The sequence below is a fragment of the Cynocephalus volans genome, chromosome 5, assembly GCF_027409185.1.
Source record: "Cynocephalus volans isolate mCynVol1 chromosome 5, mCynVol1.pri, whole genome shotgun sequence".
In the NCBI taxonomy this organism is placed as follows: Eukaryota; Metazoa; Chordata; class Mammalia; order Dermoptera; family Cynocephalidae; genus Cynocephalus; species Cynocephalus volans.
In genome coordinates, this window is record NC_084464.1 from 65,186,761 (window position 1) to 65,413,178 (window position 226,418).

General features: G+C 34.5%; 1 protein-coding gene across 1 annotated transcript; it reads left to right on the forward strand.

Moving 5' to 3' along the window:
• The first annotated feature begins 103,399 nt into the window (after positions 1-103,399).
• HCRTR2 (hypocretin receptor 2) lies at positions 103,400-205,201 on the forward strand. Its single transcript, XM_063098007.1, has 8 exons — positions 103,400-103,622; positions 169,337-169,515; positions 177,251-177,494; positions 183,950-184,065; positions 197,606-197,826; positions 200,686-200,807; positions 202,716-202,941; positions 205,159-205,201. Exons 1-8 carry the CDS (start codon positions 103,400-103,402, stop codon positions 205,199-205,201), a joined length of 1,374 nt encoding a protein of 457 aa, XP_062954077.1.
• The last annotated feature ends 21,217 nt before the right edge of the window (positions 205,202-226,418 follow it).

Genomic DNA, 226,418 nt, shown 5'->3' on the forward strand with positions numbered 1-226,418 from the left:
ACATGGGTTCCTCTGGTCTGCATTGTGGCCTGGAAACTGTCTCTAGGCATTAAGCTGAGACAATCATTGTGCTTTTCTCATTTGGTTCCCTGCACAATTCCATGCTTCCTGTTGTCCAATGTCTGAAAACTATTGTTATGTCATCCTAAATAACAGAAAGGGAGAGAGGTTCTCTAAAAGAAAATGATAATTCAGGAATAGGCATTGCCATGGGAAGACATGTACCACAGCAAACAATGTGTATTCAGGGAGATAAAGGAAGACAAGGGTTTTTAAAGGAAAAATGGGGAGGATTACATAATTGTTTGGGGGTAATTATTCTTGGATACAAGGATTAATAACAACGGTGGCACCAGTCCAAATTTGGACAGGCAGTTGCTGGGCAGATGTCTTTGGGGAAGTGACTTTTTTGTAAGGTTGTAATAGCCTTCGTGCAAGGTTGTGGTTTTTGCAGAGTCTTTTGTGATAGTTCTTGTTATCAGGAGATTGTGTGTGAGACCCCTCCGTTCATGGCCTTCCCTGGCTCAATTTGTCGGGGGTAATAATACATGTGATTCCATTTTGATGCTGACAACTTTCTAAATTTCATTTATTTCATCCAGTTTTTTTAGTTGTTTGAAAGGTGGGAGGATAAATACCGTCCCCTGTTACTCCATTACGGTCAAAAAAAGAAATTCAGCAATGTGTATTTTTTTAAAGATAAAATATATTATGGGATTATACTGATATCTTCAATTCATATTTAACAATAAAGCATGTCTCTTTACTTCTAAACATTTACACTTCTTCATTAACATAATTCTTCATTTGACCATACAATATTCACATATCCATTTCAAAATAGCAATATTATCATATTGAAAACAATGAAAGAACTGAAATATAAGATTTATTACATTTTCTTTTGTTCTTAGCATATATTAGTAGTAGTGAATCTGTGTTTTCCGTTTCTTATCAAATTATTTATTGCTTAATTTGAAATTATTTTGTTGTCACTTAAACAAATAGAATAAATATTAATTCCAGAACTCATTTTAATATGTATGCATAAAAATGAATCTGTGTGTTTGTATTTCTCTAAGTATGTTAATAGCTTGGTGAGAACAACTAAAACATCTTGTAAGGAAAAAAGTCAGTTGCAGTTCTTTCACTTATTGAGATGTCGATTTTTTTTATTACATAAAATTTCTCATGTTTTGGGGGTCTCCTTTTTGTACTTCCTATTCTGTTCATTTGTTTTCTCTATTTATCTATCAATACTACACTGTTTTAATTATAGAGACATTTTTATATGTATTTAAGGATCATGGTATTTTTATACATTGATGCTTCCTTATGAGCCAGGATGCCATATATATCAGCTGAAGTAATTGTCAATTTACAAAGAAGAAGACAACTTTATTGAAATAATATTTCTTTCTAGAAGAAGAACTTGGCATTTGCATTTCCATGGTCAACTTATTACAAAAGCATTCTCAACAGAATATTCACAATGGCTATCTATAGGTTTTCTGAAAGTGAAAATTTGTTTTGTTTTTTCATGAGTTTGTTCACATATTCAGCTTTTAAAATATCTCCATATCCAGTCTTAACTACGTGTGTGTAAAATTGCAAGTTAGTTTAGAAAATTTGTCTAATTGAATGAACATCACATTTTTATACTGCAAAATAAAGTGTTACAGACTCTACTTATCCTCAGATTGAATAAATCAGATAATATTAACGTACTTAGTTTCTCATGCTGTTAGCTTGTCTCATATGAGGCTTGAACCACACACCCTTTGCAGACTATGTGCTCAGATTAAATATACTCAAGATCATGCTTAAGTGAGGACCCTCAGAAATAAAATTTTTTAAAAAGTCAAATGAATAGCTCTCTGAGTTGGGGATAAATAGATTTGTAGCAACTGTTGATAGCTATTAAAATGTTTGTTAGCAGGGCCTTTGGAAAATTAAACAACAAGCATCACATTTATGACGTCAAAAGTTGTCAAGTAAATTAAAGGTGCAAATGTATTAACAGTGCTGAAAACATATTACTGGTTTGAAGTTCTTCCATATTATGCATTTTATAATAAAGTTTTGAATTTTAGTATAAAGATTATTCATAGTTTTACTTGTCTGAGGCAGACACTGCAAGATTTGGAATGCATATCCACCCTCTTGTTGTGTTATAATCTTTCACTGATACTAGACAGATTGGATTTTTACAAAGCTTACTTATATAGCATCTCAGAAATTTTAGGTCATGCCATGTTCATTTTTTTACTTTAATTTATGCATGTTTTCCTTTCACTGTTCATTTAATGAAAACATAAGCCAGCTGGAAGTCCTTAGTGTTTCTCTTGTCAGAAAAGCCAGCATTATGGGCAGAGATGTATGGAAAGGAATATATTCTTACAGAACTATTCCAGCATAATTGGAAGTCATAAATATAGATGATAACCTAGTATAATAAATTTGCACTATATCCAATCTATTAATAAACAGCAAGAACCAAGTCACTGACAGAGTAGAAGAACAAGAGGCACAGAGAGGGTGACAAAAGAGGGGTTGAGAAAAATACGTAAAAAGGACACTGCCTTCCTCATCCCCACTTCCTCCTGAGGTAGGCCTTCTCCCGCACCCAGAGTAGGCTCGAAACTCATTATCTTGCTCAAGGTTGCTGTAATGAGTCAATGAGGTGACAAGATAGCAGATAGAAGGAATAAACAATTACAAAGCTCCTTGGCAAATTTGTCCCATCTGCCTCTTGAGTAAGAGGAAATTTAGTCAGGGTGAGATAGTGAGTTAAGGTGGAAGATGTTTGATAGAAATCACCTGCATCACTAGCTGATTCCCTGCCCCCACCAGTGGACAAAGAATGATGATTTGACCAGATATGCGCTCTTTGTTTTCCTCCAGCATGAAATAAAAACTTAATTAAAAACCCTGTGCTTTGTTGTGTACTCCAGTTGTGACCTGGAAACAAAAGCATTTTGTAGATCGTTTTGTTAGTACTGACAAATATAGAAAAGAGCATTAAGTGTTTTATAAATATTAAATCTGGCAGGCTGTTTAAAGCTTCAGTGTAAATATACTCATTGCAAGGACATAGTGTATTAAAGATAGTTACCACAAAAGAAAAGCTGGCATTTATATTTTCAAGATGTGCCAAAAAAAAAAAAAAAAAAAAAAAAATTTCAGTATCTAAAATTCAGTCTTAACATTTGGGTTCCTATTTAAATAAATAAATGTTTATATTTTAGTGAATATTCAAACAAATATTTAAATATATATTTAAATAAATATCTATTTGAATAAATATTTTGATAAATGCTTATTTAAATGAACAGAATAACATTTAATTATAAAGCCAATTAAGTGTCTCTTGGTGATATTTGTTGGGGAGTGTGAGGTGGGCATGTGTTGACAGATAATAGGAGTAAGGTTTGCTGCCTTTGTACTCAAAACATTGCAGATGTTAATACATTGAAATATGTGTTGCATTTTAACTAGTGACAGATTTGTGGTTGCTGGTGAATCTATTTCATTCCCTGAAAAAAAAAAAAAAAAAAAAAAAAAAGAAGCACCACAAAGCATTAAGTTTTCTTATTCTGCTGTATATTTTTCTTTTAAAATAATTTTTTATGTGATTTCTACTTTCCTTTTTTCAGTGACGTTTATATCAAAGTCTCCACATTTTTTCCTGCAGTCAGATCATAGCAAAGCTCACAAGCAGTAAAGGGAAAAAAGAAAATTTGCTGTGTGCAAAATAAAATATTTTACTGTAAACTGAATCTTGGCTAACCGATAAATAATATATATAGTCACTCCAAGCCACTGGGTAATCATTAGAAGTTTGCTCTCCTGTGCTATGAAAGAGAAATCAAAAATTGACATTATTTCTTTGAGATATGTTATGCCTTTTTACAACTTTCCTCTGCATTGAGAAAAAAGAAAAAAATATAGGGTTTTTAAATTTCCCTTAGAAATTATAACAATGCTATTTATGTCCCTATATATAAAACTTGAGTGCTGGAGATTATGCCCTTTTTCTTGGCCCAGAGGTTAACAATCTTTGGAGCAGATCTTTCTAGGCAGTCTGGCGCGTATACCACACACCAGACTGGCAAATGCTCAAGTCTACAAAGGTCAGTGCGCTATGAAGCCTGGGACACTCTCTGATGACTGAGAAGGAAAAAGAAAGTCAGAACACAGAACAAGCTTACTCTTATTGAACTAATTTTGTTTGAGGACCAGCCTGATAAAAACCTTTAATTTAGTCTATGATGCACTTTCTACATGTGATGTAGACTGATAGTTATAAAAGAAGGAAGCCATGGATTTTGCTTTCAGGTAGTTAAAATCTGTTGGAAGATACAGTGTCTCTCACACTTGAATGTGTCATCCATATGTTAAGCACTCTCAAATTAATATCTCCACATTAAAATTCTTCCCCGAACTTTAGATTCAATATCCAGCTATCCACTTGACACTTGCAAGTATAACTGTCCCAATTAATATGTCCTCTTATTCCCCCCAAAACCTTCTTCACCCTCAAACTTCTCCATACGTGTTAATGGCAATTCCATCTTTCCAGCCAGCTCAGACCATGAACTTTGGAGTCATCCACCTCTCCTCACTTCCTCTTACTCTGCATACCAGGTCCATCAGACATCCTCCTGGCATCATTGCCTCTCACCGGGATGTTTTGATAGCCCCTGCAGTGAATTGAATGGCCGCCCAAAGTCATTAAAGCTTAATCCACTGTACCTGCTGAGGGTGGGAAATCCAATTATGGTAATTGAAAGGTGGTGCCTTGAAGACGTGATTAGATTCTGTGGACCGTGCCCTAGTGAATGGGTTAATAATGATGGTCATGGGTGTGGTTCTGAGAACTTTAAAAGGAAAGCATGTGAGCGTCTATCTCTCTCTCTGCTTCTGTCATCTCGCAATATGCTACCCTGTGTCACTGTTACCACCACCAAGGCCTTCACCAGACCTTTTCCCTGGAATTTGGACTTCTCAGTCTCCAAAACTGTAAGCAATAAATTCTGTTTTCTAAAAAATTACCCAGTTCTAAGTATTTTTGTTATAAGCAGTAGAAATGGACGAGTACACCCTCCTGACTGTCCTACTGATCTGTCGTTGCTACCCTCCATCAATAGCCTTTGTTAACACAGCAGTTAGGATAATTCTTTAACAACAGTCATCTTACTACATCACACTTCTATTCAAAACTCTCCAATAGCTTCCATATGACTTGGAGGACATGCTGAATTCCTTAAAATGTCCATGAGGTCCTGCAAATATGATTCCCCATTTCCTCTCATTTTAGGAAGATAGTATAGAGTTTCTATATATCCTAACTCAGTTTCCCCTATTGTTAACATCTTACATTACTATGGTACATTCTCTACCAATTGGGAAAATTAATTTACCAATATTGATACAGTGTTATTTATTACAGTCCATATTTCACTCAGATTTCCTTAGTTTTAACTTTATGTGCTTTTTCTGTTTCAAGATCTCATCCAGCACACAATCTTACATTTATTTCCCATTTCTCCTTAAGTTTTTGGCTGGGAGAGTTTCCCAGACTTTCCCTGCTTTTGATGACCATGACTATTTCTGTCTTGAGCAGGACTGTGTATATATATTTTGTAGAATGTCTCTCAATTGAGATTTGCCTGACGTTTTTCTCATGACTAAACCAGGGTTATGGGTTTTGTGGAGCAGGAGGTAAAAAGCCATTCTAGACACATCATATCAAGGGTATTTGCTGTCAATGATATCACTATTAATGGTAACACTGATCAAAGATTGAGTTAGTGTTTGTCATAGTTATCTACTGTAAAGTTTTATGTTCCTCCCCATACTGTATTCTTTGGAAGAAAGTTACTATGTGAAAGCCAGACTTAAGGAGTAAATAGTTATACTCCATATCCATGAGGGCTGGACATCTATGCAGATATTTAGAATTCTTCTACAAAGGAAATTTGTCTTTCCTCCCCCTTTTATGTATTCATTTATTCAATTATTTATGTTATGAGTATAAATTCATGGATTTTTTTTATACTTTGGGTTATAGTCAAACACTATTTTATTGCTCAAATTATTTCAGCTTTGTCCACTGGGAGCTCTTTTAGTTGGCTCCTATGCCTCTTTGACATACCCTTGTTATGGCTGTGTGCGTGTGTTTGTGTGTGTGTGTGTGTGTGTGTGTGTGTGTGTGTGTGTGTGTGTGTGTGTATGTGTTTAGCATTTCCTTATATTTTGGCACTATAGGTTGCTCCAGGATCATCTTTTTATCCTTGTCCTAGTTCTAGAATTAGCCATTACTTCAAGGTTCCTGTTATGGACTGAATTTTTTTCCCCTCCAATATTTATATATGGAAATCCTAACCCCCAGTGATGGTATCAGGAGATGGAGCCCTTGAAAGGTAATTAGGTAACAAGGGAGGAGTACTTGTGAATGGAATTAGTGCCCTTATAAAAGAGATGCAGAGAGCTCTCTGGCTCTTTCCACAATGTGAGTATACAAGAAGTCAGCAGTCTGCAACTCAGAAGAAGGCCTTACCAAAATCTAACCATGCTCATGTCCTCATCTTGAATTTCCAGCCTCCAGATCTGTAAGCAGTAAATTTCTGTGATTTATAAGCCACCCAATCTGTGGTACTTTGTTATAGCACACCAAACTGACTAAGACAGTTCCTTGTATTGGAAAATTGTATTAGAAACCACAATCTGAGTACTGGGTGTGCTCATTGCTACTAGATTGACATTGCTTCTAGGACCACTCAGCTGACAAAGCAAGGAAACATATGCATGTATACTAACCCTTGTTCCTGAACTTATGTGTATTTCTGTATGTATCCATCTTTGTTTATATATTAAACTAAACTTGAGTTCACAGTTCATACTGATGTCTTCAGCTTTAAACTATTACCACATAGATCATTCGAACCTTTTCTTCATTCTTATCTGTAAAATGCCACTTTTGGCTGCCATCTTCCCATCACACATTTACTTAATTGTTCATTTCCACTATACACATATAAAAGTAATGGAGTTTCTAACCTGTACTCCCATGAAAACAACTTTATCAACCAAAGCCCAGACTTATGTCCATTTTCTTTTACCTTTAGTCCTACAAACTTTACTTATTTCTGAAGTTATTTAGGTTAGCAGCTTTTTCTCTCATCCTTTTCAATAAGGTTATTTTTATACATTTTTAACATAGGTAAATTCTGTTAGCATAGTTTAAATTTATTACTGGGATCAGCAGACTTCCTGAATTATTTTTAATCTGTGTACTTTTAGATACATTCTTTGTGCTATAAATTTTTGTTGTTTTGCACAAATGCTTAGTATTATGTATCATACAGTCTTATAAAGAATAGTTTCACCATCTTAAAAATCTCCTGTGTGTCATTTATTCAACCCTCTCCAAATCTCTGGCAACCACTGACCAAGTTACCATTACCATTACAATTGTTTGCCTTTCCAGATTGTCATATAAATGGAATTATTCAGACTTAGCCATTTCTACATTTTGTTAGTTGAGCAATATGCATCTGATATTCAGCCATATCTTTTCATAGTGTGATAGCCCATTCATTTGTATCACTAGTTTATATTTTATTGTATGGATGTACCACAGTTTTTCTATTCACATCTAAAGACAATTTTTGTTGCCTCCAGTTTTTTGTGATTGTGAAGAAAGCTGCTATAAACACTTAAGTGCAGATTTTGTGTGAATATGAATTTTCATACCAGTTAGATAAATATCTACGAACATGATTGCTGGGACTCTCATATTGTGCGACTGTTTAGGAAAAAACTACCAAATTGTCTTTCAAATTAGCTGTGACATTTTGTATTTCCACTACAAATAAGTAGGAGTTCTTATTGCACCATATCCATGCCAACAATTGGTATTGTCAATTTTTTGGATCTTAGCCAGTCTTATAAGTGTGTAGTGGTGTCTTGTTTTAATTTGCATTTCTCTAATCACAAATGATTTGTTTATCTTTTTATATGCCTATTTGCTATTCATTTTAATTGCTGTAGCTTTATAATCATTCTTGAAGTCGGGTAGTGTCAGTCCACTAAATTTGCTCTTTTCCTTCAATATTGTGTTGAGTATTCTAGTTGTTTTGTTTTGTTTTGTATTTTGCCTTTCCATGTAAACTTTAGAGTCAGTTTGTTTTTACCCATAAAAGAACTTATTGTGATCTTGACTGAAATTGCCTTGATTTCATAGATTACTTTGGAAAAAATTGACATATTAACAATACTGAATCTTTCAATTCATCAAGACAGAGTATCTCCCTATTTGTTTACATTTTCCTTGATTGTTTTCATCAGATTTTTGTAGTTTTTGGCATATAGTTATGCTTTTTTAAAAAATATATGTATTTCTACATAAGTGTTTCATTTTTTGGTGCTATTGTAAATATTCTTATTGTCTATTTTTGATCTCAAATTCCAGTTTATTGCTGGCATGTAGAAATATGGTTGTCTTTTGAATCATAACTCTGTAACCTGTGATCTTTTTATATTAAATAATTTCCAGAGTTTTTGTGTACAAACTTTGGGGTTCTGTATGCAGACTAGACAATCAGGTTATCTGTAAGTAAAGATAGCTTTTACCTTTCCTTTCAATTTGTAAATATTTTATTCCTTTTTCTTGTTTTTTTATTACAATAGCTAGGTCTTCCAGTATGATTAAAATAGACTGGTGAGAAAGGACCTCCTTGCTTTGTTCCAGATCATAGGTAGAAATCATCCAGTCTCTAACCAGTAAGTGTGAAAATAGCTGTAGGTTTTTTGTATATCCTCATTTATTAGGCTGAGGAAATTCCCTTTTATTCTTAGTTTTCTGGGGACTTTTTATTATGAATAAATGTTGAATTTTGTCCAAATCTTTTTTAGCATTGATATAATCATATGGTTTTTCTTGTACATCCTGTTAATGTGATGAATGATTTAGCATGATGCATTTAATAATCAAAAGTTTTTTTTTTTTCAATTCAGAGATTTCAATTTTAACTTACTACTCTGTGGATCTATCAAATAATAATTGTGCAACATACCAGATACATCCTATGGTTCTATATAGAAAAATTATGTCAACTGTATAAAATTGTATATCCTGGACTTTCTATATGTTACTGTAGATGAATTTATATTATACATACACACATGGGATAGTTATTTTAAAAGGATCGACAGCATGAATACTCTACAACATTGTATTTTTTATGGAAAGATAATTCATGTCTAAAGAACCAACAAGAACAGTGAGGGAAAAAGTTCAACTATTTTCTAAGTAAGCCAAAAAAATCAGTATTACTGTAAAGTATATGTGCCACAATGTCTCATGCTCCTAATACACTTCATTAAATAATAAAGTCACACAATTTTTTGAGAAAACAAAATGATTTCTTTATGGGAGCAATGAAGAAATGGAGTTTTATGGCAAGGCATTGGGAAAGATATGGTTACCTATTGTCAGCTGAATAGAGCAAGTTGCCTCTTAAATTTTTTATTATTGTTATAGTTTATTCATAAAATATATTTATTCCTACTTTATTTTTTAATTTTCTGTAAAAGAATTTGTGACAATGATTTTCTCACTTGATAAGCATTTATTCTTATATAAAAAATAAATCCTAAAAGTTAGCAGAGAGGTATCTTTTGGTATTATTGTTAAGCAACAATATTGTTATTATTGGTATTGTCTTATTGTTGCTTCATTCTGATCATCAAAAGAACTTATTTTATGTTCTATTTCATACTTTCAAATTGGCCATTTTGGGGAAATAAGTAAACACAAAATACATGAAAATTAACACTAAATATTTCATATTCTATCTCTCTAATAGTAATGCAATGTTAACACTTTGGTGTACTTTCTTTTAATATTTTATATGAATACACATATCTTCACACATGCTTTCAGATAAGTGCAACTATAATATCTGATCTTATATATTTCATGTATTTATTACTTAGGAATTTGCCTACAATTTTGTTTCCTTTCTTTTTTCTCTTTTTCCTTTTTTTTTTTTTTTTTATTGTGGGGGTTTCCAAGTCTAGAGCATTTTATAAGTGCAATTTCTTTTTTTTTCTTTTATTTATTTCTTTATGTGGTTATGAATATTCATGAGATGCAAAGCTGATTGTCACCCATCGTGCCCATGATGTGAGGGCCAGATTCATGGCTTCCTAACATTTCATCATATGAAAATGCCAGATTTACTTACCCTTTTTATTATTGTATATTTTGCTTTTCTTAAAAAAGTAATGCAGTAATTGATGGTGAGAAAACTGGACGTCCACATGCAGAGGAATAAAACTGGACACTTATTTTACACATACACAAAAATTAACTCAAACTCGTATAATGACTTAAACATAAAACCTGAAACAGTGAAACTCCCAGAAGAAGACAGAGGGGAAAAGCTCTTGACATTGGTCTTGGCAATGATTTCTTGGATATGACACATAATGCTCAGCCAACAAAAGCAAAAATAAACAAATGGGACTACATAAAACTAAAAAGCTTCTACACAGCAAAGGATACAATTAAGAAAATGAAAAAGCAACCTATGGATTGGTTGAAAATATTTACAAACCATATATCTAATAAGGGATAATATCTAAAGTACTTATATATAAGGATCTTACACAATTCAATAGCAAAGAAAAACAAATAACCTGATTAAAAAGTGGACAAAGGAACTGAATAAACATTTTTCCAAAAAAGACATACAAATAACTGATAGTTATGTGATATGAAAAGGTGTTGAACATCACTAGTCATCAGCAAAATGCAAATCAAAAGCACCATCAGGCATCACCTCATACCTGTTAGAATGGCTACTATCAAAAAGACAACTTGGTGGAGGAGCATAGAAAAGAGAACCTTGGTACTTCTTTCTATGCTCCTCCGTAATAAAAATATTTAATAAAAATTAAATTTTTATTAAATTTAATTTTAAGCATTATGGAAAATGGTATGGAAGTTTTCCCCCAAATTAAAAATAGTCACCTTTTGATCCAGGAATATGTTTTTGGACATATTCCCAAAGGAAATAAAATCAGAACCTTAAGGAGATACTGGCACTTCCATGTTTATTGCAGCATTATTCACAGTAGCCAAAATATGAAAACAAGATATGATCAACAGATGAATGGAAAAAGAAATCACGGTGTATCTATAAAATAGAATACTATTCAGTCTTTGAAAAGAGTAATATCCAGGCCATTTGTGAGAACATGGATGATCCTGGAAAATATTATGCTAAATGGAATAAGCCAGACACAGAGACAAAAAAAAAAAAAAAAAAAAGTGTGTGATTTCACCCATATGTAAAATCTAAAGAAGTCAAACACATAAAATAGAGAGTAGAGTGGTGGTTACCATGGTAGAGAGGTGGTGGAAATGGGGAGATGTTGGTTAAAGTGTACAAAGTCGTAGCTATGTAGGATGAATAAGTCTAGAGATGTAACATACAGCATGATTACTATAGTCTATAATATTGTATTGTATACTGAAAATTATCTTTAAAAAAAGTAGATTTCAGGTGCTCTCACCACACACAAAAAAATGTTAACTATGTGAGGAGATGGACATATTAACTTGTCTGTAGCAGACATTTCACTATACATACGTATATCAAAACATCATACTGTACATCTTAAATACATAAAAATTTTATTAAAAATAATAATTTAAAAAACTCAAAATATCTATATGTACTCCTTGTCTAAATTTCAAATTTTTCAGTTTTTCAGAATGGCTTCTTAGAGATGAAAATGTAAAGTCCAAGAGTATGAGCATTTTTAAAACTCTGGATAGATTTTAACGAGTTATTTTCTATCCAGAAGAGTTAGATCAATCTACTATTGAAATGAACAGAATACTTGAGATACTTTGCTAAATCAAATTCAACCTTGGGTAGCTTTAGTAAAAAGGAAGGTAAACATACCTTTGTCAATTTGATAGTCAGGAATGGTATTTTATTGTGATTTACATCTAAGATCTAAGTGATAGTGAGAATTTCTTTAGGCTTATTAACTATTTGTCTTTCATTTTTATGAATTGTTTGTTTATATGTTTTGTTTTAGGGCTTCCCCTTTCCAATTTTATTAGGTCATTGTTAAGGATATTAAGTATTTATCTTAGACTTAGTCTGAATATTTTATACCTCTTGTCACTTGCCTTTTAAATTTATGATCATTTAACAAGAAGCAGTAAATAACATAGACCCTTCTTCTCTGTGTCTTCTATATCCTCCATTACTTTTCAGCTTATTATGATTCTTATCCATTTAGACATCATTTGTGTTTTCTTGTTTTAAAAAAATATCCTTATTTGCATATTTAAATCTGAGATGTATTATAAGATAAAGATTTAAATAATTTTTAAAAATAAATACTTCGCCTATTGTCTGACCTGTATCTGTGAAAGAATGCTGTCAAATTATGCATGTGTGTATTTACATGTGCATGTATATGCATGTTTTCCTTTGTTCTATTCCATTAATCTGTTTATTGATTCTCATATTGCTACCATGCCATATTAATTATTATAATTTTATGAAATGATATGTTTTAATATCTGATAAGTCAAGATTCTTGTTACTACTCATCCTTTGATACACTTTAATGTTCTTACCTATTTATTCGTACAGATAAAATTTACAATCATTTAATTATATTCTAAGATGTTTCATTGGTATTTTAATTAGAAATACATATTTTAAATATTGGTAAGAGTTCACTTTTTGTATTTTTGCCCATTCATAAATTGTCCATTCATAAAACACATTTTATCAAGTATTAGCCATGTAATAGACATGGGGAATACATTGGTTAATAATACAGAAATAATTTTTGTGGTTATAAAGTTTATATTCCAGTGGAGCGTATCTCTCAGTTTATTCAGGCTTTTATTAATATTCTGAATGGTAATTTGTAACTTATTCTTTTAGGTATCTCACATTCTGTAGTAACATCATTTTCTGCTTTATAGTGTAAGCTATAATGTGAGAGTAATTGCGAGCTATTTTTTTCACTTTATTTTACACAGTAATTACTGTTTTTAACTTTTTCCATTGTTTCCTCTTTTGGCATGTGAATTATGCAGTAAGTTTCATTTGCTTTTATCTCATGTAGTCGTTTGAAAAATGTTTATTTTCTATTTGTCACCTTGTCAAAAATGTGCACTTATCTTTGCCTGGAAATGGGAATTTTGCCACATTTTTATTTTCTTCATTAATTGTGTTTCTGACTGATCATGCTTATTTTTGTGCTCTTTCTATAGATCTTCGCATGTTGGTAATTTATTTCCATTTTGTAGGAAATAAATTTTTTTTATTTCCTACAAAATTATTTATAAATAATTTTTTTATAGTAGTGTGAGTGCTATAAGCAGAAGGAGTTAATATACATTCCCACACTTATCTGTTTTAGTATAATAAAATGTAATCTGACATTGGGGTTTTGTACATTTTCTCCTCATTAAAATGAATCTATGCATTATTTCAATTTGAGAAATATGGCCCTAAGAGTTCTGAGGAGCACAGTTTGAAAACCACTTATCTAGTATGTCTTTTTTGTCATAAGTGGGATATTTTTCTAATTATGCAACCCAATTCTCCACAACCTGCGAGAAGGGCCATGACACGGTGCTTTAATTCAAGAGATTCCACCTCTTCAACTGTACATCTTGTCCCTCCAATTCCCGTTTTCTGGTCCTCTAGGCATCTCAATGGTTATAGAAATTTGGGGGGAGGATAAGTTGGGGGGGTGGACAGGAGGAGAAAGGAAAAGTGAAGCAGCATAGGAGCAGTGGTGAGATTTCTTCCCAATTTCCTAATTAATACATACATCTGAAACGTGGGCCAAGGGTCAAAAACAAAAACCAAGCAACAAAAGACAATTTCTCCCTATCTTAGTCAATTAAGTTTTCTCCCTATTATGTGGCAATACTAAATAAATAATCTTATTTATATACAGATTTTCCAGCTTTTATTATTGATAAAACAGAGTTCTATTTTATGTGTGTGTGTGAGCGAGAGAGAGATAATAGTCATGTATATAAACACAAATGTATGTATAAGTTGTACTTCCATATAGATGAACATATAGGCACAAATAAATATATTTTCTATTAAATAAACATATATTTTTAAAGGTAAGATCACATATTTGGCACCTGCCAGTAAAAAGTGAGTTCATACTCTAATTCTTTTACAAAATAAAATTATTCCTGTAAAGTGTGGAAATAAGCTCTATTTGTGAGTGTGAAAAAAACAAAATTCCTAGGAAGATGGTATGTTCCATTGGTCTGAAAACTGTTGACAGAAATGAAGTGGAGACATGAATGATAACGAACAAAAGATACCATTAGGAAATATTTAAATTCTTATAAAGTTCTGGAAGTACATAAAAAATATTTCAAATACACCGAAAGCTGCCATTATTACAAACTTATTTTCTGAATTCCCTCTTTACAAAGTTTCATTGTAGGCTTTTGGAGATTTTTTCCTTGAAAAATAGGAATATTCAAATTAATATAATGGGAGTAGACAGTTAAAAAAATCAATTTAATAAAAAGCACCTATTAAATGGTATATTTCTATGCATGATATATTTCTAGAAGTTGGTGACAAAAAACATGAAGATATGGTGTCAACGTTGAAAAATCTTATAGTTTAGTTGGGAAAACAGCACACGTGTGAGGGAGTCAACTCACTTTATAAATATGGGCTTTGATCACTTTAGCTGGAGCAGGTTATTCCTTGGATATAGGGAGTGAACTGTAGTGAACTTTTACTCTTAAAACTCCGGCTTTTATCAGTCTGTACTAAATTTCATTTACTTCTTCTACTGAGACTTGCTTTACTCTAACATTTTCTTTCTAGCTGTTGCCATCACCCTTTTCTCTCTGAAGTTTCTCCAGCATCTCCTCCCTTATCGGGAGCACATATGTCAATCTTGGCCTTCCTCTACACTTCCTGTCCTCTGTACTGAATTTTTGCATGTGTCTATTTGTTCTTCATGTGCTTTCAAACTTAAGGTTTTATTTTTATTTTTTACTTTAAAACATATTTTTATTGGCATTTGCTTATAGTCAATTTACTTCCAAAAATATATTTTACCAGCTTTATTGAAGGATAATTGATACAAAAACTGCACATATTTAACGTATATAATTTGATGAGTTCGGATGTATTCGTACACCCATGAAACATTACCCGAGCTCCAGTCTCATGTTTAAATATGCCTACCGAATATTTCCTTTTTGGTGTCTAAAAGGATGTCAAAACAGAATTTTTAGTTCTCCTCTACCTATCCTCAAACTGTTGCCCCCTCATCTTCTTTATTATGCTTCAATTCTAAGATTCCTGTGTTCCTTTAATTTTTTTTTTTTTACGTCCAATTCAAATTCAATTTTCATGACTCTAGGATAAGAGATTTCACATTGGACTACTTACTTCTCTCACTAGTACAATTAGTACCACTTTGGTCCAAGTCACCCTTTACCAAGTTTCATGAACCAGTATAATTTCCTTTAAATGGTCTCCAGATTTCTAACTCTGCACTTGTACATTCTATTTTTCTATTAACTTTCCACAGTCTTCCTCAGCCAGAAGGATATTCATTACAAATATGTCTAATTGTAACATGCTCCTGTTCTCACGCTCCAAACTTTGCCTACCCATCTCATTTAAAATAAAAATCAGAATCCTCACTAAGCCCCCCAGGTCTTCTGTGATCTAGCCCACAATCTCTCTGTTCTCACCCCACTTCTACTCATCTCAGTCACTCCACTCACTGTACTGACATCTTTCAGTTCCTCAAACACATCAAGGCCATTCCTATCTCAGAACCTTGTCACTAGCTGCTCCTGTAACTGGAACTCTACCAATATAGCCTTTATGTCATTCAAGCCTGATCAATCATAATTAAAAGATAATACAAATCTTTCCATGAACTTTTTGAAGTACCCTGGTATATAGGACCCACAATACCAAATTTTCAAAATAATTTTATTTTTATTAATAATCTTTAATATTCTACATATGTGTAGCAGCTGCATTACCAAATTTTCTTATTCATTAATTTTTTATTAATAAAATATCTTTAATATTCTCTTCCTCTCTCTATATAACTATATATACAGTTATATTATGATTTTTATTCAAGCCAGGACACTTTTGAGAATAAAATGTTTCATGAAAGTTATATTTTTTAAAAAAAGACATTAATCATCACATAAATCACATTATAAGACATTATAAGACATTAATCACCTCATAAACTCATATGGACTTATAATGCAGAACAAGGTGAAAATGACCTATAACACAAACAAAGTTCCCATTGAACATCAACAAGTTTAGAGCCATATATTCCAAGATAAAATCAAAGATAAACTGATTTAACAGGACTCATGGGTTCTAAAGCCCATTGACTGGTTTTGCCTAGTTCACAAATTTTCACCATCTCTGCCCAAACCTTGCTTGCTAACTTTCGTCCTAAAACCGCTCTATATGAATAACTTCAGGCTTCCAGTTCCTGGATTCCCCTTTTGAGACAGTTCTGAGATGCTACCAAAGCAGTGCTCTCCCACATTTATCGTATTTAATAAGTTCAGCTTGATGTGATTAAAACTTCTCACTGATGGCCTTTGTATGGAGGTTTCATGAAGTCCAGGAAAGTTCCTGGGCTTTTAAAGTGACAATATGGAGTTCAGTGTGGCTGAAGCTGAGTGAGTTAGGAGTGTGGTGGGAAATAATGTGAGACTTGTAAGAGGAACACACCATAGAGAACCTTATTGGCCATTTTAAAGATTAGATGTTATTCTAAGTGAAAAGTAAGGCACTGGAAGATTTTGAGAAGAGAAGTGATATGCAATGACTTCATGTCTTCATATAAAAGGTCTTACTCTAGCTGTTGAGTTGGAAATAGAATACAGGAGGACAAAAGTAGAAGATAGTTGGCCAGTTAAAAAGCTCTCGAAATAATCAGTGCAAGAAATAATGATAGCTTGGTGAAGGTGATAGCAGTAGAGATAGTGAGAAAGACCAGATTTTGACTATATTTTCCAAGTGGACCAATGGAATTTACTGATGGATTAGATGTGGGGATTGAAGAGAGAAAAAGAGTCAGGGATGATTCAAAAGTTTGTGACCACAGCAACTAGAAGAATGGGATTGCCACTTCCTAATTGATAAAGACTGGCATAGTAGGACATTGTTGTGGGCTGAATTGTGTCTTCTCAAAATCCATATGTTGAAGCCCTAACCCTCAATATCTTAGATAGTGATTGTATTTGGAGATAGGGCCTTTAAAGAATTAATTTTAAGTGAAGTCATTATGATAGACTCTAATCTAAAATGACTGATGTCATGAAAAGAGGATATTAGAACATGGACACACACAGAGGGAAGATCACGTGAAGACACAGAAGGAAAACTGCCATCTAAAAGCCTAGGAGAGAGGCCTCAGAAGAAAGCAAGACTGTTGATTCCTTGATCTCAGACTTCTGCCTTCCAGAATTGTGAGCAAATTAATTTCTCTTATTTAATCCACCCAGTCTATGGCACTTTGTTATGGCAGCTCTAGCAAACTTGAGAGTCATTGTCACACAGAGGATATTTACGGATATTGAACTGGATGAGCTCTAAAAGAGAATGACTGCAGATAAAGAGTAGAAGGGATCACAAAAGCAAGCCCTGGGAAATCCCATTTTTAGAGGTTGGAGATAAGAGCAGCAAAAGGGACTTAACAAAAGAAACTGTGAAAGTGACCAGTCAAGAAATTAAGAGTGTGACATCCTGAAAACCAAGTCAAGAAATTGTTAACTATACAAAGGAGTAATTAATATTTTCAAATGTCCCTGAAGGATCAGCAGGTTGAGGAGGAGAATTCTCCAATATATTTAGCAGTGTAGAGGTCATTGGTGACAGCATCAGGAGCACTTTTGATGCAACAGGAAAGGAGATAAAAGTCTAATTGAATAGTAGGTTTAAGTGAGACTGGGGAGGAATTGAGAACCAATTTTTTTTTTGTTTTGCTCTGTGCCTATCACAGAAGTCATAATGAATCTGCTTATTAGATCTTTACTGAACAAATAAATGTTTAAATCACATTTCCAAGTTTGTAAGGTTAAAGCACAAAATCCTCATGGACATGATCCCCTAAAGTACTTTCAGAAGTCTCCTGTTGTCCTTTTCAGAAATCTCTCCAAACGTCTATCAGGACATGCTTTTATAGAGAGATTTACACATAGAACAGCAGCACCATCAATAATGCAATCTAAGAATATGCCTCTAACATTTTACAAACCATAAAGCAATAATAACTTCTTCAGAGAGCTATTTACTATTTTTTATTTGATACCATAATGGGTTTCCTCAGAGCACAAGAAATTATGTTAAATGATTTCAACTGAAGAGTTGTTTTTATAAATAAAATTTACTAGTGAAACCTATCAATATACCTTTTTATATCAAGACATGAAGGCATTGTCTTAGAGATACAGTCTTTGAAAGGAATGCGAACATTATCTAATGACATATATTTTACTTAATCCAGTTGATTTAACTGTACATTAGGTTGTAACAGCTGGTTATTTAGGGTATCTGAATACCATTCTGAATAGTGAAGTTTTGGTTAATGTAATTTTCAGCTGTTAAAAAGTGGCTGTTCTTTGGTTTATTTTTCACTTTTTTTCTTAAAGGTTATAATTAGCTTTTAAAAGATGGATGCAAACCGAGGAGTTATCTGATACTTAAGGGAGGAATGGGACTATGTGGTAGATGGTATCAATTTATCTTTGTTTAGTCATTCATTAAACATGTTTTTGCAGGTGCCTCCTTTGGCCCTACACTATACTAGCTGTTATAAATAAATAGGTGAGACAAACAGGCATGGTCCCTCCCTCATAGGGTTTATAACCTAATAAAAGAGAGAACTGAAAAGTAAACAAACATATAATTAAAATTCGTGATAGGGTAATAAGGTCAGGAGTGTGATTTCTAAGGTCAAATAATAAAAATGTAATTGCTACTAGGGAAACATTTTATGAAAGAAAGATTGTAAAGAAAAGACAATAGTGGTCTATAGAATGCAAAGAATACTTTAGATAGAATGGTCAAGAAAAACCAGAGATGATAATTAATTTGAGATTTAAATGATAAGAGAAAGACCTCTAAGTGAAGACTAGGAGAGTTAATGCTCCTAGCAAAAGTCTTGAGCCAGAAAAGAGATTAGAAACTAAAAAGAGGACAGGGTGGCTGGAGCTCAGTGAAAGAGATTTTGTGTGGTTTGAAATAAAGTTATAGAGACAGGGAAAGAGAAGATCTTTCTTGGCCTTGTAGGATTTCATGCTGAGTGCAATAGGAGGCTTTCTAAGGGTTATAAGCAAAGGAAAATAGTATTTTAGAAAGGTCATTCTGCTTTCTGGGTGGAAAATGAATCAGAAGAGTACAGTCAAGGAGACTGGTTGAAGCCTCCAGAAATATTCTGAAGAAAAGAATGATCGTGTGGAGGAAATGGTGGTAGAGGTAAGTAGTGGATTGAGCCATTTTTGGAGATAGAATTGAAGGTACTTACTGATAAATAAAAGTGGGGGATGTGGGAATAAAATTACATTAGGAATTGCAAAATCTTCCACTGAAAAAAATCCCATATTTTTGTGCCTCTCCAGTTATTTTCTTCTGGAATCTGTCCAAATAAATGAAAGCACTATTCATGATATTGGTGACTTGATTCTCAATTGCTATGTGCCCACATTCAAAAGTCTTTGAAACATAAAGAAAATAATTCAATGTACAACTGAGGAATAAGGATACATCCAATTAGTCAAAAGGAAATGGATACTGAATAGGAACCGTCTATTCAACACACCCACACACAAACAAAAACCAAAAAGAACCACACCTTAGAGTGCAATTCATTTTCAAAAAATTTACTACCTCAACATTAGAGTTTATTGTATGAGCCATTCATTATAGTGCCTCAAACAGAAGTCATTTTCCTGTTTTGGCGAGTCCCAGGCAGGGGACAGACTCAGAAATTAGACAGGGACTCTGCTCTTGGAGAGCTTCTTGCAAAGTGTGGTGAGTGTAGAAGGACTCTAGGGAGCTCTGGACACTGGTTCCCATAGTGGGTTAGTGGTGGAGGCCAGTCTGGCAGCATCCTGCAAGAGCAGAGTGACTGGAGCCAGGCTGAGAGGTGGACTGGCTATAGTAGACCAATGTGGAAGTCGGGTAGGAAGGACACCTGGCTGGACGGTGGGAAGGGCCTGCCGGTTGGTGGCTCGTCTAGGATGGTTTCCTCCTTTTAGGGTGCAAGGGTGGCCCCCCATGACCCCCCTCCCTTAGCCAGGCCTGTGTGGTCTCTGTTTTCTCAACTCTGCTTCTGTCTTGCCTCCCCGCCTCCCCTGGCTTTCCTCTCTGACCGCTTCTGTCTTTCTGGTGGTGGAAAAGCTCAAGCCTGCGTGAAGCTGGTGATCTGCCTCTGTGTGAAGCTTTCTGGAGGCTGGACTTCGACAAAGACTCTGCTGATGGCCTCTTGGCTCCCCAGCTGGTGTCCTCAGAGCCCAGCTATGACCCTCTGCAGGATGCAGCCACAGTCCAGTTTTCTGCCTATAGCCCTGACCCCACCAAGCACACCTGAGCCTCCGGGGGCTGCTCTAGTTACTCAGGAATGAAAACCAGGTCTCCCCTCTGGATGCCCACTACAACCTCACTTCTTTTAGCCTTGGTTGTCACTTGGGGACCCCGGAGCCACTGTGGCTTCCTTGGGAACCTCATCAGCCCAGGATGAACCCTCCTAGAACAGCTGGGGAAAAATTGTCCCTGAACCATTTCCAGGTGGCTCATCCCTGGAGTCATCACCTCCATTCACTGCCTTTCAGGCCCGCCAGGTGGAGGAAGTTCTCAGGACAGGTTTGTCCTGCTGAGGACCTCAGCAGTGGGGCACAGATGATGACTGTTATTGGGAAGATCAGACCTGAGCATATTTAAAATTGGGGGAGGGCTCAGTGTGGAGTGTCAGCCAAACCCAGTGTCCCATCCTTAGGCCAGGGCTCCTGCGCAGAAACCCTCCTGAGCCACAGATGTCCCCCCCACAGGCCAAGTGTCCTGGCAGGGCCATGCAAGAGGGCTGCCTGCTCATGTAGAAGGGAGGCAGGGGCTTTTTCCTAAATTCTGCTGCCATGTACATTCTCAGTATTTTTGTAAAAAAATTGTTGAATAACATACTACCACCCTTTTAATAAAAAAAAAAATAGAATCATTACTAAAAATCTCTTGAATTTCAGATGTGCCTAATTAGTTTAAATATTATTAAAAGCTTAGATCCATGCTGTTGTATTATGATGAGAAATAATATTCTTTACTCACTCAATTTGGATTTCACTCCAGTAAAGAGTATATATTAGAACCTCATTTTATTATCTTCCTTAAAGCATTTTGTTTCTACCAAAGATTAAAATCATAAATTATTAATTTTCTCATTTTGCTTTACCTTTGAAAGAAAATAAAAAGAAGCACCCCCTTCTAAGAAAATGGTGTGGAAAAACAGAAGGAATATAACTGTTGCTGTTCTCTTCAGTTTCGCCTTCAAATTGGACTCTTACCCAATTCAAGGGGCAATCATCTCCCTGGAAACCTGGAAATCATGAGTATTATTTATCCAGACTTTGTATAAATCTTTTTATATGTCATAACCCCATGAAGAATCTAGTTTATATCTTTTTTTTAAAAAAAATTGATTTTATTGAAATTAGTTTTAAATTTATTCACCATTCATACTCCATGAAACTTGAGACGTAATATAGAGCAATTAGAGACACAAAAGATTTAAAAATGGGAGAGAAATAGGTGCTTGCTTTAGAAAGCCTCATGCACATTTCAAAGTACCAGAAATAATTTGTGGGAGAAAGTCAAGAAAATTTAAAAAAAAAAAAAAACTTTCCGATTGTGAAAATAATAATGTTTTTATAAAGACAGATGTCAACCTATAGTGCCATTCTTCTGCATCATTTTTAACTTGGGTAGGAAATTTTTAAAAATGATATTCTTTTAAAAGTGTGCCAGAGAGCACAGTATTTGAAAGAACAGGTTAGATGTCATTTCTTTTGATAAGTTTTGAAAAGGCAGCTATAGCTCTTTTGCTGAAGCTGGGGGTGGGAGAGGGGAAGAGGGTGGTAGTTAAAGCCTTAAGCGGAAGAAAGGCAATCAGGGCTTTTCAGGCCAAACTTCTCTGAAGCGCTGAAGTTACAATCTCATACCTCATCATTATGCTAGAAGGTCATATCATAAATAAAGGCAGGGTATGTTTGAGCTAAAGTGGCTGTGATTTCCAATATGACTTCCATATAATGGATGGGTTGACAATGAGTTAGATCAGTCTCATGAGAAGATAGCTAGTCATACGTCAAGGCAGGATACTGAGAGGTTAGGGTTTAGTCAATTGTGCAAGCATACTATGTACATGGTTCCAAGCTCTGCAGGGCTCCCAATGCACTTAAGTTAAAAGCTAGGCCACCCCAGAAGGAAACTCATCTCAATTTTAATGTGATTACCTCTTACAGTAGCTCCGGTTCCTTAATATCTTGCATTTCTGACCTGAATCAGATACTCTAGGGCTCAGAGCCCAGCAATGTGTTTTAGCAAACCCTCCAGGTGATTCTGATGTAGGTTAAAGTTTGAAAAATACACGGAAATAGTTTTCAGCCTTGAAAGCCTTAAAAAAAAAAAAATACTGATTCACGAATCCCCACCCTCTGAGATTTTAGTTTAATTGTTCTTAGGTGCGACTGGGCATTCAGTTTTTTAAAATCCCCTGAAATGTTTTCAGTGTAGTCATTGACTAAAGGAAGATTTGGGTCTGCTGGGGGGAAGGCAGCATATCAACTCAATGCAGCTGCCCTCTAGATCATTGTAATCAAATCTTTCTCTACCCCCATGACTCCACACCATCAATCCCAATTTTCACCTCCACTTTGGAAACTTGGTACAAAAATTATGCAGAACAAAATCCTTTGAAATTCAGCATAATTTCTTGCAGACCCTAACAAAGAAGCTGGCAGCAAATGTCATAGGTCTGCAGGACTCTTTCTGGATCAGGACATCCCCTCTCCCTGGACATTTTTTCCATTCCAAGATAATATAACTCAATGCCGAGTCTATTCTTGGTGTCTGAGTTCAAGTGCATTAATAGGTTCTCTCACATGGTGTCCTTGAAGACTTCAGGGAGTCACTTTTCAGTTATATTCTATCATGTATCTAGGAAATCTGGCACTAAAGAAAATGATTCATCCTTCTAATTTTTTACTTAAAATATTAGATTACACCAGTCTGTGGTATTCTGTGACACTCTTTTCCTCTCAGAGTTGGCTGTCAGCTTTCACGTCATCTTTGTTCATACTTTCATATATATAAAATATATATAATATGAATAATGTATAGGATGTGTGTGTATATATATTCTTTTAAATTGTCTGTGGTTCCTCTTGCAATGCTTCTTTCAGTTGATAAAAACTACCAGGTTTTACTGAGCATTTCTATCATGAATGACTTAGCTAGCAATCACATAGATGCAACTGTTTTTTTTTTTTTTAAAAAAAACACTCATGGAAATGGCATTTTGAGATGAGATGGCAGCAGATATTTGGAGATATAACGGGCAATGTATATATATAGTGTATATATATATATACATATATATATATATATATACACACATACATACATATATTGCAGAGGCCTCTTCTTTCTCCTCTGGACCTTCCAGTGGAGGTTTTGAGAATTTATAGAAGACCCATGGTCAGCCAGATGACTAGTTCCTTTAAAGTCAGTTTCTTTAAAAAAAAAAAAATGTACTATAACTTAGTGGCTAAGAGTTTGGATTGTGGTGCCAAATTGTACAGGTGGGAGCGTGAAGCCCAGCTTTGTTGTCTACTACATGTGTGGCCTTAGTTAAGTTGTTTAATGTCTTAATGCTTCTATTTTCCAACTTTAAACTAAGGATGAAAATTATATTCTCATTTATGACAGTCTTAGGGATTAAGCCAGTTAACATATGTGAGGCACTCAGAACAAGGCTTTTCACTTATTAAGATCTCAATAACTTATTATGTGTGTAAAGATCTTACTATTCTCACATTCAGATTCATAAACCTAATTTTTAAAAGTTGTAATCACCAAATAATATGAGACTGAACATGAACTCAAATTAGATTGCAATCATATTTTATATATTTGAGAATTTTAATAATACATGTAATAAAAAATCTTGATTTTCACTGATGTCTCCAAGTTTGGCTTACATGTTCCTGTGGTGGGCTAGCCACTGTGGTTTCCTCCATGCTCTTCCCTAATTCCCAGAGAGATGGGATCTTCCTGTGAGGCAGCAGAAAAGGAGAGAGCTAATAAAAGTGTACAGTTCTGCTCCAGATTTTAAGCACTGGTTATGGACAGATTCATTACTATTTTAGAAATTGAAATACTAACAGTAATAACTGAGAACCACCTGTTCAACAAAAACAGAAATTCATGGTTGAAACTGCATCCACCATCAAGCCCATCTAATGTTATGGAGTGCTGAAAAATAAGAACATATTTCCTGTATGGCTTATAGCTTATAACATGTTCTTTTTATAGTAATAATATATTTAATTTGTAAAGCACATTATGGCTTATAAATTATTTTCATCTATTTTTTCATTTAATCCACCGAACAGCAATGTGAAGGTAGAAATAAATGTATCATACCCAGGGAAAAGGCAGTAGCAGGACTGGGTGTCAGCTCCTCTAAGTGCTAGCTACCTTTTACAACTGAGTGCATTAATGTCATTAGTACTGGTGGTCCATGACACACTGGTCCTAGACATATATGGGAATTTGGGGATAATTGATTATCATTAACATTAATAGTTCTGTATTACACAGTATGTATCTTTTCTTATTTGCTAATAATTTGCTAATAAATGGTATATACAAAATATTCTTATGAATTGTTTTTCTAAAAATTTAAGAAAATTTGTATTGTACAAAGGAAAATTTTAAACCTTTTTTCTAACATTTTTTAAGTATCTTCAGTAGTTACATATATTTTGCAGAAAAAAAAATAACATTGATCTTAGGGAGAAAAGTATCAGAAACTTACAAAGGGTAACTGAAAACAAATGACTATACTCTTGCTCCCAGGGCAACTAAGTCAATTTTACTAAATATATATATATTTATTTATTTATTTATTTATTTATTTATTTATTTATAAATATACTAATTATATACATATATATCTTAGATATTTATTCAACTATGGTAATTACTGCTTCAGTTTACTTTTTAATGGAAAGGGTCTTGGAACAACTGCTATTTGGGCTTTCAGTGGTTTTTGTATTGGCTCATGAATCATGTAAATATAGTATTTGAAGAGACAGAGAGTAAAGAAAAGTGATCATTTCCTTAAGAAACATGCATGGAGAAAAAGGCAAAGATATATAAGAAGAGGCCATGTAAAAGACTGAGAATATATACCATATCAAACTATTTTTGTGAGTGAAATTGAGACCAAAGGACCAGATCACATACAAGTGTATATGAAAAAGGGATAGAGCTGCCTCCAAGAGAACAGATGTTTTCATTTTCACTCCCATTGGGAAGAGGTTAGTTGTGAAGAAGGATTAAGTAGGCAGAATTTAAACTATGAGAATAAAGTAAAGAAGTAGGAGAAAAACAGTGTTTTTGTCTGGGCAGACCATTGTCCAGATATTGGGAGTAGAGAGACCTAATGCCATTGAAGATGGTGGTAAATTTCTCCCAGCTATGCAGTGAGGCCAGGGTGCTAGGCAGGTGTTTGTTCAGGTAAGGGAGCCTGTGGGTCCCTTGGGCACTTGTTGAGTAACAATGATGGTCACCAGTAGAAAAGAACTTCAACTAGCAAAAACAAAGTTACTAGCATGGCAGCAAGATGTGAATATGGGGCCAAAATACCAAGAGTCTTATTTCTGAATTCATGAAAGGAAATTCCATGAAAAAAACCCAGAATTGGCTCAAGTGCATTTTGATGGGGACTAAAATTTGCAATTGCGATGTTTCCATGATAATTTGGAGATATATATATATATATATATATATTCAAAAAACGAGACTTTTATTTGTTTTCATAGCCTGTGCATAGAGATTATGGAACCATGGAGGTTCACTTCCCAAAAGAAGCAGGGTAATAACCCCTGTCAATTAAAGTGAGCTTTGTAAGTCTAATGTAGCAAATGACATCTTTTCAATTAGTTTTCTGTAGAATGTAGAGCTCCAGCTGCACATAATTATATTATTTACTTTTGGAACAGTTAGCAAAAATCATAGCATGTATACTTCTCTTCAACTTATGTTTAATATTTCTATGGATTTGTTATAACAAACGAAGGAATTTAGCAGATGATACTTCAAAGCTTAAAGAGTTTAGGTTATTTGTTCATTTCCTTATCCCATCCCCTTGAAGACTAAAGTGCTATAAAAATCTGATATGTGCTAAAGTAATTTTTCTTCCTTCCTTCCCTCCCTTCCTCCCTCCCTCCCTTCCTTCCTTCTCTTCTTCCCCTCTCACTTTCTCTTTTTTTTTTTTCATCTATAAGACTTTATTGAAGATCCACAATGTCCCTTTATAGCTTGAATGGATAAAAATAAATTGCATGATACTTGTCATCAATGTGCTGGAATTGTCACACTGAGTGACAATATTACATACAAAATATATCAAAATAAATTATGTATTAAAGTAACAAATGGTGACACGTGTTGTTATCTACTAAGTCTGCCATTTTCTCTGCATCTGTGCAGTCCACTTTAATTTATAGTGGTATCCGTCTCTAACATGAAATACTTCAAAAGCCTCTTAACCATTTTTTCTACTTCAAGGTTTACTTTCTATCAATTTTCTATCCTCCTGTCAAAATGACTTTACAAATACTTGGATAATAATGGTTAGCATTTACTCTACACTTACTTTGTACCAGGTAAATCACCTGAAAAAAACCTAAGAGGAAGTACTATCATCATTTCCTTTTTTATATTATTTTTTTCTTTTTTATTGAATCATAAATGATTATATGTACTTGTGGAAAGGGGAATTAATGAGAAATTAATGAGAAATTGGTTAATGGGCACAAAGAATGATTACATATTATAATGACGAATAAACTAACTATCCTGATGTGACCATCACATATTGTACATAACTATTAATAGTCAATTTTATACTCCACAAATATGTATAATTATTTATGCTTCACCTTTCCACTTCTAGTAACCATGGTTCTGCTTTGTGGTACTTTGTTACAGCAGCCATAGAAAACCAATGCACCAAGAATAGAAATAACTGAATTAGTCTGATAAATTACATGTGCTAACCTACAGCAAACATCATACTTAATGATGACATGATACAATCATTTCTGTTATGATAAAACTCCATTTTTTCTTACATCATGCACAAAAATCAAAGGTAGGTGAATAAAGCCATTAATGCAAAAAGAAAATCCTCCAAATTTTTGGAAGTGTACCTAGAAAAATATCTTTACAACCCCCTTTAAAGGGGTAAGGAAAGATATATTTTTTAACAAGTCGTACAACATAAAAGGAAAAAATTATGTAAAGACAAATGAATTATAACTTTTCATAGCTACATTATTTGCAATAGCCTCCAACTAGAAATATGATAATAAATAATTGAATTGTGATATTTTTATGCAATATAATATTATATAGTCATGAAAATGCATAAAGTAAAGTTGTGCTTGCCCATGTGGAGGAATTATATAAATATAATCTCACAAATATAATAAAGTGCAATTTGCAAAAGAATGAAGAATATATACTTTATAGAAATGTTTTAAAACATTCAAAACAACAGTATGTATCACTTACAATACAAATTTATGTAGGAAAATGTATAAATAAATGATGCCATTAGTATCATTATCTCTGGTAGTGAGAGGTAGGGCTAACACCAAGGAGGAAATCAGAGAGAATTTTACCTGTAATGCCTAATTTTGTATTTATTGCACTTTGAAAGTTTTCATAATAATTTTCATAATAATTTTAAACAATGCCATATACAGCTCAGACCAATGAATTCTGACCAACTTAAAAGTCAGCAATTGCACAGAATAGTTGTGTGTCCTTGGAGGAGATATTTTCTTGGTGACTCTATTTCTTTCCTCTTTTCTCCATTGAACAAATATGTATTGAGTACTCTATGCCAGATACAGAATTAGGTACTTAGATCCTCCAATACAAATAAAATTTATTTTACGTCATTATCCTAATCCCTCCTAGGTCTAACAATGTTTGATTCATTTGGTCCAAATTTGGGGCAACTTCCTTCTTCCAAGATCTCTCCCTTGAATCTTCCTTCTGAAGCACCGCAGTACATGGATACCTTCCTCTTCAGCCTTCTCCCTTTGCCTGTTGATCACTACCAGCTGGAAGCTTTCCTAGTTACTATGTTTTTAAGACACAGTTTCTTTTATATCCCTCTGAAATGAGTCCTCCCCTCTGTTTATATCTCTAGGCCAATGCCGAAAAGCAAAAACTTTCTTTCTTCTTTTTTTATTTTTTTTACTTCTTTCTTCCTTATTGTTCAAACTGCCCTAAACCTGACAGCAGGACACAGAAACATGCCCCTGGTTCGTTACTGATGACTTTACATGTTCAGATAAAGTTTCCTTTTGCACATATAGCAACTACCATGAGCTGAGTGTAATCACTTTGAACTTTCTACCTGCTCTAAATATTTTTATTGTAAATATTTACAACTTACAGGAAATCAGATATAATAGCATTCATGCTCTTCATATGTATACTTGAAAGATGTGTCTGTTTTGTTCCATTGTGAAGATTTAAAGTGATTTGAGAAAACTCATTAATTTAGCATATTTTTATTTAATGATTTTCTTACATGACATTTGTCTTCAAATACTGTCAGTCAGAAGGAGTCATCATCCACTGGTCAGGGAGAAAGGCTAAGTATTTGAGGCAAAATATATTTATACTTTAGGAAAGTTTCCTACAATGTATTACTTTCTGAGACTTTTCTATTTTGGAGTCACAAACAATGGTTCTGCTCAGTTTATCGTATGGATATAGGGCATTTTATTAACCTCCCAAATGTGTTGTACCAGTGTTCTTGCCTGCCATGCCTAGCATCAAATGACTGGACAAATTATCAGATCATGAGGTCCTGGACCTGTGAACCTGTTCACTGGTATCTATGGTAATCTCATTGGACCTTGGATTCACTGTGCTGCTCTTGAGGGAAGGAAGAAGGACAATGATCAGAGGCTGTATGCATGCCGAGAGTGGAAAAATCCAAAGAAAGTGGATGGGACTGATGCTATACACTAACACTGGATCAACTGAATGAACTGCTGTTCAATGACAGTAAAGGAAACAATATTGTCATAGAGAAACAGAGATGGAGTGACTAAATTGGGGTGAAACTTACGAACTACATATGTGGTAAATTTTAATATCACAGAGAGTAATACCTTTGCAATGAACTACCACACCTTGTGGTAATTCAAAAGTTACATGGAGGGCCCTGAGACAAATACTATGGAAGGAGTCTCTAAGACTTCAATGTAAAAAAAAAAAAAAAAAAAAAAATCAACCGCCTTCAGCACCTCTGGGTGTGTGTGTGTGTGTGTGAGTGTGTGTGTGTGTGTGTGTGTGTGTGTGTGTGTGTGTGGTACAGTTGACAATTTTTCTGAGGGTAGATTGGGCAGTGATTATACTCAAGGTCAAGCCATTGATCAAAGACAAATACATAGTCATTCAATTTGACAAGCACCTAGGATTACTCACTAGCTTTTTAGTTACATTTGTACATGCAATGTTCTATTCAAACCACATTTAAGGAGGTTACTGTCATGCAGTTTTGGCTGAATGTTTCAGGTCAGCCCACGAAAAATTTCAAAAGTCAAACAAGGAAAAGGGTCGAACAGAAAGCAATACCTAGTATTCTAGATTTGGCAGTAGACAGAGGACAGGTGGCAGAAATCTTTCATGCTGAAAAGCAGTCTGAAAGGTGACATTGAACATGGGTAATGGAGAAAGGTTTAAAAGTCTAATTCTTCAATTTAGAAATGTTACTGAGAACCCAATGTTCCATAGAACAAGGATCAAAATTCTCAGTTAAAGGCACTTTGCATGTTGAAAGAAAAAGGACATTGCTATAAATATCAGGTGGTTTACTGCATGCCATTCCAGAGGGAAGATACTGAAAGCGGTATCGTATTCTCTAAGGGTGAAAATGAATCTGGGATAAATACCTCTACCAGAATCTCAGAGGTGTAGATGTTAAAACATAAATGTGAGATCTTTAGCATTTTACAATGTAACTGCACTTAAAATACAGACAAACTCTGTAGCATTGATAACAGAAACGTATAATACAGGGAGAAAAATGTTCAGATTTTTGGACACTACTAGCGGTCTTCTTCTGGGTTTTATGCAGGTGATCAAATTATTCAAGGACTTTGAGAAGATACCTTAGTACCTAAGAAAAATAAAGAGAAGAGAAGAATTGGTAACAGTAATCTAGAAGAGAAAGGACAGAAGGAGGATGACAAAAAATTTAGGGTAACAGAGTCAATGACCAACCCAACATGTCCTTAAAGTAGGAAACTACGGAAGAATAGACTCCTGGGATGTACAGGCTGGAAAGAGGGGAAAGGGAGAAATCAGACTATCCTGGAGGTAGAATATCAACCCTCAATGCCAAAAGAGGGAGTCAGTATTCAAATGGTACCAAATAGCTACTGACTGACATAACTTCCCTTCAGTCTGGCTCCTTTTCGTATCTGGGTACTATTTTATTTATCCATAACTTGGAACTATTTAGAATTTCACACCTTCCTCCTCCCCACTTCATCTCTGTCATTTTTTTCCCCTTTGTTGTAAGCTCTTAGATTTTAAGTAAAACATCCTGAAAGTTTGTTTTGGTCTGTGATACTTCAGTGGTTTACAATTCTTCACAGGTTCTTTAGATTTATCTAATTTCCGCTTCAAGATATTGCTTTTATGTATTTATTTTTATTTTATGTAGTTAAGGTATACAACATGATGTTTTGAGATACTTATCATTATATACATACACATAATGAAGTGATCACTGCAGTCAAGAAAATTAACATACTCATATAGCTACCCCCCCCCTTTTTTTTCCCATGGTAAGGGTATTGAAAATCTACTCTCTTGGCAAATTTCCAGTATACAGTGCAATATTACTAACTACAGTCCTCAAGTTGTACATTAGATCTCTAGCTTCTTCATGCTACATAACTGCAGCTTTGTGCCTTTTGACATACATCTTACCATTCTCCCTCTCTCCACCTCTGGTAACCATCATTCTGCTCTCTGTTTCCATGTATTTTATTATTTTTAAAAAATTTCAGATGTAAGTGAGATCATGCAGTATTTTTCTCTCTGGGTCTGTTTTATTTCACTTAGTATAATGTCCTCTAGGTTCATGATAATCCATGATATATATTGATATGTACATAGATATGATACATGCACATACACATACACATATACATATACGGAGATAGGTAGATCTTACAATTTCTTTTTTCATTTGTCCATTGAATGACACTTTGGTTTTTTCCATATCTTGGCTACTGTGAATAATACTGTAATCAACACAGGAGAGCAGATATCTTTATGAAGTGGTGATTTTATTTCCTTTGGTTATACCCAGAAGAGGGATTGCTGGGTCATATGGTAGTTCTACTTTTAACTTCTTTAGGAAACTCCATACTGTTTTCTGTAGTGGCTGCACCAATCTACATTCCTGTGAACACTGTACAAGGGTTCTCTTTTCAACACATCACCAACACTTGTTATTGCTTGTCTTTTTGATAAAAGCCTTCCTAACACATATGAGATGATACCTTAATATCTTCTTGTGGTTTTGATTTCTATTTCCCTAATGATTAGTGATGTTGAACACATTTTCATATACCTGTTGGAAATTTCTGTTTTCTTTAGAAAAATGTTTTATGGTTATTCAGTTCTTTTGTCCATTTTTAAATCAGGTTATTGTTATTTATTTTTATTTATTTGTTTGCAATTGAATTGTGAATTGTGGGAGTTCCTTATATACTTTAGATATTAACCCCTTAACAGATATATGGTTTGCCGATATTTTCTTCTTCCATAAGCTGCCTTTTCATTTTGTTCGTTGTTTCCTTCACTGTGCAGAACCTTTTTAGTTCAATGTTGTCCCATTTGTTATTTTTGCTTTTGTTGCCTGTGCTTTTGGTGTCATTCAAAAAAATCATTACCAAAGCCAGTGTAAAGGAGCTTTTTCTCTGTTTTTTTCTTCTAGGAGTTTTATAGTTTCAGGTCTTATGTTTAGGTATTTAATCCATTTTAATTTTATTTTTGTATATGGTATAAGATAAGTGTCTGATTTCATTCATTTGCTTGTGAATATCCAGTTTCCCCCACACCTTTTATTGAAGAGGCTATCCTTTCCCCGTGGTGTCTTCTTGGTGCGCTTGTCAGAAATTAGTTGACTGTTTATACTTGGGTTTATTTCTGAGTGCTCCATCCTGTTTTTTTTTTTTTTTCCCGTGACCGGCGCTCAGCCAGGGAGTGCACCGCTCATCCTTATATAGGATCTAAACCCGCGGCGGCGGGAGCGTCGCCGCGCTGCTAGCGCAGCACGCTACCGAGTGCGCCACGGGCTCAGCCCATCCATCCTGTTTTTTACGCCAGTACCATACTGGTTTGATTGTTCTAATTTGTAGAACATTTTGAAATCAGGTAGTGTGATGCCTCCAGCTTTGCTCTTTTTTGTTCAAGTGTACTTTGGCTACTCAAGGTCTTCGTCATTCCATATCAATTTTAGACTTGTCTTTTTTATTTCTGTAAAAAAATGTCATTAGAATTTTGATAAGGACTACATCGAATCTGTAGATCACTTTGGTTTGTATAAACATTTTAACAATATTAATTCTTCTAATCCATGATCACGAGATATATTTCCACTTATTTGTGACTTTAATTTCTTCCATCAATGTTTTACAGTTTTCTGTGCACAGATTTTTCACATTTTTGGTTAAATTTATTTCTGAACATTTTGTTATTTCTTGATAGCATTTCTGTACAATGAACTATCTAAAAAAGAAATCAAGGCACTCCTTTTAAAAATTCCTGAAAGGCTACCCTCTTTGGCCTGGACCCCTGGCACCTGTTGAGATTCTTCCCCTCCTTCACATACTCCAGTACACCCACCACAGTTTCTCCTCAACACAAGCACAGGACCCAGAGATTGAGAGAACTTCCTTCTTCAGGAATTAACAATTCCTACTAATTGTGTTTTCTCCTGGGTGCCTCCCAACCCTCCACCTGTACTGCCACCTGGTGATTACAAACTTCCTTGTTCCTTTTTCATATTCAGGATCTAAGTTTCTTAATAGCAAGAAATAACAACAGCAATCATAAATGACAACAGACTATGTAGATTGTAAAATAACTGTGAACAAAACAGATAAAAATCTCTGATATCATGGAACTTACTTTAAACAATAAACAAAATAAATAAAAAATATATTTCACATTAGGTAGAGATAACTACTAATGAGAACAAAATAAAGTAGGGAAAGAAATATAAAATATCCGGGAGGTTTAAACTTATGAGGGGTAGGTAAAGTAGGCCTCCCTAAGAAGATGACTTTTGAATAAACATGTGAGGAAGTGAGGAACCAAGCACATGGCTATCTTAGGAAATTGAGTTCTAGTCAGAGGATAGCAGGAGCAAAGGCCCTGAGGTGACAGCAATCCTAGCATGTTTGAAGCACAACAGGAAAGCCAGTGTGGATGGATAAGCAACAGTAAAGGTTGAGAGTAGCAGAAGAAGTGTCAGAGAGGTCACGGAAACCAGAGCATGCAGGGCTGTCATAGTCATCGCACACACTTTGGCTTTGATTCTGAAGGAGGGTTCTGGGCAAAGGAAGGATATGATCCATTTTATGTTTTATCAAAACTACTCTGCTTGCTTAATACAGAATGCATTGTGGTCTAGAGATGTGAACAGACTTCCTTAACATTCTGAGACTTAAAATTCAGGTGTCTAATCAAAAAGATATCTAGGTAGATTCGTCCAGTTGGTGACAAAAGTGGCTTAAACCAGAGCCAGTAAGACCTATGGCTTTTATAGAATAATATTGCAAGAAATTTTAAAATGTACCTATACTGGAGGTGTAAAGCAAAATGGACAAGCCAGGCAAGTCTCACCAGAAATGCGTCTATGGCAGCCGCATTCTCAAAATTCTTGGTTAGGAGACTTCTCAGAATTTCTTATTCTTTAAAATTATTGAGGACCCCAAAGAGCCTATGTTTATGTGGGTTAAATCTATTAATATTTACCATAATGATAGATTAATTAAATTAAGATAATTTAAAAATATTTATGTATTTATTCATTTTAAAATAACAATAAATCTATTGTTTTATATTCATACAAATAAACTTTTATGAACAATAACTATATTTTCTAAATGAAAACTTTAGAAGAGGAACATAATTTTATAATTTTGCAAATCTCTTTACTGTCTGACTTCATAGGAGATAGCTGGTTTATATCTGCTTCAGCATATCATCTGAGAAATCACACACAGTGCAGGTTCTGGAAAACTACCCTGTGTCACCATGAAAATATGAGAATGAAAAACACAGACAATATGTTCTTCTTATTAAAATATTTTTGACCTGTGGACTTCCTGAGAATAGGTTCCTGAACCACACTTTGAGAACCACTGCTCTAGAAAAAAGAAATGTTATTATATACATAAGGATCTGCTTAGATCCCTAAAACTTATGCCAGTATCTTTGGGGGGTAAGATGTACTTCCTTAAATCTAAATAAAACAGAATGAATACAGTAAAGTCATGCCTGAAAAAATACCTTAACCATGTGAGATTTGCAAGTCCAAACTGTCTTATACTGTCCACATTCTTTGTTTTTGAACTATGACATTTCTGTTGACGAATAGGAAATAAAAAAGAAATTCTGAAGAAGTCAAATGATATGGATAAAAGCCAGTTCCCTGGGGGCGATAATCGATAGAAGATACATTTTCCTATTTTTATCTATGACTTTGAGATAGAGTGTTCACCACGAAGATGGTATTTCTTATAATTCAGTTGACATAAGTTCTCCAAACCTGTTTAAACTAGACCTCTTGGTTCAATTTAAAGTCGTGTTCTAACATCTGAAACTAATTTTTTTAAAATGACCTTTATTTCTACTTCTATAAATTTTTGAGGCAAGTTTCAACAAATATTCCATAAGATTTTTTACTAAGTACCATGTTACTTCAAAAATAACTTTTTTATATAATAAAGACATATATAATTAAAAGAGTTTCTACATCAGAAAATATCTGTCAACTGTTATTTCAGAATAATCTTACTTTTCTTTAGTATATTCAGTGCCATGATTTGTTGTATTTGATTGTATTCTTTTAGAAAAACTTTATTCTTCTATTAGTAGTACTTGAATTATTACTAAATTTCATAATGAAAGTTTTAAATAGATCAACTTTCTAATTTGTCAAAATTATAATAGTAACCCATATTTAAAAGATAATCTGAAAAATAGTCAAGATTTGGACATCATATTCATGACTTCTATATCACGTGGTATACCTACACACTAACTTGACAGACAGAGAAGCTGGTTTAGCACTTAAAGTTTATATTAATCTCTCAATTCTTTAGTTTTATATTATGTAGGGCATATAAAGATAAGGAGGTTATATACTTATATATATTATTATTATATATAATATTTAAGCAGTATTTTAATAAACATACTTAAAGTCAATACTGGAATTAAATGTATCCTACAATAAATCAGGGCATAACAGAGCTTGTTTCCTAAGCATGTGCCAGCAATACAATGCACATGCCACGGTGCACACATATGTATCTTCATATACCTACGAAGCACACATTTATTCATTCTGCTCCCAAATCCTTGTCTGTCATTCTTCAACATCTCTTGCTTTATTGTTCCTAAACATAGAGATGATACTATTAGCACTATTGTGGACCATTGTCACCTGCCTGGAAGCCCAGTTTAAACAGTTAATGCAGTTCTCCAGAGTAAGTTGTCAAGTTTAGGTAAGAGAGAAGGCACAGAGAGACGGTTATATTAATACTATGCCTACAGGCCTGTAAGTTCTGTGAGAACAAGAAAGTTGCTTCTCTGGTCTCCCAAAGCATCCAATTACTTTGAGAGTGCCAAGCATATATATATTAGCAATCAGTAAATATGTGTTGAATGCATCAATGATTGATTAGGCAATCCATGATTACAGGTTTTTATGTATATACTTTATTTATTTTACCACCTTCTTCGGTAAAAGATAAAAGCCACTAAGCACCTAAGCGAGACTCTAGCAAATTTGAGCTCGTGAACCCTGGGAGCTAAGTTGTTTGCTCTCATTCCAGTTTCATATCACTTGTTAGGCAGGGGGAAGACTAGATCCACTGGTAATAAACATAAAGGGATCTGAAGCCTGCCAATAATGGCCAAGTCAGAAGAAGATGCAGAAACACAGGAATTAAAAGCAGAATAAAGAAAATACAGGCCGGCCCCGTGGCGCACTCGGGAGAGTGCGGCGCCGTGGGTTCGGATCCTATATAGGACTGGCCGGTGCACTCACTGGCTGAGCGCGGTGCAGATGACACCACACCAAGGGTTGCGATCCCCTTACCGGTCACAAAAAGACAAAAAAAAAGAAAAGAAAAGAAAATGCAATGGTAGAACATGAACATATTTGTGATGATAATTTTAGTGTAGCTTCTTTTCGATGACTCTTTTGGCCCACTGGTTTTATTTCTCATTATGGAATTTACATCATCTAATGTTATTCCAAACCCAACAGGGAAATAAGATGAGCATAAATAGTACCAAAATGTTCTGAGACAAAAAATTAGGTAGTGGCTAGACATCTATTTAAATGTTTATGCCTGGAGACTGATGCTATATTGCATTTAAATGACACATGCGAAAAAAATAGTGAGAAAATTTTAATGGCATAGTAACAAAATAGTTTTAAAATTTAAAGCAAAACACCTCTTTAGTTAAAACCTTTTTACAAAATACGAACACCATGTGAATTTAGTAAATTACAGAGTTTCTAAAACTAATGCAATTTAATTATAATGCTTCTCTTTTGTGTAATACTTCATCTCACTTTGCATATTTCCCTATTACCCACTTACTGATTATTTTTGCCAGGAAGGCCCTGTTTGTCACTTTTTATTATTGCTGCCCTTTCTCATAAAGGCAGCTTTACTTTTCTCTACCTGTTTAAGCTTATTGTACTCCTGTAAGAATGCATGCTCTGCAATTTACAATCCATTTTCTCTGCGGGACACAAAATAAACAATACTGATGGCAAACTATCTTTTCATATATCACAAATTGAGTTTGCAAGAACTCAGAATGTGAAGATATTAAAGAGATACTGACCATTGGTCATTATAGATAGAGAGTGTGCCTTTTCAGATAAGTACTTCCTATGATTTCTAGTGAAACAAAAATGGTTTACTTTTGAGGTAAAATAATATACTGTATTTTCCCAATCAGAAAACATGGTTATTTAAATTTCAACTCTATAAATGCTATAAGCAGAAAAGAAATCAAACAAATGTAGTTATAGATTCTAAGCATTACATATCTATTTGTTTTAAAGATTGAAAACAAAGACATATTTTGCTTACCCCTAGATAAAATCAGTAATTCTGTTTATCAGATACTTTCAAATGATACCGTTCTATATGTTCAATATCTGAGGCAATCTGTAGACAAGGAATCCCCCAAGAACAAACTGACTGGAAACTTTAACAAACATACACATTATTCAAAAGATTCTCAGTGCATTGGTACATTATTAAGGAATTAGTATGTTATTAAGGAATTAGAACTATTGGCAATTTCATAATGCAGTGAATATTTTCTCTGTCCCCTCCTTTTTTGTTGTTTTGATTTTAGCATATCCCAGTTTGTATGAGCTATAAAATTTCCCGGTCTTAGAAAAGCTTCCCAGAGAAATAAATATTTGATTTGCATCATGAAGGAGCCATAATTAAGAAAGACAAAAATAAACTAGGTGTCATTTAAATATCTAAAATTCTGAGTAGTGACTTCTGGTCAAGATGTTGGAACAGACAGTCCTCAGCATCATCCTCTCCCACAATCAACCAATTCACAGCTTGTGAAAAGCAATGACCGCCAAGTTGGGGCTTCTAGAGCTCAGGGGAAGAGGAGGAGAGACCTATGGAGTTCATGAAGGCAGGAGAAGCCACAATGAGAGAAAGGACAGACTGCTCTGATTGTTTCAAGCCCTGACCACTTTAAGGCTGGCCCTGGTGAGCACATGGAAAAAGAGCTGGCATCAGCCACTGCTGTGCCCTTTGTATGAAATTGCTTGGAGGCTGCAGGGAAGAAGAGAGCCTTGGAGACCCCCAGGCCAGCGAGACCACTAATGGGGTTCCCATAGACCCAAATAGGAGTGAGGGGCCACAGATAACTGAATAAAGGAGCCACTCAGAGTCTGGTGAGTCATCGCGAGGGACTGGTGCATAGCCCATCCCATGGGAAGTATTTGGAGTGGGGGGCGGGGAGACGGGTCTACTGGGGGAACACTGGGACACAGAATGGACAGCTGATCTGCCCTGCAATCAGCACAGGACCACTCAGTGGAGACTGGTCCGGAATACAGAACTGTAGGAGGTACAGTTTGACTCAGGTCCAGACCAGAGTTTCCACACAACCCAGGTGTAATTGACCTCACAAGACCCAGAATTGTTTACAAGGTCAATAATTAAAACCTGAGCTGCACAAAATGTCTTCCCCAGGGAATCAGCAGCAAAGGAGCAATTTAGCTCAACCACAGGACTCAAGTGCTGGTTCCCACAGGAAGTTCCACCATTTTAGAAGTAACCAAAGACAACAAATTAGTTCCAGTGAAGAATTTAAGTGGTGGGAATAGCAAATATTCCAACACAGAACTGAAAGAGAAAGCAAAAAATCCACAGATCAAAGACAGAGTTCTGATATTAAGTCTACCACCAAAGAACACCTATAAAACCTAGAAGGACCAGAAGCCCCCACACTCCCGAGCAGGGGCAAGGAGGGCCAAGGGCCTCAGCCACACAACCCCAACATCAGCATCCAGCCCAGTGATGATCAATAGGCCACCAATGGAAGTGCCCTGGGCTCCCAAGCTGGGGCAGTGGGGGGCCAAGGGCCTCAGCAATGCCCCCCCAATATCTGAGACACCCAACAAGCCACCAACAGAAGTCCCCTGGGCTCCCCTGCTGGAATGAGGGGGTGCCAAGGGCCTTGGCCACACACCCCCTCCTTCCTTCTTCCTCTTCCCTGCAATCCCTTCTCTTTCTTCTCTCTCCTTCCTCCCCAACTGCTCCACAACAACATCTTACAATGTAAAATAATAATAATTAATTAATTAATTTTTTAAAATATAAAATAAAATTCTGAATAATCTCCATTATTCTATTAACAGACATTAGGGTGAGTATGCTAAGGGAAGGCAGGTATTGAACACTTAAGAGGTTCCAATCACTATGCTAAGAATGAAATGAATTCATGTAATCCAGTTGTTGTAGACTGAATTGTATCACCCTAAAATTCATATTTTAAAGCCCAATGTCACTGTATTTGGACACAGGATCTTTAAGGAGGTAATTTAGGTAATTTAAAAAGTCATAATGGTGGGGCCCTAATCCAATAGGACTGGTGTCCATGTAAGAAGAGGGAGTTAGCAGGAATTCTTGCACACAATGGAAAGACCATGTGAGGACACAGCAAGAAAGTGGCTGTCTATAAGCCAGGAAGAGAGGCCTTGCCAGAACCCAGGCATGCTGGTATCTTAATATTGGACTTCCAGCCTCCAGAACTGTAAAAAAGTAAATTTCTATTTTAAGTCATCCGGTCTATGGTATTTTGTTATGGTAGCCCTGTTTGAATAATACTGATTTTAGAACCCTGACAAATAAACCTCTAAACCACCAAATGTTGTATATGCTACTGTTAATCCTGTTTTCATTATATGAAATCTGTGGTTCCAAGAGTTTAACTAATTATCCCTAGTTAAATGCATTCCAACTTGAGAATATGACTTTATAGTGTATACTTGAGATATTCATTTTTTCTTCTACTTTAGTGATTAAATTCTAATTTTATGTTGTGATCAAATTATGTGTTTTGAATGATTTCTAATGTGGAGAACAGTTTAGGCTTTTTATTTTAAGTCAATTTTTCATCTTTAGAGCTCAAGTGTAAGCAGCTATAAGAACAAGTTTGTTAATCACGTTAAATTTTCTATATACATTTCTAGGTTTTGTTTACTTTGTTTTCTTAATTTGTTTTATTTATTTATTTATTTATGATTATACATATTAATGGGGTGTGGCATTGACTATCAGTATTTGTGTATAGCATGTTGTATACTTCACGAACTTTGATGCTATATTTATTGCATCAATATTCCTGTCAGTTAGTTTAATGTTGTGTGTAAATGTTATCACCAAAGTCTTTTTCTCTTTATTGCTTTTAGCCACCATTTAACTTTTTATGATAATATGACTACACTTTTTCAAAAAATTGCATTCCTTAGTATTTCTTTGTCAAAACTTTATATTTTCATTTACTTTATTTTAAAAGCTTTTCTCATATATATTATCTGGTTTTGCATATTTAATCAGTATGGGAAAGTTTCATTTAATAAGTGAGTTCTAACCATTTATCTTTATTGATTTGACAGATATCTTTGGCTTTCATTAACTTATTTAATTTCATATCGGGATTTCTGATTTTAAGGAAATTCCTTTTTTAAAAAAATCCTTTACTTCTATGGCTTGTATTTTCTTGTCTTTTTTAAAAAATTTACTGAGTGTTTGCTGATCATTTGGAAGGTTTATTGCTGTTTTAGTGCTTCTGGTGATTAAATTTAAAACTTGAGTAATATCTTTAATAACGTAAAAGTTTGATTTAGCGATTGTAAGGATATCTTTGGCTCCCCGCCCTGATATATGGGAAAATCAGGCAAATTTTGTAGAATACACCTCTCTACTTCTAAGATATCAATAAAAATATTATTTTTGCTTTTTCAAGGTTTATAACATTAACATTATTTTATGTAACCTCAATTTGCATATTTATTTACTCACAACCAGTCCCTTTACAGTAACTACTGTATTTCCCTGTTCATATTTTCTGTCGTTAGATTTCATTATGAAAGAGCTTTTTCAAAGAGGATAAACAGTTTCTGAATTTCTTGAATTCATACATGTTTGAAACAATCTGACCTAGGCTTTAAACTGATTAACGTTTCTTGAGTGCTTACGATGAGGAAGTCATTGTTACAAGGATATTACACATAGAGAATCTAACATATGATAGCAAATACTGTTATTTCAGAAGTTCAGATGAGAAAACTGAAGTAAAGAGATTTTAGGTGAGTTATTCTAAGACACAATACTAAAATTTATGATCCTGGATAACAACTTGTCTGAATATATAATTATTAGGATTCACTTTATTTTCTGAGGCTATTGTAGGTACTGCTTAACTATTCTTCAAAATTAGACATAGCTATGAAGTTCTCAATTTTCTCTACAATATTTTATTGTTTTCAGTGAAAAACAATCACATATATTTTGTTAAAATTTCCCTTGCTTTTTATGGCTATGAAGATATTGTAAATGACACTGTTATTTCAATTGTTTATTACTAGTACATAAAAATAAAATTGATTTCGTACATTGACCTTGGATCATGTTTATTTATAAACTAAAATATTAATTATAGTTCCTCTTTGTGGATTATTTGGGATTTTCTAGATACATAATTATGTCATCTATGAATATAGTTTTAGCTCTCTTTTCAATTTCTATGTCAATTTCAATTACTTTCCAATGTCTTTTCATGTACCATCTTTACTTGTTTTTTTAATGGAGATAATGATGGCCTGGAAAAGGTGTTGGAAAGTGTTTTCCCCCTTTTTTCCCTGAGTCTGTAGAGAATCAGCATTTCCCAAAATAAGAAAAATTCCCAATGAAGCAATCTGACACTAATGAATTGATTGTAAGAAGAGTAATTATGAATTGAATTACTCTAATTAATATGAATGAATCAAGATTTTCTATTTGTCTTAAACTAATTTTGGCAGTTTGTGTCTTTCAAATAATTTGCACATTTCATCTGAGTCGTAAAATTTAATGGCATGATGTTGTTCTTAAAATGTCTTTATTATCCTTCTTATGCCTCTAGAATGAGCAGTGATGTTCTTTCTTTCACTGTACTGGTAATTTGTGCTTCTGTTTTTCTTTTTAAATGATCGGTCTATCTGGGAGCTTATTAATTGTAATAATTTTTCAAAAGATGAGCTTTCACTTTCATTAGTTTTTCTGTTGTTTTTCATTTCCTACTCCATTAATTACTGCTCTTATCTTCATTAGTTTTTTTCCTTCTGCATGTTTTGTATTTAATTTGCTCATCGTTTTCCAGCCACATAGCATTTTAGTTGAAGACATCAATGTTGGACCTTTATTCTTGTCTAATATACTTATTTAAAGCTACAAATTTTCCTTTAAACACTGCTTTAGCTGCATATCACATTTTTGAAATGTTTTTAATTTATATTTAGCTAAAATAGTTTTAAATCTTCTTTGTGATTTCTTCCTTAACTAATGTATTTTTTTGTAGGGCACTATTTAATTTTTCATATATATTTTTTTCCAAACACAATTTTGCTATTGGTTTCTAATTTAATTTTATTTATTTGGAAACATATCCTGTATGATTGAAATTGTTATTAAATTTACCAACTTGTTTTATAGCCTAGTGTATCTTGGTAAATGTTCCATATGAAACAAGCACAATGTTCATTCAGTTATTGTTAAAAGAACTTTTCTATATCATCTGGGTCAAGTTGGTTGAGGGAGTCTTTTTATTCACGTATTCTATATCCTTACTAAATTTCTGTCTGCTCATTTTTTTGATTACTGAGAGAAGAAATTGATGTATCCACACACCTTTGTGGAGTTGTACATTTCCCTTTTCAGCTCTGTCAGTATTTGCTTTATGCAGTTTGATGCTGTTTTGGTGTACATACATATTTCAGATTATTTCTGGTTAATACATTGACATTGTTATAATTATGAAATGGTAATATTCTTGATTCTGATATCTACTTTTTGGAAGTAATAAAGCCATTTCATCTTTTCTAGGATTAGTGTTTGCATGGTATATAATTTTCCCTCCTTTGTTTGTTCTTAACATCTATTGTTATGTTTAGAGTGGATGTTTGGGACTCCAGGAAGATTTATGGAGATTTTTTTTAAGTCTCCCTCCAATCTGGAACTTAGCCTCACAACGTCCAGCTGAATCAGACTTCCTGAAATCTGGTCTCATTCTATTCATCTGAGACCAACATGCTCTGCAGTGTTATATTTGCTTTCATACAGAAAGTTAGAGTGATGGTAGGTAGGTCTGTCTTTACTTGTTTTCTCTTGGAGGTCATATTCTTGAATTGGTTGCTATCCAGTAAATGAAAACTGTTATTTCATCAATTTTGCCTAGCTTTCTGGTTGTTTAAGATGAGATAATAAATTCACTTTTTGTTATGTCCTAATGGCTGGAAGTTGAAGTCACTAGTGTCCCTATTGTAAACTCTTACCTTTTATTTATATTTTAAACATCTACTATATCTTCAAATTTTACAGCTGTTTACTTATGTCTTTTTTTCATCTCTTGAGTTTATTTTTAATTTCTTTAAACTTCTCTTTTCTTCAGTGGGTCTTTTACTAAATTATGTTCATCTACCTCTTTTGCTACATGGTCAATTATTCCTTTCTACTTTTTCAGGGGGTGGATAGGGGAGCAGTATGTATTATTTTATTTCATGTCATATGTTTTCTGTTTATAATTAATAAAAAAGATTCTGTTTGAATCTTCTTTTTTTTTCAGTCTTGTGTAATGAGGATCAGAGGCATGACTTGGTTAGCTGTTTATTTGGTCATTCAATCCTGAGACACTTTTATTAACTTTATTACATTCTCTTTCTTGGTGTTCACTTCTTGCTTCACATTTTCACATCTCATGTTACTCATTAGCAAATCACACCGATTGTAAGTTTGTAGTGACACTTGTGTCTTGCAAGTAAGAGGTCTTTAGTTTTCATTTCATTCATCTCTTTTTAGTGCACATTGATCATCAGTGGAAGAGCTGATTTCCTCTTCTTTTCTGTTCTCCACCCAACTCAGAGTCATCCAGTTTACCTGATTTAAGTTCTCAGATTGAAAAGCACAGTCAGTGACGCCCCTATTCAGTGGAATGAAAAAACAAAAATTTACCTCTTGTTCTGTCCTTCTTTCTTCCTACCTGTCGTGGATTCTGCAATCAGGCAATTTATATACTTTTCCTATAATCTGTACATTTACCTTAAATTAAAAGATTATTGGTTGTGGTTTTCAACAATCGGTTGCTTTCATTCAAGAAAAACCACACCATACTGAGATTTGGAGAGGTAAGAACAAATGTTTGTGTTCTTCCTCATTTTATTCAGATAGAAGATTTTTCTTTTTGCGGTCTCTGGTTGTGAAGCCCTCTCTCTCTCTCTCTCTCTCTCTGTGTGTGTGTGTGTGTGTACATGAATGTGTATACCTATACATTTGTTGTTGTTTATTTATTTACGTCTTTGGGTTACTTTTGTTAATCTTTGACATGTCCAGTTGTCTATGCCAGGAAAAATGTAAGATCATATGTGTGTACCATATGCTGCAGTGTTTATAATAGATAAGAAAACTCAAGCTAGAGATAAAATATCTTTAAAAATATGACTTATTTTACCTTTATAAGGTAATCTTTTCTCATTCACATGGGTTGGCAGACATATACAGAAAGTGAATTGTTCTTTTTGACTTTGAGAAATTATTTTAACAAGGTTAAAGCTCTACTTTCAAGTAAATTGTGTGTTTGTATGTGCATATGCATGTGTAAGAACGGGAAATGAGAGATAAAAATTGCTGCAGCCACATCAAGGAAATGCTAATCGAGCTGTCCTTAAGACCTGTGCTTCATTTTTGTAATATTATCACAGGTTGGAAATCCACTCTGGTATGTTCTTTTGAGGCATGACAAAATTGCATTATCTGTTGTATACTGCAACTATTTTATCTCTTGAGCATTTATTAATCATGATACTTCTGGCTAGGAGGACTGAGTTTCCTGTGGCTTTGACTCTTGGGATCTCTCAAAAGAACTAATATGATTCATGGGTCATTTAGCTGTCAGAATCTCAGACTACTTATTATCAAACAATCCTCACGTCCTAGTTGTGGAGATATGTCCAGCTATAGGCATTATTCACTTCCAGGGGCTTTGTCTTTTTATTATTTTAGAAAAACCATAGTCAGCCACCTTGGTGACCCTATACAGTACATCTCAAATCATAAATTACCTAGACTGTGTAGATGATGTAGGAAAAGCATCTATTCTTCTATTCCATCTACATCTTTGTTCCCAAAGAAAGCTAAATGGTCTCTAATAGAGACATCTTCAGATGGAAGTTTTATTAGGCAGTTTGTTAGGCAAATAAAGAGGACAAAGACAACAGAATATCCATTATGCTAATGCTAGCATTTATAGCTGTACCATGTTAAGGACACTAGCAATAACTCATGGAAGGACAGCAAATTAAAAAATAATTTTGTTACTGTTTTCTCTCCCCTCCAATTTTGTTTAAACTTACAATATATTCATACTTATTCTTAGGCCTGAGTTTAGAGTAAATAAAATTTAAATGATCTTTTATTAGTGTTCACAGTTATACAGATGGATTAAGAATGGTTGATATGTTTGGTTGTAGAATAGAATGTAAGGTTTTACATTTGTGGTGATATAAAGTAGAAGTGTAGAAGGAGGTTTGATGGAAGAAAAAAAAGAAAAAAAAATGAAGCGGGACGTATCAAGGGATAACATTCTAATTTTTCATACAAGATTCATGAAATTACTGACTGAAGTTAGTGAAATAAAAAAGAGCTATAAGAATGTAATTTAAGTTGTAAAGATAAATAAGGACTTAAAAGCATATATATATGCATACTCATATACATATACATATATATGGAAAATGGTCCATTAAGAGCGTATTGTAATTTCTCAGCTTTACAATGGAGAATCGAGTATACTGTTTAAAATTGACGTCTCAAGATATATGTGTATTCAAACACACACATTTGAAATGATAGGGACTAATTGTTGAAAGAGGTAAACCAAAAAGGATAAATGATTTTGGCCTCTGGGGTTGGGCTTTTCATAATAAATTCTGTGATTTTTTTTTTTTACTTTCTTAATGTAGTATTATAATAGTATTATAATAGAACTTTTAAAAGAGATCAAGACTGTGTGATTTTTCCATTCCTCAACATTAATGTACACTGTCTATAAAGTTGGTATGTTAGGTCCTATATGAATATGGAAAAAAGATACAATTTCTACTTTCTAATTTAAGTAAGAATATATATATTTTATAGACATTTATATCAAAATATTTACCAGCAAAGATGTTAAATGTAAAGTAATATATTAGGTAATTTTGTCAACATTTTTGGCTAGATGGAGGAAACAAGTATTTTGAAAAATTAGAAACAAAGTAAAAAAAGTCATTGTCAATATGTTAGACTGCTATTCTAAAAACCCATGCTATAGAAATAAATTTAGTCATTCAGAATCCTTCTCAAGTTTCCATTGTTCACTTCATTTTGCAACTTTAAGTATCTCTTGTGGTTTCATGAGTACATTTATTTAGCACAGGTTGGAATACTTAATTCTGGTCTCAAAGCTTCTACTCTAAAAGCAGAAATTAGAGATCATAATAGTTCAACAAAATATATTTCCAGCATTTCATAATTTCAATAACCTCCTTAAAAGAGAAAACACACAAACTATGTAGCACATTGTTTGGAACATGTCTTATTATTAGGATGCCAGCTTGAATTAGTGAAAATAGTGTGTCCTTGGGGTTCAATTGACTTGAGTTCTAATACTGACTGCAGCATCTGGTATAGCTACCTTGTGATGTCATCATGAGGATTAAAAGAAATGGTTTATTTAACATGATTGGCTCAGTATCATACAGAAGGTGCCAATTAATACTAGTTCTTCTCAAGCAAAGTATCACATAGTAAAGGGATCCAGTTGGATAAACATCTCTCATTCAAATGCTGATTAAATTAAATTGTATGGGCTACTGTAGATCAACTTTAGGAAAATAGTAGGTACATTAATATATTTTTTCAATTATGCAAAAGCAATTTATGAAAAATGCAAGTTATTAGTCAACCAAAACAATGTGGGAAGAAAATAACAGTTACATCTTTTTCTCTTTTTCTAAAATATAATTTAATGTAAATGAGAATAGGATGTCTTTCTGAATATAATTTATAGCTTTTTATGAGAAAATTTATTTAACCACATTTATGAAAATAAAATATTCAAATATGTTCTTTCTTCATTTGGTACTCAAAATGAATGATATTTGCAACTCACTTTATTTGCAGAAAAATATCTAAAGGCACATTTAGAAAGAAAATTGATTATTTTACTTGGAAAATGTTGAGTTCAACATGATGGCAAGATAGATATATATTTGGTATATATCCTTCTAACTTTTGATAGTTAGAAATAGGTGCCTGGAAAAAAGTCAGGGAAAGCTAGACGTAGGAAATAAGAAATCTACAGCTTCAAGTAGAATCCTGTGGCTCACAGAATCAGAAAGTGAAAATAAACTGAAAAATGTGGTGTCAGCAATGCAGAGAATAAGAAAAGCTTAGGGTCACAGAAACTGCAGGATGAAAGTATTTTTTCAAGTAGGTTGATTAGAGTGTGAATACGGACTTCAAGAGCCCAATAGCAAAGAAATGGCCATGATTACAGCTAATCATTAACCTCAGAAAAATTCTATCAAGGTTTAGGTAAATGACAGTGGGGATTTCTGGACTTAACACAGTAAACCACACTCTTAATTGTACTGTCCTTCTTGGAAATATTAAAACCCTAAAACAAAAGAAAATTTAGGTAGCCTTAATTGACACACTTGGTACAATTTGGTCCATTTCCCATGTAATTGATCTAACGAGAATGTGTTACAGCAAGCACAGGGTTGTTACTGATGAAGCTGCCTTAATCTACATCCTAGTTATTAAGTCTATTATAAAATCATTCTTAGTTAGCCATGACTTTTTGGAAAAGCATCACAGTTTGGATAGTGGTGGCACTTAAGAATGAATTTGTTATGACATAGACTCAATGAGTTTATGATTTCAGAATCAACAGAGTGATTGCCAGAACCAGCAAAGGCAGAGTCATGAAGCAGTCTGCCTCAGAAATGTCTAGACACAGAACAATTCCATAAGTGCCACTCGGATCTGCCACCTGGGCAGCACACTGCTTCAGAGCTGCGGAAAGACAGCAAAATAGAAAATAAAATTGTGAACACCATCTGTGCTTTGGAAAGCTAGGGCTAGACATTTTTGTACAATGTTTATACCACAATTTTGGTGACAAAATAAAGCAATACAAATATCCCCTTGTTCATTTCTCGTTCTTTGTCAGATGAAAATTCAACAAATACATATTATCTTGCAAGTGGGAAGTACTCTCACATTAAGTGCAATATCTTAAATTTGAGGATAGCTATTTTAATTAAATGTAAAGATGACCTATTTTTAATTAATGTTTAACATCAATCTTGTATGGTGTATTGTTATGTCTTTTTCTTCATTCTCTCTACCACCACACTGGCATGAACTAGTATCCCATCACTCACAGAGCTTCATAGTCAGAGTTTTGTAGTTTCCAGGGACAGAGATCAGAATTACCACTTAGCTCTGCTTTCTGCTGGGTTAGCTTGTTAAGTACGCATGCTCTCTTGGCTGCAGCTAAGAAGCCCCAGGAGCTTTTTCTTAGCGTTGGCTTTCCCCAAAGAGGTAAGATTTTTTCCCTCAGCACCTCAAAAAGAACTGGTTTGTCCTCTTTGGGTGTAAACTCCAGGACCAATACAGCAAGGACATAAGTGGCTAGTTTGGGCATCTAACCCCAGGATAGAGAGTAGAGTTAGTGCCCTGAACACAACTTACATTAAAAATAGGGGTGGTTCCCCTAAAAGATGAAGGACAACTTTTTTAAAAAATGCACTCATTCTCCCTGAATCACTATAGTAACCTCCACACTCATCTCTTCACATCCAGTTTTTCTTCTCCCCGATCACTTTCCAAGCAGAAGTCATTTTTTAAAGTCATCATGACAATTATCTTAAAATAAAACAAATTTTTAAAAAAACGTAAAACAATAACAAAGGCAATTTGATCACATTCCTCTCATGTTTGAAGTCCTTCAACACCTTCCTATTGTTCTTAAAAATCAGACCCTGAATGTGTTTATAAGGCTTTTATAGAGTAGCCTCTGCCTCTCCAGCTTTTCTGCGTGTGGCTCCTGGTCCATGCCCCCCACTCAGTCATGCTGATCTTCTTTCTATCGTCTACTGTGCATCTTGGTGTTCTTTTTTGGAAACATTCTGCTAAATCCATCTTATTGTTCCATTCCCGTGTTCACCCTACTCCTTACTTCCCCTTTTTGATTTTCAGGTCTTAGAATAGAAATTGCTTTCTCAGGAAAGCCCTTTCCTGCTGTGTTAGATTCTCCAGATGTATGCTGCTGTGGTACTGTACATTTCTTCTTCGTAATATTCATGACACTTGTTATTGTTTGATAAATGTCTGTCTCTATTTTCTTTGCCAGATTATTAATCTCTTGAGGCTAGGAACCATGTCTAGTTTTTCTCACTACAGTATCCCCACTGTCCAGCATGGTGCTTGGCCCACAGCAGAAGATACAGAAATATATGTTGCATAAATAAACATAAATAAATTTTAATTTATTGTCCTCCTTGTGGTAGTTAATCCACTCTTTCTTAAAGATGCTTTTACTTTATTACATGTAGAACTTAGCTCAGTTTGGTAGGAAAGTAATACATTTTAACTATTTTGATGACCTTACATTGGTTTTCTTTTCTAAAATACAATTCTAATACTATAAGGTACTTAGTTGTGCCCAGCACTGTCTATACTCGGCCAGCATACTTGACATGTTGCATAGATGAATGTATTCCACCCTTGGGAGGTTGACCTTATTCTTCTTAATAATTAGCTATAGTTTATAACTGAGGACTATGAAATTCTGAGCTGGAATAACTTGATTCTGGTCTCACAGCTATTAGGTGATGACAGGAATCCAAATCTTGGTCTGTCTGAATCCGTCTTACTTCAAAACCTAAACATGTTTCAACACCCCATTCTCTGTGTTGTTGGATCCTTCCCCTTATTCAAAGAGCATTTATCTTGATCAAAAATTAGACTAGGGATCAATATTTGTGATTTATATAATTTAATGAAACACTAAAAATTTATGTTCCGCCCATCACATTGCTGCATATATAGAAGAAAACAGTTCTTTCTCATTTCAAAGTCTATAATTGTCTTAGTCTATTCAGGCTGCTGTAATAAAATCCATAAACTGGGTCACTTGCAAACAACAGAAATTGATTTCTCACAGTTCTGGAGGCTGGAAAGTCTAAGACCAAGGTGCTGGCAGATTTGATGTCTGGAGAGGGCTTGTTTCCTGGTTCATAAATGATGCCTTTTCTCTGTGTCCTCACTTAGTGGAAGGGTCAAGACAGCTCTCTGGATCTTTTTTTTATTATTGCACTAATCCCATTCACAAGGGCTTCTCCCACATGACTGAATCATCTTCCACAGGCCCTACCTCCTAATACTACCTTATCAGTGATTAGGTTTCAACATATGAATTTGGGAGAAACAAAAACATTCAGACCATAGCAATGATATATTAGGAAATAGAGAATTAAGGAATGGAAAAACAGAAACTGAGAGGAGGTAAGTAGTATTGTGCTGTAAAATAATCAGTATTAAAAGATCTTGGAGAAGGGAAAGGTCACTGGTCACAGAGGGCAGAGAAGAAAAGTCCGAGTCTTTCAACAGTAGTCATTGGAGGAAGGGGGCAAAAATCACTTCAGGTTGTCTCACCATTTTCATCCACAATAAGGTTCTTAGAGACATAAAATATGTTATGGTCCCAAAACTAAACCACAGAATACCCCAGAAAGATTCATAAGTAAACATAGGTAAGTAAAAGGGTAAAAAATTTAGGCAAATGATTATTATTATTAATGGATTAATTTTGGAAAAAAGGAGAGTCAGAAAGTAAACCAGGAGCCTACTGACAGCAATCTAGGCATGAAGTCCTCAGTCCTGGATGAAGTTAGTGGTCATATGTCTTATAGACGTGCCGACTCTGTGACTGATTAGAGACGGAAAGAAAGAATAAACATGGGATGAAAAGAGGATGGCTAAAAAATTGTTTGAGCTTAAACTCTGTGGAAATAGGCATGCCATCAACAGAAATGTGCAAATTAGATGACGGAACTTGGGTAAGACAAGGGTTGTAAACTCAAAGGTTTTTTAAGAACCAGACGAGCAACAGGAATTAGTAAAGCAGGCTGGGGAGGAACAGAGAGGATGACGGGAAGCAAAGGGGGCCCATCGCCGTTCAACTCCAGCCTCTGGGGGATTGGAGGTACCATATCACCCGATTTGCCAAGAGAAACTGAAAATTCAGAAATAGCCTCCTTTTAAATATTGGTAAATAATACAATTTTTAAAAAGGCCAACATTGTGCAGTTCAAAGAAGGTATTTCCATATGCTTGTGTATGCTTTGGGAAGCAGTTAATGATGTCTGGCATAGGGAATAAAGGCCTTTTCTTTAGGATTCTATGGCACTACTATTAGTTCAGTGGTTTTCAGGCATCACTCATAATGGAACTCAGTGAGTTTCTATTATGCAACTCAAGAAAGCAAGAACAAAGAAAAACATAACTATTCACATGCTCTTTTCTTGTACTTTGAAGTTTTAAAATACATTGCAGTTTTGAGTGGTTTTGTAAGCCTTTGTATATAATCTTGAATGGACCTAAGATACTGAGTACTTTTTTTTTTTTTCATATTTTGCAACAAATTCAGTAATGGCTTTGATATGTATGTTTTGTGCTGGTCTGCTGTATATGTTTAGTGTGCTCTCCTTAATTATCTGAAAATGAAAATCCATGGTGTATGAGGGATGGTATTTTGTAGAAATATTTAACTAGAAACAAATAATAGCATTTCTTCAGGAAAAAGAAACTTTTTTTATTATTAAGCAAACATTTCTTTTGCAGAAATGAGGATAAAAGGCCATCTGGTTTGTGTGTTAAAAGAAATGGCTTCTTGTTTTTCTGTGTTGATGGTAAATTGCAAAGGCATACATTTGAGGGAAGAAATATGATGGTTTTAAGATCACTGACTTGTAAATCCTGGTTTCTCTCCGTGGTAAGGCCATATTTAGGCATAAACATAATTTACTGTCTGTTCTTAGATGCTCTTGAGTATTCCGCACTACCTTTTAAATGTAGATTCAATTTGGGGGGCTAGGGTTTTCATGGAGTGAGAGAAGTTGCTTCCTATTTTGATACCTTTTCCCAAATGTGGGATGAGTCAGAGAGAAAGATAAGCAACAGAAACAATTATGCCAGTAGTAGAACTTCCTTTTCCATCAAGGGAAGCTAGACTGCAGAGAAGTATGCATATTCCTGAAAGTTTCTATTAAGTTTCAAGTTTCATCACGAAACTTGTGACATTTTGTGATCTACTCTAAGTGCTTCTTTATTAACAAATTAGTGACTTACATTATTTATTATCAGAACAAAAAGTGTCCTACTCATCTTAGCAGGTAACAGTAAATTGTTTCAGGATTAGTAGTGGTTAGAACAGGGAGCCAAACTTCCCGGGTTCAAGTTTAGCTTCACATTTACCATGTTGGGCAAGCCACAAACAATTGGGAATAAAATAATATGTCCTATATAGGGTTGTTCTCCCTTATATCACTGGGAAGAAAATAGCACTTGCTACACGGTAAGCACTGCTCTGAAGTTTCGATGAAATGCCATATGTAAAATATTTAGCATGCTGCCTAGCACAATATTAAAACCCCTACAAGGTTCAGCCAATATTTCATGTGCATTTCAGGTAACAATCATTCATCACATATCATGTAGGAAATACGGAAATTCCTATTATGTCTTGGTATTATAATATTTAAGAATTCTGTGGCATATAAATGTATGGATTTAAAATATATCATATTTTTTACTGACTTAGAAATACATCATAGTAATCACTGAAGAGAAGTGTTCAGAATGGTATATATCAAAAGATGGGGCAAAGCAATGTTTTTAAGCTACTGTTGAAAATTTTTTAAAACTATCTTCATTTTGAGAGTAGAGTTACACATAGACGGCAGAGAAACATGGTTTTCAAACATCCAGTTAGTCTTTTCTATGGACTAGGGAAACTCTAGTCCAAGTATTAGTTAAGTCAGGTTACTAATTATGTTGTTTTTCTTAATATGTGAATTAAAAACTCAAAGTACTTGTATCGCTACAGAGCATTCTAGATCTAATGTTAAAGTTTTATTTTCATTGGATTGATCTTCTCAAGTGCAGTTAAAAAAAATAAAAGAGACAAAATTTTTTATAATGCCTTGTAATGTGAATGGAAATTCAGTCTTGATAAAATCTGCTATTTGTCAACTGTGAGCCACTCTTCATTCTAAAAATGAATGGACTTACTCACCCCATTCAGCTTTTACCCTTCTGTACTGATTATTTCCCCCTACGAAGACAGATAAATTTAACCTTGAGTTTAAAACTATTACCAACACCTTCCCCTGCCAACCCATCATAGCAGAACAGGATGTCAAGCTGTACTGGTCATGTAATTACAAAAGATCTTATTAAGTATATTAAACGTTACTGTTTTAACCATTCCTTTGGACTCACTGAAAATAGTCAGGAGGTGAACATAGTGAAATGAGATATCCTCAGTAAATGGTGCAGTTTGAACATCTAGGGTATATATAGTTTAATTAATTTATTATGTATTTTTCTGTTTATTCAATTCAATTCAACAAATATTTATTGAATAACTGTTGTGTTTGAAAAGTCCTAATAAATATTCTGATTTATTAAAGATAATTTATTAAACATTTTGACACTATTTCTTAAATTGTTGTTAACCACCAAACATTTTGGAAGTTCAGTTTTCTCATACATTATCATGATAAATATATCAAGCAAGTTCCAGCAAAACCCTGGGTTACATTCAGCCCATCTTCTGTTGTCTGACACATGCTTCTTGTACGTGTCCAGATGCCCTCTGTTGACATCACTCATTAAGGCAGAAAAAGTGCCTGTATTTAGGTTGGCTGTAAAAAGATACTTGATTTTTTCAATCTCAAACAAATATGACCCTATCTGTAGTTCAAGGAGCCATCAAAGAGCCTTCTATTATGAAAGTTTCTTCTAAGGTGATTCTGCAAGTGACTGCTTGCTGCTCTAATTATTGCTTGCTGGGTAACTTGTATATGTCAACATCTTGCTTTCAGTGTAGATGTCTTCTTTGTAGGTACAAAATAATTTCTATTATTTTTTCTTAAAAATTTTATGATGTTTATTATTGATCATTTATATGGTTTTATCTCTTATCATTATTTTGAAATGGAAATTAGAATGCTTGCAAAAGTGTTCAAACACTATGAAAAGGGTATATGATTCAAAGTAAGTCTACTTCCTACCTTGACTTCCTATCACCTAGTTCTTCACTCTCCAAAGTAACTATTGTTACTAGGTTTTTGTTTTTTGTTTCAGAGATAATCTATACATATATGAACGTATAGGTGTCTATTTTTCTGTCTCTCTTTGTGTTTTTGTCTGTCTGTCTCCCTCTCCATAGATGAAGGGATAGGCATAAGTAGATAGATAGACAGAGACAGATAAATTGCATGAATATATTTATTCCTCCTTTTTTTCCCCGAGGTATTATAGCATATATACAATTAACTATTTCCCTCTTGACATTTTTTTTACTTAGCAATATATCTTAAAAGGCCTAATTTAAAAATAAATTTATATATTAGTATTGTTGCAAGAAAGATAATTTGGCAAAATGTGTTCTTTGCTTCAGGTTTCTCCCTCAAGATATCAAGTTTTATGCATATTTAAACTTCATAGCAATGAAACCCATATTTTAAGTATAGATTCTGGTATGTCTTTTACTTTTTAAATTTTCTGTTGATTTTTACAATCACCTACTCATTGTGGTTAGACAAGTGCTTCCATTTTTCTTATTTTGCCCTTGGTCCACCTCTGGAAAAATGCCATGCACATTGCAAAACTTGATGGATTTTTCCAAATATCCCTTGTGATTTTGTGCATTTTCATTTGTTTCAAAACTAAAATATTTTGTATTTTAATACACCTATCCATACTTTCAGTTGAAAGCATAATTTTGAATAATTTTGCCCAAAATGTAAATGCTGAATAACACTAAAACTAAGAAGGAAAAAAATAGATTGATGTTAACATTTGCATTATTGTCAATGCATTTAGAGGCAAAACTAAATGTAATTGCATTTTAAAAGATAATTTGAGAAAAATTGCTACATGATATCAAATTGCTCTATGACAGTGGTTTTATTCTGAAGGCAACATGTTGCTTAATATGGGGATGAATTTGTTTTACAAACAAAACAAACAACTAGCTGTGTACACTGCTCCAAAACTCCTTTTCTCCCTTACGAATTAGCATTAGTCATACTCACTGACACTATTAACATTATTTCCTCCTCAGCAGTGCTCCTGTTTACTTTACCCTGACAACAGCTCAAATGACAGTATGTTTCTATAAAACTCCAACGAGCCAAATTATTCAAACATTTAAAGGATGCTCAAGTTTTCCACTCTCTGTATTTGCAACACTCACCTACCTCTAGCAAAAACAGGATTTCGACAGGGAAAATAAAAATGCTACTAGTTTTGCTGTCCATAAGATAAAGTCTTTTTAAAAATCTATAATTTATTTTTCCAAATCTTCAAATGATGATGGTAAAGTGGTAATGCTATGAAGAACACTCAACATTTCAATAAAGTAACAATGTTATCTTTATACTTTGACCTGTAGAATAGTAGTATTTGGGCTGGGTATTTAACACAAAAACACAGGGTGTACCCAGCAGGGAGTGGAAGATGTCTACCCCAGTCAGAGCACGGAGTGCAGCAGTAAAATCCAAGTTTATGATTAATGGGCGACTGGGGGCGGGGGGAGAAGTAAGGCTTTCACTGCCAAACAGCGCTTATTTTCCAATGATAATGTGCACTTCACAGGGGTGAATAGACTTACAAATTACAAAAGTGCAGCCCAGGCCTTGGAATTGTAGCCAAGTGACAGAGAGTGGAGCTGTGGGTGAGAGTTCTCCAGTAGTGTCTGCAGAACTAAGGTGTATCATACCAGTATAGCTAGTATTATCCTGAGATTACTTTCTCCTCCCTTCTCTTTATTATGCAGACATTTGTAGGTTGCACTTGACTACGTGTACTCTGATTTTATTGGCTTACAAGTCCGTCAACCTACCTGTTCAATTTTGACTGTGAGTGGCTTGAGCACAGGATCTGATTGTTCATTATTTCTATATGTTCAACTCCAAATACAATGTAGAAACTTAAAGGATACTCAGACAGGCCAAGTTCAAATCCTACCACTACTACAGCAGTTGTATAAAATGGGGCAATGTGATCAATTTTCTAAACTTCAGCTGAGTCACATGTAGCATAAAAATAGTCACATAAGGTGCATTGTGTTGCTGAAATTGTGTGTGTATGTGTGCACACACATGTAGTAGCTGGAGTGCTTGGCATAGTGCTAGGCATAGTCTCTAAAATGTTTGCTACCATTTTTGTTGTTCTTGTTAAGTTAAATGGAAAGAAAGTGACGTTTCAACCTAGTTTCTATAAGTAGATTTTAATAGGCTTATACATGCCAGCTGTTGTTTAATCTGAACCAAGAGATGAAAAATAAATAATATATAGATATCGATCCAAAATATTGCCCTAAGTTCAAATTTAAAAATGTAAATTTAAATTTTCAACTTCTACATCTCTTTTAATTTAGGCTTATATTGATTGTTTCTGTGAGGTATGTGTGTAATGCATCATATTACCTATGCATATGTTTCCATGAAGCTTCAAAATGTCTCAGATATTCAAGATGTTTTTAATCCAAATTTATCTCTTAAAGTGGTATATGATTTTTTTATTTATATATTTTTGACTTTTATAAATACTATCAACATATTTATTTTTGCTGTGGTAATATAAATTTGCCAATTCTAAAGAGAAATGTAATTACTTGTGATGCTTGGAAAACTATCCTCCTCCAGAATCTATCGTTTGAATGCAGGGGTTCTTTTATTTATATGAAATGGCCAGTGAAACAGAGGGAATATAATACATAGTTCACAGGTACATATGGGACTTAAATTATTTTCTTAATACAAATTATTGTTGATTCCTCTAATCTTGAGTCTGCATAATCTTGAAAATGGTTTTGATGTGTTTAGATTTAATTAGGGATAATAAATCCTATTTTATGTTTGTTTCTTTATTTAAAGGTTAAAATACCCCCCGGAGGTAGAGAGAAAAGGAAAGAGAGAGAGAGAGAAGGAGCAGGTGGAGGAAAAGAAGAAATGAGGTAGGGGAGCAGAAGGAGGAAAAAAGGAGCAAAGAGGAAGAGAGAAGAGAAAAGGGAAGGGAGGGTCAAGGAGAGAAAAGAACCACCTATTTGTGGTTACAGTTGAAAACACCCAGAATAAACTGATGCAAAGGGAATTTTTAGCAGTGTATTGAATTAGGCCTGAATATCTGCTTCCACACGGTTATATCAAAAACAGTAATTATACCAAACGGTACTGTAAAGAGAAAAAAAATTAAGCTCTTATTCCAGTGGCACCAATTCAGAAACCACTACTCCAAGGTCATAATTATGAAAGGTTCTAACAGTCTAAATGATATGAGTTTCAAGTGATTACGTTAGTTCACAAACCTCTCAGAACTGCAATTATGTGGAAAAAGGAAAATGTGAAGAAGTCACAGGCCACAGAGAGCAGATTTCCATCATTGCTAAGTGGGTTTTCCTTGCTCATCAGACATTGGGCTTTAAATCAGATGTCTGCTAAAGACTGCGGCACTCCATCTACAGTTGCATATAAAGGATAGATAGAATCATGGAAAAACTACATTTACAGTATGACGTCAGCTGATCAAATAACAATTGCATTAAGAGCACTGATAGAAGCTAAGTCAGGATAATTATCTGAACTTGGACACTGTTCAGATAATGTCTGGAATATGGACCCATATTGTAAAAATGTAGAAGATTATAAACCAACACATGCAAATATGAGTAATACTTAAGTACAAATTTATGATCTCTTAAAGCATTTTTGAGTGCATTGTCATATTTGATATTTATCGTAGCTCTGACAAATTGAGCAAAAAAGTTTCATAGTAGCTATTTCTTTCACAGGATAAGATAAATGCTCAAAGAGGTTGAATCAAGCTGATCTAAGGTAGTAAACAAGGGATTAGAATCAGGTCTCCTGAATCTCAGATAAGCACTCTTTTTAATGATAGAGTTATTGAACCTGTTTTAATTATTCTCTACACACTTCTCATCCACAGGGGCTTCATTTTCTGGTTCCTCTGTGTGGAAACTAGACTTTCTATTGAGGTTTTAGTTACCATGTTGCTAAAATTAACATATGAAATGAGGGAAAATAAACAGAAATTGCTCTATAATCTGCTTAGTTATCAAAAGTAGGAATTTGCAAATAAAGTCACAGTCTCTTCTTTTTCATTCTCTATATCCTGAGAAATACAATATATGTTCCTTAAATATTTTTTCAGTCCATTTTTTTCTCTCTGCTCCAATTATCCCTCCCACTAAGATCTAGTCTAGATAAAAGCAATGGCCATTTATCAGGTTTCCCTGATTCCAGTCATGTGTGCTCTAAAATTAATTGTCTAGGATCTTGTCGGTGCATCCCACCTAAATAAAAAGAAGCCAATATTCTTTAGTCATTCCACATCTCCTGCAAGATGACATTCAAACTTCTATGCAAGTTGTCCTTGAGAGCAAGTTCTCTTTGACTTAAACTCATTAATCTCCCTGCTCATCTATTTTCCACTTCTTTTCCTTCACTTTGGATTTAGTAACGCCAACCCACATGTATTTTCCTGGACCCACCATGGGTTTTCACAACACTGTATTTTCATCTTATTAACACTTATTAATGTTTCAAAACCCATTTTAGGGGTTAATCTAATTGAACTTCCTCAAGTAAGGCTTAATCCCTTACCTTGTCTATCAGCACTTTCACCTTCATTCATGTTGAAGTCACTGATCCATACTCAGTGAGTTACGAATTTTAAATCTTTAACATTTAACTTCCTACCTGATCTCTTTACTTGTGAATCTCAAAGGCAGCACAAATTCAGTGTCGTCAACATGTGATTTGTGACATTTGCTCCCGGTGCTGATCCCCATGTAGTGAATGTCACCACCATGTGGCCACTTGTGCAGCTGGAGAACTGAGAATCTTCATTATGTTTTTCTTTCTTTTTTCCTGCAAAAGCAACCCAACACCAGTTTCTATAAATTTTAGGTTTATGATATGTCTGGAATCATATCATATTATTTCTATATTTTTCAGAGCTATTATCATCTGCCACATGGGTCACAGGTCCTCTTCATTCACTCTTTTTTTCCTTTCTAGTCATTCCTTAGGCTACAGCAAGAATAATACTTTGAAAGTAAAAAGTTGATGGTTTTAATTCTCTGATTACAATATTTCAATGACATCTCACTAATTCTAAGGTAAAGGCAAACGTTCTTTTTTTGATTGTTTGTTTTTACTTAATATACTTGGAGCCAAGAGACTCAGTTTCTTTTTTATTTTTTTATTTTTGACTTTTAGGGCCTTTTATTATACTTTCTTTAAAATTTTTACATTTATATCTTTTTTATTGGAGCATAATTGATTGTACATATTTGGGGGGTGCAGTGTTGACTATAACTATTTTTGTACAATGTGGAACGATCAAATCATTACTATTAGTATATTATTACAAATTTTTTGTGCCTCTTAACCAATTTCTCCCTAACCTCACTCTCCCTCCCCCTCTCCTACCTTTAGTAACCATGGATTTGTTCTCTCCTTCTGAAAGTTCAATGCATTATTGTTGCCTTTCTTTCTTTCTTTCCTTCCTTCCTTCCTTTCTTTCTTCCTTCTTAGCACCCACCTTATGAGTGAGGAAATATGTTATTTCTCTTTCTGTGTCTGGCTTATTTCACTTAACATAATTTTCTCCAAACTCATCCATGTAGGTATAAATGGCAGAATTTCATTCATTTTTCATGGCTGAGTAATATTCCATTGTGTATATATACCACATTTTCTTTATCCATTCATCCATCGATGGGCATTTAGGTTATTTCCATACCTTGGTTCTTGTAAGTAGAGCTGTGATGAACATGGGAGTGCAGGTATCTCTTCAACATGATGATTCCCATTCCTTTGGGTATATACCCAGAAGCTGGATTGCTGGATAGTATGGCAGTTCTATCTGAAGATGTTTGAGAAAAACCTCATACTGTTTTCCATAATGGTTGTACTATTATACAGTCCCACCAACAGTGTAGAAGAGTTCCCTTTTCTCCACATCTTTGCTAGCATTTGTTATTCTCAATCTTTTTAATAATGGCCAGTCTAACTAGGGTGAGATGATATCTCAATGTGGTTTTGATTTGCAAATTCCTGATGATTAGTGATGTTGAGCATTTTTTCATGCTTCTGTTGGCCATATGTATGTCTTCCTTTGAAAAATGTCTATTCATCTCCTTTGCCCATTTTTTAATTAGATTTTTTTACTGTGAAGTTCTTTGAGTTCCTTGTATATTCTCGATATTAATCCCTTGTGAGATGTGTAATTTGCAAATATTTTCTCTCATTCTATAGGTTGTCTTTTCATTCTGTTGATTGTTTCCTTGTGCAGAAGCTTTGTAGTTTGATATAAGCCCATTTGTTTATTTTTTCTTTTGTTTCTTGTGCTATTAGGGTCTTATTCATAAAGTTTACTTAGTCCTACTTCTCCAAGTGTTCCTGCTACTTTTTTTGTACTTTTATGGTTTATGGTTTTGGGTCTTATACTTAAATCTTCAATCCATTTTGAATTGATTTTGGTATATGGCAAGAGGTACAGGTCTAGTATCATTCTTTGGCATATAGATGCCCAATTTTCCCATTTCACCATTTATTGAAGAGGCTGTCTTTTCCCCAATGTATGTTCTTGGTGTCTTTGTCAATGATCAGTTGGCTGTAAGTAGTGAGTTGATTTCTGGGTTCTTTTTTATGTTACATCGGTCAGAATGTTTTTTTTTATGCCATTACTGAGCTGTTTTTGTTACTATAGCTTTGTGGTATAATTTGAAGTTGGGTAGTGTTATGCCTCTGGCTTTATTTATTTATTTATTTTGCTCAGTATTGCTTTGGCCATTCATGGTCTTTTGTTGTTCCATATGAATGTTAGGATTGTTTGGGGTTTTTTTTTCCTGTTTCTGTGAAGAATGCCATTGGTATTGCACGTAATCTGTAGATAGCTTTTGGTAGTATGGGTATGTTCACAATGTTAACTCTTACAATCAAAGAGCATGGAATGGCTTTCCACCTTTTTGTGTCCTCTTTAATTTCTTTCCATAGCGTTTAGTAGTTCTCATTGTTGAGACCTTTCACCTCCTTGATTAAATTGATTACTAGGTATTTTGTTTTTTTCATGACTATTGTAAATGGTTTGCTTTCTTGATTTGTTTGTTTGCTAGTTTGTTATTGAAGTGTAAAAATGCTATTGATTTGTGCTTGTTGATTTTGTATCCTGAAATGTTACCAAAATTTTTATCAGATCTTATAGATTTTTGGTAGAATCTTTAGGCTTTTCTATAATCAGATCATGTCATCTGCAAACAGGGACAGTTTGACTCATCTTTTCCAATCTGGATGATCTTTATTTCTTTCTCTTGCCTGATTTCTCTGGCTAGTACTTCCAATGCTATGTGAAATAGGGAGTGGTGAGAGTGGATATCCTTGTCTTATCCTTTTCTTGCTCCTGTTCTTAAGGCAAAAACTTTTGGCTTTTCAGACAAACCATTTTTAACAGGGCTTATAGAACATGGCCTGGCCTTTAAATCTCCAGCCTCAGCCTTGAGGACCCAATGTTTCCTCATACCCCAGGTCTTTTCTATATGCTGTTTTTTTTTTCTTCCTGCATTATTACCCCACCCCAATGCACATATATGCAGAAACAATTGTAAACACTACTCTTTTAAGATATCAACTCAATGATTTCCTCAAAGCCAGTGTCTCTGACTTGGACAAATCTTTGTGTACGAAAGAAATGACCTGAGACTCATGAATCATAACCATCAGGATTTAATAAATTGCAGGCAACAAAAGAGGAGCTGAAAAGGACCAGTACTAAAGTAAATTTCAAAGTGCAAAATAAGATTCCAAGTGTTGAGTGTAAGCTGATGATTCAGTAAGAGCAAGATTGACTTAAATTAAACTAACCCTATGCTATTAATCAACAAGGCATAAAGGATAGCTTCAAATATGCCTAATGACATGTCAGCATTTTCTACAATTAAAAATCTTTCTCTTGAGGATGTCAAGGAATTCATACTTCTAAGTGTGAGCTGAGTGATTTTACATATATTATTATTATCGATCATAAATACACAGTAATTCCCCTTTTACAAGATTGTGACTTTTTAGATTTTTCTTGTTGTGGGAATGTATTTGGATTTTAAAGAAAAATGTGATGAAATTTGTCTTAAAAAATTATTTTAAAAACTCAAAATTCTAGATGTTTCTCACAAAGACTAAAGATGATTTAATTTGTTTGAAATGAGTTTCAAACTTCTTCAAAGATGCTTGCAAGTTAACAAACCTGTGTGAATATTAAAATCTTTACAGTCCCTTAAGCCCCTGTAATTGCTTATCTTTTTAAAGGATTATAGCTATTAAATATTAATTTCACAATTTAAACTAATTAATGGCACTAATTTTACCCATTAAGGGTTTACTAGTAAGTTCAGTTAATTTAGTATTTCAACAAGCAAAAAATAAAAAAGAAATTTATTAAGGGGAAAATATAAATTTTAAAATAGTCCTTATTCAAAATTTCTTTGGGATAAGAAAATTAAATGTTTTGGAAGCACTAAGAATAGAATTAATCCTATGTCAGCAGAGTACTATAAGAACACCTGTTAAAAAATAAAATCTCTTATTTATTCAGTCATTTACTCTATAAACATTTGTTGTACCCATCCTATGTGAAAAACTCTAGGCAGGATGTTGAGGATACAAAGAGAAATGAGGTGTTCCTGCTTCCAATGAGCTGTAAGTGAAACAGGAAAGGAAGCAATTATGAAACAATGTGGCAAGTGTTATAATTAAGTTAAGTGCAATGTATTTGGTAGCATAAAGGAAAGACTAATGTCTTAAATTCATGCTCTAAGCAAGCTTTTTCTGTACACTAAATAAATAATATGACTTGTACATGTGTTCATGGCCAATTTTAAACATATATAGATGTCTCTAAATAATAAAATAAAAGGTTATTTAACTAATAAAATTTAAAATTTAAATAAAATAAAATTTATTTATTTATTATTTACTTTTTATTATACATACATGTGGGTAAGTGAATTTTCAAAAATTGTGTAGAGTGCATGGTGGTTAGATCAGTATAGTTACCTTATTCATCATTGCAATACGCAACCATTCTTTGTGTCCTTTGACCAATTCTTCCTTAGGCCCCCCCCTCTCCCCTTTTCCACCTCTAGTTTTCTAAAGTTCAATGTATTACTATGATTGTTTTTTCTTTCCTTCTTTCTCTCTGTCTCTCTTTATTGTTCATTTGTTTATTTATGGATTCAGCTCCCAGTTATGAGTGAGAACATGCGGTATTTCTCTTTCTGAACCTGGGTTGTTTCACTTAGGATAACTTTCTCCAGGCTCATCCGTGTTGCTGCAAATGGTAGAATTTCATTCATTTTTACGGCTGAGTAGTATTCCATCGTGTATATATACCACAATTTCCTTATCCAGTCATGCATCGATGGACATTTAAATTGGTTCCATTGCCTAGCTATTGCAAATAGAGTTGCAATAAACATGGGAGCACAGGTACACCTTCAACCTGATGTTTTCTAATCCTCTGGATATATCCCCAGGAGTGGGATTGCTGGATCATATGGAAGTTCTATCTGTAGTTGTTCTCCATAATGGCTGTACTAATTTACAGTCCCACCAACAGTGCAGGAGGGTTCTTCTCTCTCCACATCCTAACCAGCTTTTGTTATTCTCTGTCGTTTTTATGATAGCCAGTCTGATTGGGGTGAGATGAAATCTCAGAGTGGTTTTGATTTGCATTTCCTTGATGATTAGTGATGTCCACCATTTTTTCATATACCTGTTGGCCATTTGTATGTCTTCTTTTGAGAAATGTCTATTCAGCTCCTTTGCCCGTTTTTTAAATTGAAATATTTGTGGTTTTTTGCTGTAAGATTGTCTGAGCTCTTTGTATATTCTGGATATTTATCTCTTGTCAGATGCGTTTTTTGTAAATATCTTCTCCCATTCTGTAGGATGTCTTTTCACTCTATTGATTGTTTCCTTTGCTGTACAGAAGCTTTTAGTATGATATAATCCCATTTGTTTATTTTTTCTTTTGTTGCCTGTGCTTTTGAGTGTTATTCATAAGGTCACTGCCCAGTCCTAAGTACTGGAGCATTTCCCTTACATTTTCTTCTAGAAGTTTTAAAATTTCAGGCCTTATATTTAGGTCTCTAATCCATTTTGAGTTCATTTTGGTATATGGTGAAAGGTACAGATCAAGTTTCATTCTTCTACAAATGATATCCAGTTAATTAATAGAATGCTATCTTTTAAATAGCATATTAATTTTATAATATTTTTGAGTGAATATGTGCAAAAGTTAATAACTGTCATATGGATGAGTCTATATGTATCACATATAATTTGTTAATTTAATAATGAAAGTCATAATAAAAATATATTTGATCAGTCATAGTCTCCTGAATTCTTTTATTAAAATGCACATATTTTATACGAAAATGAGTAACAAAAAATTAGCAAGTAGGTTTTTCCCTGATTTACTGTTAAAAAACTCTTTAAAGTGCAATGGTGATAATGAGTCTAAAGATGTCTGGGCTAAGTAGAAAAAAATGTAATTATTGACTATATATGTGCTAAGGGCACAAGAAAGGGAACACTGACACACTGTGCATACCATACCGTGAGTAGGTTAAGAGCATAGATGTTATATGATTAGCCTCAAGAACAGGGAAACAGATGGAGTGCAGCACTTTAAAATTAAATGCTGTTGAGAGAAATAAGGTATGAAGAGTCACTCAAAGAAAAGCAACTACAATAGGACACCTATTTCAGACTGGCATCAGCTTTTTTGCCTAAGGAAGGGAATGGCTGAGAGGCAATGGTAAGGGACAGCAGAGCCCTGCTGCAGACCAACTCCATTTACCTCTCATTTATATTAAGCCTGCAAATCATAAGGAGAAACAAACAAAATGTTTGGAAGTGATATTGCTTTACATTTGGTTGGGGCTGACTTTCATGAGTCATCCTTCAGTGAAAAACAAACATCTTTTTTTCCCCCTAGAAATCAGAGATTTGTGATGGCCAGAGCTTTTGTTACAGGTGACTTTTGGGCAACAATAGGGGGAAAATAGTGATTTGTGCATTTACATTCAAACAATTCAAAAACTAGCAGATGACAATCACAGATTAAAAGCCTTGAAATGTTGAGTTCCACTGAACAACAGTAGTTTTAGCTTAGTAGAATAACAATCTAGGTTTAATCCCTAATAGACAGAACATATTCATGTTGAATATAAAATCAAATTAACACCATTAGGTTAAATGGCAGGATTTACTCTGGGAGTAAATTTTTTTCCCTTGGCATAACCTATTAAGCCTGCTATTTCCTCTCTCTTTGCTCCTACATTTTCAATCCCTTCTCTCATGAATTTTTTATGCATACAAAATTGAAACTAATGGGCATATTCCCCCCACTTGCTTTTTTTCCCTGAGTGTGTGTGTGTGTGTGTGTGTGTGTGTGTGTGTGTGTGTATTATCTCTCTCTCTCTCTCCACACATATACACACACTTAGGAGAGAGAGAGAGAATACACACACACACACTGTCGAGGTGCTCATAAAATTCAGAAAGAGCAGGCATCAAGTCAGAAATAACAAGTGTCCAAAGTGAAAATATGATATCCATTTCAAAGCTTTCTTCGATCATTGCATAGTTATCTGATAGCCAGAAATAACATATTGGATCTGAAATCACTGCTAACATCCCTTTCCATGCCAGTATGGATATCTATCGGTGATGAATCATTGTAGCTTCTAAGAAGGAAAAGATAGCTGTATCTATCTATCTTGCTATTCTTTTAAATTCAAACATGTTTTATATTAGGAGTAAAACTTCTGCTTGTTTACCTTAAATACTTCTTTCTTAAATAATTTAATAATTTTAGTGGTAGAAGGGAACTCAATTGTCTATTTTCCTTTTTCTTTTTAATACTTCTTGATTTTATTCTATTGTGATAAACATAACAGAAAAGGGAGTATTACAAAGTTTTCCTTACTTAGCAAACAAAAAAACCCTACAATTTAGATAACTGGTCTAAGGGTACTTAGTAAATATGATTGTCCTAATGAAAATCCATACCTCTTGGAAATATTTTCTTACTTCTTTTCTTATATTTTAACCCCTCACTTCTTACACATCTTGACCCCCACTTCTTACATATCTCCTCATTTCTCCACCAAAATTATAGCAAAACAAACTAAACACATTTTTATTTCCAAGGGTATCCAATGGATTTAACAAGTTGGGTGACAGTCATTTTATGGTGAGGAGATTGATACTCTGTTTTTCTCTTTTATCAAACAACAATCCAGCCCATCATTTCATCACTTCTTTTCTGCACAGCCTTCTTTAAGAAACACATTAGAGTGTGTTGTCTTTCCATATATAGAAGGTGTGTGTTGCATTCTACAAAAAAATACTGCTGTAATCTGTTTGGCTGAAGATATCTGCATATTTTGTACTTGAATTGTCTTATGACAAAAGTACATGTTTCCAGTAGAAGGCTGTTTTCCCTATGGATCACTACTCCCCAGTCACATCATTTTCTTTCCTTACCAAATGTGAGCCAAATTCACTATTATCTTCACTGAAGGATATAAAGATATGTTAATGTCTGTAATATGATTTATTTAAACTCTCTCATCATGACAAAATAAGTTCTCCTTAAATAAAAAGGTCACAGAGCTGCAAACATATGCAAAAAAATCCTTCATTTTCTAAATCTCATAAAAAAATTTTTATGGAAAAATTATACCATATACTTTTTATGCTTAAAGATAAACATAAGCTATACTAAACTACACATTTTAAAGTCTATGAGTAGAAATGCATATTTAATTACATTTTAATTTAATTCACTATAATATTTTCTATCAAACTCTTATCAAGCAAAACTGAATCACAATATTCACATGAATTCTGATAAAAGTCAGTACCCTGTGTTTTCAGTGAGATACCAGTGGGATTTTGATAAGAAAGTTTATGTTGGTCATTGTTTGATTTTTTTATTTTATTTTCCTCCAGTTTTATTGTGGTATAATAGAGCAATAAAAATTGTATATATTTAAGGTGTACAACATGACAATTTGATGTGTGTATACATTGTGAAATGATCACCACAATCAAGTTAATTAACACATCCATCATCTCAGTTACCTCTTTTTTTAATGTGTGGGGTGAAATCACAAGACTTATTCTATTAGCAAATTTCAAGTATACAATATAATATTAATAACTATAGTCACATTGCTCTATGTTAGATCCCCAGAACATATTCATCTTATTATCGAAACTTAGTACCCTTTGACCAACATCTGCCCCTTTTCCCCAATGCCCACCATGGAGAATGGTAACCACCATTCTCTTCTCTGCTTCTATGAGTTCAGCTTGTTTAGATTCCACATGTAAGTGACATCATACAGTATTTTGCCTTTTTGTGCCTGGCTTATCATTTAGCATAATGTCCTCCAGGTTCATTCATATTATTGCATATGGGAGGATTTCTTTTTTTATGGCTGAACAATATTCTATTATACATAGGTTATATATATATAATGTTTTACATATATATGTGTGCGTATATATGCATGAAACATTTTCTTTATTCATCCACTGGCAGACACTGAGTTTATTTCCATATCTTGGCTATTATAAATAGTGCTACAATGAACATGGGAATGCAGAAATCTTTTGGAATCTATATCTTTGGAAGGAAAAATAAAAATCAACTCTTCTATTTGCTCCAGCAGGGATGAAGTGAACCTCACTGGTAACAAAAAATGTGATGAAAATCCCAGAGAAATGAGGCAGTGGAAAGATGAGGGATTTGTGAAATGGCAATGCAAACAGAGTGAGAAAGACTCTAGTATGAAAATATTTGACAGGTTTTGGATGTTGATTGATTTTGGAAGAGGGAGACATGCACAATTAAAAATGATACTGAGCTCTCATGCTTGAATAATCAGGAAAACATTTAGATTTTTGTCAGAAATAATGAGAAAGAAAAAATTTTGTGGAGGGTTAGACTTCAGTTTAGACATAAATCATAATTGGTTCACCTAAACGTTGTCTCCCATGAAAAGAAACACAAATTTAGGCCCCAAACTTTGAAGAGTCTTAAAAGCCTCTAGTCAATTATAATATAAAACCTTCATAACATCATCTTTATTCAATTGCTATCACTTAACCATGTTGGATGAAAGTTTCTCAAAAGATTCCTCTCTCCTCTCACAAACTCCTGCATCTTTTAGAGCATCCAATTTCTTCAGCTGTGTTAGAATAGTTTGGAGTTTGATTAAAAGGAGAAAATGGTCAGGAAGATGTATAGTGCTCACTATATCTTGGTCCTTTTTCCAAATACTTTGTATATATTAACTCTTTAATTTTCAAAACAACTATGTAAGTTATGTGATATTATTTTACCCACTTTATAGATGAGAAAACAGGCATAAAGAAGTTATGTTCAAGCTAACTCAGTAAGCAGTGGAGCTGAAATTCAGTCTGCTAACCACTATCAAGAGTGTCTAGTGTCTACACTATTTTTGCTTCTTCAGTCGAGAAGAAATTCGATGATAGCTTGAAAAATCACACCATGTCCTCATATCTTATGTTGGGAGGACACATGACATGGCCAATTTCCATAGCTGTAAAATGTAGAACATTGATTGTAAGCCTGTCTCCCTTCTCAGCCAAGCCCATTCAGTTAATGAAGGAGATGTCCAATGAGTGCTTACCAGCTTTGTTGGTCTTTTTGCTTTGCTGCACTGGGGAATCAGGATTTAAGAATTCCAGGAGTAATAGAAACTGATCTCATGACCCCTAAACACTTACTTTTACTTTGTACTCCACATTGTGCTGAAATATAAGGAAGTGTCTTGGTTCTCTGAGGCTCAAAGCTATTTAGGGAAAAAATATATACACAAATTTGAAACAGCTGGTTGTTGTAAACTTGCTCCTGACCCTAAAATGCTAGGAAATCTTGAATTTAATTACCCGAGCCACAGTATGATCATTATAACAGATCAAAGGAAACAAAGAATGAGATTCTCACCTACACACTCTAACTTTGGTCTCCTTATCTACTTTGTCCATGTGGATAGAAGATGGGACATCATGAAGAGAAATTCCCTCGGTCAAGAAGTTGCAATTACAAAGGAATCAAAAATATGTCACCACATTTATGAATATAAATAGCAGAGTGACTCAACCTACACTAGGTAATTTGATTTTTATAATCACTTTTTCAAGTAGATAGGAAATACTTTTAGCATCTCTGTTTTAGAAAGGAAGAAAATGAAACAATCTCTTGAATTTAATTCCTGTGCCCTTTCAAACAGACTTAGAATTTTTAGTTAAGATAGGTAGTAACAAAATAATCCCCAAATCACACTAGTGTGTGCCAATACGTCTTCTTTCTGACTCATGCTTACATATCCTACATGGGTTGGCAGGGTATCCTACTCCATATGGGACCCTGGATGATGGAGCTTCCTTGTCTTGTGGCTACACCATCTGGAATTTAATGTCTCCTCAGTTGCTGAGGCAGGGGAAGAGAGCACTGAAGGGTCTCACACCAGCAATTCAATGCTTCATCATTTCTGCTCATAAACCATTATCCAGAAATAGTCACATAGTGGAAAATCTCATCCTTTTGTGAGCCCAGAAGGGGAGGAATATTAGATATGGATAAGCACTAGAAGTCTTCAGCCATGGTGATGTGGATGGCTAATAACCAAAAGTATACAAATAAGTATTAAAAACCATTGTGAAATAGCTAGGCTCTCTGCAACTAATTTCTATTTCTGTGACAGAAATGGCAGAATCAAGGAATAAAAAGCCCTTTCAAGTAAATCCAAAACATATCATGTGTGCTAGCCACATTTAAAGTGCCAACAGGCTGAAAGGCAGCCAGCTAAAACTCTCCTTACCCTGGAAATAGCAGAAATACATTGCTCTGGGAGTACTGGCAATTCTTTTTTAGGGACTGAACTTTTAGGTTAATCCAACTTAATGTTAAAACAGAGAGAAGAGATAAATATAACAGCAGGTTTGCTTACTAATTAACTATCTTTCCCTGAGAGCAAGGCATTAAAAACTCCCAATAGCTACTGGGATAGTTTTGAAGAGTAGAGATGTGATATTTTTTTATAATTATCAGTACTGAGCAAGGACAAGGAAGGATTATCATTCAGTGTTGCTTTGAACTCAGGAAACTTGAGGGAGAAACTAGATAAATGACCTGAACAAATTTATACCTTAGAATTCAAAGATAGAGCATGATGTAATGGGAAAAGGGTGAGCTGGAGAGTCAAATGTTCTTGCTCTAGGTCTTGATTATGCCATTTATTGAGTCTCAGGCTGGTTGACTATAAAAAAAGACATGAATATTAACATATGTCTTACTGGATAATGTGAGTGGCCAATAAGACAATTTTTATGAAAACATTCTCTGGACTATAAAGCACCAAAATAACCTTGGTTATTGCAAATTTGTGGGATTGATATAAAGGAAATGAAAGACCAAATTCTATGACACTTAAGAACCACGATCTGACAATTAAAAATGTGGCCAGAGGAACTTCTGCCTTTGAGTTTCTTTCTTTTCCTAATTCTTATTGTTGATATCTTAAATATGGTATACTCTGTTCTTCCTTCCACTATGCAGGTATAAAAAACTTAGAGCTCATCTTATGGTTAGGAATGGTGATCACTTTTATAATTTTTTTTCGAAATTCATTTTACATAACTGAAAAAGCCAAGTATGCAGGAAAAAAGAAACAAAGATAAAAGCTTTAGGTTTTCAAGTTACTGAAAAGATGGATTAGTTTAATTTTTTCGTCCTCAAGGATTTAACTGTAAAGACATTCCTTCTGAGCAATATGAGGAAATTTAATCCATTTTAAGGAAGACATAGTTTGCATATTTCCCTCCAGCAAGTAACATGAACTTCTTTAAACAAAATGCTGTATTTTTGTGAGATCCTATAATTTTAACTGCTAGGGTGAACTTGCTCAAATGAATAAATAACTTGATCAAATAAATGGAGACACTATTAGTTCATTAAATGTAAATCTCTACTGCATAAAATATGTGGCCAGTGCTGTAAAGCAATATGCCCATGCTGCCTGCCATGGTGCTAGTATTTTAGTTCAAGCTAAGTGGGATGTGGAAGAGATGTTAAAAAATTATATTTCCTGGTTACAATCACTCCTTTACATAAATGAATTTCTTCTGAAATATGATCTTCACCTTTAAATTTTATTTAGAGACAAAATTTTAACGTGTCATTTTAAACTGCCTAAGCAACCAGAGGGTTAGAGATTTCCTGGAAAGAAAGTGTTTAAAAAGCAGGTAGTTACTCACATCTCCAGCACACTTATGAATATTTCCACAGGGATAACCTAACATGGGCAAAAACCCAACCCTGCTCTATTTCTTTCTTCTCAAAAGTATTCATCCACTCATTTCTTTATTTATTCACTTAACATATATTTGTTGAGCTCTATCTTTGCTAGGCACTTTTCCAGGTGCTAGGAATACAGTAAAGTAAGAGGACAGAAGGTGAATATGGATTTAGAGGACTCTATAGATATGGAAGGCCTCTTCGTGGAGTTGATGGTAATAATAGTAAGCAAAGACTTAAATCAATAATCCATAGTGGAAGTGTAAATTTGGAATTGCAAATTGCATTTGTGTATGGAATGAGAGTGTTCCAGGCATAAACTCAAAAGCTTCCTGGTTTCCAGTCAAGACAGTGGAGTAGACAGTTTCTAGGGTTGCCTGCTCTCACAAAGCGACCAACTTGCAACTATTACAAAGCAACAACAGGAGACGAGAGATTTGTGCCAGAATAGGCAAGAGCCGCGTGCCACGGGACCCCAGTCCAGGCCAGTGTCTGCCACCCAGAGAGGCCTGAGAGCCTCGGGGCCCACATGCCCCAAGACAGCCACGCCGGAAAAGGCAGGTGCTGTGGGAACTTCAGCCCAGTTTGGTTCTCACCACTTACAGAGACTTGAGAGCCTTGGGGCGCATTCACTCCGAGACAGCCATGCCGGAAAAGTCAGATACCAAAGGAAAGATAACAGAAATATGAAAAATCAAGAAAGAACATCACCATCAAAAGAAAACAATAACTCTCAAGCTCTAGATGCTATAGAAAAGGATGTCTTTGAAATGACTGACAGAGAATTTAGAGCAACAATTCTAAGGAAACTAAATGAGATACAAGAAAACTCAGACAACACAATGAAATGATAAAAAATATACAGGATCTTAAAGAAGAAATGTAAAAATAAATAAATGCCTTGAAAAAGAATATAGCTGAGCTTGTGGAGCTGAAGGATTCATTCAGTAAAATGAAAAACACAACAGATAGTCTAAGCAGCTGGCTAGAAGAAGCAGAAGAGAGAATTTCTGACTTTGAAGATAAGCTGTTTGAGTTAACACAGGCAGACCAGGAAAAAATTGATTTTAAAAATTGAAAAAAATCTGAGAGAGATAATGGACAACTTTAAGCACTCAAATATCTGAATCGTGGGTATTGTAGAAGGGGAGGAAAAAGGAAATGGTATTGAAAACATAGTCAATGAAATAATAGCAAGAAACTTCCCAGGTATAGGGAAAGTCACAGATCTCCAGATTTAAGAGGCACAAAGATCCCCTAACATAATCAACCCCAAATGGTCCTCTCCAAGACACGTAATAATCAAACTGGCAAAATTCTAGACAAAGAGAGAATCTTAAAAGCTGCAAGAGAGAAGCAGCAAGTCACCTATGAGGGAACCTCAGTCAGAATAACATCAGACTTTTCATCAGAAACCCTAAAAGCTAGAAAAGAATGGCCAACAGACACATGAAAAAATGCTCAACATCACTCAGCAACCAGGAAATGCAAATCAAGACCACTTTAAGATGACATCTCACTCCAGTCAGGATAGCCAATATCCAAAGACTGAGAATGATAAGTGCTGGAGAGGTTGCAGAGAAAAAGGATCTCTTATACACTGTTGGTGGAGCTGCAAAATGGTGCAGCCTTTATGGAAAATGGAATGGACGTTCCTCAAACAATTACAGGTAGATCTTCTATATGACCCAGGTAGTCCACTGCTGGGAATATAACCGTATGAATGGAAATCATCATGCCAAAGGGATACCTGTATTCCAGTGTTTATTGCAGCACCATTTACAATAGCCAAGAGTTGGAACTAGCCTGAATGTCCATCATCAGATGACTGGATAAGAAAACTGGTATATCTACACAATGGAATTCTACTCTGGTATAAAAAAAAAATGAAATACTACCATTCACAGCAACATGGAAGGACTTATAGAAAATTATATTAAGTGAAACAAGTCAGGAACAGAAAGAGAAATACCAGATGTTCTCACTTATTGGTGGGAGCTAAAAATAACCAAACACATAAACAAATGAAGTGTGGAGAGGAGGAAGAAGACACAACAATCACAGCAATTCCTTGAACTTTTTAAGACAAGTGAACAGATATGATGGGGGGGGGGAAGGGAGGCGGGTAGAGGAACAGGTAAAGGGTCATGAAAATCGACTACGATGCATATTGAGAAGTTAAAAAAAAGCCTAAGGTAAGAATGTCCTTGGTATGTTTGAGAATGATGCACATGTGGCTACTCTGGAGTGAGAAAGTGAAAGAAGTGGCCCTGAGGATAGATCCCGGAGGGCTCCACAGATCAGAATGAGAATTGTGGACTCACTTTTAGATGTGATGGCAGCCACTGGAGGTTTTGACTTAAGAGAAAAGAATGTTACTACATTTGTGTTTTAAGGACTATGCTGGCTTCAATATGATGAATAGACTAAAGAGAACTCGTGTACAAATAGGGAGACCAGCTATGAGACAACTGCGGCAAGCCAGAAGCCTACCTCCATTGCTGCAGATTGAATGTCCCACTAAAACTCATTGAAGCTTAATCCCCACTGTAACTGTTAAGAGGGTGGTATATCCTATTACAGTAATTGAAAGGTAGGGTCTTGAAGAGGTGATTAGATTGTGAAAATGGAATGATTCATGCGTGGAGTAATGGTCATGGTTCTGTTGGCTGTAAAAGGAGAGCAAGTAAGAAGCTTAGCTCTCTCTTGCATAGCCATTTCACTGTATGGTACCCTGCATCTCTGTGGAGAGTCGCCACCCCCAAGAAGGCCCTCACCAGATGTGTCCCTGGACCTTGGACTTCTCAGCCTTTGAAGCTGTAAGAAATAAATTTTGTTTCTTTATACATTACTGAGTTTCAGGTATTCTGCTGTAAGGAACAGAAATGGACTAATATATCCATGGACCAAAGACATTCAATGATTGTTATTTAAAGGGAAGATTAATATATTAAATTAGCTAAGACAGGAAACCCAAGAAGCCCAGTTTTGATATTACTGAACTTTGTGACTCTGTTACAGAGTTACTTGTTTAATACCCTTTGAGGAAGCTGAAAACTTCCAAAATCTCAAGTCTCAGTTTCATTTATCAGTAAAATACAAAGATGTCTGTCTTCTCTTCCAATGTAATGGTGACAGGATCAAAGGAGATAACGTGTAATAAAAGCACTGGGTAAACCATAAACTTCAAAGGATGGTACTCTACAAATACTGGGCATTAGTATGCACAATTATATGTCCTGATTCGATTTTCAACAAAGAACTCTTTTTTTTTTTTCTTTATATCGGTCAAAGAAGAACCAAACAACATTCTAAACTACATAAGATCTTATTACCTATTATATCAAGTGAAGTAGGTGGAATTTGAAGATGACCATTTAAGATCCTTTTAAAAAGGGAGTCTCTCGTTAAAATTTTGGATGCATGAAATTGACCAATTTGAAATACTACAGTTATTGGCATAGCTTTTTTAAAATGTCCTGTGAAATGTCACTGTTGTCATTATGAAAGTGAGCCATGGTGGTTTAGTTTACCACACTGAAGATTACAGCTGCATCTCAGGATGCTGGTATACCCGTCTATGCCTGGGCACCCTGCTGGGACAAACCAGAAAGCAAAATGAAATGGTGTGCCTGATTTTTGTAGAATTTCATCTAACTCTTAAATGAATGGGGAACCAACAGAATGTCTTCAACAATCTCTCCATTCTTCCATCTTACTTACTGTCCAGTCTCCTTTTTATCTCACTATATTGAAAATACTAAGGACTACAGAAAATGTTAAGGACTACAGTTGAAATGACTAGTTAAGAAGTCCCAGCCTGTTTTCGAAAAATTCTAGTCTATTAAGGTGTCCCTTGCTCTGTATTTGACTAATTTTTTCCTCATGATTAGATTCAGTTCCTCTCCAAGCTTCTCATATCTTATTGCCAAGGTTTTCTAAGAGATGATTCTACAACCAAAAACCTTTCTTTTCAGGAAGAGACAGAGGTGAGGAAGGGAGGAAGAAGAAAACCACTTTTAAAAATGCTGCCATTTATTGCCATCAAGACCTTTTTCGGCTAGCATCACAACATGTTATTTACAATCACAAGTAGCATTTAAAGATATTTACATTTTACAAAATACTTTTATATATTATCTGTTTAAAGAAACACACACACATACATACACAGAGTATGATGTATTTCTGCATCATTTTGTGATGCAGAAACTGCCACACATGAACAAAATAAGTTGTAGGACCAGGAAATTAACCTACATCTTTCAACTTTATTTACAATTTTTTCTACTGACTCATAGTTGTCTATAAATAGTATGCTAGTATAGAATGCAAATGCATAATCACAGGTAATTTAATATTTAGTATTTTACTACAGACATATTTACTTGGATGGAGATTAGGACACAGGGGAAAGGAGGATTTTAGAAGGCGGCTGTGTCTGGATTCGAATTCCTACCCCTACACACTAACTTTGGAACAAGGGCTCATTTATTTAACCATTATTTATTGATCACATATCAAGTGACAGATAGTGTGCTAGAAACATGTGCCAGAAACACTTAAGGTTTACATTTTTTAGATGAGAAAACCAAGAAAGAGAAGCAAGTTCCCTGAGTTTACAAAGTGAGGTCAGAGAAGGAATTTCTATATTCTATTTTAATTCTCTGTCCATTATGCCATACTGTGTTCCTATTGCTAGTAAATATGCTGGTTTTATTTTATTAAAGAACATTACTTTTAAAAATATTTTTATAGAAGACCTTAGCATATTTTAAAAAGAAGCTATATTCCAAATGAATCAAATAGGATATGGGATATTAGAATTCAGCTGTTGGATTTATAAAAATCAATAATATCAAATCCTAAAGAAGTGTAGAGAACAAACAACCAGAAGTAGACAGAATTTGTAAAACTAAGGCAGCAAATAAGAAGTTATTTTTAACAGACAGCATACTAGTAGTGACTATTAACTTGTACAAACACAATCAGAATGTTGTATATATGAGATATGTACAAAGAAACTATTGCTAAAAAAGAGTAAAAGCTATGAAAACCCATGAACAATACATCCAAGAATTATTCTACATTACTTAAAGGACACAGAACAAGAAATGGGAAATATATTGTTAAATTATCTCAGTCTAATATTTCACATTGTAAACATTGAGGAAGGAATGAAAAAGTCCAATATGGTTAATTAAATAGTAAAATCAAGATGTAGTAGATGTCAAAAGAGTACATAAATTAAATGGCGATATTTATCTTCACCAAAACTCAAACATCTTGATAAAGGGAATTAGTTAATGAGTTCTTCAGAGAAATGATGGTATTTACTAGAGTATATTTCAATTGACCATTTAATATTTTAAAAGTGATGTCAATGGCATGTTTATTTTCTTGGATACAAATCTGTGTGTCAAGGACTTTTAAAATCTTAATTCATAAGTAGTTGATAGAAAATGTCATTTTTCTGATTTTTGCAGCATAATTCTCCACATGTTTGATTTAGCACTTTTATAAATTAAAGAAGTAGCACTGAGCTAAAATTCACATGCCAAGATTTAATAATAATGTATTCTTTTCCAACCGTGTATGTTACCAGACCTATAATTCTGAGTCAGTCACATTATTTCTATTCAAGGAAACAACTAGGATTCAAGCCCATTTGAAGTGGTCAACAGAAATAATATTTTGGAATTAGGAAATGACATTTTTGAAATGCACATAATTCTATTTCCATAACATCTCAGAACTTGGACACAATCTACAAGTAAATTGATGGATAGAGGTAAATTATGATAGATATAGAGCAGCCTTTACATTACTTATAAAATATTATGTATAAGAATGACTAGCTCTAGATAATCAGAGGGGATTTTAAACTACTGAGCAAAATGTGACACTTTAAAAGTATGTTTTAGGTGAACAGAATGACAGTTTTCAGTATTTATCAGCTATCATATTATTAAATAATGTCCTAAATTGCTTGGAATGTCAGCCCTCAAATTTTCTTGACCTCTTAGAGTATGTTCTAGATATTTGGCGTTTCAATTTAGGAACTCAGTCATCCTGATTTACAATGTTTTCTTTTGTATTTTTCCCTAGAAGGCAAACTAAAATGCTTTCCTCCAGTTTCTGTAATTATTTCAATACAATGGATCCCACAGACACACTATTTGGATTCTGATATTGAAACATTTATTCCAAATATCTCTGCCTTCCCTAATGCAAGTTAAAAAAAATAATTCATTTGAAAGGAGGATTTGCCCAAGACCAGAAACTTATTGACTTCCTTAGAAAATACTTTCTAGACAGACTTCAGGGAAGATGGCAGACTAGAGGTACCCAGTGTGCACTCATTGCTCAGAAGAAGATCAAAACAGGCCCACCATCACCACTGCTCCAGTTACCAGCCATCATCCAGTCCCAGAACTGTTGCACATTGCAGAGAAGCTCCCTACAGAGCACCAGTCCTGTGGGTGTCCTGACACTGTAGCTTCAGACTCTGTGGACATTAGGGAGGCAGCTGCAACCACTGCCACCATTGCTGCTGTCATGAGGTAACCCCACTCCCACCAAGGACACCACAGAAGTGAGGGAGAAAGCTGCAGCCACCAGCAATGCTGCTGCTGCACAAGATAACCTCACTGCTACCAAAAACACCACAGACATAAAAAGACTGCTACCACCACCAGCACCACTGCCACCCCCACAAGGTAACGCCAGTGCCACTGCAGACACTGAAGGTGTGAAGGAGGCAGTTGCAGCCACTGGTGCTGCTGCTATCCCCATCAAGTAACCCCACTACTACTGCAGATATTGCCATTGCCATGAGGTAATCCCAGTGCCACTGCAGACATCATAGCTGCATGGCCACCACTATGGACACTGCTCCTGCTGCAGCTGCCACCAACACCACCAGTGCTGCCAGGCAGCCACCATCATCATGTGAGCAGCCCACCACCACTATAAGCACTGCTGCAATACAGGCAGCCCAACAAAGCCACCACAAGAGCCACTACTGTAAGGATCGCCTGCTACCACAGCAGGAGCCACAGCAACCACTGCCACTGTGCAGGTGGACTGCTGACCACTCAAGTACATTGATACAAGGAGGGTCACCAGTGGAGTCCAGGGAAGTAGAGTTATAGAAGAAGCAACTGCTCTACCAGATGACCAGGCATCAATGTAGAGATACTAGAAACATGCAAAAACAAGATGATATGAGTCCACTAGAGCAGGAAACCCTTGAAAAGACCAAAAAAGAATTTCAAATAAAAATCTTAAGGAAACTCAATGAGATACAAAATGATGGAATATGACAACACAATGAGCAAATCTACCCCAGATGAGAAGGAGGAAATCTACAAAGTGATTAATGCTTTAAAAAAGAATGTACCAGAACTCATGGAACTGAAGGAGTCATTCAATGAAATAGAAAACACAACAGAGAACTTAAGAAGAAGGCTAGAGCAAGCAGAAGAAAGAATTTCTGATCTCGAAGACGTCTCTTTGAAATAATTCAGGTGGACAAAAAAATGGAAAAAAAAAGAATTAAAAAAAATGAAGACCATCTAAGAGCACATAAATATCCAAATCATGGGTATTCCTGGGGCAGGAACTGGGGCAGAAAGGAAAAGGCATTAACATATTCAATGAAATGATAGCTCAAAACTTCTCAGGTATAGGGAAAGACATGTACCTTCAGATTCAGGAGACTGAAAGATCCCCAAACAGATTCAATCCAAAAAGATCCTCTCCAAGACACATTACAATCAAATTGGCAAACACTCAAAGAAAAAGACAATCCTAAAAACAGCAAGAGAAAAGTGTCCAGTCACCTACAAGTGAGTCCCATCGGACTAACAGCAGACTTCTTAACAGAAACTCTACAGGCCAGAGGAGAATTGGGAGTACTGCATCTGGAATCCAGCAAATGATAATCACTACAATGAATACACAAGAAAGTATAAAACCCACTGGTAGGACAAAAATGAAAATGAGAAGGAGAAAGAAACTGTATCTTACCACCTTCAGAAACTGACAAACGAAGACAGACAATAAAGAAGAAGGAAAGAAACAAAAGATATTTAAAACATCCAAATGAAAATTATTAAAATGCCAAGAATGAGACAATATTTTAAAGTAACAACACTAAATTTAAATTAATTAAATTCCCCACTCAAAAGACACACACTGGCTTAGTGGATTAAAAAGCTAGACCCCACTATATGCTATCTACAAAGAGACCTACCTCATCTGTAAAGACACACACAGACTAAGAGTGAAGGGATGGAAAAAGATATAACATGCAAATAGAAATCAAAACTGAATAGTAGGAGGAGCTATTCTTATATCAGATAAAATAAACTTCAAACTAGAAACTATGAAAAGAGACAATAAAGGCCACTATATAATGAAAATGGGATCTATCCATCCAGCAAGAAGACACAACATTCATAAATAAATATGTACCCAACATCAGAGCACCCAGGTATATTAAAAAAACACTGCTAGACCTAAGGAAAGAGATAAGACATTAATGCTTTAATAGCTGGGAAGCAGACACCCCTTTCTCAACATTGAAAGATCACCTAGGCAACAAATCAACAGAGAAACACCACATTTAAACCACAGTTTCGACCAATTGGGCTTGGTAGATAACTATAGAACATTTCATCCAACAACCACAAAATATACATTCTTCTCATCAGCACATGTAACACTCTCCAGGATAGACAACATGTTAGGGAATAAATCAAGATTCAACAAAGTTTTAAAAATTGAAATCATTTCAAGAGTTTTCTCAGACCACAATGGATTAAAACTAGAAATCAATAACAAATGAAACTCTGGAAACTATATAAATGCATGGAAATTAAACAACATGCTCCCAAACAACAAATGGGTCCAAGTAGAAATTAAACAGGAAATCAAAAAATGTCTTGAAACTAATGAAAATAAGTACACATCATATCAAAACCTCTAGGATACTTCAAAAGCAGTACTAAGAGAGAAGTGTACTGCAATAAGTGCTTACAACAAAAGAATAGAAAGACTCCAAATAAACAACCTAATGCCACACCTCAAAGAACTAGAAAAACAAGAACAATCCAATCCCAAAATTAGTAGATGAAAGGAAATAATTAAGATAATAACAGAACTATATGAAATAGAAACCCCCCAAATGATACAAAAGATCAATGAAATAAAAAGTTGGTGTTGTGATATTTTGAGAAGATGAACCAAATAGACAAACCATTAGCTAGGCTAACTAAAAAAAGAGAAGAGAAGACCCAAATAACAAAAATCAGAAAGAAAAAGAAGACATTATAACAGATACCACAGAAATACAAAGAATTATTAAAGACTATAATCAACAAATATACACCAACAATTTTGAAAAGCTGGAGGAAACGGATACATTTCTGAACACATACAAATTACCAAGACTGAGTCAAGAAGGAATAGAAACCCTGAACAGACCAATAATAAGCAATGAGATTGAAGCAATAATCAGCAGTTTTCCAACAAAGTAAAGCCCAAGACTGGATGGTTTTATTGTTGAATTCTACCAATGAGGAATTATACTAATTCTCTTCAATGAGGAATTAATGCTAATTCTCTTCAAACTGTTCCCCAAAATTGAAATACATGCCATTCTCCCAAACTCATTCTATGAGGCCAGCATCACTTTGATACCAAAACCAGACAAAGATGAAAAATAAAAAGGAAAAATATAGACAGTATCCTTGATGAACATAGATGTAAAAATCCTCAACAAAATATTAGCAATCAGTATACAGCAGCACATAAAAAAATAATTATAAATTATGATCAAGTGGGATTCATCCCAATGATGCAAGGATGGTTCAACATATGCAAATCAGTAAATGTGATACACTGCATCAACAAAATCAAGGACAAAATCCATATGATTATTTTAATAGATGCAGAAAAATCATTTGACCAAATTCAACAAATTAGGAGTGGAAGTATCTCAACATACTAAAATCCATACATGACAAATCCACAACCAATATCATCCCAAGAACAGCAACAAGATAAGGATGCCCACTCTCACCACTCCTATTTAACACAGTATTGGAAGTACCAGCCAGAGCAATCAGACTACAGAAAGAAATAAAGGGCATCTAGATTGGAAAAGAAGTCAAATTGTCCCTGTTTGCAGATAACATGATCCTGTATATAGATAAGCCTAAAGACTCTACAGTAAAACTCTTAGAGTTGATAAACAATTTCAGTAAAGGTGCAGGATACAAAATAAACATGCAAAAATCAGTAGCATTTTAATACTCCAACAATGAACTAGCAGAAAAGGAGATCAAGAAAGCAAGCTGATTTACAATAGACACCAAAAAAATTTTAAAACCTAGTAACAAATTTAATCAGGGAGGTGAAAGATCTCTACAATGAGAATTACAAATCGCTGTTGAAAGAAATGAAAGAGGACACAAAAAGATGAAAAGACATTCCATGCATCCTGGATTGGAAGAGTTAACATTGTGAAAATGGTCATACTACCCAAAGCCATCAAAGGATTCAATGCAATCCCCATAAAATTGCCAATGGCATTCTTCACAGAAATAGAGAAAACAATGCTAAAGTTCATGTGAACAGCAAAAGACCTGGAATAGTCAAAGAAATACTGAGCAAAAAGTAAAAAACACTACCTGACTTCAAATTATACTACAAAGCTATAGTTACCAAAACAGCATGGTACTGGCATAAAAACAGACACTCAGACCAATAGAACAAAATAGAGAACCCAGAAATCAATCCTCATACTTATAGCCAACTGATCTTCAACAGAGGCAGCAAGAACATACATTGGGGAAAATACTGTCTCTTCAATAAATGCTTCTGGGAAAACTGAGCATCTATTTGTAGAAGAATGAAACTAGACTGTACCTCTCACCATATAAAAAAATCAAATCAAAATGGGCTAAAGACTAAAATATAAGACCTGAAAATATAAAATTCCTAAAAGAAAATAGAGGCGAAACACTTCAATATATTGGACTGGGCAAAGACTTTATGAACAAGACCCCAAAAGCACAGGCAATAAAAGGAAAAATAAACAAATGGGATTGTATCAAAATAAAAAGCTTCTGAACAGCAAAAGAAACAATTAACATAGTGAAAAAGCAACCTACAGAGTGGGGAAAATATTTGCAAACTATGCATCCAACAAGAGATTAATATCCCGAATATGCAAGGAACTCAAACAACTTCACAGTAAAAACAAACAAATCACCCAGTTAAAAAATGGGCAAAGGAGCTGATTAGGCATTTCTCAAAGGAAGATATACAAATGGCCAACAAACACATGAAAAAAATGCTCAACATCACTCAGTATCAGGGAAATGCAAATCAAAACCACATTGAGATATCATCTCACCCCAATTAGACTGGCTATTATCAAAAAGACAGAGAATAACAAATGTTGGTGAGGATGCAGAGAAAGGAGAACCCTCCTACATTGTTGGTGAGGCTCTAAATTGGTGCATCCATTAAGGAAAACAGTAGACAGATTCCTTGAACAACTACAGATAGACCTGCCATACAGTATGACAATTCCACTGCTGGGTATATACCTAAAGGAATGGAAATCACCATGTCAAAGAGATATCTGTACTCCCATGTTTATTGCAGCTCTATTTATAATAACTACGAGTTGGAACAAACCTAAATGTCCATTGTCAGATGACTGGATAAGGAAAATGTAGTATGTTCACACAATTGAATACTACTCTGCCATAAAAGAGGATGAAATACTGCCATTTGCAGTAACGTGGATGAACTTAGAGGAAATTATGTTAAGTGAAACAAGCCAAGCATAGAAAGAGAAATACCACATGTCCTCATTCATAAGTGGTAGGTAAAAAAGAAACAAATTTAAAAAAAGAAAGATACAACAATCACAATAATACATTGAACTTTCAAAAGGAGAGAACAGAACTGAGGATACCAGAAGTGGGAAAGGGGGTAGAGGGGCAAGGAGCAATTGGGAAAAGGTCACGAGAAATGATTGCCTTGTATAATCTTGAACAAATTAATTATCCTGACTTGAGTATCACATATTGCACACAAGTACTGATGTTCAACTTTGTACCCCACAAATATGTACAACCAACTATGTTTCAACAAAATAAAAAAAGAAAAAGAAAATGCTTTCTATTTCTTTTAAGTTTTTTGTCTTATTTGGAATTTTAAGTGTGACTGATATAAACTTGCAGGATCCTAGCCAAGCTAAGGAAACACTTTTAATTACAATAATAACTAACATTTTTTTAGTGCATGTGCTTTGTGCAAACTCTTTCCAAATGCTTGGTCTATAGTATCTCATTTAATCCACACATAATTCTATGGGAATAGGTAACAATGAGCTCCATTTAATTAATACATGGAAAAACAAGACATACATGGGAGTAAGTACCATGTCCAGATTGCTTATGTAGTGTGGGTAGAGCCAAGACATGAACACAGGTAGCCTGTAGTCAGAGTCTTCCTGCCTAACAGCCTTAGTCCAGCTGTTCTGTGATATGGATTAAAGCTAAGATTTAAGCACTGGGTTAGTCATTATCAGCTTTTGTTCTCACATCTAGGCTTTTATACTGGTTTTATGTAATTATCAGGCCCTTCAAAACAGAATAGAACTCATATATTAGCCATGCATCGCGTTTGGAAAAACTGAACCGTAACAGACCTTGATTAGCATACATTTCATCTCAGTTATCTTACAAAAAAATTGGTGTGTGAAACCACTCTTACCTGTCCTACATGCCACCCCCCACCCCAACATCACAGATTTTTCAGTGTCATCTTCAGATTCATCTTCTTCCATCTTTCATATTTTTTCAAGTATTGGTTTTCTACAGGATCTTAGGCGCAGGACCCTTCTCCATCAGTTTCCAAATGGCACAAACCATTCAACATCGAAGCTACCTGTACACATTAGCCACTTCAAAATTCTCTTCTCTAGACCTTGCTTATCTTCTGAGGTCTGGATTAGTGTATATCATGGTCTCCTTAAGAGCTATGCTAAGATCTCCCACAGGATAAAATGCCAGAATTAAACTCACCAATGTTTTTCCTATACAAACTGCGTTTTTTTCCTATTTTACTTTATTTTAGGTATTAGCCTCACCATTAGCACATTACTCCGAAAGAAAAGCCACCAGTATGCTCTGTTGTCTATCTCACTACCCTTCTCCTTCTTATTCTAGTCACTAAGTCCTGTAGATTTTACTTCCCAAATGCTGGTTAACTGTGCTCCCTGCCTCCCATTCCTTGTCTTACTGATGTACTTCATGCCTTTATATTCACGATGTAGACTGTTGTCATAGACCCCAGTGGGTCTTCTTTGATTTTTTTCTCTACCTGTTTCATTTTCCACATTAAAATCAGATATTCCTTTCCAAAACTAACTAACCAACTAACTAACTAAACTAACTAAACACTGTCTTGATGTAGCTCATGTATTTCAATCTGACAATTCTGTATATCCATGGAAAATGTCCTGGCTCTCCGATGTGGTGTGTAAAATCGTCTCATAACAATATTGACCAACCTCTTTTCTCACCTCCTTTACCCCTTCTCCTCTCATACTATACCATAGCCACACCAAACTTCTTCCTTTTCCCTGGACATGACATGCTTACTCATTTTTTTAAACTGGTGTCCAATCTCTTGGCACTCTCTCTCCCCATTAACTTAAAACACAGTAATCTTACATTTTTACTCTTCATGTAAATTATAACCCCTCCACAGAAGAATGGCCATTAGTAAGAAAATCATTCCCTCTTTTCTGTTTGACAGTGCTTTGTTTTCCACCTACTGTTGAATTTGGCATGCTGGATTTTATTTTTCTTAATTTAATTGTTTTCCATCATAAATTTTAAGTTCAACAACATATGATATTAGTTTTATAAGACTTGGTAAAAAAAAAAAATACAAAAACTTCCCTGTAAAAGTGTTTGGTACAGAGTAGACATGTAACAAATGTTACCAAGTAAAAATTGTTGGATAGTAGAGAATAATTATAAGATTTATATGAAATTGGCATATATTCAATGTCTATCTCAGGAAGGAAAAATATACAATATAAGATACCTAGTTCAGATGCCATAAAAACTAAAAAAGGGACAACCGCATTAATGCAAAAGTAATAGCTCATTCATACAATAGCAAAAAAAAAATCTAAAGCCTTGTGCTGAAAAAGACTTGCAGGCATTAATTTTCACAATACAGATGTATAACAAAACAATGACATTTCAAGGTCAAAAATGCTAATTGAATCTTCAGGCTAATGAAAAATGCTTTATTAGAAAGAAGATGGAATAATTAATATTTCAAATCAAGAACCTCATGTTTGATTAAAAATCAGAATATAAGATTAGGGCAAAGTTTAGTGAAAACAATAAAGCCTTTTCTTTTCTTCTTAATATTAGTATTACGGCTACTTTTGATGCCAATGTATTTAATCACACTACTTTCTATATATTATTCTGCTTAGGGATTTTAAAAAATTCCTCTTTCAAATTTCAAGCAGTGGTTTTCAAACTTCAGCAGTCATATGAATCACCTTGGGATCTTGCTAATAATATACTCTGATTTAGTAGGTCTGTAGTGCGGCCCATGTTTCTGCATTTCTAGCAAGCTCCCAGGTGATTCCAATCCTTTTGATCTGTGCACCACACTTTGAATAAAGAGGGTTTAGGTCAGTGGTTCCAAATTTTGCTGCATATTAAAATAACCAGGGGATCTTTAAAAACTACTGATGCCTGGTTCTCACTGCCAGACACTCTGATTTAATTGGTGTGGTATGTTACCTGGCCTTGGGATTTTTAGAAACCCCTAGATGCTTCCAATGGACAGCAAATTTGGGGAATCACCAGTATAGGGAATATTTAAAACTATTATATACTTATTTTCTCACAAAATTACTTGTGTACAGATATTATAAGCATATAAACATAAAATATAGTTATTTTATTAGTTATATTTGTAATTTATGGATCAGTATTTCGATAAAAGTATAAAATGTGAGTTAATTCATGATATTTCACCAAAAAATCTACATAATTGACACTATATAAAAATAAATAATATATTGTGGTTCTATTCTAGTAAAGGTACAGCAGGAATATATATTAACAAATCAACAAAGACAGTGGCTTAATAACTGATGGAGTTTGGATGTATTGTCCCCTGCAAAACTCAAGTGGAAATTTGATCACCAATGTGGCTGTGTGGGAAACTGAGTCATGGGAGCAGATCCCTCATGAATGGATTAGTGCTCTCCCTAAGTGGAGGAAATAGTGAATGAGATCTCGCTCTATCAGTTCCTGTGACAGCTGGTGGTTTATAGGACCCTGGAACCTCTTCTCTCTCTCTTGCTTCCTCTCGACATGTGATCTGCTTGCATCGGCCAGTTGCCTGCTGCTTTTCGCCATGAGTAGAAGCAGCCAGAGGCCAATACCAGAAGCAGCTATCGCAGAATCATGAGCCAAATAAACCTCTGTTTTTTATAGATTACCCAGTCTCAGGTATTTCTGTTATAGCAACACAAAATGGACTAAAACGATAATAATACTGAAAGTTTGCGTATACACGTGCACACCCACATAGTTATTAACTGATATCTATATAGCACTTACCGTGGATCAGATAATGTCTTCAGTGCTTTACATATAAACTCACACCAACCTTATCACATAGCTTCTATCATTATCCCCATTTTAGAGAGACTGAAACTGAGACATAGAGAGGTTATTTACTTTGGTCAGGTGACACAACTACCAAGAGGAAAAACTGAGATTTTAACCCAGGCTTCTCAAGGTCAGTGCAGTAGACTTATATATTATGCTACCTCCCAATAATTCATTGTGAAGCTCTTTGAGGTGGGCTTGGTACTTCTTCCTTTCAACAGGGTGTCTCTTTGAAATTATTTCTTAGAGGTTATGATGATACATGAATATTTACAATAAGAAAAGAGCTGATTATAGCTTACATGTCTTTGTACCTGCTCTCAATGTAAACAGTTTAGCTCTGGGAAAGGTGTTTTACTAAAATCATGATATGAGGTAGAATTAATCTATAGGATTTGTGAGAATGGGATTGTTAGAGATCGTTGCCAGAGATCATCCTTTTTCAATAAAAATGAGTCATTAATGTTTCCAGCAGTGAGGCAAATCAAGGTTTATAGTACTTAAAGAAGCAAAATCATCTAGTATTGTAGGACTAGTTAAAATGGAAGCAAAGAACAAAACTAATTTCAAATATAAAAATACTAAAAAAAAAATAGTCTTCTACTGTTTAGTGGGAATTATTTGTGTGGGGGGAGGGAATGCATCAATATTTTTTAAAAGTAAATACTGACCAAAAGAATTCCAGAAGATCTGTTGTGATAAATCAGAAAACCACTTTTTTTTTTTTGTCTTCAAAGTACCAAATAAAAGGAATCACTGAGAATGATGGAAAATTGCCATAATATCTTTAATTTCTATAGCACCTTTCTTCAGAACACTCATTTCTTCCCACATTATTCATCTAAGACTCAGGAATATCAGCTGTTGATTGGAAATTATAGGAGTGAGCATTCCTTGCTCTTATATCAAGTGGCTGTCAAGCAGTGACAGCCTTACTATCCTCCACCTTCCTCCCTCCTCTCCAGGTGCTTACTTCAAACTTGAGTGTAACAATTGTTCAAGAAGCAGGTAGCTAGTGTAAGTAGCCTGCAGGAAAGTTTGTGGGGAAATCTAACTCTGGAATGTGATGGGAAGTCAATCTTCTTCTCCTGTGAAGTTTTAATTTATGGGTACTCCTTAATTTATGGAGGAAAATGCCGTATCTGAGATGCTTCCAATTGCTTCTCTGCAAGGCTGGGGTTCTGAACTTCAGAGTCCATGGAAATTCAGATACTATGCGCATATGTTTATATGAACACTTTAATGGGGATAGGACCCATTGCGTTTTATTAAATGCTTAAAGACATGGGAATCACCAAATTTTAAGAACCAGTACTTTAGAGGAATAACTGCATTGCAGTTCAATTTTACAGAAAGTGAACTTGAAGTGTAAGAAAACAAAATAGCCATTTCTAGTAGATGCATTCTCTTTTTCCTGCTTTATGCTTTAGTTGTGAATCTAGATATTGCCATGAAGTAAGGAATGTTAATATCTTTCACTCAAAAAATTTGCATGCATACATATAACCTTAGAGCAATTGTCTAGTTAATTACTCTAGTGTGAACATAGCCAGAGGACATTATAAAAAAGAAACCTTCCCTGTCAGAGAGACCCATTAAATATTTCGTTCCCTGTAATTTTTTAAATTTGTAACTCTTCTAACATTCTGCTTTATTTTTCTCGCAACCAAATACAGTTTTATTTTGTGGGAAAAAAAATCATTTTAATGCTAAGATTCCAAAATCTGTTTGCTCATCATTGTTACTGTATTTCAAAAGAGGTCATGAGTGTATTTAATATTTGGACAAGTATGGCCACCCAACAGGCTTTAATATTATACAGCAGAAATTTTCTTTGAGATAGCACAGATGTGACTACTCTTTTTCCAGGATCTTACTGACAAGTGCAAGTGAACACAACTGTGGGTGAAAAGTGCTTTCTGTTTTCTTTTGTTGTTGTTGTTGTTCTATCAAGCATGCGTACAATAAAGGCTAAGTGAGGACATATCAGGACATCTTCACAAAGCCAAATACGTCATCCATAAAAGCAAAATAAATTAGGAATTAAAAGTAAACACTTTAAGGCAGGTTTTAAATAAGTGTTCTAGCCAGCATTATATCTTGACATCATAATATTCTCTAAGTGGCAGATTTACTGATCCTGAATCCCTGCTATCTTTAACTATATCTATGTAAAATTTGGAGACCTACCTTCAGAAAATTTTTGGAATACATTTTGTAAATAAAGCAAATTTGCTTGGCTTTCAGAACTTCCAATGGTAAATAATTTAAAACATTTGATAGGATTAAGTCACTTCAATGCCGTACTTCACTAAACCTTAAATTTCTTAATTCTGAGCAATGCTTTTCATTTAAAAAAAATAGTAATCATAATCCAATTAAGGACTCTCTTCCACAGAATCACCAAGGGACATTACCAGTCATAATGTCTCCCTCAGATCAGCCTCAATGTACAGGACGCAGCCCCCAAATGTGCTTATCAGTGCACTTACATTCTTCTGTCAACACATTAATCACGTACATTTAAAACTATACATTTAAAAAAAATCTTATTGAGGTATGATTGACATAAAAAAGCTGCCCATATTTAATGTATACAGTTTTATTAGTTTGTAGATAAATATACACCTGTGATGCCATCACCACAATCAATACCATAAACATATCCATCACCTCCAAAAGTTTCCTCCTACCCTCCTTATTATTAATTTTTTTGTGATAAGAACACTTAACATAAGATCTACTCTCAGCAAAATTTTAAGTTTACAATACAGTATTGTTAACAATAGGCACTATGCTGTAAAGTAGATCTCTAGAACTTACTCAACTTGCTTAAGTGAAATTTTGTACTCTTTGATCACACCTCCACATTTTTGCTTACCCCCAGGTCCTGGCAACCACCATTCTACTCTATGTTTCTCAGTGTGACTATTTTTAGATTCCTAATATAAGTGGGGTGATGCAGTATTTGTCTTTCTGAGTCTGACTCACTTTACTTAACATAATGTGCTCCAGCTTCATCTACAGAGTTGTAAATGACAGGATTCCCTTTTTTTTTAAGGTTGAATAATACTCCATTGTATGTATATACATGGTCTTTATCTATTGATGGATATTTAGGTTGCTTGTATGCTGTATTAGTCTGTTTCTGTTGCTTTTAACAACATACTTGAAACTGGGTGATTTATAAAGAAAATGAAATTTATAAGTTACAGTTTCTGAGGCTGGGAAGTCTAAAGTCCTTCTGGTAGTGGTGACAGTAACCCAGGGGTCTCACATTGCAAGATGGTGGAAGCTGAGAGAGCAGAGAAACTCTCCTCTCTCTTCTTTTAAGACCTCAGAACCACACCCCTGACCAACATTTTTAATCCATTCACCATAGCATGGTCTTACAATCTAATCAGTTCTTCAAGACTCCACCTTTCAATTGCCATAATAGGATTTCCCACCCTCTTAAAAGTCACAGTGGGGGCCAAGTTTCTAATACATAAAACTTGTGGGACACAATTCAAGCTTCAGTGAGTTTTGGGGGGACATAATTCAATCCACTACATATACTTTGGCTATTATGAATAATGCTGCAATGAACATGGGGATGAAGATATCTTTTCAAGATTCTGATTTCAATTCCTTTGGATATATAACTGGACGTGGGATTGCTGGGTCATATAGTAGTTCTATTTTTAACTTTTGAGAAAGCTCCATACTGTTTCCCATAGTGGTTGCACCAATTTACATTCTCACCTACAGTGTACAATGATTCCCTTTTCTTCACATCCTCGCCAACACTTATCTTTTGTTTTTTGATAATAGGCACCCTAACAGGTGTGAGGTGATATCTCACTGTGGTTTAGACTTGCATTCCTCTGATGGTTAGAGATGCTGAGAACCTTTTCATAAACCTGTTGGTCATTGCATGCCTTCTTGGAAAATTGCCAATTCAGGCCTTTGTCAGTTTTTAAATTAGATTAGGGGGATTTTGTTTGTTTTGGGGGAGTTTTTGCTATTGAGTTGAAGAGTTTCTTATATATTTTGGATGTCAACTCTTTATCTGATAAATAGTATCTTAGTAAATTTGAGCTGCTATAACAAAGTATCAAAGACTGGATGAATTATAAACAACAGAAATGTATTTCTCACTGTTCAGGATGCTGGAAGTCTGAGATTTAGGGTTTCAGCATGGTCAGTTCCAGTGACAGGCTTCTTCTTGGTTGTATCCTTACCTGGTAGAAAGGGAGTGAAAGGCTTTCTGGGGTCCCTTTTAAAAGCCAACTAATCCTATTTATGAGAGCTCCACTCTCATGACTTTATTACCTCCCCAAAAGGCCCCCTCCTAAAATCATCACATTGGGGATTAGCATTTCAATATATGAATTTTGGTGAGACACAAACATTTGTATATGGTTTGCAAATATTTTCTCACATTTCATGTGTTGTCTTGTCATTTTATTGATTGTTTCCTACAGTGTGCAGAAGTCTTTATTTTGATGTAATCTCACAAGACTATTTTTGCTTTTCTTGTCTGTGCTTTTGGTGTCATATCCAAGAAATCATTGCCAAAGCCAATGTTAGCTTTTTTTCTTACTTTTTCTCTAATTTTATAGTTTGATGTGTTAGGTTTAAGTCTAAACCATTTTAAGTTGATTTTTTGGGTGCAGTGTAAGATAAGGCTCCAAATTCAGTCTTTGCATATGGATATTCAGTTTTCTTGACATCATTTATTGAAGAGATTCTTCTTTCCCCTGTGTAATCTTGGCACCCTCATAAAGATTAATTGACTATATATGCATGGTTTTATGTCTGTGCTCTCTATTCTGTTCTATTGGTCTATATATTTGTTTTTATGGCAGTACCATACTGTTTTAGTTACAATACCTTTGTAACATATTTTGAAATCAGGCAGTATTTTGCCTCCAGTTTTGTTCTTCTGGCTCAAATTTGCTTTGGCTATTAGGGATCCATACTAATGAATTCATATGTTTCTGTGCTAGAAAAAGAAAAGCAGACTAAGCCCAAATTAGCAGAAGGAAAGTAATAATAAGGTTAGAGCAAAATTAATAATATAGAGAACAGAAAACATTAAAAAAATTCTACGAAACTAAAAGAGTTGGTTTTTGGAAAATATAAACAAAATCAACAAACCCTTCGCTTGACTAAGAGAAAAAGAGATAAGGCCCAAATAAATGAAATCAAAAATGAAAGAGGAGACATTCCAACTGGTCTTACAAAATAAAATAAACAAAATCACAAGGTACTATTATTAACAATTATATGCCAATAAATTGGACAACCTAGAAAAAATGGATAAATTTCTAGAAACATACAACCTACCAAACTAAAGCAAAAAAACAGTAGAAAGCCTGAACAGAACAATAACAAGTAAGGAGGTTGAGTCAATAATCAACAACCACCTAAAAAAGAAAGGCCCAGGATCAGATGGCTTCACAGGTGAATTCTTCCAAACATTTAAAGAATTAATATGGAGCATTCTCAAACTCTTCCAAAAATAGAAGTGTGAACATTTCCAAACTCATTTTATGAGGCCAGCATTACCCTGATACTAAAACCAGGCAAAGACATTATAAGAAAAGAAAACTACAGGCCAATATCTCTGATGAATATAGATGCAAAAATCCTGAACACAATAATAGCGAATTGAATTTAATAGCACATTAAAAGGATCATACACCATGACCAAGTGAAATTTGTCCCTGCATGAAAGGATGGTTCAACATATGAAAATCAATATGAAAGACCATATTAACAGAACAAAGGGTAAAAATCATATGATCATCTCAATAGAAGCAGAAAATGCATCTGACAAAATTCATTATCCTTTCATGATAAAAACTCTCAACAAATTAGGTGTAAAAGCAATTACTTTAACATAATAAATTTCATGTATGGAGGAGCATCCACAGCTAACATCACACTTAATGGTGAAAAATTGAAAGTTTTCCTCTAGGTTCAGAAACAAAGAAAGGATACCCACTATTTTCACTTCTATTCAACATATACTCAAAGTCCTAGCCAGAGCAATTATGCAAGAAAAAGAAATAAAATGTATCCAAATTGGAAAGAAAGTAAAATTACTTCTGTTTGCAGATAGCATAGTTTTATGTGTAGAAAACCCTAAAGATTCCACAAACATACTGTTAGGACTAAAGAATGAAATCAGTGAAGTTGTAGAATAAAAAAGTAATTACAAACATCAGTTGCATTTCTATACAATAGCAACAAACTATTTGAAAAGGATATTAAGAAAACAATCCCATTTACAACAGCATCAAAACAAATAAAATGCTTAAGAATAAACTTAATCAAGGAGGTGAAAGATTTGTATATTCAAAACTATAAAAAACTGGTGAAAAAGTTAAAGACATACATAAATGAAAAGACAACTCATCTATATGCATTGGAAGAAATAATATTGTTAAAATGTCCATACTACCCAAAGCAATTTACAGATTCAATGTAATTTGTACCGAAATACAAACAAAAACATTTTTTAGAGAAACAAAAACAATACTAACACTATATATTTAAACCAATTAAACAAATTCATGGTTTTACTGCTAGTCTTTCAAAAGCTTCCTTTTATTTTTCTGAATTTGCCTCTACTGAATTTTAAAGACCAGTCCCTAATTTTTACATGAAATGTAAAATACTAAACCCATTTAATGAATTATGAGCCATTTTCAATAGCCAAACTTGTATTTAAGTAATGTTTTTTAAATTAGCACAAAAAACAGGCAAGGATTTCTAAATCAACTTCACATCATTACTGGCGATCTAAACAATCAGATAATGGCCTTGATGTGTTTCAGGGAAGTCAACCACTTGGTATTAAATGTATGGTGTTTTATTTCAAAAACACTTCTCTGAGTTGCCAAGGCCTAAGAGCTATTCATTGCAGAGGTGTGCGGGGGTGGTGGTTAAACATTTTTAACATGCATAGTGTTAATTCATTCAGGCATTCTAGAAAAATATTATAAAGTTAGTCAATTCTCAAGGTGATAGAAAAAATTACATTGATTCTTCTTTACTGTATTTTAATTTAAACCCATTCGTTCTTTCAGAAAATGCATATAGTTTTTGAAGACTATACAAATAAAGTTTGATTCATCTTGTCTACATAAGCATGAGAGCAATTCCTTGATGAGAGTTAAAAATGACTGATTTTGTGACTCTCACTATGCTTTAGAATTAACTGGTTCTCTGCAGCACCTAAACCGTGTGGCCTTGGACAAGTTATTCAACGTTCAGGTACCATCCTCACTTGGAAAATGAAGGAAGATAACAAATATTCATTATAATCTTGTGAGGATGAAATAAGTTAATATATGTCAAGTGCTTTGGGTTGTATGCACTTTACATGTATAATATCAGCAATTTTATTGTTATATTATTATAGTTACATTATTATTGTTATTAACATTGTTACTGTAACACAATGATTGTTATAAAAATGATTTTGACTCATTTTATAAATGCTGTAATGGAGACTAAGAAAAATTAAGCATAATAATTCTAGTTAAGGTACAGTCCTTTCTAATTACACCTCTTCACTTGCTACTCTAACTCCTACCATCCACGTCAACTCTTCCTGTAATTTGATACAAATACTGTGATTTAAAGTTCACAGAGCACACATAATACTCTCATTTAGTCACCACAACAATTTGTATGGAGTTATTATTAATCCAGATATGAAAATCTAAAGCTCTATATTATCAAGTAACTATTCCAGCTTCAAACAGCTTGTGAATAGTAAAATTGGAATCAAAACCAGAGTCCTTCTATGAGACCAGTATTACTTTGATATCAAAGCCAGAACGATATATCTCAAGAAAAGCTACAGAGCAATGTCTACTGAATGTAAATGCAAAAATCCTCAAAATATTACCAGTAAACTAAATCCAGATGTATATTTAAATTAATATACAATAATCAGCCACAATGTATATCGACAAAATAAAATTTAAAAAAAAAATAAATAAAGAAAGAAAGAAAGAAAGAAAAAATAATAATAATAAAATAAATTAATATACACCTTAAACAAATGGGATTTATCCCAGCAGTACAAGATTGGCTAAACTTATGAAGATCAACTAATGTAATACACCATAGTAAAGGGAAAAAAAAAACCATGATGATTCAATAGACATAGAAAATAATTGACAAAATCCAACACCTTTTCATGATTAAAACATTGAACAAATTAGGAATAGAAGGAAACACCGTCAACTGGACAAAGCATACCTTTATGAAGGATTGTAAGTTTCCCCTTAAGATCAGGAAAAGGCATGGAGGTCCACTAACTCTATTTAACATTGCACAGAAGTTCCACCCAATTAGACATAAAAAAGAAGTAAAAGACATACAGATTGGAAAAAAGAAGTAAAATTATCTCTGGCAGACGAACATGACGTTGTATATAGAAAATGCTAAATATTCCATACACACTCACAACTACCGGGGTTAATAAACTAGTTCTGTGAAGTTGCTATGACAAGAAAAAAAAAAGCACTGATATATGTTGAAACACGGATTAAACTTAAAAACATTATGCTAAGTGAAAGATGTCAGACACAAAACCCCACATATTCTATGATTTCATTTACAGAAAATTTCCAGAATTTTCTAATTTATAGACGTAGAAAGTAATTTAACAGTTGCTAGCATATGGGAGGAGAGGGGAATGAGGAGTTTCAAAGTTTCTGAAATTAGGTACTGGGGATGGGTCCCCACATTGTGAATTTACTGTAAACCATTAAATTGTACTTTTCAAAATAGTTAAAATGGTGACTTTTATGTTATATGAATTTTATCTCAATTAGAAAAGAAAAAATAAAACAAACATCATCAACAAAAAGAGATTCCCACCCAATGCAGGTTCCACAGTGCCACTTGATGCAATTCAATGATTGCATTTGTACGTGAGTAAAAGCTTGTCATATTGCTTTTAACTTTGGGATTCGATACATGAATCTCTTTCACCATAACTATATGAAGTGCATATCATGTATATTTGTTCAAATATGATTAAGATAAATTTCACTGACAATACAATGGATCATTGTTTTTCACATGGAAAATCAGAACATGTGCCTTAATGGTTACATGGCAAGCCCTCTGCTTACTTAAAAGTCAATTTTCTGTAACTCAGCCAAATATTATTTTCAAGAAAAAGAAGCCTAAAGAAATGAGCTTTTAGAAAAATAACATGTATTTAAAGAACATAAAGGTATTTCAATAAACCCAGGCAGGATTGTAGCAGAATTTCTTGTGGCCCAGGTACTGATGTTTGGAAATGCAGGTATTATGCTCACATGCTTTCCTTCCTAGGAGGCCACCCTTCAAAAGTGCCTGAGGGTAATGGATAGTTCTCAGAGAACAGTACAGCATCCCAAAAGTTACACTCTACACTTCAGGACTGCATTGAAACCCACTTTCTTTCTACCCTCCATTATTATTTTTGCATTTTAACTATCTGTCATTTTTGAAAAGGAAAGAAGAAAAACTTTTAGATTATGGAAACTGGAAGTGTATTATAAAATAGCACACCCAACAAAAAGGTTGCTAAGTCCTTTCCAGGCTAAAGATTCAGTAATAGGCAACAATATAATTACATATCCAGGAATTTTCTTGATGTTATATAAACCAAGGTGACACATATATATAATTTTTCACATACTATTCAACATTATTCACTTTCTGAAAAAGGAATTCCTCCCTTCAATTGAGTTCAGGCCTGATCAATAAGTAATGAGTCTGGCTGGTTAGCTCAGTTGGTTAGAACACTACATTATAATACCAGGGTCAAGGGTTCAGCCAGCTTCCCAAAGGAAAAAAAAAAAAATGTAACGATTGACCCTGCAAAGTGCTGTGCTAAATTCAGGGATACAGAGATGAATTAAATGACATTTATGCCCTTAAGTGTACAGTGTGGAGAAAAATAAACATTTATACTTGATAGAACGTGGAAGAAAACTGATTTGCTTTGGGAGACACATCATCTGGAAGGGAAAACTATTTCCCTCACAGTTCCACTCTTTAACTCTATTTAAAATATAGTAGAATTTTTAAAAATATACAAAATTTATATCATTTTACAAATGTGTTTAATAAGAATCAAAACTTAACACTATTATTATTATTATTATTATTATTAAAGGAAACAGCTGATCATTCTGGAAACTTTTTGGCTCTTTACCATGGAAACAGAATAAGGTAATAGCAAATAGCATATTTCTGGAATTGGTCCTTGGCAACTCTACTCAAAGTGTGCCAATTTCTGTGTGACCTTGGTCAAGTTACTCAACCTCTCTGTGTCTCAATTTCTTCTGTAAAACTGAAATAGTTCATAAAACTTTCCTACTAGAGCTGTGAAGGGCAACCGAGTTAATGCATGTAATATGCTTGGCACAGAGCTTGGCCCATGTAATCACTCAGTGAGTGCTGACTCTTCTTCCTGTGTCACAAAAAGTCATTTACTTCCATCTGGCACCAACTGCCTCTCCCACCCTTTCCATAATTCTTCATTTTTCAGTTCTCAGCTTAGACAATATATCTTCTAGATAACTTTCCTGGCCCCACTTTTGGGGAATAGATGTCTCTTCTACTTGCACTTTCAGACCTTTTTTGGTGTGTACCTAAGGACATTTGCTTTCTTATTACTTGCCTACTCCTCTATGCTTTTCATGAGACAAAACTGAATCAGACAGAAAAAGCATATCTATGCTCAACATAGTATAAGAATATAGTGGGGGTTTCATACACATTTATTGAATAAGAGAACCACAAGGGGAAAATATCAGACCTGATAATGCAGGACAGGAGGCAAGAAGGAACAGAGAGAACATTGTCTGAGATGAGACATACTTAAAAGAGGGCATAGGCGGGGGAGGCAGAAAGAAAGATGGCAGGAATAAGAGACAGAGACAGAAATGTTTTGTAGTAATTTACAACAAGTGGCTTTGATTGTTCATGGCTGAATTTTTTTAGGGCATGTGGTTATTTCATTGTTGGTAGCCTGCTGAGAGTCCAGATAGTAACACATATTGTCAGGATCCCTCTTCTCCCTTTTAATAGATTTCCAAACCTCCTGTGATTCAGGACTTTTGCAGAAGGATTTAGCTGAAAGCCATATTTTAATAAAATGTAATGTTTGGAGCCCAGAGATGTCAGATAACTTCGTGGAAAACGAATGTATTTATTTGGGGAACACATAAGCTCAGTACAGTTATTACTGAGAGTGTCCAGGCATGATTTTATTTTCATTCCAACAGAAAAGAAGGAAGGAAAGCAACTTCTTTTCAAATACCAAGAAGTCAGCAGTGGGACACCTCTCTGTTCCTTTCTTCAAAATATACAGAGAAACACAGAAATAATTTTCAAACATATTATTACCATGTAGTCAGACTTCCTCAAGGGAGTAATAAAATAAGATACCTGCATTCTAGATGATGTCTATAAATCCTTCTGTTTTTGAATAATACCCAACTACACTCAATCTTCACAACAACTACCTTCCTTTTGACAGCAGGACAATTTTATTGTGTTCTACCTAGGCTTCTTCTCTTCACTCTCACCCTTCTCTAATCCATTCTGCATGTTACTGCCAGAGATGGTTGTGAAAGGCTGACTGCTTCATTTCACCTTGCTTTTGCCCTTAGACTTCTTGTTTTCTCCTGCTGCGTATCTTCACAAAGTGCTGTTCCCTTTGCCTGAAAGCCTCCTCTCCTCAACCACTTGCTAAACTCCTCCTTCTCCTTAAAGGGTCAGCTCAAGAGTGACTTTCTCTGTGGGGAAACCATGCCTTCTGATTTTCTCCAGGCTGAGTGAGGCATTCTTTCCTGCTTTTATGCCATTTCATGCATCTCTCTACCCTAGAAACTCACAGTTATTGGATAAACATCCCTAATTCACCAGTGGACTGAGAGATCATTAGGGCTAGACTAGTCCTATTGAACTTTATAACCCAGCTCCTAGGTAAACTCCTGGGCACATAGTATATATTCAGAGATATTTATCAAAATCTATCCAGAAGTTATTATAGGCCTGCTAGAGGGGTGGTCCAGAAATAAGAAAATAAAATCTGGGACAGCCCATACCAATCTGAGATCTTGGAACAATCTAACTAAAACCAATAAGAGAGAAAAAATATATGTTTTTTGAGATATTTTACTCATTTTTAATATATTCAGGTTAGTGGGAAAACTAAAATAAAAGTAATGGAAAATTTAAACTATGTAGTTAAATAGAATTATTCAGAATATTATGAGCTACATTTTTTAAGGTATTTACAATTGTAATTGATATGTACTGAAAATAATATTCATACTAGTAGATCATATATTTATCTTTTTTCTTTATTTTTATAGCAGTGAACTATCACATCAAAACTGAGTACTCAATATTTATTATCTCTGACATACCAGCAAAAAAATAATAATAATAATTTGAAGATTCGAGTAGCATTTTTGTATGGTTTTGGAGTACCACATATTTAAAATAAAGTAACTGATAAATCATGGATGAAAGAAAATGGAATATTTGTAGGATCAAGATAAATCCAGGCTTGTCACAATGTAAAGCAGGTATCAGAATAAAATCTTGAAAATATTCTCATTTCTCCTTATTTATAACTTCAATAAACAGTGATGATTAATTTCAGGTAGAAGACTTAAAAAGGCAAGATTCAAGTACAGACAAGCTGAAGTGCCATACGATGAAAGCTAATGGCACTGACTCCTCAGGAAACAGCAGACTGGATCCATATTTATGGGCCATCAAAGACAAGGAATATGCAGATGGTAATAAATATAGATCTGAACTAAAATTGAAAAAACCTTTTCCATTTTGAAAGGAGTAATCCATGGGAGAGGAAAATACAGATATTAATAAGTCAGAGGAAGACATTATACCACAGCATAAAGTTAGCAGATTTGTATCAACGAACTTAAATGAAGCCATAACAGGTCTACTTGTCAATTTTACTGGTTACAACAAAGAAGATCCGTTTAAACTGTAAATTAACAAAATTAAATGAATATAGGTGTATATCATTTGGGTCTATGTCACCTCTTCACAGAGGCCTTTTTGTACACTAATTTTTAATGTGGCCTTTGGGATTCCTTACTCACCATCACTTCTGTTTGGTCTTCATCACAGCATTTGTTCCTTCCTAAAGTTTTCCTTATATATTTATTAGTCAATTTGTTTCCTAACTTCACTAGAAAGCAAAATGAATGCAAACAGCAACCTGTTTAACTTGTATCTCTAGGAGTATAAAAGAGCACTCAGTAAATATTTGGTAAAAATAAATAAATAAAATAAAATGCCCATTTATGCCCTTCTCTTAACAAGAAATTTAACTAGTACAGTTTGGAAAAATACAATAGTATTTCTTGTGAACTATGACATCCGTTAATAGAAGTACTGGGTTGGGATCAGAAGAACTGAATGTTTTTTGCTACTAATTAAACACTTGATCTTTTGTAAATTATTTAATTTCTCCAGGAACAGTTTCCTCATCTATAAAACAGGGCTAATAATAGCTAAACCCTCAGGAGTTTTAAAGTAATGAATATAAAATAACTTTATAAACTGTAAAGTACAAAACAAATGTGAAGAATTATGACTAAGGGTGACTAAAACCTCAATGTAAACCATCAGTGTCTTGTGACTATTGAAAAAGGATTTGATACAAACATTGATTACATCCCCCAAATAGTGTACATTTTGTACTAGCAAGACTCAAACCAGATTACTCTATTTCCTCCCAGCTGAATATTTTGCAAGATATTGACAATTGTCTAAGGTAAGACCAAGAAATATAGGTGTGGAGACAGTGTCATTTGAAAAACAATGGAAAAGATTGAGGAAAAAATGAATATAGGACCATGGAAAGGGGGGTTGGGCTGTGATACTGACTTTAAATATGTGAAGGATTGTCATGTGGAAGATTTATTCTGTGTAGCACCAAGATGCATTCTAGGGAATGGAGGTAAAAGACTCAGAAAGGCAAATTGTCTTTTAAGACTTTAGTTTAATGTAAGGAACAGCTTTCTAACTTCTGAAGCAGTCCCATAATGGTGGAGCTGGTGAATTGTGGCCACATCCAAGCTAGATGGGGACATGTTAGCAATGCTATCAGGAGGTTTCATTCTCAAGTCCGAGATTCTAATTAATCAAATGCAATATTCTTACCATGGTTATTAAGAATGAAAGGATCATGAACTCACATGCTAACAAATCCCAGAATATTTATCCTTAGAGATAAAACCAATTCATGAGAGAATGGCAGGTGACATCAGCCCTGAGTCAATAAGACAGACCAATGGGGTGTTGTGTTCACCAAAGAGCACTTCTGCTTAAACTGCTACATCCTACTACGAATCTGTTTAGTACTGTTGAGTATATCGGTGGTCATTATTGCTTCACAATATTAACTATGATCACATTTATGACTAGTTTCCTTCAAGGATTTGCTGCTGTATTTTATGACAATTGCTATTGAAAACACAAATTCCATCTAAATATACCCTTCAATTGAAAAGTGGTTCCATTCCCCAGTTTTGAGGAAAAGGCGAGGAAGGAGATGTCTTAAAGATTCAGCAAGTGCTAAGTTGGAAGATGTGAAATGTTAAAATATGTTTATACTAAATGTGAAAATATTTGCCTGAATGACTTTTGCATCGTCCTGCTTGAGGAATACAGGGGCTACTCCTCATTACTTTTATATTTGCATTACAAAGACAAATGCATCAACACATCCCATAATAACCTTGTATTCACCTTTTTATCATGTTCACAGACCAACTCAAGTCTGTGTATGGTTTATAGAAACTGCACGTGAAAGAGGCGAAAAGCGGAAACGAGAGAGATTTAACCCTCAGAGAAACAGGTTAAAGTAATTTTTATTAGGTTTTGTTTGTTTGTTTGTTTTTTGGTGGTGGTGTTGGTGGTGGCTTTTTGGGGGGGCGGGGGGAGCTCAGCTTCAGCTCTCCTTCAGCACGAGAGGAGGCTGTGGGTTGCGGACTCAGGGCTGCAATGAGCAGTAATTGAGCTTGAGCTGAGCCCGAGGTAGCTTTCTCCTCCCGGTGTCATTCCTGCAGCCTCCAATGCCCGGTCCCTAGTTCCTCGGCCGCCTCTCTTCCCGGTGCAAAACCGCCTGTCAAGACGGCAAAGCCACCGCCGAAGTTGGCCGGCATACGACTCCGGAGGCATTGGCTCAGTAACTTTTCACGTCATTTTCTGCTCCGGAGTCCCTTCTCGCGTCTCCGCGCCGCCTTTCGCACCGCAAACCACAAGTGCTCATGGGGCAGGCGAAGAGGAGCTTGCAGCACTGAGCGGAACCGGACTGGAGCCCGTGATGTCCGGCACCAAATTGGAGGACTCCCCCCCTTGTCGCAACTGGTCATCTGCTTCGGAGCTGAATGAAACTCAAGAGCCCTTTTTAAACCCCACCGACTATGACGACGAGGAATTCCTGCGGTACCTGTGGAGGGAATACCTGCACCCAAAAGAATATGAGTGGGTCCTGATCGCCGGGTACATCATCGTGTTTGTGGTGGCTCTCATTGGGAACATCCTGGGTGAGTCTCCTCCTGGGCAGCCCTCCCAAGGGCTGTCACCTCCCTTCGGCCCAGGCTGCAAAAGCTCTGAAGACCCCTCGCTTCCCCTGGGAAGCAAACAAAGAGGTCGCTGCTCTCGGGTGGGGTTTACTAATAAAAAGAAAATTTAAAAAGTTTTCTGATTTTACGAATCGGGACTGAGCCCTGGGATGGTTATTCCTTTTTCTGCAGGGAGAAGAGGGAAACCGCGTCTCTTTTTCTAGCACTTAGCTGACAAACGCAGGGAGAGGGGCAGCGACGGGGATCTTCAGGTGGATTTTGTTGATTGGGGGTGGGAGGTGGGGGAGGGAATCGCTCATCCTTTCGTGTAACATGGCTGGGTTTTTCAGAGTGAAGAGAGGCAAAGCTTGCAGAATGCAAAACTGCGCCCGTGAGAAGCAAGCTCTGTTGAAGTCACAAAGCATTTGTGAGCTAGGTATTTTGCCCTTTGGCAGGAGATTTAGGCTCCCGTCCAGACGTGGCTATGAAGGGGCAGGGAGTCGAGACCGTGGCAAAGCAGGGAAGTGCACTCACTCACGGAAGCTGAAATGAACAGGAACCATGCCGGGAGCAAGGAGAAGGAGGGGCATAAGAAAAGTACCACAGAGATCTCAATCCTCCGTCATTCATCCATCCATCCATTCAACGGGTGCATGTAATTTTTTTATTTTTTTATGTTTTTCAGAGCGTTCTTTTTGCCAGGCTCAGGAAATATTTGTGTCAACCGATTCCTTTTTTTCAATGATGAGGTTAAGCTTCCTCTAGGAGCCGTCCATCTGTCCCTGTGTAGGTCCGTATGCAAACGCATTTTTCCTATCCCCCTCCCCACCCCCCACAATTTCTGAGGGTTGGGAAGGGGGTGCGGTGGCCATATGGTGACTGCGGTGATGGAGTTTATTAGGGCAGAAGGGAATCCACTTCAAGAAAGAAAGGTTTGGAAGGGAGGGATGACTTCAAACGATTGTGAATGGAAGGAACGTGTACCTTAATGAATGGAGAGTGGGAGGCTGGGAGGCATTTCAAATGCAGAGGGCAGTGTGGAGGAAGTGTCCGTTGAAAATGACGGGAGGAGACCTGTGAGACTAGGAGAAGATGCTTTTGATTTTCAGCTATAAATAAGAGAGAAGGTGAGGGAGGTGAGATAGGCTGGGAGGCTTTCAAGTCAAACGCAGAGAATTTGTGGCTGCAATGGAGAATGATGAGGAACTTACTAGGCTTCCAACACCAACCTGATTTTTACCTTCTCTCCTAAGTGTGTTGATCTGGGTAGGAAGCGTACAAAGTCATCTCTCACCAATTCAGCAGGCAGAGTAGCTGATAGTATGTGACTGAGAGGGATTGTCCAGAGTCAGTAAAATATTATTTGATAAAATAGGTAACCTTTGGGAAATTTAGTTTGCTTGTTCTATATTATTTTTAGACTATTTTTATTTTATTGATTTTTTTTTGAAAGTAAAAATAAAGTAAATATTCTTGGGATAGAGACAAAGTGTATGAATGTAGAAAAACACATGAGTAGGGCTCTTGTTATAAGGATAAATCTGGTGATAAAAATGTCCTTCTTGTTTCCCTTCTTGTCATTCACCCTTAGAGTTACAACTGTTAAGGCACATGGCTCCTAGCATAGTAACATTTCACTGAATTATGCCAGCATTTTCTGATAAGTGAGTAATCAAAACTGAACTTATATTGAGTACCTACCTTGTGCTAGACCCCTTCACATACACACTCTCACTTAAACCTCAATAACCCATGTTAAACAGAAGTAACAAGACTTAGAGTAATGAAATGACTAAAGAAGAGATATGACTGAGATTCAGTTCCATTTCTTCTGACTTCAGATCCATTATTCTCCATTTTTATTCCACTCTACAGCTAGAAAACATAGAGAATGGCTTCTCTGTTCCTGATTGTCTGCAAACCTACTGGATGTGCTTCCTACTCTCCCCTGCATCTATGTCAACTGCCAATAAAGTACCATGGGGGGTTATTGGCACCATCATTCTCTCCATCAAAAACCTGTATAGAGAGGAATGTGATTGCTTTGCAGAAAAAAAAAAAGGCATGTTTTACTAGCTACAAACCATAACTATTTCCTTTCCCTAATTTTATTTAATTTCAGGCTAAATCTTTGTGGTAAAATGTGCTCTTCACTGCTGTTATTTCATTTTTTCTTTGCACAGACCTGTGATGCATAGTCTTCATATCCTAACTGCATAGTTTAGGGATACACATTTGCAGCCTGGAGAGTTTTACTTTCAAGAAGGAAACACCACTACAGTAAGGATACTTGTTTCATGTCAAGGAAGAAATCACTGTCCACAGCCCCAAGTGCTGAAATTGCTAATTCCATTCAGCTTAAAAAGGAAGATTTACTCAAAGCACTTTGCTCTCAAGATACTGACAGCTATTTTTCTCAGGACTGAATAACAATGAAGTCCTTTCTCACTGAACTGAAACCCATTCTTTACTGACATATTCCCTGAAAGTTGATGAGTTTTAGGTTTGACATTTAAACAAATGAGCAGTGTCATTACTCAGAGACAACTTCCTGCTCTTTGATGTCACTGTCAAATTTGCAAAACGGATTAGATTGAGAATTGCTTTTTTGCCCCTCTGGTATAAGTAATTTTATGTAGAGAGTGGTAGGACAAGGAGTCACATTATTTATGTAAGATAAAGAGTTAACATTAAGTATGAAGGTGAATTACCACAGTAATCACTGACCTTTCAGGTCCATTCACCATTTGCACTTTCATGTAACTGACTAGTTGTTTGACTTACAAAAATAATGCCATCAGTTAGAAGTAATTTCTCCCACAATGTTCTTTTGTGAAGTGATGTAACAGGATATGCTCTGAGCAGAATAACAAAGTCTTGGTCATCTGCACCTCTTTTTCTTCTCCCCATAATCACTCTCTACCATTATGCCCTCTTTCCACTATCACATGGTCCTTCTAGAGATAGACAGAAGTTTTCTGGAAAAAAGATTGACAAACTCATTCACAATAAGGCACAGATTAATTTAATGGGATTTCATGAATATTTGAATTCTAATAAAAATCCATATGCATATCTAATTGTGGAATTTTAAGTCCTGGGAAGGAGCATAGGGTAAGGTTCTTTTTGGAAGGAGAGTTTTTCAGTAGCTTCAAAATAATGCCACATATAACCTATTTCTAAGTATGTCTTGTACTATAGCCAAGTAAATGTATCCACATAGTTGACCAGTACATTTTGAGCATTTTGAGTATATTTTTAAAATTAATATATATATGAGGGGGTACTGTTGGGAAAACTCAAAGGAATATGTTTGATAAAATTTTTACTCCTGATTCGTTGAGTGGAAATTGGAGAGAGAGATGTGTTCTACTCAGTTCAAATGTTATATACCTGGATAAAATGTTCAATTTCTACCTCTCTTACTTCTGCATTCAAACATATCATGTTTAACCTGGTATGTATCTATATTCCCTGTTATTGTCTCCATATGAAAAATGGGAAAAACATCCAATAAATGTAGACATCAGTCCAGCTATGCTTCTTGCTCCTTGTGTGACCATTAGCAAGTTATCAAACTCTCCAAGTCTGATTTTTTTCTAGTTGCAAATTAAGGTTGATAATGTCTGCCTTGTACAAACTTTATCAGGTTATAATATATAGATACTCTCTCTATACATATAGAGACAAAACACATTTTATCTTGACACATAGTAGACACCAATTAATGTCAATTTTTATCATTTCATTTCCACTGCTGAAATCTCTTCCTGATGTGGTTTGTAGCCATCTTCTGCCTCCATGGCCAGTCTGCATCTCTGTAGCTCATTACAGCCTATACTCTAGGCTTTTTCTCAATTGAGTGTTCTCCTAAAAGGTGTGAGTAAAATGCAGTTGGTACATGGCACTCTCCACTTCCATACCAGCTTCACCACCCATCCCCTCTGCACTGACTTCTTAACACTGCCTTCCTACATCTCCAAGAAAGTCATTCCTAACTACTGGGACAATTTTCTCTCTTTTCCCCTCAGCTTAAATTTGCCTGCACTGGGTCCTATTCACTTTAGCTTTTGAGTTGTTGTTAGTTAAATAATGCAGTGAGAAGAGGACTTGAAGACAAATACCCTCAAGTCACCTATTTCAAGTCTTTGACTGAACCATACCAGTGAGATATTATTTAACAAAGTTAGCATTCCTAAGGGTGTATGATGTGTCAGAATGCTATAGGAAAAAAGATGAAAAATATTCTTTCACTACTTAAAAACATCAGCAGTGGATGCATCTGAAATTTGGGAAGCTAAGAGAGAATTCAGGGATTTTAAATGCTAACATAGTGGCAGTACATGAAGATTTTCAAATATAATCTATAATACAAAGTAATGAACATTCAGATAAATACATATGATACAATTTAGTATGTATGCTCTACTAAAATCAAACAAATTTAAAAAACTGAAATGTTGTATTTCTATTTGAGTTTTAGTTTTGGCCTCTATAAAATTGGTATTTTTTTTTTCATTATTTCTTTTCCTTATATTTTTTTCAAATATAGGGAGAATCCATTGTCCATTATATGTAAATTACCAGTAACACACATTACACTGCCCATGCTGTTGCTGTTATTTAGCAGACAGTCATTTTAAAAGTTTTCACCAGGATTCTGTTTGAGTCAAAGACATGATTTATCTTATCAGGTAAGAAGAAATGGTTATGGTTTTAGCAAAAATGCAGTCGCATCAGTTTAATTCTCATTCAGATAAGCATTTTTTACGTTCTATAACTAAAAAACACACAACAGCTTTAAAAGTTAATAACTAATACTTCCTTTTACAGTCATGATTTCTATTCATGATTTCTACTGAGTCTTGGCAGAGATGAATAAGGTATTAGCTCTAAAGACTTTTTGTCTCCTGTGTAGAAAAGGATAAGTTTACACATGAAGCAGAATTGGACATTAGGAAAAGCAGAAGAAATGATGTCTGCTAGGCTTAGGAGTGGCAGGAACTTGAAACTCTGCCACTTCCACATCTGATACACAAGACTAACTCTGTAGGAAGCAACCTTATTACAGACAGATATTCTCCCATCCTATTCACCCAATTTACCTTAACTGTTATTAGGTAAATTCTTTAATGGACAATGTGCTTTAACTGAGTTAAATCAACATATTACCTGTGTATGTGTTTGGGTGTGTGTGTGTGTGTGTGTGTGTGTGTGTGTGTGTGCGTGTGTGTGATTTTAAACATTATTTAAACGCAAAGGAAAATGAAGGATATTTATTGAATACTATTTGCCAGGTTCTATATGCCAGGTTTCAATTATATGTATTATTTTATAGATGTCTCACAACAAACTTATAATGAGATTAATAGCTTTATAAGTGAGAAAAAAATAAAATCCAAAGAGCATTCTAACTTGTTCCAAAGTTTAGTCAGACAGTGAGTAGCAGCATTAGGTTTCTAACACGGATGTATCAGATTTCGTGGTCCATGCTTATTTCATTACTTCATCTGCCTCTTTCCGTAGCTTCTAAAGTAGCTTCTGGAGAAGTGCAGAAGAAAGCAGAGAGGGACGGATGCTTAGATGTGCCCTTCAGATGATTTGCAGAATTGTTCTGGCTTGTTGCCATGCTATTTCTCTGATAGACTACAGTTCTTCAGCTGTGGGGATGAGCTCATTTGATAAGCTAATCAAGGTCAGGCTAGGGTTATTTTACAGGAGAAAATTTCAAGGTAAGGTAGGTGCTGCCAAAAATGCTTTTGCCTATTTGAGGGGTGATTCACAGGAAAAAAAAATGTTAGATAGTTGTGGCCAAGGATTATTTTCTTATTGAAAGTACTATCTTTAGACACTATTTAAGACTGAGGTCCTAAACACATAAGACCTCACATAATCTAAAGATCTTTTTATTATTATTATTTCTGTTTTCAAACATAGTGAGGCATTTTTAAAAAACATAATCTATGTTTAGGTAAATCATAATTTTCTATTGATATGAGTAAGTCAATCTTTATATTATATGACAGTGTTCCTAGAGCAGAATGATAGCGTATATGTTCAAAGAAGTATTACCTATCCCAGCAGACATGAAATGACGTTTAGACCCTGACTATGAAATAGTTTGAGATGCTTTTGGATGAAATACATGACAAACAGGGCCAGTCTTTTGAATAGATGACTCTAAGGACTAAATTTGTTCATTTCACCTTTGTTCTCAATGAGAGGTGATCTTTTAACCAAGTAGATGGATTGGATAGATATATAAAATAACTATAAATTCCTTGCCAGTAGAATTATTTTCTCGTTAAAAAAAAACATGCTCAAAATAAATGACTATCTACCATATTCCTAAAATACATTTAGGGATTATTGTTACTGAGACTTTACCAGTAATTTTCTTTAATATTAAACATATTAGAACAATGTTTAATGTGCATATAGTATTTTATTCTTCAGAAGATATTGTTACATATTCTGTCTCATTTAATTTTCACAATGAGTTTATGAGGTAGATCTTATTTAATGAAAAAACTCAAGTGCTGAAGTGATTTAATGTCACTATGAAAGAAAGCATGGGCACACAAAAATGTCAAGTGGCGTGTGTCAGAGTAGGGAAAGCTTGCTAGTTTCCTATATTTCCAGAGGCTAGAATAAAGGATGTAATTTTCTTAGTCTGGATTCAGCTATGCTGTCTTTGATACCTGACTTTGTCAATATTCTGAGGACAGACTCATAATAACCAAATTTACAAAGTTTCCAAAAATAAAATGAAGCATAATTTCAATGTTTTAAATTTTCATAAGAAGTTACTCTTACAAGTCCTAGAATACCCAAAATTCTGTCAGTCATCACAGTCTTTTTCTGTAGACAGAGTTACATGAAGAGTGTTATCGGTCTGAATAGCTAGGCTATACCATAGCAGCAAATAAACCCTGAATATCTCATAGACTTCACACCACAAAACTTTATTTCTTCCTCATTTAACATATGATGTCATTGGAAAATCTGTTTCATCCAGTGACTAATGGTGCAGGCATCCTCCACACAAGGCAGCACATCAACATATGGTTCTATGGTAACCAGCTTCCAAGATGGCTTCTAATGACCTCCCAGGTTCTGGTATAAACACCGTTGTGTAGTCTCTTTCCACATTATGCCATAATTGTTCTGGGTGACCAACAGCATACAGCAGAAGTGAAAGTATGTCACTTTCAAGACTACGGGATAAAAGACTGCAGCTTCTGGCTTGATTGCCCGCTCTTTCTCTTGCTCTTGGATCTCTTTCTCTGCAGGAAATGAACTGCCTTGTGAGCAGCTCACCTAGTGAGGAATTAAAATCTCGAGCCAACAGTCACAGAGAAAATATGATCTGTTAACAACCTCTTAAGTAAGCTTGGAATCAAACCCTTCAGCCCAGATTGAGGCTTGAGATGACTATAACAGCACCTCTACCCTAGCCCATCCCCAGTTTAACTGCAACTTAATAACAGACCCTGAGGCAGAACCATCCAGTTAAGCTGCTCACAGAGTCTTGATACTTCAGAGGCTGTGACATAATAAACTTGTTATTTTAAGCTGTCAAGTTTTGGAATATGTTGTTATACAGCCTCTAAAGTTGTCATGGTAAAGAGTGAATTGGGAAAAAATATACTGCCTCTTAACTACTTTTGCCAAAAAAGCAACATGTGTCAGTCCTGCTCACAATCATTTGGCCAGAACCAATCACATTAGAACCAATCACATTGTATCAACCTAACTGCAGGGAGGCTGGGAGATCTATGGTCTCTGTACAATAGCTAAGGGTATTTTTAACTTGCATAGACTCAGAACAAGGGAATTTAGAGGAACTGAGTATTTAATGGCACACCACTAAGATAAGCTGATAAGTATATCACTCACATTTTGGATTTCTGACAATGGAAGTAACTGATGATATTGAGAGACTTTCTGCCAATTGCTATGCTAGATCTGAGGGTACAAAGATAATAAAATCCAGGAAAGCCACACTCTGGTTGAAGAGACAAACACATAAATAGATACTCCCAATATAATGTGGTAGGTGCTATGATGGATGAGTGCACAGAATGTTGTGGAAGCATATGAGAAGGACACTTAGCTCCATTTGGCGAGAGAGATCCAGGTGGAGTTGACACCTAAACTGAGTTTTAATGGATGAATTCAAGTTACCCAGGTGAATAAAATTGGGTAAGGATGTTCTAAGCAGAGGAAACAACATGAGCAAAATCAAAGAGGCGTGAAATAGCATGAGCTATGAAGAGAATGTTAAGCAACTGGGTAACTTCACTGTAAGCTCAAGTGAGAAGAGTGCAGAGATGAGGCTGAAGCAACAGATAAGGGCTGGCCACAAGAGCCCTGGTGTACCATACTTAAGATCTAAGCTTTGACAATGCAGTTTAAGAGGGAGATGTTAAAAGGTTTTAAGGAGAGTGCCGTCATTGGTTTGTATTTTCCATGAGTGTGTCTGAAGATAACACAGAGAATAAATCCAAAAGGAGAAAGACTAGTGAAGGTTTTCACACTGGAGTTTATGTCATGTTTTGCCTCATCTAATCAAGCTTGCTTTAATGAGGAAAAATAAAAAACCGACAATAAAGGGCATAATCCAAATTCTCTAGATAATTACTTCTGGGAGGCTTTCTACATGCTGCGTAAGGAAGGAAGGGAAAAAAGAAGAAAGTGAGAAAATGAAGATAAAAAGAAATAAGGAGGGAAGGAAGAGAAAGGCAGAATGCATATCTATATAGGAAAAACTGTTGCTGTTTTTACTTTGCTGAATATTCGAGGAGAGAGTTATCTTTAAAATAATTTTTTATTATTTATTTTCTGGAATAGATGCTTATAAATCTTGCATGCCATAGCTCTATTAATATTTTCCAACATTCTGTACAGTATTTCACTAAAATAATTCTTGTAATGACTTACCTATCTGGGTTTCAGTGGGTCACTATACTCCTAGCTATTCCTCACTTTGGCCTTGAAATAATGTTTTGTCCTCACACTGAAATCCAAAAGAGGAAACATTTGAGATCTAATAAAATTTTTATATTATTCAACTAAATCCCCAATTTTTTTCCAAAAGTACCTACAACTTTCTAAATATCCTTATTTGAAAAGTGATTTCAAATGACATTTATGTCATTCAAACAATCAATGAAGATTGTTATATTGACCCCATAGAGAATTTCAGTGAACGTTCTCTACAGCTTGGCATGGTAACACACTTCAAAATTTCTATAACTGTGTATAGCTTAAAATTTTTTATCTGCTATTTCTAGTTCACAATGAAAATGCAGCAGTGATTAAAAATTGTAATATCCTTTTATAGATTCTCAGTGAGGTTTTATTCCTACTCTGACTCTGAAATGAATTTAAAAAGGCATATGGTTTGTAACCATGTGAGGCCATGATTTTATTACTATAGTGCTAGAAATGGGGTCAAAAAACCACTGGCTCTAATTATTTATTTAATCAATTAAGAATGAATTTGATGAGTCATACACTTTGATAGAGAAATATATTTGCCTATAAATAGCATTTCTAAGGCAACTTGTCTCTTAAAATGTGAAGATTGTGCTAATCTTTCTGGGACGGGGTAGGGAGGAACGGTTAAGTGCTTAAGAAACCATTTTGTTATTGTGTGAAACAGTCGACTATTCATTATGAAAAATAGCTAAAAAAAAATCCAATTAGAATAACTTATGCAAAAGTTCTCCAATTTTAGAAAGCTTGAAAACAAAACATTAAGAAATCTTACCAGTTAATGAAGAAAAAGAACTTAATAATTACTGGGACATTTAACTGCTTGGGCTTGATTTACTCTTTGGACAAAAGAAAACCTAGAAAGACCTTGTTTTTTGAAGTCATCAGAGATGGTAATGGTGACTCAGAGATCCCCGAAAGTCAATAAGATTAACCTAGTTTATAAATTTATGTTTTGTTTTGTTTTTCCCCAAGGATAATGAACTTTGCAACTTCTCACAGACAGGAAACCAAACCATCTTACAAGAAAAGAGAAAAATAAAAATTTAAGAACTTAAAAACACAGGCATACCACACACACACACACACACACACACACACACACACACACACACACACACACACACACACACATTTTGGGAATTGTATGACATGAATAATAAGATTATACACCTTAGTTTTTTCATAGAAAATAAAAAGTTGTGTTTGAAACATTAAAAATGCCAAAAACTGGATATAAGTCTTTGAGTTGCTCAAAGTCAAGACATAATTTCAACTATCCCCTGGGTATATGAACTATATTTTAGGGAAGTAAAAAAAAAATAAATACATTAGAAATTAATAAGTTCTTGAATTCATATACATGTAAGAAGGGGCATCCCTTGGGGGACTGATCATTGTAGCATAATTTATTTTTCTTGGACAGAGACAATATACTTTTGCTTTACGATCTTCACAATTGCTAATCCCTGACCCTCCGTGACTGGCTCCTGCTCATCTCACATGTCACATTTTCATGAATATTCTCTCAGAATGCCACATCTGAATTACTAACTCCTCATGTGCTGTGGTAGCATCCCATTCTATTTTCATCATAGGACTTATTACTATTTGAAATTATATGTTAATTTGTTTGTTCATGTTTCTGTTGTCTCCCTTAAGTAAAATGTTAGTTCCATAAGAGTAGTTTCTTTATTTTTCTTGTTTACAGGTGTATCCTCCATGCCTCAAACATGCTAGGAATACAGCATTTCTTAGCTACCAAATGAGTTAAACTGGCTTTTTTTGTTTGTTTGGTTTGTTTTGTTTGTGACCGGTAAGGGGATCGTAACCCTTGGCTTGGTGTCGTCCGCACTGCGCTCAGCCAGTGAACGCACCGGCCATTCCTATATAGGATTCGAACCCGCGGCCTCGGCGCTCCCAGCGCCGCTGCGCTCCCACAGCCGCACTCTCCTGACAGAGCCACAGGGTTGGCCCGAGTTAAACTGTTTTAAATTTACACTAGAAGAAATATTTTAGATATAACTTCATTTTTTAAAATTAGGTATTGTGGGCTTTAAATTTCTTCTATTATAAATATTTAAAATAAAACCTCAATAATTCGAATTACGTTTGTGATTATTTTGGTCTATATTATAAGGAACATACACATTAAAATGAATGTTTTATAATTATTAAAGTAATTATTATGGAATACCATTTGATAAATCTCTCCCTTGACATTACTCAGTAATCTGTACCATGAAATTATCTTGCTCTTCTCATTAAAAGGCAATGAGATTTTCAAACTGGCAGTTTTTTTGTTTTGTTTTGTTTTTCTCTCAAGAAATTTACGCCAAGATCCTTCCAAATAATATGCTATGTTTCTGCAATCACTGAGAACATGTAATATGCAAAGTCTCTACTTAAACTCCTTTGTTTCAAAATAATTCTTAGTTGTCTTTATAAAAGTCTAAGAAGACACTTGACCATCCGTGGTGTCCCAAGTGAGGTAAGAGAGCTGTGACTTAAGGTTACCATGACTCTATACTGTCTGCAATAAAACAGGCCAAACATAGCCCTGCCTGAGCTCAGGATGTTCCATGCCCATAGAAGCTCAGCTTTAAAAATCCTCTGATCTTTCCTTCATCATCACTGATTTACACCAATTCTGAGACTCTGGACTGTGCCAACAATTGGAAAAAAAACTACACTTTCAGGGAGAGCACAATGCTAATAATCAATGGATACTTCTAGATAGTTTATTTAGTAGGGAATAAAGGAAACATGAATCCTTCTGACTAACTCTGGTCCTCAATATCCTGAAATGTCCATCAAATTACAAATTAAAACAAACAAACAAAAACAAAGTGCAATCTTGTCCAGAGAAGGGAGGCATTGCTAATTCTAACAGATTATAGAAAAATTCAACTTGGTTTATCAATATTTCTCATTGTTGTAAATTAATGAATGAATTTGCAGAATTCACAGAATAGGCTTTTTGGAGTTATTATATTGCCACAATTACATAACTCTTCTACAATTGTGCTTGTCATGCACTGTCTTAGTTAATCTTCCAAGAACTAGTGTGATAGGGCCATTGTTTGCTCTTTTTCCCAGGTATTAGAAAGCTACTACTGTGTTAGTTGCCTGAAAAGCTTTACATATTATCACTTGACCTTTCCATTCCTGAACAGTGAGTAAATACAGTGCTCTGTTCCTGATTTTTATTCCTCCTTTTATAGTATGTCTATGCTAGTCTGCATATAATCAGTGAAATTTAAGGCAATCACAAGTTCTCAAGCAGATTTTCTGGTACATGCAAGTGAAAGGGACTTGAGTTCCGTGATGAATCACTATTGCCTCAGTGATATATAAGTCATTGCAGGTAATTGGTCATAGGTACTAGGGGGAAAGAAGACTTGGGAGTCCAAGAGCAAGAGCTGTCAGGCATAGATTTTATCTCTTGATAAACAGGAGTTCATAAGACTGATCTGAGTCAGCAACAATGGAATTTGAAGTCTTGTAAACACATCTTTATCTTTCAAATGAGGGCAAAAGCAACATACAGTAGCAGACGGCTTGGTCCAACTGTAGTAGCAAAAGGCACAAAGAAAAATAAAGCATCCTGAATCAACACACTGATTTCCTAGCACTTATAGAATTTGAAGCTATTTCCTTCTCTTATTTCATTCAGCAACTATTTATTGAACATCACAACATGTAACCTGTTCTATTACATTTTGTGGAGGAAATACAGAAGTGAATGAGGCATGGTTCTTACTTACAAGAAATTTCTAATATTGTAGGGGATCCTAACATGCAAACATTAGACTATAATATGAGGGTTATTCACGAGGCATATGCTAAGTGTTCGAACATGGAAATATAAGTTGGATGTGACTTGGGTTAAGAAGTACTTCTTCACTGAAGAGGTAGCATTTGAGGTATTGCTGACATGAATATAATTTTGAAAAGTTCCAAAGAGTTAAAAAATTTCAGCTAAGTTGATGAAGTAGTAAAAATGAATAATTATGCATAAATCATATCAAAAAGAGTCATTCAAGGAATTCCAGTAAAACAGGCTTTCACGAGCTTTTCTGGATAATTTAAAATAAGAACTTAACCTCTTCTGATGTTTTGCATTGATCCTGCATCATCTTTATTTTGTGGGTATCTGTTAGAGTCTTGTCTGTAGTGTTGAATCATGATGGATTGGATTAAATTAGTTTTCAAATCCCAGGAGTTATTTTTGAATGACTGTGTTCGGATATATCAGACCTTCCTAAAAAAAAAGATTAATCTTGAGCAATGATAAGAATACATTGAAATGATGACATATCAGAAGCTAGAAAACCAGTGAGGTGCCTGTTAAGACTCTTCAGGACAGTGATTATGAGGGTAAAGTCAACGCAATTGAATTGAGTATGGAAAAAGAATGAAACAAATATAAAAGACACTCTGGAAATAAAAGGTGACAATTCATCAGACGTTGGAAATTGATAGAAACAGGAAAAAAAAAAAAAAAACCCTGCTGATTAACAGAAGTTTTTGGCCAAAGAAAGTACAGTTATTGTCTTTTCTTTAACATAAACAGGAAAAAATATATATATATATACGTATATATTTTGATTTAAATATATGTGTGTGTATATATATATACACACACACACAAAATCAAGTGTCATGAGTAGAGGAGTCACGATGAATTTGGCAAAGATGAGTTGAGTTTGAATTGCAGAGTAATATCCATGTGCAGCTGTCCAGAGGGAAGTAGAGCTTGCTCCCCACATGACATTTACAATCAATTTGCTACTGTGATTTTTTTTCTGGGTGGCTCTGCAACCAATATGTACAGTTTATGTGAGAATTACTTAGGCAATGTCTTCTGGAATAATTAAAAGCATGCTGGGTGGGGAATGTAAATCTCCAAATGTGGCAAGACCTTTTTGCCACACTAAATAAATTCATTGGTTAAAAAAAAAAAAACAAAACCACAACCATTTATCGTGTGCCTCTAGCAGCAAACAAAATAGACAAAGCTCCCTCTCTTAAGGAACTTATATTCTAGTAGCGATATTTAGGATATATTTGACAGTAGTACCAACAGGATTTGCTGATGAATTATACATGGGCATAAGAGAAACAGAAAAGTCAACATTTTCATAACAAGTAGGGGGATGGCAGAGCTATTTACTGAGGGACCCTAGGAGAGGAGCAGGTTTGAAGAAGGGAAGGATAGGGAATCAAAAGTTTGGTTTTGGACATGCTTAGTTTGAGTACAGGAAGGTATATGATGGACATTTGAAGGTGAAGTCAGGAGTTCAGGTTAGGAAGTCTGATTTGGTGAAATAAATCTGAGATTTATTACCAAAATGATCTTTTATGTTCATATCATTTTACAATGCCTATAGATATCAAAGACTATAGAAGTAATTGCACAGTGAATAAGTAATTATAAATAATTTCTTTTTTACAGATTATTTTACTCTTGGCTTTGTCCTGTGTAAAATCATCACAGCTATATTTCCTTAAATCTTGAAAAGTATCACCTTGAACCATGCATTAAAAAAAATGTCCAGAAAACAAAATAAACTGGAGTACATGATAAAAATTCTGATCTCATGCCTGACTTATCCAAGTTAGAATTTCAGGGAGTGGAGGCCCTGAACTATACATTTTAAATAGGGACCCAGTCCACTGAATACAAGACTCCTTGCCATAGAGAAAAGTAAAGGTAGGAATCCTGTTATTTGATGGAGGCCACTGGAAAGCCAAGTGCTTTACATTGACAAAAATTCAATTGTACTGGTAAGAAGCTACCAGAGGAGAGAAGATTAAAAGACTGACCTTGAAATAATATCAGGCAGGAAAACAAGAAAACACTGCAAAAATGACCAAGAGGGGGAGTTAGAGGTAACAATGGAAGAAGTAAAAGTTGGGAGCCCAAATATTTTCTCAGTAATAACTTTGAGTAATATACTTAGTTACATAACATTTTAAGTAATCAGTGTACAACAAGTATATTGGTGTAATATATTATGTATTATGAAAACAATACACTTTTTTTTTTTATTATACAACTTTACCAAGAAAAGACATTTTAGAAGTCGGGGATAATAAGTAGAATTTATTGCATAATAGAATCAGTAGTGTAAAATCTTGATCTGTATTTTCTAATTAATGATTTTCTATATGAAGTCAATCTTTCAGAATTAAAATGAATGTTACTTCCTTTCACTGTGTGTCCCTTGAACCATTAAACAAAATCTACACTCATATTACTATACAAAATAAGTATAGTCAATCAGTTGTGTCATGGATTGAATTGAAGGGTTTCCATGAAAATTAAAGATGTTTCACCACACAAAAGCATTGTAAAAGACTGGTTCTGATTTAGACCTAGTGGCTCTGATTTATTAAATCATAAATGTCAGGAATTGATGGTCAGAAAATAGATACTGGAATTAAAGTCTAAAGACATCAAAAAATTTCAGTAATAATATTGAAGACATAAAAAATACTGGAAGAGTAAAGATTAAGGCGAAGAATACAAACTCTCCTTCAAGGACTTATCTACACTAGGATTTTAGAAAAGCAATTTTTTACTGAAGTATTCTTAATCCTCTGTTTAAAAAAAAAAAGGAGGAAACATAAGACTAGAGCAAGTTCCATCTAATCTACTGCAGACAGATGGTTACCTACCCCTTTCTTCAATATATTGGAGTTTGCAAATATTCTATATCCAAAAAGTAGGTGTTACAAAAACATTGTACAAGATTTATAAGGCTTAAGATGTATTTGGATACTGTAGATTAGAGAAAAGACATTTTTATTTTGAACTACAATTCAGATTTGGAATATGTAAGTCTAATTTTTTTCATGTACATTGCATATATGAATATGTTGTCTATACATGGGTACTTAAAATCCTGTGCATGTTTATATATATTTTAAGGAGCTATCAGTGGCATTAGTAATAGATGATTTGAATACTGTTTATATTCAGTTCAAGCTATTCAAATTTAAAGCTCTCATTTTCATTTTAACAAAAAAATTCAGTATCTGTCTTGGCTTTTACTAAGAAAGCTATTATCTTTAACAGTAGGGATGCACACTTTCCTGTACATGGATCCCAAGTTATTGTTTGGTGTTTACTTAGAGTATTGATAATAAGATAAGTATTGATTAACAAACATTTTAAATTCATTCTTCACTAAATCTAATTGGCTTGCTCTTTTGCAGGCAATCTCTAGGTATCACAGTTTACATACTCTGAGTGTAACACAGGAACTGGATATATGTTGCAGTTCGTATGCCCATTTTTATGCTCAACATTATGATTAATCACTTAAAGTTCCATCTTTAGCACTCAGCACGAGTATGAGAAAACATGATCTGTGTTCGGATTTAAGAAGAAAATTTACTGAAGTCTCTTGGATAATGACTGCAAGGTCACAAGGACCAATTCCTTTGGAAGCTCAGGGACAACCATTTTCTTGAGAGAAAATGTCAGCATCCTGCAGCCTGGATCCTAGTGTTCTGCTGAGATCTAATCTGGGGGGTGTGCTACTGTCAACTGGCTATAAACTAAATCTAAATAATGAGAGAGCATTCATTCATTCATGAAACAAATATAAAGAGTCTACTAATTGCCAACTACCCTCCTTGACACTAGAAGGAGCAAAGATCAAAGAGTATCATCGCTGATCTCAAGGAGTTAACAGTCTCATGGAAAGGACAGAAAAGTAAAACAAAACACAATGTCTACTATTAAAGAGATATGAACAGAGCACTGAGATATAGAATACTATATATATATATATACACATATGTGTGTGTGTGTGTGTGTGTGTGTGTGTGTATAATAGCTTTATTAGCACAGAAGATTGAGCATCGGGGAAGTGAATGACAGGAGGGGCAAAAGAAAAAGCAAAAAGAGCCAAAGAGGCAGGACACAAAGGAGTTAAACTTTTGCTATCTCTTGTGTTTTGGTGATCAAAAAAATTTTTGCATTAGAGGTTTATTCCTTCCCCTGCCATTCCAAGTGGCAAACCTTGAAATTATTCACCTTTCTGGCAAGCCATAGTTTATGGAGAAAATCCCTCTGCTCCCACCCCAACCCATTCTCCTGTTTACCTGTCAGACTTGAATAAATTATTATCTCCAAATTTCTCATCACATACTCTAGTCTGGTTTTCTATTATTGCTTTCTTTTTATAGGTTATTCAGAGTTAGCATAACTAATTTCATCATGGTAGGAATACAATACTACCATGTTTGTTCCATTAATGGACTCGTTTAAAACCATTTGCTTCTCTGAACTTTGCATGTTTTTTCCTCCTCTGCTTCTCCCTTATGACTGCTTCTCAGCTTGTTATCACTTCAGCACTGGAATGGAAATGGGAGAAAAATCTCAAGTAGGTTGTCTGCCCTTAGCACTGAGAACAGTTTTTTTGTTTTTTGTGTTTTGGGTTTTTTCCCCTAATAGATTTTAAACTAGTGCCCTAAAAATGTTTTGTTTCATTTGTCTGAATTCCCTTTCTTTCTCATGGTCATAGATAGTTGAGTTAAAAACAAAAATAAAAACAAACAAAAACATTGTCTCTTACACTGCTATTAACTTGACATTATTAAAAATGAGGAGTAGGATCTTACAAATCTTATAATGGAAGTTTGTATGCTAGCTTCAAGGCTTGGGTTTTATTTGCAATATCTTTAAGATACATATAATATTACTGGAGATGCTGGTTATTTGTAAGTTCACCTATTTAAAATTTTGACAAGAGAAAATATTTTATGTTGCTAAGTAACTATGTTACTTCCCTTTAAAAGGCAATAATACCACTTTATTTTTGAACAACAATAGTATAAGAAGTAGAGTTCATTTTAAACATGTATTTTCTTATTATAACCCATTCTGTTTTAAAAATAACAGGTATATTACCTAGAAATCCTGAAAATGATTCAATACACAATTAACAATAGGTATTCATTTTTAAATTACAAATCAAAAAATATATCTGAGATGCTAACTAATCTCTAATTATGTGTTATTCTTTATTACCAAATACCATGGCAATTTAAATTTAATATTAGAGTCCAATTTTCTAAGAAACATGACAAAGTCATAGAAAAAATTTAAGATTTACTTTGGGAGATTCTATTCTGTCCTCTGTTCAGCTTTATAATATTCATTTTCTACAAGTTTGGTATTTAATAATGTGTGTTTGTCACTGAGTAGGCTAGAAGTATGACTCTTGGGACACCAAAACAATGAGACACTAATGACAGGTCTTTATCATTAAATCTGGTACTTCTTTAATGAAAGAGATATTAGCCTCTAGGATTTCTATAAAACAAACAAAAAAATTATGGCTTTTAATAAAAATATAATCATGTGGAAAGATAAAATTAGATTAAAAACAAACATGGAGTGATTCATATAATAACCTAATAATATAGACAGAGACACAGAGACACATTGGTTTCTCTAGATATCATGTTTTTAGCAAAATTATTACCAAATATTTGTGAAAATGATAGTTATCAAGTCACTTGCATTCAGAATTAAGGACAGGAAGAGAAAAGAGTGAATAAAGAGGAAACCCAGTAATAATATAAAACAGAAAGTGTGAATGAACATTAAATGAAAAATCACTACAATGCTGACATTTTTAAAAGACAGAAACATTACAATATGAAACAAGTCAGGGAAGGAAATATCAAAAAAACAATAAAATAAAAGGAGAGGCATCAAAGTGACTTGAGGGCTGACTTGAACTTTTAAAAATGTATTTAGGCATATAAATATGAAGATAAAACTAGAGGACATGGCTTATATTAAAATGGGAGAAAACATAATTGAAACAAGCAGAGAAAGAGTACAGAAAATGCAAAGGAACACAACCCTGTATATCTCAACAATGTCTAAAATGTCAAGAATTTTAAATTTCACTATAGCATAGGGATCTGTATTTAATACTTGTTGCTTTTTTCTTCCCAACAACCACAATCCCCTTTCTTCACATTCCTCCTTCTAACAGCACTACCTCTTCTGCTAGGAAACTGTCTTTTTGCCATTTCATGTAGATGGTGGGGGGTGGGGAGATGGAAGGAACTGTCAATCACAGTACCCCAGCTGCTGGGACCAGAAGTGCCTGACCATCTCTCATGCCCCAACCATGGTGCATGGCACAGGAATGGTAATTTAATCCAAAAGGAAAAAATGATAGTTTGTCTGTTGCGTTTTATATATCACTTATGGGACACAAATGAATTTTTTTTCTCTAAGATTTTGCTACTTGGTAGATTAGTCCTAGAGATGCCTAAGATCTTTTTCTTCACCACATTAAAAAAAAGAAAAAAGAAAAAAAAAAAGATCTATGGTAGGAGCATATGAGACCAGCTTCCAGAGATACAGACAAAGAGATGGAGAGAATCCTAATGATATTTTTTGATCTCTAGATCTGGTCAGACCAAGGTTTTCTCCATCCCTTGTCAGTTACACAAGCTTTATTTTATTTATATTCATTACATTTGAATGGCTATTCTTCAAAGTACTGATAAAACAGGAACCAACCTGTGTAACACAGGTAGTGAGAAGGCAGAAGAAAGAGAAAAATTTTTTAAAGGAAAAAAAGAAAAAAGGAAGAAGAAAGAAAATGAGAAGCTCCGATTTTCTTTCCTGACATAATCTTTACTCCTTATAGATTATTCTTTTCTAAGTTGATGTAGAGACAAGAATGACAAGTGCACTTGATGCCTGAGTGGTCTTCCAGGAAGCATTGAGTGCAGGAGTATGTTGTTGTGTCCCCAGTACTACCTTAATCCTAGCAAAACTGAAACACTAACGCTAAACCCGATCCTGCCTATAGCCCCAACTGTACTCTAACATTAACAACCCTACCTCTAAACCTAACCCCTAGCCTAACGTTAACCCCCAAAGTAACTCTAAGTCTGATTTTAATTCCATCTTCCCCTATCTTTGACCCTAAAACCAATTGTAAAACTAAATCCAAATATACCTCTAAAACTAAGCCTAAAACTAACCACAATCCTGTCTTATACTCAACCTTAAAACTAACCCCAAACCTAACTCTAAACCCATCTGTAACCCTAATATTAACAATAACCCCAAACCTATCTCTCACACTAACTCTAATCATAACCATAACCCTAACTTCAAGTCTAACTCTAATTCCAACCCAAATCTCAATTTTCCCCTACCCTAGCTTTTATCTAAAACCTACCTCAAACCCTAATCATAACATAAATTCCAATTCTACTTCTAACCCTAAATCTGACTCTAAATATAGCTCCAAATATAACTCCAACCAAAAGTCAAAAAGTAACCACAGCTCTTTCTTGAACCCCAGTGCTTAAACTAATGCCAATTCTAGGTATACTCCTTACCCTAATATTATCACCAACCCTATCTATAATGCTATCTAAATATCTAATCCTAATCTAACCTCAGACCGAACTCGAATTCTAATTATAACCCAAATCCCAAACTACCTCTAACCCTAAAAACTAAACCAAGCCATTTCTCTTACCACATGCTAAAACTAACCTCAAGCCTAACTCAAATTGTAAACTTAATTCTATGACCAACCTCAAACCTACCTCTAACCCTGACAAAATACTCAATCCTGTCTCTAATTCCACCCTAACCTCAAAACTAAATCTAACATTAAACATACCCAAACCTTACCTCAAATCTTAACCTTAACAAAACCTTCAATCATACTTGTAACCCTAACCTCAATCCTATCAATAACCCGAACCCTACCCCAACATTAACACTACCCCAAACCCTATATTTAACACTGACCCTAAGTCTCAAACTCCAACCCTATCTCTAACCATATCTTCAACCCTAACCCTAACATTATCCTATTAATCTATCTTTAACCATACATCTAACTCTAAAACTAAACTCAACCTTAACTCTTACCTTAATCCTAAAATTAACCCCAGCACTATCTATAACTCTAATCCTAATGCTAACCCCATACCCACTTCTGTCACCCTAACCCAGGTCTTGCCTTTAAACCAACCCTCACTTTAAACCTATGCCTAACCCCAACTCTGACTCCAAACCTGGACCACCACTTGGGCATATTAGCACCCACTAGAGCTCTGAGTGTAAATGTTTTGATACACTCTCTCCCTACTTTCTCCACTGGTTTGGGTAATGAATGAGGAAATAGTGGTGTGGAATCAGAGTTTTAGAGTTGTTGTATTATTCAGGGTTTCTCCTGCTGCAAATGAGAAAACACAGAAAACTAGTTTAATAACAATACCAGAATGTCAGGGAGTGGGAGAAGGGAAAGAGTTATTTGCTTAAGGAACTAAAAAATCCAGGAATAGATTTCACAGATACCTGGATTAGTGATCCCAATACTGCCATCAGGATCTGGTCTGTCTCTAACCCCAGACTCTTCTCTTCCCTTTTGGTTTATTTTCAAGTTTCCTATGGCAAGGTGTCTGCCAACATTTCAAGGACTACAACATACTAGGATTAACTCCAATGGAAAAGTCTTTCTCTTTTTTTGGTTACTCAAGCCTAAATTTTCAGGATTAGTTTAGATTGAACCCACTTGGCTTTGCTCAGGTCAGTTTCCCATCCTTAACTCATCATGGCTAAATTGAAATGACGCTCTCACTGGCCAGCTTTGAATCACATGCCCACTCCTGGAGACAGGAGCAGAGGAGATCAACGCCATTGGATAAACTTATAAGGAGAGTGGGAAGCCAGGGGTGGGGGATCCCCTAAAATCAAATGAAGTTACTGTTAACAGCAGAATGGGAAATGGATGCTGGAATAGCAGAAAACACAAATGACCGCTACATATTTTTAGGCAGAATTTCACCTGGTGGTCATCTAGCCCAACTTTCTAATTCTATGAATGACTTTGCGATTTTAACCATTTTTTTTTTTTAATGTAACATGCCACAAAGTTGGGAAGGGGTCCACATTTTGCTTTTGAAAATTTGAAGATTACTTAACCAAAGATGTTTATGAAGAGAAGAACTGAATACCTCTGGGAATATAAACAGTGGCCTTCTGTCTCAAGCAATGTAGGTGCTTGCTGGAAAAAAACTGACTCATTACTTTGTTTAATGACTAATTCTTTTTCCATAGAGGCTGCACCATTTTGCAGTCCCACCAACAATGTATGAGAGTTCCTTTTTCTCCGCAACCTCGCCAGCATTTATCGTTCAGAGTCTTTTGGATTTTAGCCATCTTAACTGGGGTTAGGTGGTATCTCAGTGTGGTTTTGATTTGCATTTCCCGGATGCTGAGTGATGTTGAGCATTTTTTCATATGTCTGTTGGCCATTTGTATATCTTCCTTAGAGAAATGCCTGCTTAGCTCTTTTGCCCATTTTTTAATTGGGTTGCTTGTTTTCTTCTTGTAAAGTTGTTTGAGTTCCTTGTATATTCTGGATATTAATCCTTTGTCAGATGTATATTTTGCAAATATTTTCTCCCACTCTGTTGGTTGTCTTTTAACTCTTTTAATTGTTTCTTTTGCTGTGCAGAAGCTTTTTAGTTTGATATAATCCCATTTGTTTTTTTTTCCTTTGGTTGCCCGTGCTTTTGGGGTCGGGTTCATGAAGTCTGTGTCCAGTCCTATTTCCTGAAGTTCCGATGTTTTCTTTAAGAAGTTTTATTGTTTCAGAGTGTATATTTAAATCCTTAATCCATTTTGAGTTGATTTTAGTACACGGTGAGAGGTATGGATCTAGTTTCATTCTCCTGCATATGGATATCCAGTTATCCCAGCACCATTTGCTGAAGAGGCAATCCCTTCCCCAGTGAATAGGCTTGGTGCCTTTGTCAAAGATCAGATGGAAGTAAGTGTGTGGGTTGATTTCTGGATTCTCTATTCTATTCCATTGGTCAGTGTGTCTGTTTTTATGCCAGTACCATACTGTTTTGGTTATTATAGCTTTGTAGTGTAGCTTATACCTGTTCCCCAATGTTCATCGCAGCACTCTTTACAATAGCCAAGAATTGGAACCAGCCCAAATGTCCATCATCAGATGAGTGGATATGGAAAATGTGGTATATCTACACAATGGAATACTACTCAGCTATAAAAACGAATGAAATACTGCCATTTGCAACAACATGGATGGACCTTGAGAGAATTATATTAAGTGAAACAAGTCAGGCACAGAAAGAGAAATACCACATGTTCTCACTTATTGGTGGGAGCTAAAAATTAATATATAAATTCACGCACACACACACACAAAACTGGGGGGGGGGGAAGAAGATATAACAACCACAATTACTTGAAGTTGATATGACAAGCAAACAGAAAGGACATTGTTGGGGGGGGAGGGAGAAGGGAGGGAGGTTTTGGTGATGGGGAGCAATAATCAGCCACAATGTATATCGAGAAAATAAAATTTAAAAAAATAATTAAAAAAAAGTACACCCTGTTGGCATTCAAAAAAAAAATAATGACTAATTCTTTAATATAAATTCTTTTAATCTGTAGTTATCTTCTTCTAATCTATCCACTTGAAGCACATACCCAATTGCATTTACTGGAACTGAGTTTTCTAGTAATACATTCTATGTATCAAAAAAATAAAATGAAAATAAAAACCAATGGACCGTAAATACAAAATGCAATTATGCATTTAAAGATAATAGTGTTCAATATCTCTTACGTGCACTTCAAAATAATTACATTTGTTTTATTTTTAAAAAATTAACAAGAAGATGTAATTAAGGAATAATTTAAAGCTAGGGGAAAAAACTCTTCACTATAATTAATGATTTGAGAGAAATATTATATTAAGATTCCAGGTTTCTCCCGTTTGCATGAATGAAATGAAAAATTCATACGGGAAGGATTTAATCAGCCAATTAAAAATCTAAGTCCATGATTCACCACATACTATCAATGCACTCAGTACCTGAATGAATACATTAAAGAAATCTACATCTTGTGCCGTGAATGGGAATGAGAAATGCACAGCAATTAAGGGTTGGTCTTTGGTGCTAGACAAACCTGGGTTCTGCCACTCACTTCTCCAAGTGAACATTCCCATCCATCAGTTTTCTCCACCTATAAGGTCCACCCCATTGCAGCAATCGAGGAGAAAATGCTTATCATTATGACCCTTTTATAAAAATTTCTCACTGAATCTAATGTTATTTTACTACATATTTTTTCTACCCTTAAAATGTTCTCTTTTTTTCAATTTACTATACATGTCTTTGTGCTTGTGTTCTTGTGTGTGTGTGTGTGTGTGTGTTTATATGGTTTTTGGTTATTTGGAAGATAGAACTCACAAATTCAGTTCTCCTATGGTTGTCTTTAAGTCTATCAATCACTCGGTAAAGTTATCCACTGCTCTTTCTCACTCTGCTCTGCTAATAAGTTTCCATGATTTCATATATCTCTTCATAATTCTCTCGTCTCATTCTCAAAATTAAAAACCATACAGCAATTTCGGATTTTGCCATTCATGACAAAACATTTAGTGTAATTTTGACTCTTTCCATTTGTAATATCAGATCAATATATCTTATGCAATATTATATATTCTATAAATCTTATTTTGTGTAATAGCTTTCAACACCTCATTTGATTTTTGTATACATATTTATAAATTATTTGTTATTTTATAATATAATTGGCTTCAATATTCAACTGTAGTTCATTCATACTTTGTTTTTCTGGTGTTGTAGTCTTAATTTTGATGCATGTATTGATTTTGTGTTCCTAGTTCCCCTTTCCTATCAGAGAACGTAATTCTACTAGCTTTGCAAGTGAACATAAAATTGATCAAACATAAAATTTCCTGTTCATAAAATTTTAAAATCTGATTCTGTACACATAAGTTTTTGTTCTTTAGTGGTGTAGAGATAAATTTAGTCAAACCTGAACTTTTTGTTCTTTGAGAAGTAACCTGTTTTTCTCCCTCTTTGGTGATCACTCTTATATGAAGTTGTACGAATCTATGTTATCTGATTTGACTTTTATGTTTAAAAAATATTTCTATTCTTGGCTTAATGCTGCAATTTTTTAATATTTCATATAATTCTTAAACTGTATCTTTCGCTGTTCTATTATCTTCTCTTACATAGTTTTATCTCATTCTCTTTTTCTCCTGAATTCTGAGTGTTTCTCTGCCTAGTGTTGGTACTAGCTTTCTTGCGAGGTTGCTTGCACAGAGGAATCCAAGTCCAACATTGGTATTACAGCTCTTTATTAGTTAACAGCTTTTTGGTGTTACAGCTTTTTTTGGTGTTACAGCACTTTATTGCTTGCAAGCAAGGAGAGCACAAGCATCAGGCTAGTGTCTCCCCCAATGAAGGAAAGAGGCAGCCTTATATAGCCAAAACTTCCCACCCAAGTTCTCATTTAGGTCCTCTTATGCAAATGAGGGATGCAAGTCTATTAATTCGGATTGGTTGGCTATGAGACATAGATCTTTGGTCTGTTCTGGAGCCAAATTTGCATTCAGCCCTTAGGGCAGTGCAAAACCACTGTTTCCTTTCATTAGCACATGGTGCAGGAAGCAAGCTAGGTTACAGAAGCTAAAGTTCACGATTAAGACAGCCAAGCATAAAATTTCTAAAACAGTTTCTCCAGCAGAAGGGGGCAGATTTAACAATCAGAAAATGCTCAGGGTTCCCTGCTTCAATTTCTATTGCCTCTAGTGTGTATTTTAATTCTTCTCTTGAATTTTAAGCCTCATTGCACTGCTTTATTTTTAAATTCATCTCCTTTTTGTTCTCTGTCTTCATGGAAAAACTCAGACAAAATGTTTCCTGAGATTTTAATCAGTTTCCTAGAGTAATTTTTTACTATGCCCTGTCTTTATTCTTCAGCCCAATGTTTTTTATTTTCCTTTCTTTGCACCTGTACTTGTATCTTCCCCTTGCCTCTGTCATTCATTTTTATATTAGAAGAATGATATCCAGGACTAGCATTTGACATTAGTGAGCTCCAGTGGAGTGTAAACTTCCCTTACTGCCCCCTTGAGTGTTGGCTGCTTTTCCTCCTCCGATTCAATTCACAACGATATTCAGTTTATGAGCACAATACCTATCCAAATTTACAAAACTCGTGAGGCAGGTCTTCTGTGCTAGTATTAAAATCTTTTCCTACAAATGATAGATTCTTTAACTCAACTAGAATTAGCTACAATTTTTAATATTTGAAATAAAGTTGATCTTAAAAGCTTAATTCACCCAGCAAACATTGCCACCTGGTTCTCTCACGCTTTACCCCTATTTGTAATTTTTACTTGGATAAATAAGAATCCCATCTCCCTCTCCTTTCTGCCATATTTCTTGCTTGCATGGCTGTAGAAAGAGCTGAGCTGATAAGAGTAGGAATTAAGCTAGACAAGTTTGATAGGTTTTCCCAAATTTTCGAGGACAACCATCTTTTTTTCTCCACATTGGTCATTTAAAGTTTTTGTATCTTGGCTTAGATGAGGCTGGGAAAATGTATCAAAGGTTTTCTCTGTCTTACTTGGTGCCATCTGTCCTACTCTGCTTTAGGCAGAGAAGCACATGTAGTTCAAGAATGTGTTGTTCATTCAGCTGAATCAATGATATAATTAGTAAAATTCTGTTTGGAATTAGACCTTTATTGTTCTCCTCTCTCTGCTTGTGTTTAAGTCATGCTAACTATTCTGGCAGGTTTTCATCCTACCATAAACAGAAAGCATGGAGAAGATACATCTAGAATACATATTTGTTCACTTCAAAACATACATATGTGAAATTCTAAAAGTAAATTTCAGTGACACAATTCTATTTGTAATGGAAACAAATTGTGGTGAACTCTTTTGCCTATTTATAAATATATTATTAAGTGGTAGGCATAATACATATACTATCTGGTTTTGTTTGTTTGTTTGTTTGTTTGTTTGCTTAGCTACATTGATTTACTAATAGTAGGAGAAAAAATAAGCAAAACAAGCTTTTCATAAGCATAAATGAACCCATGAGTGACATATGCAATGCTTACAGGGATTTCACATACATCTAAGAGTTATATTCAAATCTCTGGCCTAGCTGGAGGTTAATTTAAAAGTCCATACTTCAGTAAGATTTTGTGTAGACCAATTTTCCAGATTCTTCATATTTACAAACTCAAATTTTACAGCAATTATCTAGAAGAGTAAGTCAGAAATGTATACTATTAAATTCTACTTATATTTCTCAAATTTAATATATGATTGTGCATTTGTTGGTTTTGAAATATTTTTAACCATGGGTCTAAATAAGGAATTTTTCAAGAAGCAATTGAAGAATCTAATATTAGAAAGAAACAACAGACAAACAATATTTTAAAATTAAACAAAGTTTTCTGCACTCAAGGTTTTATAAGACCCTACAAGTTCTCAGATTTGGGAAGAAGAGGAGTTGGAAAACTTTTCAGATATGTTAACTGAATTTAAAAAACAAAAAAAAAGCTTTCAAAATACTGATAAAATAAAGATTGTTTTCATTTCTATTTTTGCTATTCAGGTAGGAAAGGAAATGCTACTTGATAGCTACATGTATCTGTTTTGTCTCTTTCCATTACCTATTCTTACTAAATCCTCTTGATCCATTCACAAAATTAAATTTCTTTGGAAAATATTTATTCAGTATCCATAAGTGCAATGACTCCTTTTGTGAAGGTGGTAGACCTCCATCGAAATGCCCGTATAAATCCTAGCCCTATCCTCTTTACCTCATACATGCTGTCTTAGTTTGGGCTGCTATAACAAACTACTGCAGACTACGTGGCTTATAAACAACAGAAATTTATTTCTGACTGTTCTGGAGGCTGGGAAGTCCAAAATCAAAGTTGATGTCTGGTTAAGACCTGTTTCCTGGTTCATAAATACCTGTCTTCTCGCTGTGTCCTTACATGGTAGAAGGAGAAAGGCAGCTCTCTAAGGTCTCTTTTATAAGGACACTAATCCCATTCATGAGGGTTCTGCCCTCATGACCTAATGACCTCCAAAAGATCTATCTCCTAATACTATCACATTGGGGATTAAGTTTCAGCACATGAATTCTGGGGCAAATAAACATTCAGTCTATTACAATGCCAAACTTCAGGAGCTGGCCTGTGGAATGAGCTTTCTCTAGATATGTCCCTGTCAAAAGCATGACATAAAGACATGGGATAAATGGCCTAAAGACAACAGCCCAACTCCCCATCCCACACACTCCCCTTGAGCCTCAGCAGCTCAAATTTTATCTATGTAATATTTGGTTTCACATCAAGGTTGTCTCCAATATATTTTTATTGCTTTAAAAATGTGAAAACCACTGGTTTAGAAACAATATTCACCTTCTATTATTCAGAGATCTTCCAGTTTTATGCCAAAATAAGAACTATAGACAACTACATAATTAGGAACCCGTTCTTTAAATTTGCCTCTGTAAGGAGAAAAACTGTGTGCCCTAAACTTTATCAATACCCAATAAAGGAAATACCTATACATGTGTGTTTAAAATTAAATTTATCTGAAATAAAGAAATTTTTCCTCAGTCTCATATGTAAAAGAGAAATAATATGCATAGCTCCAAACTCAAGGAATAGTTTATTTTTTCCTGATTATTTGATATATCTCTTATTAAACAATGATACTCAATACTGTAGCCATGATTTTAGAGTTTTTGTTTGTTTGTTGTTGTTCTTTACACCATGGGCCTACTTATCATTTCTTTTTTCCTTTTTTTTTTTTTTTTTTGTAACTAGCTGGTATGGGGATGCAAACCCTTGACCTTGGTGTTACAAGGTGGCACTGCAATCAACTGAGAAAACCAGCCAGCCCCCTTATCATGTGCCCATGTTATAAGCACAGGAGATAAAGAAATAAACAAAATAGAAACAAATCCCTGTCCTCCTAGAGCTCATTTCTATTGGACAATGAACACAAGCAATAAGTAAAATACATACATTACAATTTTGGATGAAGTTAAGTGCTGTGGGAAAAAAAAGGGTTTTATGGAATGCATGGTGTGTATGTGTTCACTTTACAAGTGGACAGTCACAGAAGTTCTCATGGAGAAGGTAACATTTGAGCAGAGATGTACAGAACGAAGAGAGAATATCATGCAGTTATGCTAAAAATGGTCATTCCCAGGAAGGGAAGCAACCAGTGCAAAAGCCTTGATGTAAAAGCATAACTCAGGCTTATGAGGAACAGTAAGAAATTAGTGGCATGGAAAGCAGAAATTGGGGGACCCAAAGGAGCATCTGATAGGAACTTGTAAGCCACTGTAAGGACTTCAGATTTTTTTCTCCAAGTGAGATGGGGACCCATTAGCAGGGTTTGAGCAGAGAAGTGACATGATCTGATTTACATTTCACGGGACCACTCTGTTGATGGATTAATAATAGGCTCCAAGAGTATATATCAGATCCTATATTGAACCTATCCTTACCTGTTCAATGTTTAACGTCTCGTCTCCAATTGCCAACTCCTGTGATTTTTTGCTAAGAGCTTTTTCTATACCCTCTCATAAGGGCTGTGAGAGCCTAATCCACCCACATATCCAGCAGGCTGGAGGTTACACAGAGAACTCACCAGGAGCACCCTCAACCTATAACTCACGGTATTTGGTGGACACATATCCCAGCTCTCACAATCCTGGGGTGGGACAGCTTTGAGATGTATGTTCTACACTATCACCCAAAGGGCTTGCTCTAGATTGAGCTCAAATTACTGACAGTGTTATATTGCTGAAGGATAATTTTTACTTATTTTCTCTCTCTTGACCTCACTTTTCCATTTCCCAACAGTGTTTCCTGGGAACACCTTCCAAATAAACTACATTCACTTGAATATTTTTCTTAGATTCTTCTTCTAGGAAAACCTAAGCTAAGACATGGGCAAAGAAAGGAAGAAGGGAAGTACTTTGTAGGCTATTGCAATGATGTAGGAGAGAGCCTGATAACTTGGATCAAGGTAGTAGCAATGGAGATTGTGAGAACTATTAGACTCTGGATGTATTTTGAAGGCAGAGCCAACAAGATTTGTTGACAAATATATTGTGAGGAGTGTTTAAAAAGAGAGAGAGAGAGAGAGAAGTCAAGGATGTCACCGAAGTTGATGTTCTAAGCAAGTAATAGCATGGATTTGGGGAAATCCAAATCTAAGCATATCAAAAGTTTATTTTCAAATATTGGAGTTTGAGACGTCTATTAGATATCCAGGTGTAGAAGCCAAATAGACACTTGAATATATATCAGTAGAGTTTGGTGGAGAAGTCCAGGTTGAAGATATATATCTGGGACATGTCAGAATGTACTTGGCATTTAAAGTGATGAGCCCGGATGATATTCCTAAGTAGGTAATAGATAAATAAGAGAAAACACTCAAGAATTGAGACATGGAGTACTCTAGTAAATGTTGGGAAGACAATCAACCATGAGAAGAGACTGAGAAGAATGGCCAGTGGAGAAGAAATCTAAGGCAGCAAAGAGATTAAAGTGTTTCAAGAAGGAGAAAGTAACCACATCAAATGCTCATGATAAGTCAAGTGAGATGTGGAATGAGAATTGGCCATGGAATTTAGCATTGTGAGGATCATTAATGGCCTTTAGAAGAGCAGTTTTAATGTAGCAGTGTGGGATGGGGGAGGGAAATAAGCAGAGTGGATTCAAGAGAGGAAAAAAGAAAGAGAGGAATTAGAAACATTGATATAGGCCATTCTTCCAATGAGTTTTGCAATTAAAAAAAAAACAAAACAAAACAAGGTATGGGAAATATTTGGAGGGTAGAAAAGATTCAAGAGAGATTTCTTAAGTATTTTGTTTTGGGGTTGTTGGTATGTTTTTTGTTTGTTTGTTTGTTTGTTTGTTTTGGGGGGGTTGTTGTTGTTTTATATGGGATTGGAGAAGTACCATCATATATAATTTTATCTATGTTTTCATCTTTGCCCTGGCTTCCTGGCATAACACATCTCTATTTATTTTTCTGCTATTTTAGTTTCCTTGCCTGGCTTTTCTTGCAAATTTATTATTATGTTTGTACTTTCACTTTTTAAATTTTTACAATCTTTTTAAATTTGTTTAATGATGTTTACTAACCGCTTCATTTATTGAAATTGTTCTCTCATGTTTTTGGAAGTTAAGACCTAAATTAAATATTTAATAAGGTTTTGAGAAGCATTTAATAAGACTAATAAACAGCCAAGTATTAGTGGAAAAAAATTTCAGATATTTTGGTAGTAAAAAGAACTAAGTTATCGCTCAACCAGATTTTTAATAAGTGTGAGTGGTGTTATTCAAATTACTAGTTGAAGTTTTTATTTGACTTCATGATAGTTAAAACAATTTGTAAATTGGAGAACCATTAGCAATAATTATAAAAATGTAAAATTGCAAGATAATTATAAAGAAGAAATGACCTCATGACTGAGATTGCACCTGGGGAATTTTATTAAATATCCTTTGAAAGAAAAATATTTAATTTATTCATATTGTTTTATGAAACTAGCTAAAATAGAGTATGGGGAAAAGATACAGATTTTTTAAAACAGAAACTGTAGTTAACGTAAACTGTGTGAGACTATTAAGAGTTTAATAAGCATTCGGTTTATTTTAAAAGAAAAATAAGTCTGAGTATGGTGAAAAATAGTATCTATCAATCAGGATTTACAAAGCCATTGATTTTTTTTTTTTCAAATAATAAAATATCAACCAACCAAGATTAAGGTCTATGTCCTTGGCTCATCCTAACTAGATAAAATATAATGGAGGCAAAAATAAGATATTTGGCATTTATTGAAAACGTGGAGGGTTTTATATGATTATTATAGATCAGAAAGATGTTATCATTTAATTAATTTCAGAAATTTCTTAACACGATCTGTTCTTGAAAATAACACATCAGAAAAGGCACATCAAAAATAATTGAATGATTATTGTAGAATAATTTTTTTGTGCATATTATCATTAACTTATGGTCAGTTTCCAAGCTCAGGATTTATCATACAGTAAAAAAACATACACTTATTTCGAAGACAGAAGGCATTATTATATTCCTATATTTATAGCTAATTAATGCATGATCATATAAAATATGCTTAACCTTCTTGGCCTTGGTTTGCTTTTCTATAAAATGGAAGGATTGAGGATTACTTCCAAATTACAGATATCTTATAAGTCAAAGAACCTTTGCATTTAGATTGGAAATTCATAGATTATTGAGGTTGAATCCCCTTACTATGCTTTATAGCAGGGTTAGAAATAAATTCTGAATTCTTCTCAATTTATATTGGTCAGCAATTTTATACATTTAACTCATAAGGAAAATTTATTTTACATGTGTCTGTTCCAAGCTTGTAAAGTGAAAACACTCAACTGTGAAAGCATTTGTTAGCATTCTAAACGAAATATGTAATATGTTGAACAGAATGTTTTATTTTTCTTGAACTCAGATGTAGACATTGATAGGTTAGGATTTGCATTTTCCATGAATTTAATCATTACTATCTCTTTTCAATGGTTTACCTATCAAGTCTGAGAAATATGGATGTGGTTTGTTTTAAAGCTTGCCATTGAAATAAACCTACAAATCCAATTAGATTATGAGCATATAGAATACAAGCACCACATTGATACTTTTGTAGGAGTATATTAGGACAAAATTATTGAAAAAATAGGGAGAAAATTGTAGCTTACAGTAGGAAAGAACTTCTAAGAGTTCTTATAAAATGGTAGAACAGGCTAAAATAATGGCAAAATTTCCTAAACATTTCAACTGCTTAAGCAATTTGTTGTAACTGGGTTACTTTCCCGGAGATTTTCTGCCTTGGATGGAAGATCAAACAAGATGACCTATAAAGTTTATTCTAAGAGGAAAATAGCACAACTCACTTTTTTTCTATCCTCTAAGGGTATATAATATCAAAAAAAGGCATGCAAAAACTATTGTTGAATGTCAATCTATCTGCATCCATTAATAAATATGCTACAAGTCTACAGTAACCAAAACAGCATAGTACTAGCATAAAAACAGACACTTGGAACAATGGAACAGAATAAAGAACCCAGAAATCAACCCACATATTTACAGCCAACTGATTTTTGATAAAGGCAACAAGAACATACATTGTGGCAAAGACTGCTTCTTCAATAATAAATGGTGCTAGAAAAACTGGACATCCATATGCATAAGAATGAAACTAGACATGCTCATCACAAACCCAAATCAACTCGAAATGGCTGAAGACTTAAATATAAGATCTGAAACTATGAAACTGCTAAAAGAAAACATAGGGGAAACATTTAAGGTAGAAGGGCTAGAAAGACCTTATGAATAAGACCCCAAAGCACAGGCAATAATAGAAAAAACAAGTGGAATTATAACAAACTAAAAGGCTTCTGCACAGTAAAAGAAACAATGAACACAGTGAAAAGACAACCTACAGAATGGGAGAAAATATTTGCAAACTATGCACCTGACAAGGAATTAGTATCCAGAATATACAAGGAAGTCAAACAACTTAACAGTAAAACAAACAAACAAACAAAAAACCAAGTAATCTGATTGAAAAATGGGCAAAGGAGCTAAATAAGCATTTGTCAAAGGAAGATATACTAATGGCCAAAAGATGCATGTAAAATATCCAATATCACTAAGCATCAGGGAAATGCAAATCAAAACCACATTGAGATACCATTTCACCCTAGTTAGACTGGTCATTATCAGTCTAACTAAAAGACAGAGAATAACAAATGCTGGCAAGGATGCAGAGAAAGGTGAACCCTCCTATACTGCTGATGGGACTGTAAATTAGTGCAGCCATTATTAAAAACAGTATGGAAGTTCCTCAAACAACTACAGATTGAACTGCCATATGATCCAGCAATCCTGCGGCTGGGTATGTACCCAAAAGAATGGAAATAATCATCTTGAAGGGATACATGCAACCCCATGTTTATCACAGCTCTATTTACAATAGCCAAGAGCTGGAACCAACCTAAATGTTCATTGATGGACAACCAGATAAGGAAAAGTGTGGTATATATAAGCAATGGATTAGTACTCTGCCATAAAAAAAAAGAATATTCCCAGCAACATGGATGAACTTAGAGAAAATTATGTTAAGTGAAATAAACCAGGCACAGAAAAAGAAATACTGCATGTTCTCATTCATAAGTGGGAGCTAAATAAATAAATAAACAAACAAATAAATAAATTAAAAAAGAAAGAACAATCACATTAATTCCTTGAATTTTAAAAAGGAAAGAATAGAACTGAGGCCACCAGAGGAGCAAAAGGGCAGGGAGGGTGGGTTAGTGATAAACTGGTAAAGGGCCTCAAAAAACTCAATACATTGTGTAACGATAAATATAGTAATTACCTTGACTTGAGCATCACATATTGTACACAGCTATTGATATTCAATGTACCCCACAGATATGTACAACCAATTATGTTTTAATAAAATAAAATAAGTTCTGAAATTTGAAAAAAAATATGCTACAACTACAGATATTGGGAGAAACAGTTTGTAATCTCCAATAATAGAACAAATTTAGCTTTTAAAATCATTCCAAGGGCCAACCCGTGGCTCACTCAGGAAAGTGTGGTTCTTATAACACCAAGGCCACGGGTTCGGATCCTATGTAGGGATGGCCGGTTGGCTCACTGGCTGAGCGTGGTGCTGACAACACCAAGCTAACGGTTAAGATCCCCTTACTGGTCATCTTTTAAAAAAATCATTCCAACCTTCCTTGTCTTAATATATCTTCCTTGGAAATAGCTGAGCTTTAATGGCATCTTAATGTGATATGGCTTGAGATTTATATTTGGAAAAGCTTTGAATAATCATGGATTGTGACCCTAATGAAAGGATATTCAATCTTTTTAACAAGAGCTATTTCATTGCTGAGAAAGAATTCTGGATTTTATCTGTAAATCTCCATTTATAAAAGTATTACTCATGAATTTCCCTCATTTACGATTAGATGTAATCCTGCCAAGAATATGATTTTGATGGGAACAGGAAAGTCATCTATGTAATCAGGGTGTAATCCATGTCTCCTATTGATTTCTCCTCTGAGTCATAGGTATAAAATTGCACCTCACATTTTAAGCTGGTGTCAGTCTTCCCATTTTCTGCTGTAATGTGCATACAAGACACCCAGATTAAATCTATAATGGAATGCAGCCATGATGAATATTTATACATATATTTAGATGGACTCAGTGATGTTTTCTGTTTTAATCAGCATCAGACTTATATGAACTACATAAATAAAAGAACCATGTATTAAAATGAGATTTATGTAAAAGCTTTATTTAGTAGAGTTCAAGTGGAGCTAAATGGAACACTTGAAATAATGGACTGTTTTGACGTTGTACTTTAAATAATGTTTTTAGAGTTTTAAATCAAGGCCCAGATTTGGTTGGGCATCTCTCAGAAAGATGTGAATTTCTAAAAAAATATTTACAAACTGAACATTTGTTTTTATTTTACTTATCATCATTTTTTAATTACAAATGTATTTTCTATGTTAACTATTGCATACCATTTTGCACTATGTTAACATAAAGATAAGGTAAACCAGACAGTGTTTTCTAAATTCATTAAAGAGGAGCTCCCTAAGGGAGTTATAAACAATTATATTGTGACATATGATATTATGCTCAATATTGAGCATTATTGGCATGCTCCAGGTGACATGATTTAATCTCTAGACTACCTGAATTCATGTGCTAATGAGTTATGTAATAAAGGAGGCTTAATCACGCTATTTAAGTGTCATGGAAAAAGACTTATTGATCGAGAAGAACTACTTAGAAAGAAGTTATAGGATACCTCATTAAAAGGGACTGTTCTCCCACAGAATGTTCTTTGGTTTCTCTTTCAGAATGACACCATTTAAAATTAACTCAGTATAGCCTCTCTTATGTTAACAACAAAATACACATATAAAGAGGATTATTAAAAGTGTGTTATTTTTTAAGCAGGTATAATGATATATATAGTATGGTTACATAATTTAAATCACTAAACACAAATTAATAACACATCATTAGAATTGGTATCTAGTTTGTTAGTGTTGTAATAGACTTCTGGGTTCTTTCCTAGCTCAGAATGACACACTGGGGGAGGGACGTGCTGTCCACACACATAGGACAATATGACCAGCAGACGTGAACTCTGTGATGCTGCAATTTTGACTCCCACTGAATATACCAGGGGTAAACATCTGCCCTGGGACCACTTATCTTTTTTCTTAAAATTTATACTATGAACTCAGAAATTGCAGTTCATCTCTGCCATCACTTGTATTAGAATAAGATAGGTACTCATATCCCACTGTTGCAGTGGGGATGTGAGAAACCCAGGCCACCAGGAGAGCTAACATGGAGAATAAAATAAAGTGAGGACAGGAAAAAGACCAAGACACACAGAAATGGCCCTGATGGTTTTCCATTTCCTGATTCCAGTCCTTTCCCGTGGCCAGATATACACCTGTCTCTGGGATTTATAAAACCTGTTTGCATCTTTACAACATATTCTTATTTCTTTGTATAAGCTACAGTTGGTTTCCTTTATTTGCAACAAAAAAACTTTGATGGGTACAACCTGATTTTGCTACCTTCTCCTGGATTTAAAAGCCCTTCTAAACAGTGACTTATATTGTTTTTACTTCCTAAGAGCATTATCAATTCTATTTTATTCAATAGCATTTGATCAAGAAATACATAAAAATAAATAAAATTTTAAAGGTACAGTAAATTTCAAACCATGAATATCCTGGACCTTCAAACTTTCAAGTATTTTGCAAAGCATCAAATGATATAATTTAGATCACTGTTAAAATAACCTGGAATTAATACTGCTTAGTTCTGGAAAAGGGATCTTGCTTAAATATTGATGGGAGAATATGGGCTTTTCTTCCTATTTCTACAATCCCCATTCTATTCATTATCTCACTTAACTTCAGTGGTTATGTGTTACCTATTCCTATCTGTTATGAAGTAGGGAACAAATTCCAAATGCCTTGGTAATATTAAAAGCCCTTTATACTCTGGACTCATCTTTTATGACTTTTCCTCTCTGACTCTGCCTTCCTACCTTACTGAATTTCTCTCAGGTCCTTAAATACACTCTGCTTCTCTGATCTTTGTGACCTTGCACATACAGTGTTCTTGATGTGGAGCTGACTGATCAACTCCTACTTTTCCTTCAGGTCACAATTCGAACATCACTTCCTCTGGGAAGCTTTCTGTTAATGCCAAGGACTAGAATGTGTTATCCCACAGCATGCGAGACTGTGTATCACAATACCTACCTCTCTTTATTATTTTTAGGTGTTCAATGACATCTTGCTGGGTAGACTATGAGTACTGTGTGAACAGAAACCATGGGTGTCTCACCCCATGTTTAACACAGGGCCTGTCTATAGAAAGCACCCAACAAAAACAACAAAATATGTTACATTAGTAGACACACACAGACAGAGAAATACCTGTTTTTAATGATATCCCAAGAACACACTGCATGTCCATCATTCATTCATAAATTCCTGTGCTAAGATTGAAGATGCAAGATGAGCACAGCATGTCCTAAGAGCCCTATCAATGCTGCAGTTATTTCCTGAGTGAAACTTGCTGCTAGTATGAATGGAGAAATTTTGACTTCTCGAGACCACACACATTTGGAAATGACACCAAGGCAGACATAGTTAGATAACTACACATGTGATTTTCCCTTTTTTCCTTACTATAGGAACCAAACTTTAAGTGGAAACATGCCCCAGCTTCATGGTTGAATCATGATTTTTCTAAAGCAACTATGTTAGGCCATTTCTGTTGCTTATAACAAAATACCTGCAGCTGGATAATTTACAAGAAAACAAAATTTATTGCTTACAGTTTCTGAGGCTGAGAAGTCCAAAGTCCAGGGAACACATCTAGTGGTGGTGACAGTGACCCAGGGGTCTCTCATGATAGAAGATGGCAGAGCAGAGAGCAAGAGACTCTTACATGCTCTCTTTTTAAAGCCTTCATAACTACATCCCTCACCACCATTATTAATCCATTTACTATGGCATGGTCCTGCAATCTAATCACCTCTTGAAGGCCCCACCTTTCAATTACCATAATAATATTTCCCATCCTTAACAGTTACACTGGGAATTAATGAGGTGGGGGGGGAGGCATCCAGTCTACAGCAGATATCAATCATATTTCCCTTTCCTAATGATTGGTATGGAAGTGAACATGTCAACAAATTCTAGCCAATGGGATTTAAGGGATTTCAGCTTTGAGCTTCTGAGAAAGATTTTGATCTCTGATGTAAAACAAAAACAGCACTGGGCGAGATCCTTTTGTTCTTCTTTCCTCTCCTCCTGACTTGGATAAACTTATGAGGGAGTATGTTACCAAGAGCTGAAGTAGTCATTTTATAATCATGTGATGAGTAACCAGAGAATAAAGAACCACATGAAAAGGTGGAGATAGAGTGAGTCCTTTTTACTTCATAAAGTGTTGAACCAACCCTGAGATAGAATTTGTCTGGGTTCCTGTTAAATAATAAGTGTCCTTATGGATTAAGCTGTTATTTTCAAACAAACACATAAGAAGTAATGCGATCTTCTTTTGATACAATCAAAATGCAACTGACAAATGAACCCCTAGTTTGAAATTTCAACTATGTAGACATCCCAAATGAAGTCAGTATCTCAAAAAAGACATTACAAAGTGAAGTGGGGGAAAGGGGTGGGGGGGAGGTTAGGGATAATCTGGTGGGGACACAGTTTTGGTAATGGTTATGCTGCCAATATGGATCTGACCTTCATATCTAGAGCATGAGAAGGGATAATCAGCTTTGTATCTCATGAATATTAATAACCAATAAAAAAGACATTACAAAAGCACTTATGTGTTCAATGAGGATAACTTCCTATGTTATCCTCAGCTATGCCACTGTAGCTGTGATTCTTGATTTCTAATTTGGTGTGAATCAGATAAAGGCAGAGTATCTCTCAAGGGGGAGAGGAAAATAAAAGTACATGAAAGAGCAGAGGTAGGAAGAGAGAGGACAGTTAAGAAGAAATAATAGTAGGACAAGGTCGAACCCACGAGTAAGAAGATGCCAAAACAGAAAGTAAATATCTGAGGAGTTGGAGAACTTAAAAAGGTAGATTAAAATAAAAAGGAAAGAACAACAAATGGCAACAGGGATAGTCTTGGAGGTACAGGGGATGCTGGCTGTTTATAAAAAGTCAGGTTTTAATAGGTGAAAAAACACCTTATGACATCTTAAAATTATAAACATATGAAGCAAACAATAATTATTTAAACTATTTGTTATGGATTTTGTCATTTATTAAAAATTTGTGGAATATTAAAAATAAGCTAGTTGCTCAGGGATAATATCAGCAAGATGGAGGAATAAGAATCTCCAGCACCACCTTCTCGCTATGGAGACAACAACTCAGAAATAATGTGGACAAATTCCCTTTGTGAGAAGTCAAGAAACCAGTTAAGAGGCTTCTGCATCCCAGACAAGTGCAAAACCAGCTGCATCAAAGCCAGCAGGAAATCTGTGGCAATCACTCACTACAGTTGCTCCACCTGGTGTAGCACAGTGCAGTCTGGAGGAAACTCCCAGCTCCTGCCTTTTCTCTGGGAAAGAAAGGAAAAGACTGTACCACACATCCAATGTTCTGATTTTTGTGGGGGACTGCACAGGGACCAGCTTCTGTCTTGTCTGAATCTAAGTGCTGACAGAAAAGAGTGCCAAGATAGGAACCACAGAAAACATAAGCAATAGTTTGAACTAGTACGCACTTATTTGCCATAGTTTTCCTCCCCAACTTCCAGCCCAAGTCAGCTCAGAATGAGCTTGAAAAAACCCTCAACTCCTAGCTTCTTTCTGGGGAGAGAAAAAATTGAAGCATGCTTTCAACAGTTTGGCTTTCTGGAGAGATGCCCAAGGGACAGTTTTCTATCTCACCTGTCCTGGAGCACTCATGGAATCCAGTACACTCTAGATGCCTAGGGACCACTGAGAACCAATCAGAGCTGGGTAGCTTGCAGCACCTCCAGTCATCCTCTGGTACCACAGACAGACACCAGAGAGAGCAAGAGATTAAAATCTCCTGAAAAAAGAAACCAACAATTCCTTCTAATTAATAATCTGTACACACAGGTCCAGAAAAGATGAATCCATAGAAGAGTTTAATAGGCCCCCAGAATCCCCAGCTGTGTTGATTGATGAAGGCCTTTCCCTTTCCAAAGTCAATCCCTAAAGACCAGGAGAGGTGGCAGGGTTTTTGTTTGTTTGTTTATTTTGTTTTTGTTTTTTAAATGTGAGGATTCCAATGCAAAATTACAAGGCACATGAAAAAACAGGAAAAAAGGTCCAAAAAAAAAAAAAAAAAGGAATAAAATAAATCTGCAGAAATCAACACCAAAGAAATGGAGGAATATGAATTACCTTACAAACAATTCAAAATAACCACCAAAAAAATGCTCAATGGATTCAGAAAAACAATGTATTCACAAAATTAGGAAATTAAAAAAGAGGTAAAAAATATTTTTAAAAATAAAGTAGAAAATTTGGAGCTGAAGAATAAAATAACCAAATTTAAAATTTCACTATCTATGTTCAGTACTAGAGTCAAACAAACAGAAAAAAGAATCCGGAAATTTGAAAGCAGGTTATCTGAAATTATCCAGTCAGAGAAACAAGAAGAAAAAAAAATGAAAGAGGGATGAAAGCCTTATTAACTCATGAGATACCATCAAGTAGACCAATTTAAGCATTACGGGAGTTTTAGAAAGAGAAGACAAAGAGAACAAGCCTGAAAGCTTAGCTGATGAAACATTGGTCTAAAATTTCTCAGCAACAAAATAGTGACTCATTACATATAAGGGAGCTTCTATCAGACTATCAACTGATTTCTCCTGAGAAACCTTGCAGGCAAGAAGGGAGTAGGTTTACATATTCAAAGTGCTGAATGGAAAAAAACAGAAAACACCAGCCAATCAATAATACCATATCCAGCAAAATGTTCTTCAAAATGGAAGTAAATAAAGACATTCCCAGATAAACAAAAACAGAGAGTGTTCATCACCACCAGACCTGCATTATAAGAAATGCTAAAGAGACTCATTTAAGTTGAAATGAGAGGATGCTGGACAACACAAAAGCATATGAAAGTATAAAGTGTTCTGGTGAAAGTAAATGTATAGTCAAATACAAAATACTGTAATAATGTAATGGTGGTAGATTAATCACTTCACTCTGGAATAGAAGTTCAAACACCAAAATATAAAAATAACTAACTATAAAAAGTTTTAATAGATAAACAATACAAACTATGTAAATTTTGATATCAATAACATACAGTGAATGGAGGAGAGAAGTAAAATGTAGTTTTTTTTATGATATTGAAGTTAAATTATCAGCTTAAAATAGACTATTATAACTATAAGATGTTTCATGTAAGCCTCATGGTAATCACAAAGAAAATACCTATAGGCAATACACACATTCACACACACAAACAAAATAGAAAGAAATCAAATCATGTCACTAGAAAAAAACAATGAAACAAAACAAGACTGCAAGAGAGGAAAATAGGGACAAAAATGCTACAAGAAAGACAGACAATTAAGAAAATGGCAACAGTAAGTTCTTCCCTATCAGTAATTACTTTAACTATAAATGAATTAAATTCCTCAATCAAAAGAAATATAGTGGTGAAACAGATAAAAAAGCAAGGCCCAACAATATGCTGCCTACAAGAAACTCACTTTAAATTTATGGACACAAACTCCAATGTCATTTTTTGAAGAAATGGAAAAAACAATCCTAAAATTCATATGAAACCACAAGGTACCCCAGATACCAACACCAATCTTGAGAAAGAAGAACAAAAAAGGAAGTCTCACACTTCCTGACTTCAAAACATATTTCATGGTTATAGTAATCAAAACAGTGTGGCACTGGCATAAAGACAGAATATAGAACAATAGAAAAGAACAGAGAGCCTAGAAATAATCCCATATGTATATGAGTCTACTTCAAAGGGTTTGTGAACTAATAGAATGAACTTTTTGAAGACCCCTTTTGTGGTCGAATTATTTTCCACAAGTTGTGAAGATTGCCCAAAGCATAAAAGATAGTGTTTTTGCCAAAGATGTTGGAAAACCTTGATAAAAGAGTGAAATTAGACATTTATAATACATTATACCCCCAAATCAACTCAAAATGGATTAAAAATCATAAGATATGAAACTGTAAAAGCCTTGAAGAAAACATAGGAGAAAAGCTACATAACATTAGTTTTGACAGTGATTTCCTGAATATAACACCAAAAATACAGGTAACAAAAGCAAAAAATAGTTGAGTGGGACTACATAAAATTAAAAAGAAAAGAGAACAATCAACAGAGTGAAAAGGCAACCTATGAAATAAAAGAAAATATTTGCAAATCACTGATAAGTGGTTTATATCCAAAATATATAAGCAACACTATGATTGAATAGCAAAAAAAAAAAAAAAGAAAAGAAAAGAAAGAAAGAAAAAGAAAAAAATAAATAGAATGATTAAAAAATAGGCAATGAATTTGATAACCATTTCTCCAGAGAAGACACATATATACATAGTGAACAGGTATATGAAAAGGTTCTCAACATCACTAATCATCAGGGAAACACAAATCAAAACCACATGAGACATCAACTTACACATGTTAGATTGACCATTATAAAGAAAGGGGGGAAAAAACCCAAGAATCTATGTATCAGAGAGAATATGGAAAACATGGAACCCTTGTGTAGCAGCTATGGAAAAATGTTTGGAGTTTCCTCCAAAAATTAAAAATAGAGCTATATATAATTCAGCAACACCACTTATGCATATTTATCCATTAAATTTGAAAATGTCACCTTCCTGTGTTCTTTTCAGCATTACCCACAGTAGCCAAAATGTGAAAACAACCTAAGTGTCCATCAACAGATAAATGGATTTTTTTAAAATGTGGTATATAAATAGAATGGAAGGTTATTTAGTCTTAAAAAGGAAGTAAATACTATCATAGGCTATACCATACATGCCATTTGAGTACCTTATGCTGAGTGATATAAGCCAGTAACAGAACAAATACTGAATGAGTATACATATGCAGTTTCTAAAGTAGTCAAACTCATAGAAACAGAAAGTGAAATAATGGTCACTGGGGACTGGGAACAAAATAAATGGTAAGTTTTTCTGTGAGTGCAGAGTTTCAGTTATGCAAGATGAAAAAGTTCTAGAGATCTGCTGTATGACAATGTACATATTGTTAACAATATTGTATGCTTAAAAATTTGTTGAGGGTAGATTACATGCTATGTGTTTTTTACCACAATATATAAAAAAGAATAAGTTGCCAAACATTTTGCCAAATGGAGTTGCAGTAGCATAAGTTCAAATAAAATGCTGCTATAAACAAGAAAGAATAGAGTTTATTTAATTTATTAACATAGCCCTATTGCCATTTTAGCGAATTTTTACTGCAGCTAAATATATAGATTAATTTTTTGTTTTAATGATCTATTTATTCTAGTTTATTTCCCATTTTTATGTATCTGGACTGCCAGATAATTTCCCAAAATTATTGACACTGTATTTCACATTTTGCTAACTTTTTTATTGGTAACTGAAGTCCTCTCAGCTGTATCTATGTGATGCCAAACAATTAGTAGGTTGTTCAATTCTATGACAGCAGTCCATCTGGTTATTTTGGTGAATAGACCCTTATTCACTTTTCACAAATCAGTTTGATTCTCCTTCCTGCCTCCTCTTTAAATTACTGCTATCCTCCGAGCATGTTAAAAACCCAGCATTACTTGTGGAACTTCCTGAAGGAATTTTATATCATAAAATGGAATACATTTCCTTTGTTGGCTGTTTTTTTTTGACCCTAACCGGCTATTAAGAAAAAGCTGTACTTCTTGCAAAATTACTTTCAAACGATGGGGCGAAAGGGAGGGTCTTTTTATGAATATGTGTTTGTCATTACTTTTGTTACTTATGTTAACTCTTGTTTCTAAATTTAACTCTGCATTTATTACCTGCTGATATTTTTATTACTTGAGAATTTTTTTTCAACCTTTATATGATGGGCAAATCCTTTTAATTAAGCATAAAATGTAGGTTCAATTTAAAATGTAGCTGTAACGAAGAAAGTTGCAGAAAAACTCTTTGGCAACTCAACTGGCATAAAAAATATTCTATTTTCACTACTTCTTCCACCTAATTGACCATTTTAACTTAATTTTATTTATTATCAATATGGAGGAAGTTATCACATGCGATTCCATTAAAAGCAGCAAACTATAAACCGAATCTGTACCTATTGAGCTTAAGAAATAGTTAGGACAAATGCACATTTTTAAGTGGGTGCATTTTCTGCATCTCACATCTCAGAGACATTTGCTGACATTTTTTCATGTAGAATTTTATTCTCTGTTTAGGTGATGAAATATCTTTTCAGATTTAGAGCTATCATGAATATTTAGTCTTAATTTAAATGAAAGTCAATTTAAAGTTTTTTATTTTCTTAATTTTGGTTTATAAACATTAAAAATTAAATATAAAACTAGCATATGATCCAGCAATCCTATTACAGAGTATATATCCAAAGGAAATCAAATCAGTATGTCAAAGAGATATGAACCCCCAAGTTTGTTGCATTATTAAAAATAGCCAAGATCTGAAATCAACCTAAGTGTTCATCACTGAATAAGTAGATAAAGAAAATGTGGTATAGATACACAATGGAATACTATTCAATCTCTGTAAAAAAAGGAAATCTTGCTATTTGTGACAACAAGGATGAACCTGGAGGACATTATGTTCAGTGAGATAGGCCAGGCAACAGAAAGATAAATACTGCATGATCTCACTTAACATGTGGAATCTAAAAAAGTTGAACTCATGAAAGTAGAGAGTAGAATGGTGGTTACCAGGGGTAGGGAGGGAGGTTAGGGTGGTATTGGAGAGATTTTGGTCAGAGGATACAAAATTTCAGTTAAATTGGAGGAATAAGTTTAAGAGATCTATTGTACAAAATAGTGACTACAGTAACAATGTATTGCATTCTTGAAAATTGGTCTGAGAGTAGATTTTAATTGTTCTCGCCACCCCAAAAAATTAATGTGTATTTTAATTGGCTCAATTTATCCATTCCACCATGTACACATATTTTAAAACATCATATTGTACATCATAAATACATGTGATTTTTATGTCAATTAAAAAATAAATATAAAACATTTAAGTATAAATAAATGAAAGAAAATTAGGAATTAGAATGTGAAAAATTAGGGTGCATATTATTGTTCTATATTCACAAGTGTCTGTCCACAACTGCATTACACATATATCCAAAGAGAAACATGACCTTGCAAATGGTGTACATGGTCTTTTATTACCCTATTTATGATTTTAGCCCCAGATCTTTTCTCTCCCTTTCCTTAAATAAAACATATTGTGCTCATTCTTGCCCCTATCCTCTTATGAATTGAATTATTTTCTATATTCCAGAGTAGTGATGTAACATTCTAGTATCAAATGTGAGACAAAGACATATGGGTTGCTGCAAGCATGGTCTGTGTAGGCAAAGGAAATAACTCTGCAAATGCTTCTTGAAAGCATTCTGTCACACGATATGATATGTGCCAGAACCTGTACAAGGCATAGGGAATAAAAATATGAACACAACACAGTCACTTCTCTTTCATTTATTCAATAATGTTCAAGTATCTGGTAATGCTAATGCAGTGTATTATAATTCCATATACATAGACTAATATTCTTCAGATGTATGAAGAGTGATGTTGTAATTAATAAACTATAGGTGCATTTTAAAAATTGACTGTAATCAAATTGAAGTGGTAATTATGTATTTTCTTAATCAGAAACTAAAAGCGTAATTTTAAACATATGAAGAAGTTACTTTTACATAGCTTTTGTTTTAAGTAAAGCTGCTGCTAAATGTCTTTGACACTCTGCTTTATATAAGTGTCTTTATACTTGAAACATTTGGTAAGCCCTACCTCATATGCTTATCACTGACAACATTTTCGAAATCCTCTCATTTGGTCCTCACCGCGCAAGAAAGACAACCTAGATTGTTTTGTACTTTTTCCCTAGTTGGGCATCCTTGTGTAATAGGAAGGGTAAACAAGGTGGTTTTAAGTTCATGGACACTGGGTTGCAGAATCTTTGAAAGATTTATAAGAGCAGCAGTTGTCAAATGCCACCAGCACATACCTCATTAGAGGATGTGCTGATTCTCATGCCTTTGTCATTTTTCTTGGTCTTCTCCTTTCCTAATCTCCTCCCTCTTCTACTTTCCCTCTGTAGCTTCATGAGCTTAATGAAGCCCACATTACATGATAAGATGAACTATAGTGCTCTATAGTGCTTCCTATTTGTTCAGGATGGAGTCCAAAACAAAATAAACTTTATCTTTTAGTGTAGGTAAGAATGAGGACACCTAAATTCACTGTACGCATGTTCAGTCTCTGAGCCTGAGAAGCTTGTAGTGCGATACCAAATCCCAGATGACTCTTTTGAGTATCAAAGGACTCATGAAAACAGGATATGGAGATTACCAGAGCCTTTTTTTAATTAAAAAAGAAACTTTTCTTATTTCAAATTTAATGTACCCACTTTATGGTAGGATTTAAATTTTAAAGTATGGATGAAGAAAAACAGGAGAAAATCAGCATAATCTAATAATAATTATTATTGATGTTTACTGAGAATTCGTATCACATGCCAGGCATTGTTCTGTTACTTGGATTGTTTGCCTAACTCTGACAGTATTCTATGAGGTCAGTGCTATTTTTATCCCCTATTATTGATAGGGCCTAGAGAGGTTTGAGTAATTAGCTAAGGTTATGTTCTAGTATTAAGTGGTTAATACCCGCTCCCTGGAAAGTATTTATTGATTGTTTACTAGGAGTTAGGCATGGAGATATTAATGTGTTATTTTAATTAATTTTTACATCAATCCCACGGTAGGATTAGTTTTCAATCCCCATTAATTTTAGATCCTTTAAGCAGGTTGTTTGAAATCACAGAGCTATTGCATATTGAAACCCAGCTCTGTCCAACTTTGGTTTCTGTCCCTCACTGCTTGAATATTTGTGTAAATGCATTTGTATATGTGTGTGTGTGGACACACATAAAAACCTGTCATTTTTATGTAACATAAAAGTGTTAGCATTAAAAATGTGTTTGAATGGGGAATTCTGTACTGCATAAAAGATTATTCTTGTACATCACACACAATGAAATATTTGACTGTTGATTGCCCTTGAATGCTCTTCTAATTGTTTTCTATCTCCATGAAAACTCTATCAGTTCTTTATAGCTCTGATGCATATAGTTCATATGCATCTCTAGTTTCTCCATGGTACATAGTGCTTTATTCAAAGTAGATGTTCTTGGTTGTACTTGGTGAGATGAAGGGAGGCACCTAAATAAGTAAGAGTCCATTTCTACTGTGAATGAAGAAAGAACAAAAAGTAAAGATAAATGGAATTAAATTATAAATGAAATTAAGATTGGGAGTGAAGATAAATCTATGTAATGAAGACAGCAATATCCTGGGACAGAGAGATCAGATACCACAAATAAAGATGGGCAGAACAATTATTATTTATCAAAATAAATAGTATCTCAGTAGTTGGAAGACAGGAGATTGTGTAGACACTGTTTAGAGCTTAGAAGATGATTTGGTAGGTTGGTTTGTTTGGGCCTAAGGCGTACAGGTACAGACAGACAGCAGCGAGGGGTCAATTAAGACAAACAAATGCAGCAGTCATGGTTGAGGTAGTGAGAGGACTACCAGGACAGTGATGAACAACAGAAAGAGCACGTGGACTCACAACCTAATATGAATAATGGCAGGACCAGGGGAAAGTAAGTCAAGCAGAATGGGGGCAGAAAAAAGATTTGAAACTTGTATGTAAGAGTTGAAAAAAGAAAGTGAAAACCTGGAGAACAAAGAATTTTTACTTGGAAATTGGAAAGAAAGTAAAAGAGTTTAATAAGGAAAAATTAAAATATTAAAGTGTAATATGTAATAATGTATGGTTTGACCACCCTGAAACTGTGAATTTAGCTTGTGATTCTGCTTCTTAGCATTTTGGCTTGAAATACAGATTGAAATGTACGATTTCTGCATCTTACAGTCTGTGACTCTCGAGAAGTCAGAGCTATAATACTCATTACATTCGTTCTTTCTCATTGGAACCACAATGATTTTTTCAGTAATAAAGTTGGTAGACATTATAAATGAAAAAAAAATTTATAATAACATGTCCCTATGTTTGAAAGCAGTCAGGCAAATAGCTCCTAAGATCTTATTATATCCCATATTTCTGCAGAGGTCTCATTCAACTTTCTGTATCCAGTCAAAACAAATTTCTTAGACAATCAGTTAGTTCACTTGTCTTTTTAAACCTTTTTTAGATTAAACAATTTAATTTTTAATCTTTTTTTTAAATGACTTTGTTTTTACAATTGTTTCAATTCTATCTGTTACATTTTTTTTATAAAATAACTGATATTTTAGTGAAAGTAAACTGGAAATACAGAAAAAAATTATTAAAACTCTTCTGTTCCCAAATTTTCAGGACTTCTTTTGGGCAAGTTCAAGAACAAACTTTACATTCATTCTCTTCGTCAACCATGTGAGTCCGCTTCACTTTTGTGGTTAATGTGCATGTAGATGAGGCTGATTTTCATGGTGGGGTGGTAAGAGGAAAATTTTTGGCAAACCAAAACTGTTATGAGATATCACCTCACACCTGTTAGGATGGCTATGACCAAAACAAGAAAAGACAACAAATGTCAATGAGGATGTGAAGAAACTGGAAACACTGTCAGTAGGAACGTAAAATGATATAGACACTATAGAAAATTTTTATGTTCCTCAACAAATTAAAAATAAATTTACCATATGATCCAGCAATTCCACTTCTGGATATATATACCAAAAAACTGAAATTGGGATCTCGAAGAAATATCTGCACTCCCATGTTCATTGCAATACCATTCACAGAACAACCTAAATGTCCATCTATGGATGAATGGATAAAGAAAAGATTATATATATATATAAATATAATAAAATATTACTCAGCCTTACAAAAGAAGGGAATTCTTCCATATGCAACTGGAGGACATTATGCTAAGGCACAGAAGGACAAATATTGCATGATTCTACTTATATGAGGTATCTAAAATAGTCAAACTCATAGAAACGGAGAACAAAATGGTGGTTGCCAGGGGCTAAGGTTAGGGAGAAATGGGGAGTTGCTATCCAATGATTGTTTAGTTTCATTTATGCAAAAGTGGATAAGTTCTATAAGACCTGTTATACAACATTGTGCAATAGTTAACAGTACTGTGTTGTGTACTTAAACATTTGCCAAGTGGGTAGATGTTTTGTTAAGTGTTCTTACCATATTAAAAATAAAATAAAGTACAGTAGGTCTTACATACACAGCTTCAGAGGGGATCACTAATCGAGAACAAAATTAAAGGTCTCCAGGTTTATATTAGGGAAGTGGGGTGTGGTGGGGGTGAAAATGACAGTAAATGGAGATCTCTGGGAAGACACCAAACAACAATGCTCTTGTTCTTTAATTACAGCTTACTGCTGAGATCATTAAGAAAGGAGAGCTCATATCTACTTACCAGGATTGGATGAACCAAGAACTGTAAATAACTTTCCTTTAATCCCACACAAACACACACACACAAAAACCCTTCATCTGTTTTAAATTCTGTAGTACAGATCTAGATATAACAAACTACTAGAATTTGAGCAACAACTATAAACTAAATAAATGGTTTGTTTTATTGGCAGTTTTACACGAAAATCTCTAATGATAATAGCAATGACAACAAGAAATAATTTAAGATGACAAGGTCCTTAGAGCTTCATTATTCAAAGTATAGTATAGGAACCAAAAGAAGTCATTGCCTGACCCAGAAATTGCACAAATTTTTTCAATACTTCAAAATGTGTCATATGAATTAAAGAAACCATGAGAAAAGAAACTATATTATTTTTTCTCAATTGAACTATTCCGGGATGTGGTAAAAGAATACATCAGAACACTTTTTACTGTCACAGACAGTGGTGAGGAGTGGTTAACATATTTATTACTACATAAATTTCTACCTCGTATGAATAGGTACATGAATACTGAAAAACAGATTTAAAGTATTTAAACCACAGTACACAGTTTTGCATTTTGTACAAAATCAGTAATCATGTGTTATAACATGTGTAAGTTATTTTTGCAAATTTGAAATATTGTCTTCAATAAATATGTGCTGAAATAATGAATGAATAAAAATTCAGGCAAAACCTCATGCGGCTCAGTCATCTGAATGTCATTATTCAAGAAAACAGATAAAAGAATTTCTAGTTCATTTTTGCTAACAAGACCAAGGCCCATTCAGTTCACTTCTGTATGGAATCCTTTATTGAGGGCTGTGAAGCAGTGAGAAGGGTCAGTTCATTTAATCTTTTCCATAATTAGCCCAGGTGATTGCTGATTCCCATAACTTGTAGGCTGCTAGGCTCTTACCACTTCTAGGATAGAGTGTCATTCACAGATATGATTTAGGCAAGCACTAGGAAATAGACATAATTTTTCTAAAAAACATGGTTCAATCAATATCTTACTTATGCCAGTCATCTGTACACATTTCAGTTACTAAGCAAAAACAAAAGAAATTTGTAAATAGCACTCACTCATGTTTGTAACAGGTTTAGAACTAGATATTCTGCTAAAGGTACTTTTTAAACTTTGACCAGAAAAAAATGTCACTATCTATTTTCATTATTTTTTAGGTTATTGCAACAGAATTAGACATTTGTGAAGAAAAATGATACTGTCTTTTATAAGAAGGAAGAACAAAATTTCGTATAAAATCATACACTGGATCATTCTATTTGTTATAATGGAGAATTAAATTAACAGGTATAACCTACTTTCTCTTACCAAACAACTAAAAGTGTCCAGGCTGCTGATGTCTAATATAAACTATGGAAGGTACTCGCATTTTTTTTTTAGAAAAGGAATCAAGGATTTCTAAAAATAAATGTCTACATTGTGTTTTCCAAATTAGAAGCGAAACATATGACCCTAGTACAACAGATTCAGCTATTAGAAACTATTACTTAAGCTCCCAAAAATGAATGAAAGAAAAAGAAGAAAACCAAATTAACTCACCATGAAAGGAAAAAGCTGAGGCTTGCAAAATCATGAGGTGCTGAAATGACAAACTAAAGACAAGCCAATGTGAGATATTTTGCTGAGCCTCCCATTTAAAAAATGCCGTATCAATCTGTCTGAGTCTCTGTACTTAATCATACACTTTGTTGTTGTTGCTCAAAATTTGACGGCACCTCAATATGTTTCCTGATGGATGTTCCTTAAGCACATCCAATTTAATACATTCAAAATAAAACGTATTCTCCTCAACCCCACCCTACTTCTCCTACTGTTATTAATTTCTCTATTTTTGTTAATTGTCCACCATCTTCCACAGAACAGATGTGCCCTAACCCATTTTCCTAAATGCATTTTTGTATACAAAGTGGTTTCTTTTTTCTTCTTTATTTCAAAGATCTATTCTGACAGAAACATTTGGCCTCAACATATAATTAAAAACTTAACAATACTAATAGTTGCTTTGAAGAGCATCTCCTCTTTTGTCAATGTGCAACTATTTACATTAATTTGCATGTAATTCACTTTCATACCCATTCACTAGGGTATGATTATTACTTAGTCAAATAGACAATTAATTAATACAGTCTTTACATATTCACTTATTAGTATGCAGCACACAATTTGTAATTCCTTGGGAGTTCTCACTAAATTCATGGGATGTGAATTTTGAAACAGCTGTGGCTGTGTATGCCATTGCTCTTGTTGTCTAATGGAGCCAGGTGGACATTCTTTTTGTTTTTACTTTCCTTGCACGGAGTTGAAATAAAAAAAAAAAAATCTAACTTTCTCTGACATGTCATCTAAAGTTATGGCATCTTACCTTATTCAGTGTGAACCCTAAAATCTAGGAAATGTTTGTTGATCTCAGATTGCAGGTCAACTTTTAACTATTGAATAAAGATTAGCTTCTTCAGTAAAATTTTTAAATATCCAATATGGAAGTCCTGGTTGTTGGATTATAGAGATCACTTGTAATGAATTTCATTAATTTTTATTCTGTTGAAAATATATGTAATTTTTTAGTGGATATCTATCACACATTTATGTTCCAAGCTTTGTGACAAGTACTTTCATGTTCATAAAACAGTCCTGTGAGATAGGTACGAGTATCTCAACTGTACACATGTCAAAATTGAAGCACAGAGAGGCTAAATAAATTGCCCAAAGTTAACAGGATATTTAAAATGAAATCTGAATTAGTCAGGTTTATTAACTCCAAAGTGCATGAACTTTACCTCTGCAATATCTATTTTTGTTCAAGGAGATTAATTTTGGTACAAGTTAATTGATGATTAAATACTAGGCTCTTTCTTCTTTTTTTGTGTTTTTTGTTTTTTGTTTTCTTTCAGAAAACATTATTTTTACACCATTCCAGAATCTTAACAGTGATTTGGAGACATGAAACTCTTGTAATTTAAAGAAAACGAGATACATTTTATAAAGCCAAGTGGTAGCCAAAGATGGATTGTTGCAAATCAGTAAAGCTCTTTTTAAAAAGGGGTCATTGTACATTATCATCAAATTTTACTTAAATGTCATAATCCTGGAGAAGCCTAAAATTATTTGGGGGAGATGCAAATACTTTTTGCTTCCATATATTTACTTAGTTACTACAACTATATTCAAAGGTAGCAAGTCAAATACGATTTAAAATTATGTAGTAAAGTTAAATGTGTTAATAAGTAGCAAATCTACATATGTTCATTAAGTATAAATCCCTATATAAAAGTCAGCATGGTTTGTAGCACACAGTGAACTTTTCATAATTATAAAGTACCTATATCTTGACAGAAAGATTTTCCTTCAGTCTCTAGATTAGTTGCAAACGCATTTAGTGTGTTACATCCTATTATCTAAAAGGTCATTCTGCTGTTTTCAGCCTTCATCTAAGACACTTTCAGACACTAACTTTCAGGGATTTATGTGAGCAAAATGATATAAGGTGCCAAAGGAGAAGTAGATACTATGCTTTACCTATATTGAATTCTTTGTTCCTTCTGGGATCAAATATACGTGAAAAAGTCTCTAATGCCAAAAATAAAATCTGAGTCATGTAGATTTCACACAGTACCAGTCACTTGGCAACCATTTATTGGGTGTATCTATGATATTCAGAATAGAGTCCCTGACTAGAAAATAAGAATTAAAATATTGATTCTGTAAAATTATACATAGAACTTACAGAAAGATAGACTATATTAGATGGTAAAAATATAAAAGTTTACAAAATACTATAGTAAGAGGGGAAGAAATTACTGCATTAATTTAAGGGATACCTAGTTTTAAAATAAGTCCAGATTTAAACCAAGAAACCATCCTGTTAATTCTGAAGGATATCGCATCCTAAAGTAGCTGTCTAAATGTCCCATAAATTTTTAATAAGGATTCTTTAAATAAAATAGCAAAAGTACTACAGAATAATGTTTTAGCACATTTTCAAATAGCCAATAACATATAAACATTTGTTAAACTTGACACACCAGAATATCTAATGCGACCAAAAAAAAAAAAAAAAATAGCAATACCAAGTGTTGGCAAAAATTAGAGCAACTGGGAAACTTATACCTGCTGGTGAGAGTAAAAACTGGTACTACAACAAGCATATTTGAAAAGTCATAGGCACTTATGTAGTTATTGTGGTCATATGCATATTCTATATTAGCAATTTCCCTTTTGATATATAACTAACAGAAACTCACACCACATGTGTCAAAAGATATACACAGAATGTTAGTAGCAGCCTTGTTTATAATAGCCTCTTAATTAGAATAAACCAAAAAATCCATCAGTAGTAGAGTAGATCAATGAGTAGAGTAACTTAATCATACACTGGAATACCATGCAGCAGTGAAAATTATGGAACTACAGCTGTGTATACAACATGCATGATATTACAAATATGATATTACAATCATGAGTGAAAGAAGTCAGATACACAATACGTACATTTTTATTTCCATTTATATAAGGTTTAAAAACAGGGGAAAAAATTAATCTGTAGTGTTACATCGGTTTCCTTTTGTTTTCAGGGAAGATGTTGGTGGAGAGGAAATATGAAGGGTGCTTCTGGGGTGCTGGTCATATTCTATTTTTTTGGTGTGAATAGTAGTTACAAGAGGACATACACTCTGTGGTAATTTGCCCAGTGATATATTTATGGTTTGCACATTTTTGTACATATGTGATACTTTAACAAAAATTATCTTAAAAGCAACAACAGTAGCAGCAGCAGCAACAACAAAGCCCATTAATAACAAAAAATAATTGTGGAGACTAACCTTTTTCAAATAAATGTGTTATAAACAACTTTTCTTACTCTGTGGCATGAATTTTTATTAGGGTACTCTTTTGATGTACCCTAATTTTAAGGTTGTTTAACTTATCAAATGTTTCCCTTATGCTTAATATTTTTGAGAGAATCTGTTCAAGAAGTACTTATCAACTCCAAGATCATAACAATGAGAGCTTTATTTCTTATCTCTTATTTTTAGATCTGTAATTGACCTGGAATTAATATCTGTGTATGATGTGATATAGAAATCAAATTTTATTATTTTCAATGTAGATATTAATTTACTTAGCACCATTTATAGAAAAGATACTCCTTTCATAATACCGTACCTGTCACTTTTGTCATGCATTGAGAGTCTCTACATGTGCATGTGTGGATCCCAACTTTTCATTCTGTTCCCTTAACCTATTTTTTTATCCTCATGCCAATACTATACTGTTTTGTTTACTGAAGTTTTATAATAATATTTGATAGCTGATAGCATTAAAACTTGTTCTTTTTCAAAATCATATTGTCTAATTGAGCCCATTGTATTTTCATATAAATTTAAAATCAGCTTATCAAGCTTCACCAGAATAGCTGGAATTTGGGTTGAGAATGCATTGAATCTATATATAAATTTTAGAGAAAACTGATAGCCTTACAGTACTCATTCTTCTTTTCCATGATTATGGTTTATTCCTCTATTTATTTAAGTTATTTTCAAATATTCATGATATTTTATGGTTATATACATCTCTCATTAATTTATTTCTATATATTGAATATTTTTGTTGCTATTTCAATGGTATAATCTTTTAAAATTGCACTTTTCCTAGTTGTTTAATAGAAACAAAATTGATTTTAACTATATATATTGTATGAGTATATTCTGTATATTGATTTTCTGTTTGTATATTATGTATTGCTTTTATTCAGCAAGAGTGATAAATTCATTTTATTAATGGTTTATGCGGAGGTTCTTCCACGCTTTATTTAAAGAAGTATGTCCTCTGTGGATAATGATAGGTTTTATTTAATATTTTTCTAACCTTCATTCCTTTTATTTCTTTCTATTGCTTTATTTTTCTTGTTCTGGAATAATACTAAATAAAATGACCAAAGGAAACATTGTTTACTTATTTCTGATCTTTTGGGGAAAGATTGCCCATTAGGTTCAGATCCCCATACTGGCTAGATGCAAATAATAATAATAATAATAATAATAATAATAATAATAATAATAATAATAATAATAATAATAATATATTTGTAGAGGTTCTCTTTTGAAAATTTAGCTGTCAACTCCATTATGATTTGAAGGTGATGCATTTTTTCTTCTCGCTTTAAGATTTTTCCTTTTGTCACTGGCTTTCAGCAGTTTTATGATAATACAGCTGGGTGTAGTTTTCTCTTATATTTATACTGGTTGAGATTTGTAGCACTTCTTGAATCTGTGGAGACATACTTTTGATTAGTTTTGGAAAATTCTTAGGTAATATCCCTGTCTGGCTAATACCTTTTAAAATACTGCTTCTGCTTCACTCTCTTTCTTTACACACATACTGAGAATTCAGTTAATGTACTTCTACCTTAGAATTTTCACCATGTGTTACTCATATCTTTTTCTGCATTTTCAATTTTTCTGGCTATTCTCTAGCTTGAATATTTTCTATTAGTTTGGGTATTTCTATTAGACGATTCTATCTAATCTTTTAAATTCATTTGTTTTCTTTCGGTTAACATATTTTTAAGTTCTACAATTCCCTTTGATTTTCTTCCTAATTATTTTCTGGTGTTTTCCATAATAACATCCAATTTCTTAAACTTATTAATCAAATTATTTTTAAACTTCTGAAAGATTTGTTACTTTTTCTTTTTTTAAAATAGATTGGTGGTCATGTGGTTTTGCCTTCTTGAATGCCTGTAGATTTTTTACTGAATGAGTGATATTTTGTTTGAAATATTGCAGAAATTATTTAATGCCCTAGGAAATGTGGTTTTCTTTCACAGAGAATTTGCTTTTGTTTTGGCAAGCAATTAGTGCTGGGACAGAAAATCACTACCCAGTTAGTCAGTGAAGGCATTTGAAAGCTGGGCTTAGTTTTTTTAGGAGAGCTTGTCTACCTCAGGTTCATTCCTATTAGAGTTCACCCCTTGGAGTCATAGCTAAAAGCTAGACTTATTTACTTACTTGATAAGCCTTGAACTCCAAATATCATTCTCTTTGCAGTTAGACTACTCAAGTTCCTATCCAACTTCTCATATTCTCAGCTTCTGTCCCCTGTTTTTCTTCTCAGTCCTTAGCTAGTGCTTGCAAATTGCCAAAAGAAGAAAAGAGGTGATAATGCCACAACGTCTTTTGCATTTTATCCAGAATATTGGCCCTTCAAGTTCTTGCTGTCTTGGTAGTTTTCCAATGTCTTAAAGAGATGTGCTACACTTCTGGCTGCTTTTGGTGGTACATTTGTCTTGCAGCTTGCTCATTTGCTATTATCAGAAACAAATGGATGCTTCAGTATCCCAACCTGGAATATGTAGTTGAAATTGCTGTTTTTCTAGAGATGGATTTGACCCTTCTCTTCTTACTCTAATTCTATCCCTGGTTGATTTTATTCACTCAATTGGCTTTAATCACTATCTCTGTTCTGATGAATCCCAAATATCTACCTGTAAATGAACTATAGACCTGAAATACAGAACCATAAATCCAAATGCCACCTGGATATTGACACTCAGAGTGATTCAAACATATGTACAAAATCGAATTCCTCGCCTTCTGTACCCACTTCCAAACAAAGCCACCTCATTCTACTTCATTTCCTATCTCAGTAAGCGACATGATCTTCTCCCAAGCTGTCAAGCAACATGCCTGGAAATCACCCTCATATCTCATATCTAATCCCTCACCAAAGCCTCATATTTCAACCTCATTATTATCTTTTAATTTATTCACTTTTTTCCCCATTCTTTTTCCACTGTCTTACTTCCTTGGAATTTTGAAATGGTGTCCCCCTGCTTCCAGTTTAAAGGCATATATAATTTCCACATATTTCCACTAAGTCATCTTTGAACAATAGAAACAGGATGTTGTCATTCTCTTGCTTAAAATTCTTCTCTGTAGTTTACAGGACAATGTCCAAATGCTTTAATATGATATATATATATATATATATATATATATATATATATATATATATATATATATATATATGTATATATATACACACACACACATACACACACACACACATTTAAATATACGTATACACACATATATATTATATGCATTTATATATACATTTATATATATAAGCATTTGAACATTGTATCCAAATATATATATAATGCTTTTATACATATACAAAGGTGCGTGGTGTGTGTGTATGTACACATTTCATAATCCATGAGTTGTGACAGTGATACACATGCAGTAGAAACTGTAATTCAAGTGCCCACACAACCGTTCTGTTTTTCACTCAGTACAGTATTCAATAAATTACAAGAGATATTCAGCACTTCATTATAAAATAGGCTTCATGTTAGATGATTTTGCACAACTGTTGTTTAATGTAAGTGTTCTGAGCATGTCTAAGGTAGGCTAGGCTAAGCTATGTTGTTCCATAGTTCAGGTGTATTAAATGCAACTCACGATGGGTTTACAGGAGCAGGACTCTATCGTAAGTCGAGGAGCATCTGTCCTAGATATAGCTATTAATAGAACTGCAGATGCTGAAACCATGGATCCTTCAATCCTCTGGCCAGTCTTCAAGGCCTGTGAATACCTATTAATGAAAGTGCTGTTCTGTTCTCGGGCAGCTCCTGCACAGAGGCTTGGTGCCAATTCATGGTTGAGCCCTTCCTGAGAGGAATCATGCTCCTAGAGATAGCTGATAAGTCAAGATTATTTTTCCACTTTCTTCACTGTATTTTGACTCTCTGAGGAATTTATTTTTGGGCTTGATCCCTGTCGATTATTATCTCCTTTGTGTCTCAGTTTCATAATATCCCTTTATGCATTTCCTCCCTGCACATTTGTTTGGGTGAAGACACTCTCTTTCTAAATCCCTTCCCAGATGAATTACTGTGTTATCTTCAGTATTCCCCACACTGCCTCACTGGTATCAACACCACAGTGACACCGTTAGTCTTCATAAAAATTCCTGACCACGTTAACATAATGAGCAGGTGCCAATGAGAAGGCATTTATCAAATTATAGACTTTTATATTTTCTTGAGGAAGCAAAAACTGAAACACATTTTAAGCATATTGCTGTTTGTGCATATATAGTTAACTTGTTCTTAAAAGTTTTCTTTCTGTTAGTATTAGATAACCTTTTGGGTGGCATATTTCACAACACAGTTGCACCCTTGGCAGTGTCCCATCTGTCAACCTTGTAGAAAAAGCAGCAGCACATGTGCACATTCTTCTGAGACAGAGAGGTTTATAGACAACTTTGCCAAGGAGTGGAGGTGAGTGGTAGATTCAAACAGGGATATTGAACCAAAAAAAGAAGGGCCTAAAACTAATGATGGAAAGAAGGAAGGCCAATGCCATAGTGGTGGGGTGAAGTGAAGATGAGAAAAAGGAAAATGCCTCGGGATTGTGTGGTGTTTTTTTAAAATCCTTTTAGGACTATACTAATGGTCCCTTTCCTAGCCTCTTAAATCTAAACCCAGTAATGATTCTGTACAACTCCATTCCATGACTTATTTCAAAATAGATACTTTTCAGGAATTAAATACAGGCTATCTTCAGTATGTATTCAGTTGTCTTTTTTTTTTTTTTTTTCTTCTGTTTTTCATTTACAAAAATTGCTTTATTTCCCCTTGGCTTACTCATTTCTTTCTATTTAATTTAGAAGGTGTTGGCCATTTTATCATTTGTTAAGCATTTTTTTCTGTCTAAAAAATTTGACTTGAAACAAATATATTCATTTCTGCATTATAAAGAATATTACAATTAATTTAACGTTTAAACCTCATTCCTGAAGTGACAAGGTAAACAGTGTGAAAGGTTTCCACTGACACTTTGTGGCAAAGGGTGGAACTACAGTATTTTTTGAATAAGTTGTTTCCTGTAATATTTATTATACTGTATATGTGTGTGTATAACAAATAACAATTGAGAAATTATCTTACACATCTATATACATATATATGTAAAGTTAAATAAACAACCAAGAAATTGCAAAATGTTTTTATTAAACTATTATCTAAACTGCAATATCACAACTTATTACAAACAGTACCTTCATTTCACAAATAAATAAATAATTCAAAGTGTTTATAAAAATCACATGGTTCCTGTCTTGATTGTCCCTGGGCACTTCCACTCTGTGTTTAAGATGCTTGAAGAAAATTATTATTGGTTCAAAATTTTAATTTTCATTTTATAGCCTCTCTTATCATGGGAAGTAATTTTTAAAATTATGCTAAAATATATGTAATGTAAATTTACTATCTTAACTGTTTTTAAGCGTCCAGTTCAGTGACACTGAAGTATATTCACATTGTTGTGCAAACATCACCACCGTCCATCTACAGAATTTTTTTGTTTTCCAAGACTGAAAGTCTATGCCACTTAAAAATAACACCCCCTTCCCTCTTCCTCTAGCCTCTGGCAAAAACCATCCTACTTTTTGTCTCTGATTTTGACTGCTCTGGGTACCTCATATAAGTGGAATCATGCAATCGTTGTCCTTTTCTCTCTGGCTTATTTTATTTAGCATAATGTCTATACCATGTTTGAATGTTACAAAATTAAATAGATTTGCAAATCCTTAAAATTAATATATTTAATATGGATCTTTTCAAGATGCTCAGTAACACATTAATTATATACCACATACAGTCACATCCCGATATCCTAAGTTTTACAGTCAGTTATTAGTTGACATTTGAAAGCCCAAGTATATGTTTAATAAGAGAAGCAATCTCAGCTATGTAATTTACTGGTTTTTATTAAAGTCTTATCACCAACAGATTAACAGTATATCAGCTTGGTTTAAATTTTTCTTAGTACAAGAACTGGTTTGAGAAAGTGACTTTTTCCCTATGTGGTCTGATAGATATTAAAACAAAAGTCAGTTTACTATAAGTGCAGATAATAATGATAAAGGCCTTTTTAAAAATCATATTTTGTTTTTCCATTTGAAATTCAGTTCAATCTTTGGCTCATACAATAACAGGCAAATAGCTCAGGTCATCTCTAAAGACTAGATCTGCATCTTATTTTAAAAGTCACTCTTTGCATCCTGGGCTGCAGATGTTCTCATGCAGCTTGAGCTACTTTCCATCTGTTTGTCTCACAGAGAAAGGGCAGGAGCTATATACCATCAGATGCTTACAAAGAAAGGGATGGTAAGCCAAATGATGGGGAGAAAGATTTAGAAAGAAAGGCGTTTTATCTTCTTGGCATCTCAGCCTTTCAGAAGTCTATATTACAATAAAATCTGTTAGAGCTGGGGCTTCACTGAATCTGCATTCTTGCCTTCTGTCATCTTCTTTCACCCCCATGTGCTCAACTATTCTGCACTTTTTCCTTATTTATAAAGGCAGACTTTTAAGTGCAGACTAGCTGCAAGTGTACTTTAATATTGGTGTATCATAGTCATTCACAGAACTGATTTCAAATGGAGAACCAAGTTCAGGTCTTGGGACTTACCAAACCTCATCAGAGGGTAGGATATGGAAATTTGAAAACCACAGCTTACTTATGTTCAAAAGAATATTGACAAGGAGCTAAGTTCTCTGTCAGCTCTCAGATTTTGCTCAGAATGAATGAAGAAAATAAATGCCCCATTCAGTCATTGGGGTTTTTCTCTTCTTTTGAAGAATTTGCTCCTGGGAAAATGTATCATAGCAATGGCAGCAGCGTAGTACAAGTTTTTGAGCAAATCAATTCCATAAATAGTTATTGCAAAGTATTTTCTAGGCCATGTTGAGTTAGACTAATTAGAAAATACTTTGTGAAGCACAAACTTTGTTTGTTTGGTTGATTGGCTGGTTTTGGATAGTTTGGGGTAGGATGTAATTAGGTGGAAAGGGGGTTGAAATGGATTACGGGCATTTCCAGACAGAGGGATGCTATGATCAGTGGCCTTGGCATGTAATGTTTGATACACTGTAAGATATAAAACTTATCCTGGTGCTCTGCATATTTTATAGGGAGCATTGCAAGTTAGAGGAGGAAAGTTCAATGAGAACCCAATGGTAGAATAGCCATCTGAGCATTTTGTACTTAGTCCAGAAGAAAAGAGAGCTCCCGTTGAAATTAAAGAGTTAATATAACTAGAGTAACTGGTATTAATAGATAAAATATGTAGGGTTAAAGACAGGAACAGTGCAAAGGAAACTATTAGGCAGTCACTGCAATACTCTAGCTATTGGTTACAACAATCTGACATTGGGTATTTGCAATAGAAATAGAGAGAATGTGATAAAGGTAAGAGATATTTTGGAGATTTCAAGCATAGGTCACTGGGGAGATAATGGAAGGTTATTACACTTCAGAGAAATATAAAGTCTAGGATGCGTTTATAGAAAAACTTGATGCATTTAACTTGTATAAATTTGCTGTGCTGTCAGGAAAAGGTGGCATTCATTTTGTACCTTTAAGACTTTGAATGGGTTAATGAAAGTTAATGAACAAATGGAGTTCATTTAACACAGGAGATGTGCACCAGGAGATGTGTCTGCAGTTCGGCATAACTAACTCAGAGGCAGGTACTGATAATCTGGAATGTGTTTACAAGAAAGAGACCAGGGTGATGACAGGCAAAACTCTGATGCTCTGTATGAAGGGTCTGGTATTTGAAGCCTTGGAAACAGCCACAGTCTTTAAATATTTGAATGGACTTAACATGAACACCACACAAGATATTTTTAAATGGCACAGGAATATTATCTAACATAAGTCCAAATTTAAATATCTCCAATTATCCCAATAGTGTTCATTATAGATTTCCTTTCTTTCTCTCTCTCTAAAATTCAGAGATAAAGATATAATCTAACATCTACACAAGGGAACAATTTTCTAGTAATTGGATACATATATGATCCAAAATTTGTGACTTGGCTGTTAAGAGAGCCTACAAAATCTTGCTGTCTTAATAGAGAGACAGTAACCAAAACAATCATCCCGCTCTTTGCTGCTCTGGGAAGACCACACCTGGAGACCTGTGTACAGCTACAGATGGCTCATTTAGAACCATTAGTGAACATCTGAAGTATGTTCAGAATAAAGGGACCAGGGTGATGTGGGATGCAAAACCCTGCTTTTGCACATGAGCATTGTGGAGATCTTAGCCTGGAGAAGCAGTGCTGTGGGCTTTAAATATTTGAATGAGTACTGTTACCAATTGAATTGTGTCCCTCCAAAAAGATATGATGAATTCCTAACCCCCATTACCTCAGAATATTGCCTTATTTGGAAATGCGGTCATTGCAGATGAATTTGTTAACATGAAATGCTTTAGTAAGGTGGACCTCCAATCCAGTATGTCTGGTGTTCTTAAAAGAAGATGGCTAGGAGAAGATAGAGACAGAGGCAAATGCAATGTGATGACAGTGGCATAGACTGAAGTTATGTAGAAAGCCAAGGAACATTAAAAATTGCCCCCAAAAATGTAAGAAGCTAGGAAGAGACAAAGAAGGATTTTCCTACAAATTTTGGAGGAAATATATCCCTGCTGACACCTTGATTTTAGACTTCTAGATTCCAAAACTGTGAGACAATAAATTCTATATTGTTTTAAGACACCCAGCTTATGGTACTTTGTTACAACAGGCCTAGGAAACTATTATAGGTACAAAAAAAATAGGTAAAGTTTATTCCGTGGATTCCAAGAAAGAATTAAGAACTAGTATGCAGAAATGAAAGAGAAGCAGATTTCAATTCAACATGAACAGGAATTTGCTTGTAGTTAAAGCCACCACAAAATAAACTCCAGAGCCTCAGCAAGTTGTGACTCTCTATTATAAATGTTCGTGCAAAAGGAGTCAGCAATATTGCATGCAGTGGTGATTATTCATGCTTCAGATGGCAGGTTAAACTGAATAATTTCCAATTCAAAAATTGTCTGATCCTGTGTTAAAACCCTGTCAAATAGAGGTTGGTAGCTTCCTTTTTATTTTCTGCTTCAATCAAGAGTATACAGGATAGCATAGCATGGTGGATAAGAGTCAAATCCAAGATCTAGTACTTACTATTTATTTTTTCTTAGGTAGGTTCTTTAATCTCTATATCCTTAGATATTAATATTATATAATTATATATTGATATTAGGATAATAGTACTCACTTTACAGTGTTGTTGTGATGGAACTACTTAATAATCTGAAGTGCTTATAACAGGGCATGGCACATAGTATGCACTAAGAAGTGTTTGTTGAACATATACTTGATTTAATATTGATTAGATATATACATTAACACTATCTTCCTTCAACGCCATTCCTCAACTACAAAATATCAAGAATTAAAGTCAAACTAGAACTAATTGCATTTGTTCAAGATTTTTGCTTTTTAAAGTTCTGTGTTTTTTTCTAGATCGAAGTTTGCACCATTTGGGCCATGTGATGACCAAGTAGCAGAAATATATTTTTTCCAGTTTTCTCATAACAAACTGTAATAATGTGTCTACATGAGGGAGAGAGTGTGTGTGTTTCAAGAGTTTGGGGGAAATAAATCATTCAACAGAATCATTTCTAAATATCAAAGACTATAGTTTACCCTAATTAAGGCTCACGTGAGTTTTTGGGTATTAGTTACCAGTGTGCTAGAGTTAAAAGACGATGTGAAGTTCTTGAAATTAAATCCTCAGAAATTTAAGTATTTTGTTAAATTGACATCTGCTGGTAGCTGAAGGCCAATTTTAGCTTCAGCAGCCAACAAGAACATTTACCAACATATGAAACTTTTAATAAATGGTACATAATTGTCAAAAAATAAATCCTCATTCAGTGACTTAAATTAAACAAAATGAACTTTTATTTATTCACTACGTAAGGTATTAGTCCCTGAATCATTTGGGTGAATAGACGACAGCTCTGACAGGCTAATGATACCCCAGACCAATTCAGTTATCTCAGTAAAGCAAACCCATCAGTAGATGCAGGTAGCAGTTTGTACATCTATACAGTTCCAGAGCCAGGGATTATGTGACCTTTATGTACACCAGATGGGGAGGACAGAGAACAGAGGAACTGGATGTTCTTTCAGTAAAGAGCAACTGAGTGATATAGTGTGGCTTTTAAACTGGTGATATACTCTAAGGCAATGAGAGAGGCCCACAGTGAAGGTATTGAAAAGTATGTTTGATTTGAGGGTGATGTTTAGAAGCTATCAAGGGTAATAGGAGAGAAGACTGAGTTTCTAGAATTTATATGTGCTTTGTTATAGCTCCCTCATTCTCATAAAAGAAGACAACACATGTAGTCAAAAGGTCAGCTTTTAACTTGGAGATAAATCCCACTTGTGACTGTAGTTTTTATATTACAAACCATGTGGCCTTAGACAAGTTCCATGAATTCCCTATGTCTTGGTTACCTCAAGTGTAGAACGTGGGTAATGATGTCTTTCATTCAGATTGTTGTCCAGAGTAAACAATGTTAAGTACATGCACCATCTGTCTCAGTATTTGACAATAGTAGAAGCTGAATAATTGTCAAGTCTTGTCTTCTAAGGACAGGACCATTCATTTGTTAAAAGTTCCAAATGCAGAGTTTGGAAGCAGGTATGGTTAATGTCACAGATGGGCAAACACTACACTCACTGAAAACTGCTAGCTCCTAATTCATCTAAACTCAGCAATGATTTCTTGAGGTTCTGCCACATACTGAGTACTAAGGGAATAGAAATATGAATCAAAGATTGTTCTTTAACTTCTGGGACTTACAATTCAAAGTCAAGTAAAAATAAACACAGCCTTATGATACTTTGAGAAATGTTTTACAAGATAAATGAACTGATTTTAAGCATGTATTCAGCATTCACACAGATTGATTGTGAAAGATTGTGAAAATACAGCACAACCTTAAATGATCTTTCCTTTGCAGCCTGTACCTGTGGACTTTACAGTATTCATTAGCTCAACAGAGTTTTCCCATCGGTACCTATCTTCTTTCTTTAGTTACTCTCCCTTTTTCTTTCCAAATCAGTTTGCGTGGCAGTGTGGAAGAACCACCACATGAGGACAGTAACCAACTACTTCATAGTCAATCTTTCTCTAGCTGATGTGCTCGTGACCATCACCTGCCTTCCAGCCACGTTGGTCGTGGATATCACTGAGACCTGGTTCTTTGGACAGTCCCTCTGCAAAGTGATTCCTTATTTACAGGTAATTGTGTTAAATTCTTTTTTTGGTTCAAACACAAAACCTACTGAAAAAATATTTTTAAACATAGTTATGACCCTCCCGTAAATTATCTACTTTGTTAAGACAGGAATATGAACATACTTGCCTTAAAATAATTGGCAAACTTAAGGAAAATAATGCTTGATACTTTCCTGGGAAAATTATTTACGTTCTGGGTAGAAATGAAGCCACAAAACTGCCACATCATTATTAGATGCTGCACAGACATTTTACTTCTTTGATCCTTAATTTCCTAATTGTTAAAAAACAAAGTTGAACAAATTAATGATTGAGCTTCCCACGATCTAAATAGTGTATCTGTTTTTATAAGTGGTTTCATTTTATACTAAGGAATGAAGAGCTACATGATTAAAGCGGTACAGTAAACAGGTTTTAGTGTAGGTTCTAAATCCAGCTACCAGGTTTGGAATCTCTATTCTGCTATTCATCAATTGTATGCCACCAAGCCAAATACATAAACTCTTTGAGATTCGCTTATTTAAAAAGCATAATAATTTTAATGAGATCTATCTCATGTGGATGTTGTAACAGTTTACTTAGATAATTTAAACGAATCACTTGGCACAGTTATTACCCTGTGAAAGATGATGAGCTTATAAAACCATAGTATGTTCTCCATAAATATAGGTTATCACCATCAGCACCATCATTAGATGTTTTATTGCTCAATAGTGAAAACAGCTTTTCTATATCTAATTTCTGTCTAAGAAATTAAGAACGAATACTTTCAGAGAGTAATTTTCTGATTTTTCTTATAGCTCTAAAATCCTTGAAAAAAAAAATAAGATTTCCAAGATAGTGGCCAGAGCCACACTACCCAAAGACATGGACTCTTTTAGGAATTGGGCCACTCTCTACTTGTCTTCCCATAGCCTTCCCACACCCCTCAGTCCTTCCTCCTTCCAGTCTCCCAGATGGTGACCATGATATTTGAAGGAACAGAAAATAGGCTTCCAATAACAAAAAGTTGGGGAAGCCAGAAATAGCCTGTTACTAGAAATTATATTGTTGAGACTTTTGGAGTCTAAATGTTACAAAGGGATCTTTAGCTCAATAGTTCTTCAATAACCTCTTTAAAAAGAAGTCAGATATCATTAATAGAATAGTAAATGGAAAATATCATAGAAGTTATAAGCTTCACGCATACATTATGTTTAACTATAAGCTTAGTTTGGGTCAGCCTGCTGAAAACGATGAATGAATTACAAATATGAACTGTAACAAAATGTTTTGAGAGAAATAGTACATGGAACAGCAGAGAAAAATATCCTCCTAGAACATAACCTAGTAAGAAAAGGATGATTGTGGGGGTGTTTGCATAGAGTCACTGGAAAAATTATAAATAGCAGAGAATCTTAATATTTTACTATTTCTGTGGTACTTCCAGCAAACTTTCTATTTCTCCTGATTCCAGTAACCATCCAGAAGGAAAATTTGGGGATCCTCTTAAATTTCAGTATGGCTCTGATTGCCCAGAATTTTCAATTGGCTGAGAGCATTTCATGCTCTCTCTGTGAACCAGAAGATTCCTCTGTGAGGAGGGGTCTGATGAGGGAGGGGTGCATCACCCTGTGGCAGGTGCAGCTCTGATCTAATGCACAATCGTACCTTCCTGTAGAGCAGGTATTCCAGATACTCCTTTGAACTCTCAAGAACAGACTGGAAGCAGCATGCAGCCAGTGAGTGATCCAGGGCATGGGTTTCTCTCACAGTCGCTGACAGTACTATTTCCCACAGCACAACTTATTAACAAGTCCTGCAGCTGATGAAATATCCTCACCTCCTGAGAGATTCTGCCCGCTTCTCTATAAACAACATCCAGTCTAGCTGACTCCTCATTTGATCCTCTTCTCCATAGGCCAGGAGAAAACTACTGAGTAAACACAAGATGGAAAAGACTAGATTCATTCATTACCTCATTCAACATTACATCTTGATGGAAAGGTATAAATGCACGAAGATGTTGGTGCACTGGTAAAACTAGTATCTCCATGTACTCAACATTTACTGTCCTTTTTCCAAAGAATTTTCCCTAATGCAATGAAAAGTTCTAATGGACAATTAGCCTATTATTTAAATTTCAGTTGATTTTTTATTTGTTTTGCCTTAGTTGTGATATTTTAAATTGGATGGCTTTTATTCCTGATACAATATTTATATTCTGCTGAAGATTTAAAAACATACTAAATAATGCCCAGCCATGTTTTAAGGTTATTTGCCTTAATTTAAGATTCTTTGGGCATTCACTAATTTGACATGATTTATGTGTTCTTTTTCTTCTAAGTACAATACAACATTTAGATTTATGAGTGATATACTGTAATGCTTGGCAAATGCTCAAAAATCTTTAAAAATCTCACAAATGTAATAAAGCTTAACTGAATAATTAAAATGACCCTTTTGTATCTTTAATAATTCTGTAATTCCAAAACTGTTAACATTTATTAAGCTATTGGCCTGAATAATTATCGTGTATTTCACTCCTCTTCCAACACTGACAAGAGCAGGGGGCTACTTATTCAGAGCGATTTTTTTTTCAACTGCAGAAGAGGCCCTGCATGGGAAAGGCCAAGAAAAGAACGAAAGCCAAAACTACGCAGACAGGCTCCCTCACTCACTCAGTCATACTTTACCACGTCCCAGTCTAAAAGTGCCTGCCATCCAAAGGATCTTCGAGATCCTTGTGGCATATCTATATGCTAGCATAACACAGGGTTCTTCTCAACCAAAGGAAACCCCCAAACATTACCCTGTGCATAGGGTGCCTATAGTATAGGTAAAAGCCAGGTACCTGAAGGCAGAAGAAAGTTCCCATCATCTCACTCCCCTTCATTCACAGCATTCATAATTCACACTAGATTCATTTCTGAAATGACTTACTATCGGACTCACGAGCTAATATCAGAATCTAAATAAAAGGTGCACTTCTAGAAGTTAAAAGCAGTTAAAACTCTCATTTATAATCACTTATGGCTAGTACTTCCAACACTATGTTGAATAGGAGTGGTGAGAGTGGGCATCCTTGTCTAGTGCCAGAGCAATCAGAGAAGAGAAGGAAATAAAGGGCATCCAGATTGGAAAAGATGAAGTCAAACTGTCCCTGTTTGCAGATGACATGATCCTATATATCGAACAGCCTAAAACCTCTACAAAAAAACTGTTGGAATTGATAAATGATTTCAGCACAGTAGCAGGATACAAAATCAACACACAAAAATCAGTAGCATTTCTTTTCTCCAATAGTGAACATGCAGAAGGAGAAATCAAGAAAGCCTGCCCATTTACAATAGCCACCAAAAAAATAAAATACTTAGGAATTGAGTTAACCAAGGAGGTGAAAAATATCTATAATGAGAACTACAAACCACTGCTGAGAGAAATTAGAGAGGATACAAGAAGATGGAAAGATATTCCATGCTCTTGGATTGGAAGAATCAACATAGTGAAAATGTCCATACTACCCAAAGTGATATACAAATTCAATGCAATCCCCATCAAAATTCCAAAGACATTTTTCTCAGAAATGGAAAAAACTATCCAGACATTTATATGGAACAATAAAAGACCACGAATAGCCAAAGCAATGCTCAGCAAAAAAAATAAAGCTGGAGGCATAACACTACCTGACTTTAAGCTATACTACAAAGCTATAATAACCAAAACAGTATGGTACTGGCATAAAAACAGACACACTGACCAATGGAATAGAATAGAGAATCCAGAAATCAACCCACACACTTACTGCCATCTGATCTTTGACAAAGGCACCAAGCCTATTCACTGGGGAAGGGACTGCCTCTTCAGCAAGTGGTGCTGGGATAACTGGATATCGATATGCAGGAGAATGAAACTAGATCCATACCTCTCACCGTATACTAAAATCAACTCAAAATGGATTAAGGATTTAAATATACACCCTGAGACAATAAAACTTCTTAAAGAAAACATAGGAGAAACACTTCAGGAAATAGGACTGGGCACAGACTTCATGAATTCGACCCCAAAAGCACGGGCAACCAAAGGAAAAATAAACAAATGGGATTATATCAAACTAAAAAGCTTCTGCACAGCAAAAGAAACAATTAAAAGAGTTAAAAGACAACCAACAGAGTGGGAGAAAATATTTGCAAAATATACATCTGACAAAGGATTAATATCCAGAATATATAAGGAACTCAAACAACTTTACAAGAAGAAAACAAGCAACCCAATTAAAAAATGGGCAAATGAGCTAAGTAGGCATTTCTCTAAGGAAGATATACAAATGGCCAACAGACATATGAAAAAATGCTCAACATCACTCAGCATCCGGGAAATGCAAATCAAAACCACACTGAGATACCATCTAACCCCAGTTAGGATGGCTAAAATCCAAAAGACTATGAACGATAAATGCTGGCGAGGCTGCGGAGAAAAAGGAACTCTCTTACATTGTTGGTGGGACTGCAAAATGGTGCAGCCTCTATGGAAAATGGTATGGAGGTTGCTTAAACAATTGCAAATAGATCTACCATACGACCCAGCCATCCCACTGCTGGGAATATACCCAGAGGAATGGAAATCATCAAGTCGAAGGTATACCTGTTCCCCAATGTTCATCGCAGCACTCTTTACAATAGCCAAGAGTTGGAACCAGCCCAAATGCCCATCATCGGATGAGTGGATACGGAAAATGTGGTACATCTACACAATGGAATACTACTCAGCTATAAAAACGAATGAAATACTGCCATTTGCAACAACATGGATGGACCTTGAGAGAATTATATTAAGTGAAACAAGTCAGGCACAGAAAGAGAAATACCACATGTTCTCACTTATTGGAGGGAGCTAAAAATTAATATATAAATTCACACACACACATACACACACACACACACACAAACCGGGGGGGGGGAAGAAGATATAACAACCACAATTATTTGAAGTTGATACAACAAGCAAACAGAAAAGACATTGTTGGGGGGGAGGGGGGAAGGGAGAAGGGAGGGAGGTTTTGGTGATGGGGAGCAATAATCAGCTACAATGTATATCGACAAAATAAAATTAAAAAAAAATATATAATCACTTACGATAAGATGGAATTTAATATCTCTCCAAGAAAATCTTGTGAATTGTATGATAATTACATAGTAATGTGTCCTATACACCAGCAAATATAGTGGTTGAAAGAGTGAATATTAAATCACTGATTACCAAGGGTCCATTCAATGGATTCCACTGTAGATTAATCACACCAGCATGTTTTCTCACTTCAGCATGCAACAGAAAAGGCACTGCACCCTGCACCACTGCTGGCACTGGATGTCAGTCTCTCAAGTGAACTGGTGTGAATCGATTATTACTATTCAATAGTAGTGGGAAATACTAGAAATCAAACTCCAGTTTGAACCATGCTACTTCTGTCCCACTCATCCAAGTTAATTATAATTCATGAATAATAAATCACTAAGCCTTGTTGAACACTTTCCATTTCTAACTTTTAGAAAAGATAAATATAGCCCTGACCCAGCAACTATGAATAGTCAACTGTGCAGATCTAGACTGCCATAGTTCTATTCTCAGGTTAGCCAGGGTATTGAGAACCCTGCATGCTTGGCTTATTTGCAGGGAAGAAATAGAGGTTGGTGAAGGGAGAGGGGTGAGACTGTTTTGAAAAACAATTGAAGGCACTTTAAGGTAGCAGGAAGGAATTATCAGGAGTCATCAGGCAACCTAAGCTCACTCTCATAGAGTCCAGTCCTTCACCTAAAATGAAATTAGTCTCCAAGAATTTAATAAAACTTAAGTTTTTACCTATAATTTCTATGACTATTCTTCTTTTAATAGTGGTCTGTTCCAATTAAGATCTACAACTCTAAAATCCAGAACTCGAGAATGAAAGAGAAAACTAATAGTAAAGTAATTATTATTACCATAATCATAAGTAATAGCAACAAAAGCACATATTTGCCTGCTCAGGGGTAGGCATTTTACATCTCAACTAACTGTCCTTACAGTTCCATGCTTGGGTACTATTATCATCCACATTTTACAGAGAAGAACATAGAGGAAGACAGAGGTTAAGTTACTTACCCGAGATCACACAATTGGTAAGCAAGTGAGATGAGATTCATGCCCAGGAAACCTGGTTGCAGAATTGACCCCAACTGCACTACTGCCTCACCCAGAGAGAATCAAAAGAATCAAGGTTTGTAAGAATCTTATCCTGTTGATCTTATCCTTCATTTAACAGAAACATACACATACCCCCCACACACACATACACACACACAAGTCCCGAAGCTATAAAGTGAGAGATCAAACAATGTGCAGCTAGCTGGTGGGACAGTGAGAATAGACAGGTCATCTCAACACAGCCCAGAGCCCTTTCTCCTATGCTGTCTGGCCCTTAGTTCCCTTTCACTCATTTGTACCTATATATCAATAAATGCATCAACAAGGAAGATCCTGATGTAAGAAGCAGAAATGCCTGCTTTTACCACATATTATGGGATCAATACAACCAGGATGGAAAAAAGATGAAAATGACTGGACCACATCTATTACATTAGATTTAGTCTTGCAACTATTAATTAATTCAAAACATATTTATTAAGTACATAATGCACATCAAATGCTGTGCCAGGTACTCGGGACATAGTGTGAAAAAGAAAAAAAAGACAGAAGCAGTCCCTCTTGCCATAGAGCTTTGTTCCAGTAGAGAAAACAGATAATAAATAAGAAAATTAAGGTAATTTACCACATGGTAAGTGCTAAGAAAATAGGAATCTGCAACAAGAAGTAAGACAAATGAGAAGGAGTCTTTTTTTAAAGGAGAAGGGGATTTTGAGAGTGATATCAGCATCAATGCTTCCTCCAGTTTAAGAGAATACATTAAAAATAATTACATAAACTGATAATGTGGGTGTAGGCATGAATAACATGTTTCTTTACTATTTTCTTAAAGTTCCAAGTTGAAGAATCATTTGTGGTGTTGTTAACTATACAAAAATCTGGACTGGGTAAACCTATCTGGTTTTTAGAGGCAAGTTGCTTATGCTAGTGGAGAGCAAACTATGGTAAGGAGATGCACATACAGAATTCTCATTTAACATGACTCATGCCTTTCTTTGGGTGTAAAATGTTGAAAATGAACTAGTGTACAAACAGCCCTTGTTATCTGGAAATATGAAATGAGGTATCCATAATTCAAAAGTGCTAAATAATTTCAATCAAATTCCTACATGTTAATTTGAAAGACATGTCACATTGCTGTCTGTCAGTCACATTTTCCAGTTTAGACTAAACATATATGTATTGTTATTTTTTTCCCGTTTGAGGATATGATTTCCCCTATCAATGGAAAAGTTGCAAGACGAAATCATACAGTAATTTTTCAAAGAATTCCACATTATAAATTAAAACATTTAGCATAAAAAAAGATTGCAAAGTTTTCACAGCACCCTTTTCATGCTTAACAGGAAATATTAATTTTTCTAATACATTTCTAATATTTTAATTTCCTTTTGACAGAGTTTTTTTTTAAATAGAAAGTACTTGAGTAAATTGTGGTTTTCTGTTTGTTTATTTGTTGTTTGGCAATTTTGAACTTGCTTATTTGTTGTAACTACCTTTCCAATACGGTAAGTATATTAAGAGTGATTCTTTTAACACCTGCTGCTTCTCTTGTACTCTGTTCTTTTTTTTTCTCTAGACCGTGTCAGTGTCTGTGTCTGTCCTCACACTGAGCTGTATCGCCTTGGATCGATGGTATGCCATCTGTCACCCTTTGATGTTTAAGAGCACAGCCAAGCGGGCCCGGAACAGCATTGTCATCATCTGGATCGTCTCCTGCATCATAATGATTCCTCAGGCCATTGTCATGGAGTGCAGCACCATGCTCCCTGGCTTAGCCAATAAAACCACACTCTTTACAGTGTGTGATGAGCGCTGGGGCGGTAAGTACCTTACAGCTCACAAGCTGATATTTATATTAGAGCTTCAAACTGAAAATAGGACTAGCATAGCCATTGTAAAGCTGGGTTTACATATTTTATTGGCATTTGTTAATTCAGTTTTGCAAAAGTATGAAAACCAAGTCAAAATCCAAAAAAAATTTTACAGAATTATTCCACCTATCCGAATCCTTTGGAAGTGCTATATGCATTATTTTCTAGTTTATATATTTTTCAGATAGGAAATGAAAGGAATAGATTATTCTATACTTCAGATTTGGCTATATCTGTTATTCTTAAATTCTCTAAAACAAAAAGTACTTAATAATATAAATTCAAATACGTGTTCTGGAATGATTAGCATTTTATAAAATGGTTCAACATTATGTTGTTTCAAGTGTAGATTTCCCTAACAGGCTTCAAATACTATTGGATGTTTTACTTTTAAATCATGTCCTGGTAACATGTCCTAGGAACATGACTAGACATGGGTATGTGGACCTATGCCATTCTCTGAGTCAACTTATCCAAATTTGCTTTCTCTATTCATAACATATTTAATTGGTGGGTTCACTGGGATAATTATCTGACTTAAGAATTATATTAATTATGAATCATTTCTGTTTTCTCATCTGATAGGTATGATAGTGAAATTTAAATGAATAAAAGTTGGAGTCCTTATATTCCTTTGATTCAAAACTCTGAAATCAGTCTTTGAGGTTTCTGTGTCACGGTGGAAACCCTTCTATCAATTATTGGTGCTGGCACAAAACTGGACACAGAAAGAATGATAGAAAATAAAATGGGTTTCAGCATAGCATGTTACAAAATTATCACATGAAATCTGAGGAAAATAATCTGACCTCTTCTGAATAAGTGTGTTACAATGGTTCATATTTAGGGAATTTAAATATTAGGATAACATTTATTTATTAGATATATGTACATCTATGCTTATTAGAAAGATGTAGCTTAAAAGCCGTGCACCCAGGATTGCTTATGAATATGGTATTTTCAAGTATTTGAATCTCTAAATTTATTATAATTTCTACCTTGGTGCTTTCAATGGAACACTAAGAGAAGAAAAAGTCACTAACCGAAAAATTAGGCATACGTTTTCAGTACAGGAACACAAAATTTAAAAGACACTGGGATTATTTCATATATTGTCATAAGACCTATAATAACTACATTTTTATAATTTTCTTTATCTATTTCCCCAAATATTAAATATCTCTTCTTGAGATTTAGTTTTCCTTTCTAATATTGAAACTTTTTTTACTGTATTTTTCTCTGGATCATCTTTAATTTTTTTCAATTTTCCCCATTAATAGTGCAGACAAAAACAAAATGAATGGAAAGTTCCAAAATGCTAGTAGTATTTCTTAAGTGTCTTATGTCCCGTTTATGTAATGCTCAGACAACATCTTGAGTACTTAGGATATGCGAGGCATCATGCCAATCTGGAGAGAAATAGACTCTGACTAAGGAATCACATTCTCTCTAGTGAGGTTAAAACAAATGTTTATAGTCTGATCAGTACTTTAATACACTTATATACAAAGTGCAAGGAACGCAAATGAGAGAACAAGCTCAGTTCTGGCCATTGAACACAAGTCTACAGAGGAGCTGCTAACATTTCAGCTAAGCGTTGAAGATAAGCAGGAATTCTCCAGAAAGAAAGGAGGAAAAAAAGTGTCCCAGAAAGCAAAAAAACCACACAGTGGGCCCCGTATCTTGAAGAATGAAGGAAGAGGATCAGAACTTGCAGTTTCTGGAAAGTAGGGGCAAGCAGTCTAAAGAATTTAGTTCAAAAAGAAGGTGGGAACGGGACCAATGGTGACATCCCTGATGTAATTTTTTTTACAATAAGTTATATCTGGAAAACAGCCGATGTATCTCTTGGTCAGAATCCTTTAGTTAATTTATGACCAAATTGAGCCCTAGAATGATTAAATTATGTGTTCAATATTATGAAGCAAATATATATATTTAAATCTAAAAGTTCCAGCACAAAAGTTGGGATATTTAAGTTTATGGAGATGGTAATTAGATAAAGTACCTACCTATTACTCTGTATGTATCAGTAGTATTTTCTCTAAAGTATTTTGTTAGTTTCATTTATATGTTTACAGATTGCTTTTATAAACTTTTCTTATTTTTTATGTTGCCCTGAATAACTAAGTAGCATTATCCCTTATTAATAAAAAGATTACAGAGCCATGAAATTCTGTCAGTTATTGTGATTAAATAAATGGACACATTGTTTACAAATTACCTTTGAGCAATATATATAAATACATAAAACTCATTTCTGCCTCTAGTATTTTATTACCTAACTCTTGCATGGACATTTTCTTTAAAAATGAAAAAATATTGTTGAATGCCTAACAAATCTAAGCTCACTCTCCAAAAGTCATTTAAGAAAATTATTTGAAAGTGATTTTATAATAACCCATAATTACTTAAAATGCTTATAAAGGCTAACATTAAGTGATATTGAATTGAGTTGATCATCCACAAAATCAAACTTAGTAAAAGATATGAAATTAGCTTTCCAAATAATAAATGAAATTGCTGATCACTTAATGCTTTCAAGAATATAAAATAATTCAAAGCAAGTTCTCATCATTTTGTTCATTAGACATTTAGTTTATTATAATGATTTTTACATAGCATGAGTCCTATTCATGTAGGCTATTTATAAGTCCATGTTCAATTTAAAAAGTTAAAACTCGACATATGTGTGATAGTCACAACCTCCTAACACCATAGGAAAGTATATTTTACATTGTCCTCTCTCTAAAATTCAAACATCTTTAGAGGCTGAATACAATTTTGCCCAATTAAAAAAAAATGTTGTTAAAGAGCTTCTGTCTCAGATTAACTCATGATCTGTGCTTGCTATCTTTATCTTAAGTTAAATCAATAACGTGGTTATAAAAGTACATAATGGTATCAGAGTTGACCTACATCCAATATTATAGTGGGACAAGAATCAAGCAAGCAACGTGATCAGTTGATGCATATTTATCAGATCACTTTTGGGAAAGTCCTGTAAATGCTGTTTCACACATGGTGCAAAGTAACTGGGAACCCTGTCTTACTGAAAATATTACAGAAATACATAATAATTTATGAATAATTCATTTCCCAAACTAATTATATTTATCATTGCCTATGGTTTCTTCAAAAATAGAACCGTAAACCAAAACTTCTTAGCAGACATGCCTAACACTCATGAAAATATAGAGTGTCTTAATACTTATTTTAACAATCTTTAAAATATGTCTTTCTATATGTGCACTGTTTGCTTGTCATATCAATTCAAGGTTCTAAAATTTTTAAATGCTCCAGAATTATATCCCCATTTTCCTGATTGTTTGGCTTATAAATGCATGGTTCCATAGAATAGATCCTACCCAAAGGAAAATAACAGTGTTTTTGCACATTCAATCAAAGATTTAATTGCCTCACTATTCTTTCATGCAATGTTTAATGAGAATGTACTGTTTTCAAATATTGTTCTGGATACTGGGAATTGATAATATCTCTACTCTTGAGTTAACTTATAAATTGTTCTTTGGTAGTCTGAAAAAATAAATAATTGGGCCCTTATTTACATCAAAGCAATTATTGCATCTGGCTTCTTATGAAGTTTTGAAAGTATATTTATATATGTATATTAACTGGAACATTTATTTAAAACATTTATTAGAAAGAAGATAATAAAGATTCAGGTAAATAAAATGGACACATATACTTTGAAAAGACAGTCCAAATTAAATACTGGGAAATCATATTTAATTTATTTGTCCATTTAATCCTTGATAGTATGAAGGGGAATTGTTTGTAGTTTTTAGATGATTAGGTGAACATGCTTGGCTGAATAATGGATCTTAACTCATCTGAGGAAAATTCAGTTTCAACTCTCTAATATATGACATTACTCTTCAGTCTCTGATCTCAAAGACTAGATAAAGTTCTGCATTTGCTCCTTATTTGTGGGTGTGATTATATGTAAGAATTTATTCAGGTTGTGCCTGCTCATCAGCTGAGTAGAAACACAGATTTTTAATGGTAGTCAGTCTTTAAAATGCTGATTTCTAATTAAGGCAATGCTCAAGTAAAACAAAATTTATGTAGCTACCTTCTAGATTATATATAAATCTCTTAATATATATTGAAGACATTGCTTATCAAGTGCAGAAAGACTTCAAAGATATTTTCAATGTACATAATTTAAATTTTCAAAGGCACATCTGGGTTTTCAATTAGCTTAGAGTCTAAGCATGAAATGAGGAATTTAAGACAATCATGTTTCCCCAATTATCTATTATAATCTCCTTATTAAAACAATCTATCCTAGCCTGAAAGTATAATTTTGCCTGATAAACTTTTCTCCGTATGAGCGTTCATTATCATAATATGCATTTACCAACCAATTACATATTTTTCCAGCTATTTATAAATATGTCAACTGCATGATGAACTTTTGCTCCCATTTGTTCAAAACTCCAAATGCTATCATGGTGAGGGTAGTCACGGCTGCAGTTGAAAAAAAAAGGTTACCTATCAAATCTACCTTCCTCCACTTACTCAGTTTAGTCTGAGGCAGACATCAGAGCTTCCCTGTAAGTTTCAAAGGTATATTTTTTATGTGGAAAGCTGATGTGACACCTTCTTCAAAACAAATAAAAGTTCAAAGCCACTCAAGTGCCTGGGAAGTGCTGAGGTAACTTTCCAGTTCTTTTGAAATTGGCCCACCAAATGCTGCTCGGGCTGTAGCATTTGAAAGGGAAAGGCTGTTTTTCATTCCTCCAGTCAGGCTGCTTGAACTCTGTCAGTTTTTATGCAGCTGTTTTACAGGATAAACTTGAAAGGAAGTTGAAAACTGATGAGGTAGGTGAGAACAACCTGGGCCAGAGAGAGGCTAAAAATGACGCCTCATATCTGTCCCTTAGACCACCTAGCAGCACAGACACACCCTGCCATCCCGTGGAGATTACAGTGGAGAAAAGCAACTAATTTAAGAAACAAGACAATGTTTTAGAATGAAAAATATAGAGAATATTAGACTCAAATTCAACCGACTCGGGATCAAGGCTATGGAATTGAGATTATGAGAATATTAAATTCATAGATATGTTTAAAATATATTTAGGAAGAATTAAATGCATGATTGCTCAATACATGTTACTTATTATTATGGTCATCATCATATTTATTATTGTTAATCCTGACTATAAATTACCTTTATCACCAATTTGGTCACATAATGAAGCCTTCATGCTTCTTTCTATATGCCCTTACTGAAGTAACAAATAAGATGCATGGAGGTGATAGAATTATCCCTCAATAATAATATGAAACCAACCCTCTTGCCATCATCAAAGTCAACATAAGGTTTTTAAAAGCAAGAAACAAAAAATCCTTTTTTTTTTTTTGTTACCATTCAGTTAGAATTACATTGAGTTATTGGATTTAATATCCATGGAATATGGGCTATATTGTTGGCTGTTTTACATTGCTGTAAAAGTAGATGGACCACATGAATATTCAAATAATAGTATGAGAAAAATATCTTCTAAACCATTTAAAAAATCAGTAATAGACATATTTTAGAAAATCTAAAATATGAATATTAAGCCACATTAACCATTAATTGATTAATTGGCTCTTTAATCATTGCCTAATCTGTGATATGTATCACCTGCATGCATAGAATTAGTAAAAAAATTACTACAGCCCTAGAGATGCTTATGCCTCAAAGGTGAAATGGACATAAAAAAATACCTAAATTGGATTGAAAATTTACTTTAAAAAGCCCTAAATTTCTCATTTTTATTAAAAGTACATTCACGCACACATACATAAACATAAATACACCATGCCTAAAGAGGAAACATATATGTTCAAGTAAGTCAATAACAAAAAAATTGTTATCATGTGTTTATTGCTTTTGTTATTCAAAAATGTTTTCACATTTGTATTTGGAGGTACTACTTACATTCTAGTGAGGAGGAATCAATTGAGTTTATATTCTCTTCCCATTTTAACCAAAGCACTAGTCATTAGGTTTTGATTGAGCCAAGTCTCTTTTAGTAAATGCTGGTAAAGGACTATACAAATCAAATTTTATTAGTTAGCCTATTTGTCAAGCCAAATAAAAGGGATTCTGATAAACTAACACAAATTAAGAAATGACTAATAATTATTTCAATTTGTGTACATTAAGTGATATTAAGATTTCATGTCTGGTAAAAGTATACATATATACTGAGTAAAGGAAAGTAGTGAAATATTCTAAATTATTTTTTCCTTTTGTGTATATAATGTGCCAATGAAATCATGTAGAAGGTAAATGTGTACTTTGAAGGAGAAATGTTGACAAATGTATCTTTTAAAAAATTCATTAGTTATAATGTAAAATTTTATTATTTTGATTTTCATCCCAGGTGAAATTTACCCCAAGATGTATCACATCTGTTTCTTTCTGGTGACATACATGGCACCGCTGTGTCTTATGGTGTTGGCTTATCTGCAAATATTCCGTAAACTCTGGTGCCGACAGGTATGTAATTTCAAATAACGTGCTTGTGTTTTCTTTAGGATGTGCTTAAAAACAAAAATTTTAAGTGTATGGAAACAACATAATATGCTCACAAAAGTATTGTGTGTTCTAAAATAATGAGGACTTAGCCATGGAAATACGAGTGTGCCTACGCATTTTTTTAGAGTGATATTTAGGGAATACATTTTGTAACCTGCCTTAAAGGCTTTAAATTTTAAACCAAAATTTAACCTTTATGATTAACTGACTTTTGTCTAGGATTAAAATTATTAATTTTGCTTTTTATGAGAAATAGCAAAAAAATTCCTTTAAAGTTTCCTGAGACTATAAGTCTAGAAGGTTTTAGTATTGATGAGATTTATGTAATACATTTTAACATACGTGTTAAATCTCCACCTTCAAAGATTTTATTTTTTAGAAGAGTAGAAGAATCAGGCAGAATTTAGAATTTTAAAAACTTTTACAATGCTGATTTGGAGTTACTGCAATTTGTTAAATAATTTTGCAATGTCAGTGAAAGTTTGTATTCACTCAGTCAGTTATTTATCACACATTTATCTTGTACCTTTTGCATACATATGTCACAAAAAGCTAAAAGCTCCAGTCTTTGCCACTGAGGAATTCATAGTCTAGAAGGGCATAGTTAGATGCAGGGTGAAAATCACCTTAATAGGCATAAGCTCAGGAAATCGGGACAAGGCATAGCGGAAGGGTATCTTATCCAGGGCAGGTAACATTTAAGTTAAACATTAATGATTCAAAGGGGAAAAAAATGGTGAACTAATGGGTACATAACTATGCTATCTACCCTAAGTGAATCATTGTGCAGTGTACGCATGTATCGAAACAACACATTGTAGCCCGCAAATATGTGCAAATAAATGTTAAAATATTTTGAATGAAAAAAAATGATGATTCGAAGAAAGTCACCAACAAACATATGCAGTGGTATACAGAAAAAGGATACGGCTCTGTTTCTTTTGTAAATTGTGTTCAAATGCCACAATTCTTAGAGATATATTTCTCTTCTCTAAATTTATTGCCAGTACTTTAAGCTTATGGGTTTGTGGAAAACTATGCCATTAGTCTGTTTTTTCTGGCATATTTTATCCAACTGAAAGGACTTACTGGGGCCACACTAATTCAATAAAAAGATAACAAACCTTTTATTTGGTCTTTGAGGATGTCTTCATTTGCAATTTATTCAACCCTGCTATTTATTCAAAGCATTTTTCAAGATCATCTTTTACTAGATAGATATGAGCAATATTTTCATTTTTCAACCTGTATGTCTCATAATTTTAAAATTTTCTCTTTTCTTCTCTTTTCGCAAAGCCGTTTTTTATGATCTTATAATAGCAACTGGTAGCAATGTTCATTAGCGTTCTGTTCCCCAACATTTTAAACTAAAAAACAAACAAACAAACAAACAAACAAATGTGGACAACTGCAAAACATAAGTGGGGATTTTCTAGACCCCAATGACTCCACCTGAGAGTGCTTTCTCAGCACTCTCCACCCGCTCATCAAGCCAATGCCACATATTTTGAGGTATTTGTTACTGTAGCATCCCATTTCTTGGTACCTATTATTCTAACAATCAGTTTTCTCTAGGTTATTCTGCTATAAAAAAAAAAAAAAAGTGTGGTTTTCAACAACAGATGCATCTCACTCATGTTCCATATCAGTGGTGAGGATCAGCTGTGGCTCTGCTCCATGTGCGCTCTCACTCCAGAACCCACTTTGAAGGAGACAACACTTCCTGAAATATGCCATTCTGGGACCAGGGTAAAAGGGCGAGAAAGCTGGAAAAAATGTGTAAATGTGTAATATCTCTAAAAATTTCTTCTGTGAACTGGCAAATGTTACATTTGGCATATGTTGCATCTCCTCATGTTTCATTGGCCAAAACAAATCACATGGCTAAGCTTGACCATAAAGAGGGGAAGTATTCTCTGACAGAAGGATAATGGAGATTTTCTTACAAGCTGGGGATGGATAATCTGGAATGATATAGTATTAAAAAGTCAAAAATACAGACTCAAGGGCTGGACTGCATGAATTTGAATCCTGACTCTGCAACTGATTAGTTACATGAATTTTGTCAATGACTTAAATTTCTGTGCCACTCTTTCATCATCTTTAAAGTGGGCTTGTATAGCATCTACCTCACAGGTCTGTTACATCCATTAGATGAATTAATTCAGGTGCCAAAAGCATAGAATGTGCTCATTATATAAAACACCTTAATAGTCTGCTGTTATTTTGCCTTTCTGTTTATATTTCTTAAATAACAAGTATGTGTTCACTGATAGATGTGACTTTTTTTCCAATGCACCTCCTTCATAGCACTTTTAAATAGCATTATAATGACACATTTGTCTGTCTCCTTTACTAAGATGAGGACAGCACACTCTATCCTTCATCTTTGTATCCCTTCAGTTAGCACATGTTTAGCAGATATCTGTTGCTCAGTAAATGCTTTATAAGAAAAAAGTGAGTAGAATAGGAGAAAGTTCTAGAAAAGTTTAGATAAAGGAGGACTTAGGGGAATCTATTGCCCAGTTCCTCAATGAAAAGTTCCTAGAAAAACTAGAATTTGAAAAATTTCTTGAAGGGGAAAAAGCATTTAATGAGCATGTAGGTATAAAGATATTCTAGATTTAGATTGAGATTTTGACTGGGAATGTTCAGTATTAAGAGCATCCCCTATTTTCATATTTTTAGTGGTCAGTGTTCAATATGCATAATAGATTCCTATATTTGCTTATTCATTTATTTACAAATTGATGTACATTTGAAACTTCTTGAGGGATGTACATGGATCTATCATGTTACCATGAAATTCCCAACCTGTACATGGTGTCTTGCACAAAGTGTTCAAAAAACGTTTATAGAAAATATGAATGACTACCAACCCCTGCATTTACATCTCCAATATTTAAGCTTATAGTTCTTAATTTCCCAACTCCAAAATAAATCCAAAATTGTATTACAGGTTTAGAAATAATCCAGACTTTTTTGATGAATTGTCCTGGTTATTACAAGGCACATTATGCAGAAGATTTTCAGTAAAATTCCTGGACTGTGAAATGAAAAACATTTATAAAACAGATTGGAATGGAAAATGGCAAGTTCAGCTAGTGCACTTTAGCAGCCACAATAAAGTAAATTAACCCCAAATGGGTGATTATGTAGACTTCTGCTTGAGAAACTCTCAATTTCCAACTGTTAGTGTCTACACACAAAGTTGTAAGGCATTATGCATGCCACAGGCTACATCAAATGAGCCATCAAATGAAGGGCCTGTCCTACTTGCTTTAAACTGCAGAGATGCATGGAATCTGTTATACAGTTTTGAATTAGTAAGTATAAGATTATTAGTTAGTAAATAGCATATCCTTGTCTGACTTTCTCAAGAACTTTAAGCCTAATTAAAAGAAATACCTAATGCTTTGCTATTATCAATTACTTAAATTCTCTTTCTTTAACAGTGTGACTTGGAGAACTCCCTCAGTCAGGAAACTCTACAGACTATTCTCTAAAACACCTCTTTGTAAGAACTTTAAAATCTTAGCTTGCTTGGCCCTGTGTGCATCTGTCAGCATTTTTTCAAGTTCTGAGTCTTCATATAACTCAACATTTAAATCTTAATCATCATGTGAATTTCCGTGAATTCATTCCACAAATATCTGTTAAGCATTTACTATGTGTCTGGTACTGTGAGAGGCAATGGAGATGAACTGTAGTAGATAGTTAGGTCTGAAACTATATTCTAACTTCCCAAGGGCTTTGAAAGATCTTTCCCTTCCCAGTTCCTATCACAATCTCTTCTGCTACCCTTTATTCGCTGATACTCTTCTGAGAGAATTTAAAATAAATAATATTAGGTGATGACAAAACAGTCTAGTATGAGGAAATAAACAGCAGATTGTACTTGGAGAGGCAGAATCAAGAAGGCAGTAACTCGAATTCACATGAAGAAATAAAGAACACTAGTAAATGTAAACACAGGTAAATATAAAAGATAATGTAAATGTATTTTTGTTTGTAATTCTTTCCTTCTCTTATCTGACTTAAAAGACAGCAGCATAAAACAATAATTATAAAACTATGAAGATTTAGCTTATAATGCATAAAGATATAGTTGAAACGGAGAATGGAGCTATTTTGGAGCAGAAGTTTTATGTCCTATTGAAATTACGTTTGCATTAATACAAGCAGATTGTTTAGATTAAGTTGTTAATTGTAATCCCCAGTGTAACTACTAATTTTTTTAAATGTATAGTGAAAAAAACATGAGAATTAAGATGGTACACTACAAAATATCTATTTAACACAAAGTAAAGCAGTAATGGAGGAATAGAGAAATACAATAGATAAAATACACAGAAAACAAATAGCAAAATAGCAGATGTAAATTGTGCTTTTTCGATAACTCTATTCCACCTAAATGGATGAAGTATTCCAATCAAAAGGCATATATTGGCAGGATAGAAAAACATCAACCAACAAAGAAAACCATGATCCAACATTATGATATCTACAAGAGACACACCTTATATTAAGATGAGGTCATGCATGTTCAGGGTGGTATGGCCATAGACATTCAAAAATACAAATAGGTTAAATGTAACATAATGGAGTAAAGATGTACCATGCAAACATTAACCAAAAGGGAGCACAAATGGCTATAATCTTATCAGACAAAAAGGATTACAATAGATAAGAAGGGACACTTCATGATGATAGAGTCAATCCATCCAGAACGTATAAAAACTGTAGACATGTATGCACTTCACAACTGAAATCCAAAATACACCAAGCAAAAACTAACAGAATTGGGGAGATAGATAGATAATTCAACAATTATAGTCGAATACTTCAATACTCCACTTTCAGTAACAGATAGAGAAACTAGACAGAAGATCAAGAAGGAAATAGAAGATTTGAACAAAACTATCAGCCACTAGACTTAACAGATAGAATACTCCAACCAAAACAATAGACTGCACATTTGTCCCAAGTGCACATAGTACATTCTCCAGGTTGGATCATATGATAGGTCATAAAACAAGCCTCAATACACTTTAAATGATTAAAATAATATAAAGTACATTTCCTTACAACAATGGAATTATGTTAGAAATTAGCCATAGAAAGAAATTTAAGAAATTTACAAATACATAAAAATTAAACATTATGCTTTTAAATAACCAGTAGGTTAAAAAAGAAATCATGAGGGAAATTAGAAGATACTTTGAGATGAATGAAAATAAAAACACAATCTACCAAAATACACATAGGAAATGCAGCAAAAGAGGTGCCAAGAAAAAAATTGATGGTTGTATGCATCCATATTAAAAAAGATCTCAAATCAGTAACCTAACATTCCACCTTAAGAAGCCAGAAGAAAAGAAGAAAATATTCAAAGTCAAAGCAAATCATAGGATAGAAATAATAAAGGTTAGAATGAAAATAAATAAAGCATAGCAAAACAATGGGGGAAAGTCAATAAAACTGAAAGTCGGTACTTTAAAAAAAATCAGAGAAAATGATAAATCTTTACCTAAATTAGTGAAGAAAAAAATAGAGAAGACTCAACTCACTAAAATCAGAAGTGAGAGACGATATGACTCCTGACATTATAGAAATCTAAATAGACCTACAATAAGTAAAGATATTGAATAAACAATCAAGAAACTTCTCAAAGGGAAAAGCTCAAGTGGCTTCACCATTGAATTCTACCAAACATTTAAAGAAGTATTAACACCAATCCTTAACAAACTTCCCCCCAAAATAGAGGAGAAAACATTCCCCAAAACTTTCCATGAAACCACAATTATCTAATACTAAAACCACAGATACAAGAAAACTACAAGGTAGTATACTTGCAAATACAGATGCGAAAGTACTCAACGAAATAGTATTAAGCCAAATCCAACAATATATAAAAAGTGTTATACGTGATGACCAAGTGTGATTTAGCCCAGCAATGCAAGTTGGGTTTGACATATAAAAATCCATCAATTTAATGTTCCATATAAATAGAATAAAGGGCAAAACCACATGATCATCTCACTAGATGCAGTAAAAGCATTTGACAAAATACATCATCCTTTCATGATAAAAGCACTCAATCAGCTAGGAATATAAGGGACTCCCTGAATTTGATAAAGGGAATCTATAAAAACTTCACAGACTATCTCATACTTAATGGTGAAAGAGTGAATGTTTCCCTACTAAGAAGAGCAAGACAAGGATATCTGCTCTTACTACTTTTATTCAGTATTGAATAGAACTGGATTCTCTACAGGGCAAGTAGGCAAGAAATAAAATTAATGATAATAAAAAATAAAAAACATAAAGGTTGCAAAGTAAAAAAGAAAACTCTGTATTTGTAGATTACATGATCTTGTATATAGAAAATCCCAAAGAATCCACATGCAAAAGAATGCATTAGAAGTAATAAATGAGTTCAGCAAGTTTTCAGGATAAAAGATTGATATACAAATATCAATTTCATTTTCTATACACTAGCAAAGAACAATTCAAAAATAAAATTAGCAAAACAATTTTATTTAAAATAGAACCAGAAATAATAAAATGCTTAGGAATAAACTTAGTAAAACAAGTACAAAACGTATACACTTACACCTACAAAATATCATTGCAAAAAATTAAAGAAGGATGAAATAAATGAAAAGACATTCTGTATTCATGGATTAGAAGATTTAATATGGCTAAAATAGAAATAATCCCCAAATTAGTCTATAGATTCAATAAAACCCCTGTCAAAATCCCAGATATTTTTTATTTATTTTGCACAAATTGGCAAACTGATACTAAAAATAATATGGAAATTCAGGGGACAGAGAACAACCAAAATAATTTTGAAAAAGAAAAACAAATTGGAAAACTTACTTCCCAATATCAAATCTCAATATAAAACTACAGTAATCAAGAAAGTGAGGTACTTGAATATAGATAGTTATATAGATTAATGAAATAGAATTCATAGTTCACAAATAAACACAATTTTATGCTCAAAAGATTTTTGACAAGGGTTCCAACACAATTCATTGGGGCAAATCAAAGTACTGTCAAAATATGATGCCAGGACAACTGTATATCCGTATGCAAAATAATGGAGTTGGATCCCACCTTACACAGTATACAAACTTAAAATGAACCATAGACTTAAATACAAGAGCTAATAGCAAAAAATTCTTAGAAAACAGAGGAGTAAATCATCATGACCTTGGTTTAGGCAATGAATTCTTAAATATGACATCAAAACCACAAGCAATAAATGACAAAATAGATAAATTAGAGCTTATCAAAATTAAAACTTTATACTTCAAAGTGCATCATGAAGAAAGTAAAAAGTCATCTCACAGAATGTCAGAAAATATTTGCAAATCATCTGTATGTTAAGGAATTTGTATCGAGAATATATAAGGAATTCTTATGAATCACAACAGAAAGAAATAACCCAATTAAAAATGGGCACATATTTGAATAGACATTTCTCCAGAAAAGATATACAAATGGCCAATAAGCACATGAAAAGATGCCCAACATCGTTAGTCATTAGATAAATGTAAATCAAAACCAAAATGGGATACCTCTTCATACTCAATAGGATGGCTAAAAAATTTTTTTAAAAGACGGAAAATAGCAATCAATGGCAAGAATGTGGAGAAATTGAAACCCTCATACATTGTTGGTGGGAATGTAAAGTGACACAAATATTTTTACAAAGTTTGGTAGTTCCTCAAAATCTTAAAGAATTACCATATATGACCCACCAATTTAATTCCTAGGTGTATACCCAAGAGAACTGAAAACATGTCTATGCAAAAATTTATACATGAAAGTTAATAGCAGCGTAATACATAGCAGACAATAAGTGGAAACAACCCAAATATCCACCAATGGATGAATGGATAAGCTGGTTCTGGTATATGCATATAACGGAATATTATTCTGCTATAAAAAAGGAATGCAGTAATGATACATGCTACAATAAGGCTGAATCTTGAAAACATTATGGTAAGTGAAAGAAGTCAGGCACAAAAATCCACATATTATATGATTTTATTTACATGAAATCTTAAGAAAAGGCAAATTTATAAAGACGAAAATATTTGTGCTTGGCAGGGCTTGGCAGGATGGGACAATGGGGAGTGACTGCTAATGGGTTTGAAGCTTCATTTTAGAATTAAATAGTGATCGTATGATGGTTGCCCAACTCAGAATATACTATAAACTACTTCTTTGTACCCATTAAAGAGTAAATTTTATGGTTTGGTAATTTTCTCTTAGATCTATTTTTTTTTTTTTAAGATGATGTTTTTTAAATAAAAAAATTTAAAAGAGGGTAATTCTTTTAGAAAATTCTGCTGAAACTGTGGGGAAGGAAAAAAATATTAAACACAAAATTTGGCATATTGATGTAAATGAGGGTTTGTAATGAGAATTATCCAAGGGATGCTTATGACTAAAGATTTTAAGGTCCATAGAAGTGCAGAACTTGAGAGAGCCTATTCAGTGAAAACTTTATATCAGATTCCAGAAAGGAGAGGGGAAACCAATTTCTCATAAACAAAATTAAAAAAAATAAATAAAATAAATTAATTTAAAAAAAAGGGTAATAGATTGTGTGATGGAATTATGTTGAGAAACAACAAATCTGGAAATGGTCAAGGGGCAAGAGGCACAGTTTGGGGGGTCAAGTGAGAGGACTTGACAGTAGTCCAGACTAGTAGTCCTTGACCATAGCAGTCATAGTCCAGAAGAGCTATCTGTAGACTCTAACAGTGGAGCTATTTAATGTGAGAATAAAATTAAGGGAAGGGACAAAAAAGTCGTTATGATCCTCATTATAAGAATGTGAGTCTTAATTCTAAAAGATCGGTGCCAAGGTAAAAATAATAATAATAATAATGATGATGATGCATGAACAAGTCATAAGGTTCAATGGGAAAAAGTCACTGAGTGTTGGAACAAAATCATCCTTAAATGGTGTTGAATGTGAGGAACAAGAAAAAGTTCCATTGTCCTTGACAAACAGAAATGTAAGGAGTGTTTACCAAGAGTGTCTGTTGCACTCTCTTACCATGAAATGAGTAATGAATCAAGAATATGATAGGGTAAATAAGACTCATTCTCTTGGAGCAGGCATTGTTAGTGCTAAGAAAAAGGATCATCCAAACTCTCAGACCCTTCCAGCTACCAGCTTAACTCTTTGCACCTCCTGCTCCTCCTAGATAAAATTCTTCATTTATTTTCATTTGTCATATCCTTTTTCTCACCCCCACCCCCACTGATTTCTCAGCCCACTTCATTCTGGCTTCAAGTTCCATCACTACAGTGAAAGAGCTTTCACTAAAGTCACCGATGATTACTGAAGAATATTTTTCTAAAGATTTCTTGCTAAATTCTTTGGCAGCATTATGCAATGTTGTTCATGATTTCATCATTCGTATATTCCCTTCCCATGGCCCTTCTGTCTGTCTGTCTGCTTCTCTTTGCTTTGAATAGTTATTCTCCCTCCCCTGGACATTAAATGACAATTTCATAGGTCCCTTCACAACTTCACACTCTTTTTTTAGGTGGACTCTTTCCCAGGCACTTTTTCAATGAGATAAATTATAAATTTATATAGCAAACTAATCCTCTGAGATATACACAATCACACATACACGTATACACATATTGTGCCTTTATTTCAAGACTTGAAAGTAGATGATATCAGTCCTCTTTTTTTTTAATTGTTTTAGCTATTACAGGTCCTTTGCAATTTCATATGCAATTTAAATCAGTGCTTCAATTTATGCAAAAAAAAAAGACTGCTATGGTTTTGAATGGGGTTGATTGCATTGAATTTATGATACAATTTGGGAAAAATTGCCATAGTAAGAATACTAATACTGCTAATCCATCAGTATGGTGAATTTCTTCATTTATTTAGGTCTTTAATGTCTCTCAGGAATGTTTCAAACTTTTCAGTACGCATATTTTGTCCACATTTATTGAATGTATACCTAACAATACATTATTTTGCAATTAAAACTTTCGTTTTGTAATTCAATTTTCCATTTGTTTATTACTAGTATATAGAAATGCAATTAATTTCTTTTTATTGATTTTGTGTCCTACATATTGCTAAATTCATTTATTAGTTCTAGAGTTTTTTTGGTAGATTACTTAGAATTTTCTTTGTAAACAATAATTTCTTCTCAATAGAATAAATCCGTATGCCTTTTAACTATTTTTCTTGTCTTTTCATACTGGCTAAAAAACTCCAGTACAATTTTGAGTAGAAGTGGTGAGAGAAGACTTCATTCCAATCTTAGAAGAAAGAATTCATCTTTCTCCATTTTGTAGGATAATACCTAAAGGCTTTTTCATAGATGCCCTTTATCAGGTTGAAAAAGTGAGAAAGTTTCCTTCTACTACTAGTTTGTGTACAATTTTTATCATAAATGGGTGTTGACTTTTTCAAATGCTTTTTCTTTATTGAGATGATCATATTTTTTATGCTGTTACTACAATGAATTATACTGATTGATTTTTGAATGTTAAGCCAACACAACATTGCTGAATAAATCTGATTGAGCAATCTGTATTAGCCTATTTATATACTGCTAGCTTTGACTTGATTATATATATATATATATATATTTTTGTCTTTTTGTGGCCGGTAAGGGGATCACAACCCTTGGCTTGATGTCGTCTGCACCGCGCTCAGCCAGTGAGCGCACCGGCCATTCCTATATAGGATCTGAACCCGCGGCGGGAGTGCCGCTGTGCTCCCAAGCGCTGCACTCTCCCGAGTGCGCCAAGGGGCCAGCCCTTGATAATATATTTTTAAGGAGATTTAATCTCTGTTTGTAAAGCATGTTTGGTCGGTGGTGTTCTTTTATTGTCATATCTTTGATTATCAAGGTAACAGTGGCCTCATAACATTGGTTGGAAAGTATTACCTTTTCCATGAATTTCGTAGAGTTTGAACAAGATTGATATTATTTTTTCTTTACTGATTGATAGAATTCATCAATGAACCTATTTAGACCAGGAGATTTTTTGTAGCAAGGTTTGTAAGTACAGTGTCAGTTTTGGCAATCTTTCTCTTTCAAGGAATTTGTCCATTTCATGTAAGTTGGCAAATTAATTGGTTGGTCATAATATTATTTTATTCCCCTCTTAATTTCTGTAGCATACTTGCCCTTTTCTTATGACTTAAGACAGAAAGGGTTTCAAAGTCTATCAATTACATATTTCCAATTCGTAACTGTGGCAATACCTCTTTCAGATGTATTTTCATGTCAAAGATGACTATAAAGTTTATTTATAGTAGTGAAATAGAGTGGTGTGTGTGCACTTTCCACAGTCAGAGATTATTGAGCCCTCACTGACGTGGAAGGGGAAAGACCTTCCAACAAGGACAGACTTCCAGACTGGATCTTTCAAAGCCATTTTGTATGATTATTACTGTTTCTTTGTAACTAGGGATGTATTCAAAAATTTACTGACTTCCATATCACACTGTGTTTAAGGTCATAAATAGAAACCTTGCATCACAATGGAAAAACATGAACTTTACATTCAGATGGACCTGAGTGCAAATTCTGACTTGACACATATTAAAGATGTAGACTTTGGTATTTTGTTTAATCCTTCTCAATGTCTGCTTGATCAAAATCTGTAAAATGAGAAAAATCTACTTTTAGGAATGCAGTAAGGATTACTTGAGATTATGCATAGTTCCTGAAACTCAGTTAATGTCAGTGAATCCTGTTAATTTTATGCTGAATTTATCTGGATACTCAGTTTCTTTGGACAACTTATCAATGGCATAATGTATGTGTCCTCAAAATGAGTGGAGGATTAAGCATCTTCCACCCTTAGTTAGGTAATCATCTAAAAAGGCTGCCACTACATTTTTTTTTTCTGATTGTGAGAACCATAACTATGCTCCCCATGGCAGTTTTTTATTTTTTTTTTATGGGGACCATTTCTTATGGTTGCAGAAGTCATCGAAGGCAGGATACTGGTTCTCTCCTTCATGGGAACACTCAGTGACAGAATCACTGAAGTTTAAATGATCTCTTACAGATCATTTAGAAAACAGTTCAAGACCATTTAGCAGACAGAAAGTTTTCATGCTAGAGGTCTTCTGGAAATTTCTAATGTTCATTGATGCTTCTCAGTTATTTTCAAAAATATTATTTAAAAAGAGAGTCACAGAAGAGGAAGCATTCTCAGCCCCTACCTCCCAATGGATTAAAAGTTTGAGTTGGAACGCCACTATGTGTAAAGGGTAGTCTACATGACAGGACATAAAGACTCAGAAGGGAAATAATTTATTAGATGTTTTCTATTTAAGGGCAGAATTTTATTAATATCATTTGTCTCTTCTTCAAGAGACAAGATGGTCAAAGAGAGTATTATATTAATTCGTTTATGGGGACATCAAAGTAAAATTCTGTTCCCAAGTTAAAGATTATCTAACAGATTTTGATCTTGTGGTGTAAAAAGCAACAAAACCCATCCAACATCCATTCCAAGAGACCACAGGGACACGTTGGTCTGTCCTGGCTTGCAGCACAGAGATAAAAGCAACAGCTGAATAATCTTAACAAAACTAAGACGGCCTTATTGTGTGCTTGTTGGCACATTTTCCCCTTAAAAATATTATGCATGCTGAATTTTATTGTTTTGCTCACTAAACCCTATCAATCTTCATGAGCTTATAATTAAGAAAATATTATACTTGGAGGGACTCCCTGCTATTATCAAATAACTTTGAAAAGAAATGGAAAATTACAAGTTGTGTAACTATTCTTATAAGTCTAAGCTATTTGAAATGTTAATGTAAGATCAGGAGGGATTTTTCAGTGTTTTTGTGTGCATTTTAAAGGGCCAAACACAATATTGGTTGCAAACAACTCTACAACTACAAATAGCAGGCAACGGGGAATGTTTCATTTTTATTCCTATATTCAAAGGTTTGCTTCCACCAAATCTGAGAAGCAGAATACCTAGTAAAAAGCAATAGGTAGTTAAGTCCTATCTCTCCGTCTGGCAGTAGATGGCAGTATTGATACATGAAAAGTCCATTCAGCTTATTTTTATGGTTAGCTGAGAGGTTTTCCTTCTCTTTAAATTTAGGTATCGGAGCTGAAACAGAATTCCTAATGAGATAATATAGTTGTCATCCCTTCACCATTCTCCCTCCTCTGTTTTTACTTCTCTTTTTAGAAGGAGATATCTTTTCAATTTGTAGCTTTCCTTAGATTTTGACAAAGTTGTGCTGTTTCAACTTTTTTCACCTAAACTCCTATTTAGCATTCATTCAACTGAATGAATGCCAAGCACATACTCAGCTCAGCAAACGTTCTGGAGAAACAGGCGCTCAAACCTCCCAGACCTCAGGTGTCTGGGACACTTTTCTAACTGTGTCTTCTAATTACTTCTCCAAAGTGGAACTTTCCTAAGTCAAGTAGAAATAACAGGCCTCCTCTCCTTTCAGATCCCTGGAACATCATCTGTAGTTCAGAGAAAATGGAAGGCCCTGCAACCTGTTTCCCAGCCTCGAGGGCCAGGACAGCAGACAAAGTCCCGGATAAGCGCGGTGGCCGCTGAAATAAAGCAGATCCGAGCCAGAAGGAAAACAGCCCGGATGTTGATGGTTGTGCTTTTGGTGTTTGCAATTTGCTATCTACCGATCAGCATCCTCAATGTGCTAAAGAGGTAAAGTTTATTACTTGAAAGTAAAGTGGCTCTTTTCTTGGTTCGTTATTAAGAGCTTTTTTTTTTTTTTCTGTTTTCCTTTTCTTTTAGCCAGAGAAAAATCTATAATTTCTGCCTAGATACGTTGATAGCCAGATGATTTAGTTAAGTTGTTGTTGCCAACAGGTAAAGCGACAGCCTTTTAGAGTGCTCAGACACATGCTATTTTCTACGCAGATTCTCTGTTGAACTGCAGACATAAAACAGATGTTCTTCCAACCTCTCCAAGCTGATTGCTGAGCCTTAGATGTAGAAAAGTTTCTAATACAAAAAAAAGAAAAGAAAAAGAAAAAAGAAGAAAGGAGAGAGAGAGAGAGAGAGAAAACAAACTCATTTACAGCTTGGAGGTTTTATTTGATGAGACCAAATAGGTTTTTCAAAACTTGGTTCTCAAAGACATAGGCAATCATGAAAGAATTCTATCAAAGGATAAAAAGAGATAAGAATGTTTTTTTGGTATTCTAATTATAATTAAAAGTGCATTTGTGAGCATGAAAAAAATAATCAAGGCCGATGCTTTGTGTTGAATGTTTAAACAGAATGAAAGAAAATCCATATCCTGAAGTCATTTAATCAAACTCAGGATAAATATTAATAAAAATCAACAAAAACTGTTTCAGTTATGAAAAAAAATGTTATATGTTATACTGCAGGTACAAATCTTTAGTTAAAGCAATTGACATAAACAGCAGATGCAGAGACAGAGGTACACACTGAACTTCATGGCCAGCCGACTTCGTTGGGCATTATCAAAACTTGCACATAGTCTGGTCCCAAGGCAATATTAATTCTGTTTATAACAGACTTCAAACTTAAACTAGCATTACTCCTCTCACTTTTCCTTGATTCAGAGTCACAGCTGGGGACCCTGGAGAGAGGCAGCTTCGGCTAGAGTCTTAATGGTGGTATAAACACCTGCAAAGACTTCTCATTCTCTTTGGCCCTTGCTTTGATTGCTTAATTGCTTTATCAAATGAGAAGAAACGGAAAATGAACTTTTGGTCAGTAATATTATTTACTGCAGGCATAGACTTAAGGGTAAGATTTTTGGCAGCTTGAGTCCTGGAGACATACATCGGCTCACAAGAAAGTGCAAAAGGATTTTGTCCTTATCTTTTCATGCATCCCCTCTATTTTTTTTTTTCTTTCTACTTTTTGCTCACTTAGAAACCTCATACCAGTTTATTCTTGTCTTTTGCTGTTTTGCTAGGTATTGTCTTCTGTTCTTAACAACTTCATAAACATGCTATGGTACTTGGGGTTTTTCTTTTCTTTTTTTTTTCACTCTTTAAGTCAGTTTACATTCAATAAAAATTAGATTTACTACTCTCTGGGTTCCTCATTTGGGTTTCCAATATATCAGTACTTGCACCTTTCCTTTAATTATTTCCAAATACTCCTTAATAAAATTTCTCTTATTCTCTGACTTAAATACACTCATTTACAAAGAAAACAAATAGCTTTCTAAGGAGAAAGTCCAGGTTAAATGTAAAATATTTTCAAGTTTTTGGGCATTCTACTCTTTTCTGCAAAATATTTTTTAAATTGAAAATTGTTATTTTCTTTACACACACTTTTTTTTTTTTTTTTTTTTTGTCATTTTCGTGACCGGCAGCCAGTGAGTGCACCGATCCGAACCCACGGCGGGAGCGTCGCCGCGCTCCCAGCGCCACACTCTCCCGAGTGTGCCACGGGCTCGGCCCCACATTTTTTTTTTGAAATGATTATCTTCTTGTCCTTGCATTTTAAATTTGTAATTTGTCTTTTCTGTCCCTCAAAAAACCTTCCTAGTTTCTTTTCTTTGAAATTTAACTTTTTGCTTTATTCAAAACTAACTTCTTTAAAGCAGTTCTTGTTCTTCTAAGATTTCAAAGATAGTAGAAGGTTATAACATATCATGAATTCCATTTGTCTGTATTATTTCACTCTATATTGTATTTTTGTAAAACCCTAGTACTCTGTAGAGCATCACTTTATTTCTGAAATACATATCAGATGAAAAGAAAACATACAGATAGGGCCCAAATCATACAATTAATCATGGAGCCTCCAGCAGGAAATACATTATAATCTTAATCTATAAAATTATTGAGTATTGTTAGTATTCTAAAATATCTACAGCAAGTTATCTGCTACAGGTTAGTGAATAGAATTTAATATATGGTATATTTTTAAGTATGAAACAAAAAATAGACTTAAAGGATATCATAATAAAAAAAATTTTTTAGAGTTTAAAATAATACATGGGAATTTAAACTCATGAATTTTCAGAAATTACCAGAATTCTGCCTACTGAATACTAGTTTTTCTTGGGGCATAAGGAGGTTTCAGAAGCCAATTTTCGGTAAGGCCAGGAAAATTGGAGTTGAAGGAATATAATACTTTGATCAATGCACAAATGAAAGTAGGAAGAAGTATTTACAGACTGCAAATTAGAAGTGCCCTTTAAATGACACACGTATGGAATATTAATACAACATTGCTCAATTGTATTTAGAAACAAGATGAAATAAAGGTGATATATATATTCAATTTCTCTAATCTTATCCACACAAAAATATTGCATTTGCTGTTTGCAGGAAAGATGGACCCTGATTCAGCTTTTGACTTATTAATTGTGCCATGGAGGTTCTGTTCAGTTACTGAAGTTATTGTAAACTGACTGTGGTGCCCTAAATCAATCAGTGGTGATGTCTGCAGTAGAGGAGGACAGGGTCTGGCAGCTTCTATCAAGAGCCTCATGCACTTTTCAATTTAATTATTTAAAAGGTACTTTTCAGATTCATGCTAAATTTTCTGTTATTGTTCCTTTTCCTACAGAGTGTTTGGAATGTTTACCCACACTGAAGACAGAGAGACTGTATATGCCTGGTTTACATTTTCACACTGGCTTGTATATGCCAATAGTGCTGCGAACCCAATTATTTATAATTTTCTTAGTGGTGAGTTTTCAATTGTTTCTTCTATAAACCACAATTACAACCAAGGGTGAGGACTCAATGACCAGGTTTGAAACAGTCGTTTTTTTTTTTTTTTTTTTTGTCAAAACGTAATTGATTGTACATACCTTTGGGATACGGCATTGCATATCAATACCTGTGTGCGATATGTGATCTTCAAATCAGGATAATCACTATATTTTGAACTCTGTGAAGGGCTTAGATGCTATTTGAACTATTTTTCCCTGACCTTATTTGTCTTGAGTTTCTTCCTTTATGAAAGGAAAGACATGATACCTAACTCTTCAGAGAAAATTATGTACGTGATTTTTTTCTCATAAAACTTAAAAGAAATGTTAAAATAAGAGGAAAGTAAAAATTGTGAGAACAAATAATACAGATTGTTGTGTCATATGTTAAACTTATGATTAACAAAAATATAAAATACTTTTATCTGTTTTGCCTTGCTCTATTATTCCTTTGCCAATACATGCAGCCTAATTGAGATTGAATTGGAACCTTTCCACTTTTAGATACTTTAAATGTTTTGTATTTTGTATTTACATTCCTCTTGTGGGTAACATCTCTCAAGTTTACCTCAAGATTTCTCACTAGTCATAAAATATGATATTACTCCTAAATAACACATAAGCTAAATGGCACATACTGTAATGTATTCAATCTAAATGACATACATCTGTAATTTATTCAATCTACCTCTGTTTATGAAATCAAAAATGATTACAAGAATTGTTTAAATAACTACTGTCATATTTACATTTTGCCTGATTGACTTTTAGAATTGTGTTTTAATTAGCTACATCTTGACATTGTCTTCTTCTCCAACCCATTGGCTTTTTCTCTTTTATTTCTGTCTCCAAATATACGTTAATTTTATATGAAAGAATAGCAATTCATTTTGCATACTTAATAAATTATATGCATCTTCTAACCTCTTCTTTGGCCTTCTGGTTACATAGATTAAAAAACAATACAACCAATTAGATTATTTTTAATAACTTTTTTTCTTTTAAAATTATTGCACTATGACTAAAGCTCTGAGCCTTGCACTAAGCAGGACAAATATATCAGGAAATTGTAGGGAGAAGTGTTTGAAGCAGAAGCCATAGAACCAAGTCAAAGTTCTAGCATGAGGTGAAGAGTGAGACTTGGTATGTGCCTGCTAGTGTCCTGGGCCCTTAAACACTTATCTTCTCATTTAATCACTCAATAACCCAGTGGAGTAACTGAGGCTCAGAGAGAAGAAATGAAGATTCCCAATACTGCTATTCACTCGAATCAAGGGAAATTGTTTCATTTTCATAGTTAGCCAATTTCCCATCAGTAATTTGAAGACAAGGAATGCCTTCTCAAGCTTTTTTCCCCTTCAGTTTTTTTGTTTTGTCTTACATAGATAACCAAACCAGAAAATTTCTAGATATTTAAATATATTTTTCTAGATATTTTGTTGAACCGATTGGCACTAGCAGTTTCTTTAGAACAAAATGCAGGAGTAATTTCTGTATCGTTTTGGCTACGTATGATACAGGTTTTATAATTTTTGAAATTTTAAATATCTCTGGGCATCCTTCTACTGCTGAGCACTTTTATTATAGGTACATCGTTAAGATATACCTTCATTCACAACTACGTGATGCTGACTAGAAAGTGACTTAAAACTAAGCAACACATGAAAAGCAGTCTCATTATTTTATGGAAATACCTCATTGTTTCAAGAGTCACCAACCTTCCAATAAGCTCAATTTCCTTTTCCTATTTTCCTCATTTTTGCACAATATTACACCTCATCATTAGCTTGGCTCAAGGGAACAATGCGGTTGTACCCTATTCATGATTTGTTGAAACATTTACACATGATTCCTTTTCCTTTCGTTCTCCCTGGTTTGCCAGGAAAATTTCGAGAGGAATTTAAAGCTGCATTTTCTTGCTGTTGCCTGGGAGTTCATCATCGTCAGGAGGATCGGCTCGCCAGGGGAAGAACGAGCACAGAAAGCAGGAAGTCTCTGACCACTCAGATCAGCAACTTTGAGAACGTATCAAAACTCTCAGAGCAAGTTGTGCTCACCAGCATAAGCACACTTCCAGCAGCCAATGGAGCAGGGCCACTTCAGAGCTGGTAGAATACTTACTCATAGGACAAGGACACCTGAGTGAAACTATTCTTTTTTAAAATCTCTGTAAACAGGAATTTTATTACCTGACAATCTGAAGCTAAAATTACTTCTGGATCCATTTTTTAAAAAACCTATTACTCTTTGGAAATGAAAAAAGTCAGTTTAAAATAATTTCTCAACTTCTGACTTAAACATGTTAGAAGTTTAACCTTCAACTGAACTTATTTCAGGCTATTTCACTTTTAGTTTCATGTATTATAATTTTTGTCAATTAAATGTTTGAACATTTCTAATTCTTTTTATAATGCCTTGTTATTTTAATCTCTCACATTCAAATTGGTTACCAAAAATTACCAAAAGTTATCTATTGATTTTCTTTTGCCTACTAAAAGAAGGCAATTATTAATTCTGAATTACCAACAGACATGTTAGTTGACTTAATAGTTTTTTTTAAAAAATCACAAAAGACTGTTGTTACAATGTGATATCTGAGAGAATATTTATATATAAAGTAGCATATTAGATAATCCAAAAGCTATCTTTCAATACTATATAAAATACATACTATTCAACTTTATTTTCCATTAATTTTATTACTCATTTACACAATTTTCTCAGGTTTGTAAATTTACCATTGTTAATTTTTCTTGTCTCAACATATGACCAGTAAGACACTGTATTAAAATAAAAATTTTGGAGCAAATAGTAATACATAATAATTTCCATCTCTAAGGAAAGACTTTAATATTTAAGAATAAGGTAAAATCACATTATTGTATTCTTCTAACCAACAAAAATGATGTAGTCAGCATAGCTGGATTAAATTAAGAATGCACTACTGTGCTAGGTGCTAGGGAATGAAGTAGGGGTGCATGCAAACATGCCTTCAAGAGACCTATAATCTAGAGAGTAAGACACTTTGGCAGAATGCAAGGTGGCAAACGACTGTAGGGGACAATTCCTGGGCATGGCAGAGCAGTGGGCAGCCCAGGACAGTAGTCATCACTATAGCATTGGTAATACAGTTGCACTTTTTTTTTCTTTTCATTTAATTACAGTGACACTTGATGTCAGCAAATTCCACCTGGGCCTGGGGCTGAGAGCCAGATGGTTAGGAGAATAGAGGGGTTTGCTTTTAACGCACGCACAAATGAATAGAAATACAGGATGTTTTACACAAATGTAAGATCTGGTATTCAAAGCACTAAATATTTCAAATTTGTTCCTCTGCAAAATTCTTCTGATTGAAATATTCACTTCAAAATTAAATTAAAACTAAAAGAATGTTCATGAAAAGATGCTTTTCATCTCATATTACACCAGCAGGTGTTCTGATATGAAAGAAGATATGGATCACAATATTTAAGAAAATTTTCATAGAAGATAATTAATATCTTGGTTTTGTTTTTCATTTTTTTCCAACTCAACATGCTCAGAGAAAAGTAATGCAACCAAATTATCCAGCATTTGTTTTTGAATCTTAGAATTTTGGATTTTGTTACCTTGTGCCTTTTAGTACTCAAAGCAAAAACTAATCTCTTACTTGAGGTTTATTGAGATTATATTGCTAAGTATCAGCACTATATCAACAAAGGTAATGTATTTTAATTCTCTCTTTCTCCCCTTTGTACATTTGAGAACTTTTTTTGTTATTTATGCTGCATGAAAGGAGAGTTGTAATTTTCAGATTATGATGAAAGTTAGCACTTTAAATAGTTTGAGGATAACTTCAAATAACAGATGAGATGCCTTAATAGCCAAGTAATAGCTTGGAGTAAAAGTAAATTCTTTAGATCCTAATATACCTAGTTTTTGTAATTTAACAGAGAGAGAAGAGAGAGAAATTGAGAAGGAAATAAAGGAGAGGGGTATATCTAAAGAGAGAGAAAAAGGTAGACAGAGAGATAGAAAGACAGACTCAGAGAAGTAGCAGCTTTGTGGTCAAAGTCAGAATTCCTTTGCTTTAAATGACTTATTCACAGTTTGGTTCCTAAACTACCTACATCAGCATCACCTGGAAACTTATTAGACGTGCAGATTTTCACCCTATCCCAAACCTACCAAACCAGAAACTTTGGGGATGGTATCCAGGAATCTGTGTATTGACAAACCCTACAGGTGATTCTGAAGCACTTTAAAATTTGAGAATCAATACTCGTTTAGGTATGACCTGGCATCAGTTTATTAGCCCACGTGAAATAAAGTCATTTACTGCGCAGGTATCTACAACAGAGGCCGCCATCACCAGTATTGTCCACCTAGTTGGAGGTCTAAAAGAAGAGGCTGAGTATCAATGTTGAATCTCGCCAATGTCTCACTCAAAGAGAGAATGGTTTACAATTACCACTTGGTTAAAAGTGCAGTGTGAAAGAAGACTGGTTTGGAGGCACTTGTGCGCTTTATGGCAACCTGCATGTCTTGAGTTTTCAACTAAAACTTTCAAATCCCCAATTTTACTTATTAAGGTTTAAGTTTTGTGGAAGCAGACAGTTTCTAAGAATTATCATTGCTGGGAAGGAAAAAATAAAGTAAAATCTTGCACGTACAAGAAACTCTGGAAATGGAATAATAGACCATGTATATAGATCTCTACATGTGAATCCATAAATCCTTCTAAGAGGTCTGAATTTAGTATAGTTACCTTAATAGGAAAAATGGTAAAGAAACAGGTTTCCCTAAACTCTGCCAATTTTATGGAACAAAGAGTCAACCACTTACCTCATTATGTGCAAATGACACAAATGAGAAAACTTCCTGTAAAAGGAATGTGTTGAGACTGTTTTATGCTGTACATTGAATACGTATTTCTCTTTTTTGTCTATATTTCAAAGATTTAACATAATATGTCGACATCACTGAAATTTTGTTATCAACAGGGATAAAATAATAATTTTATCTAATAGTATTCATTTGAATTTTACTATTTCTGAATTTCTCCAAAACCATAAAAAACTTGATATTCAAATTAATTCATTTTTGGCAAAAGATTACTCTCAGTCTGTGAGAAAAATTACTACTAAATTCTCCAAAGCTTGGAGAGTTTCTTGGATATTACATATTATTGATGAGTTAATTGCAAAAGTGTCAGACGCTGGGCCGAGCCCGTGGCGCACTTGGTAGAGTGCTGCGCTGGGAGCGCGGCGACCCTCCCGCTGCGGGTTCGGATCCTATATAGGACTGACCAGTGTACTCACTGGCTGAGTGCCGGTCACGAAAAAACGACAAAAAAAAAAAAAAAAAAAAAAAAAAAAAAAAAAAAAAAAAAAAAGTCAGACGCAATGATATTGAGCTTCACTCCCAGTGTACATTGTTTTAATGAAAATTAAGGCAAATATGCTAATAAAATGTAGTCTGGATATGCTAAAACCTGAAATATCAGATGGCAAAAATCCCAAAGCTGCTCATGGACCCAAATTGTGAAGAGGGCTATGATTATTTTAATACTAGTATAATGATAGAATGTACTTGATGTAAATCATAATAGTAATTACTGCATTTCAAAAAAATCTGTCTACTCATTACAATTTAGAAAGCTTTCAATGCTCGTTAATTTTACAGTGGATGACTTCTCTACTTCCTACAAATCTCAAGTCAAAAGAAAATAAATTCCATTAAGTTATATTCAACTAATTTTCAAACTGCATGAAACAAAATAATAGATTTTTTAAAGAAACAATATATAAACAAAAATATTGTTAATTTAAGTTTATTCTATTACCTTACGTACCACAGAAAACGAAGTGAAAAGGCATGAAAAACATTATTAACTCCCAGAAAGCAAAGGGAATTATTTTCTACACAACTACTGCTACTTAAGATGGGGCAAAAGACTTCCCCCCAACTTGCCACGTATTTCTATTCTCTTAAATTTTATTTATAAGCTTTGGAGTTAGCATATCTTTTATGTTTTCATGAAATGTATTTCTATAATTGTTGTATCTCATGTGTGTAATATCATGTCAATTGTTTAAAATCATACATTGGAAGTTCTTTATGCCTGATTGTACTGTGTTTTCATGAAGAAAATTTTTATCAAATCCAATGTGATTACACACCTACTGCTATGAAGGATGCTCATTATGTAGTTTTTAAGTAAAAACTATATTGAGGATTCTATAATCACATTTATACTGCCTTTTCTATTGTATGAAAAATCTTCTTGTTGTTGATTAGATAAGTTGGATATTCACTCACAATTTGTGTCAAATCTTTGCAGTTAAGGATTGAATTAAGCCCTCTGGTGTGGTATTTAATGAGCAAAATATTTTTCCCAATAAGTTTATATAACAAGGGATAATCATGATATAAAAGGTTTTTAATGTTGTTTTTAAGAACAGGTACTATAATAAAGAAGGTTAACATTAGTACAGAGATATTTCATAAAGATTTTGTAAAACCACATATAGTATTAAATCTCGGAGCTGTTATCTGAGTCAAGAGATTTAATCTACTTTCACTTAAAGGAAATGATGACCTCATGATTTTCAATTTATCATCAGACTAGTAAATATGGCATTTACACAATTTTTTCCCCTGGCTATTATATTTAGGACTATTTTAAGTTCAATGATAAATTTTAAAATATATATTTTCTGTTTTTATTCTTATCTAATTGATTCTGATAAATTACAGACAAAAATGCCAAGGATCTTAACTTCAAATCCATTTTCACTCAGCCCTGTTTATTCTAACCTTTATCAAAAATGGAGCCAAAATAACCTTGCAAGGTAAATATTTGAAGCCTAGGGAAATGGATTTGAGTCTGAGGTGGTTTCTCAAGACAAGTGAACCTTCTCATAGTGAAATTCCAAGAAAGACAAACTATTACAGTACTTCAAGCTATTTCAAGCTATTTCACTCATTTGAGAATGTTTTGCTAGGAGTATCTGTTATCACAGACTATATACTTGACCACTTCTCCTACTAGAGCCAGCCCTGAAGAGGAGTCCTGGGGTCTTCATTGTCATTCAGGCCAGAGGGCATACAGGAGAAGTGGGGAGCACAGGAAAGTTTCTTAACACCTCTTTGGTCTTGCCTTCCTTTCACTGTTTCCACACTCTCCACCCGCAGCGCTTCCCCCCAGGCCTGCCCCCAAGCTCAGCATCAGCAGACCTCCATCCACAGCTTGTCTTGCCCCACGAGCCACCCCATCCTTCAGCTTAACCTCATCCAATTGCCTCAGGCTCTTGTCATCTCCTCAGCTGAGCAAGAGGCAAGTAACTATCTTGAGAACAAATAAATAAAGCAAAGCTCAAGGAAAAAAGTAAAAATTTTCATTTCTACATCCAAAATATTTACAATTATACATTTTTTAAAAAAACATTTATTTTCTTCCCAGAATATCTATGTTTATCAGTGATCTTCTGGATCTATGTCAGCTCCCTCTCCAAGCTCTAGCTAAGCTTGCTGCTTCAAGCTAGAAGGAATCCCAGTTTTAAGAATCTTATTTTAAGGTCAGTAGGGAGATATGTCTGAAGAGGTACTGCTGTGGCACCTTTGGAAACAAAAGTCTCTATTTCATTACTTTTCATAGGTTTGGCCCCTTTTCAATATCAGAAAGGTAATACTCAATTCTTTTTAAAATGTTGTTTATTATGTAATAAATTTCTAATTAATTAAGTGTTTAAGGTAATATTTTAATTACCAAAGGAGAATGGTACAAACAAAATATTCATGAGGTTGGGAAATCCTTAACAGTGCATGGAAGCTTAATTTATTGGAGATGTGATAATGAAAACATCTCCAGAACAGAAGTGACATTCCCTTCACAGGGGCATGGATTCAAAAGCTCTCTTTATATGACTCAGGTACACTAAGTGGAGGACTTGTCAATAAAGCTGTACCTAGATCATGCAGAATATCCTTTATGGAATGAAAAAAAAAATAACATTTTAGAGTATTGCCAATGCACACATCCAAAAACATTTACAATTTTTGTAGATGTAGAGTTGTATGTGTGTGTGTATCTTTATATACACATATATGCAACACTTGATTAGCCTGAGAATATCTCACAATGTATATTAATTTTATGTCAGCCTTTTAAAAAATTTTCCTTCTTCATCTAGTTCATTCCTCTCTTAAATTATACCTTCTGGGTTGGTGGCTAGTTCCCCTCACTCTTTTACAAATATCCAGGTTCCATATTTCTGCTAGTCTAGAGAGATTCCCCAAACCCTCTCCAATTTTTTTTTTTCTTATTCTTCCTTTTTATTTGTTTTCTGTTTCTTTGTTTGTTTGTTTGTTTTTTTTTCTTTGTCGTTTTTTCGTGACCAGCACTCAGCCAGTGAGTGCACCGGTCAGTCCTATATAGGATCCGAACCCGCGGTGGGAGCGTCGCCGCGCTCCCAGCGCAGCACTCTACCAAGTGCGCCACGGGCTCGGCCCTGTTTGTTTGTTTTTAACTAGCATTCTTTTTTTTTTTTTTTTTTTTTTTTTTAATTTTATTTTGTCGATATACATTGTAGCTGATTATTGCTCCCCATCACCAAAACCTCCCTCCCTTCTCCCTCCCCCCCTCCCCCCCAACAATGTCCTTTCTGTTTGCTTGTTGTATCAACTTCAAATAATTGTGGTTGTTATATCTTCTCCCCCCCCCCCCGGTTTGTGTGTGTGTGTGTGTATGTGTGTGTGTGAATTTATATATTAATTTTTAGCTCCCTCCAATAAGTGAGAACATGTGGTATTTCTCTTTCTGTGCCTGACTTGTTTCACTTAATATAATTCTCTCAAGGTCCATCCATGTTGTTGCAAATGGCAGTATTTCATTCGTTTTTATAGCTGAGTAGTATTCCATTCTGTAGATGTACCACATTTTCCGTATCCACTCATCCGATGATGGGCATTTGGGCTGGTTCCAACTCTTGGCTATTGTAAAGAGTGCTGCGATGAACATTGGGGAACAGGTATACCTTCGACTTGATGATTTCCATTCCTCTGGGTATATTCCCAACAGTGGGATGGCTGGGTCGTATGGTAGATCTATTTGCAATTGTTTAAGGAACCTCCATACCATTTTCCATAGAGGCTGCACCATTTTGCAGTCCCACCAACAATGTATGAGAGTTCCTTTTTCTCCGCAGCCTCGCCAGCATTTATCGTTCATAGTCTTTTGGATTTTAGCCATCCTAACTGGGGTTAGATGGTATCTCAATGTGGTTTTGATTTGCATTTCCCGGATGCTGAGTGATGTTGAGCATTTTTTCATATGTCTGTTGGCCATTTGTATATCTTCCTTAGAGAAATGCCTATTTAGCTCTTTTGCCCATTTTTTAATTGGGTTGCTTGTTTTCTTCTTGTAAAGTTGTTTGAGTTCCTCATATATTCTGGATATTAATCCTTTGTCAGATGTATATCTTGCAAATATTTTCTCCCACTCTGTTGGTTGTCTTTTAACTCTGTGAATTGTTTCTTTTGCTGTGCAGAAGCTTTTTAGTTTGATATAATCCCATTTGTTTATTTTTCCTTTGGTTGCCCGTGCTTTTGGGGTCGTATTCATGAAGTCTGTGCCCAGTCCTATTTCCTGAAGTGTTTCTCCTATGTTTTCTTTAAGAAGTTTTATTGTCTCAGGGTGTATATTTAAATCCTTAATCCATTTTGAGTTGATTTTAGTATACGGTGAGAGGTATGGATCTAGTTTCATTCTCCTGCATATCGATATCCAGTTATCCCAGCACCACTTGCTGAAGAGGCAGTCCCTTCCCCAGTGAATAGGCTTGGTGCCTTTGTCAAAGATCAGATGGCAGTAAGTGTGTGGGTTGATTTCTGGATTCTCTATTCTATTCCATTGGTCAGTGTGTCTGTTTTTATGCCAGTACCATACTGTTTTGGTTATTATAGCTTTGTAGTATAGCTTAAAGTCAGGTAGTGTTATGCCTCCAGCTTTATTTTTTTTGCTGAGCATTGCTTTGGCTATTCGTGGTCTTTTATTGTTCCATATAAATGTCTGAATAGTTTTTTCCATTTCTGAGAAAAATGTCTTTGGAATTTTGATGGGGATTGCATTGAATTTGTATATCACTTTGGGTAGTATGGACATTTTCACTATGTTGATTCTTCCAATCCAAGAGCATGGAATATCTTTCCATCTTCTTGTATCCTCTCTAATTTCTCTCAGCAGTGGTTTGTAGTTCTCATTATAGATATTTTTCACCTCCTTGGTTAACTCAATTCCTAAGTATTTTATTTTTTTGGTGGCTATTGTAAATGGGCAGGCTTTCTTGATTTCTCCTTCTGCATGTTCACTATTGGAGAAAAGAAATGCTACTGATTTTTGTGTGTTGATTTTGTATCCTGCTACTGTGCTGAAATCATTTATCAATTCCAACAGTTTTTTTGTAGAGGTTTTAGGCTGTTCGATATATAGGATCATGTCATCTGCAAACAGGGACAGTTTGACTTCATCTTTTCCAATCTGGATGCCCTTTATTTCCTTCTCTTCTCTGATTGCTCTGGCTAGTACTTCCAACACTATGTTGAATAGGAGTGGTGAGAGTGGGCATCCTTGTCTAGTGCCTGTTCTTAAAGGAAAAGCTTTCAGCTTTTCCCCATTCAGGATGATATTGGCAGTGGGTTTGTCATATATGGCTTTAATTATGTTGAGATACTTTCCCTCTATACCTAACTTATAGAGGGTCTTTGTCATGAATGAGTGCTGAACTTTATCAAATGCTTTTTCAGCATCTATAGAGATGATCATATGGTCCTTGTGTTTGAGTTTATTAATATGGTGTATCACATTTATTGATTTGCGTATGTTGAACCAACCTTGCATCCCTGGGATGAATCCCACTTGATCGTGATGAATAATTTTTCGTATGTGTTGCTGTATTCTGTTTGCTAGGATTTTAGTGAGGATTTTTGCATCTATATTCATCAAGGATATCGGCCTGTAGTTTTCTTTTTTGGTTATATCTTTACCTGGTTTTGGTATCAGGATGATGTTTGCTTCATAGAATGAGTTTGGGAGATTTGCGTCCGTTTCAATCTTTTGGAATAGTTTGTAAAGAATCGGTGTCAATTCCTCTTTGAATGTTTGGTAAAATTCTGCTGTGAATCCATCTGGTCCTGGGCTTTTCTTTGTTGGGAGCCTTCTGATAACAGCTTCAATCTCCTTTATTGTTATTGGTCTGTTCAAATTTTCTACGTCTTCACGGTTCAGTTTTGGGAGCTTGTGTGTGTCCAGAAATTTATCCATTTCCTCCAGATTTTCAAATTTGTTGGCGTATAGTTGTTTGTAGTAGTCTCGAATGATTCCTTGTATTTCAGATGAATCAGTTGTAATATCGCCTTTTTCATTTCTAATTTTTGTTATTTGAGTCTTCTCTCTTCTTTTTTTTGTTAGCCATGCTAATGGTTTATCTATTTTATTTATCTTTTCAAAAAAACCAACTTTTTGATTCGTTGATCTTTTGAATTGTTTTTTGGTTTTCAATTTCATTCAGTTCTGCTCTGATCTTAATGATTTCTTTCCGTCTGCTAACTTTAGGATTGGATTGTTCTTGTTTTTCTAGTTCTTTAAGGTGAAGTGTTAGGTTGTTCACTTGCCATCTTTCCATTCTTCTGAAGTGAGCATTTAATGCAATAAATTTCCCCCTCAATACTGCTTTTGCAGTATCCCACAGGTTTTGGTATGATGTATCATTGTTTTCATTAGTTTCAATAAACTTTTTGATTTCCTGCTTAATTTCTTCTTGGACCCATATGTCATTAAGTAGAATGCTGTTTAATTTCCATGTGTTTGTATAGTTTCCAGAGTTTTGTTTGTTATTAATTTCTAGTTTTAATCCATTGTGGTCTGAGAAGATACATGGGATAATTCCAATTTTTTTGAATTTATTGAGACTTGATTTGTGACCTAATATGTGATCTATCCTGGAGAATGATCCATGTGCTGCTGAGAAGAATGAATATTCTGAGGTTGTTGGGTGGAATGTTCTGTAGATATCTGCCAATTCCAATTGGTCTAGAGTCTTGTTTAGATCTTGTGTTTCTCTACTGATTCTTTGCCTAGATGATCTGTCTAATATTGACAGTGGAGTGTTCAGGTCCCCTGCTATTATGGTATTAGTGTCTATTTCCTTCTTTAGGTCTAATAGAGTTTGTTTTATAAATCTGGCTGCTCCAACATTGGGTGCGTACATATTTATGATTGTTATGTCTTCTTGATGGATCAGTCCTTTTATCATTAAGTAGTGTCCCTCATTGTCTCTTTTTATGGTTTTTAGTTTAAAGTCTATTTTGTCAGATATAAGAATAGCCACTCCAGCTCGTTTTTCTTTTCTGTTTGCATGGTAAATCTTTTTCCATCCTTTCACTCTTAGTCTGTGTGAATCTTTATGGGTGAGGTGGGTCTCTTGTAGGCAGCATATAGTTGGGTCCTGCTTTTTGATCCAGTCAGCCAGTCTGTGTCTTTTAATTGGGGAATTTAAGCCTTTAACATTAAGAGTTGTTATTGAAAGGTGTTGATTTATTCCTAGCATTTTATTGGTTGTTTGGTTGTCTTAGGTGTCTTTTGTTCCTTGCTTTCTGATTTACTGTTTGGTTTCTTTGTTTGTTGGTTCCTTAGGTTGTAGATAGTGTTTTTGTTAGCTTGTTTTCTCTTCATGAATGCCATTTTTATTGTACTAGCGGGTTTTGATTTTTCTTGGGTTTTTATGGCAGTGGTAGTTATTTTTCAGGAACCAAACCCAGTACTCCCTTCAGGATTTCTTGTAAGGGTGGTCTTGTGGTAGTGAACTCCCGCAGTTTTTGTTTGTCTGAGAAATATACTATTTGCCCCTCATTTCGGAAGGATAGCCTTGCAGGGTAGAGTATTCTTGGCTGGCAATCTTTGTCTTTTAGTATTTTGAAAATATCATCCCATTCCTTTCTAGCTTTTAGGGTTTGTGATGAAAAGTCTGATGTTAACCTGATTGGGGCTCCCTTATAGGTGATTTGACGCTTCTCTCTTGCAGCTTTTAAGATTCTCTCTTTGTCTCTAAGTTTTGCCAATTTGACTATGACATGTCTTGGAGAAGGCCTTTTTGGGTTGAATACATTTGGAGATCGTTGAGCTTCCTGGATCTGAAGATCTGTGATTTTTCCTATACCTGGGAAGTTTTCTGCCACTATTTTGTTGAATATGTTTTCAATGGAATCTCCATTTTCCTCCCCTTCTGGAATACCCATGACTCGGATATTTGAGCGCTTGAGGTTGTCTGATATCTCTCTCAGATTTTCTTTAACTAGCATTCATATGGTTATAGCAATTGGGGACAAGTGAAAGGGAGAGGTTTGTAACCTGCTTATCTCTTCCAAAATCCCATGTCAAGAATCCTTAAGAATCTAAGGTACTTGACTCCAAGGACCTTCTCTTAAGTGCTGTTGATTGCTGTATCCCCGCTTCCTAGAACGGCACCTGGCACATAGAAGTCTCTTGATACATGTTTCTTGAATTAATGAACTAATAATAATTGCATGACAATTTTTTCCCCAACTCATCCTTTTGCTCCATTTTCTCCCAGTTCTTTCCAATTGCCTTGTGGAACTCTCTTTCCATTGTGAAATAAACAGCCTATATTCTCAAAGTCTATAAATTCACACCCTCTTTTACTAAAATTAAACCATACCTTGAGAACTCCAGTTTCCATTCTTCAACCACCATCAAACTGGGAGGTAGCACCAGCATTCTCCTTGCTCACCTTGCCCAGCTGACTACTTCTTTTAATAAGTAAAACCTGGCCCCTTTGGGGGGCTTTACCATCATAGACTTCTCTTTGTCACTGACATTGTCACCCCCTTTGTTTCTCCTCCCCTCACTCATGCTCATGGCTTGAAGCCATTTCCTCCAGCCCCTTGGTCCATGTGGATGGATGCATCCAGAAATTCAGCTTCACACTTCCTTGGTCTCCCTGATGTGAATGACTTTGATTTCCACCCTTCATCAAACCACTCTGAGTGTTTCATCTCATAGCTCACAGGGTGCACCTTGCACTTTATTATCTCCTATGACAACAGATCCTCCACTGACATGCAGAATTCTGATAGTCTATGCTAAGTCAACAACCACTTCCCCATCATTTTCTCATGCTTTTCTTCCCACCACAACTTCCATCTTCAACCCCAAAGGGAACACTGGATTCTTTACCCTTTTATTTCACTCAAGGCTACCAGTCCCATTTTGGATTCACCTCCTTCCCCACTCAGAAAAGCAAGACCATCAGGTGGTGTTGCACTCATTACTAGACATTATGTACATCAGACAAAGTTTTACTTTTTGTTTTGATAAAGATCATGACAATTTTCATACAACAGAGAGAGCCTATTCTCTATAGTACTGGAAAGAAATGTTTCAAGCAAGATGCAAAAGCCTCAGGGAGTTAGATGGCCAGGCCAGCAGAGCCAACCACTCCTCTCCTGTTTAGGATGGCATGCCTGATACTCCAGATGGAAAGTGTGCCATGGAGTTAATTACACCACTTTTTTCATCCCATCTCTGCTATCATTAGCCCACATTATTTTTTTTCCTGCTTCAGAAGCTGTTCAGAAAATAATTTTATTATTTACAAATTCTCTTTAAGAACATATAGATCTGCTGAAATTGATCTCTCAAACTCTGTACAACTGGTACTTCTTCTTTATGTCAATTTTAAAGTATTTATTTTTAGATTGAAATAACATTGTATAATTTATCATGCACAACATGATGTGTTAAAATATATATACTCATACATTGTGTAATGGTTAAATCTAGCTAATTAACATATGCATTACCTCACATAGTTATCATTTTTGTGGTAAGTACACATAACATCCACTCTTTTTACATTTTTAAGAATATACTATATCATTACTATATAGTCACCTTGCTGCACAAAAGATATCTTGAAATTTTTTCCTCCTATGTAACTATAATTATGCGTACTTTGACCAACATCTTACCATCATCTCCCTATCCCCCTTAACCAACCCAGCCTCTGGTAACCACCATTCTCTACATCCATCTGATCAACTTCTTTAGATTCCACATATAAGTGAAATCATGTGGTGTTTATCTTTCTCTGTCTGGCTTATTTCACTTACTTTAATGTCCTCCACATTCATCCATGTTGTCACAAATGGTGGGATTTCATTCTTTTTTACAGCTGAATAGTATTCTATTGTGTGTATATATATATACCTTGTGTTCTTTATCCATTCATCCGTTGATGGACACAGGTTGATACTATATCTTGGCCATCGTGAATTATACTGCAATAAACATGGGAGTGCAGATATCTCTTTGACATACTGATTTCAGTTCCTTTGGATGTATACCCAATAGTGGGATTGCTGTAGTTCTAGTTTTAATTTTTTCAGGAACCTCCATAACATTTTTTATAATAGCTATATTAATTATATCCTCACCAGCAGTATGTAAGGGTTCCCTTTTCTCTACATCCTCGCCAGTACTTGTTACCTTTTGTCTTTTTAATAATGGCCATTCTAACTGGAAGGACAGTATATCTCGCCGTGATTTTAATTTGCATTTCCCTGAGGATTAGTGATGTTGAACCTTTTCCTATACACTTGTTGTGGCCATGTGTAAGTCTCCTTTTAAGAAATGTCTACTCAGCTATTTAGGTCTTTTGCCTATTTTTTAAACTTTTTTTTTTTCTTTCTTTGTCTTTCTTCTTTTTTTTTTTTTTTTTTTTGTTTGTTTGTTTGTTTGGTTGGTTTGTTTGTTTTTGCTGTTGAATAGAGTTTCTTATGTATTTTGGGTATTATAAACTATACCCCTTGACAGATATATAGTTTGCAAATACTATCTCTCATTCTGTAGGTTGTCTCTTCACTCTGATGATTGTTTCCCAGGCAGTGCAGAAGATTCTATGTTTGTTGTAATCTCATGTATCTATTTTTGCTTCTGTTGCCTATGCCTTTGAGATCTTATTCAAAAAATCCTTGCACAGACCAATATCGTGAAGCATTTCCTCTGTGTTTTCTTCTAGTAGTGTCATAGTTTCAGATCTTACATTTAAGTCTTTAATCCATTTTGAGTTAATTTTTGTATAGGGTGAGGGATAAATGTCCAATTTTATTCTTCTGCATGTGTATATCCAATTTTCCCATCACCACTTATTGAAGAGGTTATCCTTTCCCGATTGTGTGTTCTTGGCACATTTGTCGAAAATCAATTGTCTGTAAATGAGTGGATTTGTTTTGGGCCTCTCAATGCTGTTCCATGGGTCTCTGTGTCTGTTTTTGTGCCAGTACCATGCTGTTTTGGTTAGTACAAGTCATATTTCTTCTCGTCCAATCTTCATTTTCAGTTGGGTGTGTTTAGGGGCAGAATTAGGTTTATCTCATTTTTCTGTTTACTAGCTACTAATAATTTTCTTATTTATTTATCTTTTAAAAATTCTGAGGTATCTATTTCAAATGCATTTGCAGAAGGGACTGTTTTTCTCTGTAAATCCTGTGGCTTTATTCCTTCCACTGAGAGTAGTTAAAGTAGAATTTACCTCACCAAGCTCTGTCATCTTGAAAAGGTAGCATGATTCCTCCTTATTTGATTATTAAACTAATCATTTTGTATTTTTTCTTCTCTAAGAGGAATTTTCCTCATGTGCTCTGTCAAACATTTTGCCTTTTAAGAATTGACTAAATTAACTAAAATATTTTTATTAGAAAACTATCTTTCTCTTTACTTAAAAAAAAAGTATCCCTACTTATATCTGTGAGTATGTTTTGTCAATTCTAAAAGCCTATTTTCCTCATGTGAAAATCTAGTCTAGGCCCCTAGATGTATTATTATAAGGAAGTATCGATCAACCATATTTTTATTTGCTTTGTTTTGTTTTATTTTGTCTGAATATTTAGCTCCAAATGTTACCCTATGGTTGTTATACTTCTGTTGTTGAAAGGAGCCACCTTCTCCCTACCTTCTTATCCCTAAATTGTGTTTTTATTATGACTTACTTTGCATATAACCAGAATGGAGTGAGAATGGAGTGAGATCATGAAATTAAGAAGATTAAGACACAGAAAGAGAAATACCACATGTTCTCACTTATTGGTGGGAGCTAAAAATAAATAAATCAATTCACACACACACAAAAAAAAAACTGGTGGAGGGGGAGAAGACACAACCATTACAATTCCTTGAAGTTGATACGACAAGCAAACAGAAAGGACATTGTTGGGTGGGAGGCGGGAGAGGGAGGTGGGAGGGAGGTTTCGGTAATGGGCCACAATAATCAACCACATTGTATATCGACAAAATAAAATTAAGGAAAAAAAATAAAAAATAAAAAAAAATTAATTAACTAATTAAAAAAAAAAAGATTAAGACAAAATATTTCCTTCATTCCATTAGCAGAAATCTGTGGTTCAAAAGTTAACCCTGTTCTACATATTGTTGTAAGAAACACTTTCATGATTCATCATGACTCATCAACAAGTTACATGCTGGTTAAAAACTGTCCTAAATGCAACTTGTTCAGGAAACTGAAACAATCTCCCTATCTCTTTGTTTCTCAAAGAATGCTGGTATGCCCTGCTACTGATGCTTATACTCATTCTGAAGTTCAGTATTTTCTTAAGAGCCAGGTTCTGTTGAGATGTTCCCTTAACAAGATTTTCCAATGGGGTGAAATATTATGGAGTTATTTCTCACCCTTTAAATACTTGAAAATTTTGGTTTAATGCAATGTTTAAATCTGATGGATTTGAGACACCTTTTGCTGTTACAGATCACAGAGTAATAGTATTTTCTATACATATGGCAAGATCATGTTACCACTAGGAGTATTCAAAATAGACCACTGAAACAGCTTTCTAACTACTACTATCAAATAGAGCTTTAAATATTTTAAATAAACATCATTATTTTGTATAGCTATAACTAAATAAGACCATCAACCAATGTTTGTACAACTTAGTGCCCCGACCTAAGATTGTAAGTGATATAAATTGTAGTCACCCATGTAGCTAGACACTTTATCCAATCATAGTAGTGTTTATTTTTCAATCAGGTGATCTTAGCTAATGATAATTAAAACTGGACATTGTATGAGTGATTTTCTGGGGTGTTTTTCTATACAACATTTCCAAGCTAAAATTATTGAGGCCAGGCTGTCCTGACAGGGACTTGAACTTAAGAAATCTGCATAAGGTACAAATGTAGATTTGGGGTCCCACTCTCCCAGACTGTGGTTTCTGTGGAAGAGATTGGGCTGGCTCCAAATTCCACTCATAATTAGGATAAGTTGTTTCTGCTCTTGTCAGCGCTGAAGAGTGAACATCCCTGCCTTATAGATCTTTAGAGATCAAGACCACCCACGTGGAATTTGATAACCCTCTATACCATGTGTCACATTAATAGTTTTTATTCAAAAAGTCTCCTAAAAAGAATTTTTACATTGCTGGATCCATTCAAATAATTTCCCAATTGATCAATTTCACATCCTGATGAATATGTCAGTTATGATTTTCTTAAGATTGAAGAAGTAAACACTATTTTCAAGAAGTATACACAATTGTTCTCTCAAAACTTATTAATTCAGTAATCTACTAGATATCCTTTCAGAACCCTGCAGTATCAGTTTTCTTCTCAATTAATTGTAGATCTGCGACTTTTGATTTGGGCATACAATTTCTTTCCTATTGGGACATAGGTATTTGAAGACAGGAACAACATTATATTTATAAGATATTTGTGCCTGCCCCTGGGCCTAGCACAGTGCTTTATAAGATGTAGATCCTCACTAAAAAAATAAGTGAAGAAATCCCTATCCAGGGATTTCATTTCACTTAATTTTGAAAAGTGTTAGGAATAACAGGAGACACTTTTAATGAAGAAAAACATATTGAGTGTCTACTCACCTAAACACGGCACTAAGAAAGAATATGTAGATCAAAAGGACTAAATCCTTGTCCACATTTAAGGCTAACCCTTTTGAGAGGAAGAATGTAAACAAGGTTAAAAAGTAAATTTTTAGGTGCTAGAGATTAGACAGGATAAGATGACTTTAGAAAAGGCCCTTCTGGAGTTTAAAGGCAGAGATGAGGAAGGCCATTCTGGACAGAAGGGACAAATCCACAATAGGCTAAGGGTGTGGAACATCATGGTCTCTCCTGGAAATTGTACATAATTTAAAAATAAAATGAGGCCTATGACAGGAAATGGCACTGGACAGATGGGAAGGGGTAGAGAGTAAAAAGCTTTTTGTAATATTCAAGGAAATTTGAAACTTTTGTTATGTAATGGGGAACAATTTTAAGAATTCTGTCCAGAGGAGTAACATAGTTAGATTTGTGTTCTGGAGAGAATATTAATAGCCCTGTAGCTGGTGAATTTGAGAGCTGGAGGTTGTAAGTTTAGATCTCAGATAGGTTTTTATAGTATTCATACTCAAGAAACTTGATTTGGATCTAAACCAAGGCAGTGGCAATGGGGCTAGAAAATAAACACTGGGTTTAATATCTAGATGAAGACTTGGGGAATATAAGCGAGGTCACATTAATGTTTAATTCTGTTTACAATGGATTCTAGCCACCATCCACTTTAACAGAGGTGCTGTTTGGTAGCTGAGAGTACTGGGTGCTTTAAGGACATTTTGAATTTATCCTCCCCTTGTTAACATGCTTCCCCCCCCCCGCCCCCGTTTGTGTGTGTGTTGATGGAGGAGGTTGAGTTAGGACCATGGTAGAAGTGCAATCCTTGAGCTGTCTTCCTTCTCTTTTCCCCTCAAGTGATGACCCCACCCCCTCCTTCTGGCATATGTTGCTTCAGGCCCCATGACACTGCTTCCAATTTGCTAGTCTGAGAGCCAGGAATCTGCCATCACCTGGCTTACCACAGCCTGCTCTGCTAGTTGCACCCTGCCAATCGTGACTGTAGTATACAACTGTGAGCTCTGAGAGCTCTGTTCTCTCTCTTTGAGTGTATTGGTAAGTGTGTGTGTGTCTACTGTGAATAGGAGAAAGCAGACCACATTTTCTGCTCTTGTGCTATATACATGCAGGAGTGTCTCATATTGAAACCTGTGTAAGGTCTAAGTCTTAGAAGCTCTTAAGTGATACAGTTTACACTTGGGTTGCTCTTTCTCAAGGGGCTACCTTGCTGTCAGTTGAGATTATAACAGCCCACTACAGTACCCCAACCTGTAGCTCCTCAGACGTTCATGGATTCTGTGCCTAGGCAGAAGCAGAAATTAGGGTCTGTGTGTTTCCAATTGAAAATGTGTCAGATCCAAGGGTAACATTTTATAACATTTAATGAGTCAAAGAGAATATTTCCTGGGAAGGTATTCAAAAAAGTACTTAAACTAAAATGATACCTGAACTGAGATCTCAAAATAGGGAATAATAAAGGTGAGAAGAAATAAGCTGAGCAGTAAATCTTGACATAAAGATTCACATATTTATGTACATGAATAGGGTCAAATCAAAATCAGTTATTTACTAAATAGGATTAGCTTTAACTGCAGAAAACAGAATGATCAAAAGGGTTGCTTAAACAAGCTAAAGTTTACTTGTCTTTCTCTTACATGCAATCCCCAGAGGTAAGAGAGGATTGGCATGTGGGCCGGGCAGCAGGGTCCTTGTGTCTCTGCCCCACATCCTTAGCACAAGATTTTCATCCTCCAGAATGCCTTATGTACAAGGTGGCTGCTAAAGCTCCATTCATTATGCCCAAATTAAAGCAAGAAAGAGAAAGGGAAGATGAGACAGAAAGACACATGAGATCTTCCTTTTCTCCTTTTAAGGAGCTTTCCTGGAAACCTCAGCCAACCATATCCATCGTCAGGGAGGCCAGAATATGAAGTGTTTTATCTAGGATCATTGACACTTCAAATAAAATTAGGTATCTAAAGAGTAGTATAATTATCTGATAGGAAACTATCAGTCCCTTCTGCAATGATGATAAATATTCTGGAAGTGTTTAAATTTCTGAGATCTTAAGGAAAAACTGCATCGTGGCCTGGGACTAAAAACTTTACATAATTTATGATAAAAACCTGAAAGTTGGTGGAGAGTTGGGAAGTTGGGTAAACAAAGAGAATTTGAACAAAACCACCAAGAGTAGAAAAAGTGTCATCATAAAATGATTTGGAAAACATAAAATCAACTATATTTTATTATAATAAAAATGAATGGATTAAATGACCTAATAAACCAAATTCCAGTCATATATTATTTATTAGAAGTGTATTTAAAGTAATAAGAAAATATTAAAACTAAAATTATAAGCAAAGATACTCCAGACAAGCACAGACAAAATAAAATAAGATATTATTACATAAGGATAAATGTACAATCCACGGTCACAAACTTTTATGAACTTGAGATTATATTAACAAAATTCTCACAATATAAAAATAAAAGAACTTGATAAAACGTAAATAATCAGGCTACAATAATATATTTGTAACAGGAAGTGACATATCAAACTAAAATAAGAATGTAAGTTTATCTAATCTATACATCATACATGTGTATAGATTAGATAGGTAATCTAATCTATCTATCACTAATCTATTATCACTTAGATAATCTAAGCTATCACTTTGTAGCTTAGAAAATAAGAATATAAATTCTCTTAAGACATTGGAACATTTACAAAAATTGATCATTTATTTGGCCACTCAGAAAACCTTCATAAAGCCAGGAAGGCAGAGATAAACCAATGAATAATAATTTCATAACATTAGGTATAAAATGGAAGCAGTGTTATACAGTGGTTGAGAACACAAATAAGACAGTTAGCCTAGTTTTTTTTATCTTGAAGTCACTTACTTTCTCTCTACCTCAGTTTAATCATAAGGAATATTAAGATAATAGTTTCCACATCACAGGGTTCTTTTGATAATTAAAGACTTACTATGTGCAAAACACATGACCATTATATGTATAAATAATGTAAGTATAAATAAATGTTACATAAAAAGTTGATACATGCTCTTAAATAGTAATTGATTTAAAATAAAATCAAAACTGAAATGACTTTAATTCAAAAATGATTAAAAAAGAAAAGACTTCAAAAACAATGGATGAAAACAGCTTTATATAAGTGGAGAATTATATGTGATATAAAATGAAACCTTTAATGTTGGGAGAATTAAGTCAAAACATAAGAGAAATTTCTATTAGCAGCAGGCCAAATTTTCTGCTAACAGGAGAGAATTGTGAAAGGTAGATTTCAGAAAAGCAGTAAATGTTTGCAATAGCCATCTTGGGGAATGAGGAATATTTCTAACTAGCTGAGAAAATACCATCGGGCAATGTCAAAGACCCTGGTTGAGGATAGAAATTAAATAATAGTAATAAAGCCAACAAACGCAGTAATGCAATTTTCTCTAGTATGATTCAGTAGCACAGAAGCAGAGATAATTAAATGTGGGGATTGCCAATATTTAGTGTGTGAGAGTACTTTAAAAAGTTTGAAAAAATGGAATCAAAAGATAATGTAAATCCTTCCATGAGCTTTTTGAAGACCCCTCATATTTAAGGATGACAAGGAGAAGGCATGTGAGTATACTTAACAATGTGAAGAAATTCCTAAACCTAGAGTCAGGTCGGGAGGCAAAGAAGTGAAGCCAGGAGAGTAATGAAAGAAGAATATCATGTGGGACTGGAGATTATGTTGAAGTATAAGATCATAGTTAGAAAGAGAAACATGAGTCCAAGTGGAATGGGATTGGTGCTTGAGAGGTCTGGCAGATTGTGGCTTTCAAAGGTGGGTGCATCAATATATGTCCCATCTCAAATGCTGTTTTTATAATGCTATGTTGACACTTCTCCATCAGGAGGTGGGGCCTATGTCCCCTCCTTTTGAAACTAAGCAAACTTTGCAATGCCTTGACCAATAGATTGAAGTGGAAGAGAGGTGCATGATTTCGGAGGCCACCTCACAAAAGTCAATAATGACTTCCATCTGGCTTCTTCTTGGGATATGTGCGATGGGAGCCCTGAGCTGACATGTAAGAAGCTCAGCTGTTCTGAAGTTTATATGCTGGGTAGGCCATGTGGAGAAACTACATAAAGATGGAGATTATATCCAAGGAGCCCAGCAGTTCAAAGCTTGCCATTTTGGGTGCCAGACGAGTGACGAAGAGGCTTTCGAAATCATCTCTGAAGTAGTTGTCTGATTGCAACTTCAGGAGAGTCCCTGAGACAGAACCACCCAACCAATATGTGGTCTCAAATTCCAGGCCCACAGAAAGAGTGTGCAATAGTAATTGTTTTAAGGTAGTAGGTTTAGGGATGATTTTTACACAGCAAAAGAAAAAAGGAAAACTAATGAATGGGAAACATGGAGAGAAATGCACAGTAGGAGAAAATGGGGGGGGGGAGAAAGGGGAAAATAAATAGATAGATAGATAGATAGACAGATAGATACATAGATACATAGATACATAGATAGATACATAGATACATAGATAGATGCATAGATAGGTGCATAGATAGATACATAGATAGATAGATAGATAGATACATAGATAGATAGATAGATAGATAAACTCTGCAGAAAAAGGTAATTGAATGTCCCTCAAAAGGAAAGTTTGTTCTGAGCATTTTAATAAATAAAAGGTCAAATTATATGGACAGCATCAGCCTCAAATACTATTAACCTTAGGTTCTTTTTTTAGTAATTCAACTATTCGAAAAGTATGAGTTGGTAATGAATTTACAGCAACAGAGAAGTTGATTTATTTAGAAATCTACACTAGCAAAGAAAGAATAAAAGCTGTTGAAGAAATTTTTAAGATAATTCTATTAAATAGATAAAGTCCTTTTCAGCAGGAATTAACACACTTAATGTGAAGATATAGTCATCTACTTAAAATGATATAACATACTAACACTTCCAGTGAAAGCAGCAGACAGATTTAGAATATACATGAGAAATAAAAACTAAAAGTAATACCACAACATAGGAGAAGAAAGCTAACCTCAGGCAGGAGCTTCTAATTTAGAGACAGATGGGCTAAAGCAAACAGCCAAAATTATATTATAGATGTGACTCAACAATTCATTTGATTTTCACTTGCAGTCAGAAAAGTGCTTTAAGTGTAGAACAAATATAATCTAATAGCTCCAGTGTCACTGTTTACCTCATATCCCTCTTCAAACACTGCCCCGATTTTCTTTTTCTTTTTATAGTAAATTCCCTTGACAGAGGAAATAGCCATTACCAGAAATTTTCTGCTTCCATTCTATTCTGAATACACTCCATCTAGATTTTTGCCCCCAAACTTCCACAAATTGTTCTCTTATTATGGTCACTGGGGACCTCCAGATTGCTAAATCAGTGCTCTGTCCTCATTTTACTTGAGTTATTAGTAGTTGATTACTCCCTCCTCCTTGAAACGCTTTCTTTACTTGGTTTCCGGGATGCACTGTTCTCATGAATTTCACTTCACTTCATAGGCCATTCATTTCTGTTTCCTCTTCATCTTCCTGAACTCATGTTTCAGTGTACTCCAAGGCACTGAGCTAGCCTCCCAAGTGGGCTTCCTACTTTCACCTTAATTCCCTACAGTCTATTCTCCACACAGCAGCACTTGTGATCTTTTAAAAAATGTAAATCAAATCCTCTTACTACTCTACTCAATACTCTCCAATGACCCATTATTTCCTTCAAGTAAAAAATCAAAGTCCTTACTGTAAGCCTACAAATTCCCACATGATATGGCCCCAAATCCCTCTGACCCCATGTTCTATTACTCTTTCCCCACCCATTCTGGCCAGCCACAGGAGCCCAACAGCTGATCCGTAAACACACCACACACATGCCTAATCTCAAGGCTTTTCAGTTGCCGTTCCCTCTGCCTGGAATCTCTCCCCCTTGTACTGAATGTCTTGTTCCTGCACTTGCTTTACTTATTTGTCCTATATAGATTAGTAGTAATTCTTTCCCCCACAACTCTAGTATTTCCTGTCTCCTTTGTCCTGCCTTATGTTTCATTTTAGATTTAGAGATACCTGCTGTTGATGTTATTTGTTTTTTTTATTTACTCATGCTTGTTTTCCTCCACTAGAATATACACTTCAAAAGAGGAGGCATGTCTCTTTTATTATCAATCTCTAAGACAAGAGCTGTGCCTGGGATATAATAGTTGCTAAATAAATATTTGCTGAATAAATGAATGAATATTAGACTGGATAAAGTTTAAAACATCTTCTTAACAGAATAGTAGGTAGACATACATATGACAGTTTTGTTACTTGCATATGGACATGGAAAGGTGTGGTGCATTATTAAAGGAAGAAACCAAATTATGGAACACTTTGTAGAGTACAATCTTAATAAAATGTGTATGGTGTATATGTATAAATATGCCTAGAAAAGGTTTAAAAGACGTACATCACTTAACCTAATTTTCTCCAAGGTCATCCATGCTGCTGCAAATGGCAGAATTTCATTCTTTTTTATAGGTGAGCAGTGTTCCATTGTTTATATATACCACATTTTTCTTATTCAGTCTCCATCAATGAGCATTTAGGTTGGTTC

Excerpts from the sequence above, each read along its gene's own strand:
- HCRTR2 (XM_063098007.1), top strand. The coding sequence starts at position 103,400 with ATGTCCGGCACCAAATTGGAGGACTCCCCCCCTTGTCGCAACTGGTCA. Across the intron at positions 177,495-183,949 it reads GTGTGATGAGCGCTGGGGCG|GTGAAATTTACCCCAAGATG; the intron begins GTAAGTACCTTA and ends TTTTCATCCCAG. Across the intron at positions 184,066-197,605 it reads GTAAACTCTGGTGCCGACAG|ATCCCTGGAACATCATCTGT; the intron begins GTATGTAATTTC and ends CTCTCCTTTCAG.